At 50.1% G+C, this 282252-nt stretch overlaps 11 protein-coding genes and 1 long non-coding RNA gene across 20 annotated transcripts; 7 read left to right on the forward strand and 5 right to left on the reverse strand.

Annotated features, from left to right (window-relative positions):
* Positions 1-906: 906 nt before the first annotated feature.
* On the forward strand, positions 907-6437 carry LOC148815332 (cocaine- and amphetamine-regulated transcript protein-like). The gene is made up of 3 exons (XM_088905654.1): positions 907-1195; positions 3640-3723; positions 4899-6437. Exons 1-3 carry the CDS (start codon positions 1061-1063, stop codon positions 5004-5006), a joined length of 327 nt encoding a protein of 108 aa, XP_088761780.1. The 5' UTR covers positions 907-1060; the 3' UTR covers positions 5007-6437.
* A 101-nt stretch (positions 6438-6538) lies between these two features.
* Positions 6539-15685, reverse strand: jtb (jumping translocation breakpoint). 2 transcript variants are annotated; one of them, XM_088905607.1, is made up of 6 exons: positions 15497-15685; positions 13212-13431; positions 12715-12755; positions 11948-12033; positions 11773-11852; positions 6539-10837 (listed from the first exon to the last, which is right to left on the reverse strand). In XM_088905607.1, the coding sequence occupies exons 2-6, from the start codon at positions 13319-13321 to the stop codon at positions 10681-10683; spliced, it is 474 nt and encodes a 157-aa protein (XP_088761733.1). In that variant the 5' UTR covers positions 13322-13431; positions 15497-15685; the 3' UTR covers positions 6539-10680. The 2 variants fall into 2 exon arrangements, with proteins under 2 accessions (XP_088761733.1, XP_088761734.1); XM_088905608.1 differs by having other exon boundaries at positions 15062-15681.
* Positions 15686-18298: 2613 nt separating this feature from the next.
* Positions 18299-33610, reverse strand: creb3l4 (cAMP responsive element binding protein 3 like 4). 4 transcript variants are annotated; one of them, XM_088905658.1, is made up of 10 exons: positions 33546-33610; positions 29996-30163; positions 28725-29004; positions 26842-26978; positions 26297-26386; positions 26059-26165; positions 25220-25288; positions 24468-24552; positions 23215-23311; positions 18299-20222 (listed from the first exon to the last, which is right to left on the reverse strand). In XM_088905658.1, the coding sequence occupies exons 2-10, from the start codon at positions 30158-30160 to the stop codon at positions 19891-19893; spliced, it is 1362 nt and encodes a 453-aa protein (XP_088761784.1). In that variant the 5' UTR covers positions 30161-30163; positions 33546-33610; the 3' UTR covers positions 18299-19890. The 4 variants fall into 4 exon arrangements, with proteins under 4 accessions (XP_088761784.1, XP_088761783.1, XP_088761785.1 ...); XM_088905657.1 differs by having other exon boundaries at positions 33299-33592; XM_088905659.1 differs by having other exon boundaries at positions 31763-33575.
* Positions 33611-38765: 5155 nt separating this feature from the next.
* On the reverse strand, positions 38766-39701 carry LOC148815335 (uncharacterized). The gene is made up of 2 exons (XR_016086075.1): positions 39288-39701; positions 38766-39140 (listed from the first exon to the last, which is right to left on the reverse strand). It is a non-coding gene; the product is annotated as an uncharacterized LOC148815335 (long non-coding RNA).
* An 8647-nt stretch (positions 39702-48348) lies between these two features.
* LOC148815336 (histidine N-acetyltransferase-like) lies at positions 48349-54551 on the forward strand. Its single transcript, XM_088905766.1, has 4 exons — positions 48349-48415; positions 50204-50415; positions 52333-52551; positions 53994-54551. The coding sequence occupies exons 1-4, from the start codon at positions 48349-48351 to the stop codon at positions 54549-54551; spliced, it is 1056 nt and encodes a 351-aa protein (XP_088761892.1).
* Positions 54552-57583: 3032 nt separating this feature from the next.
* LOC148815337 (histidine N-acetyltransferase-like) lies at positions 57584-65397 on the forward strand. The gene is made up of 4 exons (XM_088905767.1): positions 57584-57889; positions 61386-61588; positions 62447-62665; positions 63307-65397. Exons 2-4 carry the CDS (start codon positions 61397-61399, stop codon positions 63862-63864), a joined length of 969 nt encoding a protein of 322 aa, XP_088761893.1. The 5' UTR covers positions 57584-57889; positions 61386-61396; the 3' UTR covers positions 63865-65397.
* A 383-nt stretch (positions 65398-65780) lies between these two features.
* On the forward strand, positions 65781-71550 carry slc39a3 (solute carrier family 39 member 3). 4 transcript variants are annotated; one of them, XM_088905723.1, is made up of 4 exons: positions 65781-65982; positions 67527-67792; positions 69224-69354; positions 70521-71550. In XM_088905723.1, the coding sequence occupies exons 2-4, from the start codon at positions 67600-67602 to the stop codon at positions 71232-71234; spliced, it is 1038 nt and encodes a 345-aa protein (XP_088761849.1). In that variant the 5' UTR covers positions 65781-65982; positions 67527-67599; the 3' UTR covers positions 71235-71550. The 4 variants fall into 4 exon arrangements, with proteins under 4 accessions (XP_088761849.1, XP_088761852.1, XP_088761850.1 ...); XM_088905726.1 differs by lacking the exon at positions 65781-65982 and adding an exon at positions 66198-66280; XM_088905724.1 differs by lacking the exon at positions 65781-65982 and adding an exon at positions 66863-67006.
* A 3446-nt stretch (positions 71551-74996) lies between these two features.
* On the forward strand, positions 74997-106961 carry LOC148815339 (CREB-regulated transcription coactivator 2). The gene is made up of 15 exons (XM_088905798.1): positions 74997-75176; positions 79951-80052; positions 80791-80904; positions 81951-82012; positions 82660-82734; positions 84561-84661; positions 86146-86172; positions 87595-87677; positions 88215-88264; positions 90787-91019; positions 93553-94037; positions 94507-95160; positions 95976-96062; positions 96689-96893; positions 99526-106961. Exons 1-15 carry the CDS (start codon positions 75009-75011, stop codon positions 99711-99713), a joined length of 2634 nt encoding a protein of 877 aa, XP_088761924.1. The 5' UTR covers positions 74997-75008; the 3' UTR covers positions 99714-106961.
* Positions 106962-108177: 1216 nt separating this feature from the next.
* gatad2b (GATA zinc finger domain containing 2B) lies at positions 108178-160559 on the reverse strand. 2 transcript variants are annotated; one of them, XM_088905432.1, is made up of 11 exons: positions 160483-160559; positions 131021-131425; positions 126959-127088; positions 126265-126396; positions 125586-125717; positions 124591-124761; positions 123210-123558; positions 122056-122258; positions 119657-119767; positions 117767-117950; positions 108178-116317 (listed from the first exon to the last, which is right to left on the reverse strand). In XM_088905432.1, exons 2-11 carry the CDS (start codon positions 131422-131424, stop codon positions 116172-116174), a joined length of 1962 nt encoding a protein of 653 aa, XP_088761558.1. In that variant the 5' UTR covers position 131425; positions 160483-160559; the 3' UTR covers positions 108178-116171. The 2 variants fall into 2 exon arrangements, with proteins under 2 accessions (XP_088761558.1, XP_088761557.1); XM_088905431.1 differs by having other exon boundaries at positions 108178-116398.
* A 4533-nt stretch (positions 160560-165092) lies between these two features.
* Positions 165093-204493, reverse strand: iqgap3 (IQ motif containing GTPase activating protein 3). The gene is made up of 39 exons (XM_088905428.1): positions 204372-204493; positions 202080-202167; positions 201129-201285; positions 200620-200697; positions 199348-199424; positions 198165-198232; positions 197289-197402; positions 196313-196491; positions 195442-195523; positions 194509-194672; positions 193787-193874; positions 192735-192898; positions 192129-192289; positions 191763-191887; positions 190260-190423; positions 189936-190026; positions 188714-188881; positions 187750-187892; positions 186731-186901; positions 186472-186555; positions 185847-185918; positions 185104-185173; positions 184792-185000; positions 184356-184508; positions 183466-183629; positions 182406-182630; positions 180859-180999; positions 179687-179771; positions 177488-177720; positions 176308-176440; positions 175415-175517; positions 174757-174904; positions 174263-174350; positions 173030-173242; positions 172527-172693; positions 172053-172181; positions 171187-171295; positions 170813-170922; positions 165093-165294 (listed from the first exon to the last, which is right to left on the reverse strand). The coding sequence occupies exons 1-39, from the start codon at positions 204403-204405 to the stop codon at positions 165093-165095; spliced, it is 5154 nt and encodes a 1717-aa protein (XP_088761554.1). The 5' UTR covers positions 204406-204493.
* Positions 204494-204992: 499 nt separating this feature from the next.
* Positions 204993-220782, forward strand: ttc24 (tetratricopeptide repeat domain 24). Its single transcript, XM_088905160.1, has 14 exons — positions 204993-205133; positions 205967-206259; positions 207220-207516; positions 208506-208707; positions 209740-209946; positions 210463-210591; positions 211960-212081; positions 212962-213081; positions 213651-213733; positions 214635-214777; positions 216091-216262; positions 218315-218394; positions 218818-218866; positions 219255-220782. Exons 2-14 carry the CDS (start codon positions 206023-206025, stop codon positions 219361-219363), a joined length of 1950 nt encoding a protein of 649 aa, XP_088761286.1. The 5' UTR covers positions 204993-205133; positions 205967-206022; the 3' UTR covers positions 219364-220782.
* A 14064-nt stretch (positions 220783-234846) lies between these two features.
* Positions 234847-244026, forward strand: LOC148815343 (gonadotropin-releasing hormone II receptor-like). The gene is made up of 4 exons (XM_088905420.1): positions 234847-234861; positions 238764-239306; positions 242309-242510; positions 243617-244026. The coding sequence occupies exons 1-4, from the start codon at positions 234847-234849 to the stop codon at positions 244024-244026; spliced, it is 1170 nt and encodes a 389-aa protein (XP_088761546.1).
* The last annotated feature ends 38226 nt before the right edge of the window (positions 244027-282252 follow it).

A 282252-nucleotide genomic window follows, 5' to 3' on the forward strand; every position in this document is an offset into this window, starting at 1 on the left:
CCCGGTGTCACCGCGCGGTGTCCCCTCACAAGGAGAGACTCCCGCACCCGGACCCCCCGCCCCAGCCCGGTGTCACCGCGCGGTGTCCCCTCACAAGGCCCGGCGCTCTGACGTCGCGTCGCCAGTAAACCCGTCTAAAAACGGAAAAGATTATTCTTGCTATAAAGAACAGATTATGGGGGGGTCGGGTCGTAACCTCGCCGCTTTTTATGTAACCGCCGCCGCTAGATCTGTTTAGTAGGTCAAGAAAAAAACCAACTCCATGACCGCTGACTGCTGGAGGAAAGTCTCTCCGGTAACTCAAGACAGTGCTTGAAAATGTGCGAGGGACATCGAAATCGCCTCGGTTCTACCGGATATGTGGGAAAAAAAACATTCTAAATAAGTCCAGGCCAAAGCGATATCTTCCTAATTAGCTTATAGATAACTGCCGCGTTCGTAATGTAGCGACAGTAAAAAGTCCAACTCAAAAAACAGGACAGGCGTTGTTAAGACATCACGAGGTTTTGTTGTATAAAGAAGCAACAGTAAGTTTGGTCAACGTAAAATAATTTCGGCTGCCATCTCCAAAACGAAGAGAGAAAGATCTCAATGTGTCCTTTTTTCCCTCATCAGGTCCACTCGCCACTATCAGTGAAGTTCTTTGCTTATAGGACTTCACTCTCACAAAGGTCATGGCTCACAACTTACTTTATAGCTGTGCTGGCTGGCTCAGTCCTTGGCAACACGTTCCCTGAGCCACGTTTGTTTCCAGAGAAGGTGGTGGGGGCGAGCTTGCCTGTTTGGACATCAGGCCGGATTGGGGATTAATCGGCAGGAGCGAATCATGGACAGACAGGTGTGTGTGTGTGTGTGTTGGGGGGGTGTGAACGCCTCAGCGCCCTGAGCTCTGAGCCAGTCAGAACGGCTCACAGCGAGGGCTCACACGGGCGACACGGCGGACCGGCCCGGACTGACTCTTGCTCCTCAAGCACCGCGGCCAGCGCCGGGCAGACTCCGCTCTCTGAGGAAGACACAGACCCAGGGTGGAGCGAAGAGAGGACCGCCTGGCACCTGGACCATGGCAGACGTCCGAGCCCTCCTCCTGGCGAGCTGCGTCTTGATGTACGTGCAGCAGTCAGTGCGAGTCAACGCCAGGTTTCCGGAAGATGTGCCGATGAGACCCAGCGACAACGCCGGCCAGGAGAAGGAACTGGTAGGTCTAGCGTATGATTAATTAATATTATTGTTGACAATAATAATAATAATAATAATAATTCGTATGACATTTCCTACGTTTCTAGGTGACTGTTCATTTTCTTTTTGGTGCCGTTGAGCCTATGTTGTCGTTTGCGCGGGCCCTGTTTTCTAACGAGAGAAGTACTACACTTCCCGGGTGTAGACATGACGAGTATCGCAATGGTCAGACCTATTATCGCACCCGGGTCTTCCACTGCCCGGGTTACAAGAGAAGGCTTTATTGATCCCGAAGGGAAACCGAGGCGTTACAGCAGCCCAGCGCCAAGAACAGCAAGACAGACGTCAGAAGAGGCTAAAATTAAAATAACTACAGCATTAGAGTAATGAAATAAGTATACAGAATACAAACAAAAATACATTAGCAAAACAGGTGTGTGCAAAATATGCTCATAGTTACTATAAAACAATAAAAGATGTGCAAAATGCGCATAGGTATATACAGATAGCACCACAGTATAAACAGTATATTAAGGTAGTGTCCAAAAAGTACATGAGAGCAACAGACTGTCCATAGATGAGCAGCTGAAGGGCAAGCAGTCCTATTCTAGCGCAGTGTTATACACCCTGACAGCCGCCGGGAGGAAGGACGCTATGTTGTTATATTGTAGGCGCTAAAGGTCCGGTCATTAGACGCCCAGTATCGAGTCCCTTTGCTTACTTGAAGGATTAGAATCAAACGTGTCAGAGCAGAGCCCACGTCTCCGAGCTGTTTCAATCTGGACGGCGAACCACACCTCATCTCCGACCTGCTTATGCGATTTACTCAACCTCCGCTATTACAACAACTTTCACTTGATTCAATACAGATGTTGTTACGAAACCAAGCTCGTCATTTAAAAAAAAATGTATTCACATGATTATCTAGAAAAGACGGTTAATGCAGTTTAATCTCCACACCAGCCGCCAGTGTGTTGTCTCGGCTTGTTCACCATATTTACGTACCAAAGTCTAATCGAGTCGTTAACGTACTTTTCTCTCCCCTTGTCCTGGTCTCTATTTGTATACTTATCGGCGGTCATTAATCACACAGCTTCTTAATTATGAACGAACACTTTATTAACACGGTGCTCTATAACTCTTACTACACTTAACTCTGTAACTGCCTAACCACTACTACTGTATATATACATGCTCTATTTACATATTCATGTACTGCATCATCTGTGCAGTACGGCAACGCGGTAGGATCATACTCTACCAATATCCTTACACAGCTCATCCATAAAGCTGAAAGTCTACTTTTAGTACTATAAAAGATATATAAAAATTTGCACAGCAAATTAGTAGTAGATCACAATAAAATGATTGCATAAGGTAGGGAAATCACATGGTGAAAACGGCTGGGCGCTACAGAATGTCTATGGAAATGACTGTCTTATGTTTAAAACTTTTGTACAGCAGGGTAGGGATCCATTTTGATATATTTTCGGCAATACTGGCATTGCAGAGAATAGTCTTTGTTCGCACAACACCCAGTTGCTGGCCTTCATATCAAGACATTCCAATGATGTTTCCTAACGATGTCTTCATACGGACTTGCTGTTTTATTTCAAACGTTATCATGCCCTTTGCTGGAATACAAAACAGAGCTTTTCCAACGGAAGGAAAAACGTTTCCTTTATTTGAGTACAGGCCCGTGGATTGATAATGTTGCCGCTGTCGCAGTCCATCTCACTCCTGCCTTGTTTCTAAAGAAACGGTAGGCCGCTGCTCTGCATTGCCGACACTGTGCCGTAGGCTGTGTACAGAGCACGGATCTGGGAACCATGTTTGCTGGTTCTGAATAAGCCAGCGATTAGTCTAATTACGCCTTGCAGAGCTTAGCGAGAAACAAAAACGGAGCCGGTTACCCTGTAACCCTTCTGGTCCAAGGACGTAGATGTCTCTTCACAACACGGGAAATGAAGGGAAAATCTTTCTTGGCGACCACCGGATCCCCGCGAGCTCTGGGAAGGGCAGGGGAATAGTCGGAGGGCGATATGTGAAAGGGAACCGGAGGCACGTCTTTACACAAAGGGGGGTGGGGGCATGAAACAAGCTGCCCAGAAGTCCGTATCCCGACGTCTTTCAAGAGCTCACGGGCTCTGTCAGCTCCTGGCTACCAAAAGGACTAGTCAGTTCTGCTTCTATTAAGGTCTCCCGAACGTGCCTGCAGCATTTCTGGGTTTCTTCAAAATACCAGCGTCCCGCAAAAGCTGACAAACAGTTTGAAATGAAACAGTTTGAGAGAAACATGCTGACCGAGGTCAGGAGGAGCGGAGCTGGGATGAATCCCAGCCGCCAGGGGATGAGGTGATATCCCAGAGTCGTGCAGTGTTTATTCCAGTGGTGGCTGCTTACTCGCACTGCTCCGTTCCCAGCTGTAACCCGATGTGTCGGCGTTGTTTGTGTCTGCCACAGCTCGGCGCTCTCCAGCACGTCCTGGAAAAGCTTCAGAACAGGAGGCTGGGGACCTGGGAGAAGAAACTGAGCCGCCTGCCTCAGGTGCGGAACCTCCTGGGGTTCATATTTTTTAATAATAATAATAATTGCATACACTTATATAGCGCTTTTCTGGACACTCCACTCAAAGCGCTTTACAGGTCATGGGGATCCCCTCCACCCCCACCAGTGTGCAGCATCCACCATCCATTTAATCCTTTTAGCCCCTGCTATATGCTCCTGATACCTTCTGGTATTTCTTATTTCATAAGGAGGTAGGAAATACTCGTCTCGTTCACGATAAATGTACATCAAAGCCAACCTGAGCGCTTTAAACCCCGTTCATTACAGGCGGGTCTCCAACAGCTGTGCAAAACCTGAGACGTTTAAAAGCCCTGGATCTGTCACCGAGTGACACCCTGCGGGGAGTTAACAGCTTGACATTTCAGTTTGGTCTTCGATCACGGAAGACGCTTTAGGATTAGACAATTAGGTCAAAGGGATTAGACGATTACTTTTAAATAAAGGTGGTAAAAGTACGATTAACATTGAAGCTGCACCGTCATTTGTAAACAGCGTAGTGTGAAAATGAGGCGATTTTATTTTCTAAAAAAAAGTTACAAAGACAATCCCGAATTATGTTATTCCTGTCCTTGTACTATGTAGGTTTCCTTCTTGTTGTTTTTTTTACGATTTGGGAATTCATAATTGCTGAGTTCCACGTTTAGCATTGTACGGTTTAGTATTGTAACGCTTACGGCCGACAGGTACTGTGTACCAGAGCAGGTGACGTCACCGCCCTTCCCTGTGATAGCAGGACCACAGCTACTGGGCTGTAGAGAGATCTCTCCTTGGCTCACCGGGCTGGGTCGCTGCAGAGTGACGCGGGAGTCCCGGGTTCGAGTCCCCGACGGTGCGGGGCCGACCTAATGCGGCAAGGGCGCCCACCTGAGCCCCCGTTGCGTTACAGTATGCTGTTGTTTAAAATGTATGTAGTCCTGGATCTGGGCGTCAGCTAAAGGGTGTACTAATCCTCACAATTAATATCGACCACTGAACACAGCTGTCGTGACAGAAGAAACGCCTTTTCTCTTTGCCCTTGAAAGTTTGACGGCTTCTACCGCACAGAGACGTCGCCTCGTTTCATTCCGTCTCCTGCTTCGTAATTCATATTATTAATGTTGCTGCTGCTGTTGTTGTTGTTGTTTTAATGGACTTACCCGTCCGCGTCTCCGCAGTGTGATATCGGGGACTACTGCTCAGTGAAGAAAGGAGCTCGCTTTGGCAAACTCTGCGACTGTCCGAGAGGCGTCAAGTGCAACTTCTTTTTCCTCAAGTGTCTGTGACGAGAGACCGGGCGGCCGCGGCTATTTTCGTTTCCACGGTTTCCCGCCGTCCGACCGGACGGGAGTCCACATCTTCGGCGAGAGCGAACGACGAGGAGCGCGCTTCTCCGGGATTTTAAAAGGCAGTTTGTAGATAAAACTAGTGACCGTGGGAATTACGAATTCGTATCTGTTGTTAACTGACTTTAGCTCATGACTCAACTTCAGGCTACTGTGAATACTCTCCGGTTCATAGTGCGCCGGCCCCTACCCTGGCCTACCAGGAACCCTGAGTCTGCTGATTCTACTCCAGATATGTTATTAATCACAGGATAAATGGAGGTTTTCTATACAGGGGCATATTTATAAACTGGCTTTCATCTCTTAAAAGTTCAAATGGGATCTGTAGTGGTATCAACCCTCTTTCCGAACTGGCACTATTCAGGGTGTTTTGCCTGAAATGTAACGAGCTGGACCTCTGTAGAAAGAAAAAAAAACGCTCATTGTGGGGTGGATCTGATAGTGTCATTCCCCGTCAGGGCAGATGTGATAGTACTACTTCTGGTGTGGGCTTGTCTGACACAGTATCACTTGTGGGCAGGTCTGATGCAGTATCACACCCACTGTGGGTGGAGTCTGATAGTCACTCCCCCATATGGGTGGAGTCTGATAGTGTCATTCCCACCAGTCCATTCATCATCCACAGATCAATCATCTTTTTGTTTCAAAATACTGGCCAGCAAGGCGAGGAGAGGTTGTGTAGTGTTCTCTGCGCCAAAGCTGGAAACAGAACCCTTGAAGGAGGATGCTTTCTGCTTAGGACCAGCTGAGAAATAAGTTGCATAAACAGAGAGCCAAACTGATCCATTACGTCATCTAGAGGCGTTGAGCTCAGTTCAAATGGAAAGCAACAGGACACAGCATTCCTGCCGGAGCAGGATGGGGAACCACTGACAGACCACTTCCTCCAGATCTCACCATAGTGCTGGATGACATCCTCTTATTGGAATACATGTCACTTTAGAAAATTAAGACAAGAGTGCGTTAAGGATGTTGTTAGGTTGCCTAGGTCAATCTACCACTCTGTCATGGTGGCTTAACCAGTTACTTTAGCTCACGGATGATAAAAGAGTTTGACCTTCAATAATTTATCTATAGCCTATGACAGTATTGTACAGAGATCTATGTATACAAAAGTGTAAATGATACAGAATGTATATAATGTATTTTAGAATTTATTTTCAATTTTTTATTTTCTCAAATTTCTAATGAGCAGCATTTGAAACTGACTGGAACCCATCTTCGATATTCCTGTTCATTTTTATTTTTTTAAAGAAAGAAAAGCCAAGTTATAACCGCCGTTTTCCTAAGCTTGGCAAAGGAACGGTTACCGTCTGCTGCTCGGTATGTATAAAACAGTGCACGTGTTTTAATAAAGGCAGTATTTTGGAGGAAGTGTTACTGTGATTTATTACAACTGAGTTTTTTACATCTTTTTTTTCCCAACCCCTGTCCTTCACCCAGGCCATGCACACAAACTGGAAAAAAATATATAGTTTTGTATCATGCAGAATTTATTTGCTGTTGGCAAAACAGCTCGTCAACCTGATCTGCCATAAAAATACAATTTACAGTATTAACCGCATCATTGGCAAAGGAAAAATAAAATACAGAATCTCTAGAGGTTAGCGTTCACAATGACTCAGACCGTGTCTTTAAAGTGGACAAGGGCTTATAAATTCTGCACTGGGGATGAGGGTTTCTCTTCCTGTTACAGGACTCCTCTCAGTTATGTGCTGGGGAAGAGGAACATCATTTCCTTTTCCCAGCCCCAGAGGTTCAAAAACAGAAAATATTCATGTCACCATCCATGGCAGGATTACAAGATATGCCCGTCTTGGAAGCATCCACTTATTTTGCACGTTGGAAGTCCCGTGTCTAAAACGTCGTGGTGAAAATCCAGTCACTGTGAGCCAGGCTGGTCACGGAATAATCCAGACTCCATGAATCATTTTAAAAGAAGGGTTCATCATCCTGGCCTGTGGGCCGAATGAAAAAGCACACTCTTCAGTAAAACAACACTTGAAGACCCTAGTCGACAGGTTTCCCATGTGGCATTGCTGGAGACAGACCTGAGCAATCACCCCCAGACCCAAGACACAGGTGAACTACAAACATGCTTAGTAAAGAGACTGAAACACTGAATCATGGGTCACTTATGTGGTGACAGAAATTACACATTGACAGGCATATAAATGTCAATATTTGAAGCATGAAATGTTTTCTTTTCCACCACTACACAAAAGGCGTGATAAAAGCGACATCTTGAATCGTCACGTTATGCCTGCACCTCGATGAGCTGCACCCAGCTTTACATTAGGCAGGTAATAATCACTGGGTCTGTTCCGCCCCAGCTGGGCCAGTACCGGCCCAATCAGACTCTGGGTCAGCCTGTAAACACCCAACACCAAGAGCATCAGGCTTCACAAACAGTACTTCTGTTCATCATCCAAGCACAGCTTGACGGTCCTAAAACACTTTATTTAAAAAAAAGTCTTTGACAGAGAACAGACATCTAAACACACGAAGGGTGAGCTGAATGAGTGTTGAAAGCTTAGCCATGACTGTAAAAAAAATGTACTCTTACATTTCTTGTTTGAAAGGGAAAATACACAAACATGAATGAAATGGGCAAGTAGTACCTGCATTAGTGATGATCCATGCTTGTTTGAACTACTTTTCTTTGCATTTTCACAAAAATCTCATGAACACATCAGGGTTAATCCACTGCACTGAGAGAGGATGGAAAACGATACCAGTAGGCACAGCTTCAGGGTGAATACATTGCAATACAAGTGACAGCTCCTCTTTAATTTCATTGCACCACGTCTCTCTCTCTCATACCTATTGCCTCTTCCAGAAAAAAACAAATAAAAATGCTGGTGTAAAGTTTGTCATGGTAAACCAAAGAGGATGTACTGTCTTTCACCCTGAACCGAACATTATTTACTCATCTGACCTCTGGCTATGGACTCCAAGGATTCAGCAGCCAGTGGTGCAGAGACTCAAAATGACACAGAAAAGGAACAGACCACTTTGCCTGATGCTGCAGTATGAACTGTTCTGCTGGCTCAGGGACTGCCCGGCTCTGGTCCTGGATGGCCGGTCAGTTTGCTGGTTTTCAGTTCAGATTTGCCTCTTACAAACCTGAAGCAGATCAGCCATCTATCCATTACCAGACTGCTTTATCCAATTCAGGGTCGTAGGTGAGACGGCAAGCGACAGGCACAAGGCAGGATACACCCTGGATGGGATACCAGTCCATCGCAGGACTCACACACACTCACAGCAGGGCCAGATTTTCCCAGAAGCCAATTAACCTGCCAGCATGACTTTGGACTGGGAGGAAATCCACATGAATACAGGGTGAACACACAAACTCCACGCAGACAGCACCCCAGGTCCAGAACTGAACCCCAGTGCCAACACATACCACTGACGTAGATCATCATCCTCTTAATTCAGCCAATTCAACAGCTCCTCTCAGCTAGTCAAGTTCTGCTGCCTTAAAAAGACCTGGAAAACGTGCTGCCACCCCAGGCCAGGCTGAGACCATGACTGGACACAACTGAGCCTTTAACAGAGAACAAGCAGCAACACTAAGAAGAGCTATCTCCTGTGCATGACCACATTGACCACTGTGACCCCAGCAATTTACAATACAAAACAGTACTATGCCTATACAGGTTCATCAGCATACAACAGAAACTGTTTTTTTGCTTCTGGGAGCTCTGCAATAGTCACAGACTAAAATTCCCTGCTGGGCCAGATTTCCAGGAGTCTCTCCCTCACAGACAGGTGTGGAAACACGGTGCCATTCACCTCCTCTCAGCATGTAGCAGAGCGACATTCACAAACCCTGACTGGAGCTATTCCAGCTCGGTCTCCTGTTCTTTGAAAGGCTGCAGTACGAAATGCACTCCTGGCCCAGGGCTTACCATTGAAGATCAGCCATGCCTTTAGCTCTCCAAAACGGGATAGATTTCTTCCAAGCACCTCCACCTCACCGATGTGCTGTGTGCTGCCATTGCCCATCCCCTGGGAAAAACAGGCAGGGTCTCCTCCACTTGAATGTGTCTGCAAAGTCCCCCTAGGTCAGGCCATTTCATCAAGCATATGACTCCCTACACAGCTCCCATTCCTCACCTTTAAGCCCTTTTGCGACGGTCTCAAAGTGTCCAAGGAAGCACAGAAAACTAAAAGCTGGGGGCTTTTAAAATCTCTTTTAAAATGGGAGTAGTACAACCCAAACCTTTCCTATTGCGCTGCCCACCACTGGCAGTGGAGCTGCAGGAACGTGGATTCAGGTTTGAGATTCGGACTTGTTAGTCAAAAGCCAGAGGTTTTTGCAACTTTATGCACTGATCGCCCCGTGGATCGGTGTTCTGCTTATCCGAAGTATGCAGATAAGAAAAAATATCCAAGGAAGTTTTGCACATGCCTGGGGTCCGAGATGCAGCTATATGAAAAAGCCTTTCTTGTTTTCTAGCTAGAAAATGTGTTTTCTTCTCATGTGTTCATACAGCACAATGGATGAGGCTATACAAAGTCTGGTTGTCACTCTTCCTAGTGGATCTCTGTGTTAAGCATTGCTTAACCCCTCACAGAAAATGTCATCTGAATAATCAAAACCCTGTTTCACACAGACCTTGCTAACACATGTGATCATTACGGAACAGTAAATTGATACTTCGATGCTGGCTAATTACAAGGCGAAAGCTGCAACATTGGAATATCCATAGGCTCTCCAACTATTCTGTGAAATTTAAAACAAGTTTTGTCTGTCCTAATTTTACAGAAACGCAATTATCAATTCCTAGCATAGCTCCACTACCTCATCAACATTTGGGGGGGGGGGGGGGGTTGGGCGTGGAGGAGAAATTAAAATATGAGAGCAGATCACCAGCTGCCCTGCATAACCTTGTACTGGTGTTACTCCAAGATCAACTTTCAGCACCAAGACTGACCAAGAGCCGGCTTGACCTTTGGCCCTTTGGGACAAGGTTTCCCAGCCTCTTCCTCCACGCGAGACCAACAGGGCAGGGCGTTCTTTCCAAGGGTGTGCTCCAGCAGACCAAGATTTCAACAGCTGAAGCCAAAACCAAAGCAACACGAGTAGCTGAGTCCACCAGCCCCAGTGCTACAGTCCCTCTTTGACAGATGTTTATGGAAAAAAATGGTTATGGGAAAGAAAAAACAGGCAGAAAGGCCGCTCGTCTTGGGCACCACAGCCCCCTTCACATCTCGGACGAAGAACGGTGCGTGCGACAAGATGCTCTTTAAAGGCAGAAGTGACACAAAGTTCCGAGTGGTTTTCCTCTGCCATCAGGAGATCTTAACCTCTTATCCTTTCCTCTGCCCTTCCCAAGCTGAAGATCACAGGGTGCCGAGCTGCGAAATGTTCAGTCCTGGCACAGAACTCCCATCATTGCCTTCCCTCGACCCCCCCCCTTCTCGTGCAAACTAGGAGGAAACAAATACCAGTAGCTCGAAATATATTGTAAACCTTTTTGTCATAAACCCCTCATGCCGGTGTCTTTGTTTCAAAACAACAGCGCGGCTTTGTCCACCCCCACAGTGCGGACTGGCAGCTGGCTCGGTCTCTGTGCTGCTCCTGCCCCAGCGATCCCGGCCTCTAGATGGACTCGATCTGCTTGCGGACCTTCTCCGAGGCCAGGCGATCCAGAGCCCGCTGGCGCATGACCACCACCAGGGCGAAGAGGACGGTGAGGCTCACCATGGTCCCCTCGAACCTCCAGAAACGCCGCTCCTCCATCACCGCCGAGCGGCAGCTGGTCAGGGCCAAAGAGAAGACCGGGGGTCACCAGTCAGCTTCAGAGCTTTATGACCTCTGACCCCTGTCACAATCCTGCAGGTTTTCCGGGGCTCTGATCAATTATTTTAAACGCTTTCTGAAAATGAAGCCGTCTCCACTGCCCCCCCCCCCCCAAATATCTGAATCTCCAAGCCAGTTAACTCACGTTTCACACTTGGGGCTGCAAGGGTTATGGGTCACTAACACAGGATTAGGAGTGTGGTAGACCAAAACACATGAACATACTGTATAGAGAAACCAAAAGATTAGAAATCCCCTGTCCAATCTTCCCACTAACTGAGCAGTCTCCGTGGCAGACAGTGGGCTCTTCAAGGCCAACCACAAGCTTCCATTCCTGTCCCTTGGCTGACCAACTCCCAGATCACAACCCCACTGAAATCTTCTTGTTCTAATGGAGCATCCACTTCAATCCCACGCGCTCAGATGAACAGATCTGAGCTCCTAACAGAGCAAGAGCTGGCTGCAGTGTCAATGAGACAGTGTGTTGAAGAGCATAGATAGATAAGACTTTATTAATCCCATAGGGAAATTGATGAATTGATGAGCATCTATTTCTTGAACAAGCAAAAGCTCCCACCTAAACTGCAAGATTCAGTCCCAATTTGTACCCCTTTAGATTCTATACAAGTATAATAACATGTACCTCAATTCGTTCACAAGCTCTTCATCTGCAGCAAAACCCCAGGCATCTCTAGGAATTGTGGTCCGAGATCAGAGGCCACAAACAGAACTACACACCATTACAGCCTCTGCTGATGGCGACCCTGACAGAAGAATGAGATGGGACCGGGCTTCAAGTGTCTCAGCACCTCATGGCTCACATCCTGAACAAAGTGTGCGAAACCTGGCCAGCGACTCGCTGCGTGGACACTGCCAGACCCACGTCCTCACCTCTTGTACTCGTCCTTGTTGGACTTGGCACAGTTGATCTTCTCCACGTACCCCGTGGAGCTGCAGGCCAGCCACGTCTTCTGAGAAGGAGAGGAGAGAGGGAGGACAGTGAGGCCTTGCTCCTGAGTGGCCTGGCTGCTGGCCCGCACTAGAGCGACGGGGGGGGGGCACTTACACTTTGGAAAGAGTTGCACTGGGCGCACTCCTGGGCCACAACAAACTCCTCTACCTGCCAGCAGGGCGTGGCAAACGCCACCATCTCTGCAACACAAAACACACAGGCAGGCCGCGATGACAGCTCTGCAGAGGCACAAGAGAGGGCACACCCCCAGCCTGACAGCTCCCGTCTGCTTCCCTGGGCTGATCCCACGTCTCCGGGACGGGCCTCACTGTGCCAGCAGCGAACACAGCTCACAGAGGGATGAAAGCAGGGTACAGTGTATGCACACATGCACGACAGCTGCAGAACCATATGGAGTTCAGAAACCGTAACCACCACAACACGCAGGAGCCTTAGAATAGGCAAGAGGGAGATTTAAAATCTAGTTTTGTTTTTTTTCCCCACTGCTATTCAAGCAAACATTGGACTCTGAATGAGCAGAATCCAGAAAGACAGCAGAAAATCTGCACCTCCTGTTCACTTTCAATATTTAAATTTGGCTTTCAAGTGCGAAGAAAATCTTTTTTTTTTTACAGCACGGAGAAGCTTTCCTTTCTGACCTGGGAATTCTAAACTGCCAAGGTATTTGCTGATCTGTTTTTTAGTGATCCTCAACTAGCGTAGTAATCGGCTAATCTGGAGTGTTGCGTCTTTTAGTTAAACAAGTTTTTTTTCCCCTTTTTAGATGCCAGTTACACACACAGCAATTGTGGGCAACGCTGTGGCCCGGAAAATCTAACCAAATGAGGATCAAGGGGGAGATTAATAAAAAGAGAGAGTACCTGGGGTCTTTTCCTCTTCAAGGACGGCAGCACCGAACACTCTGGACAAAGAAAAAGGAAGTGACTTAAGGTCTAAGAAATATGACTCCACCTCAGAGGGGGAGAAAGCAAAACTCTATTCAATAAATAATCTATTAAAAAAAATCAACCTGAGAGGTCTTTAATTCTGACATCTATGACCACAAATCACTGGTTCCAGTGTCAGAATAGCACCAGGATGTATATTAAAGAGCCAAAATAGGAGTCACAGCTCTCTAGGACCAAGACTGATTTTTTAAATGGTAATTTTTAATTAGAATTTGTAAAAGAGCAGTCTCTTTATTTCAGAAGACAGGGCCAGGACTGGGACCCACTGTTGTAAACAGTTCTTCATCTTAAGAATTACATTAGCTATGCTGCCAGAAATAACCTTCTTTTTAAAAAAAAATATCACTACTGTATATTTTCTGAAACAGCCGTCACAACCTCGTCGCTGTCCCTGGAACCCCCAGTCTCACCTGACCGATATTAGCCCCCACAGAAAGGTGCAGAGGGCCAGGGTTCGAGGGGTGATGAGCAGCCCGGGCTGGGAGAGACCACCCAGGGGGATTCTGCAGTCGCTCTCCATTCTCCATGCAGGGTGCACACACCTCCCCCAGGTCTAACACCGCATCTTCCTCCCTCTGCGAGGCGGGGTGGGGTGGGGGGGCGCTGTCGAGGATCCAGAAACAGGAAAAACTGCAGAGAACGACCGGAATGGAGGGTTTGAAATCAGACATCCAACAAATGCAGTCCTTCGGGATAACACTGTCGATCCTGCTCTCATTCCCACGGCTCCATCATACTACACTGCCATACGACACAAGAAAAGGCACAAACAGGAGGAGGCCGTCCGTCCGTTTGACTGCTACTCGCTGATCGATCCAGGATGTAATTCTGCCACTCCTGAAGAGAAGCCAGGGTATCAGCTTCCACGACTGCTTGTTCCACACTCCCACCACCCTATGTGTAAGGAACCACCTGCCTTACCTGATTGTATGGCCTCATCCTGCCACATCTTTTAAAGATGCCTTGTCGCATCTTCCCACAACCCTTTATATATCACAAGGGCCTCCTTAGTTCTTAGGTGCTGTTCTCTATAGCTACCACTTCTTTCCTCTGCTCTGCTTTTCACTATGGAGCTTGAATAATTGAGCTGGGTTGGTATTATCAATAACCTTTAAGGATTTGGAATATGTCAATCAGACCTAAACATAGTCATCTCTAAGACCCAAGAGTTTTAGCTGCCTGGCAACGTGTGACATTCTTTTTAGCCAGCCCCAACCACCCACCCATTTTCCAACTGCTTCTTCCAATTCAGGCACCGGGCGCAAGGCGGGGTACAACTGGGATGGGACACTGGTCCATCACAGGCCACACACACACTCCCACCAGAGCCAGCTTTCCCAGGAGCCAATTAACCTGCCAGCATGTCTTTGGACTGGGGGAGGAAACCGGAGCCCCCAGAGGAAACCCACACAAACATGGGGGAACATACAGACTCCACACGGATAGCGCCCCAGGTTCAGAACCGATTCCCGTCTTTAGCTTTAAAATCCATCCTCTGTGTATTTTCCTGGTGGAATCCCAGTCCTACAAGGCTTGCATGATCTTCATTTCTCAAATTCTTAACGACATTGTGGAGTGGACAGCTGACCTGACGGGTCAAAGGTCACACTACCTAGAGGTCTTTGACAAGGGAGGATTATTTCATATCAGCAGGTTGTCCAATAAGCCAGGGGTTCCCCATCCTGGTAGTGGGGACCCCACACCTGGCTGGTTGCTTTTTAGCCCACGTGAATGCTCAATTAAAGAGCTGAACCCTTTACTGATTACCAACAGGATTAATGTAAAGTGATTTCAGGTTTCGTAACTTGTTAGGTCAATTAAGGTTCAATTTACATAATCAAGCTGGGCTTGAACAATAAACCAGTATGAGGGTTCCCAGGTGCAGTACTGGGATCGGAAATTCCTGCTCTAAGCTACACTCACCCTACCGTATTCAGCAATAACAAAATGACGAAAACACGCCAACGTAGGGTTCGGTTCATTTTAGCACAGCAACGACATTTAGCACAGCAACGTCTTTGAATTACTACCTGCAAGCAAAAAAAAGTAGACTTGATTCGTCGTTGGTGGTCGTATTACTTTGAGGCATGTCAGTTATAACATTGCACGGCCTCACTAATAACGCTTTTGGGAACAGCCGGCAGAGAGCAGACCTTACAAAGCACCAAGCCGCGGTGACGCCACTCGAGTCCAGTTAATGAGCACCGACACCAATCCTCATTAAAAGCACGTCAGCCCGGCGGGCCCTGATAATCCATACCTGAAGGTCTCCCTTGAACAGATCTTCAAACTCAATTTTCAGTGTCCAGACGAGCCCTTCACGGAATCGTAGGTCGTATAAACAAACCGAATGAGGTAAGCTCACACAAGATGGATGAGCATCGCCGCTTACTGGGGGAACCACAGCTGATTAAATACAAACACGAAAAGCAGACCGTCCTGACTGCCTAGCTCATACCAGGGTGAAACAAGGCTGGTCATATTGTGAGCAGGAGCTAGAAATAAAAGGGAGGTTTCAAACTCATCAGAGGTCTAGATTTTAATAACGGAAGCACAAGACTCATCACGTCGACAGGGAAGACTGTTAAAAAGGGTACCTACACACCGCGGAATGTCCCACAAAGTGTGTGAATTTAAACTCCACCGAAAAGCCTTCTTGTTGACACAGAAAGTCAACAATTAAGAATAAACTCACAAAAATAGGCCGCCTTTCCTACACAGGGTCCGTCATCCCCCCCGGTCCCGCTGGGCTACGGCTCTCCCGACATCTCCTCTCGTTCGGCGTTTTCACGTTTTAAATCCGATCGGTCCTTTAAAACGGAAAGTTTAATCTCCAGGATTTACGAACTGCCTCCGCCAACCACAGCCATCTTGAAACGTACCGAGCCGCGGAGAGGACAGACAACTTCCGCGTCCGCGACCTGCCGCCCTCCACAGGCAGCGCCCCCGCGCGGTAGGAGGCGGCGTTTCTCCCCAGTGTGCGGGACGGGTCCGCCCGGCCGGTGGCCGCGCTTCCGTGACGTAGCGCAGGTGTGGACGTCAAGTGCGCGAGTGCTCGAGGGCGCATAGGTATAACCGGGGTCGTGGGACACCCTCGTGTGACGTCACTCGGCTTAGGGTCAACATGCTGCCTGGTGTTGATGCTACTTTTCCAGTGACAAAGTGCGTGACGGCAGAGAATTCATCGTAAAGGAATTTTCATTCTCCGCTCGCAGTTTGATGAAATGGAAATTGTCGCCTCGTCTTTCCCCAGACAGCTAAACGGTCTCTTGACATTAATAATCTTTGTCTTCGTCTGACCTGTAGTATGGGTTATATACAGTATGTAGCCTGTATGAACGAATACACAGAGATCTGCCAGGCTGAAGTAAATGATTGATCACAGCAAGATAAGTTACTCAAGAAGGACAAGAGGTCCTATTTCAAGGTATATGTGTAGAGTTTGCATGTTCTCCCTGCATTTCCTCTGGGTGCTCTGGTTTCTTCCCATAGTTTGAAGACAGGCTGGTGGGTTCATTGGCTTCTGGGAAACTGGCCCTGGTGTGAGTGTGTCTGTCTGCCCTGTGATGGCCTGGCATCCCGTCTAGGGTGTACCCTGCCTTGCACCCATTGCTTGCTGGGATAGACTCTAGCTCTCCCAGAACCCTGGAGTGGATGAAGTGGTTAGGGAATGAATGGATGGATGGAAAAAACACATATATATATTGTAACACATACGGCCACCGTGCATTACCAGCTGGCTGGCTTACCACCGTCACCGCCCTCCCCCGTTGATAGCAGGGACCGCAGCCGCTGGGCTGAGGGCAGATCTCCCTTTGGCTCAAGAGGCTGGGTCCCTGTTGAATGATGCCAGAGGCTCGGGTTCGAGTCCCTGACAGTGGGGGGCCAACCTGATGTGGCAGCGGTGAGGGAACCCACATGAACCCCAAAGTGTTACAATATATATATAGGGGGAATGCAGGGTAGTAGCACAGTCCATGCAAAAGACATACGCTAGGCTACGAAAGGGGTAATGTCTAGTATTTATAATGTTTAGGAGAGGAAAGGACGTCAGGATTGATTGCGAATTACTGAGAGCTGAGTCTGATTGAACTTTCCTTATGAACACCACTTAAATGCGGCCCATATGTCGCTCTCTGCTTTTCTGTAGGATGTAGCCATAGCGGGGATGTAACACATGAAATTCTTCTCCCCGGCCCGGCAGAGCTCCAGCTCCGACTGACCCCCCACCCTCTCGGAAATCCGCTGGCACGCCCGTGGCTTTCGGAGCGCGGATCAGGGCAGGACACCCGAGACTCTGAGTCTGGGTGCAGCAGTCGGGTCCCGGACACCGGCAGCGGGTCTCCATTCGCCTCCCAACTCGGGCAGCATCAGGGGCAGTGAAATGAAACACTATCCTGTAAAACCAGCAGAGGGCGCAGCTGTCGAGGCTGCAGGAAGAGCTGGCCGCATTAATGGTGTACTGTACACTGTGATGTAAAAGAACCGAACACTGGCTGCATGTTCATTCATGCCGTCGAGTGAGGACAAGCAGACTAATGGGACAGTTTGAGGATTATATCGGGCTGGAGGATTACTGTGAACGCTGCCTCTCGGAGTGGAACAGAATGAGGAGGTCTCCACCTTAAGGGCCTGACAGTCACAGTTCTGTAGGCGATCAGCCAGCCCCGTCTTCCTCCACAAGCGCTCAAGATGGCACCCTGCTGTCTCCACCCTACCTCCCACAGGTACCCGTGGACCAGAGGAATCCAGGAGAGATTTTGGAGGAGGTTGACTATTGATACCTTGCGTCAGGACACCATCAGGAACCGACACAGTTTCCTCCAGCAGAACAGGCCCAGCTACGCCCTGTGGAGTTTCGTCATCTCCTCCACAGAACTGCTTGGCCTCTCTAAAGATGTGCAAGGGCAAGGAAGGAGGATTAATGCAGGGAAGAGTGCAGACCCTGGTCATGTGATAGGCAGCGCTCAATCGTCTACAAATCAGATACATGATCTTTTGAAGTTATAATTCAATTTTTCCAAGTATAATTTAAGGCCAACTCCCATCCCCTGAATTCTCCGTTTGCAATCCTTCCAGCTGGCACACATTTCAGGAGCTGTCAGAAATGTGTATAAAAGGTGTTTTATCTCCTACTCCATACAAGCACTGAACACAAGCTGTTAATGAAACTGTACAAGGTATCTGCATTATGATCGGTTTGATTTTGTTGATGAATGCATGCTTTTTCATGTCCGATGTGTCATTCTTCTTTTATGTCTGCTGATGAATTGTATGTTGTGTATTTTACTTAACTGTATTTGTAAACTTTAGACAAAGTGAGTCACCCAAGAGTGGAGGAGCTGTAATGAGTTCACCGTCTGGCTGTTAGCATTACATGTTCTTTCAGGACGTCTTTTATATTGCATGAATACGTCAACATGTGCTCTAACCCCCACACCCATAATCCCTGTGTACCCGTCATCATCTAGCAAAGAAAAGGCTATTTTAGGAAACTGAGTTAAAGAATTTACTGAGAAAATCTAAATTAATTAACAAACAAGCCAATGCAGGTATTCCTCTTACCGTTAACTAACGAACACCATACATCCCCATTTCTCAATACATATATAAAAAAAACGAGAATCTTCTTCATATTCTCCCCTTTATACAAAATAAATACAGAAAATAAAATATTTCAGCAGTAGGATCCCAGTCATTCTGAAGGCTGAGGAACTGGGTGGTTACCCATATGGTCCAATAGAAGTTACAGAGCAGGTATGAAGAGCAGTAAGTACAGGTGTACATGTGCACACACACACATGCTCACTTATGAATGCAGACTCCACCAAGACTGTCTATACAGTGTCTCAATGTGTAAAGTCCTTGCTGGGATGAGGCCTGTGCAAGACTGAAGAAAATCTACCATTACAAGTTTACATTTGCTCATGGGACAGATGTAAACATTTCTGTACAAGGCGTCTCAACAAGCTGCTTACAGTGGTTCGGATCAGTATGTGCTGTAGACACTTATTCCAACTGCAGGTTTACTGGACCTACACACACCTGATCCAGTACCGTTGTTTCCTGGCGCCACTGAACGCTAAACATCACTAAACTGATGAAGAAAGATCCATTCCAGCAGCAGGGAGAGCTGGCAGGTGACTGTAAACCCTCTTCTCGTGGTGATGCAAAACTTTCTCCTTATCCTTGTGCTGTACAAGTCCACGTGTTCTTCTTGTCCTGTTCTCTGTTGGCAAACTGCGCTAACCTACAAGTCCCATAATGCCCGAGAATCCAAACTGATGCCTTGTCTTAACACACCACAGCACTTCAATCCCACATCTGCTTAACATGCAACCAGCCCCACACCACATCCTTGTCTCAGGCTGCGAGCTCTCATGGTCTGCCTTCAGCTCATGTTCACCTGCAGCCTACTCAAGAACGTTCTTCCTTGAAAAGAAAAACAAGAAAGTTAAAATAGTTCTAGCACAATGCTGGCCCAAATGACTTCATCAGATCAACAGTCTTTCATGATTTTAGATGGGGTTTCATAGGTAAATTCCCAGTCTGCTCAGATTTTGGAAAGTAAATCAGAGATCAGGGCAATTAACAGGCCAATGGCGTATGGTGTGCAATGGCCAATCAACCTCCTACAGGAAGAGGCATTTCTTGGGAGGAGAAATTAACCCAAACTCACACCCCCGTCCTTCACAACAAGAGCCACTCCAGAGCAACTGCCCTATCCCATGCCAAGCTCTAAATGGTGTTTAAAGACAGACACCTCCCTCCAGGCCTAAATGAGGATGACTCTATAGTCAGGCTGGAGTGGGGTTGGATATACCGCTGCACACTTAGTGTTCTCCAGCCCCAGTGTTTGATCGCTGGGTTCTGCTGAGAGCAGATTGTGATGAGCAGTGCACTACAGAAGTGCAACTCAAATGCTCCAGGGTGAGCAAAAAAAAAAAACAGTTAAATGTCACCATCAAAAGTCAGTATTTGGTAACAGAATCCCAGATGGAATGAAAGTCAGAAAGCGCCTTGTAACACTGAAGAATGGACTTGGTCGCTCCTCTTCTACAAAGTACTTGGGGGGGAAAAAAGGGACATCTACATTTCATCGGCGTGGGCGGGCTTCGCAGAGTCTGCGCTCGCTGGCCCCTGTCCCTTCCCTGCTGCCAGACTCATCGCCAGCTCGTTAGTCCTTCCCTCTTCCTTTAACGACCCATTCCTGGGTTGGCTCTGCTCCTGAACAGCTCCCTCTGGGGTGGCAGCCTCCGGGCCTGCGATTGGCTGCTGAAAGAGTACCGGGGGCGGGCCGGGGTCGTCCGATTGGCCGCCGACCGCCGAAGAGGGCGGGAGGTCATGTCCAGCTTCGATATCATGGCCAACGTCCAGTTCGTGGGAGGCAGCTGAATCGGTGAGGATGTTTCTGGAAATAACTGCAATGACAGGCACTGGGTTAGCGTGGGGCATGGGATAGTTCTTAGACTATCTGCATCAGGATTATGTTATCATGTATATAACTATGAGGCAGATCGCATATCACTTAGACCATAACTGTAGCCCTGGAGGGCTTGTGTCTGCAATTTTTCCAGTCCTTTTAAACAACACCTGAAAAACTTGGACAAGCTGTTAAGCTGGTCTAATTAAACCTAGAATTTAACATCCTGTTGTACAGACACCTGGAGTACACACTCTTATCGGAGACTTTGGATAAACACACCCCGTGTAAACTTATCTGAGTTGTACAAAGTTGTTTTTCCACTGCAATGGGCCTCTTGCATACCTGAATGTTGACTGGACTTTGTCCTTTCACTTTCCAGTCGCATGGTCTGTGAACCAATGCAAAGTCTTTGACAATGCAACTTCAAGAGCGTGGGATTCAAGAAGCAAATGGACACACAGACTCTCTGATGGGATGGTTTTGGGGGGGGGAAGGTCAAATTCATGAAGGGAAAAGATGTCTCCAGCACCAGCTTCCCATTTTCACTCTATCTTCACGGGTGATCAGTCTGGGTCACATGAGGCCCGGATGGGGACGGATGGGGGGTTGTACAAGCTCTGTGCGCCCCCGAGCTCACCACCCCAGGTCTGGTGGCATTAAACCGAGTGAGAGCAGGCGCCCTCCCTCCAGATTCAGCATGAGCTCACTCGGTCGCCGGCAAATGGGCTCCACTGATTGGCTGAGACCTTGTGTTCAAGCCCGACTCCAGCAGCACCAGACAGCACTGCCCCTCCTGCAGCTTGGCCAACTGGCCCAGCCCGCCCTGGAGCAGAGAGCTCATTATGGAGCAGGATGGCTCCATGCTGCTGCTGTCCTCTCTCAGCATTTACCTTCAACGGCTCTACCTGCTGTAAGGCTTGCACAGGAACGGGAAAGAAAGACTACTCCTGCTCTTCTACACTTCTGCGCTCTCGAGTCTTCCTGTTAGATTCCAGCTATTGTTCATACAAAGACGAAACATAAGCCGATTTATCACTGTTCCGGGATCGATTACGTGTATAACTGTATATGCCACTGCATCAAGACATTGAATAGTGAATACTAGGAGCTTTCTCGGAACCTGGGAAATTGTTAGAATAACCTGTTCCTGGCTTAAGTGTTGTACAGTTACAGTTGGCAGAAGACACACATATAGAGTGGCTCTTTACCAATAGCAGGGATCTCCAGTTACAGGCCTTAGGATGCCCACAATGGTTGGCTTTCATTCCAGCTGAGGCCTCACTTACTTCACCAAGGCCCTTAACAGAACTAATAAGCACCTTAACTTGAGTCTTTTCAAGTTTCTTCCTCAATTGGAAAGCTGGAGGCTTCAAGATAATAAACATGCAGAAGTTCTAAAGGGAACCTCCATCATTGCTGGAGCACCGAAGGCAAAAGGGATCAAGACAATTTTATCAGCTAAGGACTTTGATTATGTGATATTTGATATTTAAATTATACTACTTGAAGTATTACTCTACTGACCTGAAGTCTTGCGCTATTGTCTACATCAGAAGAAGCCTACAAGTGCTACCTCCGGTATTTACCAAGATATAAGCTACACGTTTCCCCCCCAGATTTCAGGGTGGCACAACTGGCCTGCGACGTATTTCAAAACGCAAGAAGAAAGAAGATCCAGATGTCGATCGGGGTGTTGGCATGTGTCCCACTGGGGCGCTGAACAGTGCTGACCTGTCTGCGCTGACTGTAACAGCCCGCCATTTTGCTTGGCTCTGACATGCTGTTGCGATCGAGTGATGAAAGCAGTTTTAGTTCTCCCAAATGATCAAGAGGTCACAGTACACTTTTGTGATGAGGAAGGTGATCCTTTGTGCCGGACCGCATGGGAATCGTCCGGCCACAAGTCAGTCCAGGGTGGACGAGCGAGGTACAAAGAGAGGAAGAGCTCTCATTTGGAAAGGGAAGCAAGAAGGGTTTTAGAGAAGAGAGCATGGTGTTCATCTTGGTATTATTTACATTTTGTAATAATACTGTAATATTTACATTATTTACAGTTTTTTAAGTCCTCTCCGTTTTCCTTTAGTTTTTAAAATTTATTTAAAACCAAAACACTGTTTTTCATTTCCACAATTCAGAAAGCTAATTTGTGCTTTGTGAAATTTTTCTCAATTCCCACTGACCACATTTCTGGTTGTGGCTTAAATTAAGGGACAGCTTATATTGGGGGGTAAATATGGTATATCACTTGGAAGTACTTATTGATGTATTAAAACTGAATGATTATTGCACTGCAGAAATGACCCACATGGCTTTCACAACGCGCAAATCAATCGCTCAAAATGACAGTGTTCACCCATCCATTCATCCATTTGCTGACCCATTCATCCAATTCTGGGTCACGAGGGAGCTGGAGCCTATCCCAGCAAGCAACGGGTGCAAGGCAGGGTACACCATGGTCAGGACACCAGTCCACTGACAGGCAGACCGACACAGACAAACACTCACACCAGGGCTAACCTTAGAGAAGCCAACTAACCGGCCAGCATGTTTTTGGACTGTGGGAGGAAACCCACACTAACTCCCTAAATATGATTATCATTTCAGTTTGCTCACATCTGAGCTGTGTGCAGCTACTAACGTTTATCATTTCAGGTTTATTCCAGGCTGAAAAGAGAAGAAAAGACACAACGTTTCAGCTGTGGAGCCTCCTTCGGGTGTGTCAATCCCATCATTCTTTGCAAAGCATCTTCCACATTTCAAGACTAACTGGCAGATTGACCACAGGCCCAGAGTACCAGGAAGTATAAACTTGAGCACTTCCTACAGGTGTAGGAAAATGTCACAGTTACCATATGCAGCTTTGGGGGAGGGGGAGAGTTTATAATGGGATCCATTATAAATCCAACCTCCCCCCCGCCTTCCCTGTGGCAGGGCTGAAGGCTGGGGTACCATGGGAAAGAGCAGGCAGCCGGCGGGCGGTGACTCACCCCCTCTGGGAGCGTAGGGTTCCTCCGCGGCCGCAGGGCCCCAGCGGAAGGGGCTGTAGCTGGGGAAGAGGATCAGAGCCAGGGAGAAGATGATGATCTGTAAACGAAGCCGGGGATCAGCGGGGGGTTCTTCCCACAGAGAAGGGCACGGAGATCACGGCCAGCCCGGGGCTACAGTGACACGCCGCCAGTGCACCCCGCGCCAACGCTGGCCGTAATGCCACAGAGGGGGCCAGCGTTCTTGGCCGTTACGATTTGGCTGTGAATCTCAAAAGCAGGGACAGATAGTGCAGTCGTCCAATTTCGAAACACAGTACAGCCTCGATTATCCGACCCTCGATTATCCGACATAGCCGCTCAACATGCTCTATACGGTATGCGTGCGCATGCATAATATTTTGCCCAATCCCACGCTGCTTTGTCCCTCAGTGCGTCACGTACCGCCATTGACGTAGCTTCGCTTGCCCGTTTGCGCTCGCGATTTATGTCTGTACCGTACCTACAGTGATGGCGCTCTTTTTATTTTTCCTATTGTGTCTTCCCTTAACGAGTCTGCGCTGGGACTCGACAGATCGGAAAGATTCCCTCACAGCGGAGGGGTCCAGGCTCCCGAAGCGGCGCTAGCTCACAACGAGAGGAGGCAGCCGCTCCCAAAGTCATGTTACCGAGACGCTGCCCAGACCTTGTCGCAGGGAAGAGGAGCACATCTGGGAAACAGATCCCAATTTTGTAAAATAATAACTACTACTAGTTCTATACTCTATTCGATTAATACACCAGATTTCATACTTATACTTCCATTAATCTATGATTTGTCTACTCAGTCTCCGCATTATCCGACATTTTTTGATTATCTGACATATTAGGGGTCCCGTTTAGGTTGGATAATCGGGACTCTGCTGTACATCTGCAAAGTCTTTTCGAAGAAAAACAGGTTACAAAAAGGCAAAGATGAACACATTACGAATAAGGCTTAATTCAAAGGACTTACTGCAACCCCCACTAACGAAACTAAAGGGTTGATATAAATACTATAAAAATAAAAGAAGACTAAATAGCTTTATTTACTGCACTAAGCAGAAATGAAGAGACTCACACAAACAGACAAGTCAGACACAATTAAGGCCCCTGAATGAGGCAGCTACAAAGACAGAGTTTTTAATTCTGTAAGAATCTGCACCATCAGTTCTCAAGGAGCAGCGATCGCGAGTAGACGGGCTAGACAGACAGGGGGACAAACGGGGAGGTCTCACCATGATGCAGGTGCTGGTCTGTGCTGCCTTGGTTGCCGTCTGTTTGATCAGAGACTGCAGCCTCCTTAACTGGGCTAACAGTGACCTGCCAACACAGGACAGGCGTGTCAAGAGCCCGCGGCACACGGGCGCGACCTCGCAAGGCGTCGCCAGCGGATTTCTCCCGCAGGCGCCTCCACGGCGGGGTGTCCCGTACTCGAAACAGCCCGACAAAATGACACCCTGGAGCAGACACACCCCTACTGCACCTGTGACACCAGACCCCATTAAAAAAAAGGAATGACGCACAGGCCTCCCACTCTCTCCCACTCCCTTCACTCACTCTCGGCCTCACTCGCATTAAAAACCTTACCGACAGGAAAAGAATGACATCACTCATGTACGCACAGCCCGTGACATTTAAAAAAAACAACTTTTTTTGGTTTCCTGGACACAGATGAAGGACAGCACACTGGTGAGCATCGCTGCTCTAGGAATGAACTCATTCCTGGTAGCGCCAGTGATCCACAACACCCTCGCCATGCACACTTCATCCACATTAAAATCTCTCTTTCGGCATAATGACCACCCTGATCCATCTCTCCTAACCACAGCTCCAACTCGTCCTCTCCCGCTGCTCAGCATTTCCCGTTCCAAAGCCCTGCAGAGCCTAAACAAATAAGCTCTGCCTGTCCGGTTCCTCGGAGTCGGGACCGCCTGTGTTACTGCCAGCTCTGCACTGCGGTGAGCTCCCTCCCAGATGTGTCACCTACATGTTGTGCTTCTCCAGCTGTTCCACCGTCCTCTGCAGCTCCTGGTTCTGCGCAGAGCAGGCTGCCACCCTAAGGACCCAGCACATACAACGACGGTTAAAGACGCCCACATACACACAAGCCAGGAGAACACTGCAAATTCCAACCGCGAAGTCTACCTAGAAACATCCTGCCCTGGACCATACTGAGTAGCAACATGGGACTATCAATGACCATAAACACCCAAGAGCTAGGTTTAACATCTCCAGTGATTTTAGCTTTGGCATTCCAAGTCTCTGAACTTGAATCTTTTAAGTGGTTTAGTTATCTTCTGCTGCAATGGAATGATAGTGTCCAGGGCTTCCCACCTCCTTCCCATTCCAAAGATGGGCCTGAAAGTCCTGCTCCTGGGGACAACAGCGCTGCCTTCTGGTCTTGCCAGGCTTGCGGCCTACTAACGTGCAACCTGATTGCTCCCAAGATCTCTACTGCCCATGTCCGAACCAGGACCAGCTGCGCTTCTCTTCCAAGATCTGACAGCTGCCAAGGACATTTAGAAATCTCGCAGGATTGTGGAAACCAACTGTGGCATCAAGAGGCACGTCACAGATGAAGTTGGCGAAAACTGCGAGAAGTTGGTGTACAGATTATAGTTTGATATCAGCAATCTGCTTTCCAAATATCGAATCACCTGGGCTGGCTGTCCCCCTGGCCCGGTACTGACCCTTGCTGAACATCCAAGACCAGACCAAACTGTTACCACCTGGCTGACCTTTCACCATTTAAACCCCACCCCCTGACCTTTGACCATTAAAACTCCACCCCCTGACCCGGAAGTGCTCCAACAGCGGCCGACTCACCTGCTCTCCAGCCCGTCGATATATTCCTTCTTCCGCCGGCGACTGTCCTGCGCCGACTGCTTATTGCGGATCTTTCGGCGAACTTTCTTCAGGATCCGCTCCTCTGCCTGCGGTGGGAGAGAGGAGCCGCGCGGGTTAGCGCCACAAAATGGTGTCAAAGAGCCACCCCACCCAGCGCAAACCCAGGGACAGAGCAGCAATTCGCCAAGGCGAGGTCGCCATGGAGAGGCCAGGTTACCTTGGTGAGGGGCAGGTTGTTGGGCAGAGAGACTCCTTCCTGGGTCAGGAGCTTCTGCTCCTCTTCCGTCAGGCACAGTTCCGGATACAGCTGTGTGGAGGGGAGGATATCACCATTATTAGCGGTGCTCCCAGCTGCAATAGCAGATGAGTGAGAAAGCCTGCAACTGCAGCCTGCAAAACGTACAGACACAATCCTCCAAACGTGGTCTTGCTGATACACTGTATATTTTTCCCACTGTAGCATTGCTTCCCTTAAATTTGACGTTTTGCTCATCAATTTGTATTTTTCTTCTTATATGCCCACCCAATTTGGAATCGCCAATTGTATCTTTATGCATTGGATCATGCCAAACAGTTCCTGAGCCCTCCTCCCACCCCCAGGCAGACCCGGGCAGTGCGGACGGGCTCCTCTGACCCGTCGGAGCCCGCTGTACCGAGCGGGGCAGTGCCTTCCAGGCGAGCCGAGTGACCACACTTCACATGAACACAAAGGTGACCCCTGCACCTGTCCACACACACACCCCCCCCCCTCCCTGCACTCACCGGGAAATTATCCGCAATGTGGGAATCTCCGGGGCCAGCGGGCGAGGGGAGGGAGGTGCCGGGTTTGCCCGCTGGAATCATAGGCAGCTCGTTGACGATGCAGGATTCGGGGATCAGCATCTGGGAATTCCAGGCATCTGCAGGAAAGCGGTCCGAATAAAGAGCAGCCGTCATGTTGCAGGTCCGAAAAGAGGCCCATCGGAGCAAATAAGAAGTGGGAGACAGTAGGAAGGACCAGGGAGGAGCTCACGAGGGGAGGACAGCGATCTGACCTGCAGTGGGCAGTCAGCAGCTGCTGGAAGTGGGGATTTGACAGGGAAACAGCCTGATGTGTTAACAGGGCGATTCCAATAGCGACTAACGACTCCAGCTATTATTTTAACATCACTTTATTAACCCTTTACAATTTCTTGCATTAGGAATTATCTTTTCGCATACCCCAGCTTGCTCTCCATGAGACACACAGACAGGGAGAGAAGCTGGGGGTCAGAGTGCAGGGTCAGCCATTTATACAGCGCCCCTGGAGCAGCTGGGGTGAAGGGCCAGTAGGATTTCCCTGCCGGCTGCGGGATTTGAACAGGCAACCTTCCAGCCACAGGCGCAGATCCTGAGCCACAGAGCCACCACTCTGCCTATTTTATTCACGTTCAGTTTTGTTTCACAGAAACGCAACGAAAACGACATGAAGAAGTTTCGTGTTTAAACATGCCAGATGGGGAAAAAACGTAACAAGGTGCAAAAAGAAAAGTTTGATCAACTAATCTCTGATTTATTAACTTAATGCAGTTTATGGAGATCAAATATGTTTCTTTAACAAGGATTCAGTCACTGGAGTCAGTGGTCGGAGGAAATTTTAGGCCAAGGGTACAAGTCATAATTCAATAGCCTCCAGTTAACTTGCAGCAGAACGGTCTCCTCACAGATTTATGGGAAACAGAGTTCCTACAGGCACATATCGCAATACGTTCAGACTTGGACCTGAATCCAAGTGGGAGTGAATTTCCACCAGGACAAGATGGAATTAGGACTGATGCAACTCGCGTAGAAGGCACTTATTAGAATGATCAATTATTATTTTATTAGATGATAAGAAAAGTTACAAATGAGGGGCAGCCATTTGGCAGTTCGGCGCTAATGGATCCATGAAGCTCATCCAGCAGTCGCCACACACTCCCACCACCCTTTGTGTAAAGAAGCGCCGCCTGTGAACTTTTAAATGCACTTCCACAAATACTTGGTCTCTGTTGCAAATTACAGGGAGTCGGAAAAAAGCCTGCTGTATCCTTTGTCAAAGGAGACACTGCCACGAGCCGACAGAACAAAAATGACATCTTTCTTTGTACCCAGAGCCTGTGACAGTCTTAAAAAACAATGTTTTTGTTTCTAGGAAGGACAGCATAGTGGTCAGCGTTGCTGCCTCACAGCACTGGGGCCCTAAGTTCACGGTGGCGCTTCTTTACACAAAGGGTGGTGGGAGTGTGAAGCGACTGCTGGACGAGCTTCATGGATCAATTAGCGCCGAACTGCCAAATGGCTGCCTCTCATTTGTGGACGGATGAGAGGACATGTGGACATTTGTGGACAAATTGTGGACATTTGTGGACGGTGCTGTCCGTGTGGAGTTTGCATGTTCTCCCCAGGTTTGTGTGGGTTTCCTCCAGGTGCTCTGGTCTCCTCCCACAGGTCACAGACATGCTGGTGGATTAATTGACTTCTGGCCCTGGTGCGAGTGTGTTTGTGTCTGTCCGCCCTGCCATGGACTGTCTAGGGTGTACCCCGCTTTGCGCCCGCTGCTGGCAGAGATCCACCCCTCCCGTGATTCTGTACTGGAGAAAGTGGGTGGAGACAGGCGGACGGATGGTTGGGTACCCAAGCGCGCTCACCCAGCTCGATGGAGATGACGTCCACGCTGCGCTGCGCGGGCTCCGTCCTGACGCCGTCCAGGCCGCTGATGTCGTACACCACCTGGTACACGGCAGGCGGGGCGCAGGGGGGCCCCCCGGGGGCCGGCTCGCCGCCGGGGGGGCTGTCCGAGCGGGGGTCCTCGGAGATGCCGCTGTCGCTCTCGGAGGGAGACTCGAGGGGCGCCCCGGAGGAGGGGTACACCTCATTGGGGTTGATCATGGCGTGAAGGATGTCCTCCGACTCGCTGTCGTTCAGCCCCTGCAGGCAGAGATTTTAAGCCGTGACCTCAGCTCTGGTAACGCCTGGAGAGACTCACGCAATCCCATTCGATTTTCAGGCCCCGAGAGTTACATTTTTTTAAATTTAATTGAGCTACTGCTTTTATCCAGAGCAACTTGCACACAACTCAGCATTTTACTGAAGCAGTCTTGAGTATGACGTACGTCAAGGGTACAAAATCAGCAACTCGCCTGGGATCTGAACCCACAACCTTCCAGTTATGAGTACAGAGCCCTGATCTGCTGCCTCAAAGGTTAATGCCGGTTGGAGAGGCAGCATCTCTCACTGCTGCACCAGAAAGCAAACCCCAGACAGTCTGCTCATGATGAAGCTGGAGCTGCAGACCTCTGGACTATAGAGGTTGACCCTCTCTCCAAGAGGCGTGACTCATGTCACCTACACCTGCTGGCTGTTGTAAGCAGTGCTGTGGAAAGTTACTTTTAGAATTTAAGCCTTTACCACTGCAAGCACGTGCATAAAGGAATTACTTTTCAAATTTTACAAGACAGTGGGTGAAAGAAAAACTCAAAGGTCATCAGTTACAGTGATCTATATAGTATGCAACTACATGATAGAATATTTCCACCCAATAGCAGTTTTCCCCCAAGAAATTTAAAGGAGGAGTTCCTTGCACAAGTAACTTGTAACTGTAATGGATTACTTTTTGGAAGTTAATTTCCCAACACTGGCTGTACATAAGCAAACAAGAGAGACTAAGACATCTTTCAGTCTGAATAAGCAAACCAACCTGATGCAGCTCTAGGATTAAGACAGCAGAATCTTTAGGAATTAAGCGGTTTAACATGGGAAAAAAAACACCTCATTAACTAATTATCACTGAAAGCAGAGACACCTCCTGTCCCTTTAACAGTCATATTGTTGTGTCAAAACAAAGGGGTGTCTCAGTACGTTCTTTGCACATCACAGATCTAAAATGCCGAAAGCGTCCCAGATCTTTCAGAGCACTTACACAGTGGGGATCCAGCGCCCACTCTTCCAGCGTTTTCTCCGCGCCCCCACAGAGGGCTTCGGGATAGGAGAAGGGCCCCTCCGCCCCCAGACTGCTCTCGGCCATCACCTCCTCCTCCTCCTCCCCCTGCTGGCCGAAAAACACCCGCCCGCTCTCCGCGTCCATCTCCTGAACGGCCGAACACAAGAGACCCGGAGATTTGCATTTACGAGGGAAACACACCTGCGGCCCTGAAGCCCTGCCCACAGGCACGCGCAGACAGGAGAGCTGAGAGGAGGCGCCGGCTTATTCATCCGACCTTTTTAATCCGGTGCCAGAGGGCAGCATGGTGGCGCAGTGGTCAACACTGCTGCCTCACAGCGCTGGGGCACTGGGATGCTCTCTGTGTGGAGAATCCTGACACTTCTATAGCGCTTTTCTGGACGGTCCACTCAAAGAGCTTTACAGGTCATGGGGATCCCCTCCACCACCACCAGTGTGTATCCCCCCACCTGGATGATGCTCCAGTCCGCCCCCCACACACCAGTTCTCAGTGGGGAGGAGAGCAGAGTGATGAGGCCAGTTCAGAGACGGGGGTTATAAGGCGGCCATGATGGGTAAAGGCCAGGGGGGAGTTTGGCCAGGACACCAGGGTAACACCCCTACTCTTTTCGAGAAACACCCCATATAAATTTTTATATAGTATTTATACAGAGTCAGTATCTCTGTGTTACGTCTCATCCTAAGGACGGGGCTTTTTTACAGTACAGTGTCCCCATCACTGTACTGGGACATTAGGACCCACACACACCGCAGGGTGAGCGCCCCCTCCTGACCCCACTAACACCTCTTCATGTTCTCCCTGTGTTAGTGTGAGTTTCCTCCAAGAGCTCTGATTTCTCCCCACTGTCCAAAGACATGCTGGTAGGTGAACTGTCTTCTGGGAAAACTGGCCCTGGTGCGAGTGTGTCTGTGTGTGTCTGCTCTGTGATGGACTGGCGTCCCGTCCAGGGTGTACCCTGCCTTGTGCCTGTTGCTTGCTGGGATAGCCTCTGGCTTCCCCACGATGTGAGAAAGAGGCACCTGTGCCTCTCTGCGCAGGACAGAAGAGGCACGCTGCCCGGCAAGGAGGCTCGGGTGCCGTGTTTGCCCAGGGCGGCTGTGCGGAGCCTCAGGAAGAGCTGCTGCTCGGGCTCTGTTTGCACACTTCTGGAGCCACCATCCCCCCTCCCCACACGTGACAAGGATGTCTGCATCCTGGTGGAAAAAAAAAGAAGTCAAGGAATTCAAATTCGGCCCTCTAGTCCTTCTTAGGCGACTCATCTTGCTGCAATGAATCATTGACTTCAGCCTGGTTTACTTCTGTGTACTTGCAGACCTCATGTATAACCCACGCTAAAGATCAGAAGAAAACCAAGCACAATGTCAAGAGACCATTTAGCTCTCCTTGCTTGTGTGAAAGCTAGAAGCTAATTAGTCAGAGGATCTCAAATAGCCATTTTTTATTAGACGCCAGGGTGGCCTTCAACCACATGACCGGGCTGCTTGTGCCATACCCCCACAACTCTTTGTGTAACAACCTTCCGCCTGCTCCTAGTTGTATGTTCACTTGCCCTTGTGAACTCTGAAGGTGCACCTTTTTACATTTTAATTCACCATTTGTTAGCTTTTGTTCCAAAACTAGGCTCTCCGTGGGTCATTCTGAGCATTTCACCTGCTAACACCCCGACTTTAACGATTAAAAATAAACGCACACAAGACACACAAGCTATAACTTTTCAAAGGCACCTCTGACGTTTGTTCTTCAGATTCCTCAGACGGAGATGGAGGTCTCAGGGAGTCTGAATTCACAAGCCTGGGTTGGACATTCTCCTTCACCTGCACGACTCCGGGAGGTTAAGCTAACGAAGAGAAAACTTGCTTTTCGTGTTGGGTTAGCAGTTTGTCACCTGTCCTTCTCCTCTTTAAACCACGAGGCCCTGCTGCAGTGCTTCACAAGTTATCAACCAAATGCGATCTGCAATCGCCCCCCCCCCCCCATCTGTTAAAACGCACAGCACACAATGCTGGCAGACACATCAAAATCAAGACGTTCAAGACGTGGTCAAGCACATCCAGAAAACATGACCATTTTTTCTTTTAAAGAAAAGCCCAGCACCAGCAGCTGGATGCTCTTCTCTGCTGCCCGGCCCTTGTAATGCCTCCATTCAGCTCCCCTGCAAGAACTACGGACTTTGTCCCCAACTGTAAGAACAAATTCTCAGTTCAGACCTTTGCCCTGTCTATTCCAGTCCTCCCAGCTGCAAGAAACGGGTACAAGCTTTTCTAGAGTAACAGCCTAAAGTGGAAAATGACATCCCAGCCAGTGGGATCCTTGTACCTTGACTGACACCACAACAAAATTGATAGATGGGCTCCAGCCAGGACTTTCTTAGGCCTTATAATTAACTTAAAGACACAAATGTGGATCAAACCCTTAAAGGAAGAAGTTCTGTGCCCAAATGCAAAAACATCTCTGCCTGCCTCTCCCGTAGTGATCCTTGTTCCTGTCCTAGTTAAGTCGAATGAGATCCTGTTCCAAGCTTTGTAAAGGGAAGTATATTGCGTGCACTACTGGACAGACAACATCACTGTTCCCCATCTGTGTCTTTTCCTTCTAGAAATGACAGGTCAGTCTCATTTGTTTTATTGCTGGTTGTTTTTTGTGCCCAGGATGCAATCAAAAACATTTCTTGCTCCATGCACCCGCAACTCTCTGTGTGAAGACACACCTCCTGTTCAGGGCCCCTGAGCGAGAAAAGCACCCCTCAGTCCTATTAACTACCCCCCCGCCCTCCGATGCCAGCCGGTAACACAACAGAGAGCAACGTTTCACAAACAGGAACAGGCAAAACACATCCTTTAACAACCACACATTACAAGTAGGCAGCCCTTAACTAGCTGAGAGGCGAGAAAGACTAGCTCCTAAAGTTAAAATACAGATCAGGTGTGAGTACTGTTTCTACCTTTCTAACTCTGTCTAATGTAGTGGTTTACTCAGGTCTAGCTACTGCGAAGAATAAGGACAATTTGTTCAAGGTGAGCAATACCGTTAAATATCCACTGATGTCCATGATCTTCAAAACTTGAGAGTGGTGTCCCTCAGGTATGTCTGTCGCTCAGCACAGCGTCCACAACTTAGCATACTCGACAGGATAACAAGGGTGCCGCTATCACAAGCACTTCGAAAAAAGCAACCTGCGCACTTTGTGAAGAGCTAGTTAAACTGCCTTGCTCAGCAATGCACGGCGCGACCACGGATTTCGACACGAGAGCCTCACCTACCTTAGGGTTTTGTCTAACTGTGGGCGGAGAGTTACAGTAGCTGCCCAGCCGGATAAACAAGAACTACATTGTTATCCGAGCAGTAATAACCAAATCCTCGGTTCTCCCTGCTTTCTGCTTGATCCTGTGCCTTCTTTAAACGGCAGGTAATTCACACACTGGACTCTGATCTAAATACCGCCTGCCGCAGACGCAATGCACGTAGGATGCATTTTTAAAACTTGTTTTGCAGCAGACAAGAGTATACCTCACTCGCACGTTCGCTTCATGACCAGCTGAGCTCCTCTTCTCCAGCTTGGCACCTCTTCTGTCAATCAAACGACGGGAGGCGGGGACAAAAGGATGGGTTGACGCCCACCCTACTTCCGATTGGTCGGAGTTAATCACATGATCTAGCAAAAGGACGATTTGATGTGTCTGATTGGGTGGAAGGGTGGATTCGCTTGGCTGCGATTGGCTTCCAGTGTGTTAGAGAGTGCAGGTCAGGGTAAAGTTAAGAGAACCGGAAGTGTTTATGAAATGCGTGCAAAACGGTTCGAGTTTTTTTTTTTACCTCCTGGAGGGTTTGTTTTACGGCAAAGTCCAACACAACAAGACAACAAAAAACGGACAGACATCACCAGGAAAGAACACAGTACATGAATGTTTCGGGAGATAAGAGGGTTATTTCACATTGAGAGTGAGATTGCAGAGAGGATGAAAGATTTTCTTAGTCTGAAAAACAAATTCCTGAGTCTGTTATTGGTACACCTGGGGACACAGAGGCGTCTCGGAGATGGGAGTAGTGTAAATTCACAGTGTAGGTGTCAGGGGCTTATCACACACTCTGGATACTCTTAGCTTTCTTTACAGGAGAGAGCATTTAGGTTATCCAAGTTACTTTTCCATTCGGCAATAGCCAATCCCTGCTCGCCGACAGTCCCTGCTTCACCACGCCTCTCCTCCCCAAATCTTTTTAAATACGGCTCGGTCAGGCGGTGCTCAGTATTGTTACAACATATGTCAACATGAACAAAAGGAATCATTTGGGTTTGAAACGGTGTTCGTCGCTCTGTTTCACAGTGAAAGCGTTACGGACTCCTGTTCTGCTTTTCTCTGGGTCATATTTCCCATTTAACTTCTAATAGAGAATGTTTTGCAAGTCGATCCAGAACAACTTGGATTCTATACAGTGCCTTGCAAAAGTATTCACCCCCCACCACCCCTTGGACTTTTCAACACTTTACTGTGTTGCAGTGAGCTATGATGTATTTAACTGGGAATGTTTGCCACTCATCGACACACAGTCCTCTCTAATGTCCAAGTGAAACAACATCCAGACATTTGACTGAATGTTCGGCAGCTGGCGCTGGTCTGCAGGCAGGGAGGACCGAGCCTCTTGCTCCAGTGCAAAACATGTCGGTGCTGAGAAGATGAGCGATCGGTCTGCTTCGCGCTCTTGAGCTGCACGCACAGGTCTGGACACCCATGTAGGACCTCACCCTGTTGCAGTGAAGCTGGGAGTGGAAGCACGGGAGTGTCATCGAGGGCTCAACTCAAGGAAAAGCACGGAAGCGGCTGCACCTGCTGCCTTGAGCCCCTCCACCAGAGACCGCGACCCAGACACGGGAGAGCAATAATGAGGCAACACGATCAAGGACAAGGCATGAGCACCACACTCAGAGTCGCAGTTTATTTCATAATTCACGCGGAAAAGACCTCGGCGGTCAGCACCATCTGAATGGGATGGTTGATTCTTTAAAGGTAGACGCCGGCGTGTTTTCGGCCGGCGAGAGCCGTAGAATCAGGCGGGGGGGGACGGAGATCCCGGCGGGTGTCCGGTCTCAGTGGGACCCTGGACCCGCTGCACCTGTGACGGAGCGCAGCACCAGCCCCGCCGAGGCCGGAGACAGTAGACACCGCCGCCGAGGCGGATAAAGGCGCCGACCTCTGGGGCGGAGGACGTGCTTCGGAGCGGATGATCACCAGCGCCGTGTCCGACAGCACTGAGACGGCCAGGTGGGGAGAGGCGCAGCGGGCTCTCTCCAGAGCTGCCGCCGGCCTCTTCCCCCGAACCGGCGCGGCACCCTGCTGCCGAGGGGAAGAGTCCAGTGGGAACAGACAAGGGCGGCGGGGACGGTGCCTGGTCGATAATGAGGCCGCGGAGCCGGTGCAGACATTCCAAGAGAAGAATGAGCTGAACTAGAAATCGGCTCAGGCAGCTCAAGACGCCTGTTGCTTCGGCGGTGAAGCGACGGATCCGTCGCTGAATCGAGGCTCTCTGAACGGGCTCATCTCGCCAGGATGTCCGCAGAGAGGAGTCTCGCAAGTCCTGTCGAAGTTGTGCCATTGTGCTGTGGAGGTAACTCTCTGACAGAGGCGCTGTGAGTGCGAGTTATAAACGCTTTAAGATCCGCCCACAACGGTACATTTCCCGGGAAAGTCTGTGGCTTGGCTCAAGGTTGCATCCGGTCCCGTGATTGTCGTCGAGCCAGGCCAGTGTGGATTTCTGCAGAACATGAGTCCGCCCCTTGATGACTCCCCCGCGCGACCACTCGCAGCTTCACAGCAACTGGGTAAAGTCCTACATTTGTGTTCAGACCTGTCCCCCGAGGTCGACGGGTGGCTGAAGAGCGGGGACCGAGGCTGTGTGTTATCGGGGACGACAGGATTCGCGTTAAACTTGTAATCTCTGCCACAAATACCGTGTGTTTTATACCATTGAAAGTTAATTTCCCGGTAATTTCGTGCGCCCCGGGTACAGCTTTATTTCGGCTCCGGTGCAGACCTGTCCCCCGAGGTCGTCGTGTGGCTGAAGACCGGGTACCGAGGCTGTGTGCTGTCAAGGACGATAGGATTCGCGTTAAACTTGTAATTTCAGCCACATATACCGTGTGTTTTATACCATTGAAAGTTAATTTCCCGGTAACTTCGTGCGCCCCGGGTACAGCTTTATTTCGGCTCCGGCGCAGAATTGTCTCCGATGCGGGCGGGTGGCTGAGAGCAGGAGATTTTCCGTACAGTAAGTTTGTATTTGCACTCGGTTTCCGAATTTTAAAAACCGCACCAATCTGTTCCTATAATGTTAAAGCCGCTTGAATGAACGAATCGTGTATTGTTTCATTGAGACTTTTGTGTCCTTTGCTGTATTATACATTTTTCCTTTTAATACGTGAATCTGCTTGCCGGCGAAGAGACAAGTACCCGAGAGACCTGACCGTCCTCCGCGCTCGCAGAAGCCCGCAGAGCCGAGGACCCGGCTCGCGTCACTGTGTCTCAGTCCAGGAGGTGCCTTTCGCGTTTTCCGATTTTCTTCCTGGAGAAATGATATATTCTTTCGTGTTTTTATTAAGGGAATGGGCTCAGGCTGTTTTTGCGTTGTTTTTTTCTTTCTCGAAGACCCTTTGCCCATTTTTCGATGGAATCATTCTCCTGTATTATGATGCGGTCTGAGGTGGTGAAACAGAAGGATTCTTCGTGTTCATTCCCCTCGTTTTTTGTACTTCGAAAGTTTTTAAATTCGTAATAAAAATGTTGAAATCGAGCCCAGGAGTTTTCATTGAAGGTGTGCGATTCCTCTCTGTGTTGATGTGTTGCTGTGTCCATCGGTTTCCAATGAGTTTTGCCCGGCGAATACAGCCCTCCTGCACGTCAGGCTGTTGGACCGCAATTCTTCCTGCTGCAGCTGTAGGAGCACTCAACACGGACACGAGGAGTCATTGGGGTTTGGAATGGTGTTCACCGCTCTGTGTTTCACTGTGAAAGCGTTACGGACTCCTGCTCTGCTTTTCTCTGGGTCATATTTCCCATTTAACTTCTAATAGAGAATGTTTTGCAAGTCGATCCAGAACAACTTGGATTCTATACAGTGCCTTGCAAAAGTATTCACCCCCCACCACCCCTTGGACTTTTCAACACTTTACTGTGTTGCAGTGAGCTGTGATGTATTTAACTGGGAATGTTTGCCACTCATCGACACACAGTCCTCTCTAATGTCCAAGTGAAACAACATCCAGACATTTGACTGAATGTTCGGCAGCTGGCGCTGGTCTGCAGGCAGGGAGGACCGAGCCTCTTGCTCCAGTGCAAAACATGTCGGTGCTGAGAAGATGAGCGATCGGTCTGCTTCGCGCTCTTGAGCTGCACGCACAGGTCTGGACACCCATGTAGGACCTCACCCTGTTGCAGTGAAGCTGGGAGTGGAAGCACGGGAGTGTCATCGAGGGCTCAACTCAAGGAAAAGCACGGAAGCGGCTGCACCTGCTGCCTTGAGCCCCTCCACCAGAGACCGCGACCCAGACACGGGAGAGCAATAATGAGGCAACACGATCAAGGACAAGGCATGAGCACCACACTCAGAGTCGCAGTTTATTTCATAATTCACGCGGAAAAGACCTCGGCGGTCAGCACCATCTGAATGGGATGGTTGATTCTTTAAAGGTAGACGCCGGCGTGTTTTCGGCCGGCGAGAGCCGTAGAATCAGGCGGGGGGGGACGGAGATCCCGGCGGGTGTCCGGTCTCAGTGGGACCCTGGACCCGCTGCACCTGTGACGGAGCGCAGCACCAGCCCCGCCGAGGCCGGAGACAGTAGACACCGCCGCCGAGGCGGATAAAGGCGCCGACCTCTGGGGCGGAGGACGTGCTTCGGAGCGGATGATCACCAGCGCCGTGTCCGACAGCACTGAGACGGCCAGGTGGGGAGAGGCGCAGCGGGCTCTATCCAGAGCTGCCGCCGGCCTCTTCCCCCGAACCGGCGCGGCACCCTGCTGCCGAGGGGAAGAGTCCAGTGGGAACAGACAAGGGCGGCGGGGACGGTGCCTGGTCGATAATGAGGCCGCGGAGCCGGTGCAGACATTCCAAGAGAAGAATGAGCTGAACTAGAAATCGGCTCAGGCAGCTCAAGACGCCTGTTGCTTCGGCGGTGAAGCGACGGATCCGTCGCTGAATCGAGGCTCTCTGAACGGGCTCATCTCGCCAGGATGTCCGCAGAGAGGAGTCTCGCAAGTCCTGTCGAAGTTGTGCCATTGTGCTGTGGAGGTATCTCTCTGACAGAGGCGCTGTGAGTGCGAGTTATAAACGCTTTAAGATCCGCCCACAACGGTACATTTCCCGGGAAAGTCTGTGGCTTGGCTCGAGGTTGCATCCGGTCCCGTGATTGTCGTCGAGCCAGGCCAGTGTGGATTTCTGCAGAACATGAGTCCGCCCCTTGATGACTCCCACGCGCGACCACTCGCAGCTTCATAATTCACGCGGAAAAGACCTCGGTGGTCAGCACCATCTGAATGGGATGGTTGATTCTTTAAAGGTAGACGCCTATAATTCCTATAATGTTAAAGCCTGTCAGGGCCGCAGCAGGAAGAATTGCGGTCCAACAGCCTGACGTGCAAGAGGGCTGTATTCGCCGGGCAAAACTCATTGGAAACCGATGGACACAGCAACACATCAACACACAGAGGAATCGCACACCTTCAATGAAAACTCCTGGGCTCGATTTCAACATTTTTATTACGAATTTAAAAACTTTCGAAGTACAAAAAACGAGGGGAATGAACACGAAGAATCCTTCTTTTTCACCACCTCAGACCGCATCATAATACAGGAGAATGATTCCATCGAAAAATGGGCAAAGGGTCTTCGAGAAAGAAAAAAACAACGCAAAAACAGCCTGCGCCCATTCCCTTAATAAAAACACGAAAGAATATATCATTTCTCCAGGAAGAAAATCGGAAAACGCGAAAGGCACCTCCTGGACTGAGACACAGTGACGCGAGCCGGGTCCTCGGCTCTGCGGGCTTCTGCGAGCGCGGAGGACGGTCAGGTCTCTCGGGTACTTGTCTCTTCGCCGGCAAGCAGATTCACGTACTAAAAGGAAAAATGTATAATACAGCAAAGGACACAAAAGTCTCAATGAAACAATACACGATTCGTTCATTCAAGCGGCTTTAACATTATAGGAATAGATTGGTGCGGTTTTTAAAATTCGGAAACCGAGTGCAAATACAAACTTACCGAAAATCTCCTGCTCTCAGCCACACGACCGCCTCTGGGACAGTTCTGCGCCGGAGCCGAAATAAAGCTGTACCCGGGGCGCACGAAGTTACCGGGAAATTAACTTTTAATGGTATAAAACACACGGTATATGTGGCTGAAATTACAAGTTTAACGCGAATCCTCTCGTCCCCGATAACACACAGTCTCGGTCCCCGGTCTTCAGCCACACGACGACCTCGGGGGACACGTCTGCACCGGAGCCGAAATAAAGCTGTACCCGGGGCGCACGAAGTTACCGGGAAATTAACTTTCAATAGTATAAAACACACGGTATTTGTGGCAGAGATTACAAGTTTAACGCGAATCCTCTCGTCCCCGATAACACACAGCCTCGATCCCCGGTCTTCAGCCACTCGTCGACCTCGGGGGACAGGGCTGTACACAAATGTAGGACTTTACCCAGTTGCTGTGAAGCTGCGAGTGGTCGCGCGGGGGAGTCATCAAGGGGCGGACTCATGTTCTGCAGAAATCCACACTGGCCTGGCTCGACGACAATCACGGGACCGGATGCAACCTCGAGCCAAGCCACATACTTTCCCGGGAAATGTACCGTTGTGGGCGGATCTTAAAGCGTTTATAATTCGCACTCACAGCGCCTCTGTCAGAGAGTTACCTCCACAGCACAATGGCACAACTTCGACAGGACTTGCGAGACTCCTCTCTGCGGACATCCTGGCGAGATGAGCCCGTTCAGAGAGCCTCGATTCAGCGACGGATCCGTCGCTTCACCGCCGAAGCAACAGGCGTCTTGAGCTGCCTGAGCCGATTTCTAGTTCAGCTCATTCTTCTCTTGGAATGTCTGCACCGGCTCCGCGGCCTCATTATCGACCAGGCACCGTCCCCGCCGCCCTTGTCTGTTCCCACTGGACTCGGGGGTTCGGGGGAAGAGGCCGGCGGCAGCTCTGGAGAGAGCCCGCTGCGCCTCTCCCCACCTGGCCGTCTCAGTGCTGTCGGACACGGCGCTGGTGATCATCCGCTCCGAAGCACGTCCTCCGCCCCAGAGGTCGGCGCCTTTATCCGCCTCGGCGGCGGTGTCTACTGTCTCCGGCCTCGGCGGGGCTGGTGCTGCGCTCCGTCACAGGTGCAGCGGGTCCAGGGTCCCACTGAGACCGGACACCCGCCGGGATCTCCGTCCCCCCGCGCCTGATTCTACGGCTCTCGCCGGCCGAAAACACGCCGGCGTCTACCTTTAAAGAATCAACCATCCCATTCAGATGGTGCTGACCGCCGAGGTCTTTTCCGCGTGAATTATGAAATAAACTGCGACTCTGAGTGTGGTGCTCATGCCTTGTCCTTGATCGTGTTGTCTCATTATTGCTCTCCCGTGTCTGGGTCGCGGTCTCTGGTGGAGGGGCTCAAGGCAGCAGGTGCAGCCGCTTCCGTGCTTTTCCTTGAGTTGAGCCCTCGATGACACTCCCGTGCTTCCACTCCCAGCTTCACTGCAACAGGGTGAAGTCCTACATGGGTGTCCAGACCTGTGCGTGCAGCTCAAGAGCGCGAAGCAGACCGATCGCTCATCTTCTCAGCACCGACATGTTTTGCACTGGAGCAAGAGGCTCGGTCCTCCCTGCCTGCAGACCAGCGCCAGCTGCCGAACATTCAGTCAAATGTCTGGATGTTGTTTCACTTGGACATTAGAGAGGACTGTGTGTCGATGAGTGGCAAACATTCCCAGTTAAATACATCACAGCTCACTGCAACACAGTAAAGTTTTGAAAAGTCCAAGGGGTGGTGGGGGGTGAATACTTTTGCAAGGCACTGTATAGAATCCAAGTTGTTCTGGATCGACTTGCAAAACATTCTCTATTAGAAGTTAAATGGGAAATATGACCCAGAGAAAAGCAGAGCAGGAGTCCGTAACGCTTTCACAGTGAAACACAGAGCGGTGAACACCATTCCAAACCCCAATGACTCCTCGTGTCCGTGTTGAGTGCTCCTACAGCTGCAGCAGGCCTGTCAGGGCCGCAGCAGGAAGAATTGCGGTCCAACAGCCTGACGTGCAGGAGGGCTGTATTCGCCGGGCAAAACTCATTGGAAACCGATGGAAACAGCAACACATCAACACAGAGAGCTGCAAAGGACACAAAACACTCAATGAAAAAATACACGATTCGTTCATTCAAGAGGCTTTAACATTATAGGAATAGATTGGTGCGGTTTTTAAAATTCGGAAACCGAGTGCAAATACAAACTTACTGTACGAAAAAATCTCCTGCTCTCAGCCACCCGCCCGCATCGGAGACAATTCTGCGTCGGAGCCGAAATAAAGCTGTACCCGGGGCGCACGAAGTTACCGGGAAATTAACTTCCAATGGTATAAAACACAAGCTATATGTGGCTGAAATTACAAGTTTAACGCGAATCCTATCGTCCTTGACAGCACACAGCCTCGGTTCCCGGTCTTCAGCCACACGACGACCTCGGGGGACAGGTCTGCGCCGGAACCGAAATAAAGCTGTACCCGGGGCGCACGGAGCTCAGCTGCGGGCCCTTGTGCAGCCCCGGTGCTCCCCAACAGCCCTAACCAGGCAACTCCCTTCCCGGGATAAGAAACTTTCAATGGTATAAAAAACACGGTATGTGTGGCTGAGATTACAAGTTTAACGCGAATCCTGTCGTCCCCGATAACACACAGCCTCGGTCCCCGTCACCCGACGGCCTCGGGGGACCCGGGGTGAAGTTAGTATATGAAGTTCGAACATGATTTTGGCACGCCAATAGCGCTTTCTCGACACCTCTAAGAGTTACGAAAACACTTGCATTGTGTATGAAGTACATTGTGAATGCTATCAGAGCCTTCACTGTTTTTGTATCACGCACGAGTATTCTGATGTCAATCTCTTTGCAAAGGAAACGCAGAAAGCCTTCAAACTAAATGCATTTGAAAGACCACGACTTGTGAACATTTTCACAACTTCTGCATAAACGTATCACTGAGCTAATTCTCTTTTTGTAAACCTCAGGTTTTTCATCGATGCGTAATTACGCACCACCTGGGACACTGGACCGCTGGGTACATACTGTAACGCATATGGCCGACAGGTACTGTGTAAGAGCCGGCTTACCAGAGCGGTGACGTCGCCGCCCTTCCCTGTAATAGCAGAACCACAGCCGCTGGGCTGTGAAGAGGTCTCTGTTTAGCTCACCGGGCTGGGTCCCGGTTGAGTGACGTGGGAGCCGGTGGGGGGCCGACCTAATGCGGCAAGGGCGCCTGCCTGAACCCCGTTGCGTTACAATACGTTCACAATGCGTGAAATACTGCTTAACAGGGGTTCGTGCAAACAACCGGCGTATGGCCATAGGAATGCAGAACAGCACAGAAACAAACTAGTAGTCTCCAATCATCCAGCCTGTAAGCAGGGGGATACAGCTAAGTTTTATTTCTGAATCCTTTTCTTTATGTCTTGTTTTCATTCAGGTAAGGGTCAACTATACATGCAATACTGCTGAGAGTGGGAATCATGTTCTGAATTTCTTGAATATGCGTGTGTTCTCTCGGGCGCTGGTGACGCGCTTCACTCCTCTCTTCCTGGCGCTGTCTCAGCCGGCCTGTGGACCGTACAGACTCGCTCTTACTGCTGCAGCAGGACTGGCCATTAGTCCGTTATACACGAACGCGTCTCAGCGCCCGTGTGCAACTAGAAGCCAAACTCCATACGAAAACGTTTCGGAGTTATTACCACCTACTGCATTCGGTGTTGCAAAATTCATAAGAAATGAAGCTGTCGAATACAGTGTTTATCCCACAGCGCACATGACATGTCTGGAGCTCAAACGTTGCTGGTTTATATGGTGTGTCACTCTATCAACCGCAGTGACTTAGCACTGGTGAGGAGCCGGCCAGTCACTGCGAGTTCACCTACTGCAGTAGTAAAACAGCTTTTAAATAGCTGTTGAATACAGAAGAGGATTCCTGCTGTCAGCAGTATTGCATATATAGTTGACCCTTACCTGAATGAAAACAAGCAGCCATATCACTCTGCAACTGGCAGCCCACTGAAGCTCAGTTGTCACGGATGTCCAAAGGGACTAACCGTGGGGAGCAGGAGAGCGGAAAAAGACCCATATGTGTAGCGGCGAGACGGGAAAAAGGCCCGGGCTCATAGTGCAAAGAGTTCAGGAATGCCGTATAGAAACCTATGCCCTCAGGGAGCGGACGTGGGGCGCCCTGGTGCTAGGCGGGTCTCAGGACATCCGAACGTCAATGCTGAGCGAGGACAGAGTGCAAGACCCAGAAATATATAGCCCAAGGGAAAGAGAGGGACAGGAAGGACAGCAGAACAGAAACTAGGGACAGGACAGAGAAGGAGCGCCCTCTGGCTGCAGAGGGTGTGACAGTACCCCCCCCTTCATGGGCGGCTCCCGACACCCATACAAATACATGAGCTGCCCAGCACTGGGGGGAGGAAAAACCTCATTTAACTGAAAGGAAACCTCCGGGAGTCCACGGCTGAGAGCTACCCCCTCCTCCGGGGTATAAACCTTTATTGGGTGGAGGAAGGGGGGGTAGAGTAGAGCTCCGGAGACTTAAAACAAAAAAGTACACAAGCACAAACACAACAGACAAAAACCTGGGAAAGACCAGGGAGACAAACCACACAAAACAGATAGGAACAAAAAACAGGTAGGAACCAAAGTTCCGAGACACAGGGGAACAGAAAGGAGGGGAAACCAGGAAGAAAAAAAAATCAAAACAAAAGGCAAAAAACAAGAAAAAACAGCAAAAAACCCCGGGGAAAAATACCGCAGACTGGGCAAAAGGCACGTTCACATTCTAACGCTGATATCGGAGTGGACAACCTGAGGAAAGCCAGACCGAAGTCCACTCACAGACACAGATGTCCGGAGTGATATCCAGCGAAAAGAATGGAGGAACGGCAGAAAGCTTACCATTCTATCACTGATATCGGAGAGAGCAAAACCAGGAAGAGCCAGGCACGGGAACCCGCTCCAGACACAGAAGCTCGGAGTGATATCCAGTAATAAGAATAGGCAAGCCAGCTCAACATTCAATCACTGATATCGGAGTGATCTACCCGAGGAAAGCCAGGTGCAGGACCCGCTCACAGGCACGGAAGATCGGAGTGATATCCAGCAATGAGAATAGAGGAACTGAAAAAAAAAAGCCCAGAGAACAAGAAAAAACTGCGGCAAGACAAAAAGCGCCGCTCGCGGGGTCAGTAAGTGGCTCAGCATTCTGTCACGGACGTCCAAAGGGACTAACCGTGGGGAGCAGGAGAGCGGAAAAAGACCCAAATGCGTAGCGGCGAGACGGGAAAAAGGCCCGGGCTCATAGTGCAAAGAGTTCGGGAGTGCCGTATAGAAACCTATGCCCTCAGGGAGCGGACGTGGGGCGCCCTGGTGCTAGGCGGGTCTCAGGACATCCGAACGTCAATGCTGAGCCAGGACAGAGTGCAAGACCCGGAAATATATAGCCCAAGGGAAAGAGAGGGACAGGAAGGACAGCAGAACAGAAACTAGGGACAGGACAGAGAAGGAGCGCCCTCTGGCTGCAGAGGGCGTGACATCAGTAACTGGACCACAGCGCTGTACTGACCAGGCTCACACCTGCTGAGCTCCAGTGGGTTACCACTTGTGAGTTGCAGAGTGATATGGCTGCTGACTATATCTTCGCCACCTTCTGACGGCACAGTGTCTTGAGTGGCTGTGACCCAGTCCTTCAGGTAAGAGCTGGGGCCGACCCTGCCCCTCCGGGATTGTGGCCAGCTGTGCTTGCAGAGCATCTTGGGCCGGATGCTGGAGCCCATTAGCTTGCTCCTGAGCGGTGACGGCTAGGGTAGATAGATCAGACTTTATTGATCCCGAAGGGAGATGGAGGGGTTACAGCAGCCCAGCCCAAGACAAGCAAAAACAGACACCAGAATAGATGAAAAATTCAAATAAAATAAGTACAGCAATACAAAATAAATATAGAGAGTTAGGTGTGTGCAAAATATGCTCATAGTCACTGTAAAGCAATAAAAGATGTGCAAAATGCACATAGGTATATACAGATAGTACCACAGTATATTAATGCAGTGTCCAATAAATTCAATAATGCTGTCCATAGACGAGCAGATGAAGGGCGAGCAGTCCCAGCCTAGGGCAGTGTTATACACCCTGACAGCCGCCAGGAGGAAGGACCTGCGGAAACGTTCCCTTGAACACCGGAGCTGGAGCAGTCTGCTGCTAGAAAGGGTGAGGGCTCGGACCGCTTCCTTGTAAGGATGTGCTCTGTACGCCACAGCGGTTCCTTTACCGACGCAGCGTGGATCGGTGCCCTGCCCTACTTTATCTCTAATATCTCTGGTGGAGATGGAATGCAGGCGCGGAATCACTGTGTTGGTCACTTTATTTTTATTTAAGTTTAAGGGTGAGGGTTAAGGCTCACAAAATAAATGTATACTCCAGTTCGCAGAGAAGAAGTGCGCCTGATCTGAGGAGCTGTTGACGTGGTTCTGGGGCGAGGGGGGGACGTGATTATTTAATATAGCTCTTTCACTGAAGGTAGCAGGTGCTGCGAGTGAAGCTTTGATTGCTTATTCAGGCAGCTGCCAGCGAAGAGAGGGAGAGGGCCGCTTTCCTTGTCTACTTGCGCCCTCTAGTGGCGAGTAGAGGAAACGCCACTCTGTCACAGCAGTGAATAAGCATGCTTCGCTCAAGCACGAATCAACAGAGGTTCCAGACCTCTTATCTTTTAAAGCAGAAGTAAGATTATGTGCGTTACAGATTGTACAAAGAGAAAGAAACATTTAAATAGCTGTTACCCTTTTCTGGGACTTTCCTTGCTATAAGTTTTAAGGAGATTTCTGGGGAGTTGTGAAAACCGGGCCCGAGGCCGGACTGACCCTGGTGTACAAATCCTTCTCACCCCGACTCGGTCTGTAGCCTGTTTCCCCCAGATTCCCCTGCTGGCCTGTCCTTACAGTGTGGGAGAGAGGCGCCGGGCTTCTCCCTCCTCTCTCCTCAGTCATGGGAAAACGAGCCCAGCAGTTCCCTCTTTAGCCTGCAGAAGATTCAACCGCACTCTCCCTTTTTTACGGGAATTATCCTCCTTTTCCCTGGTCCGACCACTGGCCTACAGCAGCCGGACATGGCGCCCGGCCCATCAGGTACGTACAACTGTGTGGGAGAATGTTAGCGCGACACAACCACAGATCTTAACTCTTTATCCATCTTATCCATCATCGACGATAGGCTGGAATGGTCAAAGAACATCGAGGCCATTTACAAGAAGGGTCAGAGCCGACTTTACCTCTTGAGGAGGCTCAGGTCCTTCAATGTGTGTAGTAAGATGCTACACATGTTCTATCAGTCGGTGGTAGCGAGCGCCATTTTCTACGCAGTGGTATGCTGGGGCCCTGGGATTAGAGCAGGGGATTCTAACAGGCTGAACAAGCTCATCAGGAGAGCAAGCTCTGCCATTGGGTCTGGCCTGGACCCCCTGGAGGTAGTGGCTGAGAGGAGAATGGTGTCCAAACTAGAGGCCATCATGGACAACGTCTCCCATCCCCTCTATGACAGGCTTTCAGAAATGAAGAGCACGTTCAACAATAGACTGATTCATCCACGGTGCGTCAGGGAGCGCTACAGGAGGTCATTCTTGCCTTCTGCCATAAGACTGTACAACGCATCCACCTTGCGTCTGGGCAGAGGCAACACTGACAGGGACCTGTCTCTGGACTGGACAGTAAACTGATACAGCCGTTCTTTTTCTTTCCCGTTTTAAAACCGTTTTTGTGCAATATATGCCAGGGACCTGTGCAATACATTTATATTTATTTATAGTCATATTGTGCAATACGACTTTTTTGCGTACTGTTCTGTTCTGGTTTGTTCTGTTCTTTGTGTGTTCTGGACTGCGAGTAACTCTCCTACTGATTGTACTGTATTATTATTATTGTATCATTCGTTACACTGTGGCTGTGTTGTCTGTGTTGAGCTGCTGTTGCACTGCAATTTCCCTCACGGGATCAATAAAGTATCAATCTATTATCTTTCTATCTGTCCTCCCTCTCTTCTCTCTGATCGGCCACAATGTCACACGTCCGCAGCCCGTATTACTCTCACAGACCACTTTTTTTTCTAACTTTTATTTCACATCATAAAATCCAAACAACGGTGAAAAGTCATCCAGGAAAGATAAGTGAACAATAAAAATACAAACCAACAGACTGTCATACATTAGTTGTATTTTTGACTTGTTAATTGTCACATTTTTAATGGGATTTAAGCAATATTGCATTTCAGTCTTATAAGTATTAAGGGAGGGAGTAGACTTAGGCCATTTTGTTTGGTGAATATATCTACCCAGTACTACTGATAGATTCATTATGAATAAATGTTCTTTTTCTATAACACATCTTGCGGAGAATAACATAATGTCAAGCTCCTTAAGTCTAACGTTCGCATTTAAATGCTTAAAGATTAAGTTTGGCAAGTCTATCCGAAACTGGTTTGTATTCAAATAAATGTGTCCGAGTCTCTTTTCCTGCCTTTCAGGACACAGCCGAATCATCAAATTCATCAAACCCTACGAAGAATTTTAAATATTTCTTCAGTCTCGTTTGTGAGGCAGTCTCTGTCAGGAGCTGTCCGAACTGATTTCCAGATCGTATTTTCCAACACTGTATTCCAGAAGGTCTGTGTCCATCGCAGATCGATAAGACAATTGTTCCCTTTCTATTAAGTTCTATTGCTCCAATACTTTATGTGTGAGATAAAGAGTATCAGCTCTTCCATTTGCCCTTGAAGAAGTTGCGCTTTCTAACTGAGACTCTGCGTCTCTCTGCTAGACTCGGTCCAACAGCTGGACGTACAGTACAGTACAGGCGGCGGGTGGGAGTGTTTCTGAGGAGTGATTCTGTGTGGCTGAGCACTGTCCTGCAGAGAACCACCCCAGCCCTTAAAGAGTGACCCGGAGAAGAGGTTTATAACCAGAAGGTTGATCGAGACTTTACCACCAAGACTTCCTGCCTCGCTGCTCCCTGCTCTCCGACAGCCAGCTCTTCAGGCCAGCATGTTCGGGCTCCTGGCTCAGCTCAGACTGGCGACCCCTGCCCTCAGGGGCAGCGCGATTCCTGCAGGCACAGCATCAGCTGCGTTTGAAAACGGTTTGTCTTCTTCCTGGCCAAGCGGTATGTTGCTGGGGATGAGTGTTAAACTAAACTAAAGTAATCTTAGCCACAAGTACCTGACCAATACTGTCTGTTTTGAGAGGTTAAGAAATAAAAAAAAACTTTCTGCATCTTTAAATTCTCTTTAAAGGCATCCAATATGTTTTGTGTAAATTAGACAGGATTGTTCATAGAAAATTGTTTAAGTGTCTCACTAGAATGATTATACAGCTATTACTGTTGTTCTGTCATTCATGTTTACAGCCTGTCTGTACAATCAGGGCTATGGCTCGTGAGTTTAGCAGCTGGTGCTTGAAAAGCATTTCGCTCCTGAGAAGACGGGTTAACTATCGGTCTGCGTGATGCTATTATCCCACAGACAGATACAAGGCAAAATTATTTTTTTTTTATCAGATTTTCTTTTGGAAGTTACAAAGAACTGACCCTTGGTGCTCTTTCTGTAGGGACATTTTCACAATAAATTACAAAAGAACTGGACATAATTAAAAAGCTAACACCTATCAACAGTTTATGGAAACAAACCAGTAATTTACTTAAACAGGCATGATTTTAAAAATAATTTTTAGCTCTTCATTTTTCCCCTCTTAAAAAACTATTTTGCATTGCTTTGATAAGTTTGAATCCCCAGCCGTTGAAAGGCTGAAAATACTTAACAACAGAGAGGCAGACGAACCCCAAAAGACACTGGAAAGTCCTACAGTTCAGCATAATTCTTTTTTTGGAAGTGTTTTCTATGTATTTTACATGTACAGGACATCACTGATCTGCAGTTATAACGGCCATTCTGCACCAGCAGCCACTGCACTGCACATCACGGAGAGAAGGGGAAAAAAAAACTTAAATTCGGGATAATCCGTCACTCTGATTAATCGACCCATATACAGCAGAGTTTCCCCACTCTGCTTATATACAGGCGCCACACAGCCAAACAAATGTGTGAATGCTGACATAATGCACAAAAAATCCATATCACAATCCTGTTTTGTAGTGATACTGTAACGGAACAGTTCTTTCCGGACGACACAATCCGAAATAGTGAGGAAACACTGGGGAAAAAGTCATGCAGGAATATGGGGATGAAAACAGGGGGGCGTGTCCGAAGTGCGCTGGTGCACGGGGGAGGTGTGGCCGAGGCAAACAATCCAAAAATAATCCAGACAGGGAATCCAAAAACAAGCTAGAGTCCATGGCCAGGCGATCCATCCGAAACAGGAGATTAAAATCAGGAACCGGGTCGGAACCGGCAAGGGGAACAGGAACAAAGACTTAAAACCATGACGGAGCCAGACTCATCCGGACCCGGGCTCGCACGATACGGGAATCAGATGCAGAGCCCGGAACTGACCGCGTGTCTGGCTTTTAAGGGGGACGGGAAGGAGGCTGGAGCAAGGGGCAGGTGCACAGAATAAGTCCAAAATGAAAAGAGCCGGAGCGCCCTCAAGGAGGAGGGACTACAATCGTGACAGATACTGCACTGTGCGCTGCAAGATCACTGTCCAGCCAGTATCCACAGTGGTATCAAATCACACAGATCTCTGGTCTCAGGCACTGGGGCCAGATCTCACAGCCTCTGCTCTGTGCAAATGAAATCTGTGTTGGACATCACTTGGACATCAATGTGCAGTCACCCTACTGAGCTGTCATATTAATAAAACTGCAATTTCCTTACAGTAATTAGTTCCGCGCTCGATTATGTTACCTGTCCCTTTCATTATGAAGTTTTCTTCTGTCTTCTAGCCTCAAGAGTGCTGGCAGATTTTGGAAAAGCAGCCATCCATTCTGGTCAGCCGGAGCTGGAGTTCTGCCCGGCCAGGGAGGAGGACATCGAGCAGGTCCTGGCCATCTCGGACGACTGCTTCAGTGGACTGGACTACATGGCTGAGACCTACCATCACTGGCTCAGGGAGCCCGACCGCTTCGTGTTCCTGGCCAAGAAACACGGGAGGGTGGTGAGTTTGTCTGCTGCTTCCCGACGAGCATCAGACATCAGGTTCTGAAAATTCCCAGGGGAATCCAGTAATCTTCACACATTCCGAAAGCTGAAAACAGGAACTGTGAGGCCAAAAGCCATTAAAAATTAAAACAAAATACATGCATGCTGATATGTCTATTACAGTAAAACCTATTTACCCCCTGCATAAAATCTACAGTTGCCATCTGGACATGTAATCATCCATCCGTCTTCTAACCTTTATCCAGTTCAGAGTCAGGGGGGAGCTGGAGTCTGTCCCGGCAAGCAATGGGCACAAGCCAGTCCATCACAGGACAGACACACAGACACAAGCTGTCTGGAATTTTATCAAAGAAGAGCCAGGAGAGGTGTCCTCATTCACTCAGTAAGGTCTTTATTCATATTGCAATCTGGGAAAAAGCCATCACTGGTCTGTGCAGAGAAGTGAAGGCTGGTTCAAAAGCAAGCAGGGAGAGCCCTTGTTTTATATCTTTTTTAAGCTGATCCAACACTTCAAGGACAGGCAAAGCAGTGATTTTCCATTCCGTATAGGTTTCTGCTTAAACAAAGAAAGGAGCAGTTATTCCAATAGTTTCTCATACTCCCTTTTTCAAGCAGCAGAGATAAACATTATTAAAACATCCCCTGCCCTCGAAGAGCTCGGTGCTTTCACTCTTTGTTCTAAGAATCCAGCTGCTTCTGCAATACAGCTCTGCCCGTAAACGACATTTTTAGGATAGAAAACCTTTTTCTCAGTAACTTTCCATTACAGAACACACTCGCACCACAGCCAATTTCCAGGGAGGAAGCTGGAGCACCTGGGGGATACCCATGCATTTACAAGAACAACATGCAAACTCCACACAGACAGCACTGCAGCTCAGTAATTGAGCCCAGGATCCCAGCAGCACTGCTGACCACAAGGCAGGTGTAGCCTGGATGGCACACCAGTGCATCATGGGGCACACACGCACAGACACACTCACACCAGGGCCGATTGCCTCAGAAGCCAATGAATCTACCAGCACATCTTTAGACTGTGGGAGAAAACCAGAGCACCCAGAAGAAACCCACGTGAGCACCGGGAGAACATGCATACTCCACACACACACAGCAGTGCTACGAGGCACCAGCGAGAACCAGCTCCCGTTACACCACAGCCTGTGGTCAAGCAGCTGACCGATCTCCCAGTCTGCCCGTGGCCGTGGCAACGTGGTCAGGCAGTTTGTCAATACCACCAGCCTGTAATTAAACAGGACTTTCCTTGTTCGCAGCAGGGTATTTATTCCCACTCCACTGGCATGACAGAGCTCAGTCTTAGCTGCTGCTCTGTGAAGCTGCACTTGTTTCCTCTCTGCTTTGCATTTTGAATTCCTCTCTGGTGCAATTCACTGCTTGTTCCCTTGACCTCAATTGCTGGATCTCCCTCTGGCTTAGGAAGTTAAGGTCTACCTGTGTTTGCCCTGGACGGCCCGTCCTTGTTGGATTCTCTCCAGTGCTTGGAGCTCTGGCCTGCCTGACCACTGCTTTAGGATTTTCCCCTGTTCTTCTGCCTGTTTTCATGACCGCGGCTCTGCACCAGCTGCATCTCTGCCTGCGTCTCTGCCTGCCTGCCCTACCTGCTTGCCTGCTCCTACAGCACCGCTGTCTGCCATCAGCTCTTACTTCTGAGCAAGTCTTCCCCTGCAGAAGGATCCTTCTTCCAGCCTGGGCTGCTGCCCCCTCAGGTTTGTTCAGTGGTCCATCACAGTAAAATACAGGTAAATACAGGGACTGTCCCAAAAAATGTGTTTAAAATACCATATTCTTATTCACTGGGGATCACTTATAATGGCATCTTGGTTCATTTTTGTACAGAAGACAGGCAAAATTAGCACCATGCTACCTAGCACTCCATTATCGCTCTGTCCCACAGGTCGCCCTGGGCTCGGCCCTGCTCGTGGACGGAAGGCGGACAGCAATAGGCCAGGGAGTGCGGGTGGACCCCGCCCACCGAAGCCAGGGGGTGGCGTTTGCTGTCCGGAGACACTTGATCCAGTTCATCAAGACCCACTTCCCCCAGGTCACCACCAACAGGTGGGCCACAGAGACAGAGCCCAGACCAGATGCCGGCATCCGCCTGCTGTCCCGGGAGGTACTGGAGCATCTTTCTGCAGCTGTTCTCGTCACCCCCCTCACTCCCTCAGGGTCCGGCTGCTGTCCCCCTCACCCCAACCCCCCCCCCCCCGCCTGGACTCACACAGACTCTGCCTGCCTGCCGCTCAGCTGGACTTGCTAACCTGCTGCTGGGTGACTGATATACAGGCTGTTCCTGATAGACACTGGGGTTAGAGACCAGAGAGTGAAGACGTACAGAGAAACGGGTAGGGTGGTTTTTCCACAGAAGAACAATGTAAAAAATTATGTTTTTGGGCTGTAAGAGTGAAATCTTTGCCAGGAACTTAAAGTGGGGGGCTTTTCCCATAAGAATTAAAGGTACAGAGTCAGGGTAGGGACCATGTGCTTGACTTAGTGTGTGTTTACCGTGTAGCTAAACCAGCACAGCACAGAGGGCGCACTTAAAATTTGAGGTTACGTTTCCAACTTATGCAACTTATAGCAAATCAAATTAAAATGGGAATTAAGGAGCAATGTACGTTGTTTGAGATATGTTCTCAACATTAAATTCAAATATGGGTATATACATTTAATGTGCCTACAAAACCAAAAATAGAAAAAACACAAAATAGAAATACAGTAGATGGGTAGCATGGCCATCTCTATTCGACTTGTGATCGCATCAAAACCAACAAAGTCGTTTGATTTTTTTCCACTCTCGTTTAACGTTAAAGATTGCAACTTGATCCACTGGGTGGATCAGCAGCAGTACTGCGTGGTGGGAAGAATTGAGTTTATTGTGTTGAGGGCAGGCTGTACACAGACCCCAGGGTTGGATGCATCAGCTTGATTACAGCGCCGGGAGACCCCCCTGTCACTGTATGTCATGTGAAGGATGTTCTCGACAACACAAAGGATTACACGGGCTTATAACGACACCCTCACAGGGGAGTGTGCAAGGTGATGTAGTTAGTTAGGATTGGCAGAGCTATAATATTATATACATCATTCAGCACACTAGCACGCAAATGATTAGCGGTTCGTGTAAAAGAAATTCAGTGTGGTTCACGTAATGAGAATAAACTATCCAAAACAACAGGTCTCCTCTCCAAGACCACCTTAACTCCTCCTTTAACTCTGCGTTGCCCAGCACATTACAAGAGATGTTGCATAGCAAACTCTTCCGGCCCACCATGAGGGGTCTCATTCTCAGAGCTGTCTCCCCCACCCAAGCCTGTCTTTCGCTATTGGCTCTCTGGAGACCTTTTGCTCTTCACAAACATTTAATTGATGTTGTGTTTCTGTACAGTGCAGGCCCATCATACAGTACTGGGTTTTTAAATAAGTCATTTACTTAAGTCATGCCATATGCTTCTCTTTGATTGCTCTGGACAGCAGGACACACACAGACAGCTCAGATACCCAGACACTCATGGCAGATGTGATTCAGCTCTTGTTTTGAACCCTGACTCTCCGCAGGCTGTCCTGACCCTCTGCTGTGAGGTGGCAGACCTGGGCCCGTTCCTGCAGGAGCTGGGCACGAAGCTGGGGCAGCAGGCGGGGGGCGGTGGCCCCCAGCCCGTGACCCTGAGCCAGGAGGAGGCGGAGAGGCTGGTGCTGAGCCGTCACGTGGTGCAGAACCTGCTGCCAGCCGGCACCATCATGAACGACTGGGAGCCCCTCCGGCCCCTGGAGAGCAACCTGGAGATCCTGCGCCGACGGGGCCTGACCTGGGTGGCGGACCGGGCGGAGCTGCCCTCTGCGCTCAGTCTCTGCACCACGCCGTACCGCGTGCCCTACCGCGCCGACGCCCTGCACTTCAACATCAACATCTTCAGCGGCGAGCAGAGGCCGGCGCGCGCCGTGCTCCTGGCCCAGCTCCAGGGGCTGCTCCCCTCCCTCCGCGGCTACATCATCTTTGGCATCTGCCTGCGTCCCTGCCTCTGGGCCGGGATGAGGGACTTCTGTCGGAGCTCATCCGGGGTTTCATTCTTCCAGGAACACTGGGAGCAGCTGCTGCTGGAGAGGGACATTTGAGACCAGGCTCAGCCTCGGTCTGCAAGAGAGAAGATATAGATGCAGCCATTCAGGCGCATCAAACCCATTGCCATACTGAGATTTGTCACACTACCCAGAGATTCTTCACTAGCCAAAGGATACATGGTTCTTGTCATGCATTAGAGATTAATGAAAACATCTGCTTCATTTGTATCTGTCCTACTTCTTTAAATCCACTTTTTTAATAAACCTGTAACCTATTCCTAATAAATAATATGGATACTATATTGACAGCTTATTATTTTTATATATCACAGTATGGTAGATTTTAAAATAATTGGAATAATGCATGAATGAACATGAATGAGTTAGAAAATGTGGATACTGTCACTGGGGGGAGTAAAGACCAGTGCAGCTGGTCAGACCAACAATCTCCAGGATGCTCAGAGAGAATAAGGGAATTTAAAAATGCACTTAAAACAGAAATCGTAGTTGAGGTTTTTACGTGTGTATTTGCTTTTAAATACTCTTAAAGCATAGTTTTATAATTATATAATTCAAAATGAACATATGCTTTTCTAGCTAGATTATAATTATGATTTTTATAATCATTTGCTTTCTCGTGTAGTGCCTATTTCAGGATAACTTTTCTGATGTGACACTGGACGCAGTGCCTTGTCTCATTGCAGTGTGGGAGACTGGGGCTCTTATTTGCACAAACTAAAAGCTCTTTATGCTGTAAAGCCAGCTGTATAGCTGTAGACTTGCAGATAGCAACCATGTTTATTTTCTTCATGATGCCAGTTTGAGGTGTAATGGAAAATGAAACTCAATAAAATGACAGCTAATAGAGACGCATTTTAATTTGAAAAAATGTCATTTTCAGTTTAACATCTGATATGTATCCAAAGCACTCACCGACGCTGAATTCAGAACTCCAATTCCCATAAACCCACAGGGTGACTTCCTGGCAGCGTCTACATCATCATTCCCTATGTTACCTGGCCTTGGTGACGTTCTGCAGCTCCAGCCTCTTCATTTTTTTTAGATATGAAATATGTCACCTTAGCTTAGTACAGTGTAACCCACATGTATTTCATCATCTTTGTTATCTCCAAACAAGCCAAGGTGGTGTGTGTACAATTTCCTTTCGGGATCAATAAAGTCTTATCTATCTACAAGTAATATTAATAATTGCTTACACTTGCATAGCGCTTTTCTGGACACTCCACTCAAAGTGCTTTACAGGTAATGGGGACTCCCCTCCACCACCACCAGTGTGCAGCCCCACCTGGATGATGCGACGGCAGCCATAGTGCGCCAGAACGCATCAGCTCTCAGTGGGGAGGAGAGCAGAGTAATGAAGCCAATTCATAGAGGGGATTATTAGGAGGCCATGATTGGTGAGGGCCAATGGGAAATTTTTGCCAGGACACCGGGGTTACACCCCTACTCCTTTCGAGAAACGCCCTGGGATTTTTAATGACCACTGAGAGTCAGGAACTGGGTTTTACGTCTCATCAGAAGGACGGCGCCTGTTTACAGTATAGTATCCCCGTCACTACACTGGGGCATTAGGACCCACACAGACCACAGGGTGAGCGCCCCCTGTTGGCCCCACTAACACCTCTTCCAGCAGCAACCTTAGTTTTTCCCAGGAGTCTCCCATCCAGGTACTGGCCAGGCTCACACCTGCTGAGCTTCAGTGGGCTGCCAGTTGTGAGTTGCATGGTGATATGGCTGCTGGCATAAGTACGGGTGTGTTACCCGTGTCGGGAGAATTCCCTCTCCCTAGTTTTGCATGGGTCTTGTCAGGGTTCTCTGGTTTTCTTCCTCTTCCTGCAGACCAACGGATTCGTTTTTTTTTATTTGCGAACGTTTTGTGCTTGACCTAATTAAAGATGCTCCTCAGGATTATTTAGTGAGAAAAATGTCCATCATTACCAGGTTATATATTGGCGTACACCTTGAAACCTTTTAAGGCTAAATAAGCACAGTAAGAGGGGTAAGTTTAACATAAAACGGAAAGATGTTTACTATATTGAGTAAAATTAAGAATGAATGGTTAGACACGTTGTTAACAAAAACATAGTCAAATAAACCCATAGCTCCTATAAAGAAACGAAACAATCTTATAAATACACTACCTGTTTTTTTTCTCTCCACAAAACAGCTGAGACTCGTCAAATGAACGAAAGAAACTTTACTGTAACACAGTAATAGTAATGTCCGGTTTTCTAGTTCATACAAAAAAAAAACCCTCAGAGTGGTGTTCATTGTACGGCGCCCTACAATCAGCCGTTTAGCTATTTTCGGACCACTTATCCAATTCGGGGTCACAGGCAAAACCAGGAAGTAACAGGAGTAAGGCAGGGTACACCCTGGACAGGACGCCAGTCCATCGCTGAACACACACACACTCACACCAGGGCCAATTTTCCCAGAAGTCAGTTACCCCACCAGCGTGTCTGTGCACTGTGGGAGGAGACCCTAGTGAACACGGGGAGAACATGCAGACCCCGGTATGGAATTGAACCCCAAGCACCAGCGCCGACAGGGGGTCAAAACTCCTTCAAATCCAGACTCAAAACCCTCTTCTTCAGAAAAGCCTTTACTGAACTGGTTCCATTCTTCACCCCTCTGCTCTTCTTAATACCACCTTCCACGACCTCCTCTATTGTTATCGTTGTATTGCTGTAATTATAATTGTGTCCTATCTTGTGAAATCTTCTTATTTATTGTTATAGTCTTCTTATTTATTCTTATTGTCATCCTGTAAAGCGCTTTGAGAAGTCACCTTTAAAGGCGCTATATAAAATAAAGTTTATTATTATTAATACTAACCAGCGTGCCACCGTGCCGCCCTGCAGCCCCTCGCCTTTTGCAACTGCATTCTCTATTTTTTGCTTGTACATCAAACCCAGACGCCGATCTCCCCGCCCTCGGCTGCAGGAGAACGGCTGCCCGGGGTTCAACTCTCCGCACGAGCGAGCCGGCAGCTGCGCGAACACAGAGGCGCGGTCCAGCTCGTGACAGCGAGAAAACTGATTTCGCCGTCGCCCGCGCATCGGGGGGCGGCGCTCTCTCGCGTTTCTGAAGATTAATTTCGTGAGGAGGTGCTTCCTGCTGGAATGCGCCACAATGCATTCCAATGCAATGTACAAAAACAACAACCCGAGGTACCTTTCTGAGCGCTAAAAACGTGGTCGACGGCAAACTTCTAAGAAATGCATCGAGCAGCTTGTAGGCGCTGCTCTTTGTCAGAAAGCAGAAGTTTTTCAAATCTGCAGGAGGAACAGTGTTGAGCTTCCCAAGTGCCATTTAAGAGACCTTTGCACCGAAAGGAAAACAAATGAATCTCGCCTTCAAATAATAAAGTAAGTAGAAAATACTCTTTTCGTTTTCATGCAAGCTTGCGTTGAATGTTGTGGTTTTCGGTTGGAATTAGTGTATTTTTTGCCGTGCAGACGTGTGATTTTGAAGTCGCTGAGAAAATATATGCTTCTTTTAAAGGCGAATAAGCTATGTGTCCGGCTTTATGAAAACCGTACTGGAATATGTTTTACTGTTGACATCTGTATGTAAGATCTCAGTGTGACGTCAGTGACAGCCCGCTCCCCTCTCGGTGACGTGGCAACTGTGTTTGGTTTGAAGGGCAACCGAGCTGTTACTGTCCAGGCGCAGAAAATCAGTGAAAGATCCCTTTACTCTGAACTCCCCTTAACTCTGATTATACGCAGACAGACTCTGTCCTGGTGATCTTTTAAACTAGTCTTTTGCACCTGAGCCGATTTGGGGTTGTGAAGCTAGGTGATGAAAATGGGGTGGCAGGAGGCCAGTTCTTCAGGTACCCCTCTGGGGTGCTGATTGCTCCCCCCAAATTTCCTAAAGGATTCCAGTCAGCCCCTCGCCTGGGCCACCCCAGGATGGCCTCTCCTTGTTAGAAAGCTCCATTGCAGCTCTGCCCTGGAGCCTCAGTGTGGATGTCTGCCCAGTGTTAGATGTTTGGGTGACTCCAGCAGGTTTTGGTACTCCATTCCTTCTCCCCTCAGTCTTGACAAGCTGCCCAGTCCCGGCTGATCTCAATGCTTGACAATAAACTCCATTCGAGGTTTGTATGTGTCATGTTTTCATGATGAAAACATCTAACCATCCTCACACCTGAACAGGGCTCCTCAGCCGAAACGTTGCGTTCTGTTTCTGCACCTTGCATCACGGAATGGGCTTTTACCTGTTCCTTTGCAGCCTACACATGCTGACGCAGTTTCCCACTCAAATCATTTTTATCACTGGCTTCTTTCTTGTCACAGCCCCCATTGCAGGCTTGCTGAGTGTGGGGACTGGAATATTCAGTTCATTCACTTCAATGTCATCCTGCACTTATACAGATGTACAAGAGAGAAGGAAATCTAGTTTCTCCTGGCCTGAGGTGCACAATACACTAGGAACAGTCCGCATAATGTCACAACACAAAAGAACGCACACAAGGGAGGGACCGAGAGTCATTAGCCGCTAAAAATAATGTGCAAATAAGTGTGCAGGTGAGCCCTGACTCCCGTCACAGTAAATATCCATGTGCCCAGGTCACCGCTGGCTTCACGGGGGGCTTCTTAACAAGACTGCCCTGCTGGAAGAGAGGCCTGATCAGGGCCAGTGGGCTCTCTGTGGTGCCACTTCTAAATGAGACACACTTCACAGCCAGCAGCCATATCACCCTGCAACTCACAACTGGCAGCCCCACTGGAGCTCAGCAGGTGTCAGTACCAGTCAGTACCTGGATGGGAGACCTCCTGGGAAAAACTAAGGTTGCTGCTGGAAGAGGTGTTAGTTGGGCCATCAGGGGGCGCTCACCCTGCGGCCCATGTGGGTCCTAATGCCCCAGTGTAGTGGCGGGGACACTATACTGTAAATAGGCGCCGTCCTTCGGATGAGATGTAAAACCGAGGTCCTGACTCTCTGTGGCCATTAAAATCCCAGGTCGTTTCTCGAAAAGAGTAGGGGTGTAACCCTGGTGTCCTGGCCAAATTTCCCCCTGGCCCTTACCAATCATGGCCTCCTAATAATCCCCCTTTATGAACTGGCTTCATTACTCTGCTCTCCTCCCCACTGAGAGCTGAAGTGTGGTGAGCGTTCTGGCACACGATGGCTGCCGTTGCATCATCCAGGTGGTGGTCCCCATTACCTGTGGAGTGTCCAGAAAAGCGCTATATAAGTGTAAGCAATTATTATTATTACTTCACTATATTCAAGTGGTAATCATCCATTCATTCCCTAACCACTTCATCCAATCCAGGGTTCTGGGAGAGCCGGAGTCCCAGCAAGCAATGGGTGCAAGGCAGGGTACACCCTGGACGGGACGCCAGGCCATCACAGCGCAGACAGACACACACTCGCACCAGGGCCAGTTTCCCAGAAGCCAATGTGACCGTCGCAGTCCCGCGCGGGCTCGTGCCCTCCGCCGCTCCACCCCGCCGGTTTGTCCCCCAACACCTGGGGCGTGAACCCGGGTCTCTGGTGTTACGCCACAGGGAACCAGCCGCATGAGCTAAAGGAGACCTCCCCCAGCCCAGGTGGCTGAGGCCCCTGCTACGGGCAGGGAGGGGCGATGACGTCACCGTGCCCGAACTAGCTCCGCTACACTCCTTAACCTGCCAGTGTGTCTTTGGACTGTGGGAGGAGGCCAGAGCACCTGGAGGAATCCAACACAAACATGACGAGAACATGCAAACTCCATACAGACAGCACTCCGTGTCTGGCGTGAACCCAGGAGCCTAGTGCTGCCTGGCAACAATTCTGACCACTGGGCCACCACCTCGCCTTTAAATAGATAATCAGTGACTCAGACACCCTGTTACAGCCTCTTCCTGCACCACTTCCTCCTGGGTTTTCAAGCCTGGTTTGTCGTGTCACTGTGTGAGCTGGGCCTTGAAAATCACTAAGTAAAGAGCTTTAGAGTGTCAGATACATTTCTTCTGCAGTCACATCTAAGAAAAACTTCGATTACACCACAGAGATGTGCTAAACAGACTCTATGTTTGTGATTTTTTTAAATTAATCTCAACAAATGTAGGGTTGTTACAGCAAAGGTGTTGAAAATGTAAGCAATGGAGATTATTCTGAAATATAACTTTTTTACATACTATTAACATTTTGTATCGGTTAGGAGAACAGAATCAAGAAATACAGGCATTTTGTTTGTGAATATAAAGTTGTTAGAAAGTATAATGATTATAGGCTCAGATTACAGTAACCCCAAGGAAACTGCAGGAGAATGAATATTGTTAAAGGACAAAAGTATTTTTTCCTGGGTTTTTTACTTTGTTTTTCCTTTAGAAGTTATAAACATTTAACCTTTGGTGACTTTTCTTCATGCAATGTAGCGCAATAATTTACAAAGGGCTCAACCTAATGAAAAAGACAACAGTGTTCAACAGTGTACTGAATCAAACAGGAAATTTGCTAAAAATGTCATGATCGTTAAAACAGTGTCAAAAAAGTATGCATGTTTAGAAACTATTTCAATAATTGCATTGAAAAGGTTGAATCTGTAGCTGTTTAATGGCTGGAAATAATTAACAACATAATGATGTTTAACAGTACAGGCAACAGAGAGGCCAACAAAACCCAACTAAGCTAACCTAACTAAATCAGCAACTCCTGCAGTTCAGTATTATCATTAACCAGAGTGTCTCCCTGCACTGTACATGTACAGGATAGCACTGGTCTGTAGATACCCGTATAGCAGCCATTCTGCACCAGCAGCCACTGCACAGCACAGCAGGGAATTAAGGATAAAATCTGCTAAAGAAATCTGGGATAATGCAGCATTCCGATGGAGTGTGTCCCTCCATGCCCTTGTCCGCTGTTTTCTAGTCTCGTGCGTGATGGCGGATTTCGGAGAAGGGGCGGGTCAGCCGGAGCTGGAGTTCTGCCCGGCCAGGGAGGAGGATGCCGAGCAGGTCCTGGCCATCTCGGACGACTGCTTCAGTGGACTGGACTACATGGCTGAGACCTACCATCACTGGCTCAGGGAGCCCGACCGCTTCGTGTTCCTGGCCAAGAAACACGGGAGGGTGGTGAGTTTGTCTGCTGCTTCCCGACGAGCATCAGACATCAGGTTCTGAAAATTCCCAGGGGAATCCAGTAATCTACACATTCCGGCACTACCTCTGTAGCTGAGAACAGATTAGCATTCTGTATGACCTGAGGCCAAAAATCAGATAAAGAGTCACATTAAAAACCGTCTCGGCTTGTCTGTTCTTTACATAATGCAAAAATGTCATGCAGTCCTATTTTTAATCTACTCGTCCTTGAAATAGCAAATATCACCGAACCTGTTAACATCAATAAAGAAACCACTTATTGATATGGAACAGTGGGACTTGATCTCAGTAAGTGGCTTTTAATGTTATGCAAGAGGGTAGCATGGTGGTGCAGTGGTCAGCACTAGGTTCGATTCTGGCCCTGGGGTGCTGTCTTTGTGGAGTCTGTATGTTCTCCCATGTTTGTGTGGGTTTTCTCCCACAGTCCAAAGACATGCTGGTAGGTCTACTGGCTTCTGAGTGTGTTCGTGTCCGTGTTTCTGACTGTGATGGAATGGCATCCTGTCCAGGGTGTACCCTGCCATCCTGGTTTTGCTTGCAGGATCTGGCTCTCCTGTGATCCTGAATTGGATAAAGCAGTTAGATAATGGATAGGCAGCGCTACAGATGTTGGTTTTCTGACTTGAAAGAGTTAATAGTCCAAGGGCTGCTCCTTAATCCAACCATATTTCTCTCTGGTATATGCAAGACAGTTGACAAGCTTGAAACGTCAAATCTTCTCTTCCCTCCAAACAGTTCACAGATGATGATATCTTGGTTTGCTTTATAATAAGTGCAGAACTAGCAGTGTGATATACTAGCAGCCTCTTTCACTGTGTTGGCGTGCCGCAGGTCGCCCTGGGCTCGGCCCTGCTCGTGGACGGAGGGGGGACAATGGTGACCCAGGGGCTGCGGGTGGACCCCGCCCACCGGGGCCAGGGGGTGGCCTTTGCTGTCCGGAGACACTTGATCCAGTTCGTCAAGACCCGTTTCCCCCAGGTCACCACCTGCAGGTGGGCCACAGAGACAGAGCCCAGACCAGACGCCGGCATCCGCCTGCTGTCCCGGGAGGTACTGGAGCATCTTTCTGCAGCTGTTCTCGTCACCCCCCTCACTCCCTCAGGGTCCGGCTGCTGTCCCCCTCACCCCCCCCCCCCGGACTCACACAGACTGCCTGCCTGCTGCTCAGCTGGACTTGCTGACTGACATAGTAACTGACTGACTGGTGACTTTCTAGCTCACTGCTGAAATCATTAGCCCCTGACCTTCTAAGAGACTTATGTAATTACTTACAGTCGCATGGGCTTATGATCATGCTGTCTTGCTTAATTAGTAATGTTTCTGTGCAGTGCTGCAGTGCTTGATTAACAACTTTTAATCTTTGACTGTGTTAATGTCCCACAGATCACACTGGGGACCCACCTAGCCAAGCATAAACTCTTGTTACCTCATTTAATCATTGATATTGTGTTTGTGTACAATGCAGACCCCTCATGCATTACTGGGTGTTTACTTAAGTCATGCATGTGCTTCTCTTTCACTGCTGTGTGTCCATACAGGTGAAAAGGTACAAAACCCCTAGAGATTGACTCACTGATGATGCCACTGGTGCTGATTGCTCTGGACAGCAGGACACACACAGACAGCTCAGATACCCAGACACTCATGGCAGATGTGATTCAGCTCTTGTTTTGAACCCTGACTCTCCGCAGGCTGTCCTGACCCTCTGCTGTGAGGTGGCAGACCTGGGCCCGTTCCTGCAGGAGCTGGGCACGAAGCTGGGGCAGCAGGCGGGGGGCGGTGGCCCCCAGCCCATGACCCTGAGCCGGGAGGAGGCGGAGAGGCTGGTGCTGAGCCGTCACGTGGTGCAGAACCTGCTGCCAGCCGGCACCATCATCAACGACTGGGAGCCCCTCCGGCCCCTGGAGAGCAACCTGGAGATCCTGCGCCGACGGGGCCTGACCTGGGTGGCGGACCGGGCGGAGCTGCCCTCTGCGCTCAGTCTCTGCACCACGCCGTACCGCGTGCCCTACCGCGCCGACGCCCTGCACTTCAGCATCAACATCTTCAGCGGCGAGCAGAGGCCGGCGCGCGCCGTGCTCCTGGCCCAGCTCCAGGGGCTGCTCCCCTCCCTCCGCGGCTACGTCATCTTCCACGTCTGCCTGCGTCCCTGCCTCTGGGCCGGGATGAGGGACTTCTGTCGGAGCTCATCCGGGGTTTCCTTCTTCCGGGAACACTGGGAGCAGCTGCTGCTGGAGAGGGACATCTGAGACCAGGCTCAGCCTCGGTCTGCAAGAGAGAAGATCCCCAGGGGTACGGACGGTGCAGTTCAGGAGGGCCTGGTCACAAACTATTTTAAAAAGATTAAAAAATGCAGGAAGCCTAGATGGAATATGCAGCAGAACACTAGAGTATTATGCTGAAGCACTGAGTGAAGGGATCATGCACTTGTTCCAGCTCTCTATAGACACTGCTATTGTCCAGGCTGTTTGGAAACACTCTGCAGTTGAACCTGTCCCTAAGAAGAGCAGACCTAAAGCCCCCAGTGACCTCAGGCCTACAGCTCTGGCTCCGTTAGTGATGAAGACTCTTGAAAAAATATTCAAGTCACATGCTGTGGCCGCAGTAGAGTCAGATCTTGACCCCTCCAGAGATGATGAAAATTCTGCTAGATGTTCTTCATTAACATGCAGAGTGGAAAGATTCTTGAGCCAGTCTTTGCCGATTTCTCGTCAGCCCTTACAGCCACGCATGTTGGTTGAAAAACTAATCACACGTTTCAGATTAGATCATGGGCTTGTCATGTGGATCATTAGTTTTCTGTGCAGTAGAACACAAATTGTATCTATTAATGGGGGTGGCATCTGTAAAGAGGTTTTATCACTATGATGTCTATTGGACAGAGCCCCCCCACCCTGGACAGAGCCGTGGTGGGTTCTGCTGCCTCAAAGCTCCCAGGTGACATTCTCACGTTGGGGTGCCTGTCTGTGTGGAGTTTGCATGTTCTCCTGGGTATTTGTCCAGGTGCTGTGGTTTTCTTCCCGTTCCCAAAGATGAACAGGTCTTGCATGACTGGCCTCTTTAAATTGGCCCTCACAAGCAGTTTTAATTCATGGCCCCCGGGGGCTCATTTGGGACCTGGATGACCTCGGCTGTTGTAAAGAGTGTGCCTTAATGAAATGGTGCTTAATGAAGTGAAATGGTATAGAAATACCAAAATACCGTCAAAACTAAGGTGAGACAGACTACAGATGCACTGTTGCCATCTATACCTCAAGCCTACCCAAAGAGAGAAAGATTCAGATTTATCTTGTATTGGTATTTAAGATTCTGGGCTTTTCTGCAGAGGGCTCGGGTGCAAACACCAGATGGGACACTGTTGTAAGGAGCATTAGGACAGGTGGAAGGAAGGGGGTGTTCGTAAGAACATTAGAAAGGCAGCAAAAACCAGAGTAGGCCATTTGGCCCTCCCATCCATCTGTTTCTTGGAAAAGAAAAAACAGTTTGGCTTCAAGAGCATGGCCGGGCAGCTTGTTCCACACTCCCACCACTCTGTGTGTAATGTGGTGCCTCCTGTCCTGACTGGCGGATCTCACACTGTTGTTTTGGGGGGAAAAGCCAGAGTTTTGGCTTCCACAAAAGGGTTGGGCGGCTTATTCGATGCAAACCACAAGTTACTTCCTTAAATACTGCTCCAGTAAATGACCCGCTGTATAAAATGGATACTCCACACAGGTCATGGGGATTTGTTTTTATTGGGATTAAATGAGTAAATAAACATGCCTTCATTTGCAAAACCAAGAGTCTTGTTAATTTCCTTCTTTCTATGGGGTTTCTTTCCAGATAGTGCCGTACAGATTTTTGAAATGACACCATTTTTAGATAAAAGTGCCGGGAAGTGATCACAGTGTTAAGTTTCCAGCGGGTATTCCCTTTCGGCGATATCTGTTGTACATGGACAGGACAAGGAAACAGGCGTCATTACGGCTCTAAAGAGCAGTCCGTGTTCACGTTCCCCGCTGAGAACTCTTGAGCCAACATGGCGGATACGCGGTGTCCGTCGCACAAACCCTAAGCGACCTCGCTTCGATTGGACCGTGTTAATGTCAATCCACCAGGGGGGGTCTGCCTGGTGTTTTTTTTTTCCCCGCCTACTGTCAGCTAACAAAGACTGTACATGGAAAATTGAGTCACAGGAACTGTAACTGTAACAGTGCACTTTAAAGTCGGTTCTTCCCGTTTAAAAAAAAAAACACCGAGCGCACTAAACGCGTTGCTGCGTTTAACATTTTAACTCCCTGGAGTGAAACCTCATCCATTTTCTTTGCGTATCTTTCATCATTTGTTTGATCACATTTCTTTAGCGTATGTTGGACAAGAGGGAACCGGTGAGTTGCCAGCCGATGTACTGTAAAACCCCGTACCGTGCGGTACCGCCCGACACTTTGCATGTAGTCCAGCCTGGGCCTCAACACTTTCGCGTTGTGTTTCGGACAGGAGACGAGCTCGTAAAAGAGTAACTCCAGCCGAGGCCGCTTCTGTTCCCCGAGTGGAAGTTATATTCGAGTTATACTGTACTTTAATCCCGTGTGCAAAATAACTTTCCGGTTCAATACACCCGATCGCCAAAAACGACTTGAAAACGGAGAACCTGAAAAGGTTTCATGCTGTTCTTGCCCGAACTACGTACGTATTCAAATATAAACTCGGTCTCGTCTGCTGGTGGGGGGGGACAGACCCGTTTAAAACGCCGAAAACCAAACCGACAGCTGTGTGATTGCGAGTTGTTGTTTTTTTTTAAATAAATCATTGCTCGATACCGTTAGTGACAAAATGAAAACGAAGAAAGAAAACGGATGAGCAGACCCCCCCCTCCCCCAGGTGGGGCGCTCATTTTAACACGTTGTGGGGGGAAAAGGGGTTCTTCGTGTCTGGGGTCCCCCCCCAAAAAAAAAAAAAAACCCTGTATTACCATGGCGCACAGCCCTGGCCGAAATCATGATGAATTTATACAGAACCGCTTCTCCCTCAATTCCTTTCTGCGGCGCTGCTGTGTGTGCATGTGTGGCGGGGGGGTTAAAGAAATAAAAACAGACAAATCGCATTACCCCCCCGTACTTCAAAAAGTCTAACGGGAAAATCCGCCTTTTTCTCCTTGCCTTCCGAGAAGTCACTTTCGGTAATGTACTGGGATGCTGTTCCGCGATTCCTGTCAGTGACTCAAAGCCAACAATAGAATTGGACATGTTCCCGGTACACAAAACGGCCAACTCGTTTAAAGTTGAACTGTTGCCCGTACCCACTACTTGACGCCCAGAACAGGAGGCTTTTTTTCGACGTTAACCCCCGGACAGCTTGAAGAAACGACGTCCATTTCTTCAACGAGGAAACAGCAGGATTGTATTTGCGTGTGTATGTCGCATAGGGCCGTGTCTTTTGTTCGCGAGTCTTGAAACACGTTGCAACGACCTGTCGTGGAAAATAACTCGCCCTTGTCCATCACGCCCGACGAGAGTGTTTGTTCTTTTTCCACCCCCAACCCTCAGGATTTCGTGTCAGACAAATCTGGAAAACGAAATGTTGCCGAAAATGCACGAATCTGCGCGGTTCGTACCGGGAGCGTACTCAATCCTTCTGCTTGCGTGTGGACTGCGATAGCGATATTTTCCCCTAAAATACTTCCAGGAAACTCCAGGGCGACACTTCGTTGGCAGTAGCGATGTAATTAGGATGAACAACCGTAACGCCTGTTAATTAACCCTAATCCCGGTCTGCGTAATGCCGAATGAGACTGAATACTAGGACTGGATAACGCAATGTGATCATATATCCGCTTCAAACACAGTTCTGGATCTCTGTCGATACCGTTCATGTCGTCTAAGAGCCGTAAAGTTGGGGGAATTGACCAAAACAGTTTTCTTGTTCTCCCAAGGACCGCGACTGCGTTTAACGGCCATGGAGGAGTCGGAGTGAGGCCGCCCGGAGAGCGAACAGAGACGGCGAGGATGGGCTGGGGAGCGGGCGGGCCCGGAGTGCAGACCCCGGGCTGGGAGCAGGCGGCGCCCCCCGCCCCCGGCTCGGTCTCCGGGCTGGACTTCAAGCTGGGCTCCCTGTTCCTGCTGCTGGCCGCGACCCTGCTGTGCGGCTTCGCCCCGCTGTGTCTCGTCAGAGGCTCGGGGAGATGCAGCACGGACCCGGGTGAGTTTCGGGGGGAAATGAAGTCTCCCCCCAAAAATGTCCAGGTCTCTGTGGCACCGACTCACAGTCAAAGACCGTAGATTAAGCAAGAAAAACCTAAATCCTGTTTTATCTTCAAAGCTGGTTGTCTGATGCATGTATGCTGTGTTCAGCGCCTTACACCAAACGCAGCATAAAGCGCTGTGCAGTTCAAGACCATGAAAAATAAAAATCACGTCATATAAAAGAAATACGCGTTTAGTAAAAAAAAAAACAACAGCAGCACGATGAACCGGCACAAAAATAAAACGTACTCCACGCAAAAGATAATCAAATATTAATTTGATTTTTTTAAAAAGCCGGAGCAGGAAAGGTTTTAAAAAAAAGCCACTGACTGCCAGGGTTTTTCAGCAGGCTGTGCCGACAGGCAGTCGGGGATGTGGGGAGTCCTGGTCAATTTCACTTTCCTGCTCAGGTGTATCCAGGTCTTTCCCAGAATGTCAATCCTTGAAGAGCCTAAGACCCTAAACCTTTCCCTACAGATCCGAACAGTAGTAGTTTCTCTGCAAGCAGTGTGCTTATGTGTGAGATGGACTTTAATTGACATGCTGCACTGGGGGGAAAAGGGACTTGTTTGCATGGAGTACTGACGAGGAAATGAACTGGATCTGTATTGATAGGATTTGTAGCCCTTTTTAATGATCAAGGACTCGAAGGATCAGGTCCTGTGTACCAACGTGACTGCCTGCCCTTGTTCTGATGGGGGCGCTGTGCTGTCTGGGGTTCTAGTTCTGATGGGGGCGCTGTGCTGTCTGGGGCTCTAGTTCTGATGGGGGCGCTGTGCTGTCTGGGGCTCTTGTTCTGATGGGGGCGCTGTGCTCTGGGGCTCTAGTACTGATGGGGGCGCTGTGCTGTCTGGGGCTCTAGTACTTATGGGGGCGCTGTGCTGTCTGGGGCTCTTGTTCTGATGGGGGCGCTGTACTGTCTGGGGCTCTTGTTCTGATGGGGGTGCTGTGCTGTCTGGGGCTCTTGTTCTGATGGGGGCGCTGTGCTGTCTGGGGCTCTAGTACTGATGGGGGCTCTGTGCTGTCTGGGGCTCTTGTTCTGATGGGGGCGCTGTGGTGTCTGGGGCTCTTGTTCTGATGGGGGCGCTGTGCTGTCTGGGGCTCTAGTACTGATGGGGGCTCTGTGCTGTCTGGGGCTCTTGTTCTGATGGGGGCGCTGTGCTGTCTGGGGCTCTAGTACTGATGGGGGCGCTGTGCTGTCTGGGGCTCTTGTTCTGATGGGGGCGCTGTGCTGTCTGTGGCTCTAGTTCTGATGGGGGCGCTGTGCTGTCTGTGGCTCTAGTACTGATGGGGGCGCTGTGCTCTCTGGGGCTCTAGTACTGATGGGGGCGCTGTGCTCTCTGGGGCTCTTGTTCTGATGGGGGCGCTGTGCTGTCTGTGGCCCTAGATCTGCGGCGCAAAGTCCTGAGTTTGGTGAGCTGCTTTGCCGGAGGTGTGTTCCTGGCCACCTGTCTGCTGGACCTGGTGCCTGATTACCTGTCTGCGATCAACGAGGCCTTCGAAAGCATGCAAATCACGGTAAGGACTGGCCAGTGCATCATGCCTTGACGCACAACCTCTGTTCTCTTCCTCCAGATTCGGTTTCCTCATTCCACATTCTGGAGGTGCATTGTGTTTGCCGGGAGCGCTGCTACCTCCATTCCTTCTCTAACCACTTCCTCCAGTTCAGGGTTGCAGGGGAGCTGGAACCTATCCCAGCAAGCAACAGGCGCAAGGTGGGATAAACCCTGGACAGGCCAGTCTATCGCAAGGCTCACATAGACACACACACTCACACCAGGGCCTAGTTTCCCAGAAGCCTATTTAGCCCACCAGCATGTTTGCTCCCAAGCTCCTGGAGGAAACCCTCACAGACACGGGAGAACATACAAACTCCACACAGATAGCACCCTCAGGAATTAAACCCAGGGCCCCCGTGCTGTGAGGCTGCAATGCTCGCCACTACGCCACCGTGCCACCCAGAGTTGCTACAAAGGGTCTTTGTTCAAGCCTGGCTGTTGTGCTCATTTGAGAGTTTTTAGTTGCCAGTAGAGCCCGTGTGAGTTGCGAATGTCCACCCAGGAAGAGAGTTGAGCACTGAAGGGGCGGCCAGGAAAGGCACTCACTCGGAGCTCTGTGGCCCGAGCGCCAAGCGTACCAGTATGGGTCAGGGTGCCAGGGATTCTCCAAGCTGCTGGCCCATGACTGGCGGAGCTTGCTGGACTAGGGATGGGATGAGTCCTCTTTCTGGCAGACAACAGCTTTGGCACCTTTGGCACGCCTGCAAGCTGGTGACATCAGCGAGTGACAATCTGCCCCTCCAATCGCAGCCGACGCTCCTGTCAGGCGCCGTGGGGCCCTCGGCCTGTCAGAAGACCACTGGCTCCGCAGGTGGATATGTTAGAGGAGCACGTCTACCTGTCTTATTCCTCCTACGGCAGGGGTCACTGTCAGAGAGTCGAGTCTTAAACTGAGTGTATTTCAGGTTTGTAAGGTAATTGACCATTGCATTTTTTTAAAGCATCTGAAGTAGTTTCTCCGTCTGAAGGAAATGGACTGTTCCTTCCTACCTGTCATGTTGCAATCTTTGTAAGATCTTTTTTGAAAAATGATCCTTCACAGAGATTTGAAATCTGTTCTGTTTGAGTGAAAGCAGTGCCTCCAGATGGCCCCGCACTCACTCTTCCCCTCTTTGTCTGCCCCAGCTGCAGTTCCCGCTCCCCGAGTTCATCTTGGCCATGGGCTTCTTCCTGGTGCTGGTCATGGAGCAGATTGTGCTGGCCTACAAGGACCAATCCGGGGGTTCGCTGGAGGAGAGGCGCGCCCTGCTCGTGGATCCCAGCATCCAATCACATGGCAGGGAGGCGCATGGCCCCTCCCGTCGGCCCTCTGCGATTGGCCGGTCCGGGGACGGGGAGGCGGGGGGAGGGGAGGGGGTGCACCTCCACGTGGACTTGAACTCGCACTCGGCGATCCGCTCCTTCATCCTGGTGTTCTCGCTCTCCCTGCACTCGGTGTTCGAGGGGCTGGCCGTGGGGCTGCAGCAGGACCGGGAGAAGGTGCTGGAGATCTGCCTGGCCCTGCTGCTGCACAAGAGCGTCATCGCCTTCAGCCTGGCGCTCAAGCTGACCCAGGGCCGGCTGCAGCGGGCGGCGGTGGCCGGCTGCCTGCTGCTCTTCTCCGCCATGTCGCCGCTGGGCATCGGGCTGGGCATCGCGCTCACCGAGACGGCCGCCACCCCCGAGCACCGGCTGGCCCGCGCCACCCTGGAGGGCTTCGCCGCCGGCACCTTCGTCTACATCACCTTCATGGAGATCCTGCCGCACGAGCTGGGCGCCCCCCAGCAGCGCATCCCCAAGGTGGCCCTGCTGCTCCTGGGGTTCACCGTGGTCACGGGCGTCCTCTTCATCAAGCTGTAGGCGCCCCCCCCCCCCCCCCCCCCACCTCCGGGCCGGCGGATCTGCTTTTTTCAAAGAGGAAGGGAGGATTCTTCTCCCTTTGTCGCAGCTTCGGCTGGACTTGACAACTGAGGGCGTCTTCCCCTCTTTTCAGATGCGTAAACCGCGGACCTTTTAACAAGCATCTGACGGTATTGCTAACATTGCTTTGCAAAAAAAAAAAATTAACTAGGATGTAAACAGAATTAGAGCAAGACTGTAGGTTCTTTTTAAAATGGTAAGCTTTGGACCAAAAAAAAAAAAAACATTTACATAATAAAGATCATGGGTTGGAATGTGAGATCCGCAGTGTATAATCCAGGTGAATTGAGAGCATAAGCATGCACATCATGTAGTCATCTGACCTTTAAAAGGATCTAGGGGTCAACACTTAAATGCTAACATTTAACATCCGAACCCTGGTACTCCTTCTCATGCAGGTGATCCAGAAACGTCCCGAAAGCCAGTTTCAGGTTGTGTAAATTCAACACCGAAGTGTTGAATACGACATCCTTTATTTAGCCTTTTGAAAATCTCTCTATATAAATCATCTATATTTTTCCACTGAATTATTTTTGTATCGTCTCAGTGGACACACACAGGTCCTTGGATTCCTCTGGGTGCGAGAATCCCTCCCCCAGATTTCGACGCCTATAACGCCAGGCCTTTGATTGGAGGCACTTTTTCCCCCGTAATCTGTGTTTGCCGGAATCTTTTGCAAGTATCTCAGCCGAGATCCAGGATCACGGAGGCCCGCTGTGGCTGGGTGTACCCTGGCTCTCCGCCGGGGACGTCTTGCTGGTACAGGGGAGATGAATCCCTCCGTCCTCTTGCTCGTGGGGGTGCGCCTGGCTGAGCACTATAATCCTCACAAAGTGACCTGGGGGGGGGGGGTGGCTCCTGTGCACTGGGGGGGCTGTGTGCCTGCCCTGGGCACTGCTGGGTAAATGGCACAGCGCTCCTGGCTGACTCTAGACACCCCGGAGAGTGTCGGCTGAAGTTTGGAGTAGAGTGCCAGACTGTTTTTTTCTCCTGCGTGGGCTTTATCGGCGGTCTCTGGAAGGTCAGAGGTCTCCCCCCCCCCCCCACACACACTCTTGGCAAGACCCAGCGCCTCTCTGCCAAGCTCAGTTGATGTAATTGCGCACAGCGGGCACGCCTGCTGCAGGGGCCAGGCAGAGGCGGGCACTCGTGATGACTGCACTGCCTGCACCCGAGTCGGGAACCGCGCGGGGAGGGGGTGGGCGGCAGACCTTGCCCTTTCCACGGAGCCCATGTCTCTGAGGACATCAGCACCCGAAGGGGGGTGAGGATCCCTGAGCCATGAGACGCCCTGTCCCCATCCCCAGTGGTCCCTGCCAGCGGCCTGGCAGGGGGTTCATTCTCTTAGCAGTCCGTTTCCTTATCTATTAACTGATGCTCCTAGATGGGTCTCTTCAGATCTGCTTTTTCCATATGTGTCTTCCGAAAGGGCATTATCTTATTCCTCGCTTGCAAAAAAGTCCCCCCCCCCGGCCATCTTGCAAGTGAGGAATAAGCTGTTGTAGATTGTTGTGCGTCAAAATAAACGTTGGCATATTTCACCTCGCCTGGGGCCGGGAGACTGATCTCCGGAGGAACGCGGCAGCCCTTTGCCAGCAGTGTCAAGAGCTGATCCCACCCCCCCCCCCCCCCCCCCCTACCGTGAAATTCTTTTCCGTGGAGCTCACCGGATGCTGAATCAGGCTCTCCAGACAGAAAAGACTTGCACAATTCTCTGTTTCCACAAATACTTTATCTCGGCAGTTAAAAGGTTGTTGAAGTAGCAAAATATCTACACTGGGCCCTTTTCAGTCCTTCTGTACCTCTCTCGGCTTCGATGGATCCGATATTGAACGTGCCTGCTTGTGGTGGGAGGGAGTCTTTCTCAAGGACATCAGGCAGGTTACAAACAAGAGGAGGCCATGGGGCCCACCTTGGTCCACTTAGGTATTTAGTAGCTAATTGATCTGAGGATCGGTGACGTGGTGCTGCAGTGGTTAGAATTGCTGCCCTGCAGTGCTGGAGCCTTGGGTTCAATTGCAGACCGGGGTGCCATCTGTGTGGAGTTTGCATGTTCTTACTGGATGAGCATACAGCATTCGGTGCATTTGGTTTCCTCCCATAGTTCAAAGACACGCTGGGGGGGTTAATTGACTTCTGGGAGGGTGTGCCTGTGTCTTTGTGCCCTGCGACGGACTGGCGTCCCCAGCACCCCTGAATTGGGTGAAACAGTGAGAAAACGGAAGGAGGGATGACCTGAGGATTTCTTGAAAGAAGCCAGTGTATCATCCTTCTGACATGACGGTGTAGCTCGTTCCACGCTCCCCCCACTCTTTGTGTAAAGTGGCTCCCGCTGTCTGGTTCAGATGCGCTCCCACATTGGTTTCATCGCGGTTTCTCTGTTGTGGTTTGAAGCGGACTTGAGCTGCGAGTGTAAGTCATGGACTGAAGAGTCTCAGTTTTGACACTTAAAAGCCGTCTCAAGAATGTGCAGATTGGGCACCACGAGTGTAGAAGAGGAGCCAGGCTTCTGTAGTTTTAGGTTTGCTGCTTTTTGCCTTTCTGCCCTGACTTCTGAAATTTCTCTGATGGCTCTTTCAGTGACGGAAACCTGATCTGGTGCAACGCGCGTACGCGTGGTTCCAGCTGTGTACAGGTAGGTGCACATTAGCGGTCTAATGAACAATATTACCAACTTGCTTGTTTTAAAATGTTTTTTTTCGGGCTGGATTTTTGCCTCTTTTCTAACTCAATAAAAGTTTTTTTTTTTGTAGCAGAACGCTTGGTTTTGACTTTGTCATTGTTAAGCCCTGTACTAAATCTGCTCTCTTGTGAAAGCGAACGTGAGTTATGATCGGTGTCGGCCGCCTCGGAGCGGGGAAAGCCGCCGCAGTGACGGCTTGGCACGATGCTGCCCTCTACCGGACAGCACAGGGCGCAGCACGCCGCCTCCTGGCAGGGCACACAGTCACGGTCACAAAATAATATTTGTGTCTGATTCTGAAATAATATGCAGTGGACATTGAAACGGTTTTATTTATTTTTTAACAAAAGCAAAGTATGACGTCAAAGCAGCACTTGAACGTTTTTGATGGACAGCTAATTAACTTTCTTTCAAGGACGTATTGCAAACTTTCCACAAATATTACAACTGGCAAATCATATGAATTATTGATACAATTTGAAAAGCTTCAGGATGTTATTAAACACTCCATGCTACGGTGACGTTTATTAAATATCGCCTTTTTTATTACCTACATGGTTTAATTTTTTTTAAAGGTAAAGGCTGGCAGTTTAACTGGAATGACTCGAGTTAAGGTTTATTAAGTACCGCATTGATGTATTTTAAGTCTGCCTCTTCTTCCGTACTACAATTATTGTTACTCTGTCAATCTTGGACATAAACTTCAAAGTTTTCTTGTAGGAATGCACCCGGAAGAATTCACAGCTAGTGTATCAACATCCACTCCTTCTGTACGTCACTGCGCATGTAAATAAACTACATCTCCCATGTCGCACGACAATGTTTTCCTACGTTTGCGCGCCCCCGCACAGAGCGAGCATGGGAATTGTAGTTCCGTCAACGCGCGCCTCCCCTTTCACCGAAAGCGGCCATCTCCGCCATCAAAACTACACATCCCACAAGGCCCGGTGGCAGGTTTCCAGGGATTCCCCCCTCCTCCCTCCGCCCCTCCCCGCTTGCCCTCCTCCCAGATTGCTTTCACTGAAGTAAAGATGTCTGCGGCGGGTGCGGGTGGCTGCGGACCCGGACCCGGTTCGGGCGCCGGTTCCGGGGCCTCCAACCCGCGAAAGTTTAGCGAAAAGATTGCCCTCCACACTCAGCGACAGGCCGAGGAGACCGCTGCCTTCCAGGAGGTCATGATGGACATCTCTTCGACCCGGGTGAGTCTGGAGTCAGGGAGGCAGCAGAGAGAGAGACACATCCCGGGGGAGGGCAGGCCCCTCTCGGGGTATCCGAGAAGCAGGGGCCCCGGGCTAGCCGGCAGCGCGGCCATCACCCCCCGGGCTGTCTCCCGAGGGCGACCAGCCCCTAATTTGATCAGGCTGGCGCGTCCGGAGGGAGGAGGGAGGAGGGACGGCACAGCCGCCCCACACGGGGCGCAGGCGGCGCGCTTGTGCCGTTTGCCCAGCTCCGGGGCACGGGCAGAGCACGGGCACCCCGCTCCGGGGACACGGGCAGCCCTCTCCCCGGCACCCTCCGGGGGGTGTGCGGTCGCCAGGAGTCGAGTTTTCCAGGACCGAACTTGCGGGGTGCGGGGATGCGCGCTGTCAGCGTTGAGTGCGTGGGGGTGGGAGAGCGGGTTGCGAGTGGCAAGTTCCCGTTTGCCCTTTTTGTGTTTTTGGGGGGGGTGGGAGGTGGGGAGCCCCCTCAGACTCTCCCAGGGGGACCCCCGGGGCGACAGGCGAGGCTGGTGACGGCGGGATGCTCTGACGAGCCGGTCCGGCCCGGGGGTCGTGGCGCTCAGTTCGGCTGCGGTTCGGAAAGGGGGGCTCGGCGATTGGAGTAGAGTCGCAGACGACCAGGGTCCCAGGGTACCAACCCCCCCCCCCCCCCCTCGGCGAAACTGGCAGGAGCTCATTCAAAAAATCTGAACGTGTTTCTTAAAAAAAGAAAGAAAATCGGAATACGTACTTTATCGCTTTCGGGGCGCCCTCTTCAGGCCTACCTGGAGTGAGCTCTCCGTCGCGGGCGGCGGAGCTGGCTGGTCGTGTTGCTGCTGTCCGGCGCGTTTGGCGTTTCGGGTCGGCGCTGCGATTTTCAGTTTTCATCTGTGTGCCTTTCGGCGTTGGTTTTTGTTTTTTGTTTTTTGTTTTGTTGTTGTTTTTTGTCCGACCAACGAACGAAACAAGCAGGAAAACCGCAGGGCAGCGGACGCCGGCGTTTCTTCGAGGAAAGACGGCGCTGTCGCCTCGCCTGAGGTCGCCGTTGCCGTGACCTGTACGTGGGCAGGGAGCGACAAAAAGGCGTTTCATTTCGCATCTTTAAGAAGAAAGATTACCATCTGCACGCCTTGTCTATTTTTAATTTCTTTATTTGACTAAGTACTGTAGGTCATTAAAGAGGAATTGCTCCTGGCTACAAAATTCCACATACATCTTCCCAGCTAGGATTCGAACCCGTGACCTTCCTGCCCAGGGCCCTGAAAACTGCTCCGTGCTGCCGTCTTGGAGAGAAGAAAGCAGCAGCAGTCTCAGTGATGTTGTTATCCGCCCATTTTCGAACCGCTTCCTCGAATTCAGGGTCACAGGGTTAGCCAGGAGTCTATCCCAGCAAGCAACAGGGGGCGAGGCGGGCTATGCCATGGTCAGGACACTAGGTCATCATAGGGCAGACGCACACTCACGCCAGGGCCAGTTCTCTCAGAAGCCAGTTAACCCACCAGCATGTCTTTGGGCAGTGGGAGGAAACCAGAGCACCAGGAAACCAGCACACACCTGGGGAGAACATACAAACTCCACCCAGACAGCACCTCAGGAATTGAACCCAGGGCCCCAGGTACCTTTGTGACCCAGGGTAATTTATTTTTGTGAAGTACCCCCGCCACTACCCCCCAAAATCCTTCATCACTTTATCCAGTATCTGTCTTGCAGTGAAATGATTTTTTCTGTGAACACATTTTTCTGCACCCTTCCCCCAGGTACAGAAGTCCCCCATCCCTCTGCCTCGCCACAGTTCCGCCCTTCCCAGCGTCCTCCTTGCCTCATCTAGCAGGCAGCCCTGCTAGATTCCCCCTGAAAACCCCTTAGAAGTGAGGTGTTGTGCTGCTAAAACATTCGGATGATATTTTGATGGCACTGCTTTGCTGAAGTGGGATGCTGAATGATAACATCGTGCTCTTACAACTCCTGGATCTTCTCTGGATCACACTTTCTCTGGCCTCTAACATCACGAGCTCTTTTCCCAGAGGGCTTGCTGGCAAGTTCATGGCATCCTGTTCCCCAGATTCTCTCCATATCTGTGTGTCTCATGGAGAGCAAGCTGGGGTATGCGAAAAGACAAATTCCTAATGCAAGAAATTGTATATGGCCAATAAAGTGATGTTATCTTAAGCCATCACAGGCCATCACACTGACCGGCCCGGGCAGACAGAAGGAAACACACAGACCACAGCGCTGGCTGGAACACTTTGTGTTTTATTCAGAAATTAAGAAATTCAGATTAAGACGTGCACACGCGAGGACAAGAAGAAATTCGGGCTTTTTTTTTAGAGGGAGAACCACTCTTCTGCAGAAGTGCCGGAGCACTGCCGAGAGAGCTCTTAGAAAAAAGTCCCCATCCTCCCAGTTAATCCCACCAAAGGCTCTTTCCCTTTTATTATAATTGAATTAAAATGAGCCTTCTAATTGTTACTCTCCCTGTTTGTTTGTTAGTAGATCTAATTTCCTCCTCCTGACTGATAATACCCCTTTTCACTTTGAGCTCAGCCCATCTCTGTCCGCTGTGTTGCCCTTTTTGCTCTGGTCTGCTGTCCACTCATTTTCAGGACCGGGTGCAGAGACCTGTTGACCAGCACAAGCCTGTACCCCCCCACCCAGACCCCGTAAAAATAAGGTCGTTCTGGAGATGACCAGGGCCCTGGCAGACCTGCTCCTGTTTGAGGTGTGAAGTGATTCCCGAAAGCATCACTGGGAGACTCCTGGCTCGATCCCTGTCCGAGGGGAGCCCAATGCTGAATAAGAGGGTCTGGCACCCCCAAGACTCCTGGTCTCGGGTGGGGGGCGGCGGGGGGGTGTCTTGTGAAGGCCCCTGGCAGACCTGTGGAAGAAGGGAGGGCGATGTCTGTAGCTAACGGTAATACGGGTGCATCCGTGAGCTCCTTCTGCGCTTCGATTTGAGCCGCAGTTTCAGCGGAGGGGGCGAGGGTTCCTCCATCTCGATGTCTCTTATGACCACCTCTTCCACCTCCATGGGCTCCTCCCTGTCCTGGGGCAGGCTCACGCGGAGCGAGCTGAAGAACGCGATCACGCTGTTGGGTATTTGGTAGCACTGCATTTTGAATTCAGTCTCCTGGCTTTCTTTCTCGCTCTGCGGGGCTTCGTTCGGCTGAAGTGTGGGGGGCCTTGGGACGAATTGTAAGGTGTCGGGGTGTTTTTCCATCGCCATGGATACTGCAGCCCAGCATTCCGCCGTGTAATAGTAACTCGGGGCCAGGCCATTATGGAGTCGCCGAGTCCTCCCAGCCAATCAGAATCCTGCATTTTCAGAGATTCCGTGACATCATGTTGTGGACCCACCCATGCGTGCTGGTTGGGGGTGGGGGGGTGGGAGTGTGTTTTAAGTTGAAATTTGCCCTTTCTCAATACTCAATACTCAATTGTATTGTTTCGTTTAGGGGATGGGGGTGAAAGGTGAAGAGCTGATTTGAGGCATATTCGGTTTGAAATTCTGTTTTTCATTTAATTACCCACCACTACCCTCTTTGCCACCTCGGCTGAAGTGGTATGGCCCCAGTGATGATAATACAGTTTTATTTATGAGTGCTTTTCAAGAAACTCACAGTAGAGTACAAAAGCACACTTATGATATAAATCGCAGAAATAAAAAAAAATAAAATGCTGAAATTATACGTTAAACTCTGGTGAAAAGATAGATCTTTTAGAGAATTTTAAAAATGTCCACTATTGCAGAGACTGTAATGGACTTGGGCAGTGTTATCCACAGATCAGAGTAAGGTGACCCCAATCAGCAGATCGTGGATTAAGAGTAAGAATGTACTCATGTAATAAGTCCATAAGGTATCCTATGAATTTTATCATTCAGTACCTTATGCACGTGCAAGGGACCCTCAGACACTCATTTTAAATTTCACTGGTAGCCAGTACAGTTCACAGAGGACCGGGGTTATGTGCTGATGCAGAGTAATGTCAACTAGCACGCCAGTCACTGAATCCAGGACATCGTTCCATCCATTTTCTAACCTCTTCTTCCAATTCGGGGTCGCCGGTAGCTGGAGCCTATCCCGGCAAGCAGCGGGCGCAGAACGGGGTACACCCTGGACAGGACACCAGTCTAACACAGGGCAGGTAGACACAAACACACCACTCACACCAGGGGCCAGTTTTCCCAGAAGCTAATTAACCCACCAGCATGTCTTTGGACTGTGGGAGGAAACCCATATGAACACAGGGAGAACACGCAAACTCCACACAGACAGCACCCCAGGTCTGTCATTCCAGTGCTGTGAGGCAGCAGTGCTAATGACTGTGCTGCCCTGCCACCCCATTCTGGACTAATTGAAGCCTATTTAATACCTCAGGTGATATCCCAATATGTGAGGCATTAAACTAGTCTAATCTCCAGAAATCTAAGGCATACCTCACGTACCTGTGAAGAGGAATAGAATGATACTTTAGCGTTAAATTGATTTATTTTACTAGGGAGCAATAGTTTTCCACAGAGCAATGGAAATCTGGTATAGCGTACGTTCAGAGGCAGCAGGCAGTGAAACGGAAGGTGTGCTGATTAGGGGGTTAATGACAAGTCTGGTCTCGGGAAACTGCTTTAGTATTCTGGACTGTGAACATGTGTCTCGGGGTGGATTCTGGATGGATTGTGGGCAGCCCAGATGATCTTGATCAGTTGAGGGTGTCTCATCGAATCTGGGACACGGCTTTCTGACGGGCTCCCTGTCTCTCCCCCCCCCACTCTCTCCAGCTCCAGGCTCAGAAGGCACGCGTCGCTCGCACCCAGGGCCCGTACTACGGAGGCTCCCTGCCCAACGTCAACCAGATCGGGAGCAGCGCCAGCGATTTCCAGGTGAGGCCTGCCGCCACAGCGTTCCCGCATCCTGGCGGCCTCCGTCGTACGCAGCGCGGGAGGGATCAGTGAGGTGGGAATGTCGCAGGGGTGGGCGACGGTAGCCAGTGACACGACCCTGGCAGTCTTCGGCAGGAGGAAACTGGAGAGCCCGGAATCTCGGGGAGAACATGCAAACTCCACACAGACAGGTGCCCCAAATCGACCCTGGAGCTGGAGCTGTGAGGCAGCGTCTTTACCGGTTGTGGCAGGGCATCTAGCCCTCCCCCCACCGATCGGAGAGATATCCGAACCGGGAGACAGCGGGGGCTTTAGGGATGCGCTGTCCGCCAGCGACGCAGAACATCGAAGCTGAATGTGCGCACGGGGAAAGGGTCTTAAATTAGAAAAAAGGTGCATTTCAACATTTAAGAAAAAAAAGGCTGTTTTTCGGGGAATTGACATTATACTCAAATTAAAAACGCCCTTCTTCGAAAGGAACCTCTGCACGTGTACGGGGGATATTCTCTCCAGCACTGGTCCTGGATCTGCGCGTTCGTATTTCACAAGAGCAGCCGAAGGAGAGACGAGAGAGATGCGATCTGCTGAGAGTCTGTCCGGGTGGGGGTCAGTGGACAGCGGGCAGCGGTGGCCTCTCGCAGGTGGTCAGCCCGGCGGGTTGGGGACTGAGCTCGGCCAGTTCTGCTCGTGCCACCCGTCCACCCCTGGCCTGTTTCTCTCTCTCTCTCCGTCTCGCAGGGGCCGTTCCTCTCGTCGCTGGACTCCTCCCGCGCCACGCGGCACCACGGCCTGGTGGAGAGGGTGCAGAGGGACAGGAGGTTCATGTCACCCCTGCGCCATTACCGCCGCCAAGTATCCTTCACACCCGCCAGCTTGGGGAACGGGGGGGGGCTCATCTCTGGTGGCCTCAGCATGCTGTTCCGTCTGACCTCCTTCGCGGATGTCAGTCAGACGCCTTCTTCCTGCTGAACGTGGCTGTAGCTGAGCATTTAGATCAAAAGAGACGCGTATTGTCAGCTGCGTGTGGGGCTCTCTTCTGATTGTTGCCTGCACAGCACAGCGATCCTGCCATCTCTGAAAACAGAGATGACGTGGCTCGGCAGCCTGTGGAGAACGATTCCAGTGCTGGTTGCAGAGGACCGCATCGCTGCCGTGTTTAAAATCGTCTGGGAAGAGAGAAGGGCTGTAACTTTTTTTTTCCAATTAAAATTGTTTCAATGTCATTTTCACTCAGTGGAAGGGAAGAATCTCCCTCCCTTGTGCTGTTTAAACTGGCGCAGGGGCAATTAGTCACCTTAAGCCACTTTCCAGGAATGGTCCAGATGCAGTTAATGAATAATAAACGTTCCGCTTCTATAGCGCTTTCCTGGACACTCCACTCAAAGCGCTTTACAAGTCATGGGGATCCCCTCCACCCCCACCATTGTGTATCCCCCACCTGGATGTTGCGCCAGTCCGCTCCCCACACACAAGCTCTCAGTGGGGAGGAGAGCAGAGTGATGAAGCCAGTTCAGAGACGGGGGTTATTAGGAGGCCATGATTGGTAAAGGCCAGGGGGACATTTGGCCAGGACACCGGGGTAACACCCCAACTCTTTTCGAGAAACACCCTGGGATTTTTAATGACCACAGAGAGTCAGGACCTCAGTTTTACGTCTCATCCGAAGGATGGCGCCTGTTTACAGTATAGTGTCCTCGTCACTATACTGGGGCATTAGGACCCACATGGACCGCAGGGTGAGCGCCCCCTACTGGCCCCACTAACACCTCTTTACCACCACCTTTAACACCTTTTTGTGAAAATGCTCAGGAAAGGGACAAGGTAAACGTCAGAACTGACCTGTGATGTCGGCAGCCTGGTTTGTCTGTTTTTGGTTTTGCCTTAACGGCCTGCACTAGATCGACAGCTCGCCCTACAGCGCCGCCTACCTGTCCCCGCCCCCAGACGCCAGCTGGAGGAGGTAACTGCAGGACCCCCAGGTCGGGGGCGGCTGGGCGGCAGGGGTCGTCCCGCAGGGTGCCTGTCTGCTGCTGCGTTCCCTTTCCTCTGCAGAGCTCTGTCGCTTGGCTCTCGTCAGTGTCCGCGGAGTAGCCAGACTAGACTAATAAGCAGGCTTGGACAAGGGCGCGCCTTGGCTCATTCTTCGCTGCGAATAGGCCCTCCCCAGTCTTCTTCTTGCGCCACAACTATGCGTTAACCTCAAAGGTCCCTGTTAAAAAACCGATGGAGCCGGTGTTTTTTTTCTCTTCTCTTCCCGGGCTCTGCTGCTCTTCTCATTACACTTTCGGGCTTCTTCCTCTGGGATGGGACTCCCCCCTGTTAGCTTCCTCTCCTCTGCTCACTTCTGCCTGCTTTTTCTTCACTTTCTTCCCCAGAACCAAAAACACAATTCTTTTTAATGACATTAAACGACAGACTTGGGAGCCAGGGAAACAGTCGCTTAGACGCTGCTGGTAAATGACGCAGCCCCCGGGGAATTATGGGATGGAATGCCAGCTCTTCCCTGTCTGGGCGCGATCCCTGTCTCGCAAGCCTCACTGTCCTCCCTGTTGAGTTTTTTTTTGTCCCTTTGCTATGTTTAATGGCCTTCTTCTGTTGCCCACAAAGGAACATGAACTGGTCCACCAACTTCCTCATGGACAAGGGACAGATTTTTCGACTGCCATCAAATGCACTCAACAGGTGAAGCCTTTTGCCATGTCCCTTAAAGAGACCTCATTCTTGTCCCTCGCTTTGGTGCTCAGTAAGTGTGGGTGCGTGCGTGGGGTGACCGGGAGGAAGGGGGGGGGAGGATGATCTGATCGTCGGCTTTCTCCTCACTTCTTTGGGAATGGCGGTTCCCAGTACCCTGGAGGTTGCCAGAAGTTGTCTCGTTTCTGTATCGCAGGGATCGCCCGTGTCATAAGAACACGGGGCAGGTCTGTGTTTGAGGGTTCTCGCGCAGCCACGTCACGAAGGAAACGGGAGTACCCTCTTCAACCACGTGGCTGGGCGGCTTGTTCCACACCCCTGACACCATTTGTGTAAAGAAGTGCCTGATTTTTTTTTTAAAAAGTGCACAGTCAGTGCCTTTGCAGATTTTGAAGGCTTCTGTCAGGTCTTCTCATAGTCTGTACGAGACTAAAAAGGTTCAGTTCCGTCAGCCTGTCAGAGCAGGACACCCCTTTAAGCACAGTAATGTGTCTTTGTGCTCTTCTCCAGACTTATTCCACAGCAGCACGATATTTTCTGTAACATGGTGACCAAACCATTTAAACGAGGCCTTCCTAGTGCATTATCCAGCTGTATTATGTAACATAGAAGTGGGTCATCAGATGTGTGCCCTGCTGTGCCTGTAAATTGATTTTTTTGAAGGGTTTTTGTTCTCAGGCGTTTACCAGTTTACAAGAGGCCGTTTCAACTCCAGCTTGCTTGTTTGGTCACCTGTAGCTGATCCTCAGTCCTCTTTCTCAAAGCAGCTTGATGTGCCCGAGATTCTGACGGCTCTGCAGATGAGCTGCCCTGCGTGTCGGTGTTCCAGATCCAGGCTTAGGAGGCGACGTCTTAGATGTGGAAAATCCCTCTGTGCTGTTCTTGAAATTGCCCCAGATTTGCAGCAAAATGTGTTCAAAACATTTCACTGTAATGTTTTGTCTGCATGTCCCCAAGCTATTATTACCATGTTGATTTAATGCTAGGTTTTGGGAGGCTGGGTAATAATGTGTCTTACGAATCATGGCCCTGAGTTTGAATCAGCATTGAAAAGTCTGTAATACGGACTGAGATCAGGATAGATTTGCATGGGAATTCAGGGCTGCAGCTGTTGAGTACTGAGCAGGATTGAATTCATTGCAGCTTCTGAACAGGTACGTGCTGGAATAAGAATGTTTTGTTATTTTTAGCCTTAGACTTACCGTTTTCTGCACTGCCCATGTGGTTTGCAATTGCCGTTCCTGTGTTTTCCACGTCTCGGCTCGCAGCTATGAACCCGCATCCGCACATGGGGGAGAGTGAAGGCAGACTCCGCCCACGTGGCCACCTTCTAGCCAATCAGCTTTTAATTTGTCACAGGCAGCACCGCCCCATACAGGAGGATCAGCGTTTTCATTGGAGGGCAGGCGCGTCCCTCATTGACAGCACTTGCAGGCACTCGGAAAGCCACAGGAGTCCCTTTATTGTGCAGATCTCCTGCCCGACTAGTCCCGCAATTGGCTAAGACCTGCCCAATTTGAGGAATCCAAGTCCTGTTCGACTACTGACATGACCCAGGCTCAAACCCACGATGACGCACTTTTACTGGTTGAGCCACTCGGAAGGTTCCAGGAGGGACATCACTGGGGGGGTTTGCGGGCTGTGGATGAGCTTGCTCCAGACACGAGGGTCTTCTGTTCCTCAGCAGAATGTTTTTCACACTGCCCGACCCTGGCATCAAACCACGCTGTTCCAGCCAGCGATCTCTGGACAGTGAGAAGGGAAACGTTTCTTGTAACCTCTGACCTTTGACCTCCCTCCCACTCCTCTCCGTGCAGGACAAACTCGGATTCGGCGCTCCACACCAGCGTTATGAACCCCAATGCGCAAGATGCCTTCAGCTCTGGCCCGGGCCTGGCGCCCCAGAACAGGCACAGCGGTGAGCTTTGCGGGGGGAGTTCAGATCTTAAACCTCTCCCTTGTGTTGTCAGAATGCAGAACCCCTTAATTATTGGCTCTCTCCAAGAATGTATAATTCAGATCTTTTTTCAAACACTCCTTGGCTTTAGAATGCCTTGTATGGGATATGCTGCAGTCAAGAAACTTCCCCCAGAGCTTTCTCCAGCCTGTCCTTAACTTGCCTGATAAATTAGAACTGTCTAAACCACTCTGGAACGTGTAGTTATTAGTGGTGAACAGACACTGTTGGGCAATTACAGTGTGTCAGTCCAATTACAGTCCCTTAATAAGCATTCTTATTCGTACCTGAGGCCCGGTTGCTTGTAGGCTTGATTCCTAACCTAGGCTGCACGAGACATCTTAATTATGGAATAGTTGTAGTGTTAAACCTGAGAGTGCTCCCCTGCTTTGATTCACCTCAAGGAGGATTGTAACTAAAAAACTTTTCAACCCCTTCAGACGTCTAAAGCGCTGAGATCCGTTTGCAAAGGAAGAGGTCTGATTGAGAAAGCATTTCCGCCGAAGGATCAGTTTGCCTGTATCTTTAAGAATTGCCCTTAATTTGGGCTGTTTGACGGTATTCAGCTTTTAAACAAGCCACCTTTTAACTATAGCATTTCATAAATAAAATGGGCAAATATTTGAGTCGAAAAAAAGCTTGCCAATCTTCCAGTCAGTCAGCTTGCTAGTTCAGCTAAGCCTTCAGCTGGGTAATTCAGCCGAGCTGGAGAGACAACCAAAGTGTTGCAGGCCTCCAGGACCACAGTCGGGAACCCCTGGTTTAAAAGGAAACAGCAGTCCCAGTTTCTCAGGCCTGTCAATAAATCTTGATAACAAAACACATTCATTGACATTATAGAAAAAAATGACAAATTTTGAATTAAGCACAAGATCGGTAACTTTGTGAAAATACTGTAAGTGGCCGTTTTGTTGGAAACTCCCAATCAAGCCCCACGAACTGTGACGTGAAGCGGCCCTTCCTGCTCACTAGTCACTGTAACGACTAGTGTACTGTGATGTACGAGTGAATAAGTACAGGTAGTGCATCAGACACTTCACCGCAGAAATGTTCCAGCGTGATCAATCTGCATGCAGAGTTAACAAGTAATATTTGTGAGCAAAACAGCCTCAAAATTGAGAGCAAAATCACCCCCTTGTTTCCTCGTTCTGAATCGCAGAACATGATGCTGCGCAGACCTGGAAATTGTGTCTATTTTGTGATGTAAATTGGAGGTGTTACAAATTACTGTCTAGGTTGGACTTTTATCGTGGTTTGAAATGCACTCATCAGTGGTGATGCTTTCTAACCCCTGAAATATGAAAATAGCGTTGCCGTTCCCTTTTTAAGGTTAATGGAGGTCTTGAGCTAAAACTCTGAAGCCCCAGAAACTAGTTGAAGGATGAGGGTAACTTGTTCAATTTTGCAGGATTTCATTTTTTAATTCTTTGTCTCTTTAATTGTAGGCTTGATTGAAGGTGATGGAAGAAAAAGTAAGTTTGTTTTGTTGTTCTCGTTTCCTGGGGTTAACATAATTTATTGTTGGCCGAGCGTGATTTGCTTTCTGTTGCCCCAGTTCTTGAACAGGGGAGTAGTAAGCTGTGGTACTTGTAGTGTAGTCCTTAAGGGCCAAAGATTGAAGGCCCCATGCTCACGAAGGCTTGCCCACCCATATGAAGACATGCCCCACCCACATGAAGACATACCCGCCCCCACAGAGACATGCCACACCCACATGAAGATATACCCCACCCCCATAGAGACATGCCCCACCCACATGAAGACATACCCCGCCCACACTGAGACATGCCCCACCCATAAGAAGATGTGCCCCACCCACATGAAGATATACCCCACCCCCATAGAGACATGCCCCACCCACATGAAGACATACCCCGCCCCCACTGAGACATGCCCCACCTATAAGAAGATGTGCCCCACCCCCACAGAGACCAGTCCCTTCCATATGAAGGACATGTCAAAAGAGCTATAGGAGTTTTAAAGTGGGGATCTGATTCTGTATAGGCTTTACAGTGGATGTACACATCCAGGTGGAGAATAATTGCTTACACTTATATAGCGCTTTTCTGGACACTCCACTCAAAGCACTTTACAGGTAATGGGGACTCCCCTCCACCACCACCAGTGTGCAGCCCCACCAGGATGATGCGACGGCAGCCATAGTGCGCCAGAACGCTCCCCACACACCAGTCCTACAGGGTTTTGATAGTGGTCTAATTTGTGTAAGAACATAAGAAAGGTTACAGTCGAGAGGAGGCCATTTGGCCCATTGCAACTCATTTGGTAGTTAATAGAAAATCGATCCAGGGATCTCATCCAGCCTTTCCTTCCAGAGGCAGTGATGATTATTCCACAGCATTAAATAGCTTTAAAGCCAAAATCACACCTTTTATTTAAAATTTCCAGAATGTACAACCAGTTTCTCCAGGGAGTTCTCAAAGGGGGTCTATAGGGTGTGTAAAGTGAGAGTAATTCTGTAGGATATTTAAAGGAAGTCTAGTCTTTTAGGTAGTATAAAGAGGTTATAATCCTGTTGTGGTGTATAATTATACAGGACAAGAGTCCCCAGTCCTGGTCTTCAAGGATGAGTGTGTCTGCAGGTTCTCAGTCCAGCTGGGCTCTTCCCAGACTGAATCGACTCATTATTGATCTGAACTGGACCAGTATAGCAGCTGCTCCCAGCTCTTCAGGTGCTGCTGTTTTAAAGAGACCTGGAGACCCTGCAGACACAGCGCCCCCTGCAGGACCAGGATTGAGCACTCCTGGTGCAGAAGCCTTGAATGGGGTTCAGTAATCTTACAGGCAGCTGACAGGGTCTGCTGCAGATGTCCCTGTAATGACCAGAGCTGACCAGACCCCTCCTTCTCTCTCCTCCCCCCACCCCCCCACTGCAGTGTTCCATTACCCAGTACCCCCCATCGAGGAGAATATCCTGGACGACAGCAAGCAGTTACTGAAGCCCTGGGACACCAAGAAGGTAGAGAACAGCCCTGTCTGCTTCTTCTTCCCCTCAGTGTGCGTCAGTCCCCCTGTCCCTCTGTCTCCATGTCCTGGTGTGTCAGTCTCTCCCCCTGTCTGTCTGTCTCCATGTCCCCTGTGTCAATCTGTCCCCCTGTCCCTCTGTCTCCATGTCCCCATGTGTTAATCTGTCCCCCTGTCTGTCACTGTGGCTGTGGATCCACTGTATTTGACAGTCGCTCTGTGCTTGGCTACAGTGCAAACTTGGCCCCTTGTAGATCAGAGATAAAAGGTGTAAATGATTATTTGGATTCCTCTTGAGGGGGAGGATTCAACTGTTTGAAACCCCAGTTTCCTCGCAGAGCTGCTCAGTAGCGCCCCGCTGTGGCTGTCCACTGTAACTGCAGCTCGCAGGCCTGCTCCAGTCCTCCATCTCGTGACCCAGGCCTTGCTTCCAGCGCCGCACCAGTGGACCGTGGGACATGTGAACCGCAGTGCTGTCCTGCACTGGAGCCACTGGAAGCCTTTCAGCACTTCTCTCCTCTGTGCCTCCTAGGTACCAATGCTGTCCTCTCGGCCGAAATCTTGCGAGGTTCCGGGAATCAAGTAAGTACACCGGTCTCTTCAAGGAGTGATTTCACACTGACACTCTCCCGTTTCTGACAGTCGGAGGTCCTGATTGATTCAAGAGGAGTAAATATTGGGAGTTAAGCTCCAGTGATTTGACAGCTCTTAGAAATTCTTGTGACTGGATGAACCATGAGAGAAGTCTTTGGAACATCTGTTGAGAGTGTTAGCAAGTAGGAGTTTGTGTTTCCAGTGAGCCGACCAGCAGTCTGAATCCTTGTTTTTTTAGCTCTATAGATGTTTTCATTCCTTTCAGTCCTTCTGGTTAAGTTTGCGTCTGTACAGATGCAGCATCTGGTGTCTCCATTGTGATCCCACGATCCACCAGATCCACCCTCAGTCTCCGTTCCTTGTTTCTCTTGCTCTCTCTTTCCTAACATCTCTGGGCTTCTGTCTTCGCCTCTCTTGTTCTTCTCTTCAGATGTCCCTCTCCCCCCGTCTTCTGCTGTGTTGTCTGTGGCTGAGCTGTGGGCATGTGGCTTGTAGACCATTGTAAAGCGTGATTTAGTGCCGGCATTTTCACAGGGTTAAATGAGGGACTATCTAATTGCTGTAGGGACTATCTACAGGGACTATCTAATTGCATCTCTGACATAAATATTTGGATGACTCAAAACTTCCTTCATCTTAACTGCGACAAGACTGAAGTCATGCTTATTGGTACCCTCCATCAACTTCGTAAAGCCAGTCCTGTAACCCTACCTGTAGATGGCTCTGTACTTGAGCTTCAATCAAAATTGAAAAACCTTGGGGTTATATTCGATTCTGGCTTAACATTCGACCCACATGTGCAGCATACTGTCAAAACATCTTTTTTTCACCTTATCGCAAGACTACGCCCTATGCTATCATTAACTGTGGCTGAAAAGCTGATCAACACATTTGTATTCTCTCGAATTGACTACTGCAATGCTCTACTCGCTGGGGTATCTAAATCTACTCTGAACAAGCTGCAGTATGTCCAAAATTCAGCAGCCAGAATCCTGACCAGGTCTAGTGCAAGTGTTCACATTACTCCTATCCTGGAGTCCTTGCACTGGCTTCCGGTCAAATTCCGCATAGACTTTAAAATCCTCATGCTCACCTATAAGGCTCTACATGGCTTGGCACCTCAATACCCGTCTGAACTATTATCGCCCTACTCCCCACCTCGCAACCTCCGCTCTTCAAATTCTGCCCTCCTTACTGTCCCCCAAGCCCGTCTACATTGTATGGGTGACAGGGCCTTCTCCTGTTATGCCCCCAAGCTCTGGAACTCTTTGCCCAAGGATATCAGAGAGTCACCTTCTCTAAACTCCTTCAAATCCAGACTCACAACCCTCTTCTTCAGAAAAGCCTTTACTGAACTGGTTCCATTCTTCACCCCTCTGCTCTTCTTAGTACCACCTTCCACGGTCTCCTCTATTGTTATTGTTGTATTGTTGTAATTGTAATTGTGTCTTATCTTGTGTATTCTTCTTACTTATTGTTGTATTCTTCTTATTTATTGTTATTGTCATCCTGTAAAGCGCTTTGAGAAGCCACCTTTAAAGGCGCTATATAAAATAAAGTTTTTTATTATTATTATTATTATTATTATTATTATTATTATTATTATTATTATTTTGAGAAGAAAGTGGTTTTGCAAGGGTTAGCATTGCCGTCAGTGACTTAGAGCACTGGGTTCCTGGGTCGGGGGAAGATCCCAAGTTGTCAGAAACGAAGCGTAGCCGAGCTGATCACAGCTCAAAGCACAAAGGGGAAAGCATGAGATGAGGTCAGAGCCAGGAGAGGGTCGAGCATCCAGGGCGCAACACAGCGCGTGGAGCAAGAGGACTAGGGAGCGGAGCTTGGGCTCAGAGCATCTTAAACGGTCTGTCCCTCAGGAGATAGGTGTGGGGTTCCGTTGAGCACAGGTGGAAAGCACTTCCAGCCTGAACGTGTAGTCACGGCAGCTGGCTGGTAGCTGAGGAGTGGCGTTTCTCAGCACTCCAGCAGGGACAAGAACGACATCCGGGGTCGGTCTGGCATCAGATGCAGTTCCACAGTTCCCTGCTGTTTATAGCCTGAGTTTATAATTCAACAAAGTGTAGTAAACAGCAGGTAGGATGCAGGTATCTATAACTGGAGGTTAATGGTTCTGTGGCTGAGGATCTGCGTCTGTGGCTGGAAGGTTGCCGGTTCAAATCCCGCAGCCGGCAGAGGAATCCTACTCCGTTGGGCCCCTGAGCAAGGCCCTGAGCCCCAGCTGCTCCAGGGGTGCTGTACAATGGCTGACCCTGCGCTCTGACCCCCAGCTTCTCTCCCTGTCTGTGTGTCTCATGGAGAGCAAGCTGGGGTCTGCGAAAAGACAGATTCCTAATGCAAGAGATTGTAAAGGGTTAATAAAGTGATGTTATGTTATATGTAAAGGCATGGTACCAGTTTAGGGTGTAGGGTTTCGGGGACCTTTCACACACTCCTTTTTCCACCTGTGTCCACCTGAGATCTGCTCAGATCTCCGCCTCTCTTTCCCCGCACAGCATCTTCCCCTCTCCGGACCAGCAGGCCAGCGGCCCCCTCATCCCCTCGGCCCTCAACACCGGCGGCTCCCTGCCCGACCTGTCCAGCCTGCACTTCCCCTCCCCGCTGCCCACCCCGCTGGACCCCGAGGAGCCCCCCTTCCCCTCCCTGAGTGGGGGCAGCAGCACGGGCAACCTGGCCAGCACCCTCACCCAGCTGGGCATCAACCCGGGGGGCGCCTACCACTCTCCAGGTAAAGGTCTTTCAGCCCAAGCAAGCACGCAGGAGAGGATGCAGATGATTAAAAGTCGACACCCACGGGTTCCCTCTGAGCATCTGAGGAAGGGCCAACGCCTACAAACCTGGCGTGGGAATCGCAGGATGTTAAGAGCTAAAAATGTGTTTAGGAAAGAGGAAGCTGTTTGCGCCATTGGCTGTAGGTGTCTGGATTCGGTTACCTGATTTGCTGAGATCCATTGAGAAGCGAGGCAGAGGAGGCCATTTGTCCCTTTGTGACTTTGAGGTTGCTTGTGGCTAACTGATTCATCACTGGTCTGTCAGTGCTCTGGTGGCATTTCCTGTAAGGGCCTGCGTTGTTTTCGGTCTGTGTGAAAAACAAAGTCTCCACTTCTCCTTCCTGCATGTTTGGGCTTGACGTGGTCAAGTGCCTTCCAGGGATTTGACTACCTGAATCCAATCCCCATGTAATCTTCCCACTTTTTTCATTTTTGCATTTGGAATGCTGGCACTAGTCTTTGTGTATTTTTTATTTCTTTGAATTTGGAATTTCTGGGCTGTTTACCCACCCAATTCGGCTTTCGCCGTTTCTCTGCCACTCTTGAGAGAACACCCCTTCGACAGCTGTCAGGGCTGTTGGCGTTTGGACAGGCTCCACAGCGCCTGGCAGGAGAGGCAACTCCAATTGGAGGGGGCGGGGAGACCCTCTATGACATCACCGCAGCACGGCAAGCACCCCAGCCAATCAGAGGTGAAAGTGTCACCTCAGGACCTAGAAGAGCTCCAGTAACCTCACCCCTATCTCTCTGCTGAAGGGGTGTTTCCATTTGGAGAATCCAGGACACTCGTGCTTTTAAATTTGATCTACAGACATAATCATGTTTAACTCCACCCATGAGCTGAGTTTTGTATTTTATGTTTTAGCCTAATTGGACGTCTAAAGACTGAATAGGCAAAACTGACCAACTCTCCCGTCTGTGGGCGCAGTCCAGCTTTGGGGCGAGGGACAAGGAAAGGAGATTCCCCTGAGACAGTGGGTTGGGTCCCAGCTGTGAATAAATTGTACATTGTCGAGGTGGGGCTGGATGATCAGGCCCGGCCACCGTTGGCACAAAGTGAGGTATTAGGACAGTAAAGGCCGCGCTGGAGAAGTGCCCCAGTGCCGTTCGGTCAGGGGTGTTGGAGACGTAGCTGACGGGAGCTGTGCTCTGGGCCGGCGTTGTTGTTTTTCGGTCTCGCAGAATGGAAAAAGCCTGTCCCCACCTTCTGCTCGCGAGGCTGCTGTGGTTCACCGCACAGGAAGCGGCAGGAAGCTGCTCCTTCTCGCTTCAGGCTTGACGTCTGCGCCATTCGGCGAGGAGCTTTCAGGGTCAGAAATCGGAAGTCCTTCAGAAGCAAGGGAGCGTTATTCGGGGTCTGGTGTTCGTAGTGTGTTTTATTTTTGGGGGGGGGGGGGGTTGTCATTTCACAGTCCAACCGATGACGTCTCTCTTCCCATTTCGGTGGTTTTTACCCCCCTGTTGTTTGGTCTGCTAAGACGTGCTTCATCTGTCCACTTCATCGCTGTCGACCTGAGAGGCTGTCTGCTTACGTCTGCCTGGTTGTTGCTCTTATTAAGACATGACGGGGGGGGTTAACTTGCGGATATGGCCAGGAAGCTGCCTGGCTGGTTGTGGTCCACCTGTTTTGTTCAGTCAATGCTGCAGCTGAGACCCCAGCTCTGCTGCAGGCCTGTGGTTTTCTGTGCAGGGGGAGTCCGTGGGAGTTTTGTGCTGCTGAACACTGCCAACCAGGAGAGGGTCTGGGCCTGTGAGGCATTAGGCTTGTTAACAACAATACAGCAATCATTTGTATTTCAATAATTAAGTGACATCATTCTTTTAAAACCCACTGTGCCGATTATTGTCTTAAAAAAATAAGTGTTAATTATCTATTGCAAGCGAAAGTGCAATGAAATTGAACAGGGTTGGTTTGTGTAGGGTTGAAACTTCCACTGTGGGGGAGAGATCTATAAGTAGGCTTATGCTGGCAGGCTGGTGGTGCTCTGTTTTTTCAAGTTTCAATCAGCAGTTATTTTCTGTTCCAGTGGATCTCAGTCCTGGTCCTGGAGTACTGCTTGGTCTGCTTGTTTTTGTTTCAGCTGGGCCCTTCATCCCCAGTATTAATTGTTGCCTGTGACTGATCTGCTTGCTGACTTTTTTCAAGTGTTTTTTGCAACACAGTGGGCGTGACATTGTCTCAGACACGCCCGCAGTGGGCGTGACATTGTCTCAGACACGCCCGCAGTGGGCGTGACACTGTCTCAGACACGCCCGCAGTGGGCGTGACACTGTCTCAGACACGCCCGCAGTGGGCGTGACACTGTCTCAGACACGCCCGCAGTGGGCATGACACTGTATCAGACACGCCCGCAGTGGGCGTGACACTGTCCCAGACACGCCTGCAGTGAGGGTGATACTTGACACCAGAATTGTGATGTAAAGGCAATATGTTTTACTCTAATGTTTTATAACATTACATATTTTTTTATTTTTTCTGTTTTCTGTCAGTGTTGTCATCATCCCTTCAGGGCAACCTCAGTAACCCCACCCTCCAGTCATCGCTAAGCAACCCCAACATCCAGTCCTCGCTTAGCAGCCACTCCTTCCAGTCCTCCCTGAGCTCCGCCTCCCTGCACTCGTCGCTTAGCAACCCGTCCCTGCAGTCCTCCCTCAGCTCCTCCCCTTCCCTGCAGTCATCGTTCAGCAACCAATCCCTGCAGTCGTCTCTGAGCAACTCCTCCCTCAGCGGCCAGTCCATCCAATCGTCAGCCAGCAACCCCAGCTACAGCAGCGGGGTGGGCTCCTCCTCCTCGTCCTCCTCCTCCTCCTACACTCCGCCCATGAGTGGCCAGCAGCAGCTGTCACTCAGCACGTCTCCGCGGAGACGGGCCCAGCTCAGCCCCCTGATTCTCCCAATGGGAGGGGACTCCAGGAGGCATCACGTCAAGCAGTTCTCACCCACCATCTCTCCCACGCTGTCATCCATAACCCAGGTAAATTCATCAGTGGTATCTTGTGTCTTCTTGCTTCGGCAGCACATATACTACACTCTTGTATCTTCTCCCTGCCGTGATATGATTATGCTGTTCTCTGTTCTGTAAGATCCTTAAGTGTGCTTGTTTCCAACACAGCCACTCAGCTTGGCTAGATTAGCCCGACTCTTTCACTTTAACATTTGCTTTCTAGTCACTGCAGACTTGGATATGATACTTTTGGAAAAAATCTAAAATTCCCCATCAGTTGTCCAAAATCACTGCCGTGGCTGTTTCCGAGAACGGTGTTAATAGTTATCTTAGTTTTCGCACAGTTCTGATGGTATAGCTCTTCTATTATAGTTCTGCTTTCTTTGTTTTCTCAAGAATCTCTTTCGTGGAATACATTGGGGATGGCAGGATGCCAAGGAAACAACTCCAGATTTCAGGGAAGAAAAACTGTCATTAATTCTTTATTCTGTGCTTGCAGGGGGTCCCGTTAGACACCAGCAAGCTGCCACCCTATCCTTACTCCCAGGGGGGGCCCCAGCCGCCCGGCCCACCCACGTCCCATCAGCCCTTGCAGAAGGGCGGGGCCTCGTCCCCAGCCGGCCAGCAGCAGCAGCAACCGCCGTCTTCCCAGCACCCTCTGCACCCGCAGCAGCCGAGTGGCGCCCACCCGGCCCAGTCGCAGGCGCCGCTGCCCCCGCCTGGCCAGCAGCCGCAACAGCAGCACGCGCACCTGCAGGCCCAGAGCGCGCAGGGCATGCGTCAGCCGCTGGGCCCGGGGCAGAACGCCCAGCACTTACAGGAGCGGAGCCCCCTGCACCAGCAGCACCAGCAGCACCAGCACCAGCAGCAGCAGCACCAGCACCAGCAGCAGCACCAGCAGCAGCAGCAGCAGCAGCAGCAGCAGCAGCAGCACCAGCAGCAGCTCCAGCAGCACCAGCAACACCAGCAACACCAGCAGCAGCAGCAACACCAGCAGCAGCAGCAACACCAGCAGCAGCAGCAGCAGCAGCAGCAGCAGCACCAGCAGCACCAGCAACACCAGCAGCAGCAGCACCGGCATCACTGCAGTGAACAGCAGCCGCAGCCACATCCGTCCAGCCAGAACCTTGCCCCCGATTTCGGGCTGTACAACGTGAGTGCACCCTCCCCCCCCCCCCCCCACACCCCCCTTGGCAGAGCCAGGCACCGTCATGCAGAGCGACCTGTGGCAGAGGTCTTGAAAGACAGACTCAGGAACACGCAGTGCCTTGCAACAGTAGGCGTATTCAGACTAGAGGTCTGCACGGGCACGAAGTTGAAGCCTGAACCCGGCTCATGTCCGAGACCTGAAGACCCCGACCTGACCGGGCCCAAATGGTACTGCCAAATTTGAAACCCGAACCCGAAATCGGTCGCCCTCTTTGCCTCTCAGAGCGAGAAGACACACATGGCGCGCCTGGAGGCGGATTCTCGCAGACGCGGTTTTACGATGCTCTGCTCGGCTGCTATGCGCTTGAGTTGATGGACGGAAAATGCCGTGTGCGCGGGTATTTTATAAATCTGTAATACTTTTTGAAAGGGGGGGACGGCTGATAACCGTAGTAGGCCTACTTAAAAAAAACTAGCACTATAAGCAAAGTGAATATGCGCGTAGGCAGAACTGGTTTTAGCTACCTTCCACGTCATAACGTCATGCACCACACAGATATTTATTACATGTTATGATTATGAGTGTGTGTGAAGGCAGGAGAGGGGGGGTCGCAGACAGATCTTTCACTCCTAGGAAAGGGATTTCAATAGTGTATCCATCTATGTGTTCTTCTTGAGTCCCTGCATCGTCGGTAATGAGCCAGGGGGGCGATGAACGATTCTCCCAGTCTTCTTCCCAGCTCTCAGAAGAGGTACAGTCTGCTTTCGTTTCGCTAGAGCTCCAGTGTCAAAGCCCTTTCCTCTTGGCTCTCCTCACAGGATTCCTCCTTGCTGAACTCCCTCCTGGACGACCCCTACCTTGACCTGCAGCTCACAGCCCAGCAGACTCAAGTTCTCTCCCAGCAGGCAAGAGCAATCGCCGGCAGAGGGCTGGGGCTGGGGGATGGGGGGGGGTGTTATACGAAATCCAGCGACATGGGTACAAAAAAACCATGTGGTCCCACGTGTGAGTCATCCTTGAAAAGACAGGGGCTTCGCTGTGTGGGGTGACTCCGTGCTCAGGGCTGATGGATCTGCTAGGAAATCCATATTGAACGGGCTGCGGCACCTTCTCTCACTCCACCTACCTGCTGAGGCCAGGGTTGTTAGTCCTGTGAACCGATTCAGCTTGTGAAAGACTCAGCATTGCTGCCTCACAGCGCTGGAGCCCTGGGTTCAAATCTGGGGTACTGTCTGTGTGGAGTTTGCATGTTCTCCTCGTGTTTATGTGGGTTTCCCCCCCCAGTCCAAAGACATGCTGGTGGGTTAATTGGCTTCTGGGAAAACTGGCCCTGGTGTGAGTGTGTGAGTGTGTCTGTGTGTTGTGCCCTGGGATGGACTGGCGTCCTGTCCAGGGTGTACCCTGCCTTGTGCCCGGTGCTTGCTGGGATAGGCTCCGGCTCCCCCGCGACCCTGAAGTGGAAGAAGCAGTTAGAAGGAGGATGGAGGCCCAGTTCTGTCTGACCTCTAGTCCTCTGTCCCTGTGCGTCCAGCTGGAGCAGTTCAACATGGAGGGCTCGGGCCTCAACAGCAGCACCGGAACCGGGGCCGGCGGCAACAGGGAAGGCGGTTTCCCCAGCGACCTGGCTTCCCTGGCCTTCTCCGGGCCCGGCGACCCGCACGTCCTCAACAAGCACAACCAGAGCTACGGCTGTGGCGTGGGGCGCCACGGCAACGTGCCCAACATCATCCTCACAGGTGAGCCGCCGGCCGACCCCAAAGTGCACTGGGATCCCCAACACTGGCCCTCCAGGTCCAACCCCCAATCTTAGTGTCTGAACCCTGACGTGCAGTTCTCACCCAGACTCATTTGGATCAATGTAGATGGAGGTGAACTAACTTACCAGATTTTAAGCAGGAAATGAACCTAGAAGATCTGATCTCTATTATAATAATAATTTCTTACACTTCTATAGCATTTTTCTGGACACTCCACTCAAAGCGCTTTACAGGTAATGGGGACTCCCCTCCACCCCACCTGGATGAGGTGCCAGAACGCTCCCCACACACCAGCTCTCAGTGGGGAGGAGAGCAGAGTGATGAAGCCAGTTCAGAGATGGGGGTTATTAGGAGGCCATGATGGGTAAAGGCCAGGGGGGTCCTGGATACTGGGGTAACACCCCAGGATACTGGGGTAACACCCCTACTCTTTTCGAGAGACACCCTGGGATTTTTAATGACCACAGAGAGTCAGGACCTCGGTTTGACGTCTCATCCGAAGGACGGCGCCTTTATTGTGTCCCTGTCACAATACTGGGCCATTAGGACCCACACAGACCGCAGGGTGAGCGCCCCCTACTGGCCCCACTAACACCTCTTCCAGCAGCAGCCTCAGCTTTCCCAGGAGTCTCCCCTCCAGGTACTGACCAGGCTCACACCTGCTGAGCTCCAGTGGGGCTGCCAGCTGGGAGTTGCAGGGCGATATAGCTGCTGGTAAAAAATTATGGGTGAGTCCTTGCTATGAGTTACTGTGCTGTTTTTTTTTTTATGAAAAGGGGGATTATTTACGTGTAATAATCCAACCGTTGGTGGTCAAGACAGTGAAGGGTGTCGATGAACACAATGTCAAATTTAAGAAAAGCTGAGAGCTCATCTCTGAAATGGGCCAGCAGAGAATTTTGTCACTTTTGTCGCATGTGTGTTCCACTGAAATTAAAGAAATGACACGAGGTCTGAGGTTCTGTGCCGTTGCTTCCTAGACTACAGCACCCATACTGATGAAACCGTATAACCCCCCCCACCCCCCCAAAATATTCGACAGCAAGAGTCTGCCGCGTGTAGGGAATGAAATGGTCTAGTAATGGCGTGGTCTTCCGGTCACATAGCGTATGAAATGCACGCTCTGTGCAGCAGTGGGAGAGACAGGACGTTGCCCGTCATATCGTTTTGTACGAAGGCCTGCTGGGATCGTGGAGGTCGACAAACTGTCACAGTTCACCTGGTCCACGGCCTCCGTATCTCGTTCAGCTTCCCAGCCTCAGACCTCCGGCAGACTCCTTGGAGAAACGAGCAGCAGATGGACTTGTCAGCACCTATAATTACCAGGGGAGTAGTGGGCCGTTAGGACCTGATATTGGGGTGGAATGCTGAACAAAACACATCAAATTAACGAAACGAAAAGATAGACGTCAAGTAGGGGGGAAAAAAAGGGAAAGGACTCCAGGCCTCGCTCTGTGCGAGACTGCTGGCGCGTGACGCACGCTATCCTGGCTGCAGCCAGCGGGGGGCAGCAGTGGCGGACAGGTGGGGGCCTGTCTGAGAGGCGGCAGCTGCAGATTAGCCTTAAAGAACTTTTAGCTGCTTTGAGACGGGTAGGAATCTCTCAGTTCTTTCCTGCAGGTCATGTGTTGAAAGCATATCCTGTTGTTGTCTGATCCAGTGCGTTGACAACATCAGTGTGGCAAATTTTAATCCGTTGGGGGGAAAAATAGTGAACGCAAGTAGCAAAATCTTTGGGGTAAATCAATGCACCCCTACAAACGCAGGGATCTGCAGAAGGCTCGAGGGATTGACTTGAGTGTGTGGCTCACCCCCTTTGCCTGGGATCTCACACTGCTTCGGCCTGAGAGACTCTGCTGTAGCCCAGGGGTAACGCAAAGAGATGAAGGAAATTGTTGATTCCCCTCTGCAATCACACTCTTTAATAATGCAAAGGAATTCTTTTGTCTCCTGAAACGTTGTTTGTCAGAACCTCTTTGTTGGAGGAGCTGGTGGTGGTTTAATTGTGTGGGGCTCTGCCACAAAACACAGCCTCCCCTGCTGGTGATCAAGCTGGACTTAATAATAATAATAATAATAATAATAATAATAATATGCTTTATTTTATATAGCGTCTTTGAAGGTGGCCTCTCAAAGCGCTCTACAGAATGACAACACCAATAAAAAAAACAAACAAACACGAGATAAGCAGGATGAGAATACACAGTGGGAGGAGACAGTAGATGGAGGTACTGAATACAGCAGGAGCAGAGGGGTAAAGAACAGAACCAGTTCAGTTAAGGCTCTTCTAAAGAAGAAGGCTGTGAGTCTGGATTTGAAGGAGTTTAGAGAAGGTGACTCTCTGATATCCTTGGGGAGACAGTTCCAGGGCTTGGGGGCATAACAGGAGAAGGCCCTGTCACCCACAGAGTGTAGACGGGCTCGGGGATCTTGGTTTGCGTCCTGCCTGCTTGAGCTGTCTTTGAGAGCCCTGTATTAAGGGAAGACACCTCAAGGGCCGGTTGAACTAACCCGTGAAGACAAGGCACCTGACCACAGTGCCGCCAGAGGGCGGTTTCTGGAACCCGGAGCAGCCCGCTGTGATCTGAGGGCTTGTCCTTCTGGCCCGCAGGGGACTCTCCGCCGGGCCTGTCGAAGGAGATCACCAGTGCGCTGGCGGGGGTGCCGGGCTTTGAGGTGGATCCCTTCTCCCTGGACGACCCGCTGGCGCTGGAGGGGCTGGGCATCCTGGCGGACGGAGACCTGATGCTGCCCGACCCGTCCGTGGAGGACACCTTCCGCTCCGATCGGCTCAAGTGAGGGGGGGGCGGGGGGTGTGGCCACCTGCCCGCCTGCTCGCTCGTTCCCTCATTCCGATGCAGAGAGGGCGGGGAGGGGGGGTCGTGACCTGCGTTGTTTCGGTCTTGCTTTCCTTTGTGGGTGACTGCCCTGTCACTGCTTTGCCATTTTCATTGGTCCGCTTTTTAGGGAGCCCCAGTTCTGCCTGTTGGGGGGGGTCACGGAATTTAGGGAGCCCCAGTCCTGATATTAGGGGGTCACTGAAGTCACGGAACCCCAGCCCTGTTGTTGGAGGTCGCTGAATTTAGGGAGCCCCAGTCCTGATATTGGGGGGTCACTGAAGTCACGGAGCCCGCCCTGTTGTTGGAGGTCGCTGAATTTAGGGAGCCCCAGTCCTGTTGTTGGGGGGTCACTGAAGTCACGGAGCCCCAGCCCTGTTGTTGGAGGTCGCTGAATTTAGGGAGCCACAGTCCTGTTGTTGGGGGTCACTGAAGTCACGGAGCCCCAGTCCTGCTCCTTAAGGGCTGTAGTTGAATATTTTAGGTTCCTGTAAATCATGAGTTACTTGAGGACCATGGGCCGGACCGCGCTTATCCCAGTGGAAGCTGCACATGACCAGTCCGATCTTTTCTGCAGACGCTAAGTCATTGATGACTTTAAATCAGGGATGGGGCGGCCCAGGTCCTCAAAGGGCCTGATTCCGACGGGCAGTGTGGTTGATGGAAGACCGGTGCACGGGTTTCTGTGTGCCGTTAGCTCAGTTCGGCGCAGTGACCAGGAGCTGGCCGTCCCTAACTTCAGAGACTTCCAGAAAACATCCGTGGGGAAAACGAACCGAAACAGCCGCAGGTCCGCTGGCTGGAACTTGACAGCTCTGGCTGCCTTCCCCTCCAGCGTGATTTTCTCTCCGACCCGTCTCGAGATAAGCCAGCTAGAGGGCGCTCTATAAGCGTGACAGAGGTTCACTGATTCCGCGTTTCTCAGCCGGTGGGACATTATCGGGCGTGCCCCAAACTTCTGACATTTATCTAAGTGCACCATGGGGTGGAGAGGGTTGGGAAGCACTGATCTCGCTCACAAACCTGTGCGACCCTCAAATGCTTCCCTCCTGCGCTTTCTTCTTCGACCTGGAAGGGTCATTCCCAAAGCCGTTTCCTACTGAATTCCTGACCTGGCACAGCAGGTTAGCAGGCTGGCAGCTTCTTGCCAGGAGCTCTTCGGATGAAAACTGGCGTTAACTGCAGCTAAGCACCTTTTGATTTTAGTGTGACGTCTTGAGACGAGACCTGTGAATTTGCCTTACAGTTCTGGCTGGGAATCTTTCTGTGTAATGTGACCGTTTTCAATGTATCACTGTATTGGGCAGAGCAGCGATTCAGCCCCCTGTGTGTTGCTGCCACACAGCTCTGGGGTCCTGGGTTTGATTCTGGACTGGAGTGCCTGTCTGTGTGGAGTTTTCATGTTCCCCTCTTTTCACATCCCACCTCCCAGAGACATGCAGGCTGGGTTTGATTGGCTGGTCTCGATTGGAAAAAGGAAGACGATTCCATCCATAATCAGAAATCTGCTTCTTCCTGATTGGGGTCGTGGGATCCTGGGGTCTTTCCGGGGGACCTAAGACACAAGGCCAGCCCACACTCTGGCCCGGGGTGTCGGTCCGTTGTGCGTGCTTGGGAACAGGCTGAGCGAACCGGTTCAGATTGGTGTTACCTGGAAGTTTGCGGCCCCGCTGTGCGACACATTTTTTTTAAATAGTGGGGTCCCAGGGGACGTAAAAGGTTTGAAATCTCCTGGGCTTGGCTGGGTTGTGACACTGTACCGAATCCAAAAGCCCTGAGCACCTTGAAGAGAAGCGGGCGGCCCTGATTTGTCGGAGGGATTGTGGGACAGCCTGGAAGGCGCAGGGCGGAGTGCTGCTGCTGTTTGTTCTGGAACACGGTGCTCTCAGGCTTGGGGCCTGGCTGAAGCCCTCGAACCCGCTGAAAGAGCACCGCCGTCCCACGCCAGAGAAACGCAGCCAACACCCTGGCCAACCTGGCGTGCCAGCTCTCAGGCGGCCCGGAGAACACCCGGACTTTGACCTGAGCGTCTGGTGATCGTCTCCTGCCCTGCCTAAGACGTGCAGCTCATGGTGAAATAACTCTCTTTGTCGGATCTTGATGGAATTGGAAGGTAAATGATGATCCTGCTACAAAAGAATTCGGAAACCCAGAAAAGCGATCCCGACCACAGCTGCACTCTGGGCAGTTCCCAGTGCGACGCACTTACATTTCACGTGGGTAGAGAAAGATCCACGTCACTTACAAGGTAAAACACATTTTTACGGGGTTTTACAGTTGTCCAATTGAGCGCACTAGTATGTTCATACTGAGCAGTTTAAGTGCTTAGATTGTCCCAACAGGGCTACGGTAAACGTACCCTCTCACACAAGCAAAACAGCCAGCCCTTCCAAAACCCGCAGCGGGTCTGAGATGGCAGCGCACTTCGTATCCGAAATGGGCATGAAATGTTGCCGCCCGGCGAGCCTTAAACAAAGCAGCGTGTTGATATTTCGGGAACTGGGCCTCTGGTTGTTGTTTTTTTGGTAGTTGCGTGGAGGAGCGAAGGAAGCGGTCCCTGGGGGGGCGTTGCTCACCTGGACTGACGTCAAGCGACACTGTATCGTTCCTTGGCCGGGCCTGTTGCACAGCCTGCTGGGAATGGCCAGAGTGTGAAGATTTGTATGTGTTAAAAAAAGAGTTTATTATACGGAAGAAAATGTGATTTTCAACAGAGTTCTGTGTATATGTATATAGATGCACAGGAGAATAGTGTAACAGTGCAGAACGAGAGCCCACCATGTGAAACATGACTCACGGCTGGATACTAACGAAGCACTTTAGCTTGTTTCCAGTAATGACATTTTGTACATCACATTCTGTGCGCTGAAGTGTTTTTTTTTTTCCTCTGTACCTGACCAGCTTTCTGACAATACAGTTACAGTGTCTGTTATCACATTGTCCGCGTCTGGACAGAGTTCATTGTGTGGTCTAGATTGTTTCTGCTTCACATGTGCAAGCAGTGTTTGAGGTGGGAGTATTTCTTGGGACTTATCTGCTGTCAAAGTGGGGAGAAGACCTAAATTCTCCATTGAAACCCAATGTGAGGCCGGAGTTGGTCTTCCCAGCCCTGAAGTACACTGGCAGGGCTCCTCTGGAAGAAAGGATTCAATTTTACCATCCCCAGTCCTTCAGCTTTTATAACTCTCTGGCAAGAGGAAAACAGGGTATGGGCGTTTAGAAAGGGGGTGCAATTGTTGTTCACTCCACAGCAGAGTCTCAGCAGGACTCCCCCTCAGCAGGACTGAGTGAGAGGAAGTGGTATGGGGAAGTATTTCTGTGCGACACATCCTAGGCGCTGTTCAGCCTTGCGTAACAGCAATTGTCTTCCCCTCCACTACAGAACATTTTTTTTTTCCACGATGAGCTGTGGGAGAGGCTTACGGGATAATGTGATAACGACGCACAGAATCTAAAACAATTACTCTTGGCAAAAGATCGTAAGTTATTGGGGAAAAATGAAATAAAAACTCCCACTCCTGAAAGAGAAATCTATTTAACATGCTCGTGGCTATAGCCACCATTCACTGAAGCCCATCTCGGACATTGCATTTATCTAGACTTTGTGCCACTAATCTGACGATTCAGTGTGTTTTTTTCAAGTTAAAAAAAACCGACCAGAACCCCCAGCCCAGAACAGCTGATGGTTCTGAGTGCCTCGTCTGTGTGCTGTATTTTCTGAATCGGTAGTTCAAATGCAAGCCCTTATTGCAGCACAGCACTTTACAAGGGAAACAGAAGTTAATTGCACACGGTCCTGTGTTTACTTGCCCATGGATGTGCATGGGACAGATTGCTGGGAGGTTGTGCGGGCCTCCAGTAGCTGCGATAGCATCACTGCCCTGCTTATTTCGCCATCCCTCAGTGTAGTGGCTCGATCCACTGTGTCTGAAAACCCACTGGAGGGTCTCTCCTCCCCATGGATCAGTGCCTACTGTGTAGGTGAGTAGACGTCAGGGAAGCTGGAATGAAATTGCTGTATAAAGGATAGGATGTGGATCCAGGAAGTGTTGTGGTTAGAGGGTTCAGCGTTAGATTGAAAGGCTGCAGTGAGTGTGAGCAGTTGAAGGGAGAATTGCCAGGCTTGGCAGTGGAAAAGAGTCACTTGTAGGAATCGGAGGTGCAGTAGAAACCGTCCAGAAAGCAGTCTGGTTAAAAAGCATCTCAGTCGCTAATTAAGAGTCTGCAGGAGCTGGCAGTGGAACACATCAGACCTGAGACAGGCTGCAGAAACGGATCAGGCACATGGAGTTCGGGCGTGTGGAGAAAGGGTTAGAAAAGCCCAAAATGCAGGTCATCTGATTAAGGTTTCCTGCTTTTTTCACCGGCTAGCAGTGTCCATTTTTTGTGCTTTGATGGTTACGAGAGGAGCAGGTAGGCTTCTTGCAGTATAATCTTAGTTCTGCATCTCTCTGATCTGCTTTGGCCAAAAAAGCAGAAATGGACCGTTTTCTATTTGAAAGTATTCATTCCCACTGGACAAGAGCAGGTGTTACTGTTTTAGCAAAGAAAAAAAGGAGATGGGTGATGTCTTTTCTCTGGCATTAAGAAAGAAGATCAGGTCTTGAAATATACTCTGCTGTTCATAAGCTGAATGTCTTGTAGAGAAATTAGTCAAAAAGGAAGGTAAAACTCCACCCCTGATATTCCTGGCCTAAAGAGACTTGACATTTATTGTAGGAGTCTGTTTCAAAAGCCGTACTGAGCATCAAAAGAAACGGATCACTGAAAAACAAAATACACACAGCTGTCATCAAGACAATGGCATTCTGTTCTGTAGCAGGGTGGGCTGACATTTTATTGACCAGACGTCCATCCATTTTCTGACCTCTTGATCCAATTCAGAGCACAACATACAGACTCCACACAGACAGCACTCCGGGACTCTTACCCAGGGCTGCGAGGCAGCGACGATCTGTCAGTCAGACCTTCAGAAACATTCAGTTTAGGTTCAGAAGCCGAAAACACGTACAGTAGTGTCAAGTTTGTTTTGATGCTCAGTGTCGTTTTTTTTCTGGTGTAGGGGTCCTGACTGCCATTAAAAACAAAGCCCCGCTGTGTGTAGGGGGCTCCAGGGCCACCTTAAATGACAGCACCCCTGTGGTTTTTCATCCGAAACGGAAGATGGGGGTAATTTTGGTGCGCGGTGCTGTCCCGTACTGGATCTCCCTACACGCAGGTGATGAGGGTTTTCGAGAGGCTCGTCTTTCTTCCACTCCTCTGCCAGCGAGGGGCGCGTCCTGTGCTCGTCGGGGGGTTCGAATAAAAAAGAGAGACGTGCGGAATTTCCCTTCAGCCCGGCGGCGGGGGGGGGACAGATCGGAAGGCAGAGGATGGTGGAGCTCAGGGGGCCGAGAGGGAGGGAAAGGACGTTCTTTTCTTTCGTTCCTTTGAGGGTCCCAGCGCTGGAAGCTGTTACGTCACCCAAAGGCCTGCATTTCGTTTTTTTTTTTACCTAAAATGCAAAGTGCCTCCCCCCAACCCTAACCCCCTTTTCACTGGCCCATCCACTGCCAGGAGTGAGGAGAGCTCATAGGCCCTGATTACCCAGACAGCACCTGTTTGATCAGCTCCTACCCCCAGCCTGTGATGAAACGCGGAGCAGGATTGCGGAAGAAGTTCTGCTCTCCTGGTCCCACCTGCCACTGGTGTAATTCCAGGGCTGTCCTGGCCTGCTGTGTTTTGTAGATCTCGCTGTGTGGCATGTGGAATTCAGCCTGCTCGTGAATGGCTCTGGGCCCAGAGGCCAGCTGGGCCAGACTGGGGGGCAGCTCATTCGCTGGATTATTCTGGGTGTTCCTGTCTCCGCCTGTGACGTTGCACTGCATCACTGATCACAGCGCCCTCTGCAGGCACCTGGGTGTGCAGCCTTCCTGAGCTCACGCCTGCAGTTCAGGGGCTACATCAGCAGCCCCTTTGGGGTACCTCATACCGGCTGGGCTCCGAGTGGCCGAATTGGACCGATTCAACGTCATAATCGTGTTCCTTGATTTTAATCTATTCCGCTGACCCTGCGCTCTGACCCCCAGCTTCTCTCCCTGTCTGTGTGTCTCAAGGAGAGCAAGCTGGGGTCTGCGAAAAAAGACAAATTCCTAATGCAAGAAATTGCATATGGCCGATAAAGTGATCTGATCTTATCTTAATCGCCGGGGCCCCCGGTTTCTGTTTGTTGACAAGTCGGAAGCACTGCCTGTACTGTCCACTGCAAGTGTGGAACTGTGGCATTCCGGGAGCAGGATTCACAGCCCCCTGATTTAAGCAGTGCTGATCCCGGAGAGGAGACTCCTTTGGAATGTCCCTCTCTTAGTGTGCAATATTAAAAATCAGCCATCTGAGTTTGTAGATGAAAGGTAGAATGTCTGTGTCTCGCCTTATACGCGTAAAACTGTCCCAGTGAAGAGTTTAACCAAATTTATTTGAAATAACCATACTATTTTAAGTATTCTTTTGTCTCTTGTGGCACTTACTATGCTATTCCAAGGATTTTTCTGTGCTGGGGACTTAGTAGCGTTTAGTTACGGAGAAAGTAGTCTGGTAGGTAATAGTGAAGGTAATAGTGATTGATGGGTTGAAAGTCGCATCGCAAGAGGTGGAAATGAATTTGTTCTCATTTCAGATTCAATAACGGAGAACAGGCAATTGCTTGATTGAGGTTTGCAGGGAGGTACATCACTGAAAACCAAGAACAAACGAGACTTTCAACACGAGGTCCACTGCACAGCCCCCCCCCCCCTCCTCCTTCATTTTCACTTTCTGCCAGTAGGGGTAGCTGTTGAGCAGCAAAAAAATATATATATGTGGAGTTTGGAAATGGGGGTTAAATTTGTAAAAATGTTGACCATATTTTTTTATCGATCATGTCATTGTGTATTTTTTTTGTAAATGTACTTTCTTTTTGGTGGGGATAAAATTAAGATCGGCCCTTTTATTTTATTTTTTTCTTGCGTGAGGAAAAAAAAAAGCCTATTGTTTATTTTGTTTTTTTAAAACATCATTTTTTTTATTTTAACATGTTTAATCTTACCAGGGAAAGTAACCTCTGTTGTAAATACTGTTTCTGAAGCCATAGGTTCTTAAACCTAGCAAGAATTTAAAAAAAAAACTTTTTTTAAAAAAAACAAAGCGTGTATATTCACAAATATTTTACAAGAAAAATAAAAAGAAGAAATGCTAATCGCCTTTTTTTGTTCTTAAAATTGTGGTTTTGTTATTTTGCTTTTGGCTGTTCGGTGCAGACTGGTGCAGGCGGGATTGAGGTTACCTGTGACCTGGGAAGAGCACTTCCTTGCGGTTCTGAATTTTCCCACCTCGAAACGCTGAATTTGGAACGCACATGCAGTGCTTGTTACAGACAGCACTTTACAGAAGGTGGTCTTTTTGATGTTGGAATAAAACCTGGCTTTTTAGAAAGTCAATACTAATGCAATGGCTGGATATAGGATTCTATTTCTATTAAATTCCTTATGGGCATCTGAGGCTCAGCCTGTGTTCGTCCCCCCCACCCGTTGTCCTTACAGTTGGCCAGTGCGACCTTACACTGCCCTACCAAGAAATTGAGACCCCCCCCGACTAAGGATCTGCGCCTGTGGCTGGAAGGTTGCCGGTTCGTATCCCGCGGCCGGCAGAGGAATCCTACTCCGCTGGGCCCCTGAGCAAGGCCCTTCACCCCAACTGCTCCAGACAACACAACTGAACAGGAGTAGCTGGGAAACTCTGAAATGAGTTCAGGGTTGAATCCACTAACAACTGCAATTTGACTTATTAAGCATTGAAAGCCTTTTTAAAAATATGCTCAAGATTGATAACTGAAATCATTTACCCCCGCCCCCCAGGCCAGGTCCTGGAGCTATTTGGACCAGCATGCTCCTCTCTGCAAGAAACCCAAACTTAATGCAAGTACTGCCTCACAATCATCTGTGACAAAAGCCAATTTAATTTATTACTGATCAAAATAAATCAAGAGCTAAGCTACAATGAAAATCACAAGAATATGGTGCCTCCCAGTGCTAGGAGGAACATGACCCCACCTACTACACTCATCTTAAAAGAAAGTGAGAGAAGGTGGAGCTCTGTGGCTCAGTGCGTAGTTTTACACACAGAACAGCACGGAACTGGGAGAGCAGGACCAGCCCTAGCACCTGCTGCGACGTGAGCACGAGACTGGCTGCCCCTACCCCAGCAGGGGCATGGCACCATGTCAACCAATGAGATGCTTGCAGAGGTGGGCGTGTCTATGGGTCCTCACTGTCCCACACCAGGTGGCTACACGCATGCCTGAAAACCTGTCTTAAATAGCACAGGAAAGTAATCACAAGAAACTGACAGACATACGTTTGTGCTGCTACGAAGAGACAGTTGTGTGACAGTTACCAGACCACAAGTTGTAAACTGTTCCATCCTTTATTAAACATAGCTTGCAAGAGATAAATATTACAAAGTTATTTCCTCCAAAATTAGCTTATTTTTTCAGTCAATGCATAATCATTATTAATCAACTGGCAGTATTCAAACAGCATTTATAATATTTTTTTTAAATTTCATTTAACTTTTTTTAAAGACATTGTTAAATACCAAGGATGTGCAAAAGGTTTGGATTAATGTATGGACAACTCGAAAGCAAGCAAAATGCTCATTTGCTAAAAAAAAAAAAATACTCCCCCACGACAGCCCCCTCTACTCTTCCCATCCCTGTGCTCCACACAGGCAAGGAAATGATTGGACTAATTTAACTGGGCAAGTCAAAACGTGAGGATACTAATTAACAATAAAGAATATAGCCTGAGGAGCAGGAGACAGGTCAGTCACTTTAACGGGCCAGAGGGATTCCCAGATCCCCATCCCATTGGAAAAGGGTGGAATACACTGTCCTCTCTGGCGCGCGTGTCTCAGCTGCAGGCGGTACCAGCTGAGCTTGAGCAGGAGCTCAAGAGCTGTTGCAACAGAAGCCAGAGGACGGTGTAGGACAAATTTCGAGAACACTGCCATGCCCAGGCTCACCACTGCCACGGTGGGGGACATCATCTCCACATCCATGCCCTTTAGTAAAGATTAGATCTCAAAGTGCCAAAACATTGGGTTGCAGGTCATCCTATCTTAAGGCTTTTTTTCCCCAGTGAGGAAAGAGGATGGAAGTCAATGGGATATCCTGCCAAGGACTGAAAGACAACTGCCCCCGCCCCCCAACCATGAGGGGGTTCCTAATAATGTGTCCCGGGAGTTGACTTTAGAGAAGTTACAGTACTGTACATCAACATATCAAGTGCACCCCCTGGTGATCCCTAGGAGAACTGCAGGGTAGAGGCAAGCCTTTAATACAGTATTTTAGATTTTGCCACTATTAAAAAAAAAAAAATCATGAAAAGTCCCGTTAGCCGGAGAAGTGCCAGTTAACGCCCAGTCTACATAAACTGGGCAAATTCTGTTTGCACATTGTGAGGAGCTCATGAATCTCTCGCCCCCCTTTGCTAGGCCTACAGCATAAACCTGTGGTCACCTGACCGCAGGCAGGCAGGCAGGCAGGACCAGAGATGAGATTCTGAGGACAAAAGTGCAGACGGGAGCAGAACCCGGCCAGAAAGAGACACCTTTTAGGCCAAAATCTGGAAAAGGAGCAGGAGCCCCCGCTTTGTGTCCCTTTTTGTTTCGAGCTAGGCCGCGCACAACTACAAAGTGAGAACCGTTTGCTGTTCCGGCTCAAAACAAGCCGCTATGCGCCTCGGCGTGGGAGCTGGGATCTGGGAAGAACGGCTGCCAGCACATCTCATGATCCCGCAACAATCAGAAAGAGAGTGGGAACTGGGGAAAAAAAAAAACAACAAACCCATACGTTTTGCACATTTGTTACACAATATTACACAGTGATCACAAAACGAAATGACACAAGCTTCACAATATTCATGGCTTTTTTTTTTTAGGTTTGCTTTTCTACACAATATACAACCATTTTCTTCTCATTTTATTTTTTTTTTAATCCAAGAGAAAAAAAAAAGGAAAAGCTTATATACAATAAGTCATTATTACTTCTGGACTAGCAAATAATCGTGTCATTTTTCATTTCATAATTCATGTTTGTTTTTTTTTTTAAGTTTTCATTTTATTTCTTACAAAGGAAACAAGGACAGCCAAACGATAAAAACAGGAACAGAACGGGAAAAAAAAAGATGCCTGCGAGTGATTTTTTTTAAAAAGTTTACATTTTTTTAAAAAAACTTTTTTTTTACATTTTCCTTTTCTTAAAACGCTGTTAACTTTAGCCAGCGATATTAAAACAAAGTTATATGAATTCATCAAGCACGGCACAGGAAAGCGAAAGAGAGAGAGAATGGTGAATTAAGTAGCAGGTTTCTTTCAGAATATTCCAATACAAATGGAGTAGCACAAAGCCTTCCCTGAAACAGGAACTGAAAACGTGACCTAAGAAATCTTATTGCGCTCTAAAATAATAAACCGGGAAAAGAGGGTGGGTATCAAAAGACCCTCTAACAATGCAAACTTCCCTGTTTCTCCAATATTGCACTGTTTTAAGTTCTCCCCAACAGGAAAGCCCAATGGCCAGTGTGCAGCCCCCTTCAAACACAGGTCACTGTGGTCTCCTGCAGTCTCAAACAGGGGTCCCTATCCCCGTGCTGTCCAGCCCGTTTCAGAGGCAGCAATTACATCATCCGTTCCCAAAGGCCTGGAACAATATGACTATGACCGCTCAGTTACACGGGCCGGGTTCCATGAAGTCCTTCAGAGATCGTTTGGGACAGAACTCAGAACATCCGTCAGGCTCTCCAGGAAGCGTCTTCCCTTCATCGAAATATCTCTTGCTTAACTGCTTCAACGAGAGCTCCTATAACCACCTCTGCAAGAGCAGGGTGACCTATGTGAACCGCTGGACTGGGGCTCTCCGGGACCAGGAGCTGGTGACCCTCTAGTTTAAGAAGTTACTGTAGCACAAAATGGAGAACTGATTTTCAGGTGGGGTTCCTGAAGTCAGGCAGGCTCTGTGGCTCAGAACCGTGCAAGATGTGCAACTGGTTCAATCAAGCCTTAATGAGCCTCCTTTAACCCTCTCGCGCCGCTAACAATTTCAGAACCCGACAAATTCTGCTGGATGACCGCTCTCCAATGAGAGACTGGGCACTTTTTGAGGGGTTACAATGAAGATGCCCCATGTTTTTAGATTCGGATTAAAGGAGGGCACACTAGCTTGTATCAAGATCCCCCTCCACCCCAGATTGAAGCCAGGGCTCCCCGCCTCACACCCCACCCTCCTCGGGTGTTAAAGAGGCAAATTCAGTTACCAAACACATTAAACACTAGACAGCCCGCTGGACTAGGACAGGAGCTGAAGATCTCCCTCGTCCGGGCTCACACAGCAGCAAGCTTCCCACTCTCATGTTCGGGGGAGCTCGGAAAGCATGCCAGCCCCTCCAAACACCCGGCACTGCGGCTCGCGCGCACATGCAAGGGGGGCAGCGAACACCAGGGGGCGCCACGTGGGTCTCTGCATTGCGAAGCCACTACAGCCCGCACGCGCAGAAGGACGTTCTGTTCCCAGGATCCCTCCAGGGGGATCGGATCGGGTTCCACTGCTCCAGGCAGGGGCGTTCCCCCCCTGTTCCTCAGCTCCTCAGTCTGACCTCAACCCTCACAACCCCAATTGTGTTTCTTAGTTGAAGGATGGGCCACCCTACGTAATACTGTAGAATATAACACACCTAAACCCCCCCAACCCCCCACCGCAGTCCTGCCTAACGACCACCAGATCAGACACCCCCAGAGCCCTCCACTGCTCAAGCTGCTAACTTAGCAGATCCTGGAGAAAAGAACCTGAAGCTTCTTTTCCAGGCCAGGAAGTGGTACTGTACTTGAATCAAGAGACTCTCTTAACTGCGTTAACGGAAAGACCTAGGAACACGATTAAATCGTCAACATGTATCAGAGCACCTTAACGCACGTAAAGCCAGTATAGGTTTGGGTTCAATGCCACAGTAAACGGCATAAAAAATGTGTTCGCCACACTTCAGAAAGGACACTGCTGCTATGAAAAGTGGTTAAAAAGTAATGAGCTTAACTTCCAGCTTCTAGGGAGGTGTCATACACGGGCTAAAGGAACTAAGTCTCCTTAGTCTAGAAGAGAGGAGGCTTGAAAGGACCTCACACAAATCCCAGATGTCCAAACAGCTGGACAGGCAAGGGAAACGGAAAAGTGTAAAAATACACGAAGAGTGGTAGGTGTCTGGAACAAGTCACTTGTTGAAGCAGATTCCCTGGGAATCCACTGGAAAACGGGCCACAAGGTGGGCTAAATGGACTCCTCTGTTTGGAAGGCTCAGACACCATTGCCTGAAATTAACGCTAGTGATCGGTGAGCGCCGGCCACCCATTTCAACTCCAGTGACGGGGGAACACGTCTGACCGCAGCACAACCAGAACGGCTGCAGGACATGCCGGGTTTTGGGGAAGCGATTCCCCACCAAGACGCACCCCAATCTCCCACAAAACCCACAGCTGCGAGTCGTCTGGGTGAGCAGTGCTATTACTGCTGTATTGCTCTGCAGTTCCTTTTTACCGATGAGACTGGAGGGGCACAACATTTGCACTCCATGCCTCTGGAAGGTACAACAGAAATGTCATCAGAAAGGCCTAGAGAATGCAGGCGATGTTAACTGCGATCATTTTAGCAGTCTTGATCAACCACCAAGGACGAATGGCGACCAAAAGGAAAAGAACTGGTTTGCATGTCCTGTCCGATCCCGCAAGTGTATCATCCCAGATCGCGATCCCGATGAATCTGGGAAAGCAGATCTCTTCTGGAGAGCAAACCCTAGTCTGATCAAGCTGCATCGGCACCAAAACATGTCCACACCTTGCTCGTGCGCGCGTCTCAGTTAGCGGACGAGAGCCGCCCTGCCCTCTGAAATCCCGAAATGCCCACCTGGACAAACAGCGCCCCCCCCTGTGACCAGCGCTGACAACCACAGCTGTGTCCAGAGAAATGCTGATCACTGCCTAGGCAGTTTGGACACTGCAGTTCAGCAAAATCAAATGTGGAAATTGCCCAGAGTGTCTCATGAAAACCAGAGTTCACACACTCTTTTCCAGATTAAGGAAGGTCACCAACTACCAGCCCAGCATCTACTGTGCAAATAGGCCTACACACACGCAACGTCTCATCGAGGGATTCGTCAGTGCTCCAGTTTATTGACACAGAAAAGCTTGCATATTTACATATTCCCTTTCGCCAGCTTGCAAAAATAAAATTGATTTGTCATTCCTCGGAATACGAAATTCCACTCGATCATTGGCAGGACACAATGACCATACTGTACTCCCAATTCCAAACGTTTCGGGGAGAAGGCTACCCCTCTGAGTCTATTTTTGAATCCCCTGTTAATTTGAAATGATATTTTTAAAAGACAGAGCAAGCAGGAGGGGACCCATCTTATTAGGGATTTTGATAGCTTTTCAAGTTTATTACCTCAGAGGTGTGTGTGTGGTGTGTGTGTGTGGGGGGGGGGGCGGTTTGATTGCACAAGCACAGCAACTCAAAAGCATGAGAAAAGAAATAAAAAATATCGCCAAGCGGTCGAGAAACGTTGCACACAATGTTTGACTTCTTTAAACTCTACTTCCAAGCTACCCCCCCAAAAAAAAATCATGATAGCACCTAACTTTGAAAAGCCTGGAACTAAAACAGTAAGAGGGCCATCTGCTTTCTGAACAGCTGCGAGCTACAGGAGACTGGTCCGTTTGCCCTGGCGTGCAACAGCACACGCGTGTGCCTATTCCCCCAGACGAGCTGGAGCACTAACACTGAGCGCGCCGATGGGCCCCTGCGTGTCACGGGAGGCGCATCAGACCTGCCCGGCCTCCCCTCGGCCGAGAACAGATGACCGTGCAGCTGCTGCACGCTGGAGCGGCTGAACTTTTCAACTGCTCCGCTCTGTCTGAACCCCCGCCCGGAGACCGAGACCTGCAGAGAGTAACGATCTCCTTTAGAAAACAAACAAACATACAAAGTGCTCCGACACGATTCTCGTGTGCAATGCCACAGAGCAATGATTGAGCCATCTCTTTTTTTTTTTTATAGATAGACGCATCTATATATCTACTTATCTGTATATTTTATATATATAGAAATAATTCATTTTCATTATCGTCTCCAGGTCCTGTACCTTTCAGATACGCTCTGATCCTAAGGGAGACACTTAAACCACAAAAAAAAACACCCCCCCCCCCAGAAAATACACCCCTTTTTTCCCTTACAGCGGGGAACCCAATTCCCTAGTTTCAGTTCTGATTCGTCAAGAAAAAAAGGCTGGTTTTTAAATTTTGCATATCATCGGCATTCCCACAGAAGCAGTTCTCCTGAATGTTCGAAAAGGCCAGTAGGGGGCGCTCTCGGGAGCCCCTGCCTGTCTGGCGGGCTTGTGAAGTGCTGAGGTCATCGTCCACAAAGGCACAAAACAAAAGTTACAGGTCAGGAGACCGTGGCGGCAGGGCTGCGCGGACTACACTGCGGATACAGGATGCACACCCTCCCAGCAGCTACTGCTCCTGTAGAGTCAACCCGGCGCGTCCCTCGAGCAGCTGGGGGAGAACGGGAACGCGATCCGCTCTTGCGTAAACCGCCTGAAGAGACCGCAAGAGACTGACTCGGAATCGGAGGGATGTCCAAGACAACCTTCTCGAATCCAACACCAAGAACGGAGCTCATCTGGACGCTACAAAAAAAAAATCACATGACCAGCGGACCGCCGAGCTGCTGCAGCTCAGAGGAGCTCAAAACGAGAACGGACACTGACGTTTCCCTGCGTGACCGGGGCCTAGCCAGAACATTCCAAAGAGTCATTTACATCAAATGGTTTTAAACTCTTTGCACACAATTAAGATCCCCCAAAAATATCCACCAGCCCACCCTCCAGGATTTCAGTAAATTAGGTCCAGCCTCTTGCTGCTGTATTTCGACACTCTCGCGCAGAAAGAAAGAGATCCATTTCATCCAGTCCTGAAGAATCATCCGAGGGGTTAAATTCATCGCCGCTCTCGAAATGACCCTCACTCACACAGAGAAAGCGCTGATGGAGTACTTTTCTACAGCCCCTGGCATCACCGACTCTACAGGAAGAAGGGTGCAGAGCTCGGCAGTGACCTAGTCACACCCTGATCAGGCTAGTTCGAGCAGCTTTTGCTGCAAAAGTCATCCACATTGAAACCCTTTCAGCCTATCTGAGCTTGGGCAGGAAGGCTTCACTGCTCTGCTGCCACTGGGAATATACTGCGCTCTGCTGGCAGAGGAGAGGAAAAGACTGGTTGCAAAAACAGCACCAAAACTGCATGCTAGAGACATGGATTTCTCCAAATGCCGGACCAACTCACATCTGGAATTCACAAATTAAGTCTCAGATCAATGCTGTTTGGTTTTTTCAGGAAACAAGTTTAAAAAAAAAAGTCGAAAGCCCCAGATGAAGGTAAAAATAAACGGTGATCATCAGCAGACTAATGACGATGGGCCTCCAGAGGGAGGATGGAGACTGTCGCGAGAAACGGCTCAGCACTCGGGGGACACAGTCACCCCTTCTTTCCCCTGTGTCGTAAAGGGGCCACACCCACAACACGAAGCCCCGCACAAAGCAGATCCCTTCTCATCCCCACTTGGAACGACGACAAGCCGCCAGGACGATCTCGAATGGGAGACTGCAGTGTTGGGGTGTGCTCCGTTTTGTGCTCCGTCTGGCAGGCGCTAACCATGTTGATGTCGGCCAGTTGAATTTACTGCAGCCGCCTGATGTAGCTTTCCTCGGCCCTCCTCTCCATCAGGTGTTCAGTCCGTGAGCGTGGCAGCAGCTCTCCAGCGGAGGGTTCCCCTCGGATCGAACCCCGCTCATCAGAAGCCGGCACCCCTTCACTCCTCGCAGAACCCAGCTTCCCCCCCACCCCTCCCGCCAACTTCGCCACAGACAGCCAAACCAACACCCCCATACCCCTCCCAACCCCCCTCCCGGGACCCCACAGCCGGGCCCCATCCCCAAACAGGCCGTCTTTTTTTTCGGGGTGCGCCCTCACCCCCATAAAGTGTCCATCCGCGCGCCCGACGTCCACCTCGGGCCCGGTGTTCGGGGGGGGGGGGGGAACGGAGCACAGGGGGAAAAGCTGGCAGAGCCCTGCCGCTGTCGAGACGAGGTCACCGAGCCCCTCGCTCCAGCCAGCCTCCCTGCCCCAGCGGGAGAGAAGCAGGGACAGCAGGACCACCCTGCGCGCCGGCCACACTGGCAGCACCCAGGGGAGCAGGAGCGATGAACAGGCGGCCGTTCGGATTGCATTGCTCTGGTTTGTCGGTGCACAGGGGGCGGGGGGGCGGGGGGGGGGGGTGCAGGGGCAGGGGCAGGACTCATTTCTGCCCCGTGATGGACTGTGATATGGAGCGTGGGGGGATCATGTCGAGGAGGTACTCCCGCTGCCGGTCCGCCAGGCTGGAGGCCTTGTGCCCTCCGACCCCTCCGGGATTCAGGTAGGCGATGTTCACACCTGCGGACACTGAGAGCGAGAGGGGGGGGGGGTCAGAGAGACGAGCGCTGCACCGCCGCCACCCTCCCACCCACCCCACCCCTGCCTCGTCTAGTGAGGGGCGCCAGGGAGAGAGGGAGAGAGAGAAAAGAAAAACAGCATTTGAAAACAAATCTGTCCAAACACAGCAGAAGTGCCAGTTAACTTCAACGTCTCGCCCACTTCAATCGCAGCCACTGCCCAGACTGGAGCTTCCTACTGCCACCCCTCGACCCCTCGACCTGTCGACCTGTCGCTGGCAGTTCTGCAGAGCCCCTCCACCAGGGGTGCCAACCAGAGGGGCTGGGCAGCTCTCACCGATGCCCCCCGAAGGTCACGGGCGCCCAGCTGCATGTAGGGAGTCACCGTTGCACAGAAATACCAAGATGCCCAGCCGGCCAGCTCACTGGTGGGCACTACGCCCAGCCGGCCAGCTCACTGGTGGGCACTACGCCCAGCCGGCTAGCCCTGCCACCCAGGAGACTCTACATTGGCTTCCTGTCAGCCACAGGGCGGACTTCAAAATCCTTCTACTTACTTACAAGGCTCTCAGAGGTCAGGCACCTGTCTATCTAATGGACTTATTAATGTTACCATCCAAGTCGCCTGCTTAGTTCACAGAATGCAGGTCTTCTTCATATTCCACACATTAATAAAATAACAGTTGGCGGTAAAGCCTTTAGTTACAGGGCCCCTAGTTTATGGAACAGTCTCCCACCCCATATTAGGGATGCAGAGTCGATCTCAGGATTCAAATCCAGACTGAAGATCTATTACTTCAGCCTGGCCTACTCACGCCTTACATCACAGCCTACTGCAACCATGGCTGCTGGTGCTGCTGTCCCTGCCATTGTGTGTCTCTGTGTTGGCCCACCAGGTAGATACATCTGCTCTGACCAGACTATCCTATTCTCCTCCCCACATGTCCGGATGGAGCCCGGGCTGTTGGATCCATGGCAGTGATGCAGCATCCAAGAGAGACATCATGAATATAGCTATCGTTTAGGAGGATTTTGCTGATCTACAGCGATCTGCATGGATGGATTAATACCCTCATTCATTTATTTCCTTTTTTTTAATTATATAATATTAGCATGCCCAAAAGGGTTGGGCAGCCAGTTGACCTTGGACCCCTAGAGGTTGTTTTTCTCCTTACTAAGGAGTTTTTGGTTCCTGTCCCCTGTTGTCTTCTGGTCTTTTCTGTTCTGTATTCACAACATGTAGGGTCACTTGCATTGTTGGGAACCCTGGTGTGAATTGAATTGAGACAGCAGTCACACCGCGCAGATCTGAGCCCACAGACCCGCCTGGCGCCTGCACTGGCTGAGCCACTAACCCCACAGTCTGGTCCTCCAGGGTCCGAGCTGCATGCCCCACCCCCCCTCCCCTCCATACATGGGGCAGAGGAGGGCAGCGACGGCCACAGGGCGGCGCTCTCACCTGGGATGTTGTACAGCTGGCGCCGGCTCTCGTGCTGTGCCCGGCTGCCACCGCCGCTGCGTTTGCTCGCCATGCCCAGCAGGCCGCCTGCCACCGACAGCTGGGAGGCCTGGGCAAAGTTGGACAGGACGCCCCTGGCAGAGCTGGAGATACTGCGCTGGAGAGAGGCCTGCGGCTGAGGAGCCTGGGACACCGACAGACAGTGACGAGAAGGGAAAGGACTGGTCACAGAACATCCATCTTCAGCTCCGGAGAGATCCCCAAGACAGATCCCAGAGGATCTCCCGCCTCCTCCCACTCCCACTCTCCAGACCCCAGAGGATCTCCCGCCTCCTCCCACTCCCACTCTCCAGACCCCAGAGGATCTCCCGCCTCCTCCCACTCCCACTCTCCAGACCCCAGAGGATCTCCCGCCTCCTCCCACTCCCACTCTCCAGACCCCAGAGGATCTCCCGCCTCCTCCCACTCCCACTCTCCAGACCCCAGAGGATCTCCCGCCTCCTCCCACTCCCACTCTCCAGACCCCAGAGGATCTCCCGCCTCCTCCCACTCCCACTCTCCAGACCCCAGAGGATCTCCCGCCTCCTCCCACTCCCACTCTCCAGACCCCAGAGGATCTCCCGCCTCCTCCCACTCCCACTCTCCAGACCCCAGAGGATCTCCCGCCTCCTCCCACTCTCACTCTCCAGACCCCAGAGGATCTCCCGCCTCCTCCCACTCACACTCTCCAGATCCCAGAGGATCTCCCGCCTCCTCCCACTCACACTCTCCAGACCCCAGAGGATCTCCCGCCTCCTCCCACTCTCACTCTCCAGACCCCAGAGGATCTCCCGCCTCCTCCCACTCACACTCTCCAGACCCCAGAGGATCTCCCGCCTCCTCCCACTCACACTCTCCAGACCCCAGAGGATCTCCCGCCTCCTCCCACTCACACTCTCCAGACCCCAGAGGATCTCCCGCCTCCTCCCACTCACACTCTCCAGATCCCAGAGGATCTCCCGCCTCCTCCCACTCACACTCTCCAGACCCCAGAGGATCTCCCGCCTCCTCCCACTCTCACTCTCCAGACCCCAGAGGATCTCCCGCCTCCTCCCACTCTCACTCTCCAGACCCCAGAGGATCTCCCGCCTCCTCCCACTCTCACTCTCCAGACCCCAGAGGATCTCCCGCCTCCTCCCACTCTCACTCTCCAGACCCCAGAGGATCTCCCGCCTCCTCCCACTCCCACTCTCCAGATCCCAGAGGATCTCCCGCCTCCTCCCACTCCCACTCTCCAGACCCCAGAGGATCTCCCGCCTCCTCCCACTCACACTCTCCAGACCCCAGAGGATCTCCCGCCTCCTCCCACTCTCACTCTCCAGACCCCAGAGGATCTCCCGCCTCCTCCCACTCTCACTCTCCAGACCCCAGAGGATCTCCCGCCTCCTCCCACTCACACTCTCCAGACCCCAGAGGATCTCCCGCCTCCTCCCAGTCCCTACTCTCCAGACCCCAGAGGATCTCCCGCCTCCTCCCACTCACACTCTCCAGACCCCAGAGGCTGACTGAGCTCTTCAATTGATATCTTGCACCCAGTCCTCGGCACAAAAAATTCAACCAAGTAGCTAACAAAACACTGCTCAGTCTACCCTCAGCTGGCTTATCCAGCTGTCATCCAGCCGTCACAGGTAAGTTCTTACACCCTGAACAGGCACGAAGCCAATTCCTTACTCCTAACTTGCAAGGCAGCACTAATCAAAGAAGTGCAGATTGAGGATTTCACCCGAGGAAATAAGAGCTCCATCTGAGCAACAACAAAAATCTATCGGCTGGTGGACACAGGCTCAGGCTGGCCAGATACAAACTGGACAAGCTGCAGCCCTACCCCCGTCGACCCAGGGGGTCCCGTACCTGTCTCAGCGCGTGGTGTCGGATCATGCTCTCCGGCTTGCTGACGTTGGGCACAGCGGGCGCCGAGCTGGGCGAGAGGGCGGCCTGCTGCTGCAGTCTCTGCTCAATCTCCTGGAAAAAATACCCTGCATTGGTCAGTACACCCTGGGGGGGCGGGGAGCTGGGGTGATTCAATTGCAATGCACAACTACATCAGTCGGTCTAAAACGAGGCATGAACTTGCATTTTAATAATTCAGCCACATTCCTGGTGAACTAGAACGTCATTTTTTTTTTTACAAGACGAGAGAAGACCTGCTGTTTCGTAGCGAGTAGTTAACTCAACCTTTTCGTGAAAAAAGAGCTTCAAAGAGAGGCAAAGTGCTGAAAAAGACAGCACTGGATTGCTCTGTGCAATCAGCTAGTCTCTAGCAGCTTCATTAAAGTCACGTCTGTCCCATTGTAACTCAATAACAGCCAATAACAGAGCAAATCAGCAATTCTCTTTATTTCATCTTGGTTAATTCAGCTTGCGTTTAACTTGAGCAAAGTTACAAACGAGAGACCGTTCTGCCCATCTGAGCCGACAGGTAGTAAAGACCTCACTGATCCTAGGATCTCATCCATGTGTCTGGAGAGAAGCCAAGGTATCGGCTTCAGCACCATGTCTGGGCAGCTTGTTCCCCACCCCTACCACCGTTTGTGTAAAGAAGAGCCTCCTGTTCTCGGTTTTAAATGCCCTTCTTCACAGTTTCTACTTGTGTCCTGGCTTTGTGTTTCACTGGCAATTCTGAAGCTGAGTTTGCCTTTTTCAAAATGGAGGCTATTATTTTAGTTTGGGGTTTGGAAACTAAGCTCCTCCTGACAATTTCCATATTACAACCCACACACTGGGTTCACTGCAATTGTCATCACTAACACAAGAGCTTTTTGAGATGCAAATGCATTCTGTTCAAATGAATGGCAAAAGATCATTTTGTCAGTTTCAGGATGAATCTCTGAAATAACCGAATTTTTAACTCCACACATTAAATGTTGAATTACTTTGATTATTTGGTTCATGACATCATGTTTAATTACTGCTGATTGAACACGTATGAACTGCTTATTAATTGACTAAGGAGGGAGATGTCAATGAACGCGCACACCATTATACCAGTAGAATTAGTTCTATTTAAAGCTTGCAGTGGCGTAAAAGGCTGAGGTTTTCCAAAGCATCTGTTGTATGAATGGAAATCGCACTTTGAAAAAATGGAATCCTGAGATCAAACAAAATTACAGCATTTGTTCCAAGTGTCTGATTTCAGCTTTTGAATCTAGACGTGTTATTTCTTTATAAAATAAAAACAAGAACAAGACACTTATAGCTCTTCAGTGCTTCTGCTCTGCGTCCCTAGCTTCATCTACAAAGACACTGAACAAACTTGCACCTCAAACTGCTTAATCATAGAGACAGATCTCACTATGGCAAAGACTGGGATTCACTTGTTTTTCACCCAAAACCTCTTTAAATTATTTGCTGCAAACAAAGGCATACTGCAGATTTAAAATTCCAATTTGATCAATTCAAAGGGAACATTCTGGAAGGACTAGATCTTTGGCCAGTCACATCGAGTAGAGATGTAGTCAGAAATACTTCTGGGGGGATACAATACTCAGTGTATGACAAGGCTGTTAAATGTTAAATGTAATTGTAAGGGATTACTTTTTTCAAATTAACAAGAAGGTGATCTAAGCTGTGTATATAGCTACTACATATAGCTATGCACTGGCTCTTACTCAATTCTCCTTATCTTCTAATCACAAGTACCCAAAGGGAATATTCAGCGCGATGCTTTATGTAATAGTTTTTTTTACACAGGAGACAAATGACAAAAGCAAGAGAAACAATAAAAACTGCCAAATAACTTTTGTTTCTCATTTATACAGACTATTGTTTTCAATTTGAAATCGCCCATAACATTAACTTTCCTATCCCACCCTGGCGATGCCCTCTTCCCCACTCGGGAGAGAAGGAGACGCGGACAGTCTCCTCTGACACGCCCACCCGCAGAGTCGATCGGCACTGGAGATGCTCCGAGCTGCACCCGCGTCTCTGCGAGCCCGCAGGAGCAACGGTTCGCCGGGGACCCGAGAGGGACCTGGCTGGACTGATCGCAGCCTGACTGCCCGTGAGGCTCGGTTGAGATCAGGGGAATGCCAGTCGCAGATGGATCGCAGGACTCAACCTGCGCTTTGACTGGCTGGGCCACTAGAGGGCGCCAGATATGCGGCGTCATCTCGCAATTTTACCAGTGGAACCACTAGAGGGCGCCAGATATGCGGCGTCATCTCACGATTTTACAGTGGAGCCACTAGAGGGCGCCAGATATGCTGCATCATCTCCCGCCAACAAAGGGATGAAGCCAAGGTTTGGCTGACCTGCTCCTGCTGCAGAGCCTTGACGAAGGCATTCTTCAGCCGATTGGTGTGCTCCGCCTTCAGAGCCTTCTTCTGATTGGACGTCATGCACTGCTCGCACAGGATGCGCCCTGTCTTCTCCTGCTTCCAGTGCGGGGTAAAGTCCGTCTTGCACTGGGCGCACATGAAGGGGTCCATCCTGGACAGGGGTCCTCGCAGCTTACCTGTTGGGATTCAGAACACAGTTCAGTACCAAGCACAACCACCAGGTGGCGCCCAAGTCCAAGCCATAGCCTGGAGCTCACTGCACTGTTTCAACGTTTATGATTCCTCAAACTTATATAGCGCTTTCCTGGACACTCCACTCAAAGCGCTGTACAGGTAATGGGGATCCCCTCCACCACCACTAGTGTGCAGCCCCACCTGGATGATGCGCCAGTCCGCTCCCCACACACCAGCTCTCAGTGGGGAGGAGAGCAGAGTGATGAAGCCAGTTCAGAGATGAAGATTATTAGGAGGCCATGATGGGTAAAGGCCAGGGGGGAATGTGGCCAGAACACCAGGGTAACACCCCAACTCTTTTAAAAGAAACACCCTGGGATTTTTAAAGACCACAGAGAGCCAGGATGGAGCTCCATCACTATACTGAGGCATTAGGACCCACACAGACTGCAGGGTGAGCGCCCCCAACTGGTCCCACTAACACCTCTTCCAGCAGCAACCTTAGCTTTCCCAGGAGTCTCCCATCCAGGTACTGGCCAGGCTCACACCTGCTGAGCTCCAGTGGGCTGCCCATTGTGAGTTACAGGGTGATACATTTCACTATGCTCAGCCATATAGCCAGCAGCTGTACCTGTGCACACACCACTATATCAAGAACCAAGACCAGCAAGTAAAGAACATTAAGGTGTAAGAACAGTTACAAATAAGAAGTGGCCATTCAGCCCATTTGGTTGTTAGTAGTCAATTGATCACAGGATCTCATCCCCACTCCTACCACTCTTTGTGTAAATGCGTCAGTAAGGTGTGCAAAGGCACACAACTAGGAACGGGCAGCTTTAAGACTTCACATTCATTCCTGCAACACCATCTTCAGCAACACCACTGTCTCTGGGTGGATTTGGGGATTAATATCCTCTCCCAGGTAAACCGCAGGCGAGCCAAGCACGCCTCACCCTGGCTGTCGATGACGCTCTGCACGACCTCCTCCAGCCCCACCATGTAGATGAACTCGCTGTTGGCGGCCGAGGGCAGGAAGTGCAGGAGGGGGGCGGGGGGCTTGGGCGGCGGGATCTCCAGCAGGGTCTTCTCCAGCTGCTTGCGGAGCGCCAGCTTGGCGGCGGCCTGGCTGCTGACTGGCTCGGGCAGGGCGGAGCCCGGACTGGGGAGAGGGGAGGGGCTCACAGTGCCGACTCCACCCACAGCACCAACCCCACCCACTCCCCCCGCCTGCATGTGGGCTAGATTCATGTAGATGGCCGAAGAGCCTGAGCGCTGGGAGGCTGCCACCTGCTGGCTGGAGGACTGAAGGACAAGGAGACACCAGAGTCAAAAACGGAGAGCAATAAAATGGAGAAGGCTACCACAATAAGTTCACTCCTACTGTCAAATCAATGTTAAGATACACAGCAACGAATACATATGATATACAAGCAAAGAGATGCTTAAATATATTTAAGTGTCTTGTACCGTAGACTTATAGTATGGTTAATCTCAAAACTAATCTTAGACAGCTACACACATCCACAATTTAGTACCACATTAGTTAGGCTTAAAGTGTGTAAAACTAATAAACAATTGTTTGATGTCTGTTCCTAATGGCATGTCAGATACGGATTTACCACATCTTCTAGCTTCATTTAGGCAAGCGGACAGTTACTTAAAAAAACCCAAGCCTCGGTGTTCATGTGCACATTTTTACAGTGGAAAAAAAAAATATTTGCAATGATGCAACCATAAATCACCATTAGATTTGATCTAATTAGATCAGATTTTAGACTACTCTCTACTTTGGCCTGGAAGACCAGTTCTCGAGTGCTGTAAAAATAACTATGCTGAATCAGGAGGGATCAACAAAAGTTAGAATCCAGTTCAAGGCCCCTAATATTTAAATGCCCAGTGTGACATAGCAGTCAAGGCTCTGGTCTGAGACCCGGAAGGTTTGCAGGTTCGAATCTCAGCTGGAGCTCTGCTGCTGTAGTCCTGGACTGCTCCGATAAAACAGCAGAAGAAATGTGAACAAATGTAAAGGTTTCTAACGTTTTAGTGTTGGATTTAATGAACAGTAGTGGGCAGGGGGCATTTATAGACGATCTGAAATAGAGCTTCAGGTCTTCAAAGAAACAGGAGACCAAAAAGAGGTTGAAAACAATAAAGGTCTACAGGCTCATAGTTAACTTGATCAACATGGCAGTCATTTGTGATGCAAATTCCAATAGTTATTTAAGTCTTTCTCCTTAGTTTTGGGAAAGGACCCAAATGACAGTTAAGCGTGTGTTCACTACTGGCTCTGGAAGACGGCGATCCACAGAGCCGGAGTGTTGACCAGCCAGGTACCTGCTGGTAGCCGAGGCCCGTGTTGACGCTGGCCGCGGAGGCGCGCATGATGCCCGGCTTGGGCTGCACCCGCTGGCCCTGCAGCTGGGCGGGGTTGGGCGCGATCACCCGCTGGGACATCATCATCTGGGGCAGCGCCGCGTTGGCGGCCGACCGGATGACCGTGTGACCCTGGGGGAGCAGCCGCAGAGATGGCGAAAACCCGTTACAATCCACACCCTTCCCTCGCGAAGGCGCAGGTCACGTTAAACTACTGCTTAATTAAATCGCCCCATGTCAATGGCGAAAATAGGAGCTGAAGCATGTTCCCTGAGGAACACTGTATGCCTTATCTTCAGTGTTAAAGCAAGAATCAAGCCATCGGAAAAGAACCCAGGAGGCTCTAAGGTATCCACTCATTCTGGTCTGCAATACCCCTTGTGACCACAAGAGGGCGCATGTGAGTCAAGAGGCAGTACTATAGGGCTCAGAAAGCAGGCCGGCTCAGGAGTTCACAGGAAAGCCCACAGGCCAGAGAGGGACAATTAAACAGCTGACAATCGCATAATACAAGGGGAAACCAAGTGTAAAATTGGTTAATAACTCCCTAGTGATTCCTGCACTTGGGTTCTATCCACATCTCTCCCTTTAAGACGTAAGTAATCTTTTTAAAAATTCATCCTCATCAAGTGAAGCATCCAGGGTTGTCTGTCTTTTGGATGCCATCTCTAAATTGTGCCAGGCATTGCACTGGTGATTCCTAAAAGGCGTACCTAGATATAACGCTCAAGGAGCAGATGCTGCGTTCAGCTCATGGTGCTCAGATGTACTGGGGGGCGTCACTGGGTAAGAGGAGGACTGACATGAGGGATGACAGCTGGCTTTGCCTGCTCTGCGCTGGTCTTTAACGACCCCAGTGCAGGATCTGCTCAGAACTCAAAGCTAAGATAAAGAAGGCAAGCTCACGAGCTCACGAGCAGTTTAAAGGGGGTGCTCGCGGGCTCCGCGGTACTGACCGGGACCGTCCTGAGGCCGTGCGCGTCGCTGGCGTGCAGGGCGGGCCGGGGGGGCAGCTTGGCCTGGCCCTGCTGGGAGCTGTGGACGGGCGAGGGCTGCACTGCCGAGGGGGCGTTCTGGACCACGGGCACCTGGGGAGAGAGACGGGCATGAGCCTGCAGGCACACCGAGCAAATCATAACCCTGACACGTCCACGGCGCTGTTCTGGACGGTCAAAAAAAAATTGCATTTAGCAAAGAACTGCTCTGGACTCATATCTCACCTGGCAGCTGTAGGCTCTAGCCTCCCATTTCAGCATGACAACAATCCTTAGCACAAGAGGGTAAGATTGATATAGCATTCCCAGCCCAAGTAATGGGGATCCCCTCCACCACCACCAGCCTATTAGTGGGGAGGAGAGCAGAGTGATGAAGCCAGTTCAGAGATGGGGGTTATTAGGAGGCCGTGATTGGTAAAGGCCAGGGGGGAAATTTGGGCAGGACACCAACACATTCGGCAATGAGCTCATCTGCTCCGTGTGCCCATGTGGGGGCGCCCTCTCTTGGGGCTCTCATTTCGAATGCTAGCTGCATTGCGGGATGCATCTTGCCCTCCACCTGGAAACGCAGGCGCTCTGATCTGGGGTCAGGGGTCAGGGGTCGGGGGTCGGGGGTCGGGGGTCGGGGGTCGGGGCTGACCTTCTGCACCAGGTTCTCCTTCTGCAGCTGACTCTGCCGCAGCTTCTTCAGCAGGACCAGGCGGGCCTCCTCCAGCCGCAGCTCCTCCCGCAGGGCCTTGATCACCTGCTGCCGCTCCTCGCCCGTCTTGCCCTGTGGGGGGGGGACACAGACACCGTCAGGCTGGGCCGGCACGCCAGCGGGCGAGAGACTGACAGAGACTCAGAGTCACCAGGAGACAAGGACAGAGCGAGACACACCCAGGGGGGTGCATTATGGGAAAGGCAAAAAAAAAAAGATATTAACCATTTTCTGACCAGCTCAAAAGTTCTGGATCTTGTATCACCTGCGATTCAGAAAGCCCTCGGCACTTGTAGCACAAGAGGGAAGTAATCATGCCTGCAGGTGTTTCAGGCACGTCACAGCTCTCAAGGAGCAAGAGAAACCAGGTAGTGCTGTGATCAAGTCTGCTCCCTTTTGTGCTTGGTATTGTGCGGGGAGGACAAGATCATGCGTCACAACTGCATGCGGTCATGACTCAACATTGCAGGGCTCTGCCGGCTTAGACCTGTTGTATTAAAAACGATCTGCTGATTCAAAGATAAAACGACTCAACAGACCCCACCCTCCCCCACTCCGATAAATGTGAGATCATATGATGAACACGCCACTGTCTTCACTGTCCCAGCGGCGTGAGGGCTCCTCTCTCTCGTACCTTGAACATCTCCACGTTGGCGGCCCGCAGGCGCTCCTCGATTCGGGAGGAGGCGCGGGGGCTGGACGCCTCGTTGTCGGACAGGACGATCACGTCCGGGGAGGGGGTGCGGCGCTCGCGGTCCAGGTCGCTGGGGGGAGGGGGGGGGGGGAGAGAGGGAGAGATGACGATCAGAGAGACGCCCCGCGCATCAAGACCGCAGCCCCACTGCTCCACCCCGACCCCACAGACACGCCTGTCGGACACCCCGATCTTCCTTCACCGCTGCCTGGCCTCGCATCCAGACCCCCAACCAGCGGCTCAATCTGCCTGCGGAACCAGGACCCCTCTGGGAACCCATCTTCCCATTCGGCCACGCGGGGAGCCGGTCTTCGGGCACCAAGCCTGACTGTCCACCAGCAGATCCCAGCTTCCCAATGGAACAGAGACTCCCTGATATCGGTCTCCCTTTACCCCTCAGATGTAACGATCGTCCCCCTCAAACTTCGACAACAGCATGCAGGAGAGACTGCACTGCCCTCTGGGGCCACAACACCCATCAGTATTGAAAATCAGCCTGGTAGCACTGTCTTAATGGTGCGTCTGGAAGCTGATCAGCAATACAGCCAACATACGTACCCCCAGCACATAACAGGTTCATCTCCGACATCCTCTGACAGAAAGGGATTTTAAACCACCTACAGATTTTTTCCTCCAATAAGGAGTTCAGCCATTCACCCATTCACCCAAAGATCTGAGATTACGATATGCACAAGATGGGTCTTTCTGCTGCACTCTAAGCAGCCTCCTCAATAAGACTGGCCAGGCAACTCTGAAAGCAGTTTTACTATTAGCAGTTATTCAACACTAACCCACTCTTCACAGCAACAGCAGAGGAGCTGTGAAGCGGACTTTTACCATCAGCTCTCAAAAAAGAGGAGCCCTCCTATTGGAGTCCGAGTGGAAACGCCCTGGGAGAGAGTCAGTGAGGAAGGGGGAAGGATTTCAAAGTCCCATAGGATTCAGTACTTCTTCCACTGCATAGGAGAATTTGACATCAGCCTATACACACACCGGGCGAGTCAGAGACAAGGTGCTAACGATTTCATTTCATGTCTGCGCTGCATTTCCTGTTTGTGCTAGCTTTCTTTTTGTGTTAATTTGGTGTTAACCTTACTGTACCTGCACAAAGCAATCCTTGCATTAATACGCAACGTATGTTTTCAAGACTGTAAATCGCTATGGATGAGGGCTGCCTGCTGAGCAAGTTACACCTACAAGGGGTGTAAGAGGGGTGTCCCCACTCCAACTCTCAACGCGCTTTCCAAAGGACTGCACAGAAGTGAAACTGGCAGGGAACATGCTTCTTCTGTGTCTCAGGCAGATTCCAATTACGGGAAGTTTAAAAAAAAACTGAAGCAGCTATAGTTTAACTTCCACATTGACAGGGAACAACCCCCCCGCCCCCTATTTTTACCGCACCAGACCGTGTCAATTCATCTTCGTTTCCGCTCTGATCGTTAGCTAGGCTGGACTAAGAAACTAAGCACACAGGAGTACAGAACTGCCCGGGGAAAAGATCTCAACTCCTGCTTTCAGAAATGACTTTGCTTCCAGCTTCAGAGACTGCATCCCCATCTCCTCCCGCGCGAGGTTAAGAGGAGGAGAGCAACATGCTGGGCGCAGAGAGGGGCAGGATATCAGCATCTGTCCTCCGAGACAGATCACCAGCAGCTACTGCCTCATCACCGCAGGGGAGGGTGGTCGGCGTCAGGAGCCCACAGCGAGAGAGGTCCTCACCGACACCGCCTCAAAGCGCAAGAACTCGCTTTATTTAAATGTACGGAAACACCCATGCAGCTCTCTGGCCACGCGAGAAAAGAGAGCACTCCATGTAGTCCAAGCTTTGGCTGTTCATAGTTAATAATTCATCCCAGGATCCTAGCCATCCACCTTTGAAAGAATTATGGTTATCGGCTTCAAACACAAGGCTGGGCAGCTTGTTCCACACTCCCACAACTCTTTGTGTAAAGCAGTGCCTGCTATACCGAGTTCTAAATGCACTTCCACTTCGTTTCCACTTGAGGTCCCTGAGGAGGTCCTCAGGGCTGAACGCCGCCTTAAATGACACACTCAAGACACAAGAGTGTCTTCGCTCCAAAAGGCGGCCACAGGACCGGACTGAGTGAAAATGAAGTGGAAAGGAGGATCATCGCTCAGCTGACAAAAGCTCCCACCCAATCAGACTCTCAATGGCAGAAAAGGCCAATGAAGCCTTTCTCCGTGGGGAAGAAGCAAAAAAAAAAAGTGAATTAGTATTTCTGGGTCTAAGATTAGCACTGCACGTTAGGCTGGCTTGAAGGTTTACTGCCCAGTCTAACCTCAGGGGTAACAATATCCTAGTTTCAACCTGACCATTGAACCTCACGGCTCACCCAGAGCCAGAAACCACACAAATCCCTCTCTTTCTCATCGCGGAGATGAAAATAAAAGCACAGGAAAGGCATCGTGCTTTTTTATTTTCTGCACAGCGGTTCAGAGAATTCTGATCTCAGATGGGTCACTGACTCTCCTCTTGGCTTGAACGGAGCAGCGTGTCATATCTGGGCGAATATGAGCCAGTGCTCACCGGATCCTAAATTCTCCAGGTGGAACCTTAAACCCATTCCTGTCTGGAAGTACCTCACCCGAGAGCCAGAGAGATTAACCCGCGGTCAGACGTGGTATTTGACGAGAACAGGAAATCCAGGAACAAAATAGACCCTCACTGACAATCAGAGAGGCTGACCAGTTCTGCTGATTAACTGGCAGAGCTTTTAAGAGACGCAGGGCAAAACTAACAGTACTGGATTTCTCTGTGTAATGAGAGAATCTCAAACAGACTCATTAAAGATGTGTCTTCTCCACTGTAACTCAATAACGCCCTTTTAAAGCAAACCAGCAGTTCTCTTTATTTTTCTTGCTTAATTCAGCTTATGCTTATATACTAGAACATAAAGGTTATAAATGATACAGTTCAGCTCATCTAACCCGTCAGGTAGTAAAGAGCTTATTGATCCCAGAATTTCATCCAGCTGTGTCTTGAAGGAAACCAGGGTATCAGCCTGAACAACACAGCTTGCGTAGCTTGTTCCACACTCCCAACACTCTTTGTGTAAAGAAGTGCCACTTGCTCTTGGTTTCAATTAACTTTCATGTAGTTTTAACCTGTACCCTCTGGTTTAAATTTCACTCCTCATTGGGAAGAAGTCCCAACTCAAGTGCCCGATCAGTGCCTTTGAGGATTTTGAATAGTGAGGCTGGGTACCTTCGTAATCTTCTCTATTGAAGACTCGGAAAGTTTCGTCAGTTTCGTTAAACCACAGCATGCAACCAGCTGCTCTTCTCTGGACTCACTGCAGAACAGCAACATCTCTGGCTCGTAACGAGGCAACCAAAATTGTACGCCATTTTCTAAATGAGGCTTTGTTAGTATGCTATACAATTTTTTTCTCCCTTGGTTTGAACTGTAGACTTGACTACAGAGCCTAAAACTGTTTGCCCTTTTCTACTGCTTTCCAACATTTGTCTAGAAGGTGTCAACTCCAAAACCCGAGTCTTTTCCTGTGTGGGCTCTTCAAGCACATTCAACACAAAAACCTTACAGTAATAACTGCAGTAAACTGCCGCATCCACCAGCAGGGCACGTGTGCCGAAGATATGACAACAAAACTGAGCTTGGCGTCCTGAAATTAAAGCCTTATTTAACCAGGAAAGGCAAATGAGAAACCCCTGATTTCCAGTGACAATACCCATTAACACAGCAGGGCGTTTGGTGAGAGAACTGGCTCACATTCTGGGATTCGAACCCACAACCCCACCAGGGCTTAAGCACTATGTCACAGTGTGGCACTAAGCAAACTGAAGCGACAGGGGGCTTTGCCCAAGGTTTCTGCCCTCTTTCAGACCTGTGCGGCACTTTGCTGACTGAACACCCCCCCCTGTGAAGATGCTGGGGGGCGCAAGCTAGGTGCGATCTGGTATCCCACCGCCCGCACAGCCCGGGACCTGAAGTTCTGCATGCGGCCAGCAGGGGGCACTCACCCACGCCGGGCACTCATGTCCACGGGCTCGTCGCCCATGTTCTCCTTCCCGACCTTGGCCCCGCCCCCCCGGGGGTCGCCATGGCCGCCGCCGCCGCCGCTCCTCAGGCTGCCGTTCAGCTTCTCCTCGTACCCGCCGCCGCCGCCGCCGCCCACGGAGCCGGACCCCGCCCCCAGGCCGGCCTTGGCCTCGCCCAGGACTCCGCCCCCGGCCACGCCCCCGGCCTCCATGCCCGCCAGGTCCTTGCGCTTGAGCAGGGCCAGCATCTTGAGGCGCTCCATGGCCTCGTGGCCCTCCATCTTGAGCCGCTTGGCCAGGGCCTCGTCGCGGTCCCGCTCCTCGGCCGGCTCCAGGCCCCGCTTCATCAGGCCGAGCCGCAGGGCCTCCTCGCTCCGGTGCTCCATCCTGCGGGGGGGGCGGGGGGAAGAGAGAGAGAGAGAGAGAGAGAGAGAGAGAGAGAGAGAGAGAGAGAGAGGGGTCAGCGGGGGTCTCCTGACTCGACCAGCGCGGGGGACGCAACATCAACATCAGCTCGCTCCACCCCGACCACAGGGCTAAACTGGCTGCAGCAGGGGTTGGGGTCTCCTCCCTTTTGTGCCAGGTGTTAAACCCCCCCCCACAACACATGCACACACCCACTCTTGTCTCAGTAAATAATTCATAAAGAGTCAATGAGCAGGACACCTGCTGTGCACAGAATAAAAGATGAAATATGGCAACGACAATGACTTCCACCACAGGGGCACACACCACCAGACCTGCGTCTGACATCTCAGCCCACAAGACAGCTCACAGCACGCGAGGAGCCGCTGAGGTACGGCCGAGGGCTTCAGGCTCCTCCTAAGAAGAGTGTGCCTTAACCACTGGACCGCCCAGCTTCCCACTTCATGTAGACATGCCCATATTGCACACGGGTAAGAATACGGAGTCATTTTACCCAGCTCTCCTGTGTCATGTACAGGCCTCAGCTGCGGAACGGCTGCTAGTCGCGAACACACTACTCTAAGCCAAGGTGAAAAGCTCAAGGAGGAAAAGTGAACAACACAAGTTAAGAACACAAATGCTACTAGTTCTTTGGCATGCTGAATTTAAATGCTCCTTGTGCCAATAATGACAATGTTGCTTTATGGTCCCTATACAATTTCTTGTATTAGGAATTTGTCTTTTCACAGACCCCAGCTTGCTCTCCATGAGACACACAGACAGGGAGAGAAGCTGGGGGTCAGAGCGCAGGGTCAGCCATTTGTACAGCGCCCCTGGAGCAGTTGGGGTTCAGGGCCTTGCTCAGGGGCCCAACGGAGTAGGATTCCTCTGCTGGCTGCGGGATTTGAACCGGCAACCTTCCAGTCACAGGCACAGGTCCTGAGCCACAGAGCTACCACTCCGCCCTCTGGGCAGTGGTGTTTTTAAGGTCTCTCCCGAGATTGAGTCCACCCCTGGGGTCTGCTGGAACCCCTGTGCACGCCTGGCAGGCCAAAGCACAGCTGACGCACCCGCCAATACCGCAAGGGCTCTGGGGCCCCGCGCATTCCCACCAGCCCAGGAGAGAAATCCGGCTGCTGGAAAGATCGCCACCAATTGGCTGTCTGTAACTCAAGAACAATGATACGCCAGGAGGCCGTAGGATGAAACCCACATCTCTGTCCTTCAAGCTGGATCTCCAAAACTGGCTCCATCACTCTGCTCTCCTCCCCCCGGGGAGCTGGTGTGTGGGGTGATTATTATTATAAAAGCCCCCCAGTCCACTCCCAACCCCACTACCCTGCTACCCCCCCCCCCCCCCCAGAGGATTTCCCCAGGATGAGGGCACCATTCCCTGGCATAATGGTTTGGACGCCCTGATGAATAATTATCAGGCCTCTGAGCCCAACAGCTAGAACCCACTTGCCAGGATACTTGACATCAGAACAATAAGACTCCAGCCAGTGTTTAAAAGGGTAAAGTTAATGGGCAGATGAAGCTTCCCACCACTACCTCCAAATGCCACGGGTGCTTTGTAAATGTGATCCAGGATTTGCTTTTTTTGTGGCACAGAAAGCAAACCATGTTCGGTCATTCTAAAAACATTCATCCACCCATTTTGTAACCACTTTATCCAACACAGGCTTGTGGGGGGAGTCGGTGCCTCTTCCTGCAAGCCATGAGCCAAAGGCAGGCTACATCCTGGATGGTGGATGGGACGCCAGTCCGTCGCAGGGCACAAACACAAGGACACACTCACACCAGGGCCAATTTTCCCAGAAGCCAACTAACCCACCAGCCTGTCTTTGGACTGGGGGAGGAAACCCTAGTGAACACAGGGAGAACAAACTCAACACAGGGACAGCAATCAATTATTTTAGAAAGTGCCTTTAAAAGTAGCTACTCAAAGGGCTTTATAGCAAGAAAAAAAAAAGAGAGAGGAGATAACAGGATTAGCATAATTAAAAACAAGGGGTTTAAAATGTAGAAATGGATGCTAGGGGCAGCACACGTGGACATCAATTGAATAAAAGCCTGTCTGAAGAAATAGGTTTGGAGTCTGGATTTGAAAGCAAGAGCAATTGAACCCCAGCGCTATGAGGCGGCGATGGTGCCCACTGTGCCACCATGTTGGCCCAATCTAAAAACAGTTCAGGACACGCATTTTACAAGGGCTGTATGAAATACGTTCACTCCAAATCTAAAACTCAGGATCGCAACTCTGGATCTCCTAGGAAACTTCTCCTCATTTAAAACAGTCGACACCCCTCACTGGGACGAATTCACTCGTGGCAGTGAACTTCAGGGACAGGAGAAGCTGGGGGAACGTCACCCCTATCACAGCCTCAGAGGAAGACCACCCCGTCTGAAGGGACAGAAAGGAACTAATTGCATTTCAGAACCTGTGGAAGACGGGCCCAAATCCTATTCAAGGTGCATGCTTCCTGCAAACAGAAACCTGATTTGGTCCAGGGGTTCCTAATATTTTGGCCAGTGGGCATGCATGTAAAGCATCATGGCAAAGCTATCGAAGCAGAAAGGATGTGTCAAATTCAATTCACAGATGCCCCTGTACTAATGTTCACATGGAAGGAAAGGTATTTTAGGCCTAGATTATAGCTTCAGGACACCCAGTAAAAATATATGCAGGTCTACAATAAGGACAGAGACCTAGAGGAGCTAATACAAGCCTAGCAGACACACCCTGCAAAGTTAAATAATCCCACACAATCAAAATCACCTCCATCACAGAGCGGTGCCCACGAAGATTCCCACACCTCACACCACATGAGGAAGAGCTCACTCTCTCCAGAAAGAGCCAGGGAAAAGTGCAGCCAGAAAATGAACGCCCGGTTTGAGCAGCAGGGCTCTCCGGTCGTCGTGCATAAACTGCGGGCAAACCAGCTACACGAATCTGAAACGGCAAACTTCTCGCGACACGAATAACATCTTCTTAGCACCTGAATCCGAAATCAAAGAACACAGGATAAGGCGACTGGTTCTCACCCTGATACAGGGCGGGAGGTGCAGTTCTTCACCTCGACGACAGTTCTTGTGCCGTGTCACAACGCTGCATGGAAGTCTGGCTCAATGAGCACAGAATAACAGGTGCTCCGTGAGCAGAGATCTACCAAAGCTCTTAACTGAAAGTCAAGAATTCCTTAAACCAGCATTCAAGAACAGGAAAAGACATGCAAGTCACATGCATGAAATGCCCTGTGAATTATCTGGATTATTCTTATTTTAAAACCTGGCCGGTCTACCGGGTCGGAGCTGGGGTTGCAATTGACTAACAACTCCAGGCAGGAAGGGGTGGGAGGATCTCAGAAGCGCCCAGAAGGGAACCTGCGAACCCAGGGAGAACGTGCAAACTCCACCCAGACCAGTGCCAGGGGGTGGAATCAAACTGGGCACTGTGGATCTGCGTGGCCCTGCTGGGTTCTTCGCGAGCTATAGAGATAGCCGATTCATTCTATGCTGTGCAAACATGCTCTACAATATCTAAATATAAGGTAACAAGTAAAAAAAAAAATCTCAAAAGTCGTAAAGCAACGTTTGTCACCCTAATTCCTCTCAACCCTTGCCAGCTCAGGACATGATGGGGCTCTTAAAGAACAGGAACCTGCATATTAAACGTGGAGGAGAATCACTGCCTTACTCAAGACAGCACACCAGCTTCTCCAGGCATAGCAGTCAATATGAAGAACCCACACTGATGGATGCATATTAAGGGGATGAATATTTATGAGCTCTCACCATTTCACAATGCCAGGAGGCAGAATTCACACCGACCTCTTAAAAAAAAAAACAACAACACTCCACTACACTCAAAGCCATTCCTTCTAAAACCTATATTCCTAAATAACTACAAGTCATTTCGACATGAATTCAGTATTACTATATATATGAACGGTAGTTTAGCACAATACAAGACAATGGCATTTCTAACAAAGTGTGGAGCAATCAGGGGACATGCGATTTTTAGAATTCCATTCCGACGCACACAGAACCACTCCGACACCCTGCTCGGCTGCCCCGTGTCTTGACCGGCTGGGCTGGGAGGGGTTATCTGCCTCTCTGCGTGCTGTGGACATCTGGCCTGTTTGGCCACCAGCGTGCGCCAGTGTGCGGTGGCTCACTTCTCGCACGAGCGCCCAGGCTGCCAGCCCAGACGCGCAAGCGCGAGGGAATTAATCACACGCGTGCTCAGGGCCTGCAGAGTGCCGGGCCCGGCCTCGTGCGTGAATAATGCGTGTACACGCGTGTCTCTTCCGACCAACACGCATGATCGGTGCATGCACGCCCAGGGTGAATATCCGGCTAGCGGAGACAGCCAGGAGCCCAGGAACACTCCCCGTTTAAGGAGGCTTGGTTAGAAATGCCATTATGCTGACTGGTGAATGAAATGCATTCCCTCCATATTTCACTCCTGGGCCTCGGAGCTTTTAACATACCAGGCTGTCATGATCCTAATACGCCCCACGAATTCAGGGTCTGGTTACAGACAAGCCCTTCATCAACCCAAAGCTTACTGAGCTAGCTCGATCTGTGCATCCCCATAGGATTTCACAAGGATGAGGATATAATTGCCTGTGCTGTTTCAGAAGCACCCCCGCCAAGAAATCCCAGCAAACAGAGCCCTGGTCAGTCCGTTCTCACACTGTTGAGCGACCGACTGCTCGTCTACAGCAGTCTCGCTACCACCTTCACAGGTGGCCAAGTAACAAACACAGAGCAAGTGTCCATTAACGACCTTCTAGTAAGAGTAGTTCAGGTGGGGAGCTGCATCAGCATGCGTAGGCTGCAAAGGAACAAGTAATGGGTTTATTCCCTGCTGAAAAAAGAAGAAAGAAAAGAACGTTTCGGCTGTGGGTACTTCTTCAGGTGCGACACACTTTACACAAAGGGTGGTGGGGGTCTGGAACAAGGCTGGAAAAGGACCCTTGGCCGGAACAGCCACCTTGCTGTGGAAACTCTTCTTCCGAAGAGGTTCGCTTTCCCACAACGGCAAAGTGAAACAAACTGCGAGCAGATGCAAAACGCCCCCCCCGCTGTCGACACGGGAGAAGAGCTCCACCCCTCCCGCCTTCGGCTCGACGTGGTTTCAAACGTCCCGAAGCGCACCGCAAAAGTCGGTTAGAGCTGCAGGAAAAAAAAAAAACAACCTGAAGATTTGCATATTTCTTTAGCGGGGCTTTAGTTAAAACGTTGGGGCAGCTCCATCAGCAGCCCAGGCTGTTGTTCTCTCCCACAGAAACCCGCAGGAGGACAGAAATCCGACAGGAAAGCTCTCTGTTCCTGCAGGGCAGGCGAACCCCCACCACCCCCGACGAGCTGCGAGTGTCTTCGCAAATTAGATCTGTGCCACACTTAACACATCAGGCACTACTTTGACGCTGCATCTGTCTATTCACACAAAAGGCACAAGAAGCAGGAAAAGGTAGTTCCTGTTTTGCCGGGATTGCTGCAGCCTACAGTCTTGTGACCCGTAAAACCTGAAACTGGCTTGGATTGCTGTGCAATGGGAGTCCCGGTTTCTGCATTGCTTTAGCTTGTCCTAACACACACACACACACACACCAGCCTGGAGCTCCAGGGAGGGTGGCGTGCCCAGATCACACGGTCAACAGGGGCGGCAGAGGGCATTTTGGAGAAGGCAACAGAAACCCACCAGCCCAGCCAGCACAGAACCACGCGCGTCCACCCGTGCTGGGCCCGTCAGAGCCACGGCCCGCCCTGGCGTGTCCCGAGGGGCTTGGCTCACGAAGGCCAGGGCGCAGGCCGACCCGAGCCCGAGTAGGCGGCGCCAGCGGACCCGACCCGGGAGCTTGGCATCAGGGGTGAGATTTCAACAACAATAGGGATTTACTTACAACATGGACTGTATAGACAGCCTTGAAATTTGCACTTTTCTTTTTTTCTGGAGCGGGGTGGAAATGTACAGATCCAGACCCTGGCAAAACCTCCTGGGAGTCTGAAACAGGTGGGCTCGCACCCGACGCGCCCTCCAGCTGGACGCTCTGGGGAAACGCACCAGACCTCAAACTTCTGTCTCAGAGCTGGACAGCTGGCCCCGCGAAACAATTTAAACAAACAAAGATTCCGTTAAAAATGTGTGTGTGTGTGGGGGGGGGGGGTTGGGTTGATAAAGATGTGAGACCCTCGCAGCTGGAGACAGAGCAGTATCGTCAGAGCCCTGCGCCACGCTCAATTCCTTCCCCCCTGCCACACGAGAACACATATCCTGCCCTCTCTGTCATGTTTTAAATCTATCAACGTCGCCCATTGGGCCGAAATAGAGAAGAAAAAAAAACAATTTCCCTGAACAATAAGCTCAGCAGCTTTCTTTATGATCTTGAAGCTCAGCACCACAAGTGGCTAGCGCCCCACCCTTCGTAAAACTGAACAGACGAATCCGGGCCAAACAGCCCTGCGATGACACACAAGCAGGTGGGGTGGGTATAATTAAAGTCAAACACCTCATACGACAAGCATGACAGCCCCACAAATAAAAACAGCTAGTACCACCGCAACCCCCCCCCCACCAAAACAGAACCACACCAGGGACAGTGATTTATGCCCGAGCCGTACTGTAGAGGCGGCCATGATATTTTTTTTGCCGTTTCCTTCGGTTTGGGGAGGAGAAACACGCCCGCAGCCCCAGACCCCGGCGAGACCTCCCAGCACCGCCACCCACCGCGAGGGAGAGAGCGCGGGGCGGGCGCGCGCCAATGAGAGGTGCCTTGTAGTGTGCGCGCGCCCCCGTCTTCACCCCCCCTTACATAATATACTGACTGGTCCCCCTGGCCGCTGCAGGAGCCAGACTCGCCGCCCCTCGGCGCCCCCCCCCCCGCCGGAGAGAGAGAGAGAGAGAAACACGCCGGTACCACGCTATACCACAAGGGGAGATGAGAAAAAAAAAGACTGGTTTCCCACTCAAACGTAGGGATTGGGCGCGATTTTCTACCCACTTACTCCGTTCCACCCCCTCCCTCTCTCTCCCTCTCTCGCTCTTCGCTTTTGTTTCTGTCTGGGGAGGAGGAGAAACGACGAGCTTTCACTCGAGCTGATCCTGCACGCCATTACTTAGACTGAGACTCCGGAGCTCCGGGTCTCCGAACCCCCCCCCCCACGCGTGCCTATTCGGGCGGGGGCGCGCGCTGGCGCTGGGACCCGGAGGCACCGCGGGTCGCGCGCCGCGCCCCCGCGTGAGGGACCGCGAGCTCACAGCCCCGCACGAGGGACAAAAAGCAACCGGCGGTTGCGGTCGCCCCCCCCAAAACCCCACACGAGTCACCCCCAACCCCCCCACCTGGGGGTTTTCTTGTGAACCTCAAATTTTCACAAAAGGGGAAACTACCCCCCCCCATCCCCAACAGCCTGACCCCCTGAACCCGCAGCCGGCTGGTTCTCGCCCGGGACTTCAGCACGAGCCGCGACCTCCAGGAGGAGAGGTCAGGCTCCGATCCCCCCCCAAAAATACTTCCCCCAAAGCTCCCTCCCCCCCTTACTGAAGGGGTGGCTAAAGCCCAGGAGGAACGGGGAGGCGCGTGTGGGGCGCAGAGACATGACGACCGAGGGGCCTGTCAGCCGTTCGAGGAGGCGGCGCCCTTAAAGCATGCCAACACCCCCCCCCACCACACACACACACACTGCCAGCCCCCTCCTCCCCCTCCCCCTCCCCCTGAGGCAGTCGGTCTTCTTCACACACACACACTCTCAGACTGTGCGCCTCACGCCCCAGCTCCTACCCTCCGCACCGTGTAAAGGCACAACAGTCCCCCCCCCGCCTCAGAGTCGGACCCTCGGGGGTGTTTGAGGTCAGACACAAGGTCCTGGGTTCGAGCTTCACTCGCTCCGCTGTCCGGGTTTTACTTGTTGGCTTCCAGACGTCCATTAGAGAAACGTCAAGAGGCAGCAGTGTCCCCCCCCCTAAAAATACACCGCTGCTTGTGAACGCCTTTATATACACACACGTCGATTTTTTTTGGGCAGCAGCTGAATTCCTGACCGGTCGTCCTTTTCTTTTGGGGGGGGGTTTACAGTAAAGGAGATCGACGGTATCCAAGTTTTCTGCCTGAAAACCGAGACGCCTGCCTCCAAGCACAGCGAGCTTGTGGCACAGTAGGCGTAATACCACCCCCACACCCCCCCCCAGAGGTACCCCCTGACCTCTTCCTGAGGAACAAAAGAAAATAAACAAGGCCGCTCAGGCACCCGAGTGCCTGCTGACCACGTGAGTCACTGCAGTGCGGAAGATGTGGGCAAGTTGTTGTTGTTTTTCTAATTGTTCTCCTGGAATAGGTCAAAGGGCAGCGCACCCTGCCCCCCCCCCAAAAAAACCTCAAAACCACAGCTGGGCGCAGAACTCCTTCTCTCCCATCCCCCTTCCCGACCACCAGGAATTCCAGGAATAGGAATCTTTCCTATTCCTGAACGGCGCGCGGATCTGGAGAAACCCCAAATCCGATAGCCGGTCGGCCCCCCCCAAGACCGACGCTCTCAGACCCGGGGAATTCTGGGAAGGCAGGAAGTGCACAGCAACAGGTATCTCGGTTCAGCTCCCTCACTAAAAAGACCCTTTTTGGTGAAGCGATGAGGTTCCCCCCCCCCCACCCCCATACCCACTGCAGCCAGCCGACATTACCCGTTAGGCGCAGGTAAGACCTGCAGAGCCCCGCCCTTCGGAAATCACCGGCTGCTTGCGTTATATACCCTGACCACATACAGAACTGACGAGCTCTGCTCGACTAGTCTTCATGGCTGTGACTCAAGACTCCCGCCGCCCACTTGCACAGTCACGAGGCTGAGCTCCTCCGCGCTGGACAGGAGGGCTGGCACCGGCCAGCGGCGCAGCACCCGGCTCACAGACGCCAGCAGAATCCGGCAGGTGCCAAGCAAGCAGTAGCCGACCTGGCTAATTAGGACCCCCCCCTCTCACCTTGCTCCGGAGGCATGCACCTGGATTAGGGGAAGAAACCTCATCGCACGGCCTGGTTGAGAACCAGTGAGGTCAACCGATTGACGGGGAGCGGCCAAGCAACCCCGTTACCGAGAGAAGGCAATGACGGCACAATGCCAAGCACGAAAGCGAGCTGGCTCCAACACCACAGCACTCAGGACTGGGTGGCCATGTGCATGAGGCAAAAATCATCCAAGACGCATCTTGACACCAGGGGAGGGTGTAAACGTGTTGGGGGACAAAATCCTTCACACAGCAAGATTCTCATTGCATGGAACAGGAGATCCCAGCTCTGTAACAGCAGAGTGCTCTTCAACACCGGCAGGTGAAGAGCTAGAGAGAAGAGAAATGAACACAGCGGAGTCTTAATCCTGTAGTTTCCAAGCTTGAGTCAGGGTTGAGACCAGAGAACTCTTCCCCCTTGTGGGTCTCAAGGTGCTGGAGATCTCACGAAGGGGTTAAAAGCAGAGAGCTGTGGATTTGACAGGCAGACCTACACAGACAATCACCCTTTTACAAATTTGGACACCTAGCACATGGTGTCTGAATGCTTCCTGCACAAGTAGCTGATTTCCTTGCCCAAGACTGCAGACAGGCGGACACGACGCCTTAGACATGGACAAAAGGCAGAAAAAAAAAGTGTTACCTGTTAACGGTCAGGCAGGAGAAAATCGTAATGGCATGGCCGCGTGCAGGAGCAGGATCCAAAGGGGGAAAAAAAGGCGCAAAGGCAGAGAACCTGGAGGACTGTTAAAATGGGAACTGTCCGTCGGGAATGGCTGATGGAAATCCCGACTTGCAACACCATCTATCCGTCATCAGAAACACTCAAGCCCGGACAAGACGCCCGTCCACCACAGGGCTGTGATGCAAGAAGAACCAAAAGACGCCTCCGCCGAAATATCCGTCTGAAGACGCAAAGTAGCTGATGGGGCTGTGAAGTACTCAAGCCAGACTCCCGGCCCCCAGCCCAACTCAAGCTCTGACACACTACAAGGACAAAGCCTCCTGGGCTATTTGCATAGGCCGCCCCCTCCCTCCCTGGGCAATGATAACGAGGCCAATTAGAGGTGATAGGCCCATGCCGGTACAACAGTGGGATTAACAGGACTCCACGATCACAGAGGAATAGCTGGGGAAAGTTCTGGGGCTCTCCTCTCTCTACGCCCCCGAAAGACTCACGGTCTCCCCAGAAATGCACAAACCTAATACGTACAGTCCTTTTCTGGGGAGATGACCCCCTGTTACAACTACTGAAGAGTGACTTTCAACATGCACGGACTAACGTGGCCCCATCCAGCTCGTTCGCTAGCTAGGAAGTGACCCAGGGACCCCGTTCAGCTGTCTCTTGAAGGAATTCAGGTTCCGAGCTTCAGCAGCATGGACTGATCACATGCAAAAGGTGTTTGTGATCAGGGCTACCTTGACTGTGCAATTGAAAGAACGTGACAATACACCAAGAAATCGGAGCACTTAACTCTCTTCCCCCAGCCTGTCGCTCTGTAACTGTCCAATAGGCTTCTGGGCTGGGGTGGCAGGCTTCTGCAAGCAGCAGGCATTTAGGCTTGCAAGACCGTTGAAATGGGAACTGTCCGTCGGGAACGGCCAACGGAAATTCCAACATGCAGCACCATCGCGGAACGCGCAAGCCCGGACAAGACGCCAGTCCACCACAGCAAAACACGCCCCCAAAACCAGGGGGAACATGCAAACTCCACACACACAGAGGTCTGGAGCCGGAATGGAGCCCAGGGCCCTGGATCTGTCAGGACTGCTGCGCTCACTGTGCCATCGCCATGGAGACGTGAAGGGTGACTGGCAGCGGTAAAAACGCTGGTGCCACCACCGGGCACAAGGCGTCACGCGAACTGGGAGCTCACAACCGAACTGGTTTATCTGGTGACTGGTGAAGGTTTACCCCAACCTGTACCACACCACCCAACTGGTTTTTAATGGGACACGCCAGTTGAAAAGGGATGCAAAGATCCCAAGACAGCAGCAATTATTCTTCCCCATTTTATTTTTCATTAAGAAAAGCCAATAAATCACAAAAACAGGATGAGCCTTTGTTATAAAACAGCACTTATGAGGCATTTCAGGGGGGTTAAATGACTCGGCCTGCAAAAAAAAACATTTAACCCAGAGAATCCTGCTCGGACACCGTCTGTTACAAATCAGAGGGCGTTAAGAAAATAGAAATCAATTCAAATAATCCCAACTGTAAAACATGTCAAGAATATACCCAAGAGGTTGGTGTAGTTAGAGGCACTTTCTTCACTGTTAGAAGAGTGATCAATGAGAGGCAAACACTGATTAACTGCAAAACAAACTAAACACAACACAACACAACACACGCGTCACCTTATTTACAAACAAGTCTTCTTCGAGACCTGTGCCTCTCCGACCAGACTGCCAACTAATCCTACAGAATTCCCGACGGGCCCACAAGAGTCCTGAATGAAACTCAATCCAACCCCGAACTAAAAATCTCTCTTCGTCTAAATCTGGAGTGCTCTCTCCAACGAGGGTGCAGAGCCTCACTAGAACCGGATCTTTCACGTCCCTCACTCCTGGCGTGACTCTCCCTCAGTCTTTCCCCTCTTCTCCAGCTTGGGAGAAGGCCGTTTCCGAGACCGGACTAGCTATCTCTTACTCCGGAGTTCTCGCTGTTAAAGATTCTTAATGATTTGCCAAGGAGCTGACCGGAGCGAAGCCGAAATTTATGTGGCCCCCGGTCTCTCGGGTCACCTCCGGCTCTGGAAACTCGGTGTGCTCTAGAATCCACAGATCCCCACACCTCAGTCTTCACTCCCCCGTTTCTAGAGCCCGAGACCCTTACAGCACTTGCAACACTATATCGATTCCTAGGAAGTTAAAGGTTATTTAATAAGTGATATTTAAAACAGAATTGAAACCCCCCAAAAACCAGGAGGCACTCCTTTGCACAGTGGGTGGTGGGAATGGGGAACAAAGCTACCAGTCCTGGTGGGATACCGATACCGTGGTATATTCTAAGAAACAGCTGGACAGGATCATCAGATCAATAAGCTACTAACCAACATATGGTCCAGACGTGCCCAATACCCGTCTCTTGTTTAGAACTGTTCCCACATTCCATCCCAAAAGTCAAATTTGGATTCTAGGAATGACTGGGCCTCTTCGTAAAAGGTCTCTAATCCACAAAAGCAATACAGATGAAAAAAATTGGCTACCAAGCCTCTCCCCCCCATAAAACCGATGATTAGCATTGACCTTCCTGGATTTGAGGGAAGTCCTGTACACAGCCCAGAGGAGATCCGAGACTCGGACCCAGGCTGCGCCGTCCCCCCACCCCACCGCACACAGACAGCTCTCGCCCCGAGTCCCCAGGCCTGGGCCTTCACTACAAGGGACAACGGCTCATTGAGAGCGTCGGCATGGCAACCGGCCCCCTCTATTTTTAAACTCTGCTAATCAATTCCATTTCTCCTGTCGTCCAGGGGGGGAGGAGGTTCAAGTTGTAGAGCAACAACAGTGAAATAAGAGTCTACTCGCGCCCTGAGAACACAGCTGAGAGAGAGAGAGAGAAATCAGTTTTAACACACTTCCACCCATCCACTACAAGGGAGCAGGGATAAGCAGTAAGAGACACAGCCGTCTCAGAAATGCCACATTTAAGGGTCTTAATCAGAAACAGAATCTACTTTATTGTCCACACACACCAAGTAAACACTTCCCCTCACAGACAACAAATGCAGAATGCATAAAACATGCAGAAGACTTTACAAGATGTATACAATCAATGTGACAAATAATACAAAAAACACACACACATATATATATATATTATACCCTCAATGCAGTGCTCTGAAGGGCTCATACATCAGAGTTTAAAGGAGGAACGGCACTCAGAACGAATGGCTTCTTAAAAGTGTTTCCCTTTGGCACAAAATAAATTGTTATAAAAAGAATGACCCCGACAAGCCAAATGCGAGCAGCGGACAGAGAAACGAGTCCTCGTGTCTATATATAGAGTAAAATTAACAGCTCAGTTCGGACCCAGGGAGGTCAGGAAAAATAAAGCTGGATCTTGGAAAACTACAGCCTTGGAAGCCCGTAAAACACAGCTTCGGAATGATCCAGCTGAGCCGAGCTAAAATGAAGACGGCTCAAGGGAGCAGGGTCTGCACCAGACACCTGAAGTACCACATCCTCCATCGTGAAAGAGGCTCTTTGTCCCGAGTACAGAGAGGAACCCCCAGGTGCTCACCTGCTCTGCACAAATACATCTCAACTTAAGGAATGCTTGAGGAAGAAGTCAAACCGAAGGTCTTTATACAACAGGGCATGGTACTGTACATACAGATGATAAACCGGCTGCACGTCTTTACACCATGGGTGGCAGGAGTGGGGAGCAGATCTCTCTGGTGGGATTGGAAGAGTGCAATAGAATAAAATCGGTGCCAGGTGGGCACTTACTGAGTGCCGCAGGCGTTTAATTTGACGCAAGACCTCGCCGGGCTGCACGTGGGTTTTCAGGAGCACAGCCGGATCTGCGCTGTTTCATCTCTTCCCCAGCCTGCACGTCTCATCTGGCTCAGGAGCAATTTCAGGATTTGTTTTGTTTGTTTTTTTTTTTACAAAATGAGGCTTTAGCGACTGAAGGAAAGCATCTGTCTGCTCTCCCCGCCGTTTCTCAAAGCCGAGAGACGTGCCCGTGGGGTTCTGCGCCCGGCGGACAGGGGCCGCTGCCCCTTTAAGAAGAGGAAGACGGCCCCAGAGTCTTTACCCAGAATGCCCAGCGCAGTCAGACAGGCAGCCAGTCTGAGCCGGTTTGTAACCTCAGGACACATATGGAATTATCTCTTAATGTGGAGCCGTTAGTGGTCAGAACATCACAGGGAGAGAGGGAGGGAGGGAGTGAGAGAGAGAGAGAGAGAGGGAGAGGGAGGGAGCGACAATCGAAGAAAGAAAAAAAAAAGCTCCTTTTTACGAGAAAAAGAAATCTGCTCCTGGCACCTTGTCAAAATGACACAGCTCAGACGAGAGGGTGGGGCGGACGTTGTTTAGAAAAAAAATAAATGAAAGTTTAGCCATCTGGAGAGATGGGGGGGGGGGGGGGGGGAGGGGGGATAACGCCCAGGAACAACTGTATTCTCCACATGGCAAACGCAGAGAGAAAAGAAATAAATCTTACTTTACACCGTGAATGTCATAGGTGTTGTTATCACTTATTAGATTTACAGGAGCACTGAAAGAATCTAGCTTTGATTCAGGACAGACCTGTAAGAGTTTCATTAAGCCAGTGAAACAGGGGGAGGCCTGGTTTAAGACCTTACTCTGTTTCAGGTAGTGGAGGTGGGCAACACTGGCCATTGAAGATTAGACCCCCTAGAGGCAGTGCGGTTCAACTCCCCCCACCAACTTAGTCCAAACCAGTGCTCCATGGGCCGCAAAACAGTAGCGCCCCCTACTGGTCGAACAATACAACTGCTACCCAACTTTGGCTTAAATGACTCCCCACCCCCCCAGTGCCGCCCAGACGCAGCATAGGAAAGAACCAGATCACACGTACCAAAGGGTATGTCCCAGCGAGAAACAGAAGGATGGTTTAAGGTTCAGAGAGATGATCTCGATCAAGAACACAGTTCTCCACCCCCCAGGTCAGCTGCAGGTTCTCCATAGTCCTGCCCTGAAGGGCCGCTGGAGGTTAAGGGTGTTATGCCAGCAGCAGGCCCCTGGGAGCCCCGTTTGGTTTGTAGTGGGACGGGAGGCCTTCATGGGAAACCAGACTGCTGCTGCAATGAGCGACGCCGTGCAGTAGGAGGCGCCGTTCGGCGGATGAGATGTTAAAACCGGGGTCCTGCTCAAGTCATCTCCAGGCACCACCCCGGAGAGCGGGGGCCCGATTCCACTGCAGCCCTCAACAGCCGGACCTCCCCAAAGCTCCCTGTCAAACCAGCCCGATCGGCTGGGCGATGGGACGGCTGGCACATGTCCCCCGTCCCCCCCAGCTGGGAGCTACACCTCAAACACAGGCAAAGCCCCGCATAATCCAAGGACTCATCAGCGATCGCTGCTGGCCATGTCCAAGTCAACGCTGGAGCAGTTCACGAAGCAGAACGCCCCCACAGTTTCACACGGAAGGGGTCTGGACTAGAGCAGGCACGGGGTCCGTACGGGACCGCCGTTACAGACCCCCCTCCCACACACACACACACACACCACGAGGGTCTGCGGCCGCGCAGATCGGAAAGGAAAACCCCACCGGCTCCTGCCCCTCTCATCCATAGGCTTGGGTCTTCTCCTGAGCTGGCTCTTCGTGGCCCTGCTGTCTCTCTCTCCGTTAGTTTTACTCCTTTTCGTGAGGGACGATTTGGGAGAGACCTTTCCCCCCTTTCACCAACTATTCTCAGCTCAAACACCGTACCGGCAGTTTACATGCTCTGTAACACCAACCTGCGACACACCCAGCGGCAACAGATGCAGAGCCACAGGGAAGGGCTCAGGCCAGCAGGGGGCGATGGAAGCAGTAGAGGGTTAAGAAGGGGCTTTTTAAAACCTCGATGGTAGAAATCAGCACCTCTTATTTTTCTGGTCAGACCATCTCCCGAGTCCAAGGGAGGATTTTTCGTGCCAGGAAGAGACATCATTAAATAATCGGGTTTTTTTTACATCAAATTAAACATTCAGACAAGCGCCTTGAACTTTTGTTTACATTTTTAGGCTGCCTTTAAAAGGTCACCTAGATTCAGAGAAACATTTCAGGGAAGGTTGTGGAACCACCATCTACGATAGTACTTCACGTTTTCTATTTACGTTCTATTGTGCTCATGTTACATTCGCAGTGTCTGCCCGAGAGCCCGGCATGTTCCGGCCGTCTCCATTTGAACATCTACCTTAGTAACAGGGTCAGCTCCTTGAAACGGCACTCTGAAACAATCTTTTACACTGTATTCAGCCTCTACTGGAAACGAGCATCATTTAAAAGAGCCGGTATCTCTTGCAAAAACAACCCCGAACTGCGTGACCCTTCTTAAAAAAGGACACCGGCAAGTTAATGAAGCAGACTTTACATCCAAACCTTGAAACGCAGTTGAAAACCGGGTTACACTCAAGTGTCTCAATGTTTAGTTGTTCATATCAAAGGCTTGTTTCTAAAAGCAGTAGAGGATTTTGTAAAATTAGCGACGCCTCCCAGTTATTGGCAAAAAATAAAACCGTTGCCATGGGAGCCAATTGAGCTACTAAATAACCTCATCTTAACACGTGCGGCCGAGGGATCAGATTACCAGGAACTGGGAAAACGGGACAGCTCAAGAAGCCACTCTCGTTAAAATGGTGAAACTACGTGGAAGTACAGTAAAGCCATTTTTTTTACACAAAGGGTGGTGGGAGTGTGGAACAAGCTACCTAGCCATGTTGTTGACATGATCAATTAAGTACCGGTAGCTAAACTGGATTACACACCAGCTAGATAAACCAAAAAGCCTTCCTTCGTTTGTAACGCCTCTTATATTGTAATTAAGCTCCCCAGAGAAGCCGGCATGTTACAATAATAATAATAACATCATTTTATTAACCCTTTACAATTTCTTGCATTAGGAATTCATCTTTTCGCAGACCCCAGCTTGCTCTCCATGAGACACACAGACAAGGAGAGAAGCTGGGGGTCAGAGCGCAGGGTCAGCCATTGTACAGCGCCCCTGGAGCAGTTGGGGTGAAGGGCCTTGCTCAGGGGCCCAACAGAGTAGGATTCCTCTGCCAGCTGTGGGATTTGAACCGGCAACCTTCCAGCCCCAGGCGCAGATCCTGAGCCACAGAGCCACCGCACCATCCCAAGAGCTGACCCCGGCGTGGTACTACCCACTGTAAGATAATGTGGCACAGACTGCCGCCGGTTTAAAAGAGAAGATTCCAAATCCTGCAAAGGGTGGGGGAATCAAATCAACTGGACCCAAAGCATTTTAAGCTCGCTGCCACTCTCCGCTACATCAGGAGGGGGATGGACCAATCGCCTAGCTGGCATTTGTTTGACCCCGTTGCCACAGTGACCACTGCCGTGACCCCTGGGAGACTGCTCTGGTATTTGCTAAGGCGCGTGAAGTCAACAGAAGAGCCGAAGGTGGAAACGGGAAACAGTTCTTGTATCACATGACGCAAACGGCAGCATTACAGGTGAGCTACCTGTAGGCAGCCAGGCAAGACTGCAGTTCTTCCATTCCTTGCCTTAGCCACTCACAACCGTAACTTGAGGCATGCCCTACCCCTCTTTGGGGCAGATGCTCTTTCACTACACCATGGTTGAGGCAGGGTACACACTGGACCGGACACCAGCCCATCGCAGGGTGCACACACACGCACACACCCCCTGGACCGGACACCAGCCAATGGCAGGGCGCACACACACGCACACACCCCCTGGACCGGACACCAGCCCATCGCAGGGCGCACACACACACACCCCCTGGATCGGACACCAGCCCATCGCAGGGCGCACACACACGCACACACCCCCTGGATCGGACACCAGCCAACCGCAGGGCGCACACACACGCACACACCCCCTGGATCGGACACCAGCCCATCGCAGGGCTCACACACACCCCCTGGACCGGACACCAGCCCATCGCAGGGCGCACACACACGCACACACCCCCTGGATCGGACACCAGCCCATCGCAGGGCGCACACACCCCCTGGATCGGACACCAGCCCATCGCAGGGCGCACACACACGCACACACCCCCTGGATCGGACACCAGCCCATCGCAGGCCGCACACACACACACACCCTGGATCGGACACCAGCCCATCGCAGGGCGCACACACGCGCACGCGCACACACCCCCTGGATCGGACACCAGCCCATCGCAGGGCACACACACACACACACACACACACACACACACCCTGGATCGGACACCAGCCAATCGCAGGGCGCACACACACGCACACACCCCCTGGATCGGACACCAGCCAACCGCAGGGCGCACACACACACACACACACACCCTGGATCGGACACCAGCCCATCGCAGGGCGCACACACGCGCACGCGCACGCGCACACACCCCCTGGATCGGACACCAGCCCATCGCAGGGCGCACACACGCGCACGCGCACACACCCCCTGGATCGGACACCAGCCCATCGCAGGGCGCACACACACACACACACACACACACCCCCTGGATCGGACACCAGCCCATCGCAGGGCGCACACACACACACACCCTGGATCGGACACCAGCCCATCGCAGGGCGCACACACACGCACACACCCCCTGGATCGGACACCAGCCCATCGCAGGGCGCACGCGCACGCGCACGCGCACGCGCACACACCCCCTGGATCGGACACCAGCCCATCGCAGGGCACACACACACACACACACACCCTGGATCGGACACCAGCCCATCGCAGGGCGCACACACGCGCACGCGCACACACCCCCTGGATCGGACACCAGCCCATCGCAGGGCGCACACACACACACACACACACACACCCCCTGGATCGGACACCAGCCCATCGCAGGGCGCACACACACACACACCCTGGATCGGACACCAGCCCATCGCAGGGCGCACACACACGCACACACCCCCTGGATCGGACACCAGCCCATCGCAGGGCGCACGCGCACGCGCACGCGCACGCGCACGCGCACACACCCCCTGGATCGGACACCAGCCCATCGCAGGGCACACACACACACACACACACCCTGGATCGGACACCAGCCCATCGCAGGGCACACACACACACACACACACACACACACCCTGGATCGGACACCAGCCCATCGCAGGGCACACACACACACACCGGGGCCAATTAATCTTCCAATACATCTTTGGACTGTGGGAGGAAACCCATGCAAACACAGGGGGCACGTACAAACTCCACTCCCATTCCATAGCAGACTGATCCATCCCAGACATTTGAATTTGCAGTTGGCTAAATATCTGATGGTGGAGCTTGTTCCCTTTACCTGGTGACAATGCACATTCAGGAATTGTCGCCATTACAGATTTTTTTTACTGTGCAGGAAAGTTTAAGTTTTGAAGGCGCTCTCTGTAACCGACATGATATGTGACCGATCACACATACCTTCAATCCTCAGAAGGGACATTATAAGCTAAACAGGCAGCAGTAAAATGTATTAAACTCAACTGCAAGAAGTCAAACAGATCTAAAAATAGTGGTTAAGATGTAAATATCAAGGCTTGTGCACCCTGGTAGGAAGATAAAAGCAGTCTGGAACAAGAAGACTCCACACTTCAGTTTGTTTTTATTAACGGCAGTCTCAGCCAGCAGCCAGACGGCAGGATTCGCTTGTGCAAACCAAGGGAGAAGTTCAAACCTTCTCAAACACGCTGCGTTAATTCGTCTTCGTTAGCACAGAGTGAACGAGACCTGCAACTTCCGAATTCTGAATCGGAAAAAATACCTGAACATGCCCTGGAAGGCAATGGTTTTCAGCCCAGGCCCTGGAGTGCTGCAGTCTGTTAGTTTTTATCCCAACCAGTGCTAATTGTCATCTATAATTGATTTGCTTGCTGGTGTAGACTTCTGTCCACACTTAAACCCCCTAAAGTGCATTATTTCCGATATCTTTGCAGTATCCTGTCAAGAATTTGAATCATTTGAATAATTAATCCCTCGTATTTGACTAAACTTTTAACAGGTCATTAATTGACGACGAACAGACAGGCAGGCAGGACACACACACAGTGTCAGGACCTGCCCACAACATGTTTTCCCTTCTGCTTCAGTCCAGTTGGTAACTTTTCAGGTCATATACCTGGGTGAGGCCTATCCTGAGACTCACTTACTAGCATAGTGTTCATACCAATTAAGAAGTGGAAAAAAAACAACAAAAAACTAAGGTCTCCGATGGTAAACTGAAAGATCTTCACTTGTCATAAAGACACAGGGGTCACTCAGCTCCAGCCCTGAAGACCACTGCTGTAACACAGTCCCAGTGACTCCTAGTGTCTGCAGGCTTTCACTGCTACAGCGCTCACTGAGACAGACTCTCAGCTGCTTCACTGAATTCATGCAGTGTTCTGCTCCTGAAGTTACTATTTATTCTCAGTGGAAATGTATATTGTTAAGGTGCAGTGCTGAAAATATCAAGTCTAATTTGAGGTCATGGTCGAGATCGTTGAACTGAGGTCGTGAGGACTGTGATTGTCCTGATCCGACTGCAGGTGGTTCCAGGCAACATGATCAGGCCAGTGGAGAAACTCATCTGTCAAAGAATTACAATAAGACACAAATGCACTAGCACCTCTGCTGCCTCCAGTCAGACTTGACCTCCAATAACTTCCCAAGACCAAGGGAGTTCAGTTCCACAGGCGGGACCCCCAGCTCAAGAGGAGCTGCTGTTCTCAGTCTGGAACCTCCTGAAAGAAGAAGAGCTGAGGAAGTGGAGGAGCCCAGCAGCCCTGTGGTTTAGTCACCTTATCAGGTCTTGTGACAACAAGAACCAGGGCGGGCCTGTCAGGAGACGCATCAGAAGCGGGCACGAACCCAAATCCGCTACCTGCCCGAGCCCAGGAAACCAGGCTCGGCAGAGCCCAGGTCCACACTGAGAGTCGGACCTTCAGGTTTCATACTGTGAAGTTCCTACGAGCTCCTTTTGCAGAAACACAGCCACCCACGTTGTATAGGGCTCCCCACTGCCTCTGGGGCTTCAGGGTAACAGAATCAAGCCTCCAGCCGAAAAAACCTTATGAACCCATCAGAGCAACCCATGACTGCAGTGGGCTGCACAGCCGGTTGACATCACAGGCTGAAAGAGCAGAGCGAACTCGGCGTCAACTAGCAAGTGTTGATGTCGAACAAGTAGGCTTAAAGGCAGGACTTTACAAAGCCTGCCCAGGGGGCGTCTGAAATAAGGTGAAGGATGCGAGCAGAAACATTATGGAAGTGCATTTCCAGAGGAGGCACGTCTTTACACAGAGGGTGGTGCGAGTGTGGAACAAGCTGCCCAGCCATACTGTTGAAGCAGACACCCTGGCTTCTTTCAAGAAGCAGCTGGATGAGATCTATTAACTACTAATTACCGAAGGGGGGGGGGGTGAGATGGGTCAGTTCCCACCCAAATCCTCTCGTTTGTAACCTTTCTGCATTTCACAGTGCAACAGAGCTGCAGCCCAACCTGCTTGACCGGTGCTCCTCGCGTTTGTGAGAAGAGAAGAGCAAAGCTGCAGCAGGAAGTTCCTCCTGCCCCCCCCCCATCTCTCAGCAGGCCACGCTGCATGACCAGAGCTGGCTGCCCCCTCTGCTAAACTTCCCATGCTGCACCAGGACAGCACCAAACCCCTACTGCACCTCTCCACCTCTGTGTAATAAGGACCCATGATGGCATTATTTACTCATCCTGTACACAGAAATAACTGGTACTGGGTTTTACTATAACAGGGGCAAAATCATTGTGCAGGTTCTTTATCTAACGCAAAACATGGGGAGATTTTTAAACTTCCTTGATTAAACACTCCCAGGCCTATAGAGAGTTCTGAGTTAAGGCAGGGCTCCAACAGGACAGTCAAGCAGCTGCTGTTGGCCTCCTCAAGACAGCAGCTTCACGCCTGGGCAGGAGCCCTTAATCCGGTTTGTTAAAAGTCTCAGACGAGCCAACCGCCATCTTAATCAGATCATTGCAGCTCCTAACCAAGTGGCATTCAAGGCCTGCAGCAGACCTCCAGGGCGGAGAGAGGATTAAGCCATCAAGCCAGTGAGGGGCTCAAATAATGCCCCCTGGGCCCCGAGCAACCCCAAAAGATCCTGGGCCGTAACCAGGATGCCCCAGGCACAGTGGCGCCTCCCACAGGCCAAGAACGCCTTTTCCCAGCAGATACAGCACCATCCTGAAGAGAAGTGCTCTTCTCTCTAACCGAGGGCACTGCCTGCTTGCACGCCCTGCCTCGGCCAGACCAAGCCCAGCGGCATGAGGCCCACTTGGGCCCAGCCACTCGACAGCACCCCCACACACACACACATACCTTACAGGGGGGTCTTAACCGGCGAGCAGCACTTTTAAGGAACCGCACAGCGCGGAGGGGGGCGCACACAGAGCAGGCACGCCAACCTGATTGCGGGAGGCAGCATCTCTGCGTGCGCCCCGTTCTGTGTGGGTGCCCTCCAGGTAATCTGCTTTCGCGAGTGCCCGCGTGCCTGTACTTGCGTCTGTGTGTGCCTCGCGATGGACTGGCGTCCCATCCAGGGCATACCCCGCCTTGCACTTGCATGCTGGGATAGGGTCCGGCTCCCCCGCGACCCCGAACTGGATAAAGCGGTGAATTCGGCTGGTAGCGTTTCAGAATTCAGCACATTCTGCTACTTTCCCACACTGCAATGCACCATACACATTCGGAAATCAGCGAGCACGAGCTGTATAGATAAGAGTCGTTTTTTTTTTTTGGTCCAGCTGCTGCTCCTCAGTATTCAATATCCTTTCGTTCAGCTTCGATGCCAACACGCCAAACTCCATTCCAGCTGGATCTGGACATGGTGTCCCTCCCTCAGTTCATCTGATCGTCCGGTTCCAGCCTGCACCATGACAAGGTGCAGGAGACGTAGCAATCTAGACAGAGACGGCGGACCCAGAGTCTATCCCAGCAAGCAACAGGTTCAAGGCAGGGTACACCCTGGATGGGACACCAGGCCATCACAGGGTACTCAGACACAGACACACACACTCACACCAGGGCCAGTTTTCCCCAGAAGCCAATTAACCTGCCAGCATGTGCTTGGACTGTGGAAGGGGAAACCAGAGGACCTGGAGAAAATTCACACAAAAACAGGGAGAACATGCAAACTCCACACAGACAGCACCCCAAGAACTGTACCCAGGGCCCCAGCACTGTGAAGCAGTAATGGGAATGCAGGGCAGAAGTGGCGAGCATGATAAACCGTGTAATAAATCAAGAATTAAAAAAAATCAATTTCCTCTAAAGCTGCCTTCCAGAGCTGATCAAAAAATAAAAACAGACCAGTGCCAACTTGGTTTTGAGAATGCACTAGTTTTACTATACATCTGCAGCTCAGCAATATCTAAATCTTCATTTCTTCCAGATGCTCAAATGAGCTGAGCGGAAGACATATTAAATTAAGGATCAGATTGCTTGTGATCCCATGACTTTCCGAGATGTGAACCAGTGTCCTAGCTAAAGCCCCCTTCACCACTTCCCTACCAAATTTGCCCCCCTTGTTTGGAGAGGCGTTTCCTAGCCCAGCTTAGTGAGCTGCTGACACAGGATCTCTGCTACACCTCTCCCTGGTGGAGTTGTCCCTCAGTGAGGTGAAGGAGTACAGGACCCCACTCCCAGCACGTGAGCAAGAGCTTCAGGAACAGAGACAATCAACAGGAGGCCCTTCGGCCCTTGAACTTGCCTGACATTTCACAGCCTATTGCTGCAAAGATATCAGCCGTTTCGCAAAGGAAAACCACAGCCTCAACCACATGGGCAGCCTGTTGCATACTCCCACCACTCTTTGTGTAGAAGAGGGACTCCTGCTCAAATTTCAATGCCCTTCCTTGGCGTTTCCAATTTGGGAACTCCTTCCAAGTGAAAAGCATTGTGGGTTTTTTAGTGTCGGGGCATAGCCTTTGCCCAAACTGTGACCCTAAAACGAATTCTGTAAATCCATAAGCCACCAGCCAGCCATGATATGCCAGCAGCGATATCACTCTGCAACTCGCAACTGGCAGCCCCACTGGAGCTCAGCAGGTGTGAGCCTGGTCAGTACCTGGATGGGAGACCTCCTGCGAAAAACTGCTGCTGGAAGAGGTGTTAGTGGGGCCAGCAGGGGGCGCTCACCCTGCTTTAGGTCCATGTGGGTCCTAAAGCCCCAGTATAGTGACAGGGACACTATACTCTAAACAGGCGCCGTCCTTTGGATAAGACGTAAAACTGAGGTTTTTCCTCGAAAAGAGTAGGGGTGTTACCCCAGTGTCCTGGCCAAATTTCCCCCTGGTCTTTACCAATCATGGCCTCCTAATAACCCCCCTCTCTGAACTGGCTTCATCACTCTGCTCTCCTCCCCACTGAGAGCTGGTGTGTGGGGAGCAGACTGGCGCATCATCCAGGTGGGGCTGCACACTGGTGGTGGTGGAGGGGATCCCCATCACATGTACAGCACTGTGAGTGTAAGGAATTATTATTATTATTATAATAAGAGACGCTCTCTTCTTCCGATGGGTGGGGGAGGTGAAGATGGGGGGGGTTTACGCGATACACGAGCTCCAGATCCCATTAAGCCAAAGGTATTGTTATGAGGGAAGCAAGCTCATCAGCAGGACTCTGGCTGCAGGGCTGCAGACACATTCTCACATCTGTAAATGGTGGTTGGTTGCAATTAAGAGAACCCCCCCCCCACACACACACACACCACAGCCGCCTCTTCCTGCCTCGCTGGGTTTTTTCTATGAGCTGGGCTTCCTTAAAATAACAAGTCGGCTGTATTTTTAGCACCCATGAGAAGTACCTGACACACTGCAGAGAATCCTGCAAGAGCAGAGGTCCCTCACAGCCAGCAGGGGCTCAGCAGAACGCCCCACCACCCCTGCCACGCCCCCCTGCCTTCCTCCCCACTCAGGAACCACCCCACCAGCGAGAGCAGCTTCCCGGCTCATTCCCATCCCCGGAGTTCGCTCGGCAAAGAGTCCGGAATAGGGGCGGCAGGGTGTTTGTAGTGGAGCCTACACGCAAATAAGCATTTCATTGCACTTGTGCATATGACAAATACACTGAACTGAGCTGAGCTACAGGACAATTAAAAAAAAAAACACACAACACCAGCCCCCACCCCCAAACCAGGGCCGGATTCTGGGGTTCAAAGGCCCTGGGCACTTTCACTCCGAAACGTGCAGAAAGAGGGGTGAACGCCAATTGACATGATGCCCTGTAAACTATTCCAGAGCTAAACCCCCTGATTGATGGAGCGAGTCGAGCCACCATCACTTCCATACTGCCAGTGTCGAGAGCAGCCGCTCGATAGCGCCTGATTATTGATCTGGAGCACCTCGAGCCGATCGCCAGCGTGCTGTTTCAGTCACTAGTGTTTCCCTCCTTTGGAGGCCCTAAACATTTCATGGGGAAATCAGCACTGCCCCCAAACTGCTTTAACTTCTCAGGACGAGATTAATTTGTGTCTATTTTCGCTTTCCAGCAGACACACTGAACACAGCCTGGGCACTGAGACGCTCAGGCCTCCGATCCCAGACGGGGCCTGGCTGGCAAACTCCTGTGACTCGCTCCTGTCGGGCGACACTCGGCTGCACGCGGCTCAGGGCTTGTGGATCCGGAGAATCCCGGCGCGAGCTGCTGACCTCTGACCTGCTACACGCCCACCCTGCCCCAGAACTGCCTATTGGACGAAACCTCGACCCGAGACCCGTCTGCCAGGGTCTCAGCACCAGCAGCGATGCACGGTCTTCTCCTAGCCCAGAACGTTTCCAAGTCTTCCCACCCGAAGTCCTTCGTTACCTAAACGCATCAGTTAATTGACCGAGTGGAAGACTTCCTTTGCTCCTGAGAAGCCAGGGATCTAAAGACATCTGTGCCCAGTGCCCCTGTCCTAGTCTAGCTACCGACGAGACAAGGATCAGCTAATTAAAACTTCAAATTAAAAACTAAATCCTGCGCCTTAAAGACAGAACCTCTGTTCTTGATAGCGGGGGGGGCTGGCTGGCAGACGTGGGACAACCAATCACTAGCAGCCTTGGGGAAACACTCGCAGTCCCACAGTGCACTGCTCTCACCAGGCCAGCTAGCCGAGCAAGAGTATCGCATACAGGCTTCCTGCTCTCCTCGTTAGGAGAAAGGACTGGGATTAGAGTGGCACACCAAGCAATTAACACTTCAAAGGGAAGGACAGCCCGGGGAATGGGAGCTGGACTGCACAGTGGGAGCAGGCGGAAGGCGCCGATTAGCCTGGCACAGACGAGGGGCTCTGGCGTCGGGCATTATCTGCTGGTACCCAAACAGGTCAGAGGGGCTGAATCTGGCTCATCTGGCACTGTTCTCACCTTGGCACCCACCAGCCGACAAAGCTTCTCGATCGTGCCGTCCGAGTGCCCTACTGGCAGAGAGCTGCGATGACTCCAAACCGGGCCCCATCAGGAACCGGCAGAAGCACAGGTTGGCACCAGAACCAGCCCACCCCACCCACCGGGTCACAAGAACTTGACCTCAGCCACTGCGCGGCCCAGCGCTGCCTCCACATCATCATCTTGAGCGTGTACCCCCAAAACAAGCTGCACACACTCACACCCCTCAACTCGGGGAAGTTATGGACCCCAAGTTTTTTTTACACTGTTTTACAGAAAGACCACTTTCTTAACCTTTGTAGGAACCCATATAGAGGATGACCATCCATGATAAACAAAAGCACATTGAAAACCCTATAATTACTCTGATTAAAGTCCAAATAGAGCACAAATTTTAACATATACAGGAAATATTGGAGAGAATTGCCTTTTAGTGAATTTAAACGGTATATTACCCTATGCTGTCCTGTTCAGTAAACGCAAAATTAAAAGACTTGAGAGCTTCCCTGCAGTACAGGGGACACCATATTGAGTCAAAAGTCATGAGATCATGTACAGAAGAGGCCAGGTGTGCGCAAAAGGGTGTGGAGTGGAAAATGGATGAATTACACCTTCTCCACACTATTCTCCTGCAGAAGGATCGCGCCACGCTACATGGTCTTCATTTCTCCAACAGAAACTTTCCCAAACTCCATTTTCAGCACGGGGGTCCACAGAGGGAGTGTCGCTCAGCCTTCCCATAATGCACCACCCGCGAGCAGGCGCCAGGAGAGGCCCTGCGGTGGTCCTGGCGGTCGCTGCTCTAAGGCACTCAACGCCACATTGAGCAGGAGAGTCACACGTCATTAAAGCCAGGCATGCACAGCACAGATTTAACACAACCCTGCAGGAGGCCTGCAGACCAGCCTAGGGCACACAGTCTGATGGGCTTTCAGACGGTCTAAGCTCTGTCCAGCAGGCTCTAGCACAAGGGTCCTAGCAGCCCCCCCTGACCCGGAGTGACCTCCCGAGTCCGCTGGTCTTCAGTCCAGCTGTGCATTTTGGCGTCTAGAACTGCCTCTTTCTTCTGCACTCAGACCTCAGTTTCCAATACACAGTAGCACATTTTCACCAATGGCAGCACACAGACCTCAATGCAGTTTCTCCACACCTTGTCAGTTAAAGAGTTTTGAAAGTCCAGCTACAGGGCTGTTAAGAGCTCATGATGAGCAGGGACCAGCTGGGAGGGATGCTATCAGACGCCCACAGTTCTTCCTTCGGGTCACACTGCAGTTAAACACACCTGAACAAGGGTCTTTCTGAAACTAGATTATGAATCCAGCACGGCAGCCAGAGTCTATCCCAGCAAGCAACGGGCACAAGGCAGGGCACACCCTGGGCAGGACACCAGTCCATCACAGGGCAGACAGACACACACAGGCACTCACACCAGGGTCACATTTCCCAGAAGCCGAGAAACATGCCAGCGTGTCTTGGGACTGAGGGAGGAAACCCACATGAACACGGGGAGAACATGCAAACTCCTCACAGACAGCACCCCCCAGGTCCAGAATTGAACCCAGGTCCCCAGCGCTGAAAAGCAGTAACACTAGGCACTGCCACCCCTAAAAATAATCCTCAACACAAAAGTGAAACAATCCAGGCTTTGATTAAGAGCAAAAGCCAGTCAATATCATCAGAACTGAGACCCACTGGGCTGGATGATCAGAGCACAGCTGGGCTCAGAGTGTCTGGGGGGGGGGGGTCAAAGGAGGGCAGATGTCTCCTTGCAACTTTTTAGTTTCAAGACAGCATTTTGGGAACTCGGGGGAAAAAAAAGACTCCAAAGTTAAACAGCACAAATCTCTTATTTGTTAAACGTTTCAGGGTAATTGAGGGTAAGGCTGTTAAATAATTCCTTTAACAAAACACACACTGACCTTGCTATAAAAAAAAAGTACCATACTACAACACAAAGAACTACAGTACAGTCCTGCTGGGGGTGGGGGGGGTCTAAATTAACTTCCGTCTCATCACTGATGCGTGTCTGCCGCACCAAGATAGCAGACGGCATATATTATCGATCTGCCTTCGGAATCGGCGTCATCGTCCCCTTTTCCCATTAAAAAGCCTCCCCGTTAGCCCCCCCCCCCCAGTCCAAAACCCCCACCTCCGCGTACAGTTTGCTAATTGTTACCTATGCGTGGCAGCAGCAACCAGCCCCGATAGCAAACGCCATTTGCGTGCAATGTGAAAGAAGTTGAGAGAACACGTCTTCACTTACGTAAATGGCTGATGCATTTTCGGGTTTTTTTTTTTAATTGTACCACGAACTCCATTGCATACTACAAGACTTGGCGCCCTCTATACTGTAAATCATCACACTTCATGCATGTAGCGTCCACGCACAGCCGGCCGGGGCGACTTTTAAGCAAATAAACGTTCAGGCACGCTTGTCGTTTATTGTACAGGCTACGGACGGCCGCCTCGGCGAAATCAGCCCGTCTCCCCCGCAGCCCGCTCTGCATTGTTTATACCAGATTACTGTACTCGCAGGCAGGACGACGGGCTTCTCGATCTGTTAACCCCTAGAGACGCCACATGAAACAATGAAACGAACTGCCTGCGCTGCCTGTTAAAATCCGGGATTTTTTTTTTTGTAACGGCGCTTCGACGGATAAAACGCCTCTCTCCGATACATCGTCGCCGTTTCCCAACGTTTAACGATTTGAATTGAAAGAAAATTGATTTAATTTTTTTTCCAGTCGGGGGAAGTGTTGATGCAACGGTACTGTACGAACAACAACTGTCTGGTTTTGCACCATAATTTTCTCCCCACCGCAGCAAATCCTACTCTTTGGCAAAGCGCGCACACACACACAAAAGACTATCACCCCCAGGCACGATTTTTTTATTTAAAGCAGACAAAACCACCAGGCAACCCCCGGTTTTTCCTTTTTTAAAAAACACACGTTTTTTCCCAGCCTAGGCCGCAGCTCCATCCCCGGACTCACCTGACTCGCCTTTCCCCGCAGGTTCCACTGTGCTCCGGGCTCGTTCCTCCGATCCTGAAGCGCTGCAGCAGCTCTTCACGACCAGACCCCGGCACCGGCAGGCAACACAAAAGCGCTGATTGGGCCCCGACGAGCGCTCATCCCCCTCGGTCGCTGCCCAGACAGCCGGGTTATTGGTCGGCGGCTGTGTCGGAGACGCGCCCCTTATTAAGGTGTGTGTTGTTGTCTCTGTCTGGAGGGGAGGGGACAAGACGCAGCGAAATGATGAGAACTAAATGGGTTGTTATGGCCGTCGTGTCGGCAGCGCAGGCTCACCATGACAGATAAATTGTGACCGGCCGTAATAACTCCCCTTCTCTCTCCGCCGGGGCGATTGATTGGTTTGCGGGCAGAACAATGCCTTTTGATCGGCATTCCTGAGAGCGCACCCCGTTTTGCGCCCTGAAATTCCTAAAGCACTCCTGAATTTCGGATCTCCCCACCCCCCCGACAAGCCTCAAGAAAATTGTACTTTTTTTTTCTTTTGAAAGAGGATATCTTTGTTTCCGAACGAGCTGTCAGAACCCCCCCCCCCCCCACACACACACACACACACGAGTTTAGTAAATTGCTTGAGGAAAACACGTTTTCGAGAAGGAGGGAGGAAAAAAAAGAAATGACGTTGCTTTATACTTTAAAATAATGCACAGAGTTAAAAGTGGAAGGGGTCTTGTCCGAGGTGATACTAATTCGGGATGTTTTGTCCTCGCCACGAATATCTTTGACGTTTTTTATTTTTAAATGACGATGGGGTCTTAAACGCTCAGGCATTGTCTTTAAGGCGATGCTCACACCCTCCTCCCCTACAGCAGTTCCTTATGAAGGATTTCAAGGCACTGGAGAGAGACGTTCATTCCCATGTAGTCGCTGGGGAGGTTAAATTTAACTCCTCGTAGGAAGGGTCGAGAATCTGTGCACTATCATGACCCAGTCTGAGGTTTCTTTTCTCTGAATGGCGGCGTGGACGTCAAGTCCACGGCAGCTGGCGACGCGACGCCGTGACGTGGGTGGGGGGTTACTCCCTGGTGTCAAAGCGAGTGTGGTGGTGTGTGTGTCATCTCCTCTGAGAGGAAGGGAAAAAAAAAACCCGGTTCCGTCGAGTCGTGCTATCGCGTTAACCAGCGATTCCTGCGCCCCTTCGGACGAGAAGCCGATTTCATAACGTTTTCAAAGGGGGATCCGTGAGCGGATGGAAACGACACGACACGCAGGCTGTCACATGACTGGAGGGCAGGCAGGATGTGTGCGATTTCGAGCAAGGAGAGCAGGACGTGTCAGTCTGAGAGGTGGGGGCCCTGTACCCTCACACTGCGATAGCCCCAGTTACTCCAGCCCACTCTGCTGGGCAAGTGGGTTCCCCCACGATGAAGTCACGTGCTGTCTTCCTCTGGCCTGATGGTCCTTTAGGAGCTCTGCCACAGCTTGCAGGCTGGAATCAGACCAGGGTGGGACAATAGAGCATATACCCACGGTCAAGAGCATCCCGTATGCGAAATGCAGTGAGCCAGCCCTCAGCAAGGGTTAGGACTATGTGGGTGTGTCCATATTTATTGATATGGATATTTCCAACCATTGTGGCTTTGGGCAGGAGGAGAGACGCTGTTCAGGTTTAGACACTGAGCCCCAGTGGCTGTCCTGATTTATTCAGCTGATCTTTAAGACAGAAGGGCAGCAGGCTGACTGGGTCATTAGCATGGCTGTGTCGCAGCTCTGGGGCCCTGGGTTCAAATCCAGACCTGGGGGGTGCTGTCTGTGTGGAGTTTGCATGTTCCCCCCTAGTCCCCATGGGTTTCCTCCAGGTGCTCCGGTTTCCTCCCACAGTCCAAAGCCCTGCTGGTAGGTTAATTGGCATCTGGGAAAACTGGCCCTGCTGTGTCTGCGCTGGGCTGGCGTCCTGTCCAGGGTTGATCCAGTGTTGCTCCCATTGCTCGCTGGGATAGGCTCAGCTCCCCCACGACCCCGTACTGGATCAAACAGTTAGAAACTGGGTGGATGGATTAAGACAGAAGTCAAGAACGGATGAAAAGTTACAAACGAGAGGAGCCATTTGGCTCATCTAGGCTAATTGGATAGTTTGGTATCTAATAGATCCCAGGATCTCACCCCGCTGGCTAGCTTGGTCCACACTCCCACACTCCTTAGTATGAACAAGTGCCTTCCATTCTCATTTTTTAAATGTGGTTCCACTTGTTGGTCACTGTGTCCCTGTTCCTGTTTCTCTGTTGATCCTGAAGTTGAGATTGTGGGCAGGCTGCTCTAGTCAAGTGCCTGCAAGGTCTTTAGTTTTTTGACATCTGTGATCCAGAGTGATTGATATCATTATTTGGATGAAAAGGTAAAAGACCTGTTGGATCCAGTCACTGTCGGCTGCTAATTGAAAAGTACTGAGACCTGCAGGTATCCAGCAGTGTGCTGCTGTAGTTGCCCATCAGGGACCTGGACCAGGGGAAGGCAGCTCCAGCCCTCAGGAGTCTGGCGCAGCACCTGGAAACACGCTGCTTTAACCTTTGACCTCTCACCCTGTCAGCTGCCTCACTTAAGGGGGGAAGGAGGCATAAAATTGCACAACGTCAATCCTCAGGCCACAATCCTTCCAGACCAAGTCTCCAGTCTTGGTGCCGGTCCTGCAAACTGTATGAATCATCACATTTTAAAGGCTTGGGACAATTTCACTATGATCAATTTAACAGGCACAATCAAGTCAATTGGAGATCGTTTGGAACCAAATGGAACATCCTTCGACCCTCCAGGCCCAGTGTTCCCTTCATTGAAACATGACATGATCTGTTGATTCGGGGTGACCTTTAAGATTAACTGGACTGGGGCTCTCCAGGATCACGGATGGTGACCCCAGCTTTAGAGATCAGGTATCTGCAAGCCTGGTCCCAGAGAGCCATAGTCCTACAGGGTTTGTAAGTAGATTAAAATATTCAATGAACAGACATCTGTAAAGTATATTAATTTCTCCCAAGTAAGCAACTGATTAATCTAATTATGTCATTTGTATCTTGGCTGGACCGAATACCACAAGTTCTTATGTCTGTGCAGAGACAGGGATGCAGATCTCTGGTCTAGAGATGTGAGTTTTTGCGTATCGGACACCTTAACTGGTGGCACGGTCATGCAGTGATCAGCATTGCTGCCTTACAGCGCTGGGGCCCTGGGGCCCTGGGTTCAACTCCAGTCCCGGGGTGTTACCTGTGTGGAGCTTGCATAGGTTTCCTCTGAGGGGCACAGTTTCCTCCCATAATCCGAAGACATGGGATGTTAATCGGCTTCTGGGAACGCTGGTCCTGGTGCGAGCATGAGTCTTTGTGTCTGATGGACTGGTGGACCCTGCCTTAAGTGTGGGGCTTGCTGGGATAGATTTTAGCTCCCCTGGGACCCTTTGTTGGATAAAGTGGTAAGAAGACGGATGAATGGACTCAGGAATTGTGCTCAGCCTTTCCCAAGAACAAACGCGCACCAGCGTTCTTGGACAATAGTGTTGAGTGTGAAACCAGTCACCTGCAAGGTGACGTAGAATCAAGCTTGACGTAGAATCTCTGATCAAGATAAGATGCCATATACAATATACAATTTTTTAGGAGTTTGTCTTTTCACATGAGAGACACAGACAGGGAGAGAAGCTGGGGGTCAGAGCGCAGGGTCAGCCATTGTACAGTGCCCCTGGAGCAGTTGGGGTTCAGGGCCTTGCTCAGGGACCCAATGGAGTAGGATTCCTCTGCCAGCCGTGGGATTTGAACTGGCAACCTTCCAGCAACAGGCGCAGATCCTGAGCCCCAGAGCCACCGCTCCACCCCAAAATCAGGACACTACTGTTGCTCAGCTCTGCTTTCTGTCCTCTTGTCCTGGGAATTGATGTGCAGGAATCTTTATTGCAATTATACTTCCCCATTGCGTTTTTAACCACTGCAACACTTATGGGAACCCGGGGGATGAATCAAGGAGGAGTCGAAGTAACAGTCAAAAACGCAACAGCACCCAGGGGACGTGCTGGTGAGGTGAAAAGCCTTTTAAAACCAGGAGAGTCCTGGTTCAAACCCCAGCGCGAGATGCAATTCAGACCCATCCTCGAGTGGGTGATGCTGCAGCTGCTGATGTGCAGTCCAGCCCCTTGCATTCGTGCTACATTCACTGCAGTGTCATCAGACCCGAGTCAGGTAAAGAATGGTCACTGTCCTGACTATATAGCTAATGCACACTGGCAAGACTTTCCCTCCAAATGTCTTCTGCTAATGGTTAGACGTGGTGAGGATTTCTGCTGACCCAGAACTGTTTTCACCAAAACTGAAAAACGAGCTGGTCTGATTGTTCCCCTTGCAGGGAGTTCCATACCTGCCGCTGCCTTGCCCGGAATGTAGCTCCTTTAGTCCACAGACGGACTAAAATCCATTTCAAAACAGATTTTAAAGAAATGTCATTAACAGATCCGAGCATTATGAAGTATGATAATTAACCATGCTAATGCCATTTCCCCGATTATCTTACTACAGTTTTTCTTTTGCGTTGAAGTAGAGTTCAGTGTGTTTTATTACTATAACAAAGCCTCAATACACTAACTCAAAACACTATTTAACTTTCAGTCTTCGGTGCTCCTGCAGCTCGCAGGGTTTTTCTTGGATTGGGTAGCAGTGGAAAAAGAGCGTCTGGCTCCCCCTAGCGGTAGAAAGCCGAAACGGAGTGGTGCGAGTTTGCCTTGCGGTGAAAGCGTATACAGCTCTGGTCCTGATGGGCTGCTGTGTCCAGCTTTTCCAAACCTCCTGAATACAGCTGCACCCGAAGAGCAAGCAGTAGTGGGTTAAATTGGGAAAATTAACCAATTACAAACCATTTTAGGCCATTATTTGCTGACATACCCACCATCCGGCCCTAAAACTGGTCACCCCTACCCTAAACTTTTACGAAGAACTTTCTAGTTCCATATATTTTGACCTCTGGTCAGTGTTACCTTGTATATTGAGTGTATTCAATATATATACTGTATTCTATGCACAGCAATTATTCATATTACCAGATTTGATAGTACCTTCAAATAGGGGTCCACAGCTAAACCAAAGAAACACTGAAGTTTCTAAATAGGTATTCGACCGCTGACTTACAGGAGTAACACAGGCAGTTGCTTTAGTACTTGCATCCTGATGTCTGTGAAGCAATCTTGAAGACAGGAAGTTGTTATAAAGTGGTTATAGTTTAATATCTTCAATTGTTTTAGGTTTAAAACCCTTAATGATTTTCCCTATTTTTTCCTCAGATGATTGATTGGAACCAACCCATCGTTTATCTAATAATTCTGATGCACTACCATCAAATGCTGACGTCAGGGCAAATATGAACAAAAGGCGCCCAGGAGCACAATACTTCAGAGCTTTGATGTTGCCCCTCTTATCTGCATGATACAGGTAGCTTGTCAGTTTTGCACATTATGAAAGAGACAGACTCTCATCTCCCACAGCTGTGCTCTGACTACGCTATCTCTTGCTCAGATGAAACAGGAGGCAACACAGATGGAGCCCAGATAAGACCAAAAAACACATTTAAAAAAAGTATACAAACTATTAAGCTGCAGCTGGGTTTTTGCATCACAGAACACACACATTCCATTTTTAATGAGATTTATTGATTGCAGCAAACAGCACTGTAGCTTTGCCTATACCAAAACCAATCTAAAAGTACATTTTTATACAAAATGATTTCTTGTACAAACAGTTGGATTTGGTATTGTGTCAATGAAGCTTAAAACTGGTTAATATGAATATAAAAAGTGGAGGCAGATTCATTTATACATTTAAGTCTTAAACAAGTGTATTTTGTTGCAAATATAGTGTTCTCTGTAATTCACTTTAGTGGATGTGCTTTGTCTCTGATATTGTTGGAATTTAAAGAAAATAATACAGTAAACAGAATGAAAAGACGGCAAAGCAAGACAAGACAGAAAATATTTACAACGTTTGTACAGCAACAGGTTAAAATCCACAACTGAGCACTGGTCAGGAGGATAAACTCGGGGACAGAATCATTCCTGCTTTCATTTTACGTCCCCTTGAGCTCACTCCATTGGTTTGTCCAATTTCACTTCCTCCCTAGTCACCCCACAATATTTTGGGGGTGAAGGTAGCGTGAATCAAGGCCCCTCTTATTTTACACACATCTGTGGCAGAAAAGACACAGAAACCTTCAGTCTGGCAGACAGAAAAGAGACTGATCTGCTTGCTGATTTAAGTCAGAATGAGAGCCAGGAGAGAAGGCACCAGCCTCCCAGGACTCCAGTGTTGTTATAACACAGGACTCCCATTGCAGAGCAGTTTGAGTTTCTGCAAATTTCTCCTCCAAGTGTCTTGCACTCATTGTACTGACGAAGGACAAACGCAGTTGTGTTTAGGTTCGTTCCCAACCCACGTCTCTGTCTATAAACAGTACCGCCTCTCACTTCGTAGTGACGCGTGATCACAGACGATCACAGACCCTGAAACGGTTGGATGGCAGGCACCACATCCCAGCATCTACACTCTCCGAACGCCAGCTACCCTGCACCACCTGTGAAATCTGTGCTTCCCCGAGCGCACAAGGTGGTCAGTGTGCTGGGACGGCCCGTTGCCTTCTTCGTTTTCAAATGGTGGTCTCCCCCCCCCACCCAGGCAACGACACGATCGTGTAGAACCGATCAGACAAACCCCATCTGCAGAGCTCTCGGAGATGAACGACAGGAGCCAAGCAAGCCACAGTCACAGGAAACCTATTCTAGCAAAGAACGGTTTCCTTTTTGGTACAAAAAAAATGTTTGAACAACAACAGAAAAAAGCAAAACACTGCATTATTTTGTTTTGTTTCTAGCATGCACATGAAGTACCGATGCTGAAATCTTCCATTGTGCATAAAATGTAACCCATGATTATTACGAACAAGAAAGAGTTTTTAGTGTTTCACACTGCTGTTTTAACTCAAGATTCACTTCAATAACATTCTGGAGTGTTGTATTTAAATGCATCTCTCAATACTGCATAGATAGTGGAACTGTATAACTGGCATGAGATTACTATGTTTAAAACAGGAGTCTTTCAGCAGGCTGTAAATTGTGTAGTAATATTCAGGTGGCAACAGGTGCAGAAAAGTGTTCGATATTTCCTTTTCTAATGTAAAAAGGGGTGCAAAACGCTTAACTGTAGCCTATATCCATTTTGCACATTAAAATCTCAGGTTGAAAATAAGCTTGATGCTTCTCTACATGCAGCACAGTCTACAATTCTGATTAACAAAAACAAACCGCATCTTAAAAAGCGCACGCGTCTTTCAATTGGAATTAACTACGGTAGCACAACAGATAACCATTTCCCCGATATCAGGCGATCGATTTTTCTGATCATTCCTCTGCATAAATAAAGAGGTCTTTAAATAGCATTATAACCTGAGCAGTGTTAATGAGACTTCTGAACTCTAGATATTCATCGAGACAATTCATGTTGAAAATCAGGGGTTAGAGCTGCTCTTGTCCTGGCTTGGTGATTTTGTTCCCCATGTTGTCTGTGTTGGAAAATTCGGACCACGAAATAGCAGATAGGCTAGAGATTAGAGATGGCTGGTCGGCCTTTCTTACAATGCGTCTCATGCGATTGCTGTTAACTTGCTGATCCGTGGGAATGAAGCCCTTTTCCAAACAGACACCACCCACAGCAGAGCTCCCAGTCCCAGTCCTTATAATCCTGTCCTGTGCATTAGAGCTCAGTTACTTTACCGACTCCTTAAATTCAATTCTCGCGTCTTCAGCTCAGCTTGAAAGTGGGTGGCTGCTAAAATCTTACCGGTAGCTTGAAATATACCACAAAGAACAGAGATTTCAAATCTTCCCCGAGACAAATCGATCCCGTGACGTTCCTGAGAACTGAGAGAATGAAAATCCCGAGACACAGCGACCATCAGGACCACTGTGGTCCAATAAAGGATTCAAGTCCCCCTTTTTAAAGAACAATGTTTCTCTATTGAGTACTTAAAGCTTTTATGCCACATTTGGTCAGCTGTACAAAGCAGCACGAGTTAATCTCCTTTCACAGCTCTCCCTCCGTGTTCCAGAGTTTTAATTTAATATTTAAGGTGAAACGAACATGTTTTATACAGCGGAGGATCCCTCAACAAACTCTTAGGAATTCACAAGCCTGTCTCACATTGCCTCCTAAGCAAAACAGCTCCCCACAGTGAGCCCTGTCCTGAATGTCTAATCCTTCTTGTGGGACAGAAGAAAACGCCTTTAACGAGGTGTTAACTACTCGATGCCGACTGTGAGATCGTACTTCATAAAGACAGCACTACGTGCCTCCGACAGGAGTGAAAAGATTGGTGTAAACTTCGTTTGCACACAAGGCAAACTGCTTTCATGTCGTAAAAGAGCTCAGTGGTGCTCACTGACCGAGGTTAACACAAAAATAGTCCTTCATTACAGGAATTAGACACCAGTTAGCGCATCTTACAGGAAACAAAGTAAAAACCCAAATGACATCACGTCAATTCCCGGTAATGTTTACATTACCAGGTTAGATTACATTTCTTTCAATCTGAAATGCTGCCAAATTAGCTTCAGTGCGTATGTAGCAGCTTATATATATTCACGCAACACGCAGTAAAGTAGTCCGCGTGTTTATATAAGGCATAGCGAGCAGTACGCGGTGCGGTACGGTTACAGTTCATTCATGCTTTCGGGCCGTCTAGGCTCCGGAAGCGGGGGGGGATCACGCGCACTCGGGGTCTCCGCGAGGTACCTGCGGCTTCCGCTGACAACGGTCACCCGGAAGTAAAGAAGACCGCAGAAGGGCTCGCGGCCTGCTTTACCGAGGCGCCGTCTTTTCTGTAAAACTCTTCACACGGACAGCAAATCGGGGGAAGCCGATTGAGTCCTTCCAGCTGTCACCCCCTCCTCCTCCAAAAAAAGGAGTAAAATAAGCAAAATCATTTGATTTTTAACCACTTCATCCGTGCCACTGTGGTCCATGAGCGCCCCCCCCCCGCGCTCCTTGACAAATTCACTCCAAAACACGCGAAGCGGGACACGGGAACGGAAAGCTTCACGTTTTAAGTCACACGAAGCGTCCAGACAACCGTTCACTCACGCAGGCTGCGGCCGGAGGAGAGCGCCGGGGTACCGGTACCGGTACCGGTCCGACTCCGTGCGCCTGGGAGTAAACCATCCCGCCGGCCAGGATACCGGACACACGCGGTTCCACCCCGCCTTTCTGAGTTCTGGACCTTTGCGCTTGTGTGTAACGAACCCATCTCGCCGCCCCCCCCTCCCCAGGACTGTAAAGCAGTAGCAGACCAGACTGGCGACGGATGGGCGTGACCCCACTAGTCGCTGGGTACACCACAGCAGGCCGCCTCATGCAGGACCCGGCCGTGTCTCCACCGACACTCATGAACGCGCAGTGGACTCGAGGTCACGACGTGTAGACTCGAGGGACGTAATCTAATACTTTGGTAACGCGTATGTAACCGTATCAGTACTTTCAATTAAAAGTGTTGTAATATTGCTTGTAATTATTGTATTTAAAGGAACACCGGAATACTGAACTCTTAAACCATAAGGCGACGACTTGTTCATGCAGAATCGACCGGAGTCGGTATTTTAATACATTGTTTCGCTTATCTGTGAATATGGGTTTTTAAGTGCAGTTACAGAGTAGCACCTTCGCCTTGACCCGCATCAAAGATCTGCAACTACAGCACGACGCGCTGGCGGCTGCGGCGGGCTCTCGACTGGTCCACTGCTGCCGCCCAGTGGCTTGTCCGGGTCGCTGCAGCGCCCCAACGAGGCCCAACTCATTTTGCGGACTTTGTGACGCAACAAGGCATTATTATAGCTCCTCTATAATTATTATAGTTACTGAGATTCCACAGAGCCTGGATCTAACACATCCGTCTGCTGGAACATAGTTCCTCATGAGGAGTCAACACTGTGTTGCATAGCGTCACAAATCCTTCAGGATTCTTACAAGCTCCCTTAGGTGTGTTAACTTTCATATTGTAAGAGGACGATTTTGTTTGCATTGATTATGAAACTGTGAAAAAAGCATGATTATGGCTCGGCTTGCAGTTATAAAACAGATATAATGTACGGAAACTGAGTACTGCCCTGGTATCCCCTCGCCATGAACAGGGATACCGGAAATCTAAAATCAAGGACAACAGAACAAGTGCAAAAATAAAAAAGTCGAGGGTACTTTGCTTGACTCCACCCCAGAGTTCATGGGCTCAGCAGCGCTGGCACCAGAGGGGGGCGCCGTCTCTCCCCCTCATCTCCACTCACTTCTTGAAGAACTTCTTGTTCAGGAGGAAGATGAGGAGGTTCACGTTGACCTTGGCCTTGTCGAACATCTTCATCACCGCCACCCCCTCGTACTGCAGCTGCAGGAGATCCTGTGCCAAGAGACGACAGGTGGGGGAGTTAGAGGGCACAGCGGCACTCGCACACAGGAAGGGCTGGGCGTGAACTCGGGAAGCCTGGAGCTGGCGCTGTGCCGGCCAGCTGACTCCATGACTGGAGGTGCTGGGTCAAATGGCCACGTGGACAATCGGGCCAAGGTCAACCTGGCAGGTGTGCCATGCTGGCTGTTATCAGGTTCCCTCACCACGCCGAGACACAGACGGGCACAGTGCCACCCGCGGACACACGGGACGCACCTGGTACTTCAGGGGGAACCGCTCCATGTCCACGCCCATGAAGCGGGCTTTCACCAGGAAGGTGCCCACCTCCTCGCAGGGCACGATGTCGAAGATCACGTTCTTGAACCTGCACGAGAGACACCACAGCCCTCACGTCACCAGCCCGGCAGAGGAGGCCGCGCGTAGGAGTGGGGAACAAGCTACCGCGACACCCTGGTTTCTATTGAGAAACGGCTGGATGACATGCTGGGATCAGTCCAAGTGGATGGGCCCCGACGCCTCCGCAGGGCTTCCTTGAAGCTGCTCTCACCTTTATCCTGACCTGCTGGTTTGGGCACCTGAATCTGATGTACAAATCAGAACAAACTGGGCAGCCTGGTGAAAATCTGTCAGGTCACTGGTGCTGATCTCCCAGCCCTCTCCTCTGTCTGTCTATCAAACGCGTGTTTTGCGAAAAGCAAAATCCGTCTTTGATGATCCTTCACCCCCCTTGTTTGATAACGTCCGTTGCTCCCATCAGAACGCAGATACCGACTTCCCAACTCCAAAACCAACAGATTCCAGTTCTCATTCATACCTGGAGCCATATCCTCACTGAACTCTTGACCTTCTATGCAAATATGTATATGTATGTATATTGTTGTTCTTGTCGGATTTTTTCTTCTGTCTGTCCACTAACACTGCTGCTGTAAAACATCTGCCCCCCCCGGGGATAATAAAGTCTTACATCCTCGTATTTTTAAACATCAATTAATAAATCGTTAAACAGAAAAAGGTGTTCAGTTTGCCCTCACAGGTTCAAAGAGACAATAATATAATAAACGTATTTTATATAGCGCCTTTCAAGGCGGCTTCTCAAAGCGCTTAAAGAGGCGGGAGCTCACTGGGCGAGGGGCAGGTCCTCGATCTCCAGCAGGACGCCCTTCTCGTGCAGCTGGGCCGCGGTGTAGATCAGAGCCGCGGGCTTGGCCCTCTTCCCCCTGCGGTCCGCGGGCTTCTTTCCCTTCCCTCTGCTGGGACACAGGCGGCCGGGAGTCAGGCCCGCAGAGAGCACACACACACACACACACACACACACACACACACACACACACACACACACACACACACACACACACACACACACGAGCCCCGCATCACATGAAGCCCGTCTCGGCTGAGGCAGCCTAGGCGAGGAGGGGTGGTTTATAATAATCACCACGACAACATCGTGGAACCGGACTGTTTCTTTAAAAATAACCCAACAGAGTGTGTGGTTTTTAGGCCCAGTTTTGCCAACTGCACCATTTCAAGACGGATCAAATGGATTACTCTCGTTTTCCCTTCCCTCTTCCCTCTCTCTCCGCGCCGCGCCGCACCTGTCCCCGGCCGTCAGGTTGGCCAGGCTGGTCCTGATGTACTGGCTGTAGTAGTCGATCTGCTCGTGGTGGAAGTGGCTCTTGCAGTCCAGGCTGTGCAGGGTCTGCCTCAGCTTCAGCAGTTCGGCCTGCCTGCGCTGGCGGTACCGCCGCTGGTTCCGGATGTCCTAAGGGGTCGGGGACACGACAGCCAGAATCGCAGGATTTTACTCGTCGTGGCAAAAAGAAATGGCTCTCTTCCTGTGTGACTGTGTGGGTGGTTCTGGGTGTAGTTTCTGTGTCTTGGAATGAGTCACCAGTTATCAATAATGGGACCTGAAGACTTGGCAACTGGAACGTTACCTTGGCGATCGGCGCCAGTACCCGAGCCACTGCGCGTTACCTTGGCGATCGGCGCCAGTACCCCAGTCACTGCGCATTACCTTGGCGATCGGCGCCAGTATCCAAGTCACTGCTTGTTACCCTTGGCAATCAGCGCCAGTACCCAAGCCATTGCGCGTTACCTTGGCGATCAGCGCCAGTATCTGAGTCTCGGTGTTGGGAGGCGTCAGCACTCCTAGAGTCTCAAGCCTCCTCAGGCTGCGCAGGATCTTCCTCTTCTTCTCCTCCAGCGACAGGTTGCCGTCCGCGATGAGGGACTGGTTGCGCTTCATCTTCTCGGGGGTGTGGGCGTCGCGCTGGGCGCGCCTCTGCATCATCCGGCAGTGCTGCACCTCCTGGGAGAGAGAAGGAGGGGAAAGTCTGGAGACGGACGCAGGCCCTTCAACCCATCAGAACTCACTCCTCTCCTCTGGGCTGAGCCCAGCCTCTGTGGCCCCAGTCCGGAATAGCTGCAGACAAGAATCTGCTTACCGACCCTTTAAGATCACTAAAAAATCCTGCAGGACCGTAGTTCTCCAAGGCCAGAGTTAAAGACAATAGAGGGCTGCAATGCTGGGCCCCTCTTTAGACGACAGAAGCTGAGGACCTTACTAGCTGGTCATCTCATGGCACTGACCCCAGGAGAGGGGGTGTTAATCCCAGTGCCCTGAGGCGGAGCAGTGGCACTGTGGCTCAGGATCTGCGCCTGTGGCTGGAAGGTTGCCGGTTCAAATCCCACAGCCAGCAGAGGAATCCTACTTCACTGGGCCCCTGAGCAAGGCCCTTAACCCCAACTGCTCCAGGGGTGCTGTACAATGGCTGACCCTGCGCTCTGACCCCAGGCTTCTCTCCCTGTCTGTGTGTCTCATGGAGAGCAAGCTGGGGTATGCGAAAAGACTAATTCCTTATGCAAGAAATTGTATAGGGTTAATAAAGTGATCTGATCCGAGTCCACTTTGGGCTTGAACAAGCTGATCAACCTAAAATTTCCCCTAAATTCACCTGGTAAATTGACTCTATGGTGTCTCTATGAAGCTTTAACATGGCAAAAACCCAGGCATGTTTTTAAAAAACAAAATGGCCGAAAGTCATTTCTTTATAAAAGAGCAAGAGAAATGCATCAATGAGGCAAATGAAGAGCCGTTGCTTTAAAAACAAACGCAAACCCGAGTCGATTTTAAGGCATCAATCTGGCTCATGGCCGGACCAGAGTCAGCTGCGAAGTGAAGCCGCAATAATTCAGTCGGGACAGGCTGAGAGCCTCAATCCCTCTTCTCTTGTTTAAAGCCGAGAAGAGGCGTGGAAGAGACAGCTGTGCTGGGAAGTTTGTCAGAAGGCTAAGGGGATGGAGAATGGAGAGGGTACACAGTCCTCACCTGGTCTCTGGAGGCAGAGGCTCGGAGCACCTCGGTCAGGGTGTCCCCAGGCTGCGTCCTGATCACATCGATGATCAGCTGCTTGGTGCTGCGACCGAGACAAAGGCAGCACTTTTGAACACTTGCTCATATTTTCAGTGCAGAGGCCAGCGCTTCAAAATCAGATCTCGAACCAATGCTGGCTCTCATAGTCCATAGGAATAGTCTCTCTTCTCTCAAGTGCCTCGGCTCTCACCACTAACCCCACACTTCCTCCCTCTGTCTCTCCCAGTGCCTCGGCTCTCACCACTAACCCCACACTGCCTCCCTCTGTCTCTCCCAGTGCCTCAGCTCTCACCACTAACCCCACACTGCCTCCCTCTGTCTCTCCCAGTGCCTCAGCTCTCACCACTAACCCCACACTGCCTCCCTCTGTCTCTCCCAGTGCCTCAGCTCTCACCACTAACCCCACACTGCCTCCTCTTCTGTCTCAGCTTATAGCCCTTTCTCCTCACCTCAGCAGGAGGCCTCGAACATCTGGCTTGTCATCGGTGCTCTTGAAGATGTCAAATTTGCTGGTGAGAGTGAGAGATACTTCCATCTTGCTGTACTGAGCCAGGGTCTGCTCCGCGCCAGGATCTCCAGAGCTCGCTGCACCCTCCCCTGTGCCAAGCCACAGAAACCAAGAGCCACGATCAACACCACCACCAATTCCCCCAAACCAGAAACCAGCTGCCCCTGCTGGAAGTGAAAGAGTGTGTGAAGATCTTTAAGCCGGTAGCTTCCACTAAGCTTAACCCTAAAAATCTAACTGGGGCTTTATTTCAGTAACAATATTATGTGCACGAGTGGGAAAAATATGGGTTTTGGACACAGGGCAGTGGCCTGGATTAGGTAAAGTCTCAGTCTCCCACAATCTTGAATCTACACAGTCATAATTTGAGTGGCTTCTGAAGACCTGGACCAATATAGTTTTGCTTAAGTTAGGCAAGAACTTGGCTCAGGCAAGGCTTGAGCAGCTCTTGAACACTGCATCCTGGCAGGACCGACCAAATGAACCGCTACACCCGCTCAGAAACCCTGCTCTGGCGTTCCAAGGCGTTTCCGAAGAGCCGACGCCGGCGCGGCCGGGCTACCCCGGAGGAGAAACGGCCGCAGGGCGGGGCTGGTTACCGACGAGCGCCGAGATGGAAGGCACTTCTCCCAGGTCCCGCAACAGCTCCCGCAGGGGGTCGTCGGGGTCGGGGCAGAGGGCGTCCTGGTGCTCCAGCAGCAGCTGAGCAGCACAGAAAAGAGAACGGCTGTTACCCAGGATTTCAGCCGTCAGGCCGGGATGGGCGTGCGAGACCCCCCTGCAGAGCAGCCCGAGGGCGTTTTGAGTTTGGACACTCGCCGAGACCCCGCGACGTTGTGGTTCCTCTGAGAAGCACGGGCCGGACTTCCATCACTATAGTGGACTCAAAACCGAGAACAGGAGCTTCCACACTCCCCCAACCCTCTTTCCACAGAGGGTGGTGGGGGTGTGGAACAAGGTTCTTGGAGCCGACACCCTGGCTTCTTTCAAGAAACGGCTGGATAATATCCACATTCAAACTGTTTACTTGTTTACTTGTACATTGTCTACTGTTTGTTTGTATATTGTCTTGATGCGCTGTCTGCACTTTGTGTTTTTACACTTGTTTTAACAATCAAGAGACTTTCTGCAAGTAAGAATTCCATTGTACCAGTACATGGATCAGTTACACATGGCAATAAAGTTCAACGTATCAATTAACTACTGATTGCCAAGGCAGACGGATGGGACAAATGCTCTCCTCTCCTTTCGTAACTGTAACCCCACGGAGAACTAGTGGAGTAGGAGACATGAACCCTGCGAGCTGCAATCGGGCTCCAGCCTTCCCCGAACCCTTTGCTTCCTGGCCTGCTGGCTGTTGGGCCTCTGTGAGCAGCAGCAAGATGACGCACTGCGGGCAGATATAGAGGCTGTGCCCGAGTCAGCTGCCAGCTGCTGAAGAGGACACGGCTTGTGCACACTGGCTCTGGGTGGGGGACCCCGTGCCGCTGACCTGGTGCGTGTTGACGAGCTCCCCGATGGAGATGTAGATGACGGGCTTGTTGAGGGTGACCGTCTCCGAGTACTCGTCCACGTTGAAGCGCTCCTCCGGCTCGGGCACCTCGCAGGCGGCACACAGGAACCTCCTGGGGGCACACGGAGAGGGGTGGGTTCGGGCGGGGGTTTTACAAGCATTACTGTGACACCCCAAAGTGAGGGAGGAGGGACCCCAGTTACCACTCTCTGCAAGACAAGCCACTCAGCCCTTTCCTCCTGCACAGGAGTGGAAAGCAGCTGGGACACTGAGCTCACCCAGGAGTCCACCAGTCGCCAGCAGAGGGCCCCAGAGAGACGCGAGAACCAGCCCTGTCGCTCTTCCCTGACAGCGGCGTGAATCTCTCTCAGCACAGCGAGTCCTCGGCGCGCACAGAGAAAAGAAGTCTTCCACAGAGCCATAACACTCACCCTAGAGCTTCAGATAACAGGAGCCACTTCACACCGGCTCTGTATCCCCGTCGGAGATATTATCGGTGAAAAGCACAGCCTATAAACGCGATCCCAGCATGCACCTGGAGTCGCGCGGGTCGCAGGCTGCTGAGAAAGTCAGGCGGCTGGGCTCTGAAAACCGAGACCTGTGCAGCAATGAGTTCTACATGGGAGCACAGGGCAGCCCCTTGCCCACAGAGTGCCCTCCAGCCCATGAGCCTGGAGGCACTGCGCCAGCACAGCGGTTCACAATCAGGGCAGCGTCAACCTCATGGGCAGCCCCTCCCCCACAGCCCACCCTTCCACAACATGGCTCGCAGGTACTTGCAGAGCCTCGTTTACGTCTGGAAAACATCTCTAGCGTCAGGAAAATAGCCGACTTCTTAGCTTTGTTTTGGGAACGGCTGGGGAGGGCACTGCCCACTGCTGCCCACGTCCAGGGGCTGCCCTTGGTCCACCGCAATCCCAGGAGCACGATGCACAGGAGCGGTCAAACCCAGACGTGAGTGTGGAGTCTCTCTGGCCGCGGGGGCTCGTGTCTGACTTGCTCCCCCACGCTGTCTCCGCACTGCGGCTACTGGAAACAGCCCGCTAGTAGCTGGATGTACGAGCCTATCTGAGGCAGGGGTTGGTCATGACCTGCTCAGCTCTTTCACACAGCAAGGGATAGGAACCCCCCTCCTCCTCCTCCGTCTCCCCCCACATACCTGAACTTGGCGTGCGTGTGGGTGGTGTAGTCGTTGAGCGCGTGCAGGGGGGCGCTGTCCCCCTGGAAGAGCTTGTGGGCGGCGCCGTGCTGGAGGATGCGGGCGATGGAGCCCAGGGTGCGCCTCTGGTCCGGGAGCAGAGAGGAGCCGGCCGAGAAGTCCACCACGTCGAAGCCGTCGGGAGCCACCACTGCCGGGTTCATGTAGCGGTAGTACAGCAGGGTGCCCACGATCTGCCCCAGGCACAGAGACACACACACACACTCTTATCATGGTGCACACCAGTACTGGGCTTATAAAGCCCAAATGCCTCCTGTTCTCATATCTCACGGCACTTTCATGCTTAAACTGGACTGAAAACATCCTGGCTTCTCCAATATATACAAAACACACATCTTAAAATGATCTCAACATGCACGTACTCAGATCTCATATCTTTCTCCTGGAGGTGGCAGCAGGAAAATGCAAGAAACCAGACTAGGGCGTTCAAACCTGTGATATCCCCAAAACCCTCCAAAAATGGGAAAAAAAAAACACAGGAAGCCGAGACTGGAGTTAATTGTGCACTAGAAAACCCTGGCTCTATGGGTCAGGAGAGTGTGTAGCACCGGCAGTAAAGTAGTGTGACTGTCAGGATTTCCTGGTCCTGGTGACTGTAGTGTCTGCTTCCTTCTTTCATGGAAGAACCTGATAGATTAATCCCATTAGGACTGTTTCCTGCTTCTAAAAAGGATCAGCTCTCAAGTCACTTATGAAATCTTTTACAGTTCCAGAACTGTAAGTAGTTTAAAACTGTGGTGCAAGTTAATCATGAAATCAGCTCAAAACAACCAACAGACTCAAGCACCTGGAATTCAAAGTGCTACTCTCCTATTAATATAATTACAACCATTTAATTAGCATTTTTGAAATCAGTCCCAACCCTGATACCTTGTTAACTGTGACAAGTCTGTGTTTTTGCATGCTTGAAACTGATACGAATTTCTCATGTGCTTCTGTTCTTGTGCTTTTCACAGGCTCCTGATGACAACACCAAAGTTGATGAGCTTCATTCGTATTGAATCACATCCAAGGATGGTAAAAAATTAGATGTTTTTTCTGGCTAATCAAGTGTCTATCTTTTAAAGAGATGGTGATTTGTTTGAAATTTCCTGATGAACAGTCAGGATAAGAGGTGAGGAAAAATTTATGATAGGAGTAGACAAAAAACAACAATCTCCTACATTATTATTGAGATCCAGTGCCTTTCAAATATTCTTTTAAGGGGACCCATACAGGCTAATACAGTATGCAATATTTTCTTTCTCTGTAGACTACATTTTCAAATTTAATATGCAATACTACTTCATTAATCCATTCTTTTTGAGGCGGTCTGGTGTAACTCACTCATTTTTGCAAAAATATGTTTTAAGCAATGCTACTAAGGCCCAGAAAAGCATTTTTATGTTGAATTGGTGATTTAACTTCTGATATACAACACCCAATATGCAAAAAACAGGAGATGGTGAAACTGAAATATTTAAGTTTGGAGGTCCAGAGCGACTATGTATGGACAGTCCCACAGTAAATACAGTAGCGATCCTTTAAGAGTATTACATTTTGCACATGTTCCTGTGCGATACAACTTTACCTTTTCCAGTTTTTTGGGAATACACTGCAGTCTATTTAAAGTCTATATTGAAGCAGCTAATTGTGTATGGCTCTAATTGCATAACTGGCATTGAGTCAGACTGCATCCCCGTCCCGTCTATGTCATCTGACCCCAAGGTGAGATCAGCTACCTAATGAGACGTACAACTATCAAAACACCTGTCTGACTTCACATTAAGCAGGTTGTAAAAAGAGCGAGCCTTCACTTCTGTATTAGTCAATGTCATTTAACTGCTGCTGATAATCTAATTGCTGATTAGTGCATTGTGCTCCTGGGATTGCGGTGGACCAAGGGCAGCCCCTGGACGTGGGCAGCAGTGGGCATTGCCCTCCCCAGCCGTTCCCAAAGAGTTTTTCTCAGTAAGCTATTAAGTTTTGCATAGTTACAGAAGCCTTTACTTGGGAGAGATGTCTGATGAGATAAATCAGAGAAGGCGATTCATTTGTTTTCACCAGGACCCTCTTGTAATGTCCTTCCACTGGGCACAGTGGCTCCCAGCAGGCGAACACAACAAGCTGCTGTCTTCAAAGCGCAGGAGCCGGACCTACCTTGTAGAGCTCATCCTCGCTGGCCTGGGGGAACTTCTCCTGGAGCGCCTCTTTCAGCACTTTGGCAACGTAGCGCATCCCATACCTGCGGAGACGAGCACATGCCGTCAAAATCCTTCCGCGCATCTCAAGTCGGGAGAGTTGAGCGCTACCGTTCGGGCTTCGGACGGTTCCACGCAGCCCTACCGAGCTTTTCGCCTCAAAGCGGGTCAAAACGTTGAGGCGGGAAATCAATTTACTCAGCGAATTAAGATGACCTGGAGGGAGACCGGAGGTCAGGCCCGGAGCAGCAATGGGGCAAACACGCCCGCGCTCGTCAGCAGCACCCCAATCTTGACCAAATGGTCAGGAGCTCGGGGCGACGTCCCTGCTGCGGCGCTGCTTTTGGGACATTGCTCGTCGGCAGGGATGAGCGCCTCCTGCTGGACCACCTGCGCCACTGACTTTTACAGCAGCAGGATGGTGTTTTCTTGGAGGGCTCCAGTACTGACCCAGCCCAGCCTTTCTCAGCTGGGCAGCTCAAAACTGTTGCCCAAATGGCCCAGAGCTCCCGGGGTACTGCCGACGATCAGATTACTCCCATCAGTCTCCTCCACTAAGTATTTGACTTGATGATGATTGAAATGCAACGATTTTACACCTGGGAACCTTCTGCTTGACGATACAAAACAACCTATCAAACCTGCTGGACCGCACCAGCTGAGGGCCTCTGGCTTAAAAGCAGCAAAAGGCAGATCGCTGTGCTGACACAGGACAGGCAGTCCCAGGTGCACTTTCTTGTTCTTCTTAGAGAAAGGAAGTGATGCAGAAACAGAGTCCTGACAGTCTGTAGAGGTGTAGACAGACACGAAAGTGTCTCAGAGCTGTTTGCAGGAGAGACAGCTATTGACAAACAGAAACTGATTCAGGCCAGCTTCTGTAGGCAAGACCGCCGAACAGAGAACCAGACTGACAGCAGCTCGGGGAGGCTGGAGACTGGGAGAATCAGAGACATGGACCTTGTGGTCAAAACTAAGAAGGCCAGAGATGGAAGGAAGCTTAGCAAGGCTGGGGACAGTAAGACAGTCAAGACAGATGGACAACTAGTTACAAAAGACTGTCTAGTCTGCAGAGAGACAGAGGCCCGCGTGGGCAGGTGGTCAGAAGAGTCCCAGCCAGGAGAGCAGACTCACGGGAGCTTGTGCACGCCGGAGGTGATGGCGCCCAGCACCCTGTCGGTCAGCGTCTTGAGGTTGCGGATGGAGATGTCGAGGCGCCGCTGGACTTCGGGATGGCTGAGAGCCTGCTCGGCGCTCACCTCGTAGGGCAGGGAGCTGCGCAGACAGGACAACATTTTAAAATCGCCCCTGAAGCAGGAAATATTAACATACCAACTGCACTGGTGCTCCTTGGCTATATCAAAGAATAGTGCTTAATAAGACGCCTTATTTCAATTAATATTTAACATATATGAACAGTATTATAGTTATTACACTCCTAATGTGTAATTACACTACAGTCTGGTTTCTCTTCAGATCGTATGTTTAATGATTCATAGTACAAAAGGAACGTCAAAAGAAGAAAACCTCATACTGTCAGTGCATTTGCATATGTGGAGCCTGAATGAGTTAAGCTGTAATTGAGATTCACCAATTAGAACACAAGGTTATATCCGAGAGGTGGCCTAAACGTGTTTGGTAGTAAGCAGATAATGGACGCAAGCATCTCAACTTGCTGTTTCTTAAAGGAATCCAGGGTTTCATCCTCAACATGGCTGGACAGCTTGTTCCACACTCCCACCAGCCTTTGTGCAAAACAACACCTTGGTTCTCGGTTTTAAAAGCACTTCCCCACTTGTTTCCACTGTCGATTCTGAAGAAACCCAGTGGGTTCACTATTAAAATGCTTGAAGGCTTCGACATTCTTTGTAATACTCTCTAAGGATGTGTGGCTCTAGTTTGACTCCACCAGATGAAATCCGTCACTCCTATCAGCTGCCCACTCCATCTGAAGAGTGAACAGCTGGCAGGCGTCACTTACACTATCTATCCTGCCAGGTAAATAGGATTGTTTTAAAGGGGAACTGCAAAGCTATTTTTATATTTCGGGGTTAGAAAGAATCAGCATTGATGAGGGCATTTCAGACCCCAATAAAAGTAAAAAATATACAGTAACTTGTAAAACCTCCAATGTACATCACAGAATAAATTAAATTTCCAGGTCTGCTCAGGGCCATGTTCTGCGATTCTGAATGAGGCAACAAGACTTCTGGCGACATGCTGCTGCCTTATTACACTGCAAACTAGCAGGCCTGTGAATTAATTTCTTTTAATCCAATAGAAATACTGCTCCTCATCTTGAGACAGATGTGCTGACCAAAACTACTAACTTGTTAACTCTGCATGCAGATCACGTTGGAACTTTTCTGCGGAGGAATATCTGCTGCACATATACATCACAGAAAACTAGTCATCACAGTGACTAGTGAGCAGGAAGGGCAGCATCACGTCTCAATTCGTGGGAGCTCGAATGCGAGTTTGCGACAGCAGGGCAACTTGCAGTACTTTCACAGAATTCATTATCTTATGCTTAATTTGAAATTTGTCAGTTTTATAATATCAATGAATTTTTTCGGTTATTGAGATTTAACAGCCGGTCTGAGAGATTGGGTCTGCAGTTCCCCTTTACGTTCATGTGACACCACACAAGGGGAGACGCGGTCCCCCTGCGGGGCGCTGACCTCTTCTGCCCGGTCTGGGACTCGGTCTGGTTGACCCAGCTCTTGTAGATCTCCACCGGGTCGGTCCTGATGCACAGGGCCTTGTCCTGCAGCACCTCCCTGATGGCGGGCCCCAGGATGTCCCGCAGGGCATTGTGGCCCCTGGCGTTGCGGTAGAAGCTGACCAGTAGCCGGATGACAGTGGGGTTCCCAGTCACGGCCTCCTGCGGCTGGTCCACCTTCAGCCTGGTCGAGGAGAATCAGAAGGCAGGTCCTTTCAGAGTTCCTTACTTTACAGGTATCTATAACACACTTATTGGGCACAGCCAGAAATTTCTGATATTTTACCCACCCGTTTCACCAAATGCTAATCAACCAGGCTTCACAGCTGCCCCCCTGCACCACACGGAGAGAGTGAGGTCCTACAGAGGCCACTCCCCCCATCACAGACCTTCTGTCATGCCATTCCTCCCATTTGGCCTACAGGAGCGGTAGCCTCCTAGAGGGGAGGTACGTCTCTTGCCGTTGGCACTGCAGGCTCCTGGTACACCCCAGGGGTCACTGCTGCATCAGCTCCAAACCCTGTCCAGCTGAAGTCACCGCTGGCTGACCGAGCGTGTGGCTCTACCTTACGCTGGAGTGAACCAGCAGTGTCTCGACCAGCTCAGCCTCTGCTCTCCTGCTTGGGGAATCCCCGATTGTCACAGACACCTCGGAATCTTGATGACAGCAAGCTGCTGCACCCTTTTTGCACATCCTGAAACTCTGCTCGGCATGACTGCCGAACACGGCAATCCATGTGTCTCCTGGGGAGTGTTGGAAGACGGCTGCATCACTTGGCACAGTTAAGAGTGAACAAGGTGCAACAGAAGCAGCTCCTCTTGAAGCAGCAGCAGCAGAAAGAAGTCCTGCAGCTCATGCCTCTTAAGAAATCAGTCATGCTCGTGTGTATAGACAGTTTGTGAATTACTGCAGCAGCAGGTGTGTGTGTGTGTGTGTGTGTGTGTGTGTGTGTGTGTGTGTGTGTGTGTGTGTGTGTGTGTGTGTGTGCGCGCACACGAGTGCGTGTGCGATTGTGTACCTGATCTCCTGGCGCAGGGCCGTAGTGAAGAGCTGCAGCAGCAGGTAGGCCTCCCTGCAGTCAGAGCCGTAGTTGAACAGGGTGAAAATCACTGTCTCCAGGAATCGCGTGGACTTGTTCTGGGGCATCAGGAAGATCAGCTGGGCCAGATACAGAGGCTGGGTCTGGATGAAACAATGCACCGCATCTGTGAACTTTCAGACGGACTTCAACAATCCCTCAAGGATCAGGGCCTGCCTGCAGGAGCTCCTCACTGCTTACAATGCCAAGCTGCTCACGGAGATCATAGACCACCGACTGACTGGTCACACCCAGGAACTACGGAAAGTCAGCTGGACACAGAGCTGCTATGCCTCCTCGCGCCAGAAACTCGAGATGCAAGATTGTTGTAAAAACAGACTGGGGCCTCCCGAGTGGCTCCTCCAATGAAGGTGCTCACCTGAGAGCACAGGTGGAGCTCTATGATCACGGGTTTGAGTGACGCACAAGTTGGCTGAACAGCACAGGTGTAAGATTAGTCAGCCTCCTGGCTCTCAGGAACATAGCCACCCCCTGTGGTCACTCAAAGCTTTGCAATGAGGTTGCAGGAGTTGCCTGCAATTCCTCTTCACCCCCTGTGCGCGATCCCGGGGTTTGTAGATGGGGAAAACAGCTGGCCATTCCAAAGCACGTGTGCATAAGAGACTAGTGATTCTAAATGTAGTAATAAAAATATCTGAATCTGGAAGAAACAAAGAGTAGGACCCCAGTCCTCACTGCACGGGTGTGCCAGTTCATGCAACAATTCCAGGACATGGATCACATCATGCACTGACTGCTGCTGAATGCAAAGGGCTTCTTATCTCATGACGAAGTCCTGGGGCTACCCCCCTCCCCCTCCCCCGGCTCACCTGCAACAGGTAGAAGAGGTGTTGATACGCCTCCAGCTTCTCCCTCTTCTCCTTGCTCAGCGACTTCAGGCCCTTGCTCTTGTCCAGCGCCATCATGTCCGACAGCTGCTCCTTGTTCTTCCGGGTCAGCTTCTTGCAGTGGGACACGACCTCCTGCAGCCAAGGGAAGACAAAGATGCACGTGACGTGGTCATCCGAGGCTCGGAACAGGGGCTGCTTTTTAATGGCAGTTTAAGCAAAACTAGATCGCATTCACCTGCTTCTGCGTTAGGATCCCAGCGACAGATTAACCCATTAACCCATTATCTGATAGAGTAAAACGACAGGATATTTAAACCAGGAAAAAGACCGGCGGTTTTCCTGCTTAACCACGCAGTCTTTCCCGCCTCTCCAGGCCCAGCCCCCTGCCCCCGGGGGCCGGGGCGGCGGGTCTCACCTGCAGGGTGACGCGGTTGCGGACCAGCAGGCCGATCTTGAGGTCCATGAGGTCCAGGTCGCTCTCCAGCTGCCGGTTGGCGCGAATGGTCCTCACCACCTCCTCCCGCAGGCGCAGCAGCTCCCCCTCCTGGCGGATGTCGGAGTCGCCCTGCTCCAGCAGGTGGGCGAACTGCCGCACCACCGACAGAGGAGGGGTCGGGGAGCCCACTGCAGGGACAGGGAGGGGGCGTTCAGGGCGAATCCCATGAAAATACAGTCAGCCCACAGGCAGCGGTACCAGTAGCAGGAGTCGCGCCGACGGGGGCCTCACCCAGCTTCCTGTAGTCTTCCCGCACCTTGTTAGCTCGGAAGAAGGCCTGAATCTTTATAATGGCACCAACCTGCATGAATAATAGGGGATTATAAGAAGCACGAGGCTTAAGAACAGCTTCCACCCTACAGCGGTGCACATCATGAACAGCTACAGGAACTGTGCAAGGCCTCAGAACTCAGTGCACCTCTACACAGTGTACTTTTCACCTGGACTACCATGTATTTTTGTCTGCTACATTTTTGCTAGGGATTTTTTTGTTCTGGTTGTTTGACTGTACAATCACCATTTTTCCAATGTATTGTCTACATTGCGGGGTGTTGCCTGTCATGCCGGTGTGAATAAGGATCTTGATGTCCCTGTACACATGGCCAGAACCTCCTCTCCTCTACTCTCTGCTCTAGGGGGTGAATGAATGGGATCAGTGGAAGCTCTGTCAGAGCCTGTGCTGGAGGCACCGAGAGCAAGGCAGGACCAGGCCCTGGGTGGGACGGCAGGCCACATGCATACAACCCCGTAAGGGTAATTCACAGGAATCGCCTTGACTTTGGATGGCGGGAGACAACGGGAGCACCGGTTTTCCTGCAGAACCGCCACCAGGTGTTTGTCATCACCACAGGAGGGGAGGGAAAGGTGAATACCCCCCTGTGCCATACAGCACACCCCCCCCCCCCGCCCCAGGCTGAACTCAGGAGCCAGAAGAGCTCTCGCACCCCTACTCCTCAGCACTGCATTCCACCTACGTTTCTTCTGAAGTGGCGGAGACGAGCGAGGTATCTCCTGCGAGCCAGCCACATCCGCACAAACGCCTGGATCTGCGGGGCAGGAAACACCAGACAAAAAACTCATCAGCAACTGCAGGCACCGGCACTGTCCCCCACCACCAGACCCTGGCACTGAGCCTGAAGGGGTACTGCGATTGGTTCCAGTACGGAGCCACTGCGCCTTTACTGGCTCTTGGCACATTAGTAACAACTGGAAATACTCATTTGAAAAAGGACAATTTTTAACCCCCGTGCAAGAACATTCTCAGTCTCTCACCACCAGCTTTGACCACTTCTGCCAAGTTTGTTATGAACTTCGCTGTTACCACCCACGGTGCTTCCCATAATTCCCTCCTCAGCTCGGCAGCCGCCAAAAGTCGTAAAGTGTCGCGTTTGTAGCTGCTCTGCGACCACAGAAAGCAAACCGATCGCCCCATTTCTTGAAGGCTGTATAGGCTAACCGGCTGGAAAGGTCACGGTGAACTGCGTAGTGAGCTTTAGGAGGCAGCAATAAAAAATAAAGAAAATCCCACAAGGCCAGGCTCTTCAGAAGCTCAGGTGAGGAGGAGGAGCAGTGAAAAGGGCGAAGGATGAAGATGCACACCTTCACAGCGGCGCGCCAGTTCTGATACAGGTACTGCAGCCTCTGCCTGTACGCTCTCTGCTGCAGGAACCTCCTCCAGTGAGACTGAAACACAACAAGGCGAGTCAGGATCCCGACCCCAGCCCACGGACAGACCGGAGGGACAAACGGACATCGAGAGCAAAACGGAGCGACTGAAAGAGAAACAGATGTGGGTCCGGTTCTGCAGGAAGGCCGATGTCAAGCCCGGACGAGACGGGGCCCCGGGGCGCGCGCGTACCTGGATGCTGACGATGGCGGGGAGCTGCCTGCAGAGGAAACGCCGGCGGGAGGCCAGCTGTCGACGCACGAGGAAGCCCCGGGCCCGGGCCTGCAGCAGGACCAGCAGGGGCTGGCTGGACCGCCACTGCGCCTGGCGGCCGTGAGCCTCCGTGACCCGCGAGACGACGGACTGGGAAAGACAAATCAGACTCCTGAGCCGCCTGGAGTCGGCGTTAAACACCAGGCACGTCTCTCTGACTGCAGGCTGCGGCGCCCCGGGCTCCTCTTTACACAAGAAACAATGATACAGTAACACCCTGATGCTGCTAATATTCAATCTGCACTCTCTGCTGCAAATCAGTGCTGTATTATCCTGGATCTCTTCACATTTAGAGCAACTCATCTGCTGCCCCTCTTGTCCTTTCCAACCATTTTGTTTTTAAAATGGACAACGTTTACAACGGTATACCTCCAATCTGGAATCGCTAGTTGTGCCCTAGCGTCTCGCTCGCGGGAAGACGTCTGTGCCCACATGGGCAGAACGAGGAGGGGCAGGCAGGCCTGCTGGCTGAGCCACGTACGTGTCGACTGCTACAGGCTTCGAGTGCTGCAGCTCCAGCTGGAGAAGAGGGGTATCCCGCACTGGTGTCACCCCAAAACTACAGTACAGTCTCCAGGGAGCCCACAGAGGGGGCTGTGGCCACTAGGATGGCTTTAGACAACTATCCTACCTCTACCACTGCCTCTTGGGTAATCCCAGTCACAGTCGGCTAGTGATGCGGCTCAGGCTCAAACCTGTGATCGCAGAGGCTCAGTGACCAGTCAGCACAAGCGACTCCACCAGTCGGGCCACTTGTGTGCCCCACAACGCCAAACCTTAAAAGCTACTTGTACCGATCACAGATGAGACGAGACAGTGGATATGATCTCTCCTGACATTTATCAAACAAAGCACAGCTGACAGCTCAGCTTGAAAGAAGGAGAGAAAAGACAGGCCGCCCGTCCTGAACGGTTCTCAAGAACCCCCCCCCCGCTGACCTGCAGCTCGTCGTGGCCCAGGTGCAGGCTGTTCTGGACGAAGCCCTGCGGTCGGTCCCAGCCGCCCTCCAGCCTCTGCAGGTGGAAGTAGTAGTAGCTCCCGTCCGGCTGCCTGTGTCTGAGCCATGGGCTTCCGTTGTCACCTGCCAGCGTGCGCACACACACACACAACACGCCCTTGACACCTCTACTGCTCAGTCCCCCCCATCAAGCAGATGAAAGTGCTTTGCTTTCTCTAAAAAGTTAGGGTCATCAATATTTCATTTCATCCAAATGTCATCAATTTGGAACTTTTGTTCTCTGTGTGGCCTGGACTGTGAGTAACTCTTTTAGTGCACCCCTCACTGTACTGATTGTATTGTATGTATTGTACTATTATTATTATTGTATCATTTGTTACACTGTGGCTGTGTTGTCTGTGTTAAGCTGCTGTTGCACTGCAATTTCCCTCACGGGATCAATAAAGTATCTATCTTCGAGGTGATTTAAGTCAAAGACCCTAATGGTCTTTGTTAAATGATCAGGTTACACGAACGTAGTTTTCCATCGTATTTGGCACACTGCATATTGCACTACCTGTATTTGGACATAATGTATTGCATACACCCTGGATATGTAGCAGTTCTATTTATATTGATTTTTTTTAATTCAATTTTTATTGCACTGTTATTATGCAACTTCATTCTGTAGCTTTTAATTTTGTGATTTGTATTTTTATCTCCCCCCGGTGAGCTTGCAGAAAAGACACTTCATTGCCAGCAATTACTGCTGCACGCTGTGTTCTTGTGCATTTGATAAACTCTGATTGATTGATTGGGGCGTCGTAAATCAATCAGACAGCCCCTCCTCCCACCCTCCTGTAACTCCAGGAACCAGGAAAAACCCCAATTGCTTCCCTCTCTTCCGCCCAAGTCTCGGACGAGCGCCCCGGGGGGGGGGGGGGGGGGACAGATCCCGGCCTCACCTTCCATAACCTTGGCGCGCTGCAGGGCGGCCAGCTCCGTCTGGTAGGCCGCGCTGCACTCGGGCGCCACGCTCCGCAGCGCCACCTCTGGCAGGCACAGGACGCGCAGGGTCTGCGAGGCTCGGCCTTCCTTCACCGCCTGATTGACGGCGGCCAGGCCCAGCGCCACTGCAACAGAGCCGAGGAGCGAGGGCGAGTGAGTGCGCTCAGGTGCCCCCGGCGCACCAGACCCGACCGCTGCAGAACTGCCGAGAGCTGCTCTGCAAGCGGATGACGTGCAAATAACTTCTAGTGCCACGAGAAAAATCCTTTTTCCCGCTAGAAACGGGAAAATGCACTCGAATTTTCAGAAGACTTAAAAGACGTCAAGCTCCTATTCATCCTTGGGAGCTGTGGCAGCTCAGACGGCAAGGGTGTCTAGCTCCTGAACCAGAAGGTCCCGGGTTCAATCCCCAGTTATTCTTCCAGGCTCTAATTTCTTCCCGACGACTCCCAGGTCCACTCAGCCTGCTTTCCAAGTGAATACCGGGGGTTAATCCTTCTGGCCAGCCAGGTAACAGGCCGGCCGGAGCGTGATGCTGACCACCTCACCTCCACCTCCAGGGTCGGACGGGCAAGAAAAAATGGTGGCCCTTGCCCCCCATCCCCCCATGGGCCTTTATGGCCTGAAAAGGGATTTACCTACCTGTTCATCCTTAAGACTGCCTGGCCTACAGCAGTGTTTCCCAGTCCTGGTGCCCCCACACTCCTGCTGGTCTCCATTCCAGCCCACTGAAGCTTTAACTGACCTGAGAAGCTGCTTCATCGGAAAACATTTGTATTTTGTTTCCAGTCACAAGTTTGGGAATCTAATTTCACTTACGAAATACAAAGGGTTCAAGCTCTGACATGTTTAAGAGCTGGGAACAAACAGCTCAAACGCATCTTGTTATTATTGAGTCAATGGAGGGCTTGATTTGTGTGACTGAGGGCTCAGTTGGAACAAAACCCAGCAGGTGTGTAGGACAGCGGGATCAGGACTGGGAACCAGTGGCCTAAAACAAGGACAGATGGTTGCAGGGAGCTAAATTCAGTCCTGGATGGGAAGCTTGAAACAATTTAGAGATACCAGTCATTTAGAAATGCACATAAGGTTCATGCTAAAACGTGACGGATATTTGAGCACTGTGACACATTTCTAGTACGATGCAGGAAAAACCAAGCTGGGGTGGAGGAGACTCACTCTTGAGCGCCCTCTGGCTGTCCTGGTTGGCTCTCATCACCCCCTCCTGAATCTCCGCCAGCCACAGCTCTGCACTGGGGTCTCTGGTCTCCTGCAGGAACAGGAGCAGAGACCCAGATCAAGGCACCACTTGCCTCCCCGGACAAACGTACAATAAATACCCATAAGCAATAAAACCCATGCACCCGATATCAGGTCACTAACTTGAATTCCAAGAAGAGAACAACTGTGCCTGATGCATCAGGGGAATTCTAGGTCAAGGTTCAAGGCTTTGTGAGATCATCTACTTCATTTATTCTCTCCCACCTCCGCCGTTCCCAGTACCTCTGCTTTCTGCCTCTTGGCACGGGTCAGCACGTCATGGTAGCGCCCGGCATTCGCGAGCAGTACTTCCTCCAGGCCACTGGAGGGCAGCAGCAGGGCAGCCACGGTGCGCTCGGGGTCACTGCGACACAGAGCTTGGTTGATCATCTTGATGGCCAGAATCTCTGCAGGGGAAAATATCAATGGATGATATTTAACACTAATCAAGTTATACAGTCATTTAGGAAACAAGGCTGAAATATGGTTCCCCAGTAAAAGCCGTCTGCACTCCCACGGACTTCCCAAGTGACGAGGCTTGGACTGGCAGCTACTGGACCATAGAAATCAACCTTTACAGGTAGGAAATGTGGGTGGCCATCACAGGTCATGGAAAGCTGTATGGACTATCACAACAACATGCTCAACAGATTCAAGACATCTTATCCCCACTCTGCACAGGTATCTTACAACTTTATATCATCGGACATATTTGCCATTTTACTCTCGGCCCCAATCATTAGCAATCATTCAAATGGCTCTTGACAGTGGTGTTTTTCGGTGTTTCTGCCACAACCTTCATTTCAAAATCCATAAGGCTCTTGTTTTTCAGCCCACTCCACCCTGTGAGGACAGTGTTGTACACAGCGCCCCCTGGTGGCTGCACCGTGTCAGTAACCTGGCGCGGCAGGGCACGGTTTTTTAGAGCAGGTCGCAGAAACAGGGTGGCAGAGCGGTAAGTCCTACAGCAGCTTGTTACCACAACGGAGAAAAAAAAACCTTGTTTATACGAGACGGTATTGCCTAAAGAGGAGAAAAAAATAATCTGAAGGAGCACGTGTTGCGTCTTGTGTATACATGAAGTACAACGCCGTGTCGGTAAGCATTCCCAGGTTAAACAGGTATTGTTTTCGCCGTTTCTGTGACAAGTAGAAATGACATGGCTCTTTTTTCCCCCCCAAAAGAGGAGTGTGATTATATCCTACCGTTGTTAAACTCAATGCTACTTTGCACGGGACAATATTATTGCTAAACAGTACAATGCAATAAACTGTATTAATATAATAGGCAACATTGTTCACAAATTAACTATTGCATATCAACGCAATACTATCTCTTATAAACAATATTTTTTCTCCGTGGCCTAATAAGCTTCCATAAAGGCACCTTAATATTAAGATCAAATCACTTTATGGTCCCTATACAATTTCTTGTATTAGGAATCTGTCTTTTCGCATACCCCAGCTTACTCTCCATGAGACACACAGACAGGGAGAGAAGCTGGGGGTCAGAGCGCAGGGTCAGCCATTTATACGGCGCCCCTGGAGCAGTTGGGGTTAAGGGCCTTGCTCAGGGGCCCAATAGAGTAGGATTCCTCTGCCGGCCACGGGATACGAACCGGCAACCTTCCAGCCACAGGCGCAGATCCTGAGCCACAGAGCCGCCGCACCACATATTACACAGGCAGGACCAGACCCCCCCCACCCCCAGAATCCCCGAATCCGCGGGGAAGAGGACACCACTCACGGTCGTGCTCCTCCTGAATGGCGGCGTTGACGGCGTGGATCCCCCCCTGCAGGTCATTCCAGGTGAGCAGAGCGCCCCCCTGTGGCGCCGCCTGTCTCTTCAGGCTGGACAGCTCCTCGGAGTACCTGGCCCGGGAGGAGAGACGGGCTGAAGGGACTAACCCAACACACTCGGAAACGAGCTCTCTCGCGAGACCGGACCCTGGAAGTCGCCATCCCGCTGGGAACCGCAGCCTTCTCAAGACAACCTGACTGCGCCGTGACCCGCGCAGCACCTCACAGCGGATGGAGAAACTCGCCCGCAGCAGCCGGAGCTGCAGAAATTTGTCTTTCTGTCTGCTCTCCGTCCTACATGGTCATCGCTCACCTCTGGATCAGACTGTCGTCAATGTCGGCCAGTCCGGCCGCAGGGTTGACCAGAGCCTCCCAGAACCCGCTGACGTCGCCCACCTCCAGGGCCTGGTTGACGAGCGCCACGGCCGACAACATCTCCACGGCAACAAAGAGCTCCTCCTGCTGCAGCTCCCCCTGGTGGCAGAGAGAGGAAGCACCGTTCGCGGTGCAAGATGAAGCTTTTTGTTATCTGGAGTGCAGCCAACACAGTCACTCCACATGACAGTGCACTCATAGCATTTAAATTCAGTTAAAAATCTAATAAAACAGTTTGTAAAAAGCAATCACAAATTATGGCCTCAAACTAATTGAAATTGCAGTGCTTAAAACTGAAAAGGCTTAAGTCTCATTCATTTTAGATTTTAACATTCAGCAAGACAGAGTCAAAACAACTGTGAAGCCCCTAGATGAGCTGGCAAGATCTAGCAGTGCAAACTGCTGGTACTCTTAACCCCCTGTAATTAACGCAACCCCCACAACATGTGGCTGTCATTAACAGAAGATTTCAACAGTCAAAACCCAATCTGCAGTGATGCTGTACAGACTGTCCTCTCCGAGAGGCGCACAGTGGGTGCCCTACCTGGGCGCTCTGAGCCTGCAGGGGAGCCAGCTCCCGCTGGTACAGTTCTGCTGCGAAGGGAAGAACATCTGGGAGCTGGGCGTCGGGGTTCATCAACGCCTGCAGGGTGCCCCTGGCCTCCCCGTGCTGCAGGGCCCTGTTGATCTCGCACACAGCCTGCTGCACTGCACAGAGAGAGACACACCCTTACAGGCTGAAGACGCAGACCAATCAAACGAGCACCGACCGCCCGCTGCACTGCACATAGAGACACACCCTTACCGGCTAGAGACAGACCAATCAAACGAGCACCGCCCGCCCGCTGCACTGCACATAGAGACACACCCTTACCGGCTAGAGACAGACCAATTAAACGAGCACCGACCGCCCGCTGCACATAGAGACACACCCTTACCGGCTAGAGAGACAGACCGATTAAACGAGCACCGACCGCCCGCTGCACATAGAGACACACCCTTATAGGCTTGAGACGCAGACCAGTCAAATGAGCCCCGACCTCCCGCGGCACTGCCAGCACACAATATCACCCACGACGCACTGTAGCAGGCCAAGCCAATTCATCGCTACTCCCCTTACAGGGCTGCTGCACTGTGCAATTCAGTAAGTACTAAAAATATTAGAATGCTCACCTTATATTTAGCATTTTATAACAAATGAAAGCAATTATTTTTTTGATTTGGAGCTGCCAAATAGTTATTATACACTCAACCAATTAAGAGGCATCAAAGGGTTTTGACTTGCACCCCTGGCAGTGACTCCTGTACCCGCTGCAGAGGTGGAGAAATCTTTCGAGGAGCAGCATGTCTCCCACTGGTCGCCGCAGGCCTGCAAGCCTGAAATTACTGCTGTTGAGAGTCAAGAACAATCTAGCTGGCTAATCTGATCCCGACACCGGGAGGGCACACGCTGAGTGGGCAGTCCAGGCGGGCCCCCGGCTCGGGCTCAGCCTCCGAAGCGAGCGCCTCCACTGGCCTCATCGCCACCCCCAAGTCCTGCTCTCCGGGATCCCCGCGAGACAAGCCAGCCCGAACCTCCAACAGCAGCCCACTTACTGGCTCGGGAGCGCTGGGCGTCCTCGTTGGCCACACAGATCCCCTCCTGCAGCTCCTCTCTGTCCAGAACGTCCACACAGCCCAGGTCCTACAGGACACATTACATCAAGGACGGGCCTGTGCACAGGACAGCCGCCCGGCCATACGCAAGAGACGCAGCACGATGCCTTCCTGCGGAGGCCGATCAATCAAAGTTTATTATCAAATGCACAACAATACAGCATGCAGCAGTAGTTGCTGGAAATGAAATGTCTTTTCTGCAAGCTCACGGGAGGGGGGGCTTTGGGAAATCGAATAAAAAACTCAGACAAAACTCAATATGAATAGAGCTGCTCTGTGTCCAGGGTGTATGCAATACATTATGTCCAAGTGCAGTGTGCCGAATACAGTGAAAACTGTGTCCATGTAGCCATTACGGGTGATTTGCTGAAGGAACTGCAGGTTGGCTATTTAGCAGTCTTACTGCCTGGAGGTAGAAGCTGTTTAGTAATCTGTTGGACTTTGACCGAATGCTTTGGTACCGACGGTAGGAGAGAAAGCCGATCCAATACAGAACACAGTGTTAAATAAAGGATAAAATGAATGGGCTCCCCTGATCACTCTTCGCTTTACTGTAGTGAAGCTGCAAAAGAGCCGGGCACAGAGACGAAATGAAGGGAAATCTGGCAGCTGGGAAGGTAGATCAACCTCCAGGCACAGCCCTTCCCCCCCGAGTCTCTCACCAGCGCCTTCTGCTCGCGGTCGGCGGACAGCTGCTCCAGGTACCAGCCGGCGTGCTCGCGGTGAAGGTCCCGCAGGGCCAGGCAGGGGCTCCTCAGGGCCGCGTGCAGTGCCGGGGCGTCTCCGCGCTCCAGGGCCTCGTCCACGCGCTCCACCGCTGCCTGCACTGAAACACGGCACCGCGCCAGCCGGGCGCCCGTCACGGGACACGCCACGGGCGTCCGCGAGCTCCTGGTCTCACAGATCACGGAGCAAGCATGGTCAAGCCAGCAGCTCTGTCACCCTGCAGCTCCCAGCTGGCAGCCCCACTGGAGCTCAGCAGGTGCGAGCCTGGTCAGTACCTGGAGGGGAGACTTCTGGGAAAGCTGAGGCTGCTGCTGGAAGAGGTGTTAGTGGGGCCAGCAGGGGGCGCTCACCCTGAGGTCACTGTGGGTCCTAATGCCCCAGTATAGTGACGGGGACACTATATTATAAAAGAGGTGCCGTCCTTCAGATGAGATGTAAAATCGAGCTCCTGACTCTCTGTGGTCATTAACAATCCTAGGGTGTTTCCTAGAAAGAGTAGGGGTGTTACCCCGGTGTCCTGGCCACATTTCCCCCCTGACACTTTACCAGTCATGGCCTCCTAATAACCCCCTTCTCTGAACTGGCTTCACCACTCTGTTCTCCCCACTGAGAGCTGGTGTGTGGGGAGCGGACTGGTGCATCATCCAGGTGGGGCTGCACCAAATAATAATAAGAAGAACATATTCTCAACAAGATTCCCTTTCTCCAACTTAGTGGCCTTGATGAATCAGATTTTGAATCATACAGTGAAAATAGTTTTTTTTGGTCACCACAGCCATTTTGGAAACAAAAAACTGGTTTCCGTTTCTTTAGAAAAAAAACAATCTTATTATTCTCCGCCACCCACTCCCAGAGCAGATAAAACTCACCATTCACTTTGTTGATGTTGCCTTGGATTTCTGCCTGGGTCAAATACTCCTCGTATATATCTTTCTCTTCAGAGCCATTGAGCTGGGACAGAGATGGAGAGAAACAGTCAAGTTCACTTGTACTAAAACAATAACCGATAGCCATCAGTTCAAAAGGCTTGTTGTGCCAATCAGAACACTCATTTTTCACAGTCATTTTTTGATTGACAGCTACACCCCCTGTACCAGGGAGAATTAAGACATTAGAAAGCTCCTCTGGCACGCCTGCCATTATCACAAACTCCCACAATGCCTTTCAGGAGAGCCACAAGCTAGCAGGCCACACCAACCCCACGAACAGGGCCCTTCGAGGAAGCCTGGTCACAGTCAGCTGGCGAGACAGCTCAGGTTCCAATCTTCATCTACAGGCAGTCAGAACTCAAAACCCCAGACTGCAACCAAAACAGTCCCAGACTGAACTGAGTCCTGACTCTCTGTGGTCATTAAAAAAAACCCAGGGTGCCTCTCGAAAAGAGTAGAGGTGTTACCCCGGTGTCCTGGCCAAATTTCCCCCCTGGCCTTTACCAGTCTTGGCCTCCTAATAATCTCTGAACTGGCTTCATCACCCTGCTCTCCTCCCCACTGAGAGCTGGCGGTGGTGGAGGGGATCCCCATTACCAGTAAAGCGCTTTGAGTTGAGTGTCCAGAAAAGTACTATAGAAGTGTTTGGAGTTATTATTATTACTGTATAAAAAAAGGGGTTTAAAGTTGAAAACTTGTGGTTTGTCCGTCCTGCAGGGGGCGGCCGAGCACAGTGCTGCTGTGCGTTCACGATACGCTCCACGCTGACCGGTCTGGTCCAGCGAAGGCGGGTTAAGCTGGCGATACCCACCCTGCCCCGGGCGCGGGCGGCCTTCTGCGTCTTGGCCTGGTGCAGCATCTCCTGGTAGACGGGCATCAGGGCGTCGCTCAGGCCGGTCAGCATGGCGCTGGGGTTGCGCAGGGCCAGCGCCGTCTCGGCCAGGCAGCCGCGCGCCACGGCCTCGTTGATGGCGATCACCGCGGCGTGGACTGCCGGGGCAGGGACAGAGAGAGAGAGAGAGTGGGGGGGACAGGTTAGAAACGGGGGAGGGCGAGTCCGTGCGGGCACAGCAACCGGGCAGCCCCAAGGAGCCCGGACCCGAGCGGGACACCCCCAGCATCGCCGGAGACAGGAGTCTAAAAGGCCGATAAACCAAAACCTCTTTTCCTCTTTAACCTCTCTCTCTCACACCGATAAAGGAAAACACTCAAACCTCCCTAGCTTGACAATCTTCTATTTTTTTTGGTTTTGTTTGGCAAACCAAACAGTTCTGTGCACAGACGATACCGGGTGATGGGGTGGGAAGCAGCATTTTTTTTTTTAAATTAGACCTCCGACTCGTCCAAATTCACACAACCGAAAAGGTTCCAGTTTGAACTCTGGGCACCAGCTGACACCCAGCCAATGGGAAGAGAGAGAACTCCCAGATCTGAGCTCCTTCATCAGGCCCTTGTGTGGAGGGGGGTGGGGGCTGGATTTTAACACACGTACAGCAGCTGCTCCAATCACAGGCCGCTGGGCTCTTTGAGGTGCATCACTGTAAGAATCCGAGGCAGAAATCATGCATTTTATACACAAAACAACAGAGCTGGGCTTCCCACCCGAAGATGGGACCTTTCCTCTGGAGCTCACAAGCTGGCACGCCTCCCTGCCTCTCCCCCCTCTGGGGGGGGCCGGCGGGGCGCCTCCCCACACATCGAGCGCCTCCCTTCTGGGCGACACGAGCTACACGAAGGGAAGGAGGAGCCGCCGAGCGCGGCAGGACTCCAACGAGCGCGGCGCCCACCTGCCGCTTCGTCCACCGACAGCTCGTTGGCGAGGATGCCCCCGATCTTGCTGAACGCCGGCATCTGGATACCGTACTTGTCCAGCTCTCTCTTCATGTTGTTGATCTCCTCCTCTGATGGGACACGCAAACCAGAGAGGCACTTGAGGAAGCAGCTCGACTCTGAAAGAGAGCTCCCATGCGGCGCAGTACTGGAGCCAGCCAGCAGGGGGAGCCCCACTCTAACCAGTGACTGAAACACACAGCCCTGTACTGCGCTTTCCAGTACCAGGTTACAATCTCCCTGGCCTGTAACAGAAAATGCTCCTTGGGGCAGCATTAACCCAAAGTAGTACTTCAAGGGAGGAAATCTGGACCTGAACATAAAAGAGCATGCACATCTGTTCTGGTAAAGACTCAATTCAAGAAAGAATCTTCAAATAAGACCTTGGATTAATAAAATATGAAAAGATTAATGACCAAGTTAATCTAAAATATTTGGTCTCACCTCAATCATTTTGTTACTGAATTGCTTATTGATAACATAGGATCCTTTCCACGAGGCTCCTGAAGGATCCCAGACATCCCCTTCAGAAACAAGGCTGAGAGGAGATGTCCAGACCCGCCACAAGAGTTCCTACCCCCTGTATGAATGTTAGCCCTGAAGCGGTCCTCCGGGCTTACTCTGTCAGTAGCTTGTGGGATTTTCTTATATTGGCTCAAAACTTACTCCACACCCCCATAGTCTTCTCACTAGAGAGATTCTGTGCCTTTCACCAGTGTGCAATGCTCCTTTAAGGCCAGGAAGTAGCATCCTGACCCTTACCTGATGTATTTATAATGAGCTGGACAACCAGGTGAAGTAACAGATTTCGCCATTAAAAAAAAGCAGTCTACCTGTGAAGTTGACTTTGCCATACAGATCCTGTATCTGTGGAGCCAGCCCCAGTCTGAACAGGTAGAGGCTACAAGACAGAGAAAAACAGCTTAGTTTCCAGTTATTAGAAGAAAAAAACCACACTACAAATCAATCAATCAAAGCGATGACTTTAATATGATTCTTGGAGAGCTAAGAGCTGTCACCAAAAGACCTATTGACCCATGTCTCTCCTACAGCAGGTCTTTATTAGGCTTGAGTGTTTGCAGCCCTTCAGACAGGTGGTTGAGAGTAGATCAGGAAACGGCAGCTCCAGTCCTGTAGGTTTTACAGGTGCTCTCCACACAGCTGCTGCTAATTAAATTAAATGGACCAGGGGCTCCTCAGGGCCATCTGATTTGCAGCTGAACGATTAGATCGTGTATGTCCACCCACCCATTCTCTCGTGAGGTTCTGGGCCTTGTTAAGGCTTTGTTTACCGTCTGATAAACGGTATCGAAGCATTCGGTCAAAGACTAACAGATTACGGAACAGCTTCTACCTCCAGGCAATAAGACTGCTAAATAACCAAGCTGCAGCTCCTTCAGCAAATCACCCGTAATGGCTACATGGACACAGTTTTCATTATATTCAGCACACTGCACTACTTGGACATAAATATTAAATACACCCTGGACGCATAGCAGCTCTATTTATATTGAGCTCTGTCTGAGTTTATTTTATTCTATTCAATTTCTATTGCACTATTATGTAACCTTATTTTGTCACTTGAATTTTGTGATTTTTACCCCCCCACCCGGTGAGCTCATAGAAAAGACACTTCATTGCCAGCAGCTACTGCTGCACGCTGTATTGTTGTGCATTTGAGAAACTTTGATTGATTAAGTTCAGAGGTGGAGATAAAGCTACAGAGCCCTGCAGCCCATGAGAACAGGAGCTCTCACCCCCGGCTCAGGCTCATGGGACCAGCACGCTATCCTTCACGCCCACTCCTTGGCCGGAACATTAGGAACGGCCGATGATCTAACGGCGGTCACCCAGGGGCGAGGGAGACCCGAGACTGCCTTCTGGCGAGCACCAGAGCCACAAGCCCACCCAGGACAGGAGCAGCTGGAGCCAGTCCACCCCTGCACGCACCTCCCGTCTCCCCGCAGCCTCAGACTGTAGACGGAGCTGCTCGGACCCCCCACCCCGTGTACAGACCTGAGCGCGTGGATGCAGTACACCGTGCGGGGCATGTTCTTCTTGTCGTAGATGTCCGTGGTCTCGGGGTAGAAGATCTGCGAGGAGGGAGCAGGGGTTAGCGAAGCACAGGGGGTACCACAGGGCGAAAGGGGAGCGAGGCCCCCCCTCTCCTACGAGACGTAAGCAGCTTGGTCACCCCCACATTCGTGCGGGCTGCTCTCTCAAGCTCTCGCGTCTGGCTGGTTGGAATCCGCTGTCAATCATTTGAGATCCAGTGCCCATCCAGATCTTAAAGGGGAACTGCAGTCCCAAGTGCTCCGACCGGGTACTAAATCTCAGTAACAAAACCGTAACATGGACATCATAGAAAACGGTGACAAATTTCAGATTCAACACAAAATCATGACAGTAAAAATCAGTAGAAAGAGACGCGGCCCTTCCTGCTCACTAGTCACCGCAAGGACTAACGCACTGAGCCGTAATAGCGAATGAGTACAGGTTGTGCTGCAGACATTTCACCGCAGAAACGTTCCCACGGGATCTGCATCTGCAAAGTTAACAAGTTCCATTTATCGCCAAATCCGTCTCAAAACCGAGAGCAGTAACTCTGTTGGATTAAAAGAGGTGTTTTCACAAGCCTGCTTGTTTACAGTGTATTAAGGCCACAACACGTCACCAGAGGTTTCGTTGCCTCTTCCAGAATTGCGCTACATGGTGCTGCACAGGCCTGGAACTTCAATCAATTCCGTGATGTAAACTGGAGTTTTTACTTTTACTGGGGTCTGAAATGCCCTCATCAATGCAGATTCTTTCTAACCCCGAAATATAAAAACAGCTTTGCAGTTCCCCTTTAATCTCACTTTCTCAATAGGTAATAGAAGAAAGGTTACAAGAGACAGGAGGCGATTGGCTGTCTAGCCTGCTGGTGGTTTAAAGGCATAACGATCCAAGAATCACATCCAGCCCACTCCCAGTAAAAGCCAGGATATCAACTTCAATAACACGGCCAGGCAGCCCAACTCCCACAACCCTTCACCGCCTCCTGCTCTCAACTTTGTTTCAGGACTTCAATATTAAAAAAAAAGATTTTCTCAAAAGCTGTGCTGGGACAATCGGGCACCGCCATCTCTTGTTGGGTCTAAATGAGCAAGAGAGAGGGACGCTGAGAGCAGGGAGGCTCAGGTGAGATTCGGACAGCGCGCGGTGCCGGACAGACTCAGGCGCCCCCAGCTGGCTGCTGGGGCTCCTTCTCCGAGCGTCGCTCCGGAGAAAGAGGAAAGCGTCCCATACCGACGGCAGCCCGACTTCCGCCAAGGCGCTGCGCCAGTGGTTGATGTTGTCCGTGTGCCGAAAATGCAGCCCCGTCGCCTGTAGTCGCCAGCGAAAGAAGGAAAGAAAAAAAAGAGAGAGAGAATCATAACAGCAAGGTTAAACAACTGAAGAACTGAGGTGAGCACAGGCTGGTTTGCTCAGTGGGGTTCAGAGCATTGCACATTGCCACTGCCTTGTTAACGCAACTGTGATCTCTCTCCAGCTAAATTAACACGTCCCAGGAACCTTGCGAGACTGATCAAAACACACAGTGAGTTTCTTCAGGGGTTATGAGCCCTAATGCAAGTTAGGTTTCTCTTATCTGAGCCTTGGTTCAAGGACAGCCATTACACCCCAGTGAACCCTCAGGCTTTGAAACAAAACCTTTAAGAAGGAGTTGTAGGCAACAGACTCCACGCCACCCTTTGTACACTAGAAATGTCACCCACAGCACCCCGAAGCGATCCGACGGCGCCCCCCCGGCTCACCCTGTAGCGGGCCTGGTCCAGGTCGTAGATCTTCTTGAGCGGGGCGGCCCGGGGGGCGAAGCGGTGCCCCAGCTTGGCCAGCAGCACCCCGTTGCGCAGGCCCTCCTCCAGCTCCGTGGGCGGGGGCAGCTCCTCCTGCAGGACGGCCTCCATCCACCTGGCCCGCCGGCAGAGAGACGGACAGCCTTACTCCACGGGCGCGCTGGCCGAGGGGCCTTCAGCCCACTCCTTACACTTGTGTAGCGCTTTTCTGGACACTCCACTCCAGGCGCTTTACAGGTTACACCCCTACTCTTTTCAGGAAACACCCTGGGATTTTTAATGACCACAGAGAGTCAGGACCTCAGTTTTACGTCTCATCCGAAGGACGGCGCCTGTTTTCAGCAGAGTGTCCCCGTCACTATACTGGGGCATTAGGACCCACATGGGCCACAGGGTGAGCGCCCCCTGCTGGCCCCACTAACACCTCTTCCAGCAGCAACCTTAGTTTTTCCCAGAAGTCTCCCATCCAGGCACTGGCCAGGCTCACAGATGCTGAGCTCCAGTGGGCTGGCAGCCGTGAGTCGCAGGGCGATATGGCTGCGAGCCACCCATTGTCAGCAGTGGGCAATAGCGTGAGAACCCATCGTTTGTAAACCTGGACCGGACCGAAGCGCTACGCATCAGGATTGTCTCCTGGGTCCTGGTGATGGGAGATGCTCTCCGCTGCCCGAACGGGCCGCTGTGCTCTCAAGGGCCCATGAGAGGGAAACGACAAAACCCGTTTAAGAGCAAGTTTCCCCATCATGCACCTTGCTACCGAGATTGACGTCAGCGGTCTCGGCTTCACTCCCCCGGTCTTCGCTCGCTCGATGGGAAAGCCCCAGCCCCCTCGAGAAGCCCGGGTGCTGGGGGGGGATCTGGGGGGGTGTGCCCAGGTGGGGGTAACTGTATAAGCAAGGGGGCACTGACCTCTTGGCCTCCTCCAGGTGGCACAGGTACTGGTAGGCCACGCTCTGGACGCGCCGCTCGTCCATCTCCTCCGCGGTCAGGCGCTCGACTGCAAGACACCAACGCACGCCGAGTGAAACGTTGGCAGAGGGCAGGGCAGGCGCTGCCCGAACACTGGCAGCAGACGGGGGACAGGACGATACTTCGTCCAGCAGCAAAGCAGCTGTGTTTCATGCACCTCCAGGTGCTGAACTGACCAGCTCACCGCAGCTCCACCACAACCCTATAAACATTCTCCCCCACCATCGTGACACGAAGCCCCTATATTTACACCCCACCCTCTTCCCTGTCCCCTGACTGCAACTGGGACAGCACTGTATGAGACACCAGGCCTGGCGGGTGACCACTGGACACCCGAACCAGACCGACCGACCCTGACTTGCATTGCCATAGGGACTGGGCGACCCCCGACGTGCCTGGGAGCTGGGATACAGCCCAACCACTGCTGTAGCGAAGCCAGTTAAGAGAGTGACTGGACCACAGAGCTGGGCTGCAGCAGAACGCAGGAGGGGTGTGTGCGGGCCTTCAGGATCGGGATTGGGAAACGCTGGCCTGCGGACCAGCACGTCTGTCCAGTCTGCACTGGGACTGACGATCTGCAGGCTAGCCTGACTCAGACGGCTCATGACCTGCCACGTGTTGCCTGCTCTGTGAGGGCCTGGATCTGCTCAGCCTGGGGTTCCTAATGTTCTGTCCTGCATCAGTAGCGCTGCCTAAAGGGAAACACTGTCGCGACGGGAGTCTCTTAATTAATCAGAACAACACTCGAGGCCTGGAAAGAGCCGGCAAAATGGAACGCCAGTCAATGAGCTAAACCAGACCTGAAGGGTATTCAGAATTAAATCAATAAATCACAGAGCTTGTGCTGAACTGAGAACGAGGAACCGCCAGCTCCGAGATTCAACGCGAAAGGCAAGACATCGGGGCAGGAGGCTCGGTCCGGTTCTGGCGCTGCTCGGACCCGGATCCAGACCAAAACTCCGGTCAGATGAGCTCCTCAGCAGCGGCTGTCCTGCCGAACCCCCTCGCTGCCCCCGGAAGAGACCAGAACCGACCTCCCGCGGCCTGTATGCACAGCCGGCACAGCTAAAACAGTCACACACCGTCCTCGTATCTTAATAATAATAACAACAACAATAATTAATAATGGCTTACACTTCTATAGCGCTTTACAGGTAATGGGGATCCCCTCCAGCACCACCAGTGTGCGTTCCTCGGGGGACTTCTAAACAGACCCCTCGGAACAGGAGTGTGACTGCAGCTACCCGTACTGTATTGTTTGTATCCTGTGTCCAGGAGCCCGGCTAAGGCCATCCACTGAGGAAATAACTGTATGAAGCCCAGTCAAGGTGTCCGTGTCACAGCAGACGTCAGTCTGCCACTGCTGTCCAACGACAGAGAGCAGCGTGTGGGAAGCGGCCAGGCCGCCAGGCGCGCCTCCAGCGAGCCGGCCCTCACGCCCGCCGCCCGCCGCCATCCCCACGAACCGGTCTGCCGGCCGGTCAAGCGTGCCGAGAGCCGGAGGTTCCTGGCGTGTTTCACCTGGGGGTGATGACCGGCGCCGCCACTTCCGCTTGCAATCGACTCCTATATATATATATTTAAAAAAAAGAAGAAGGCGTGACGTCTACCGGAAACGGGAGAAATCAAAGTCGTGCCCCGGTGCTGTCAGAGGTAAAAGCGCTTCACGCGTGGAGGTGTTTGGCCTCGGGTGCGAACGTCAAGAGCGCTCGACACCCCCGCCCCCCCCGAACCTCCAGTCACGGACAGCGCGGGTTGTGTCGCGGGCGGCAGAGCCTCAGGGAGGAGAAACTCCGAACCGAATCCGACACCGACGGGTCCACTGCAGTCAGGCCGGGGCCGCCCGGTCCCGCTGCTCAGCCTGAACACTGAAGTCCAGTTCCAGGCTCAGCCGCCATTCCTCTGCCAGCTCTAAGAGTCGTGCAGGTGTAACACTGGGGCGGCTTTGCTTTAACAAGGATATTTCGTTGCAGTGCGAAAACATCCGCTCAAACACCCGAGCTTGTCAGGGACGCGCAGGGCAGCTTAAATGACATTGTTTATGCCAATACAGCACAGTCTCACACAGACCCCTACTGAGCTTTTATACGGCCCCCAGGCGAAATCATTACAACTAATTACAACTAATTTCGGAATCCAGTAATACAAAAAACCGGGAATAAATCCTGACAAAATTTTGACAAGATCAAAAATGTTTCTTGTTATTCTAGTTATACAGGCGTGGTGACTTACATGCCGAACGCGTTTGTCCCTCGCAATCGTCCATATTCCTTGTCAGCCTGTACCGCGTCCACTCAACGCCAAAAAAAAACCAAACAGATTTCCTCTTTTTCCCCACAAACACAAACTCGGTGCTCACTGGCCAAATCGCGATATGCCTCTTTTAGGAAGAAAATTCCTTTGCTCCAGTCATTCTAAGAAATAACTTAAGAGAAAAGCAGGAGAGAAGCGCGATATCGCTGGCACAACAAAGTTCTGTTAATTTTCCGTGTGCCTCCTGTTTGAATATCCCGCCGTCTGCCGGGATAAGACAGCGCCGCTCCCATTGGTCGGGATCCAGGTGGGCGGTGGCCCACCGCCTCGCCTTTGCATTATGGGAGATGTAGTCTTTTCTTGGGACACCTTCTTGTGGTTAGGCTGGGAGGCAGGATCAGACTTTCGAGAACACACGGCTCGCATTTTCACCGCTTTCGGAAGGGAGTGTTTTCTGTACGAAACCAGGACCCGAGCTGCGAAGCTGCTCCCTTTGGAGCGTATTTTATAATCCAAGGTGGCCGCCCGCCTTGCTCCCGGCCCGGCGGCTCTTGCGGGCTTGTGAGCGAACTGGTTGCTGTGGCAACGGAGGTAAACCGAGCACGCGGAAATCGATACACCCGTGCAACAACACGGAGCCCAGGCTGCGGTCAGAGCGTCACGAAATGATACAAACCGAGCTCGATAAAGACGTCAAAAAACTCTCTACTAATCAACCTGGAAAGAGAAGGGGGGACTTCTGTGAGTACAGTACAATGGGCTGAGTTAAGTAATGCAATTCGTCGCAGGAGAGCGATTCCTAACTAGCCAGAGAAGTGCAGGAAATACAGGTTGTTCTCTTTGGCTACCAGCTCTTGTAGTGTCTTTAAAGACACCTCTGCCTGGCAACTAAACAGGACAGGAGCGGCCGCGAAATTTACATCCCTACATGATAGTTTTAATACTTCTTATTGCAACGCTACGGGGTTCACGTGGGTATGCGCCCTCGCCGCTGCCGCCTCAGGTCGGGGCGCATACCCACCGTCGGGGACTCGAACCCGGGCCTCTGGCGTCACTCAAGAGGGACCCAGCCTGTTGAGCCAAAAGGAGATCTCCCGGTCCCTGCTATTCACAGGGAGGGGCGGTGACGTCACCGCGCTGGTAAGCCGGCTCTCACAAGCAATGGAGGCCGTATGCGTTACAATATTAAAGGCTGGTATAGAGCACTCACCACTATACCGCAGTGTCTCACCACCTGTATCTGAAATGTACATTCACAGCTGAGATTTGCCTTTTCGTTTGTAAGATTCCAGAAAATACACTGATGAGAAAACTCTTATGAGCTATATTTACCTCGCTGCCTTCCTGATATACTCTAGGCTAGAAATACATGGCTAAATATTTGTGCCTTGTATTTGTTCTCCTGTTTTTCTCTATACAGATGAAAAAAAGCAGATGAACCCTGTGTCTCAGGAGGGCTACATCATGTTAAGATGCAGTATACTGTCTCTGTTTGGGTTTTACAAGCACCCTGTCGGTGTTAGTGTCCCTTGTGTCTGCTTGTGTGAAATGTCGCTCTGTGTTTCTGGTGCTAGATGGTGACTCACCGTAACTGGGCCTTGACGTCACGGCGTGGCCTGGCCCCGGTCTAATGGCGTCAGATGAGGTGACAGTGGCCCCCCAGGCCTCATGCTCAGCTGATCATGATCCCAGGGGCCACAGGAAAAAAGGCAGGGCCCAGTCAGAGAGGGGTAGCGGGGGAGCTGAGCTCTCAAAGGCCCGGGCAGAGATCGAGGAGCTGACCGCCGCTGGACACCAGGCCTTGCTCCGGGGCGACAGACCTGAGGCGCTGGCCTGCTTCAAAAAGGCTTTCCTGGCCTCCCTGCAGGTGGGTGGGTTGCAGCAGCCTCACGCAGTTCGACCGCCAGCACCTGGGCATGTTATCCATCTGATAACATCCGTGACAAAACACCAGGCACAAAATAGAGCAGGCACAAACACACTTTCAGGCAACAAACACATCCTCTTCGGGGAACATAGCCTTGTGCATCATGAGGAGCCTGATACAGACATTTGGACCGCAGATATGGAAGTACTTTGGGGGAACCGGGCATAACCGCAGAAGGGCCCTGTGCCTATTTTAATATTGCAGGTTATGATAACAGTACTTTTAAGCCACCAGCAAACACAACAGGCAGACATCAGGAGAACTATATTACAACTATATGGTGCTTTTCTGGACACTCCACTCAAAGCATTGCAGGTAATGAGGATCTTCTCCATCACCACCAGTGTGCAGCCCCACCTGGATGATGCGCCAGTCCGCTCCCCACACACCAGCTGTCAGTGGGGAGGAAACCAGGGTGATGAAGCCAGTTCAGAGATGGGGATTATTAGGAGGCCATGACTGGTAAAGGCCAGGGGGAAATTTGACCAGGACACCAGGGTAACACCCCTAGTCTTTTCAAGAAATGCCCTGGGATTGTTAATGACCACAGAGGGTTAGGACCTTGGTTTTAGGTCTCACCTGAAGGACGGCGCCTTTTTTACAGTACAGTGTCCCCGTCACTATACAGGGGCATTAGGACCCACACAGACCTCAGGGTGAGCGCCCCCTACTGGCCCCACTAACACCTCTTCCAGCAGCAGCCTTAGCTTTCCCAGAAGTCTCCCATCCATGTATTAGCCAGGCTCACACCTGCTGAGCTCCAGGGGGCTGCTAGCTGGGGGCTGCAGGGTGGCAGAGCTCCAGTTCTATATAGTAGCTCCAGCCGCCAGCTCCCCCTGGTCCAGCAGGAATGGAGCTGAGGTGGTCAGCCCAGCTGATGCCGGTCTCTTGTGCCCACAGTGCAAGGACAGCCGCGCGCACAGGGCCTGCGCCTTCAACCTGGGCGCCGCCTACGTGGAAGCCGGCAAGGCGCGGAAGGGGCTGGAGTTCCTGCGGCGCGGCCCGCCCGCCGAGGGGGGGTCCCGGCGGGCCGACCTGCACTTCAACCTGGGGGCGGCCCACGAGGCCCTGGGGGAGGCCGGCCAGGCCGCCGAGCACTACGGTCAGGCCGCGCGGTTGTACCAGGAGCAGGAGGGCGAGGAGCTCAGCGAGGCCGACGCCTGGATGAAGCTCGCCGGCTGCTGCCTGCACAGTGAGGTCAGAGCTTAGACCACACCAGCACCCCACAAGGGGTGCAAGCAAGGAGGGGTTCCTCTCGTTGGGTTGTCCAGGGTGTCCTGTAGTGCATTGATGGACAATGGGAGCTGTTGGGGTTCCCAAAAGTGGAGTTCTCAAATTTTATCTCATAGGTGGGGGGGAAGTTAAGTGATCCCAGCAGCATGATTGGGTAGTTTGCTGTAGCCACCCACAACCTTTTGTGTACAGAAGTACTTCTCCGGTTTTCAGCCCCGAATGTGTAGTTAGTTCATTTTCGTGGCCCAGAGGGGAGCAGGTCTTATTGCCCCATCGCTCCCTGCCTTCACTCTGCCCTTAAAGAAAAGATGAGGAGTTACTGCCACCGCCAGTGAGGTGCCACCTCTGGCTCCCGCCTTAGGTCAGAGGATCAGAGTCCCAGGCCAAGACGCGGGACTGCTGCACGGAACCAGTACCACCTGCTTGTGCCTCTCCTGCTCCGCCACACCAAATAGGCCTCCTGGGCAGCAGGATTTAGAAGCCGCAGGGAAGTTTAATAACAGATGAGATAAGATTTTATTGTCCCCTGAGGGATTTTTTATGGACACCCAGCACTCCTGTACATTTAAATAGAATGCAAACAAAAAAAAAAGCATTGCACATTATTCTATTACAAAAAACAAGAAAAACATTGCACATCACTCTATTGCACATGTACAGTATAACACATAACAGCACGTAACATTTCTGACACATCACTAAACATATCGCACTTGAGTGGGTTGTAGGAGTCGAAACTGTGTTAATCCTGGACATTTGCGTTGACACCTGAACCGCGCCTGAGCGCAGTGAAGATCAGGGGAGGCAGCGTGCCGGTCTCGGAGCGCACAGCCGGCCCAGAACGCGAGAAACCTCACAGAGGCCATTCGGCGCGATCTGTCCGCTTGGGTGCGGCGGGTTCATCGATCCGAGACCCGCCCAGCGTGTCCGTCTGCTCTCTCCCGGCTCCGCAGGACTGGGCAGAGGCGGCTCGGGGTTTCCAGCAAGCGGGCCGGAGCTACAGGGCGGCGGGCCGGCCGGAGTCGGCCGCCGCCGCGCTGCAGGAGGCCGGGAGCTACATGCTGCAGAGCCGGGCCTTCAGCGAGGAGGACGTCCTGACCGCGCTGCGCGGCTGCTGGGAGCTGGGCGAGAGCGTCCAGGACCAGCGGAAACGGGGTGAGCGCCCTTGGGGACGCCCTGGGGAAGAGGGGTTGCGGGTTTCTCAGAGCTCCGCAGGTGTGCCGCGCCAAAACACGGCAGCTCGTTCACCCTTGCACTCTCTTCCAAAGGCCAGCTCTTCCGATGCTGCGGTTCATGAATGGAACCTGTCTTCTGTTATATACGCGTGCCACTTGGAATGGGCAGCTGGCTGGGCTCTCCAATAACGGCTCCCACACTCAGCCGAGGGCGAGAGGGACGCCTGGACCTGCCCACGCGCAGAGACATGCCCGAGCCCAACCCAGCCAGCCGAAGGGAGGGACAATGCGTTTCATAGTGGTGCCACCTCAAGACGAGTCTTCTGAAACAGGCCCTCTGGCTTCTTTATCACCTTGATAATAATAATAATAATAATTCCTTACACTTCTATAGTGCTTTTCTGAACACGCCCCTCAAGGCATTACAGGTCATGGGGATCCCCTCCACCACCACCAGTGTGCAGCCCCACACACCAGCTCTCAGTGGGGAGGAGAGCAGAGTGATGAAGCCAGTTCAGAGATGGGGATTATTAGGAGGCCATGATGGGTAAAGGCCAGGGGGAAATTTTGCCAGGGCACCGGGGTAACACCACTACTCTTTCTGAGAAACACCCCGTTTCTTTTTTTAAACAAGATTATAAACACACTCTTGAATCATACAGCACTGGGTTTGCTTCTCTTTGACATTCGGGTTTTACGTCTGTAATTGGGAGTCATTTTTACATCAAAATGCAAGGTATTCACGGGTAGTTATGGGTGCAGTTGACGCTAATCGGGGATTTGTTTGTCTGGGACTGTCAGCCCGACACTTGTGCCCTAACTCTGGGACAGTCTCTGGGCTTCTGCGGCCTTGCTTTCTGATAGCGGGTGAAATAACGAGCCTGGAGCTATACCCACTGTGTGTTGTGTAGGTGTGCGGCCTACAGGAGCATCTTATCTCCTGGGGATTCCGTAGCGCTAACCTCGGATTTCTTTTCCCGGGAATCTCCCTCGCGGCTGTCCGGCGCTCCAGGGGACCTGTACAACGACGTGGGGCTGGCCTTCTCCCAGCTGAAGCGGTTCCCGGAGGCGGCAGCATGCTTCGAGAGGGCGCTGCCCCTGGCCGGCGCCGAGCCGCGCAGGCGGGCGGTGGTGCTGCAGAACCTGGGCGCCGTCCACAACGCGCTGGGCGAGTACCCGCAGGCGCTGGAGTACCACCGGCAGGCGGCATCTCTGCACGGTGGGCACCCCCCGGCACCCTCCTGCCAGGCTCCCAGCATGCCCGCCTCCTCCTCTGCCCACTTTCAGCAGCGACATCACAGGAAGAACGCTTTAGAAAAGAACACTGCTCTTACGCTAAGACAGGGCCCCCTGCACATCAGATCATGACAGCGGTTCCATACGAGCAGAGAAGATCCCTGGCTTGTTTGCATGATAGTTGCTTGTTGATCTAAGGCCTTTGGGAAACCCAAAATGGTGGAAGATTCTCATAAAGCATGGTGAAGTGTGCAAGTTAGATTTACATGAGAGCATTTCAATAATTCCCATTTGGTGGGGGCAGTGTAACAGCGGGTAAGCCCCCTTTCACCATGACTTGCAGGATGTAATCATAATAATAATTGCTTACACTTCTACAGTCCCTTCCTGGACATTCCCCTCAAAGCGCTTTACAGGTAGTGGGGTAGGCCCCACCTGGATGATGCACCATGATGATGATGATGATGCTCTCTCTCTCTCTCTCATCTCTCTCTGCCAGGCTCGCTGGGCAATCGCAGTGCCCAGGGCCAGTGTTTCAGTAACCTGGCCTTCGCCCTCAGCCAGCTGGGAGAGCACGAAGAGGCTGGGGAGTGCTACCTGCACGCCCTGCAGGCCTTCAAGGACACAGGTGTGTCCGATGGCTCACGACCGGACAGCCAACCAGCAAGTCGTGCCGTTACTGCTCTTGTACATCTTCGAGGGGAACTGAAACGCTATTTTTATAGAAAGAATCAGCATCGACAAGTGCATTTCAAACCACCATAAAAGTACAGCGTACACAGTAATTTGTAAAACCCCCAATTTACATCACAAAATAGACACAAATTTCAGGTATGTGCAGCACCATGTTCTGCAGTTTAGAATGAGGCACCAAAACTTCCGGTGAGGTGAAGTGGCCCTATTGCACTGCAAGCAAGCAGGCTTGTAAATACAGCTCTTTTAATCTGATATGAATATTGCGCCCGATTTGCAGACAAATTCAACTCTGCATGTGGCTCACATCGGAACATTTCTGCGGTGAAGTGTCTGCTGCACAACCTGCACTTTTTCACTCGTACATCACAGTACATTAGTCAGTACAGTGACTAGTGAGCAGGAAGGGCCGCTTCACATCACAATTCGAGGGGGCTTGAATGCGAGTTTGCAAGAGCATGGCGACTCACAGTACTTTCACAATTTTGTGCTTAATTCGAAATTTGTGAATTTATTCTAGAAAGGCAATGAATTTGTTACCGAGAGTTAATAACCCGCCTGAGAAATTGGGACTGCAGGTTACTAACCACTAAGCCATAAACCTAAAATTCATGCTAAACACTCCTTTTCCTTATTATTATTGTAGAAACCAAGAGATTCGAGCCTGAAGTGTCCGTTCGTCAAGCCAAGCTTTATTGTAGGCATACAAGGAGCAACACATTGTATTGCTCAGAGGGGATATGGCTCTACACAGCTTATATATACTTTTCTCTGCACCCTTTGAGGTAGCCTTCTCAACAATCTCCAGGACTCAGAAAGCACCTCAAACATTCCTTTCTTATCGGGGAGTTTAGTACAGGAGATGGGAGTTCAGTACAGGGAGGGAGAAGCATCTGTGCTCAAGCAGGAGTGAAGGTGAGAGTTTAGCATGTGAATTCAGCAGGAGTTCACAGCTCCTACCACTATGTGGGTACAGAAGCATACAGATTCTGCTAGCAGACTCTGTCATTATGAATGGCCCTGGTCATTTTTGTGGTGTATAACATTCTGGGGGTCAGGTTGGAAAGTACAGCGCCAGTTCAGTTCAGCCATAGCAGGGAGTGTTGTTTCCCAGGTGATCTCTTCCTCTCTCTCAAGACACAGGGTTCAGCATTCCCCTCTACGATCAGAGCAGACAAGCTTTATTGTAGGCATACAAGGAACAACACATTTGAGGCTTATCATTGTATTGCTCAGAGGAGATATTGCTCTACACAGCTCTACACAGCAGACAGCCTGACTCCCTCTCTGTTGCTGTCCGCAGGCGACTGCCAGGGTCAGTGGCAGGCCAGTGAGGGGCTGGGAGCTGCCAGGTTTCACCAGGGCGACCCAGAGAAGGCCACTGTCCACTACAAGCAAGCGCTGGCGCTGCTGTCCAGGTGCCAGGCAAGGACTCCTCTCGTTCAGCCAGCACTGATGAGCCCAGTCCCACCATTATTCACTCCTGTCTTCCTCCACCACTGCCAGACAAGGGGCTGGGCAGGGCTCGGGCACAGACCTGTCTCACGGGCCTGAAGGAGCTCCTCCTCCTCCTCCTGGGTGTTCGTCCTGCTCCAGCCGGACCTGCGACACTCTTCTCTTCCTGCTGTGCGTCCAGCCCGCTCTGACAGCAACACCACTCTCTGTCCGTCCTCCAGCTCCTGATCCCGGAGCCACTCCAGCCACCCGCTGGCACTTCTGACGTTTCTCTACCCTTGCCGGGTGCAGGCGATACAAGATGTCATTAGCTCAGCGTGTCTGTCTGGGGAGAGATAGGGGGGTCAGAAGCGCCGGTAGAGACAGCCTTGGTCCTGGAGAGCTCGAGTCCAGCAGGTCTTAAAGGCAGCACTGAGATCATCAGCTCTGGTCAAACAAGAGGCCTTCAATGAAGTCATTTTATCATCAGATCACCTGGAATAAAAATCAGAATATTCTTAAGCCCTCCAGGACCTGTGTTCTGAACCAATACTTGGTTAATCGACCAAGTGTTCATAATCTTTAAAAATCAAGTGTTTTGGGGTTACCTACTATAAGAATAACTGTACTGGGGCTCTCTGGGATTAAGGATGAGATCCCTCCCAAATGGTTATTTCATGTTTACAATCCCAAAGAAATCCATGCCTGAAAAGAATGTATTACATACCCGTGTGTGAAGTTATTTTCTGCAGAATTTAAGCGCAGATCTCTGCCAACAGCTCTTACTTTTTGTTTTGGTGCTGCTGTAAGAGTGACAGCGCCCCCTGGTGCAGTCCGCTGGTACTGACGCGGAACCCGGTGTGTTTCGCAGGACTGGCCGCCCGCCGCGCAGGAGCGCATCGTGAACAAGCTGGCCGACGCCATCCAGTACAAGCTGTCGCTGCGGAGCCGCTTCTCGCACGGCGGGGGGATTGTCCCCACCGGGCCCCCCGTGAGTCCTGCCCGATCGTTTCCCAAACACGAGCCGGCAGGCAATGGCAACGCGCTTCTGCTCTCCAGCCAAATTCCCCGAAGAGCCTAGGCAGGGAATTTCTCATCTGATTTCAGGAGAAAGGCACCCTCGCCCAGTAGCCAACTCCAGCGGCTCCTTGGGGGTAACAAGCTGTTGGCGTTCAGCTGAATAGCGCTGTGTGGGGTGACTACGAGGTCACACACCGCCCATCTCCAACGTCTGGAGAGCTGCCCTTTGACCAGGATCCCAGCAGGCAAGAGGAGGCCGTGAAGAGTGTGAAGCTGGAGAGGGCCACACGCTTGCCTGGCACACTGTAGGGGGCCACACGCATACGATTATCCGTAGCTTTTACAGCAGGCGGGCCGAGGGACATGGCAGTGGAGCTGGGCTCGCCCCCTCCCCTGTCTTTAGGCTGGTCTGGTGTCCTGCGCTCCAGGACAGGCTCACGGGGGGGTTGGTGCTCGATTCCCGAGCTTCAAATGGGCTGAAGACGCCCCTGTTCGCACCCCGAGACTCTTGGGTGACCCCCCTGTCTCTTGCCTTTGCAGCAGCTCGTCCGGGGAGGCAAGCCGATGTCTCGGACAGGCCTGAACACCTATGACGGGCTAATCCTGAGAAAGCCAGCTCTGCGGTAAGGGCTGAGTAACTACTCCAGCTTTACTCCAGCTTTACTTTAGCTTTACTCCTGCTTTACATAGCTTTACCTAGCTTTACCTAGCTTTACTCCAGACTAATCTTAGACTCTCAACAAGACTGGGCTGGGTCACAACTAGAACTGGAGAGACACCACCGAGGACAACCAAGATACTGCTGTAAGTGGTGGTGGGGACCAGTAGGTGGCGCTGTTCCTCCGGGACCAGATTGGCCAATCTATCTAAAGCCCCAGCATAGCGATGGGGAACACTGTGCTGTAGGAGGGGGGGACCCTGCAGTCTCCTGACTGCTTGGTCATTAAAGATCCCCAAGACACCGTTTATAAGAGGGGTGTTCACCCCAAGTTCCTCCAAGGGTCCCCTCCTTTGTGTGAAGCATTTTTATATGTACAGTACAGGCTAGGAATGACAGATTATAAATAATCTATTTCCTTTCTAATTTGGAAACGTTTCCGTCACGTTTGTACTCTCGTCTTCAGTTTCTGTTCTGGTTATTTACCATGCTGGTGATGAGCCACAATCCAAAATTCGGAACTTAATTGCCTAGCCTTTAAAATAAAGAATTAATAACAATGGGGAATGAGATACAAGATTTTTTGCCAGCATCCTGCAAAGTTTTCTGCACTCCGCAAAGTTATAAAAAGACTGTTAGGAAGTGTGAGGAGGAAGCAGGTGCAGCACTGTTGATGTGTCCTGACATGACACCTCCCTTTCACCTTTTCAGAAGCAATTTACCATGGCCGTAGCTTGGCTAGCCTGACGTCCTGTCAGGTAGTAAACTAAGGCAGTTCCCTGAAGGCCTTGATAAAGGTGAAAACGTGCATCACGCAGAACTAAGCTGTTCGGAACTCCGTTTTACTATCCCATCCTCCCCTGCAGGATGGCTCATGTCAAGGGCCCTCAGCCCTTCCCCCTGGATCACCACCAGGCAGGAGCAGGCCATGACATCCAGGAGCTGGAGTCCAGCCTCAAGCCCAGAGAGGAGCCTCCGGAGCAGCTCGGTGCAGCTGGCCTACACCCTGGTAAGGACGGCCCTCCCATCCGGTGTGAAGGTCTCTCGAGCGATGTGTCAGAAAACCGTCCCTGCTAACACCACGTCTCTGTTGGCATTAAGGTTCTGCGCTGCTCGATTGAGCTCGTTCTGCTGTGCAGTTTGTCATAACATCCTGAGCAACGTCAGAAACCAGAATGTGCTCTCTGGAGACATCTGATGGTTTTCATTTCATAATAATTCAACAGGGGTGATGCAGACAGGCCAGGACCTTCTCAGGGCGGAACATATCAGATTACAGTAGCCAGAGAAAGGCGAGTTTACAAAAGTTATATGTTATAAAAGTTATATTAAAAAATAGTCATTCATTACACTTATATAGCGCTTTTCTGGACACTCAAATCAAAGCACTTTACAGGTCATGGGGATCCCCTCCATCACCACCCCCAGTGTGCAGCCCCACCTGGATGATGCGCCAGTCAACTCCCCACACACCAGCTCTCAGTGGGGAGAACAGAGTGATGAAGCCAGTTCAGAGACAGGGATTATTAGGAGTTCATGATTGGTAAAGGCCAGGACACCAGGGTAACACCCCTACTCTTTTCGATAAATGCCCCATCACTATACTGGGGCATTAGGACGCACACAGACTGCAGGATGAGCGCCCCTTACTGGCCCCACTAACACCTCTTCCAGCAGCAACCTGAGCTTTCCCAGAAGGTCTCCCATCCAGGTACTGACCAGACTCACACCTGCTGAGCTCCAGCTGCGGGCTGCCAGCTGTGAGCTGCAGGGTGATATGGCTGCTGGGAAGTGTTTTTTAAACGAATGGTTCTTTTCCAATGTATGTACAAAGGACAGGTCACTCTCAGCCTCTATAGCCCCAGACTTCCTTCTGTCATCCCTAGAGCCCCACAGATGCCATTCATGTATTATTACAAGCTGAGCAAAAATGTTAAGAAGAGAAGGTCCAGCTTGTTTTTTCCATGAACTGCATGAGCATCCGATCTGCTACAGTACATGAACCCTGCAGTGGCTCTGGGGCTCAGGATCTGCGCCTGTGGCTGGAAGGTTGCCGGTTTGTATCCCACGGCCGGCAGAGGAATACTACTTCGCTGGGCCCCTGAGCAAGGCCCTTCACCCCAGCTGCTCTAGGGGCGCCGTATAAATGGCTGACCCTGCGCTCTGACCCCCAGCTTCTCTCCCTGTCTGTGTGTCTCATGGAGAGCAAGCTGGGGTATGCGAAAAGAAATTCCTAATACAGGAAGTTGTATAGGGCTAATAAAGTGATCTTAATAATCTTAATATTAAAAGCCAAAGTGCTGGTTTGCTCCTGGATTTGAGGTCCCACAGCCCCTGTGCCTGACCCTGCCCCGGAGCTGAATGGAGAGGAGAGGCTGGGGCGAGAGGAGGCGGAGAGCGACACTCTGACCGTCGTCACGGAGTCCGAAACCGAGCTGAGTGACCAGCCCGCAGGCGAACCCAGTTACCAGACGGTGGCCACCGAGACCAACAGGCACGTTCGTTTCCCTGCACACACCCCTCGCCCTCACACACCGAGCCCCCCCCACTCTCGGCTACAGCTCTCAGATCAGTCCCACTGAAGGCAGAGAATCACGACAGTCCAGGTCAAAATGAACATTCCTGCACATTAGAAGGGGCTGATAAAATGACTTCAGCCCGCGCAACAGACTAAAAGCCACTAGGGACAACAACATCCAAGAATGGAGCGCTTTGTGAGTGTTTGGAGTACTTGGTCATTACAGTGTCTAAACCCGCTTGGGTGATGAGCAGCTCCTGGCCCATTCAGACTGAGGTGGAGATGGGACAGAGCAGGCATGCTTGAGACGAATGCGAAGGGAGGGGTTTGCGTGCCATATACTGTCTAGAGCTAATTTCATAATGATGGCGATGGAGCGAGGCTGTGTGTGATTGACACACTGATTGTCACTGTTATCCCACCCGAACCTCCATCCCCCATTAATAAAGCTCATGTATAAGTACAAAAGTTCTGGCCATTGAGCGCTTGGAACAATCTGTATTGTTAGTTAATTACTTAAGTAACATCACAGACAGAAAAAACTGCATTGACATAGTACACAGTGCTGCAGTCAAGGTGGGACTAGCAGTACACAAACAGGAGAAGTCTCTCAGCGTAGGAAACCCTCGCTTCTGTAGCTTCACATGTGCAGCCGCAAGTGCTGTACAGACGTTTTGGCCAAAAGAAGCTAAGTGTTCTAATCAGCAGGACGTCTTTGATTACATACTCACCCAGTGAGTTTTAAGACCTGGCTCTCCTGCAGGATCGCGCTCCTCCAACACACCCTAAGGAGCCACTAATTGATAGACACTCAGGAGAGGTGGCCCTAACTGCAGGAGGGGCACCTCTCCCACTGGCATCACTGCAAACGCCTGCAGACACGGGGCGCCCAGGGGTGCTGTCTCCTGGAATGCCAAGAGAACCCGGGGCCTCTGCCAGCTGTGTGCTGCTGCAGGAGGGGACCCCAGAGGGCATGCAGCTCGACCCCGGGCCCCACACTGCAACGTGGGCAGTTCAATCCTCCAATCCCTGGATCTGGCAGCCTCCAGCAACTATAGTTTAAACTCTTTCTGAGCTGCGACAGTGGCACTCGCTCGGAGATGAAAACGCTGTTCTGGAAATGTGGTTAACCCTTCGTCTTACCGCATGGTTTGACTGGAACTAAAACAACACAAGTCACACGGAACTTAAGCTGCCATTATTGGGATTTTCAGGGCAACATGATAATTTAACCCATCCCACTAATTTTTTCCCTAAACTAGAGGAGGATTAGATAGGGTGATATTTTCTAATTATATGAGCCCTGTCACTGCAGACCTGTGGATTCTGCATCTGCAGGGGGAGACACAGAAAATGGCTTTCAAGTTCATCAAGCGCTGAAAGAGCACTAATGAACTGGAAATCCATCTTCACTGCATGAATAAAGGAGAAAGCCAATTAAGTATTCTAATGAGGACCTTGAAGGGCAGTGGCTGTGTTTCATCTGTACAGCTTTTCTCAGAACCTGCATGTCGTATTCCCATCAAAGGCTGTGTACCAACGACACTGCCCAGGGCCCTTCCCTGAACCCTGTCCAGTGTGGACGTGTTGGCTCACAGCTAGCACTTGACTGTTGTCAAGGGAACTGACTGGAATATTGTCACAGAATCCGGACCGAAGAAGCGCAGGTGCTCGGAGCGCCTGATTGCTTTTTGCTTAACTGGGTTCTTGCGCATATAGAGGAATGGGGCTGAATCAAGAAGCCTGCCATAGATAACAATAGCAGCAGGTCAGGAGTTCGGAGCTCTAATCGACATTTCACACTTCTATCCTGCCTGTAATCTGGAATTACTTTAGAAATGTGAGAGTCTGAATACTGAAAGACAGGACTTGTCATGAGTTTTCTCTACTGTCCAGTGAAGGAAATCCACTAGTTCTGATTCTTTGTTACCGACACATACACCTTGCTGTGACAATGCTGCTTTATGTAAATGCAGGTTCATGTACCCCTACATATGATCAGTTGCCTTTTCCCTTACTCTGTTACAGGAACCTGAACAACACCTACCTGCAGCCAGACCATCGGTACCAGAACCAGCTGAAAGACACCCTGGGCCCCCCGCAGTGCAGTGAGTGTGGTTACTGCAGTAACTGTAGAGGCTGGACTACAACAAAACAACATCCCAGCATCAATCACAAATCCAGGCTTCAAAAGACATTCAAAGCTGCAATCACAGAGGCTTTAAAAATCATGGACTGCAGGTGGATCAGCCAGTATTGGCGTTCGTTGATCCAGGGGTTACTGGTTCAAGCCTGGGTCACGTCATCCTCTATCACTGACTGGGATGCTCCAGGCAGGAGTGTTCCGTCATTTCTGTGATCTGCAAACGTCTGCAAGTTGTATTAGGAGGCACAATTAATTCACACAATCCACACAACTCTGCAAAGCAACTGCATTTTAAAGGAAATCATTGATATTATAGTAGTACAATGAACACTGTGACTCCTTATCAGAAGACAGGCAGTTTCACTAAACCTGTTCTCCCCTACAGGTGAACACTTGTACGAGACCTTGAAGCTGAAAACTGCAGAGGTGAATGGGTAAGAATGTCACCATGTTTGAGATAATGGAACTTAGACATGTCCCAAAAGCCACACTAAACGCTAGGCCCTTAGTCCAGAAGGAGGAGGGTCTAAACTGGGTAGCAATTATTAAAAGATAGCTTTTTAATTTACATTTGGGGCAAATGAGCAAAGTCATTTTTATTTACCTGTCACTTTCAACAACAGCTTAACTTCCAGCTGACTCTCCAACATTGAAATCCTCTTCAGAAAGAATAAGACATTTCAACAGTTTATCCCCCCGCCCCCCAGGGGGTGCTGTTGCTCAGCTCCTTGCACGGTTAGAAGAAGAATGTGGATGTCTCACTGATGGCTGCTTGCAGGACCGGTGAGAAGGACGGACACCTCTGTGCTGTGTGTGTTTCAGGGAGGGCCCCCTGGCTCGGAGCTCAGACGCGTCGCTGGGAGACGAGGGATACAGCCAGGAAGTGCCTGCTCACAGGAAGTCCCGTTCCAGGGTGTGTGCCGTCATGTGACGCCCCTCCCAAAAAAAAGAACCACAAGCCCCCCTCCACCCTCACTGGATTGTTTCCTTTTTACCACTCTGCTGCTTTCCCATCTCTGAAGGGTTTTGACAAGGATCTGTACCGCTGTAAGATTTGTGAGGCTTAAAACACTGAGTCACGGGCAGTGATTATATCACACACAGGAGACAGGCTGTATAGTTATAATAACGGTTTGTGTGTCGCGTGACTGGCCACAACTGAAATTCCTTCAAGACAGAGCCCAGAGATCGCAGAGCCTCCCTGGGGGAAAGGGTGTGATTCAGGCTAGGCTCCTGCAGACTGCAGCGAGAGACGCACCGCTCCTCCAGTCAGTGCTGACTGTCCCATCAGGCACAGCGCAGCTCCTCGTGTGACAGGGGTGAGTCCAGGAGCACGAGCCAGAGCAGCACATCTAAGTGTGTCCTTCTCCACCAGATGGTTCAAATGATAAAGGTCACAGGTCAGGTGAATTAGATCCAGCCTCTAGGTGTCGATCACTGACGTAGATCCAGACTCTAGGTACTGACCACTGATGTAGATCCAGACTCTATGTATTGATCACTGACATAGATCCAGACTCTAGGTATTGACCAGTGATTTAGATCCAGACTCTAGGTACTGACCACTGATGTAGATCCAGACTCTATGGATCGACCACTGATGTAGATCCAGACTCTAGGTACTGACCACTGATGTAGATGCAGACTTTAGGTACTGACCACTGATGTAGATCCAGACTCTATGTATCGACCACTGATGTAGATCCAGACTCTAGGTACTGACCACTGATGTAGATCCAGACTCTATGTATCAACCACTGATGTAGATCCAGACTCTAGGTCCTGACCACTGATGTAGATGCAGACTCTAGGTCTGAGTCTGAGCTTTGCTAATAGTTGCCTGTGACTGGGATACTCCGGACAGAGCTGCAGAAATGACGGTGTTGGTGGTTTTGCTCGAGCTCGGTGTGACCTGGATTATGAACAGTTTGCCATGAAGGTTTGGCTTGTCTGGTCATCTGAGAGCTTCCAGTGATCTCATTCAGAGAAGCAGGGCTCCACCATCAGACCCTTGTTGTGCCGTAGAGTTTGTAGTGTGCTTCAGATCTGTGGCAGTGAGCTGAGCGGATGTTACCAGCAATTGATTATTCAAACTTAAAAAGGAAAGTCAAGTTCCTATACAATTAAATCTACAGTTGGGATTTCATTTCTCATTGCAATGCCTATGCTGTCTGTCCCTGGAATTTCTGCACTTCCATGACCAAAACGAGGAGCAAACTGTACTCCGGATTGGGATATTTGAAGTCAACTCAGATCCAGAATTGATAATAATCAATGGCAATTATAAACTTTTGCATTCCTTAATTGCTTAATATTAATGAGGCAGCAATAAAAAAATAATTCAATTTGTGTGTTTTGTCACGTATGAGTTTTTTTACATTTGTTATATAATACAGGGGTTGTAAACTTTGATCCTGTGGAGCCTCATTTCAGCACATTTTGTAGGTAGCTTTTAAATCCTAAATCCCATCTATTTAGAAATTGAATTCTCATCAATAAAATTGATGGCAACATCCATTAAGTAGTTTAGCAATCATTTAGATAAAAAACAAGATCCTTCAGCTTTCACGGGTCAGTGTTCCTTCACTCAAACATTCCTTGCAGAATTGATCATTTGTTTAGACAAGTGTTCCTGATCGTTAAACAAATGATCTATAATAACTCCACTGGGGCTCTCCAGGGCCTGGGCTGCACACCCCTGATCTACCATATGCAACATTATCAAAGCAGTAACTGTGTTACAAGCATACTGCTCCATTAACGTGGAAAGCAGAACCAGTTCTGAAAAAGTAACTGATCACATGTACTCAATAAGCAGGGACATACTGACGGACACTTTCTGGAAACGAGTACCTGCTCTACGAAGCTGGTCTCCCTCTCTCGTTGTCACTGCCACTGGGTGTGGATTTAGCGTGACTTGTAGTGCTGGGATTGTTCAATTGTTCAGTTTACCCCTTAATCATACTGTTAAGCATCTTATGGACAGCCGTGACATGCCAATAATATTTGATATGCAGAAGCTTTTGAGTAAAAAATGTTTGATATCAGCACTTAGTTTTTTCTGATCGATGTTATGGTAACCCCCCATCGACAAAATGCTGTAACCTCTTTTCTCCAAATGATATGGCTTCATGTTAAAATACAATTGTTTTTCTAAGAAATATACACTACCGTGCAAAAGTATTGGACACTTTTCATCATTCTACTCTTTCTGCTAACTGTTTCTGTATTTCTTTACACGGTAGCAGCTCCATGGCCTCTGTTAACATTCAGTCTTCTTCTCTTACAGTAAGTGAACAGTCAATCCTGATACAATCAATATGCTGTAGAACAACAAGACGCCTTTCAGCTCTATGGATATATACGTGTATAAAGGAACGAGAAATTAATGACAAAGAACACTTTGCCAATTATATTTGTTTCAGAACTGTGACGAATTAACTACCACAACATTTCATATTGGCTGCTGTGGTATAGTGTTTTCCTGAGTGTGCATGATTCTGAAGACTCGGATCTATGTCAATTGAAGATTGCTAAATTACAAACTTGTTTTCTTCTCACCTAGACTAAGCTGTAGTGGTAACAACTGAAAACGCTAGGGAAGGCTTTGAGTCAGCTGGTGGTGTTCATTTCAAAAATACATTGCAACCGGATAGTGTGTAAAATATCAAAGTTCTTTGCACAGACACTATTGTAAAGGTTAATATTAAAAATGAAACCCGTACACAGTAACTTGTAACTGTAGTGAATAATGTTTTAGAAACATAACTGTCCACAACACTTGTTATTGGTCTCCTTTATATTTACAGCGAGACAGAGGGTTAATAGAGAGTGTGGCTGGGTCCTTATAAAATATTAACAGAGTGCAAAGAGAAAAGTGAGAGGGTTTAATACAGACACACTGACTGGACACTCCAGTACATTAACACTGCACTGAGAGAGAGGGTTTAATACAGACACACTTACTGGACACTCCAGTACATTAACACTGCACTGAGAGAGAGATGGTTTAATACAGACACACTGACTGGACACTCCAGTACATTAACACTGCACTGAGAGAGAGAGGGTTTAATACAGACACACTGACTGGACACTCCAGTACATTAACACTGCACTGAGAGAGGGATTAATACAGACACACTGACTGGACACTCCAGTACATTAACACTGCACTGAGAGAGGGGTTAATACAGACACACTGACTGGACACTCCAGTACATTAACGCTGCACTGAGAGAGGGGTTAATACAGACACACTGACTGGACACTCCAGTACATTAACACTGCACTGAGAGAGGGGTTAATACAGACACACTGACTGGACACTCCAGTACATTAACACTGCACTGAGAGAGAGGGTTTAATACAGACACACTGACTGGACACTCCAGTACATTAACACTGCACTGAGAGAGAGGGTTTAATACAGACACACTGACTGGACACTCCAGTACATTAACACTGCACTGAGAGAGAGGGAGTTTAATACAGACACACTGACTGGACACTCCAGTACATTAACACTGCACTGAGAGAGGGGTTAATACAGACACACTGACTGGACACTCCAGTACATTAACACTGCACTGAGAGAGAGGGTTTAATACAGACACACTGACTGGACACTCCAGTACATTAACACTGCACTGAGAGAGAGGGTTTAATACAGACACACTGAGTGGACACTCCAGTACATTAACACTGCACGGAGAGAGAGGGGTTAATACAGACACACTGACTGGACACTCCAGTACATTAACACTGCACTGAGAGAGAGAGGGGTTAATACAGACACACTGACTGGACACTCCAGTACATTAACACTGCACTGAGAGAGGGGTTAATACAGACACACTGACTGGACACTCCAGTACATTAACACTGCACTGAGAGAGAGGGGTTAATACAGACACACTGACTGGACACTCCAGTACATTAACACTGAGAGAGGGGCACCAGCTACAGGCACGCCCCCTGTCAGTGGGTATATTCTCAGGCCAACATCGTTTGTGCAAAAAAAAAACAGTAACACCGATAATACTGCCAGTGCGTAGATGACATTATTCAAAGCCACTTGCAAAGACGGTGAACAACAGCCACCGCTGCCGGGTTTGGAGTCTCAGCCGAAGGACGGAACACAGGCGGACACAGAGCCCGGGACCGGGACCGGAACAGGCTGTTCTCAACGCGCACCGAGCCGCCCAGCCTCCCGCAAGCTCCCGCTTGAACACCTACTCTAGATAAAGGTTCCCGTCCACAGAAATCAATCAAGTTTAAAAAGATGAGGCTGGCGATAGTGTCAGAGCCGCCCCACCCCTGAGAGGAATCCACTCAGCGCAAGGCGCTGCGGCGCGGAATGCAGCAAACTTTGAATCCGGCATCCAGTCCGGATTAACGGGGTTGAACAACCTGCTTCCCGTCCCGCAGACATCAGTAAAAACCGGTTTGCACTTCAAATGGATCGCGTCTCTTCGGAAACTACATTTCTACAAATCACCAGGAGCTAACGGAACCAGAGCGAGCTCAGCTCCAGATCTGCTTCAATCAAAACCTCTCCGGACGGGTGGAAAATGGTAACTCACCTATAAGGTCACTTAAATCCCTAGCCCGGGTTCCCCCCACCCGTCTGCAGTTTTTCAAGCGTTAGGGGGTTGTTTTAAAGGATACCAGGTGTGCCGGCGACCAAAATAAAAAAAGTCGGAGGGTTTGTGGCTGTGCGAGAGGTTGGGGTGAGAACACGCACAGCCCACTGCTCTGCACTAGGGGGGCTGCGCACACGATCAGTCGCGCCTTCAGCACCGTCGGGCGCGGACAGCTCCCGTCTCGGCTCTGCGGGCGGGGAGCGGCGGAGCGCCGGCGGGGGAGGCGGGACGGACCGCGGGACGAGCGGGGCTGTGCCGGGGAGAGGGCTGCGGTCAAGCGCCGTCTGCGCCCACCGGGGCCGGGCCACTGCCGGCAGACCGGGCAACTCCACGCAGTTTCCACGAGAGGGATTGCGGGCAGGAGGCCATTGGTTCCGCAGTCAGGACGTAATCCATCTCAATTTTTAAAGCAAAACGTGAAGCTCTCTCCCCCCCACCCCCCCCTTTATCCCGGGGGTTAAAGTGAACCGCGATTTCATTTTGCCGGCAGGCAAAGACCTGCGGCTCCAGCGAAGTCACTGGAGCAAGCCGACACCGGCAAGCTCACTTTCCGAAGACCGAGGGTCCGTCTGCCCGCTCGATTGAAGCAGAACGAGGGGAGAAGAAAGCATCCGGTTTCTAGAAGAAAGAACAACACATTCCTGCACTTTTTTTCCCCCTCTCTCTCTCTCTAACGACGAGGACAGCGATACCACGGCAGGTAGGAGAAGATTTAATATCTTTACCGTGACTGAGCGATGCGAGAGGGGACGGAGAGAAGTCCAGTTTTCGAGACGCTCGGTGTTGAAGCGCAGTGACCGCTGACTTTGGGTTGTGAATGGCGGGACACGGGGGAAAGTGAAATAGACATCCAGCTACTGCTGGAGCCGATTAAGAGCCCCTGTGACAGACCTCGCGGGACGCAGAGGTGCAGTATGAGGGATCTCTCTGGGCGCAGAAGTCGTCCGAGACCCGTCCTGTCAGAAATCCGCACTGTCCGTCTGCGATTAGCGAGTTAGGATGCCGAGAGAATTTCCCCAAAAAACGCTGTGGTTTATTTTCAGCGCTCCTCTATGTCAGCCAATCTCAAGGTCTTTTTAAATCTGACTGTGCTTAATATTCGAAGCCTACATAATCTCTTGTTTTTGCCGTTTTAAAACAGAAAAATACTGTGGTCTATACTAGGCTGCTGCATTCGGAATCAAGGTTCTGAATTATTTAGGGAAAAAATACAATAAAATAAGACAATATAACCGTCAAAAAGAACCCTTGAACTGTTTTTTTCTGTTGTGTATCCTAAATTGTTTTTAAAATAGCCCATCCATTATGCTAACGATAACAATGAGCAAATTCGCATTGCTGAATATCTGCGATTATGTTGAAAACAAAGCACCGTTTTCTGACTCGGGTGGGAACTTTAAAGGAAGTTTAATTTCCTGTCAGTTGTCAGGCCGGTGCGCCGCGATCCGAGAGAGATCAAAGAGGTGAGAAAGATCTGGGGGTTTTGTTTCTGGAATGCGGTCGCTGCTCTACTCGGCTTCGGAGAAAGAAAGTCTGTCGCCACAAAAAATAAAAATAGTAGTCCGACTTCTGAGCCTCCCCCGGTTTTAATGTTCATCGCTGTCAATTATGTCTCAGGAAATCTCGTTAGCTGTCCGATTACACTTTTTTTTTCTGCGTAGAAAAATCTGCGCTCTCGACGTTCGTCGACACGGCGATTTTAGCCTCCTGGTGCAAAATCTTTCTCGGGGAGAAAACACACACGACGCCAGCAAACACGGAAACACACTGCAGGATTTTTCCGCTTTGCAATATCGGTGCAAATCGGTGGTGTCACCTTTTACACACGCCACATGTTCAGAAGACAAGACAAGTCCGGGCAGCTCCAGAGCCCAGGCGACTTCACGCAATCTGCTGTGATCGTCTCTGGTACCGGGCAGCCTCACGCATCCTCCACAGGGACACAACCCAACCCCGAGTCGGCTGCTGTGCAGGAGCTCACACACAACACAACCTCCCATCTTAATATGTCAACTTTGCATGCAACTACTTATATATTAGGATTTATATGTTCAATATTTGTATTTAATTTAATGAACTTCAGCAAGGGTGCCTGGAGCCGGTCTGGAAGTGAAGCTTTCCGTATCGAAAGCTGTCGACAATTCCCCCGGTGAGCGCCGCAGCAATGCTACAGGTTATGTTTCAACTAGCGACCGCAGAAGCGCTTTAAACTCTCGACACAGGCGCTCGGCCGTTTAACAAAGGCACACAGAGCACATGACTTCTGAAGAGGCTGGGTAGGGACGGTGCACGATTAAACAGCGGATCGAGCTCGGACGCGCGTCAGCGTGCGATGGCTGAGAAAGAATACTGTACGTTTAAGGTCAATTCCACGCTAAAGAGCCGCAAGAAGAAACGACGCTTCGGCTGCGCAGCCCTCTCCTTCCTGCACACCCGAAGAAGGGTCAACAGCCGGCACGGTTCCTTCTTTCGTCCCCTCAGCGTGGATCTGTCCCCAATTGCTCCTCCAGAAATTGCGAGAAGACAACAGGGACACTCGGACTCCGTCACTGCCGCACCGCACTGCGCCGCGCGTCGCCCTGACAGCGCCGAGTGACGTCACGCCTCGATCAGCACACAGCCCGGAACCCGGGCAATTATAATCAGCGATAGTAGCGTCACAGTCTGGAGATCAAAATGTCTTTGCCCGCACACGACTCACACGAACAGACCCCCCCCCCCCGTGCCACCGCTGTCTCCCATAGTCAACTGATTTTAACACACAGGAATACACTTCGGCAAGGCGTGCTTCGGTATATTTGTGTTTTGTTGTAATATTGACAAAAAGTATTTCTACTTCCTGCACGATGACATCATGTGTTATTTCAATTCCACAAAGACCGTGGTGTTTTTTTTTCATTTTAATAGTTTAATTTCGCCGGGCCCCCCAGGAGAACGGCACCGTGCTTCGTTTCCCCCTCGCTCGTCTCAAGATTGTTTCCTGAAGGAAACTTTAAATACTCCAATCGCTCATCGCGAACCGGTCGCTCTGCGGATAAAAAGCCCGAGCTCTCCTTTCAACCAGCAGACGGGATATCGAGTTGATCCGCAGCGGTGTCGACGTCACCGAGAGTCTTTAATTAGACTGCGGGGGCTTGAGCGTAGTTGACACCGCTCGGCATCGCCGCGATCGTGCAAATGAGATGACTCTCGCGGGGCTGGAGCACTGTGTCTCAGCAACGGTGTTCGCGGACAAAAGAAGTAACCGCCGGAAATCTTCACATCTGTTGCTGAGAGCTCACTGCGCCTGCTTTTCTCACTGTGCCGGCAGCCTGCAGCTCCGCTCCGATACACAGGACCATCGCTCTCCTACCTGCCGCGGTGTTTTCAAGCCCCATTGCACCTGCAGGGCTGAAGAAAGCAGAAATATCCAGCCCCTAGCGTGGAGGTGTGGTGTGCCTTTAGGTTTGCAGTCTAACTTGGCTCTTAACGAGCTGAACCAGCTGGATACTGGCCTAATTGGACCGGTTTAACAGCTGCTCTCAACTCTTCAGGTGCCCCTACTTTAAAGAGACCTGGAGACCCTGCAGACACAGCGCCCCCTGCAGGACCAGGGTAGGACAATCCTGTCGTAAACGGAATGACCTACAACCAGAACTTTCTTGAACAGTAAAAAACCGTGCGGGTGTCAGTTAACAAGCTCGAAAAGGGATTTTTTTTTCTCACCAGCAGTGACAAAATAACACAGTACTCTTACTCTGCAGCAAGAACAAAGTGGGTGGTATACTACAGTAAAGCCGTGGCAGGGTGTGGTGATGCAGTGGAAGAGGACAGATACTCTAGGAGGAAAGTTCAAATATCTCAGAGTCAAAATGTTGATAAAGGTAAACTAGGAAAATTGCTACAATCGCGTACGAATAACCGAGATAAACTACCACATGGGACAGCTTATGAACAATACTGTAACGCAACGGGGGCTCAGGCGGGCGCCCTTGCCGCATCAGGTCGGCCCCACACCGTCCGGGGCTCGAACCCGGGAGTTCCGCGTCTCTCTGCAGCGACCTAGCCCCGTGAGCTAAAGAGAGATCTCTCTGCAGCCCAGTAGCTGTAGTCCTGCTATCACAGGGAAGGGCGGTGACGTCACCTGCTCTGGTACGCCGGCTCTTACACAGTACCTGTCGGCCGTAAGCGTTACAATAACAACCTGTCTGGTGTGACACCCAAATGGACCGTAGTCCGGGTTCTGACTCCAGAACTGATACAACCGGACTGAGAAGCAGTTAACAGAAACCAGAGAGCACTGCTAAAGGGTAAAAGGCTCAGACTGGGGTCGTGCAATTAGTGGAGTACTGCAGGGACCTGTCTTAGGACCACTGCTCTTCCTAATTCTATCAGTTCTCCAGATTCTTGTATAGCAGCTGAACTAGTCAGGTTTGCAGACAATATCACAGCAGGAGGATAAGCAAACACTGTAGAGAAATTCAGAAAGATTTAGATAAAATTCAAGACTTGGCAAAACACCTGGCAGATGACATTAAACGTAAGAGCCGACTGAGAGTATGACATTTTGTAGCAAAAAGACAAGCCCTGAATACGAAATTGGAAACAATCAGCTTGAAAAGGCTACTTACAAAAAAGGCTTTCTGTGGACAACACTTGCATCTAGACAAGGTAGGGAAGCTATAAAAGAGATCAAACATTAGCACAGAGTGTAGGATTTAAATCAAGGGGTATCATGTTTCAGTTGGACGATGCACCGGTAAGACTTCATATTGAATTCTGTGTGCAATTCTGCTCACCATGTTACAGAAAAAGGCATTACTGCTGTGAAGTCAGTCCAGAGAGAAGCACGTTCGCTGACAGGCTGAAGGAACTGGAGCGTTGTGGTCTTGCAAAGAGAAGGAAATTAGAGGGATCCGATGTCAGTATTCAGACTCTTTAAAGACACCGACCAGGTCGACCCAGCGGACCTCTCCAGAAGGACCAGTGAAACAACAAGTAGAAGCTGCGTGGAAATGCAGTTAAAACCGAGAACAGGAGGCGCTTCTCTACACAAAGGCTGGTGGGAGTGTGGAACAGGCTACTGAGCCACATTGTCAAAGTTGATACCCAGCCTTCTTTCCAGAAACTGCTGATTGAGATCTGCAGATCAATTAGTTATAAACTATGAAACGTGCTCAATGGGTTATATACTACAAGGTTGTATTACCTTATAACAAAGCCAATTTCCACTTATAACCAAAACAGCTGCAAAACTGTTAAACATGGCAAAGTGCAATAGTGCCGTATGGACATTGTAAAACTTAATTGCTGTGTTTCACAATAGTAGTTATCATACTGTATTGTCTCTACCTTATACTCTTGTGGTAAAGTGCTTCATCAAACCCCATGAGAGTCTCAGCAGGCTATACTATCGCTAGGGAAATTCTCTGTAGCTGCATCCTGAAAGCCGCTACAGAGTCGAATAAAAGGGCATTTTCTTTTACTATGCAAGAAATCATCGCCGTTATTAACTGCTCTCAAGGTCCACCACCCTGCACCTTTATTAGCATTATAGCTTATTATTTTATTCCAATGTTGGACTTTGATCATTTTTTCCCTTCCATTTCTTGAGTGGAAGGCGCGCAGGAGAAGGGTTGAACACTAAACGTCACGTTTTCTGTTCCTTGGCGCGCATTACAGTGCCGAATCCACCATCACTGTACGCGCCTGCCTTCTGCCACTCGTGTATGCAGACTGGGTGGAAAGCGCTGTGTGGAAGCTACTGACTCCATTCGGGATGAAGTATTTTCGGGAAGGGATTAGGGAGGGGGGGGGGATTAATGGAATTTTCCTTCCCATTCCAAGTCGGTCTCGTGGTTGCCTGCTCCCTCCGGCCTCCGGCGCCGCCAAGCTCACGGCGGCTCAGTAAATACACCAGCCTTGGCCTCCGGGGATTTGCTGAGGAACCATCGCTGTCGCCAATCCTTTTCAGTTAAATCTCCCTCCTGTCAGCAGCGCCGGAGTTTCTAATTTAGTCTTAATCAACGCCGCCCCGGTCTAAAAGAGCTCCAGTGAACGAGCTGTCACACAGTTAGGCTCAGTTTGTGCCCACATCCTGCAGTAGGCGCTATAATTAAGTGTTTTATGGAGAGTGTCCCGTCCCGTATAATTAAAGCGCTTTAAGAGCCTTTGGGACATCGCTATTTACAATTTATTATCATTATTAATTAGATTACCTTATAAACGGAACATATAATCTTACGCTTTAGCAGGGATATTGCGATGTTCACAACGTTAACAGTGCCTTGGGACGTTTAGTCCGCAGCAGGAGAGCGAAATTCCTGCTCTGTGGACTGAAAGCGCTGTTGTTTTTTCTAGGGCAAAAGTCCACCAGTATTTACAGCTACTATCATCCACATTGCAGTGTGATAAATGAGCTGTTTGACTCCGGAAACGGTGATTTAGTAAGGAGGGAGGCGGATTTCTGAAGCAGCTTTTTTCCAAACGTGCTGGTCTGGACTCGCCCTGACGGATTAAGTTTGCGCTTGCCCCTCCGTTTTAATTAACTAGTCCTAATAATCCAAGCAGACAGCGCAGACACACGTCCCGGGGACGAAGGGGTCGTCTGAAATAAGTGTTTGTATTAATTTCGCTGCTGCTATTGTCCCGCTAATTAAACACCGGAGTGTTTCGGTCGCCTAGCGACGCGGCTCGCGCCGGACCACCCCTCTCTTCCGGCACCGCCGAGGAGCGCGTGCGTGCAAGCAGTGGATCTCCGTCACGAGCTGATCCCCAGCTCCATCCTGCACCTTCTAGAATAACAGCAAGGGTTCAAACTCCATCTCAACTCCCCTGTGCGTGCATAAACACATCCAAGATTTAGACTGGATCCTGACCACAGAACGCGTTTGTTAAAGAATAAGTACGTTTAGTCCGTGGCTATTGTAAAAACACAAACCAGTCAGCTCTTGAGGACACACAATTAAATCTAGCAAAAGCTGCAAAAAAATGGAACTGAAACAAATGGCCGTTCAAAGCTTTATAACCTTTATAACAGCTCTAAGATGCTGCAATGTGTAAAGAGCATCTCCCCCTTCTGTCACTTGTCTCTTGTTTGCGTGACATCGAACTCTGGTCGACATCGAATTCCCTGAAGCTGGTGACAAAACAGAACATTACCGGTGGGCAGCAAATCTCAGCTGGATAAACTCTCCCAGTAGTGGCTGATGGCTTCTCCATTCATGTGTCAGGAATCTGGGATTCACACTTGATCCTCTCCTGTCTTTTGAGCCACATGTGAAGGATGGGATTAAGACGTATTTCTTTCGCCTTAGAAATACTGCCCGCATTAGGCACATTCTATCAATGTCCAATGCAGAGTGCCTGGTTATCGCATTTAGAACATCAAGGCTTGATTTACTCTATACTCTTTACTCTATAGGCTCCCTAATTCTCTTTTCAACATGTTGCAGTATGTTCGAAACACTGCAGCCACGCCACTTACTCACACCAGACCCTGGCAGCATATCAGTCCCACACTGAAATCTCTACATTGTTTGCCTGTAAAGTCACATATATTCAATACAAGATCTTGTTACCGACTTTAAGACTTAACCACCTGGCTCCATCATTCATCTGTGAACTCTTCCATGTTTACACTCCGGTCAGGTGAGGCTGGTCCTCTGCTCACTGTCCCCAGGACTAAACCACAGAGCTTCGCTGCTCCAGTCTCCTCAGACTCTATGAGGGACAAGATCTTTAACTCTCTTCAAATTCAAACCTTAAACTCTACCTTATAGATTTAAGGTCTATGTCTGATTACCTAAATCTGTTAAAACTTGTCTGCTCACTTTTCTGACTCTTTATTGTACATTTTTTGGTCTTTTTCTTTATTCACGATGTACAGCATCTGTAGGTTTGGAAAGGCCCTTTATAAATTAAGTCATTATTATGTATCCATTTTATTTTCCAACAGCCGGTACACTGTGGAGACACTGATCTAACACGCAGCACTGCGGTTGTCTAACTCATGAGCAGTGCACAGCTTGTCCAAAGCGATATCAGCGACAAAGACTACATTTGTTTGCTGTGCGGTATTTAAAAAAAAAAGATAGATCCCTTAAAAGAAACAGCCTCCAAGGTGACCGAGAGCATGCAGTTGCTATGAGGGTGAATATTCAAGATCTCATCCAGGGTATGAGCTTCAGCAACATGGCTGGGTAACTTGCTACATTCTTCCACAACTCTTTGTATAAAGTAGCGCCTCCTGTTCTCCGTTTCACATGCACTTTGTCATGGAAATATACCTATCAAGGAAGCCACAAGAGAGAGCTCTCACCTGAGTAAGGTCTTTATTTCAATATTGCAATACTGGGAGCCCTGCTGTCACTCTGCAGAGTGGATCAGAGACTCAACTTGCTACAGGCAGTACAAGCTTTTTATAAAGATGATGTTGTTATGCAGTGGATAAATACAGCACTTGGACCCCATCTAATACTTCCCCTTTCCTTAGCACAAGAAAGATAACATCATAGAAATGAAAGAAGAAGCGCCAATACATATTCTGCAAAGCTTAGCTTAGCACTCGACTAATTTGGTGATCTAGACAGTACGTCCTGTCCTGACAAACTGTCTTCTGACAATCTGCACGTAACTCAGCAGTTACATCCCTGTTATATATTTTTCTAAAGCTCTTTACATTTTAAGAATCAATTTACCCATTAGATTTCCATTTAAACTTTCCTGTAATGACCGGCTAAGTCCTCTGTTTTGTGTCCAGTGGGTTGACTTTGAGGTTGACCTGAGGCAGAAGACTCCCTCAGTAGTCTCGTCTGTTCAAGACTAAAACAACAGCTCGACACCAAGGGACAAGGGTACTACGTCTTACGAATTCACACACGATGTGAAAGCTAGCAGCCGCAGTTTTCACCCCTAGGCCCAGACAGATAGAATGGAAGTTTTCAACTTCCATTAGACCTGACTGGTAAGGATGTGTGAGCTCATTACACCCCCCTAGGTGGTTTCAGCACAGCCTTGCAGAGGTTGTGTGAGCAGTAATTGCCAGACAGATAGGACTTCTGCACGCGGGGGAGCAGAGGGTCATTTCATAGGGGACCTCACAGGTGTAGAAGCATCACCGCCTGAAAGACAAGCCTGAGACAGCCACAGGCTGCTGAGCCAGAGGCAGACATCCAGCTCTTTATTCATCCCTGACATTTCCCTGGATGAGCCAGAGGTCTGGCAACAGACTCATTACTCAGCCTTCCATTCCGAGACCGCGATGTTCCGCACTCAGGCCTCAAAGTGGGATCAGTTGCAGAATCAGAAAAAGATTTAAAAGCACCCCCAACGAAACCGGGGAGCGCTGTTTCAGGAGCGATCAGGCACATCTGTGTATCTGTGCCAGGCGGTGTGGTGTTGGGAAATACCATTCTGTTTCACTCTGAGGGACACAACCTAGATTTCATCAGATTATACTGAAATATTCATATCAAGGTCGCACAGAGATGTGAAACATAAATTTGTGCAACATCCCGGTTCAGAAGAATGTTCCCTGAGTTAGCCTGCCACATGTCCCTATAGCTAAAATATACAGAAGGAAAAATGAACATAGTGATACAGTATAGCTGTTGTATTGTGATAAATGGAAGAAGGGGTGGTGTGGCACGGTGGCGCAGTGGTCAGCATTGCTGCCTTGCAGTGCTGGGGCCCTGGGTTCAACTCTTAACCCTGGGTGCTGTCTGTGTGGAGTTTGCATGTTCTCCTTGGATTTGTGTGGGTTTCCTCCCACAGTCCGAAGACATGCTGGTGAAGTTAAGTGGCTTCTGGGAAAATCGGCCCTGCGGTGAGTGTGTCTGTGTCTGTCTGCCCTGTGATGGACTGGTGTCCCCTCCAGGCTGTACAACACCTTGCGCCCGCTGCATGCTGGGATGGGCTCCAACTGCCCCGAGACCCTGGATTGGAGGAAGTGAATAAAAAAAAGAATGGCTGGAACAAGGGGGAAGACAGTCACCTCCACCATTCTCCTGTAGATCACATCCGCGGCAAACAGCTGAGATGAAGAGATGAGCAGAGATTCCTAAGCAAAGGTTGGGTGAACGCAGCCCTCTCCCCCAGAACCAGACCGCTTGAACTGTATTCCTAGGCTGGAACATACAATCACCAGACAAAATACTAGGTACCCCCACTAATCACTGTAATGCCATAATATTATAATATTAGACCTCTGCAAGCAGAGCATGGTCTGTATTCCACAAGGCTTTTGAATTGCATGTGGCTGGGATGAGGGTTAGAACTGTGGGATTGAACTGTGAATCCAACAGGCCCAAGGGGATCTAGCAGGATTGTTCTGGCCAGGGAGGACACAATTCTGGATCGTGTCGTCCGCATAGGGCCCGGAAAGAACCGGATCGTGACAGGAGGGTAGTTTGTGGTGTTTTGTGGCCAGTGAGTGAACAACAGGCCTGAGGCTGAAGCTAAAATGACCCAAACTGTGCTGTGTTAAGCAGTCATAGTGTGTGAGATTGATCTGAATCCTCCTCTCGCCCACAACTCTTTGCCTGCCTCTCAGAAAGTCATGTCTTTCTATTGTGTGTGTGAGGTTCCCAATATTGAGCCAAGTGCATACTCAAGCATCTATAAGCAATGGAATGGAATACAATGGTAATTATGTTATGACTCCCCTCGGCCTCTGCTTTAATGCATGTTAGTAAATATTTAACTAAGGGGTCCCATATCTGAGGGCTAAGAGGGTTACACACCCTCTGTTAGATAAAGTGATTAGTGCTCTCTGCAGCTAACAAACAGCTATGGCTCTGAGTCATGTAGGAGCCTTACGGAAAAGCAGGTTTTAAAAATTAATTCGGTCGCGTCGATTTCCCATTTGCACTTTAGTAGGCAGTGGCGCTTGCACTGGGGTCACATCGCAATGTAAGAAGGTTGAATAAGAGGCTGCCGTTTGACACACTGTGCTCATTTCGGTGCGAGTAACTTATTGATCCAATAAGGCTATTGGCAACTGCAGTATTGCTGACCGCAAAGCCCTCCAGCGGGTGGTGAAAACTGCCCAGCCCTTCACTGGGGCTGCCCTCCCATCCATACAGGACATTTCTGACAGACGGTGCTTGAGGAAAGCTCTCAGCATCCTCAAAGACCCCACACGCCCCAGCTACAGACTGCATGACCCTCTACCATCTGGAAAACAGTACCGGAGCATTCGGGCCCGGACCTCCAGACTCAGAGACAGTGTTTACCCCCGCACTATCAAACTATTAAACTCCCAGCCTCTCTCACCTCTCACCTACGATCTGAACCCTCACAGTGCCTTCTTTCTTACCAAAAACTCAAACACACACTGAAATCTACCTCTACCTCGCATGTCAAAAAGCTCACTCCCCATAATTTTCTCTCCTTTATTTCATTCTGTTGATGCATGTTTTTGCACATCTGATGTTGTTTTGCACATCGCCTGTTGTTGTTTTGCACACTGCCTGTTGTTGTTTTTGCACACTGCCTGTTGTCTCTTTCTTTTATTATACAATTGTATTGTTGTTTTTTTGTACTACGTATCGTCTGAGAGCTAGCCAAATAGCATCGCGTTATACCATACACCTGTATATGAGTATAATGACAATAAACTTGAACTTGAACTATCCAGCCGCCTTCTGCAGGTCCCCAGGGATCCGAGTTCAACAACACAACAGCAGCATCTCGCAGGCCATGTTCCTTCTGCAAGAAGTAACTTCCACTTGCGCCCTCATGGTCCTGCCCTGCTGCCGAACAGAGAGCCAATCGCTGCCGATCGCTTTCGGCTTCTGGGTACGCGGGTGAAGTCGGGGCTGACCTGCCCGGCACAAGACTAAAGAGAGTCCGCTTCCTGTATGGGGGGTGACGTTCCTTTCAGACCCGACATTCCTCTTGCTGCTTATCTTGTCCGTCTTTCCCTGGACAGATCATATCTCATATTTAATACTTCGTTACTTTATTGCCATAACAACTAGGTGCATGGCATTTGGTTCAGTGAGCTCCTATGCAATTAAAAGACATGCAAAGCAAATACACAACATGAAGCCAATAACGGACAGCGTCCACCTAACACACATTCACACGCCATTCCAGACACACGCCGTTAATAAAATCAATAGCAGGGAGAGAGGGAATAACATTGAGCCATTTTAAGATCATTTTGAGAAATTTCACCATTTTGAGATCACCAGCATCTCAGATGCCTCTGAGCAGCAACATTCTCCACTGTGGTTCCCGACACGTTTGTGTATTTGTAAAAACCTCGGAACAGCAGCTTGGAACAACGTTTTGCAAATGGGATCTAAAATTCCAAGTGAAATGGATGGGATTTTTTTTCTATTACCAGTTTAACCTTAAAGAGCGGTGAGACAAATAGCATCGTACATTGCCATATAATTCTACAACTATTTAAACATATTTTTTCCCTGAGCGCTCACACGTTGAGGAGCTCTTAAACTTGTTAGTTCACCCAGATACTACTGCTAAAGACGTCGCCTTTCATTAAGCACACAAGAAAGGCTGTCCCATGAACACCCAGCTCTTATTCAGCATAGATTCTGCAAACTCAGCACATCCCATTTTTTATTGATGGTTTCTGCTACCTGCGTGTAACACTCTGCAGTAGTCTACATGAAACAACGGCCAGGTGTTTGCTCCTCCGGCTTGAATTTGATTAGAATCTATTTGAAAAGCATGGGCTGCTCCTACATTGTTTGCTATCCCTCCTCCTTTCGGTATTGTCTGCAAACCCAGCTACTTTAGTAAATATCCCAGCATCTAGGTCATTGATATACATCAGGACGGTCAAAGAACACTGACAATCAGAAGTGTAGCTGTTGTCAGATTCCAATGACAAAGGCACCTTACCGAGAAGCAATAGCTAAGGCAATTTATCCCAGCCAGATTGCATGCACAAACCCCATTGACCTTCAGTGATGTGTTCTGGGGTCTAAAACCGCGTGGGCTGGAATCCTCCTGCATTCAGTCACAATCAGTGCCGCCCGGTGCTGATAAAGTCTGTATTTTTTTGCAGGTTATGCGTTGGTGCGACCCTTTCGCTGGCGGTCATTAAATCACCAGTACGAACTGTGACACAGTGTACACAGGCAGCCCACGCAGAAGGCATGGCCATGCGGAGATTATGGTTTCTAGGGCCACAAAGCACACAATCATCTATCTTAACAATTATTAGGTAACCCCTAATCCAGATTAGAGACATGCACACTTGATTAGGAGTTGCTGGTGCTAACTAAGAGCACTTAAAAGTCATCCTTCAGTTTGCACCAGTATCTTGAAAATCACATCCCTGTGGGAGCAGGAACTTTAAGATATGGCAATACGAATCTCTAGTAGGTATCAAGGGTGCTAGCATCACAGATGAATTATTTACAACTAATTTGAACAACAGACACTCTTCTTTTTAGTGCATTTGTAGGCAGGCTTGCTAGGGATCTCAAGATCCACACAGAGATTTTTAAAATAAAGAGTGCTCTCAGAGCTGTTCTCTACTACAGTAAGGTGCACCAGACTGCACTGTACCGCGCTCGCCCGTGGAGGCTCTGCACTGATTCTGCAGCGGGGAGTGGGGAAAAACCCACTGCAGACACAGCTGGTGGGAAGCACCTGACGCCCCACTGATGGGTCACTCCAGCAGTTTTGTTTTAAATAAAAAGCTGGAGTCATTTGTAATTGCAATTCCTATTGCAGCAGCTATTGCTAGCCATAGCTGAGCTTTTCTAAAAAAAACCCGAAGCGACAATCATTGCTTATGTCTCCGCTCACATGTATGAACACTGTAACCGCACACGGGGAAGAACCCCTGCCACGCCCACTTTCCATGACACGTGACTTTTAACACATCGAAGGCAGCACAGCCGCCCAGTGGGGGTTCAGTGCTGAACAGAGGGTAGGAGGGCATCGTGCACCGACAGTCCTCAAGCACCCTGTGTCGCTGAGAGATTGACAGAGCCCTGGCCAGTTAGCCACACCTCACCCTCAGCCAATTCACTCAGCTGACCGCTTGCGACTGCTTGGGGAATCCCAGACACAGTTGGCTACAGCCATGACCCAGGCTCGATCCCATGATCATGCAGCTGGTCCAGTTCCTCAACAGGCATAAATAAAACTGCAAACAAAAATGAAAAATCTGCACTGGGAAAATGCATAACTGAAGAAGAAGTTTCAAAAATCAAAAACAGGCACTAGGCCTAGCGTTCGGGGTCTCCTGTCAGATCGGCCGCAGGCACTGATGAGACTGTGACGTTCAGCAAACACAAACACGCCCTACTGTGTGATTAGCAGGGTTTTTGTGTTTTTAATTGGGAAACAGAATGTGAGTACATTTTGAAACACAGGTGCAAATTCTAGCCAGATCAAAACACCTGGACAAGCCGATGCTGTGTACGTGTGCATGTGTGGAGGGGGGTTAAAGGACACAAAACGTCCAGAAAAAATACCTGCAGGTTGGTGACAGACTGTAGAGACACAAGGAAGCAGGGATGTGGGAGTGGGTGTGTTTAAAACTGAGAAAAGGAGGCACTTCTTTACACAAAGGGCAGTGGGAGTGTGGAACTCCATCTTGTTAAATCTGGCTTCTTTTAATCAATGGCTGAACAAGATCCTCAGATCAATTTAGTATTAAAAGACTAGATAGGCTGAATGGCTCCGCTCTGCCGCAGTTGTCCTCATGAAAGATTAACAGTCCATTTACCTTCTGTGCAGGATGTCTGGGAATCTGTCTCTCTTCCTGATGCCAGCTCCGGACATCACGGGCAACTCCTCCAACGCGACCGCGCCCCCTGCAGGCGACTGGCAGGAGCCCACCTTCACGCGGGCCGCCCAGTTCCGGGTGGGGGCCACGCTGGTGCTCTTCCTGTTCGCGGCGGTCAGCAACCTGGCCGTGCTGGCCAGCGTGGCGGGGGGGCGGGGCCGCCGGCTGGCCTCCCACCTGCGCCCGCTCATCCTGAGCCTGGCGGCCGCCGACCTCATGATGACCTTCATCGTGATGCCCCTGGACGCCGTCTGGAACGTGACGGTGCAGTGGTACGGCGGAGACGCCCTCTGCAGGCTGCTCTGCTTCCTCAAGCTCTTCGCCATGCAGGCCTCTGCCTTCATCCTGGTGGTCATCAGCCTGGACCGGCACCACGCCATCCTGCGCCCGCTGGACTCCTTCGACGCCAACCGCCGCAACAAGAGGATGCTGGTCCTGGCCTGGAGCGCCAGCTTCCTAGTGGCCTCCCCTCAGGTGGGTGGGCTGGCGTGGCTGGGATCTGCTGTGAGCAGACGCCCAACGGGAGACAAATCCCAGATCACTGGGCGGCTAGTAAGTTCTCGACTCAAGGATATTGTCCAGCATATTTCTAGAAGGCTTTCAGACAATCAGCTTCAGCAGCAACACGAGGCAGGCTGTTCCAGAACCCTACCACCCTTTGTGTAAAGACATGCCGCACAGAGGAGTGTTGGAAGCTCTGGAACCAACTGGCCAGCCTGTATGTTGATGCTGATACCCTGGTTGGTTTCAAGAAAAAAGTCTGGAGCACATCCTCTGATCAATTAGCTACCAGCATCCAAGCAAACTAGGCGGCCCAAATGTCTGATCCTGGCTTGGAACTGCTCTCGTGAAAGAACGTGCATGTTGAGTATTCACATCCCCGACACAAACCCACGTGCAGACGTGAAACCTACCCAGCAGCCTCTGCAAGGGAAGCACCTCTGAGCAGGCCGGATTCCCAGCTTGCTTTGCAAGACCAGGCAGCTGCTAAACGATGCGTGTGAGCGCCTGCATAGCGATCGAGCCCCGAGGCCTGTGCCCGCTAATTCGATAACCTCCAGCAAGGGTGCAGCACAGAGCGCACAGCATCCCGCCGCGAGCCGAGCAGGGCACAGGTCATCCTCAATGCGGCACAGGAGCCAGGGAATATGGAGATGTGAAGTGATTTTCTTTTTTAGCCCTTCAATTGGATTAGCAGCCACAGCCAGAAGGCATTAGATAACAGCTCAGTTGCACGACTGCAGATTTTAAAGGGTCGAACGCTGGTAATGGAGGGTGGGGAAGCTCTAGGAATCAAACGCTACTCAGCACATATCGGCACACCTTGATCACTACAGCCCTGCGGGTTACATAATGCAGTTCTTCTGAAGTACTCGATTTATTTAACTTGCACAGACGCAAATGCATTGCTGTATTTCTCACTACGAAGCACAAGGAGATTAAGGGCGGATGAAGAAACCTCGAACCTTTGAGGCAGATCCTGTCCCGCTATGCGATGATGCAGGCAGGAAAAGCATTTTGGAGGGCACGCGGGCTATTGAGAATTCAAGAAGGGAGAAGGGGGGGCAGAGCTGTCCAGTCAAGATGTTAATCAAGCTAACAAAAACCGAGATCGACTGGAATAAAAACCTTGTACAAATGCTGGTATACGTTTACATAGACACAATGGAGCTTGTGAAAAGTCTGATTACAGGATTATGGGAATTACTCTAGCGTAGATAGTTTTTATTAGTTTACATGTGTCTTCTGACCTGTAAGATGAATCACTACTAGTGACTTATGCACGTTTTAAATCATGTGTCTACTCTAATGCATTCACAGCCAGCTCAGTAAGCAGATGCTCGTCTGTTTCCCACACACATCGATGAGTAATATCAGGACAGATGCTGGAGTCGTTCAGATAACGCTTATGCAGAGATATCAAGTCTGCAGTATGATGGACTTTCCCTTTTGCCCGCCCAGAATCACAGGTTAATAAAACAGTCTGCCGGCCTGCAGACGTCGATATAGTCTCGCATGGCAGATCGTTAAACAATTACCCAGTTGTGTTTTTAATCATTTAAATTAGCCTTCCCATTACCAGAAAGTATTAGCAGATAAATAAACGGCACTGTCGATGCAGATGTTATTTAACCTTTACTTCCTGGGGAATATATACAGACGGATGTAACAGGATTGTAAATGGATATCTGTGTGTGTCTCTTTCAAAATGTATGTCAGATGCATTATTTCACTCTATTGGTTTATCTAAGTTTTGTTATTAGTGAATATCTTGAGCTTTGATATTAGATATAGATTTAGATTTGTGGACTTCATGTAAAAGACTAAAGCTCATAAGATGCTTGTGTTACGTTTCAATACAATACTCTTCTGACCTGATAAATGCCAATTAATTATTATTATTATTATTATTATTATAATTATACTTATACAAAGCCCCTTGGTTAATCTGATTAATTTTGCCCATACATAGAAACACGTTTGTCCACTGGCAGAGTATTAATCTTGTATCTTTGTTGCTGTCCTTCTTAAATTGGAACAGAGTTCTTCTTGTATTTTTAGCAAATGTTCTTTTAAAGAAGCTGTACTGATGTTTGATTTTGCATATCCGACCCTCCCATTTCTGGTCTGCTGTGCCTTAATGGATAACAGCAGTGCTGAAAGAAATAACAACGCAGTCTGACCTTTAAATGTGCATGACGGGCTGTAAGGAGCAGGGGAATAACTCAGATCTGAACTAGCAGCCAAACAGGATTACACAGGTGCACAATTTACTTTGGGAATCTCTGTGCTCCTGGCCCATGATCACTGTTTGTGATCAGAGGGGGGGGCGCTTTCTAAAAAGGTGAATTTAATGGGTTTCCTCCAGTAGCTCCAGATTTCTCCCACAGTCCAGGGACATACTAGTGGGTTAACCGGCCTGGTGGAAAACTGGCCCTGGTGTGAGCGTGAGTCCTGTGATGGACTGGTGTCCTGACCATGGTGTACCCTGCCTTGCACCTGTTGCTTGCTGGGATAGACTCCCCTGTGACCCTGAATTGGAAGAAGCAGTTAGACAGCGTGATGAGTCGTTCAATGCACTGACTAGACGCTTGTTTAGATTCATGCAGTCTGGGTGGCTGTGCAGGTCCTTGAGTGCTCAGGACTGGACTGAAAGGGAGAGAAACAAGCTCTAAAAAGTATAATGAGCCTCACTCTTTGGATCTCCCTCAAGCTTGGGTCTCAGCAACTTCATTCAGTATTAAACCGAGCCAAATACTATACTTTGCTCCTGAAATGTAATAACCAGCCTGAAAATCTGTAATGCCTTGAGGGCTGAGGGCAGTGGGACTGGCTGCCGATTCAGAGCTGAGCCCGGAGGGCCCCCCACAGGAAGCTGGGCCGAGCATCTCCGCGCCGCTCTGACCCAGCGGCCTGCAGATCGGTGTTATTGCAACTTATTTTTTTGTTCGTTTTGTGTCTTTTGACGGGCCCAGCTGTTCATCTTCCGCGCGATCAAGGCGGAGACGGCCGACTTCACGCAGTGCGTGACCCACGGTAGCTTCCGGCAGCGCTGGCAGGAGACCCTCTACAACATGTTCCACTTCGTCACGCTCTACGTCATCCCCCTGCTGGTCATGAGCTGCTGCTACGCCCGCATCCTGGCCGAGATCAACCGGCAGATGAAGAAGAGCAAAGGTAAGGAGTGATGAGTGATCGACCGCCAGCGGCTGCAGAGACTCCCCGGATCCACTCCGGAGCACAGAACGGTTGCACAGCAGGGAGGAGGTATGGGCAGGTTCTGCAGTTCGATTAACTGCAGCTAACAGCTCGTTAGTAACTGGTTTGATCAGGCGATTTGGGACTGGACCCAAAGAGTTTGTTTAGTGAGGTGGTTTGGGTCAGAGTAGGAGGGGACATCCCTGGACCGTGGAGAGGATTCAATGTCTCGGAGCAACTTTGAAATTTCTTGTCCCCCATCTTCATCAATTACTGACTAGAACATCTGCATCTCTGTAGGATCTCTGTAGGACTGGGCGGATCACTCTTTGGTAAGGCATCCATAGCAAGAATGCATAGCAAATTTCAACATCACAGGAATAACTTCTGCCTCCCACAGGGTACGATGAAGGCTTGCTGGCCCAGTTAAAATCATGCATGGTGATATCCGTGCAGTGCTCAGTAATGAAGCTGGCAATACACAGTCTGTGAATGGGACCATCATTTTATGATGGCTGTGTGCTGTGATGAAGGTTGCTCGGCTGTGGTCTAACCCCTGTATCCAGTGGCATTTCATTCCAGCTGGGCAGTCTGCATCACACCATTCAGCAAACGAATAATCTGCCCAATCACGCCTCGAGACTTGTTCCCAGCTCCTAGACAGTCTGCGATTTGAAGTCACTTTCGTGTTGCCTCGAAAGCACCTCGTCACCTTGAGAGCTCCAACATTTGCAGAACCGCGAGACAATTAAAAAGGTTTGATCAAGTGCATAATGAGCTTCAGCCAGGGCTCGTTCAGGCAGGAGAAACGTCAGCTCTAAGACAGAGGTACCTGACGCTCAGGGCACGAACCTCACTCGTTGGGAACATGAGCTGCTTCAGTGATTATACATCTTCTCATTTCGGTATAAATCTGAGCCAGGCAGTGTGAAAAAGAGACATTCGTTTGCAAAAGGTATAATGGGTTTGTTTTGACCACTGGCAGAGAGTACAGCTTGATTTTCCCACTAGCATCTCGACATCAGGTTTAAGACACCGGCTGGCTGACTTGAACTTGTCTAAACCCTTGTGTTGTTTCCCCACAGGAGGGGAGGCCAGTCTGAGGCGCAGTGGGACGGACCAGATCCCCAAGGCGCGCATGAAGACGCTCAAGATGACTATCATCATCGTGGCCTCCTTCATCATCTGCTGGACCCCCTACTACCTGCTGGGCATCTGGTACTGGTTCCAGCCCCAGATGCTGCGGGACACCCCCGAGTACGTCAACCACATCCTCTTCCTCTTCGGAAACCTCAACACCTGCTGCGACCCGGTCATCTACGGCCTGTACACCCCTTCCTTCCGCGCGGACCTGGCGGCCTGCTGGTGCCGCCGGCCCCAGGACTCCCCCAGGTCCCTGGAGCGCCTGTCCTCTCGCCGGACCCCCCACAGCGCCGCCCTGGAGTCCAAGTCCGAGTCCCCGGCGGCCGAGCACCAGACCGCCACGCGGGGCTGAGGGTCCCCGGGCGGCGGCGGTCGCCTTCCCCCTCTCTGCTTGACACGGACCGGATGGTCCCCCCTGAAGTGGGACACGGTGGGAGAGACAGGCTGCTTCGCCGGGTCCGAGGCGGCAAGAGGTGACGCAGGAGACTGACCAGTCGGAGATTTCTAGCTTGTCTGTTTTGGGGTGGGGGGGAGTCGTGGGAGATGGATCTGAGGATCTGAACACACAGAGAGGGTGGTACCCCTTCTGATGCAAAAAAAAAACAACCTCTGGATCTTCAGCATCCTGCGTACGGACCAAACCTCAGTTAAACATTTCATCTCAAAGGTTTCCTGTGAGAGCACAGTACCTCCCCCAGCGCCCACAGACACACTTTTCCCGTCTCCAAGCGCAGTGGGACTTGGACATCTCCTGTGCTGTCCAGGCCAGGCTACCTTCCGAGATCTCCCAGGAAGGGGCTTCAGTTTCATCTGGCTGACCTTGAGACCGTTCCTTTCTCGGAGCCCGGCTACACACAGATGACCGGAATCTAAGACAACAGGAAGTATCCCAAGGGCAGAACGCAGAGCGGTCCTTCCTTTATGTAGAGTGGTGAGGGTCTGTTTACACGGGCACTTTTACTAAGCAGTCAAGCCGATGTGATCCTTTAAGATACCGGACAAGCGAGCTGTTTTCATACATTCTCGGTCTTTTGTTTTAGGGGTTGGCATCATATTTAACTTCAGTGTTTACTGCAGGATGTAGGCTTCATTCTGCCTCGAATGTTACACGAATTGTAATTTGTTTCTGATATGCTTGCAGTACCTGGAGTTAGCCATAATCCAATCGCCAAATGAGATCTTCACACATTTTTAGTTTTGCATATTTATTTGCTGTTGTGCTCTGTTTAATTTAAACTGTAACACAAGGACCGTAACGCATAACTACAGGAGTTCCACACGGGCAGTCTGAATATTGTCATACAATTGTTGGTCTCCAATGCAGTTCTTACACTTGCTGCTGAAGCCTATCTTTATTTTTTAACTCTCTCACCTCAGATAGAGCACTTGTCTTCGGAAGCTGAGGGATTTGCTACAGTATTTTGTCCGCAGCAGCAACAAATGTTGAAATGTAGCAGGCACTGCCAGAGAAGGGTTAGGTATCATGTCACTACAGCAGTATGGCCACATCACTGGCAACTGCTCAATATGTCAGCACTCAGCTAAGGAAACTCTCCTAGACGTTGCCACAGCAATAAGCAAACAAGGTGGTCTAGGGACAAGGAGAATAGTATGGTCCACCTCCAGTCCGACTCCGGTCCTGTAGGGATGAAGTATTTTCACTCCATCTCTTCTGCTCACTACCAGCTCGGTTATCAGCTCCTCATCTAGTTATCTGCTCATTATCAGCTTGTTAGTAGCTCAACTGAATCACTTAGACAAGTTAATTTGTCCCCCAGTTCTGCAGGTGGTGCTTTAAAGAGAAACCTGGAGACACAGTGCCCCCTCCAGGGCTGGAGCTGAACCACACTGTTCTGCTTTGATCTTGAGCTCAGCCAGTTCAGGTATTGATCATGACCAGGTGTCTGTATTTGTAACTAAGTGAACTGTTAAGAGTTCTCTGTGGAGCTACAGTTGATTTAAAAAATGTGATGGCATACCAAATAGCTCAGCTTGCTAAATTTTTCGGTGACGATAGCCCCGCAGCAGGGTCTTTCTGGAAGCAAGGGAGATGCACAGAAAGATTATTTACAAAATAGTTCAGCGTGTCTGAAGACTGCATTATTTCCTCTGTGCAGCTTGGACGTTGCAGCAATAAAGCCAAGTGGCGAACTGACAAATTCAGTTGTCAATTTCAAATAAAGAAAATCTGCACGTAACTGAGGTGTCAATTAAAGACGCAGAAGACACCTGGGCTCTAAAGGACTGGAGGTGAGAATCCTGACATAGACAACAACAAATCAAAGACATATGTGGCCACCGTGGTGAGAAGGGAAAGCACTGATAGAGAGAGAGACCAGCGCAACGTCACTCAGATCAGACACCTGCCAGACGCGAGACAAGTTCAATACCACAGAGCCCCCTGCATGAGAAAGAGGGCACAGTCACTGCCCAGCCACTCTGAGGTTTCAAGGTATCAGGTATAGTTGAGGGGGAATCACAGAGTATGTAGCCCCCAAAAAACATGTGCTTGTATACTTAAAGAGTACAAATAAAAATGGAAAATCAGGGAAACAGACCTCTTTTGTTATCGGTCTTTATTTCCTTAGTGAAAGAAGCTCTAATTTCGTCTAACTGGTCTAAGTGCTATCTCCTGTCTGTGGCCCAGCCAAGTCAGTACAAGTAGTTCAAGTAGGCAGCTGCGTCAGCATGCGTAGGCTGCAGAGGAACAAGTAAAGGTTTATTCCCTGCTGAAAAGAGGAGAAAAGAGACACGTTTCGGCTGTGGAGCCTTCTTTGGGTGTGAAGTCAAGTCGGTACACGTCTAGGACTACAGTCCAGTGGTCCTTACAGACTCCTTAAATCTGCAGCTCCCAGATACAGGCCTCCCTGTGGGGCTGGGGAAAGGGGTTGAGTAGGGTTGAGTCCTTTTATCTCCCAGGGCTGAGAGTTTTGCAGCAGCAGACAATGTAAAGAAACTCACAGATAAACAATACACATGCACACGCACAGGAGAATGGCTGCAGGTACGAATGAGAACTTGAGCCTGTTTGTTTTGAGGTTGGGAAATCTGTATCTGCTTTCTGAGGGGACTAACTGCAAGTTCATGAATCACAGGGGTGTGAGGGGGTCCTCTAGGATGGACTGTGCTCCACACAGGACTCGGGACTGAGAGGCCTGGAGAAGGGCTGAAAGATCCCGACACAGTCTGACAGCTCTCCCCCGTCTGTTCTCACTGCTCAGAGGCAGGTTCCCACACCAGCGGAGCAGGGCAAAACGTAAGGGCAGATTCAATAAGAACTGATGAAATGAGGTTGGTGAATTGTCAACCTTAAAATGTGGAAGCCGCAGGACCTGTGCATCTGCGGGTTTGCATTTCAATTCATCTTTCAATTCAGAGTGGAGCAGTGGCAGTGTGGCTAAGGATCTGTGCCTGTGGCTGGAAGGATGCCAGTTCAAATCCTATGGCTGGAATCCTACTCCGTTGGGCCCCTGAGCAAGGCCCTTAACCCCAGCTGCTCCAGGGGCGCCATATAAATGTCTGACCCCACACTCTGACCCCAAGCTTCTCTTATCTATCTTATCTTTTACCGAGCTTTACCAGCGGGCTGAACTGGACCAGCTGAGCTAACAGCTTCTCCCAGCTCTTTGGGAGCAGAGCTTCCATACTGTTAGAACAGAATCAGATATATGGTGACCCTTACTCCAGGAGGAGCAATGCCTGGACAGCAGAGCCGCAGGGGGAACAAAGTGAAAGGGGAAAGACAACAAGAATGAAGGGGAGAGACAATGGATAAAGGGAGACGAGAATTATTCTGTGCTGGAAGGCCTGGCCCTGCTTTGTTCCTGTTGTACTCTGGCAGCGAACAAATCACATTCCACATCTCTCCGCCAGGAAATACAAAAATCAATACATCTACCCCTGCTGTCATTTAGGGAGCCGGCATGGTGACAGGTCAGTAAAACATGCCTGGTAACCGAAGCCAACCGCAATGTTTAATCAACTCGAGCCCCACTGAGCCTTAAAAAGCCTTATCTACTGCAGCCTCCTCTGGCCCAGCTAAACACGCACATAAAAGCCAGCTGTCGTCCCCCCTCAGGTCTGCGCTTGTGTGACACAACCCCACAGTAATTCAAGTTTTTAGCTCACCTGTGTGGGAAAAAAACCACCATCCCCCTGAGAATTCAGCTCCGCGTGCCATCAGCAACGAAGCAGGGGTGTCTTTAGACAGCCCACCCTTTGAGAAATAGTCATTATGATCGTGGGAACAGCACACAAGCCTGGACCGTGGTCCACACAACCTTTCTAAATGCGTCCAGAACTGATTAGACCTAATCAGGTCAGCATCACGCTGTACGCAGTCAGGACGTGAAGGACTTCTTACAAAGCAGAATCAAAGAATGAGTGTTCACATGTCATGCAGTCAAGTATCCCAGTACTCTTCTGATCACCATTAGAAATGCAAAAAAACCTGCTTGTTTGAAGAAATACTACTGGCAACAATAACTAGGAAATAGTACTTACAAAATTAAATGACAGATTTGCATTGCAGTAGCTGAGAGAACAGCACACAGCAAATACCATTTACTGTGCAGAAAGCACAGAGCTGATGAAAGTGCCTGATGTACTGAGTTCTTAAACCCTTTGGATCCTCTTCATAGTACTAGGCTGCAGTATTTCAACAACTATGATGATGTTGCTTTATTAGCCCTATATAATTTCTTGCATTAGGAATTCATCTTTTTTTCACAGACCCCAGCTTGCTCTCCATGAGACACAGACAGGGAGAGAAGCCTGGGGTCAGAGCGCAGGGTCAGACATTGTACAGCACCCATGGAGCAGCTGGGGTTCAGGGCCTTGCTCAGGGGCCCAACAGAGTAGGATTCCTCTGCCGGCTGCGGGATTTGATCCGGCAACCTTCCAGCCACAGGCGCAGATCCTTAATCACAGAGCCACCGCTCCGCTGTGTGTGGTGACAGCTTGCCGCTTGCTGGTGTAACGTGCTCCTCCGTCTTAGAAAGACTGCGCGCTTTTTGTGCCAGTTATTACATCAGAGGTGGGATCTGAGATTTGCACGCGGCTGTTTTAGGAACCGGGTATTGAAGCGAGGAGCTACATTAGTGAACGCTAAAACAAAACGCCTAGCACAAAAGAGAGCAGTCACCAACCCTGCAACTCCTCACACACCGCACACCGGCTGTAATGTAAAGAGCTGCCCTGCAGACTGTGCTTGTGGCGTGTCCATTCACTCAGGATTTAGCCTCAGGCCCACTGAGGGACAAGGGCTTGGACTGGGACATGTGGCTGACTGTCCTTATTCTAGCCATTCCAGTTCTCTGGAGTCACACACGGCAGTGCACTTTCGAACAGTTCTGAATAAGACCTGCACAGATCTGTGTAGTGTCTGCTTAAGATCTGCATAGCTTTGTAGAGTATTGCTAAGGGTCTGCATGGAATCTGCACCATCCTGCACTGGATTGGCACGGGCCTGCTGCAGAACTGCACAGATCTGCATAAGAGGAGCACAGTTCTGCATCTGAACAGTTCTGCATACAATCTGTACGGTTCTGCAAAGATTCATGTGAGGGTCCGCACAACCCAGTGCAGTTTTGAACTGACAGGATAAAGTGTGGCCTGGTGATTTCATTTATTCATTCAGTCCATTTTTCAGCTTAGTTTAGCCCCAACAAGGGCTGCAACATGTGGTGTGTTCCAAGCTATAACAATAACTAAAAGCAATAACTTTGCTTCTGCTGAGTGATGCCATTTTCGGCCCCCCTGGGTTGGGGGTAAAAACAGCTGCGTGATGTCCAGCAGAAGGCAGCCTGTCAGCATGCCCAGCACGCAGGATCCTTCAGGAAACGACGGCGGCTTCAATTCTGGGATTGATTAGCTGCTAACAAGCAAGTTATGGTTACGGCCTTGTCTCGGGTCTGACATTCCCTGCCTTTTCCCAGAGGAGGGATACCCAGCCCCTGCCTCCTCTCTGCAGTAAGACTCCTGCCAGTTATGTCTGTTGTTCTGACAAAACACATCAATTAACAGCCAAACTGAAAGAGAACCCTCGTTCACGCCAGAAAAGGACAGCACGCTTACAGACCTGTTCGCCACTCATCAAGGCATAATCAATTAATCAATCTGACCGACATGTAGGGCCAACAGAAATAATTATGGTAAGTAGACAGCAGCTGTAAACTTATTTTTTGGGATGCAGATAATATCTTTCTGTGTTCGGCAACACACCAAAAATGTGATATAAGGATTCCAGAATGAAGACTTCTCCTAAATCATATATGATAAATCCCACTGGAAAGAGTTCAGCGCTTAAATAACTTAGTGCTTATGCAGTCTTCTAACAACAGGTAGAGCTTAGCTTGAAGCAGTATGAAAAGGACGAGTGTTCATGTGGACTCAAGACAGAAATCTGAGTGTCAGGAGGCTTTTCTGTGAAGATGTGGGTGTTTCTGTGTTGATTCATTGCTTCTCTACAGTATAAAAGAAGATAGATATGAAAAATAGCACGTGTGTGGATTTACAGAATTTAAATCAAGGGATGTAATGTTATAATTTACAATACACCAGTAAAACATCATCTGGAATATTATATAAACTTTTTCTCACCACTTTACCAAAACATCTCTCCAGAATCCCTTCAGAGAAAAGTATTTCTAGGCTTAAGGGGAATGTCATACACAGACAGGCTGAAGTCACAGAATATTTTCAATCCTGAACAATGATATGGAGTGGACCTGATTAAGGGATTCAAAAACCTCAAGGTCAGTGACAGGCAACCCAGCACTCTTCTTCAGAACAAAATTTCCTCCACTTTTACCTGTCTGTACGCGAAGAGTTGTGGGAGTCTGGAACAAGTTACCCAACCAAGTTGTTGATGTCAATACCATGGCTTCCTTCAATAAATGGCTGGATGAGATCATCCAATTAAAACAGGAGGCGTTTGTTTACATAAAGGGTGGGGGGAGTGTGGAACAAGCTGCCCGCCATGTTGTTGAAAGTATCAGCTTCAAGAAACAGGTGGACAACATCCTCAGATCAATCAGCTCCTAACTGAACGCGAGAAACCTTTCTTCTGTTCTTAAGTAACAGTTGAAAATCACCACCGAACATGGGAAATCATCTATGCCAATGATCTGCGAGACTCTTTTCAAAACCTCGAACAGAGGAATTAAAAAAAAAGTACTCGTCAGATCTGACAAATTTCACATCTGCAAAAGAGAGGCATGTTTCAAACCAGATCTGAAACGGGCCAAGAGAGGTTAGCCCTGGGACGGCCTGACCTCCTGTCAAAGTATTGCAAGCAATGTCTATAGTGTACATACCACTTTATTATTGATAAAAAGCCGGGAAAATCACATAAAAAATGGTAAAAGTATATAAACGACTGACACAAATAATTCATGGATTATTTAAAAAAATAATAATAATGTTGCTTTATTAGCCCTATACAATTTCTTGCATTATGAATTCATCTTTTTGCATACCCCAGCTTGCTCTCCATGAGACACACAGACAGGGAGAGAAGCTGGGGGTCAGAGCGCAGGGTCAGCCATTTATACAGCACCCCTGGAGCAGTTGGGGTTCAGGGCCTTGCTCAGGGGCCCAACGGAGTAGGATTCCTCTGCTGGCTGCGGGATTTGAACTGGCAACCTTCCAGTCAGAGGCGCAGATCCTGAGCCACAGAGCCACCGCTCCATAAATCTATTATTATTTAATAATAATAATAGTTAATGCTGTGATCACCAAGGTTAATACCCAAGGAGGAGACTGTTAACTTGGCAGATTAATTGAGATTTTAGCAAGTCAGCTTAACGGGATCAATAGGAGTTACCATCAAAGCATACAACTCCGCCTCCGCCGCATTAACACCATCCACTGGAAAGGATCACATCCGAAAAAAACAAAAGCCTCCGAATGCATCACCTCTGCCCTGTGCTCACACTCAGTGTCTCCATGACGTCGGACGCACGAGAAAACCATATAGCAGCCTTTATCACCGTTAATGGAGAGGCGGCGGACGGCTGAGCAAATGTGGGATTGAGTTGCATGTCGACGGGTTTTTCCCAGCAGAAACAACAGACTCTAATGGGGTAAGAAGATAGTCCCTGAGTGGGGTGAAGCTCTCCTGTCTGAACGGCTCTGTATCGACCGGCTCATCCTGACGGCGCTATTTTAAGCCAGCGGTGTCACAGGAGGAGGCAAAACAGTGGAATCTGTCCTTGAAACCAACATTTAAGGACAGGTAACAGGCGACAGGATACGGTCAAGTTCTGCTAATTCTCCAAAATCCCTAAAAGCCTGCCACCTTCATTTCAATGTGTTTTTTCAAATAAGATTTTCCATTTCTTCTTATTCGTTTCTCTCCTGGATTCACAGACAATAGCCAACTCGAGCCCTAGGGTTAGGGCTAGGCTGGAGTAGTATCTAGACTGAGACTCAGAGAGTTTGGGAGTCCTTAAAGCCTGTCTAGAGGCTGAATGGAACCTCAAGATCCACCCATCCATTATCTCTCACGAAGCTGCTTGTCCTGAGAGGGTCATGGCAAAGCCCATCCAGAGGAGCAGTGGGCAAGACGGGCATCGGTGCTCATGGCTGTGCTCTCAGAAAGCAGTCACAATGCAGGACAGCCAGTCAACCCCAGCAGCAAGGCTCTGGAAGGCAGGAGGAAAGAGCAGAACCCAGAAAAAAAACAAAGAGGAACATGCAGACTCCACCCAGACAGACTCAGCAGCTGACAGGCTGCACAGAGCCTCTGAGTTCTTGTTTTATAGGGGCCTCATTTTTTTTCCCGGATCTAATCCTCTCCAGTAAACCATGTCAAGTTGGAACGCAGGAGAGGAAGGCGAAGTTCTGTGCCGTGGTGGTAACTCCTATTGATCCTGTTCAGCCAGCCCGCGAAAATATCAATTAACCGGCCGCTGCAGCAGAGCTCCGACATGAGCCCTCTCATGAAGCCAGAATTCAGCCCGGGAGCTCACCACCACGGCCCAGCGCTGCCCCCACTCTCGCAGCGCCAGTTTCAAAACACCCACAAGCCTAAAGAGCCGCTCCATTACTGAAGCTTTGCTCTCCACTCTTTTACCGACCCCTGAGCACTGCTTCTCATAACTTCAAATCAATATGTAATGATTTATCCTTATTACTGTTTCATGACGGGGATCGCGACCGGGGACGACTGCCGGAGAAAAGGAAATTGAGATAAAAGGGGTTGAGAAACCCTGGAGCAGGATATGGATTCATTAAAATTAAAACCAATTATTTTTGATGCATTAAAGATCCAATTAGAATGAGCCCCCCCCCCCCCCCAGTTTTTCCAAACACACGAGTGCTCCTGCTGTGTAAGCAGTCTTCTGCATAAGCATCTATTTATACTGTCTCACCAGCTCAGATACTGCTTTCTATTAGGCTTTGTGCCAGGCACACGCTATTTTAACACCATGGCTGTTCAGCATATTAAAACAACAGTTCGGACTGGAGTAGACTGATCTTCCATTCAGACGCCACTGCATAATCATAAGAGTAGCTGCTGGCTTTCAGTGTCTCAGGAAGACATGCATAATAGATGTAAAGGGAAAAAAAGTAAAAAAAAAACTCTGTCAACACAGGTGTCTGGAATCATAGCGACTATCTTGGAGCATCCTGAATCCAGATTCTGGCTACAGAAACAGAATGAAACCCGCTGTCTTCTGAGTCACAGACTGGGTCTTGTGTTCTGATCTTACCTCCTCCCAAGAAACACTCCCACCCAGATCCCTGAATCCTGGCACCTGGGTGCTCTCTGTTGCGGTTGTGATCCCACGCACTGCGTCCTGAAAAAGCTCATTTCGATGCAAAAATCGTTTCCATCCCACTGAGCAAACAGAAAACTGTATGAGCAGCTTGAGTGTGTGCGTGCTCTTGTGTATTTATAGAACTGAGGAACACCAAGTCCTGCACCAATTTAGCTCAGCTTAGGAAAATCACAAGGTCTGGCTACATTAACTCTTCATTGGTGCAGAGAACATCAACCCGATAACACAACCTTGCAGATAACACACCCATTCCTCTCTTTGTGTCGGTGTGGGGTGATTCGTTTCTGTCAGTTCTGCTCGGGCTTAGGGATGTTTGCCCTTGTAACTATTATTTCACTCATTGATTCAAGTTCACAGGATGCACACGTTCTGGGATGCAGACAGCAAAGCTGGACAAGTCTTCCAGCTTTGTGAGGACTAAAATTGTCCTGAGGTGATGGGACTGGCGCACTGAGGGTTAAACTGCAGCAGCGCCAGAGCTGTGCTGAAAGCTTCGGTAATTCGTCTTTATGAATTATAGCCCACCTCCCCCCCAGTTTGTTTTTTAATAGGGTTCTTAATAAACTACGGGATAGGTGCAAATCTCCTTTAGGGCTGCATTGATTTTATCTGTTATTAGAACGGCAGTTATTGCATGTCCCAGTCAAAGGTCAAGGGAGATCAGATTAAGACCTCTTCTGCTTTTCATGATGTTTCATGAAGGCAGCAGCTTCCTTTGTTTCTGGAGGGTGCAGATTTGTCATCCCGGAGCTCCTCCGATCTTCCCTGCGCTTTCTCAGACGAAGCGAACCGCGCCCTCCTGGTTGATGGCAGATCCTGCGCACATGCGAGAAGAGTTAACACCCTGTTCGATCCGGGCACAGCGCACGGCCGCCCTCCGATGAAACTACAGCAGGGCTCAGATTTAATCACAATCGCATCCCGCCTGCCAATGGCAGATTCCCCAAAACATTCCAAGTCAGTTTTCCACTGGGTAGACCATGTTCCAAAGGAATCTGTCTGGCCTGGAGGGAAGAGCTACAACATCGTCAGGGCTTAGTGGCTCCAAAGTCTTGTCCATTTTTCTAGACATATATCCCACTTATATATATGTATCCCACCTAAATACACAAATATCCCACTTATATCCTAAAGAAACTGCCACACTCCCAGATTCCAGGCACTGAAATTCCATTGAACAGATCCCAACACACTGTCTTGCTCCATTCAGGTTTGCCTCTCTATTGCGAGACCCACAGGATTGAGGAAGGCTTTCCCAACCTCTCCAGGACACACAGAAGCAGCTTCTGAATTTCATTTCTAATTTTTGAAGTGCTTGCTTATTTTCCCCTCATTACTACCATCTTTCAAGCAGGCATTGCACTGGCACCCCGTATCGCTCAAATATCACAAGCCCCCCCAGTGAAATGGAAGCTGTACTGTTGACTGGTGGATTCATCGCACACACCCCTCTCCTCCTCCTCCTCCTCACCACCCCAACTGAAGATCATCCTGCTGATGGAAAGAGAGGGGACTTGGCTGCTGTAAAGATCGAGAATTTTGTGGGTGACGTGCTCATGTTCTGCTGTTCCCACTGTGTGCTGCAGTCCCATATGTTAACTGATGAGGGTTCCTAGCAGTTTGGCCAGTGAAGATAAAAGGTGCTATATAATACACATCTTATCGCTGTGATCTGGACAGCTTGTCACGCTCAGATGCGCTCTCTTGTCCATCTTTACCAGGTTCAACAGACAGCAGGGAGAAATAGCCCTGCTCACTAAAAGCTCTTTGCCTTTTCTCCTTGTGTACCAGGGATCAGGGGAAAACGTCGATGTCTGCATGTTAGCAGACAGCAACCTTCCCCTGGGTGTTTGAATGAAAACCAAACAGCCTGCCACCTTGCTATTCTGCAGTGGTGGCAGTGACCTGGCCTTTCACATTAACACCACCCCTGGAAAACTGCCTGCGGTGATTCAGCGAACACAGGAAGGGGAGGGAGTTTCGGGCACCTTGCGTCTGTCTCGGCTCTTGCGGAGTGCCCTGGGACTGCTGGCGGGGCTCCACAGGGATTTGCATCTGCTGGCGGGGAAGGTGGTTGGAAATTCACTGCGTTTGTACTGCGGGCTGCAGGAATGACGGTCTTGCATCACCTATTTGCAACCAACAAGTTCAAGTTCAAGTTTATTGTCATTATATACAGGCGTATGGTATAACCAAATGCTATTTAGATAGCTCTCAGACGATACTTAGTACAAAAAAGACAACAATACAATTGTATAATAAAAGAAAGACAGAGCAAAACAACAACAGGCAGTGTGCAAAAAAACAACAAAAAGGTAACAGGTTATGTGCAAAAACTACATCAGATGTGCATAAACATGCATCAACAGAATGAAATAAAGGATAGAAAATTATGGGGAGTGAGCTTTTTGACATGCAAGGTAGAGGTAGATTTCAATGTGTGTTTGAGTTTTTGGTAAGAAAGAAGGCACTGTGACGGCATGACAGCACAGCACACTTATGACAGCTGCCCATGGTAGTTTTACCACCTGATTAAATGAGCTTTTACCATGCGTTCCGTGTGGTTTAACTTTGGTTTCACAATGCTTTATCACACTGGATTTAACAGAGACCTCTCCCACGCATTTGTGAATTACACCATTTATGATCAGCAAAAACAAAAGCAACAAAATCAGTTGCAATAATTTAGGTCTGACCGGTTAAATCTGCTTCCCGCAAATTCCCTGATTCATTTTCACAGTCTCCGTTCCCCTCTCCCTGCCTGCAAAGATCTAGAGTAGGATTTCTGAGTAAGTCCTTCTGCGCAGGTCAGTAGGCGACAAAGTCACGAGCCTCAGAGTTCCCGTCTCCTGGTCCTGCCCGTCCTTAACCACTTTAAAGACCCGGGGCACGATTCGTAAAACCTGCTGAGCCTGCACTGCGTTGACAAACACTAATGCACTTTCCCATAACGGGAGGTACAGTATTGACTTCAAAGTGCCCGTCTTTGTCTAAGCTCCTTAAACTCAAAGAGCACTGAAGGGGAGAAGCTCACACGGAGACTCATTTGAAGGCTTTTTGTGCTACAGGACACAAACGATTTTTAATGGGATCCCCCCTGAGGCTACTTCTGATACATCCAGCTCTTGTCTTATAATTACCGGTACTTATTATCTAGTGCGAAGTGAAAAACACGAGGATGACCGCGCATACAAAATCACGATCTATAAAACCTTCAAACACACGCACCACATGCGGTTGCTTAGGTAGCAGGGCCCCTGTCTCCCTCTTTCCTGATGCGCTTGTAATCACACTGGTGTCCGACCACCCGCCTGGGTGAACAGACGTATCCAGGCCGCTCTCAGCTGCTGCACAGCACTGATTGATGCACTACTGCCACAGGGCTGGCTGCATCAGGCTCCTTAAAGATGAAATCCTGCCATCTTTGCCCTTAAATAAGGCAGGGATCTCGGAATGCTTTTCACAACCCCTCTTACAGGACAGGGGCTCACAAAAGAGCAAAAATAAGGAGGACCTCCTGGCCAATGGGCCTCGGGTTCCAGCTTTTGACATCCAATCACATTTATAGGAGAAAGAGTCACGTTATTAGGAAGAGCTGCCAGACTGCCCCTGAGGACCACTACAATAGTAGTAGCACAGAGGTGGGCTCACTCAATAGTGCCAACCAAGCTGCGCTGTGTAGCCAATTGAAGATCTTCTTTAGCTGCGATTCCCAACATGGAATACACAGAATAGAAAGCTGGCTGGCCAAAATACTAGGGACCCTCTTCAACTGTGCTGAGACTCCGCGAGGAGCACCGAACGTTTGAACAGGATCCAGCCTATATCTCTCGAGGTGCCACAACAACCACGGTCCAATCCCATTCCCATTTTCTGAGCCAGATCAGAGGCGCGATACAGGTCACCCCCTTTACTGGACCCGGGGTCCCTAAATTTTGCCAGTGACAACATCTGTGCCTCGCATACCTCAGTAACAGCTCAAGTGTGCATTAAGAGCCACCTCTCTGGCACTTGCAGTCTGTCTAGTCCAGCAACAGGTTTGCAGCTGTTTAACAAAACCTTTTTTTTGTCTTTATTCAGAACCCCATGGGATCCCTTAACTGAATTTCCTAAGTTCCTAAGTCCTCTTATTTTCAGGGCTTTGTGGTTCCCTTAATTCTGAGTTCCTGCAAGGCAAGCATTACAAGCAGCTGTGCAAAGCAGTGTGGATGTGCCAGTTTTACCAAACATCTCCCATGTGAAGATGTGATACACACTTCGTCCCTGGAATCATGGGGGATTCATGAATTATTCTCCCATAGTGTCTACAACACAATTGTGAGGATATCAGCAATTTCAAAAACTAGAGATAGTTTATAGAAAAGGCAGTGATCATTCAAGCTTCACTGGCACAAATAATGGATATTTGAGTCCAGGAGACACAAGGCTCTTGTGATTTTCAGCTCTGAATACAAAATGGTCCAGAATGCTATTACCCAGCTTATTATATATTATGTCCATGTATTATGCCTGTCACATTAACACATACAGCCTTAAATAATTAAACCAACTGGGATAAAACATCAAGCACAAAAGTGAGCAGACACAAACACAAGGTACCTTATAATTATGCACCAAACAAGATCCAATGCTGAGAGTTATGCAGACCGATAATGGAAGCACATGGATACATTTGTTCAGGAAACGGACTGTCCCAGTACTGCAGGGCTCTGTATCTTATATATACAGTATTATTATATACTGCAATGATTCAAGCAATCACCCACTGACTACAAGAACAGTGATGTCAGAAAGCTTAGAATGTTTTAATGTGGGCATTTCAAGTTATTCACCTTTATTTCTAGATCATTTTTTACACCGTGGATGACGTATTGACCACACCCTCACATCACTTTATCTAAGCAAACTGACTCTTTCTAGCCTGGAACAGAAGAGATCAGGTGTTCAACATCCCAAAATGATTTGTCGTTGTTAAATCAGCAGCTTTTCTAGGATCTGCAACAAGACAAAGACCCTGGGACACAAGTGCAAATATGGAAGGAGATCACTGCAGGCAGAACCCAGGACAAACGATCCCCTAGTCCCTCAAATCTTTATTCCAAACAATGCCAAAGCCACGCTGTTTGAAAACTGGCTCCGTGACACCTTTTAAAAAAATCCCTAACGGAGCTCTTGGCATCATGAAGATGCCAAATGAGCCCCACCCCTCGTATCTGAACTTTGTTTTATCCTCAATTTCCTTGGGGTCTTTGTAGGGCTCTTTTACCAAAGGGAGATGGCTATCCAATCTGGTGCTCACTTTTTCTAAATACAGTATATATCTGCAGTATTAATCTGCCAGCCTTTCAGCCAGTGCTATTAGCTTTCATAAGCTGGCAAATCAAACAGCAGGTGTGCCAAGAGATGTTGGGAAGTTAACAAGTTCAAATGAGAAAAGCAAATCGCAGCTGTTTGAAAAGATGGTGTTTTCGGATTTAAGTTCATTACCTGCACCTGACCCCTATTTTGTCCCTCATTATTTAAGCCTGGTGCTCCCGCCTCCCAGGGGGTCCAGGAGAGAGCCGATGGCACAGGCTTCATCCCGGCGTCCCAACCGTCTCAGTCCGGGGCTCAGAGCGCCTGGCCTCGTTATCCTGGTTTTATTCCCTGTTCCTGTTCCGGATCTCCTTCCGGATTTTAACTGTGTTTGTTTCGTGTTGGTTGGATCCCCCGGTTTGGGACTTTGGACTGCCTGAACTTGTCTGCCGTCGCCACACCTCCCCCCTCCCCCCCCAGCACCGGATCACCGCCGTCACCTCCCCCCTGTCTGTCTACCCATCATAATCCTGCTGTACTTTTCCCTGTTGTCCTTCTGCACTTACTTCCGGATTATCCTGTCTGCAGAGGGTCCTGAACTACGCTTCACCGGAGTCTGGACCGGCTCCCGTTCCAGCCTAGCTGGAGCTTCATGAAAAACTAAGGATTGAATAAGGGTTGGGATAAAGAGGAATCCTTTCAAAGCCTCCCAACCTAAAGAGCCAACAGCATCTGATCACAACATGAATCAACGCTGTGAAAAGATTGCTTTTTCACTTGGGTTACAGACAGAGAGGTTTAGAAAAGGCTGCCAAGGCTGGCAAAGGGAGCAAATTTATGCCCCCATAAATGTAAGACCTGATTTTATTCTATGAAAGAAGATAAAGCAATTTTTGTGCATGGATTATGACCTGTTCTTTGTGTTTAATTATATTTCCATATGTAACCTCCCATCAATGCTGGGGATTATACAGAAAATCATACGGGTAAAATGAAAGGCGAAAGCAGAAATGATTGTTGTCTTGTATACATTCAATGATTCAGTAAATTCATCATTAAATAAAAAGTAAAAAAAAAAAAACTACTTCTGAAGTCCTGCTTTTAATTTGGCTCACGGCGCGAGTGAAATTGGCATTTGATTTCCAGTGAGCGGCCATCTCTAGTTTACCAACACATTCTCCGACGGCTCACAGCTAGTGAGCTGATAGCACCATTAACACGTCCTAGCCTGATCCCGTCAGATCCCAGAAGCCCCGCAAGGCTGGGTCTGGTCAGGACAGGGATGGGAGACCTCAAAGGGAAAACCAGGCTGCTGTTTTAAAAGTATTTTTGGGGTCACTGTCAGAGAGCCCAGGTCTAAATCAATTCCAAACTGGGGAGGCATTTTGAATTAAAAGAATGGGACTTCCAATTTCTGTCCCAGCAGGAGTCCCAGTCTTACTCTTTCAGACAGTGCTCATTGTACTGAGTGAAGCTTGGCTAGTACACATTACATTACACAGATCCTCATATTGCACAGATGCTGCCAGAAGATAACCGGCCAGGTGGTGAAACAAGAGGCAGCCGGATCAGTATAAAAGGCTTTTATTTCCATCCACAGCGCAGGCCAGCTAAGCCCCAGCTCATCCTCCTGGGAAGTGTATTTCTTTCCATTTCTTCTTCACATACAGTCATTCTGTTTCATGTTTCATGTTCTGCTATTCTGTACTTGTGGTCTGGATTGATTGGTGTTTTCTAAATTAAATAAAAAGGGAATAAAATCCATTGATACAGAATACACCATTTCATTATCATTAATGCATAATCTATTTTCGACTACTTTATGCATAATCTACTTTACCCTGAATGGGGAGGGTCTGCTGTTTTATTTGTATCTAATCAGTTTAATGCTGAAGAACTGAGAGAAAGCACCTGGTGCAAACATAGTCCCTTAACCAGCCATCAGGACCCTGAAAATCTGTTTTTATTTAAATTTACTGCCTCTTATACACTGACCTACTGAACACACTGCAGTCCAGCACTGACACTGACCTACTGAACACACTGCAGTCCAGCCCAGACACTGATCTACTGAACACACTGCAGTCCAGCTCAGACACTGATCTACTGAACACACTGCAGTCCAGCACAGACACTGATCTACTGAACGACACTGCAGTCCAGCTCAGACACTGACCTACTGAACACACTGCAGTCCAGCACAGACACTGATCTACTGAACACACTGCAGTCCAGCACAGACACTGATCTACTGAACACACTGCAGTCCTATACCGTAACACCAAGTTATTCACACAGACTGGTCTTCTGTCATACCACACCGCAATCGAACTGCTGAGCTGTCAATATTAATATGTGCTGCAGTGGAGGGGGGAAAAAATCAATTTTCGCCCAGGGGCTTGATTTGCTCAAAAATGAGACGGTACACAATCACCGAGTGCACACTCCTGAGCAGAAGCATCTCAAGGACATCTACTCGCTTTACGGAAGGGGAGATAGGCTGCTAATCAGGCGTTTGCAGCAAAACGGGTCCCTGCAGCGCAGGACAAGGGCTCACAGGATTATGAAATCAGCGCACACAGGAAATGGAACTGCGCACAAAAAAATGAAATTCCAAAAAAATATAATAATAATAAAACAAACACGGTCGTCAATTAAAAAATGCTAAATTGACCACATGAGACTGGCTGCGACAGGCCCAACTTGGCTGTGTGTATTATTATCGCTACTCGATCATCGATATCTCTGCTCTCGTGGTCTCGTACCTCCCTGCTCCTGCTGGCTCCACACTCAGTCTCTCTGACTGGGCTTGTGGATCTTTTGGATCTCTATGCTTCTATGAGAATGACTATATTAACAAAAAATAATGATTTAAGGTTCACAATTTTACATGCACTCAGTTTGGTGCGCACAGGTTTTTGGCACTGGGGGAAAAAATGTCCACAACTTGAAATTTCTGCGAAAACTGGCCATTAAAAATGAGAGGGAACGTGGCACCCAGGCAATTCACTGAGCTGCAGCAGAAGAGCAGGGCCAGGCTAGACACACCCCTCACATCCCAGCGCCGTTACCACGCTCTACCATATACCACACTTACTCTGACAGCATAGGTGCCAGTTTGAACCGAACACTTCTCTCTTTATTTATTTATTCGTATGAGCTTCACATGCAGAGGTTACAGAGTTATATTGTCACAGTCAGGCGCCTCAGCCAGTCGCGGCTGGCATCATCCGAATCGGTCAAGCTGCCGGGGCATCTGAAGAGAGGGCAGGAGTATAGGATGTGGTCGGCCGTCTGCTCCTTGCTCCTTAATAATAAAATAATAATAATAATTATTATTATTATTATTATTATGGAGTAATAATAATTACTCCACTCAAAGCGCTTTACAGGTCATGGGGATCCCCTCCCCCACCACCAGTGTGCAGCCCCACCTGGATACTCTCACCACACACTCCTCAGTGGGGAGGAGAGCAGAGTGATGATGCCAATTCATAGAGGGGGATTATTAGGAGGCCATGATTGGTAAGGGCCGATGGGAAATTTGGCCAGGACGCTGGGGTTACACCCCTACTCTTTTCGAGAAACACCCTGGGATTTTTAATGACCACAGAGAGTCAGGACCTTGGTTTTACGTCTCATCCGAAGGACAGCGCCTGTTTTTACAGTATAGTGTCCCCGTCACTATACTGGGGCATTAAGACCCAGACAGACCGCAGGGTGAGCGCCCCCTGCTGGCCCCACTAACACCTCTTCCAGCAGCAACCTTAGTTTTTCCCAGGAGTCTCCCATCCAGGTACTGACCAGGCTCACACCTGCTGAGCTCCAGTGGGGCTGCCAGCTGGGAGCTGCAGAGTGATATGGCTCCTTGGGGGTCAAGAAGAGCTACTTCCTCGTAGTGACCCCTGGGCAACGTCTCGGACGGCAAAAAGCTCTTCAAATCGAACTTACCATGCAATAATCCTCTCTTTGTATTGATTTAGAAAAGGATACATTTCTGGTGACCATCCATTCAGAACATTTCCCCCCATACACCCGATCAGCTGCAAACAACATGAAATTCATAAGAACCACTAATGACGTATAGTAATTTACTCCTACTTAACTGAATAATAAAAAGCTTGAAACACAGGTCTGAAACACGACAGAAGGCTGTAGTTTCATACCAATCGTGGATTTTCTGCCCCAAAATGATCAATCAAGCATAATATTACTGGGTGGTTTGACTTTGTGGGAATCTGGAAGCAAGTACCCAGCCATGTTGGTGTGAAGCTGGTGCCCTAGTTTCTTTTGAGAAGCCCCTGGGCAAGATCTTTTAATCAATTAGCTACTGACTACCAACGGGGCTAAATGGGCTTACAGTCAGTTTATCGGTGCAGGTAATTTATTTTTTCAACGGTAATTAACATATCTCCAGCAGGGCACAAATAGCTGTTTCAGCAAACTGCAAATGAGACTCCTTCTTAATAGAGAGAGCACCCTGATTCGATGGCACTGAACAAATTGATTTCTCTGGATAATTCCTTTGTTCGTTTTTTCTTACCTGTTCCATTAAACAAGCTCTGGGCTGCGGTTCTTAATCAGCCAGCTTGACCCCTTTTTTCTGGGACATAAAACACTTTTTTTTAAAAAAGCTCAAGGAAAAGGCAATTCTCCTATTCCAGAACCGGTTACCAAACCCTTATGAAACGTACCTGTAGTCATGATCCAGTAGGATGCAGTTAGAAGAGCCCGGAGGAGCGACTGGAGGTTCAGACGACTGAACACAGGAAGGCATTTTGAAAGCCGCTGGCCAACATACTAGGAGACACCCATCAAATAACATGCCGGGCCTGTTAATAACATCAAGCCCACCCTGGAGAGGATGTGATCTGTGTGCTGCAAAGGCATTCCAGCGCTTGCAGCCCAATCCTATCTCATTCGATTCAATTGAATGTATTTTTATATAGCGCCTTTCACAAGGTTGCCCCAAGGCGCTTAACAACGCAAGTGACCAGCACAGTGCAAGTCACAGGACCGCCTGCTGTTATGGGGTGTGGGGTTGAGATGCATGAAACTGCATGAAGGACTGAGATCAGAGGCTTTGTTCTGGTCAGGAAGGGGGCAGAAATCCATTTGGAGCTCCTCAAGCCCGTCTCTGAGGGAGAGTCTTCATTAGCCCAGGGAAAGATGCTGATAGTCTGGCCAGACACTCTCACAGTTTGGTCAAAGTAAAGAATATAGCGTGGCAAAGCTGCACAATCCTAAAATTAATTTCCTACAGTCAATACGCTTAGGCATATTATTTTGATCCAAGTTTTGAATGGGATTCGTGGTTGTCCGTACTTTCACGGACGATCTTAAATTTGTCTTTAATCTTAAAAGGTCCGCACACCATCTCGACTACTTATGTCCCTACTAATCTTATGTTACTGGAAGAGCTCTGACTGAGCAATGCTGCTGAATATTGTTTTGTATTATGGAATTATTCTGTTTGTTGTATTGTATTATTGTTGAATGCTATATACGTTTATGAGCTCTTGATGTGCAAGACCAATTCCCTTAGAAGCTATAAAGGTTCAATAGTAACTGAAACACTATTTTTATATTCCAGGGTAAGAAAGAATCAGTATTGAGGAGGGGACTTCAATCAAAAACATAAGTAAAATCTACACAGCAACATGTAAAACCTCTAATTTGCATCTCCAAATGGACTAATTTTGAAGGTATGGGCTGGGCTGATATTGTCTGCGATACAGAACGAGGCAAGAAAACGTCCGATGACCTGAAGCAGCCCTGTGACATTGTCAACAGACAATGGTTATGAAGATTGCTCTTTCAATCCAACAGAAATACTGCTCCTCACCTTGAGATGGTTTTGCCAACAAATACTCCTTACTTGTTACCTCTGCAGGCAGATCACGATGGAACGTTTCTGTGGAGAAATGCCTGCTGCACAGCCTGTACTTATTCGCTCGTACTGTACATCACCTTACATTAGACATTACAGTGACTAGTGAGCACTGCGTCACAGTTCTCGCACAAACATGGCGACTAACCAATACATTCACAAAGCTCACAATTTGTGTGCTTCATTCAGAATGTGTACAATCCTGCTACACCATCGATGAATTTATTTTGCTACCGAGACTTGATAACCGGTCTGAGAACCTGGAACTGCATTTCCTCTTTAATTAATCCATCACGCTCATTCGGTCCTGTTTTTCCCTAATGAAAAGAGCGGGAACAGCCACCCCTGTTTCCCAATCCATCAACATCTAACCAGCATTTCTTTGGAAGCCGGGAGTAAACACAAACGGAAATAAAGCCCTGCAAACTCCATACAGACAGGCGTCACAGGTGCAGCAAAATGACCATGCAAAAAACAAAATTCCAAACCAGACTCTGACTGAGGCGTGCTGCAGGTCTTGGAGCTGGTTCACAATGGGCAGCAACCACCCTGGATAACGGCAAAAAAAAATATCGACAGGTTGATCCGTCAGATCGCTTTTGAAGTCCGTCAGAACGTATCACAGGAAAAGGTAGGAAGGGGGGAAGCCACTGGGCTCATCGATGCTCGTCGGGTCGTTACTGACCTGAGGAAACAAAGTGTTTCTTGATCGGCCCCCTCAGAACTAGGCGACGCAGTTTTGGATTACTTTTACAAAGAGCAGCATGCAGGGGAAACATCCAGTCCACTTCCTGATCCCCTATCCTGTACAGGGTCGCGGGGGGAGCCGGAGGCAGGATACACCCTGGACAGGACGCCCGCCCATCGCAGTACACAGGGAAAATATCCGCTGTGCATTTACAGGTAACGGGGATCCCCTCCACCACCACCAGTGTGCAGCCCCACCTGGATGATGCGACGGCAGCCATAGTGCGCCAGAACGCTCACCACACACCAGCTATCAGTGGGGAGGAGAGCAGAGTAATGAAGCCAATTAATGACCAATTAACATGACCCAGGGCTCTGCTGAGCCAGGAGTGCTCGTGTCCTTCATTTCATCTTGTTTTCCTCTCAACATCTTTAAGGGAGAGCCGAAGAAACCAACCTCGCCATCAGCCCACAAGCACAGCAGATGTACGAGAGTGGATTGCGAAGTAGGGCAGGCCTGGTTGGGGGAGGGAGGGAGGGGTTGTGATGAATTAGCGCTGACATCATCTCGTTAGAGGACCCATGCTGATTAGCCAGAATCTCAGCTTTTGCCACAGTCAACTATGATGCACGGTGGCCTCTAACACTGGGCTCATTATTTTCTGTCTCCTCCCGTCCTCTCTGTGTTGACGTCCTTCCCAGCATCCTCCCACACACCCTGCAGAGCCGGGGAGCCCACATCTGAGCCCCGATATTTGGATGTGTGCCTGCGGTTGCAGGTTCACCGTGAATCCTTCCCAATTAAGCTCTGATTTGCCAGAAGAGTGAAGTAAGTAATGAGGAGTCTGCTAGGAGCCCTGACAGAGGGAATTTAATTAACGTCAGACGGTGCCATGAACCCCAACAGGTGGCACCATGTGCATCTGAGCTTGTAACACTCTGACGAGCTGGTCTGACTCAGCTTCTAGGAATCAGCTTGGAGAAATACGCTCAGAAACTATTTGTCTTCCACCCAATTACTCTGACCCAGGAGTCAGACTCCGGTGGATCTGAAACTTGATTTTGATAAACCATGAGACCTCCGCCAATGCTTCCCATGTAGCACGGGCATGGGCGTCAGACATTCACCCTCTGGCACACTGTGAGCTCCAGCGCACAGGACAGAGCAGGACAGAGGAGTGGGCCGCCTCTCGCCAATGTCTCAGCCAGCCCGCGGGCACCAGGCACATCACAGGAGGCGGTGTTTCCCCAGAAACCAAAGGACGCCCTGGCCCACACAGCGCCAGCCTCCAGCGCTCCAGGGGCTCCAGTTTCTGGAAATGGTGCCATCTGGCTAGCGACCATGAAGGGCTGCAGCAAAAGTGATATTGCTCAAACCCTGCCAGCTGCGTAATGACTGAGTGAGTGTTAATGGGGAGAGCACAAGAATGCTGAGGCTCCTCAGAACGAATGGTCTCAGCTGTTGGAAACAGGAGCTTGTACTTGATGAAGCGGAGACATCAGCGTGAACGAAGAAAGAGATCGTCTGCCCTTTTGTACGCCAATCTGTCTTTGGGGCATGTGTCCAGCAAGCTAAAAGAAATGTTCCACGGCCCACTGGCTGCTCGGCAGGGCTGTCCCACTGCTGCTCAGCGGAGCGCAGAACTGTCACCGGCCTCCGCCCGCACCCCCTGAAACCCCACACACCGGACTCGGGATCACAGGACTGAGCCACTCGGGGACACAAACCCTATAGGTGGGAAGCACCACACCCACGGCCGCCTCCGAATGCCATCCAACAGGACCGACAGGACTGTTCCAGTCCCAGGACCGACAGGACAATATCAGGGAGACAGTGAGCCAGGGATGGGGTGAGGACAGGACATGGAAACATACAGAAAAGAAACCTGAAACACTGGATTACCTATGTGTATCTCCAATAAAACCTCCATTACGTACTTGCCAGAGCCTTTGTGCTACTATCACTACTGACCGCATGAACTACTGGGGTTAGCGACTTCATTACATCTACCCAGCAAACGGCACTGTTGAACTACAAGCAGGTGTTTTAAAAATCTGGACATTTGGTGTTTTTATATTGGATTCTGCTTCAGAGGGAGTCCCTGTGACAAGCCGGTTTTCTTTCTTCTGCCTTAAAAAAAAAAAATCTACAAACAGAACAGGAAGAAATGGTTTGGAAATGACAAGGACCAGCCTAAAACCTCCCCGAACAGGAGCTCTCCCTCCTGAGTGATCAGAGGTGAGCAGGAGCCGTCGTGAAGGATGGCTTTAAAATGGTCGTGCAGAAAATAATGGCCTTCCCTGCGCCAGAATCCTCTTTATCAGCGGTATTTATGGCGCCTATGAATAAAAGATGCGTCAGGGCTGGCTGACGGAGTCAGGAGGCCATCTGCGTAAGAGTTTTTGACGGCCCGCTGGGGCTGCGGCAGGAATACTGATTAACCCTTTTAGCGTGGCGCCGCGAGATTTCCACACCCGCGCCGACGACCACCCGTCCAGCCGCCGGGCCGGCCCGGGCCGCGATAAGAACGTCAGAAACAGCGTGACCCCCCCCGCCGAGAGGATCTGCGCGGTCACTCCGCGGGACTTGGCGTTGCCCCGGGGTGCTCCTGCCCCTGCCAGCGCTTTCTTCAAGGGGAACCGCAGGGCTATTTTTCCATATTTTGGGAGGTCAGAAAGAATCGGCATCGATGGGTGCATTTCAAACCACAATAAAAGTAAAACGTGCACCGTAACGTGCAAAACCTCCGATTTACATCACAAAATTGACTTATTTCCAGGTTTGCGCAGCGCCCTGCTGCTGACAGTGTGATTCAGAACGAGGCGACAAAACGTCTGGTTGTTGTGTTGTTGTGTTGTAGCCCTATTTCACTGTAAACAAGCAGGCTTGTGAACACCTCTCTTGTAATCCGATAGAAATACTGCTCTCGACTTCCGCCAGTGAAGGGGCTCTCCTGAGTGCAAGCTAGGGTCCTGGGTTCGATGTCACTAGCTGACCGCGACTTGGACGGTCCAAGCAGGGGCACTTCATCGGCTCAGCGCCGCCCAGGGCTCTCTCGACATGGTGCACGGCTGTGAGCTGAGGTCTCGGGTTCGAGCCTGGGTTCGCGCCACTAGCTGACCATCAGAAGAGAAGGGTTGGCTCTCTTGGTCTGCATGTGGTACACGCCTGTGAGCTGAGGTTATGGGTTCGAGCCTGGGTTCATGCCACTAGCTGACCATCAGAAGAGAAGGGTTGGCTCTCTCGGTCTGCATGTGGCACACGGCTGTGAGCCGAGACTTGAAAACACACAACCAGAGGTTCCAGACCAGGTGGGGATAAAAGGAAATCATTTGAAAATAGGAATGTTCTGATTTGCGGATAGCTAATTTAACCCCAGATGGCAACAGCTGATTAAAACCTTTTGCAATCAAAAATGAGAGTGCAAGAAAGATCGCAGACCAGAGGAGACCATGAGCCTGGATTAGTTGGTTAGACCGCTAGTAGTAGCTAATTGATCGCAGCTCGTTTGAGTTTCCAATAGCTAACTGATTCCAGGATCTCATCCAGGGTCTTGGCTTCATCAGCATGGCTGGGCAGCATGTTCCAGACTCCTACAACTCTTAGCGTAAAGAAACACCACCTGCTTCTCAGTGTTAAATGTGTATCCATTTTCTGTAGACTGCAAACTGCAAACAGACAACAGCTTTGGATGAGGCTGACTGTTTATATTTATTGTCACCAAAGCTCTTAAATTGCCAATGACTCTCAGGAACACTGATTTATTAGTTTAATACCATCAGAATCATTTCTCAATAATATTCAATTGCAATCTGGCGTCAACACATAGTGAATCATCCAATATGTTTCCAGCTTGATTCTATATTTTAGCTCAATGAGTGGCATCTGTGCAAACGCACAGAAAACTACATTTTCACAGTAAGAGTGAAGCCCCAATTGCCATTGAAATATGTATCACTATAAAGAAAAGTTCTGACCCAGTCAGATACCTGGGATTTCGTTTTCAGAAAGATATGATTGATTTCAATTTCTAGTTAATACAAGTCAGAGACAGGTCCAGGTCCTGGTCTTTCAGACAATGCAGACATACAAGAAAATGCAACAGCTGTGCGATAGAGAGTGATTGAGCCAAGCTTTACAGGAGCTCACGCACTTGTCCTACAGTGCTTTAGCACACAGGTGAACATCTTGATGGATTGTAATGGGGGATCGCGCTCCAGACATGTCACATTCTCTACTGGATCCAGTCACATGGTGTATAATCTATTAACGCCACTCAGGTCTCTACATGGCTCTGCGCCATTAGCAAAAAGCCCATTAGGTTTGTAATTATGCCTCACCGAGACAGATTCTCCAATTAAACACAAACAGGGCTAATCTGGCATGATCTGTGGGGCCTCTTGAGAAGGTCTTGGAGTCGGAAACGTGGGACAAAGGGAGGAACCTGCCAGGGCATTTTAATTCAACGACGCCTTCTTTCCAAAGATGTGCCATTTGGAAACGTCACAGCCCCCGTTTGGCCAAAACTTGTTCTGTTCCCAGATGGGCGAGTTTGAGCAGGGGGGAGGTTTGCAGCGCCTCGATCCTCTCTCCCACTTCCTGCAGGCAACCCAAGTGACTCCCCCACTGCTTCTGAAAAAGGCCCTTGATGGAAAAGGGTTCGGTTTGGCTTAGGTTTCCAGAAATCGGCGGATATAATTGTAGCTTGAAAATCCCTGATTCCCATCTGATGTCCAGTTTATCCAATGCATCCTATCTGTCATTAGAAGAGCCCTTCATTGTGCAAAAAAACTACGTTTTGCAGCCCTGGGAGGCTCAAGAATATAAAGAAGAGGGTGCCATTCAGCCCCTAGTTTGCTTGATCTATGATCAGAACTATGATCTCTGGGCGCGAGACGTGGGGCACAGTGCTGACTAATGCTTTGCAGAACGGACCTGAACTGGAGTGGGCAGGGGGGATTAATGAGCACTGGCCTTGACCAGCCGTGTGGATTTCCCAGCGCACACACAGGAGGCTCACAGACCGTTCAGACGGACGAGCGAGCTGCTTTTCCCCACAAAGGCACCTGCAGGTTTTTAAATGGCAAAGGACTGGCAATCCCCCGGGCAGGAAACAGGCAGCCAGTGTCACAACTCCAGCACAGGAGTAACCCTTCCAGCCAGAGACAAGAGTACAGGGAGATCTGTGCCTGAGAGAGCCTCACCAAGCCACGTTTAAATAGCACAAAAAAATGTGACAGCACCTAGCATGTTCTTAGCTTCACCCTGTTTTAATTTCCTATTGTCATATGCATTTCACAAATGTCGCTTCATTGCATCCATTAAATCCATTTCAGTTTTATTCTAGTATTACTTTATGCCTGTTGCACTGAGCAAGGATTACAGTGAGTGACGTTCATAGGGCCGTGAGACTGCCGCGACGCTCTGATCCAGCAAATTGGAAAAGGAGAGTTCAGAGTTCGCCCTGAACCAGCTCTTTAAAGTTCCTCTCTTTACAGGTATGTATGGCACACCTGTGCTAGTGAAACAAGGGTACTTGGTTCATGAGTTAGCAAGACTCATTAACACAGATTAACTAAATTCAGTTGGAGTAGAGTAGTTTATTGCCATATGTACAATTCTTAATCTCTTGGGACATACACAGTACAACAGACAACACTACACAATGTAGACAACAGGAACAATAATTAGATTGTGGAAAATTAGTAAATTAGGAGCGCAGATGTGTATTGAGTCTGAGGGCCCTGCAGTTAGCCGTTGTTGAGGATGTGCACTGCAGTGGGATAGAAGCTGTTCAGTAATTACTATCCAAGCTCCTATCTGATCGATCCAAGAAACATCCACGGTTTAGGAGAAACAAACCTTATCGCCATTAATTAAATACTAAACCTGGTATCAAAGCCTGTGCTGACTTTGGAGCTGGGAGATGGCGGGCAAAGTTATCAGAGAATACATCTCTCACAGGCTGCAGCCTCTCAAGTCAATCTCACACTACAAACGGGCTTTTGCCAGTTGCCTGTTAATGCGAGAAATACTGAGATGTGTCAGGGGATCACAGATTCACTGCGACACTGAAAAAAAAACGTGTTGCTGAACCAGGGATATTAAAGGTCAGCACATGCTCAATTTCTGGAATGTCAATGGGATACTTTTTAAACCTGTATCATGTATTAAGAAAATGAATGGGCGTTTTTACATTTCGGCATCGTTTCTCTGCATCTGCTTTCTATGGTGTGAGAATGTCGTTTAATTGCAAAATGTGCTTTTTGTGTATTGCAAAGAGCTTTGAGATGATTGCTTTCAAAGGTGATATATAAAACAGAATTTCTTATTATCATTTGTTAGCAATATTTTACATTGCAGGAATTTGATCAAACACCTGGCTGGCTCACTGGCTGCAGAGAGCAACAAAAAATGTTAAAATGGGGCTTTCGGTAATATCCCCCTTCCAGTTAACGAGGCACGAGTCAGGGAGCGACAGCTGTACGCGCAAATTCGGGAGGAAGGAGGGACACAAAAACACAAATCCGCAAGACGCACAATATTTATTAATTTGACAAATGTAAGTGGGTGAGATCAGGATTTGACCCCTTCATGGATCTTCACTTTACAGCTCATTTATCAGTTACACTGCATCAGAAAACAAAAAAATATTTGTGGGGTATGGCACAGTCTGGACTTGAACCCGTAAACTCTTGGGATTTCTGAACATGGCCTGGGTGTACTCTGCCTTGCATCCGTTGCTTGCTGGGATAGGCTCTAGCTCCCCCACAGCCCTGAATTGGATGAAGTGGTTAGAAAACAGACCACACTCTACATCTCACTTTACAAATCCCCAATCAGCCTGTGTGTACTTGAGTCCCTCCATCTCAATATATTGCAATATATGAGATGCTAATACACAACCTCAATTGTTCCCTTCCAGAGAAGAATACAAAAATACCGACAACAATTTCACACCAAAATGGAAGGACTGGAAAATGAGGTTTTCCAAAACACGTGGGCAACACTGATGTTACAGTGGCCGAGGCCTGCTATCTGCTGCCTTGTTTTTAATGAGCTTTCTTGTGTTTTTTTCAATAATTTTTCCTTTCTCTCACCAGTTTCCTTTCCTTGGCCCCATAATCGCATGCATTAATCACCTGGTTCAACTGCACCCTGTTGGGGACAGGAGATCTTCTCTCTTGGCTTGCAGTGTTGGGGAGGTTTTGAACCACATAGTTCTGATCCTACACCGACAAGCTAAACTGAGTCTCTTTCGTCCTGAAGGAAGACTACAAGGGACCTGAGATCCTCAAGGGTACTTTTCACTGAATCCCACAGCGAAATCGATTAACAGCGAAAACACAATCCGGATGACCCCCGGGAAAGCTGTGGGGCTGTGGGAGTGTGGAACAAGTATGGTATAGTATGAGGTTGCAGTCTTCAATCTGGATTCTTACAATAAACGGTTGAGGTCCTTGAATCAATCAGCTGCTAACTACCAGAAGGGCTAGATAGCGAATGGTCTCCTCTCGTTTTGTCACGATGGTCGACTGTGTTTGGTTGAGAGTTTTAAGAGTTTTCCCCTCTTCTTTGCTACGCGACAGGTTAAACTATTTTGCGTCTGTTGCATACACCGAAATCCAGCATAAATGACAATTGTAAAACCAAGCCTAAAAATGTTTGACCTAAAAACAGCATCAGTAACACTATTCATTTAACGCCAAACTAACGTCGTTTAATGCTATCGGAACTGCGTAGCGAGCATTTAACCAGAGAAACATTTTTTTAAAACAAAATCATCAGCATTTGCTGAGGGAAGAATAACATGTAGAGAAAGAGTAAAGAAATTAACCTGTAAAAATACACTTTCGAGCCGTGACCCAGATCGGTATAAAAGACGTTTTCTGACTCATCCATAGGAAAAAAAACGGGGAATATAATAATCTAACACGCTTTCAAATTCCTCAAACTATGAGTCATAATTTAAATTGTTATCCGCCATGATTAAATGTGGGGAACTCGGAGAACAAGCCGAAAATAAGTCCTAGCCAAGGAAGGTCTGAGCTCTAAATTAAGGAGAACTAACCCCTGAATCATTCGTAAATTCAATTTAAAACACTGGCTTCCTAAATGACGGGAATCACCTGCCTTTAAAACGCAAACAGCATACTATCGATTTTTTCATTGCAAATGATCTTTTATATGATAATGCATTTCACTCCACACTTAAAGTAATTACTAATAGCACTGTTCTTGCTGAAAGCGAAATTCACCCATTCTCCCTGCAGTCAGACATTTTTACCTGCAAATTGGAAAATAAATCATTATTACCTTGCCACTCTAGGCCTTCTCGGGTGAACATGTGCTGACTCAGGGTGCTTCTTGAACTTCCTAAACCCGCTGTCCATCGTATCGGCCGGGCCGAGGCACAGCCTGAGCCGCGCTGCTCGAGTGCGGTGTTGGCGGGTATTCGGCTACAGGGGCTCCCGACGGGCGTTCAGCCCGGTCCCATTACCCCCCATAAAAGTACCTACTGGTTCCCATCTCTATAAGTAGCCCAACTGTGACTCATGTTTTCCTGTGATCTGAAAAACACTACGTTCGGGAAAGACTGTATTTTATTTTCTCCCCTCATCCTAAAGGTAGGAAAAATATATTCGAAGGTAAAACGTGCATTTTTGTTCGTTATTTGTCTAGTATTAGCAAAAAAAAAATTAATTCATGAAGATTTGTATAATAACACGTTTATAGTCACGAATCACTACGCTACAATGCAAACCTAATTCTTAGGTAAAGGAAGAAATGTAACGGGTTTCAGAAGCTCAGGAGTTCGCTCTGAGGGCAACAAGTACAGGCTTTGCAACATTTAATTGAGGTTGTCAGGTTTTTAATGAGTTTCAGAGCTCTAAGCGTTGAAAAGGTATTTTTAGAAATGAAATGAAGCGACTTGTCCATTAGCCCCTAACCATACTGTCAAATCATACTGTATCTTGTAAGGATAAGCATATAACCAAATATGTCCCAGAATTAGCAGGGGACCTTACAATTAATTATATTAATTTATTTTTAAAACTGATAAATAGTGAATCCAAAAAGATTTGAAATAGGTTCAGGTTTGTCAGATGGGTTTGAAAAGTTTAGATGCAGATAACGAGTCTGTTGTAGAGGCTGTGCATTGATATAACTCTCAGAAATGAACACAAGCAAGCAAAGATTTTTTTTTCTAATCAACGTTCATTTGTTTTATTTGGTTTTCAGGCTCCTCATAATCTGAAGAGGAGAAAAACGGCGAACAAGTTACAGACAGGCAAACTTCTGGCAGTGAGAGAGGCCAAGAGGCAGAATTCTGGCAATCATACTCAGAGACCCCCCAACTTCCTGACCACTCCCCAATAAACGAATGGGATGAATGGCAATTGATTTCAAACCCCTTTCTTGATGACCTATCAATGTCCCCCAAATATTATTTGTCCTATAATTTCCTTAATTCTGATATCTCTGACATGGATACTTGGTGTGAAAGGCGCTATATAAAAATAAATTAAATTGAATTAAAATGTTTTAAAGGGGAATTTATTTGCTTTTGCTACAATGGCATTCCTCAAAACCGGAACAGTTAATACCAGAACATTCCAGTGGATGGAAAAAGAGGCGTCTGTTCTAATTTATTTTGCCACTGTGAGTTGGGGCTCTTGGTTAAAGACATAAGCAGAGGAGTTGTGGTGTTGATAGTGGACAGTAGTACGCACAATGAGTTTCAGTAAAATTAATTCAGTGGCCCTGGTTGCAGTCGAAAAAAGCAGTTCTCAAATCCTACTCCTAAACCAAACCAGCAGGCTTTACATGTAAGCATTAAATCGCAGGTTTCTAAAGACTCGGAGTAGTTTAATTGTAATTCATTGGGAGGTGATGTGCAAAATTAAGTAACGTAGAAAGCATTTGGCACAGAAATGATCAGCCCTCAAGGAGCCAAGTTCCCTTAATTGAGCACATTACTTTCTTAATTATTGCTTAATTGGACATTGCTTATTGCTTAATTGGCCAATAACTTACAAGTGTTTGTAATCTTCAGAAACAGGTGATTTAGTGTGACCTATAAGACTTACTGGAATGGGGCTCTCCAGAACCAGGGTTGGAGTCGCTTGATCTAATCACAGAATGGCAGATTAAGTTGAAAATCGTAAGGTGTTTACACCTATTGATGACAAAAAAGAGCAATAAAATAAGAGCCTGGCATATGAGATCTCATCGTCACTGGTTATTTGGTTCATCTTAACACCTTTCTCCCTGTTAACTACATTATTTGGTTTGTTAGTCCTTTTTTTTAAAAAAAAAGACAGCTCTTTTAAAAAGTAAGATGGACAGAGTGAAAGAAATTCAGTATCATTAACTGTGAAGCAAGACGCCGGGTTTCAGAACACCAATCGTTTAGGTCGATTTTTGTCATGTCTAGATGAATGAGACAACTCAAGGACAAAACATCCCCTTAGTTCCCTGCTTAAGGGTCTGACTGAAAAAGTGGACTCAGTAAAATCAAAGTACAGATGAAGGAAACAGTATCTATACTGCTTACTTAAGATTTTTAGTTTTTATAGCATTTTATACAGCCAGAGCCTGTCAGAGGTAATTGAAGTGCACAGTTTAGGTCCCACCTTTGTCCTCCTCTTATTAATTGATAATCTGTTAAGAGCTGTTTAGACAGCTATAAGGGAAAAGCATTGTACTGATCAACCCGATGAGAGTCTGAACTCCCTTCACTAAAAGGTACTGGGAAACCACTAACGCACGACAAGCTCTTTTGTGCTAACCCAGAGCCGAGCGAAAAATAAAGGGGATTCTAAGGATAGGTAAGAAAGCATTTTAATCTGGCGATCAAACACGGTAATAAAACGTTCGGATGGAACAGAAACACCAAGGGTGTGGAGGTGGGGTACTGGGGGGGGAGGGTGGGTGGCCATGAAGACTGTATTTATAGAGCACATGAAAGAATTGTTGGACACAGCAGGAGTTCCCAAACAGAAACGCCTGGATTACAGAATGGGATGAGGTGGCAGTTTTTCCAGTCTGATATTATATCAGACAGACCCTGAACACAAGAGGATAAGAACAGAGACATTTCTTTTTTTAGGAATTTTGGTCATGGCAGCAGGAAGGTTAATTCGAGCTTTTCTCTGTTTTGAAACTGAAACGGGGCCTTGGTTGCACAGAGCTTGTGGGAGCCGACACTCCTGACGAGCTGAAAGCAGTGAGGAAGGCCAATTGCCTGTTCTCGTTGTCTCGGTGTGACACTGTTCATGAAGTGCAATCGATTTTCCTTTGTGTTTGTGCTACTGACCGATGCAACTGTCTCTACTGTAACATTACACTGCTATTCTGCAATCACCTTCACTATATAATGCAAATCGTTCAGGAGTATAAAGAGTTTAAAGTATTCTCTTACGGCCTGTTATATTTTAAAAGAGGAAATAAATCAGCTTTGTGGACTTTTTAGAGGAACACTCTGCAGATAGCTTTTTCAATTAACTCTTTTATGAAGAGCATGGCTTCACACAAAAGCATATTTTGTGTTTCTTGTAATTCTTTGAAGTGATCCCTTTCCTGTTGAAGAGAGCTCTGGGATATGCTTTTCTGAAAGAAACCAAGAAGTATACGAGAAGGCTCAGGCCTATATGAGCCCAATAGATAATGAGTTGCTGGAACGGGAATTGAAAATGAATTAACTGTGCTGAATGATCATGAAGCAGACAACTGCCAAACAAAAGCTGTATAATAATGAGTGAATCTTCCCCCCTTGCCCCATGCTTTGAAAAAGTATCACAGATCCTGGAAATTTGATTTAGCCTACTGAGTAGCTACAGTATATCATCATGAGTCGTGACTCATCTGTGACCAAATTGCCCCCTGAGGTGCACTCATTGTTAAAAGACATACAGAAGTACTTTTCTAAAAAGCATATGAATTCTTCTTAGGAAAAGAAAAATGCATGCAGTTTATTTTTGTTTTGGTTTTCGGTTCTCTATTGCTTGTCTAATGGCAAGACCGAGCACCGACAGTGGAAGATCCCACCACTGCCACCAACATCCCATACTCTACCACCCATATGTAGGTTTCTGCCTATGATTGCGGCCTTATTCCATCAGACACTGCCTGTTAGCCCTCTTTCTCACCGGGAGACACACTGCCAGTTTCAAGAACACATTAAAGCTTTAGTTTAGTTGGTGTCACAGACAAAAAAAAAGTATGGATGGTTTTGAAAAGGAAAAACAAATGTGTTAAAGCATTTTCATGTCTCATTGGTACTAGCATTCAGTCTCTAGTTCACTACATCTTACATTTTTCTGTTTTTCTAACCAGTGGGTTTGATTGGCAAACGGAGGGGATGAAAAAACCGAGCACAGCTGTGCCGTAGTATTTGAACAGAAAATGTGTCTATAGACGCCTTTCCGTATTTCCCTTGCCTATGAATGGGATCGTTTCTGGCTGCTTTCTGTGTGGAGAAGCGGATAGGATTCTGGGCTTTGCAGGCTCATATCCCAGCTGGAGAGACACTGGTGCTGTATCACTGAGCACGGTGCCTCACTCTGTGTGCTCCAGCCTGCATCCAACTGATTTTCCTTTTTTTTAACCAGTCTGCTTCCAGAGCTTGGACCGCACATGCTCGGATCCAGAAAAGCACTGAACCCGCCTGTCAAACTCATCCTGCTGGTTTTCTTTCCCTCTGCGTATTTTGTTTTGCGCCTGCGGGTTCACTGTTCCAAGATCTCGCGCGTTGAGCGAGGAGAAGTGTTGTCCGGGCTTGCCGTCTTTAACAGCAGGGCCTTTCTCAGTGGCTCTGCAGGCTGTGGCAGCGCACAGGCCTTGCAGGGCTCTGGGAGGAGATACAGCACCGGGGTCGTTTCCAACAGACACGCGCCAGAGCGTCACTCACACTGAGGGGGGGGGGGGGAGAAACCTGAGAAGATCTTCCTGTCAGAGGGGCGGAGGAGACTTTAGTGTTGAGGTATCTGACATACAGGCTGAAATTATGGCTTACAGTCTTATGGCTTCAAGTTCAGTGCATCTCTTTGGATTGGGAGGACTAAGCAAAGTGGGAATAGTTTGGCCAGAAGGCTTTCTTTGACAAAGGCCTCTGGAAACGTGTGGAACAATAAAGGATGAGGGGATGTTCTTCCCCAGACTGATCTCATCGGCTCTCAAAGCTTCTTGGCAAGACTAGGCTGGGGCAACAGTTTCGAACTGCCCCTGATCTGCTGAGCAGTGAGGCTCCCGGTGCAGAACAGCTGCCCGGTGTCGCCCAGGTGGGGCTGCACTGGAGTGGGGGGATGAAGTGGGTCCCCTCCTACACGCAAAGCACTTTAAAGATCCTTTGGGATGAAAGGCGCTATATACATGGAATTAATTGAAAACAACAGCATTGTAAAGGTGTCACCCACACAACTGAGTGAGTATAAGTTTTTGGTCTTGTTTCCAGCTCCAATATATTGAAGTAATTCACCCCCCCCCCCCTATTTTTTTTTACCAAAAAAACCCACTGTTCATTTTGTAAACCCCTAATCAACATCTTCACATTATTCTGTAGCTGCTACAAAACAAAGAGTCTCTATTCCTTATAGAGGTAAAAAAAAAATCAAGAGAAATTCAAAAGCAATACGAATAACAACAACAATAATAATAATAATTATTACAACATTTAACAAAAAAATGAACATCTCAGTTTTGGCAACGTTTCCCATACTGCAACGGGAAGAACAAATGGTGGAGAAAAAAAAGGAGTTCCTATAAAAAAGGACAGTGAAACAAAAGTACTCCGTTTAGCCGCTAAGTTTCGGCTAAAGAACTTCTCCCGTCGCAAAAACACAACACAACTCTTTCTTTTGGTATCATTTCGCTTCACTTCGGTAAAAGAGCCACAAGAGTTCTGTAAATGTCAGGCTGCAGTGTGCTGGGTTAACCTTTAACACTCATTGGGGTTTAATGCAACTCTGAAGACAGCAGGGACAGGAATGCTCTGGAGACAAACTGGATATTTTTTTTCTTTCCTCTTTTAGGCAGCTTCCCAACTCATCTTCCCTATTTTGGTTATTTTCCAAATTCAGTCAGAGCGAGGCAGGACTGAAGTCCAGTCTGTGTTCTCTCTGAATCCCAGCTGTACTCCTATAAGATCAATGGGTTGACGATGTTTAGCTAATCTAATTTAAGATCAATCACAATAGCCCGGAGCTCTGCTAAAGCCATTCTGCACTCTCCATCGGCCCCAAGCTATTTATTGTTTTAGTAAATTAATTTTAATTTTGCATGGATTAACCTATAGCTACTTTTGCATTCTGACATATCCATTTCCTGAAAGCAGATTAGATGTTTTGGAAGAGGGAAGTCTAAACTGCCACGAAGAATTATGAATCTGTCTGTGGCGGTGTTCTTGTGGCTTGCGATTTCCCTGCTGTGTTCAAGGTTTAAACAGCTGTCAGCAACCACAGAACACACACTCATACAGTGTGTGCTCTCTCTCAACGCACACACGCATTTCTGTGCTTTGGTCATGACTTTGTGTCGAGGAAAAGTAAAGACTATGAATGTTAAAATATGCGAGAAGTATTTGGTCATTTTCTGGCAGCTTTTTTTGGCAAATTTCAGCTCTACCTTTAGAAAGAGAAAGTAATCCATAGAAGAACACTTTGTAACGTCATAGAAAATCTCCTTGAAAATATATCCCATTTTCAAATTCTACTCTTCTCTTAAAAGTTAAACGTAATTTAAGAAGAAAAACGCTCCGTCATTCCATGTCTTAAAAGCGAGAATGTGAACAAAATGCCGTCGGAAATATGTCATTATCACTCTTAATTTTCTTTCATAACTTTTGACAGGAAAATATATTTTTATATATATATTGGCTTTGGCACATAAACGGCACATTTCCCCGTGCTTTTTATTCGGCTGTGTAATAACGGCAACCTTTCAAGACAGGAAGTGGAATATGGATTTCTAGAAAAAGGAAAAAAAATATCTTTTAAAACATGGCAGAAATAGTTGAAAAAGGAAAGCCATTTAAATTCTACATCTTTGGATATCATTCAGCTTGGTTTCCATACAAAATATTTGGATAGGGTCACAGGCTGGGATCCTTCCACGGGAGCAGTGACGCAGCCACCCGCCTTTGCCGCGTACTCACGGCAACAAGGGGTTCCCACGGCGACGGGGAGGCGCCCACCAATCGGCTCGGCTTGGGGTCATGGCGGGGGCGGAGCCTCCTTCCCTTTTCGTATAAAAGCCCCGCGACACCATCTTCCAAGGTGAGAAAAATCAAATCTTCTTCACGGTGGAAGAACATCATCGTTCTCCCATTTTCACATTTTCACATTTTCATCCTCTCCTTTTTTTTTCTTTCTCGGGGAGGGGGGTGCGTAAAGACTGTTCTGAAAGGGCCCGAACACATTAAAGCTTAAATTTCCTCAGGTCCAACACTTCAAAACGAGCCTTCGTGACGAATCAGCAGGTTTGAGCTGGCTCAGGCTGGGTGGGCTGGCCCGCACGAAGCCTGCTCACAAAAGGACACGCTGCGGGTGACGCAGTTGCAGCTCTTGATGAGCACAGGTGTATGTCTATATATAGCTTCGTCTGCATCCGTGTTCTCTCTCTCTCTCTGGTCAGAAGGGGAGCGCTGTGTCTGCGATGACGGTGGGTAAGGGTGTCACAGCAGCAGGGGAAAGAAACTGGCAGGAACGCCATCCCTGGGGTTTTTAGCCTAAACTGAGCTCTGTCACTGATCACACGGAATAATAAATGACACTGAGAGGGGAGGGCAACATATCTAGCAGCAGAGAAATCAATCAGAATTCATGGGGCACCCTTTTCAGTTTGGGGGTTCAAGTACCCTGCCTCCTGCTTCTCATCCATGAGCGGAAGTGAGTCCACTCCTCGCGTTGCCAAAGGGCATCGTCGTCAGAATGGAAATCGCGGGGCTTGAAAATCAGCTGTTTTAACTGCGCTGAGCCGAGCTGGTACGGGCCAGGCAGGGGCAGACCGACTGAGCACCGTTGAGGTTCCGATCAGCCCCGGAGCGGACTGGCTGTTCCCCTGGTCACTCCGGAGGTCAAGGCAAGGAGAGAGGGGTTCTGGTCCAGGGCGATGCAGTCGGGCGGGACTCCGAGGCCGCTGGCAGGCTGGCGCGGGACACTGGCGTTGGCACACGGTGGCGGGTGGGTGGGGGGGAGGGGGGAGGGCGTGGCTGGATATGGTCTCAGGAAAAGGACTATGGGTGGTTGAGGTAGTTTTCCCTGCAGGGGTTTCGTTCCCCGAAATCGCCCACAAGGAGCCCTGAAACTGCTTTGGCTTGGACATTCTCGTCGAGGTGAGGTAGCTCTCTTTGGGTGAGGTAAAAGTTTGTTTTGGGGGAGGTGGGGGGGGGAGGGGTATAGTCGTGTCCTGCGGTTCCTCCAAAATACCTGCCCCAAGGCTAGTGTGGCGAGAGACAGAATTCCCAAAACTAGGCCGAATAACAAATGGGTAAGGCTGCAGGCGGCATTTTTCCTGTGAAAGCGCTTCAGCTTGTGGCGCGGGAAGCACTGGCCTGCGCTGTCGACGCCTTCGAGCGCTGGGCTGCACCGCCACCCAGGAGCTGCTGCAGAGCGCTTCCTCAGGGGCCGCTCCGACAGCCCCTGGCCCGTTTGCCAGGGTGCTGGTGTGATCGTCGCGGTTCCACGCGGGGTCGTGCCCCCTGCCACCCGTTCCGTCCCGCACACCTGGGGCGCGAACCCGGGTCTCCAGCGTAACGCGACAGGGCACCAACCGCGTGAGCTAGAGGAGACCTCCCTCAGCCCAGGCGGCTGAGGACCCTGCTACGCGCAGGGAGGGCGCCGACGTCACCACACTAGCTCCGCTACACCGGCTTGTCAGCGAGTGATGATAATTCTGTCTTCTAACGCGTGGCTCTGCCCC

This window comes from Atractosteus spatula, chromosome 25, assembly GCF_055471065.1.
Source record: "Atractosteus spatula isolate fAtrSpa1 chromosome 25, fAtrSpa1.hap1, whole genome shotgun sequence".
Lineage (NCBI taxonomy): Eukaryota > Metazoa > Chordata > Actinopteri > Semionotiformes > Lepisosteidae > Atractosteus > Atractosteus spatula.

Excerpts from the sequence above, each read along its gene's own strand:
- iqgap3 (XM_088905428.1), bottom strand. The coding sequence starts at position 204,405 with ATGGACGATTGCGAGGGACAAACGCGTTCGGCAT. Across the intron at positions 200,698-201,128 it reads TGGACCAGGCCCGCTACAGG|GCGACGGGGCTGCATTTTCG; the intron begins GTGAGCCGGGGG and ends TGGCGACTACAG. Across the intron at positions 185,001-185,103 it reads GGAAGACTACAGGAAGCTGG|TGGGCTCCCCGACCCCTCCT; the intron begins GTGAGGCCCCCG and ends CTGTCCCTGCAG.
- ttc24 (XM_088905160.1), top strand. The coding sequence starts at position 206,023 with ATGGCGTCAGATGAGGTGACAGTGGCCCCCCAGGCCTCATGCTCAGCT. Across the intron at positions 206,260-207,219 it reads CTTTCCTGGCCTCCCTGCAG|TGCAAGGACAGCCGCGCGCA; the intron begins GTGGGTGGGTTG and ends TTGTGCCCACAG. Across the intron at positions 214,778-216,090 it reads TGCAGCTGGCCTACACCCTG|GTCCCACAGCCCCTGTGCCT; the intron begins GTAAGGACGGCC and ends CCTGGATTTGAG.
- LOC148815337 (XM_088905767.1), top strand. The coding sequence starts at position 61,397 with ATGGCGGATTTCGGAGAAGGGGCGGGTCAGCCGGAGCTGGAGTTCTGC. Across the intron at positions 61,589-62,446 it reads CCAAGAAACACGGGAGGGTG|GTCGCCCTGGGCTCGGCCCT; the intron begins GTGAGTTTGTCT and ends GGCGTGCCGCAG. Across the intron at positions 62,666-63,306 it reads TCCGCCTGCTGTCCCGGGAG|GCTGTCCTGACCCTCTGCTG; the intron begins GTACTGGAGCAT and ends GACTCTCCGCAG.
- jtb (XM_088905607.1), bottom strand. The coding sequence starts at position 13,321 with ATGGAGAGCGACTGCAGAATCCCCCTGGGTGGTCTCTCCCAGCCCGGG. Across the intron at positions 12,756-13,211 it reads TGGGGGCTAATATCGGTCAG|AGTGTTCGGTGCTGCCGTCC; the intron begins GTGAGACTGGGG and ends TTCTTTGTCCAG. Across the intron at positions 10,838-11,772 it reads AACAAGGACGAGTACAAGAG|CTGCCGCTCGGCGGTGATGG; the intron begins GTGAGGACGTGG and ends GGCCCTGACCAG.
- creb3l4 (XM_088905656.1), bottom strand. The coding sequence starts at position 33,087 with ATGGACATCAGTGGATATTTAACG. Across the intron at positions 30,164-33,063 it reads ACATCAGTGGATATTTAACG|GAGATGGACGCGGAGAGCGG; the intron begins GTATTGCTCACC and ends TCGGCCGTTCAG. Across the intron at positions 25,289-26,058 it reads ATCGACGGGCTGGAGAGCAG|GGTGGCAGCCTGCTCTGCGC; the intron begins GTGAGTCGGCCG and ends CTGGGTCCTTAG.
- LOC148815336 (XM_088905766.1), top strand. The coding sequence starts at position 48,349 with ATGTTCGGGCTCCTGGCTCAGCTCAGACTGGCGACCCCTGCCCTCAGG. Across the intron at positions 48,416-50,203 it reads GGGCAGCGCGATTCCTGCAG|CCTCAAGAGTGCTGGCAGAT; the intron begins GCACAGCATCAG and ends TCTGTCTTCTAG. Across the intron at positions 50,416-52,332 it reads CCAAGAAACACGGGAGGGTG|GTCGCCCTGGGCTCGGCCCT; the intron begins GTGAGTTTGTCT and ends TCTGTCCCACAG.
- gatad2b (XM_088905431.1), bottom strand. The coding sequence starts at position 131,424 with ATGGAGCACCGGAGCGAGGAGGCCCTGCGGCTCGGCCTGATGAAGCGG. Across the intron at positions 127,089-131,020 it reads GACATGAGTGCCCGGCGTGG|CGACCTGGACCGCGAGCGCC; the intron begins GTGAGTGCCCCC and ends CCCTCCCCCCAG. Across the intron at positions 119,768-122,055 it reads AGGCTCTGCAGCAGGAGCAG|GAGATTGAGCAGAGACTGCA; the intron begins GTCAGCCAAACC and ends TATTTTTTCCAG.
- LOC148815332 (XM_088905654.1), top strand. The coding sequence starts at position 1,061 with ATGGCAGACGTCCGAGCCCTCCTCCTGGCGAGCTGCGTCTTGATGTAC. Across the intron at positions 1,196-3,639 it reads CCGGCCAGGAGAAGGAACTG|CTCGGCGCTCTCCAGCACGT; the intron begins GTAGGTCTAGCG and ends TGTCTGCCACAG. Across the intron at positions 3,724-4,898 it reads AACTGAGCCGCCTGCCTCAG|TGTGATATCGGGGACTACTG; the intron begins GTGCGGAACCTC and ends GCGTCTCCGCAG.
- LOC148815339 (XM_088905798.1), top strand. The coding sequence starts at position 75,009 with ATGTCTGCGGCGGGTGCGGGTGGCTGCGGACCCGGACCCGGTTCGGGC. Across the intron at positions 80,905-81,950 it reads TGCGCCATTACCGCCGCCAA|ATCGACAGCTCGCCCTACAG; the intron begins GTATCCTTCACA and ends GGCCTGCACTAG. Across the intron at positions 84,662-86,145 it reads GCCCCAGAACAGGCACAGCG|GCTTGATTGAAGGTGATGGA; the intron begins GTGAGCTTTGCG and ends CTTTAATTGTAG.
- slc39a3 (XM_088905723.1), top strand. The coding sequence starts at position 67,600 with ATGGGCTGGGGAGCGGGCGGGCCCGGAGTGCAGACCCCGGGCTGGGAG. Across the intron at positions 67,793-69,223 it reads GAGATGCAGCACGGACCCGG|ATCTGCGGCGCAAAGTCCTG; the intron begins GTGAGTTTCGGG and ends CTGTGGCCCTAG. Across the intron at positions 69,355-70,520 it reads TCGAAAGCATGCAAATCACG|CTGCAGTTCCCGCTCCCCGA; the intron begins GTAAGGACTGGC and ends TGTCTGCCCCAG.
- LOC148815343 (XM_088905420.1), top strand. Across the intron at positions 239,307-242,308 it reads TCCTAGTGGCCTCCCCTCAG|CTGTTCATCTTCCGCGCGAT; the intron begins GTGGGTGGGCTG and ends TGACGGGCCCAG. Across the intron at positions 242,511-243,616 it reads GCAGATGAAGAAGAGCAAAG|GAGGGGAGGCCAGTCTGAGG; the intron begins GTAAGGAGTGAT and ends GTTTCCCCACAG.